Source organism: Eubalaena glacialis, chromosome 6 (genome assembly GCF_028564815.1).
Source record: "Eubalaena glacialis isolate mEubGla1 chromosome 6, mEubGla1.1.hap2.+ XY, whole genome shotgun sequence".
Lineage (NCBI taxonomy): Eukaryota > Metazoa > Chordata > Mammalia > Artiodactyla > Balaenidae > Eubalaena > Eubalaena glacialis.
Window position 1 is genome coordinate 129,658,670 of NC_083721.1, and position 235,234 is coordinate 129,893,903.

The 235,234-nt window shown below is 37.9% G+C and overlaps 1 protein-coding gene and 1 pseudogene across 5 annotated transcripts; both read left to right on the plus strand.

Annotated features, from left to right (window-relative positions):
- Positions 1-5,271: 5,271 nt before the first annotated feature.
- On the plus strand, positions 5,272-7,653 carry LOC133093057 (trafficking protein particle complex subunit 1-like; annotated as a pseudogene).
- Positions 7,654-27,739: 20,086 nt separating this feature from the next.
- PIK3CB (phosphatidylinositol-4,5-bisphosphate 3-kinase catalytic subunit beta) lies at positions 27,740-220,740 on the plus strand. Of its 5 annotated transcripts, none has more exons than XM_061193631.1 (24): positions 27,740-27,962; positions 74,791-74,895; positions 116,168-116,354; positions 119,129-119,354; positions 127,847-128,070; positions 131,222-131,401; positions 133,606-133,776; positions 134,739-134,816; positions 157,048-157,299; positions 158,693-158,789; positions 162,632-162,762; positions 165,063-165,113; positions 178,290-178,478; positions 182,566-182,687; positions 186,267-186,410; positions 187,655-187,754; positions 197,019-197,197; positions 198,021-198,130; positions 199,834-199,912; positions 212,680-212,847; positions 214,235-214,358; positions 218,042-218,187; positions 219,306-219,438; positions 219,808-220,740. In XM_061193631.1, the coding sequence occupies exons 3-24, from the start codon at positions 116,184-116,186 to the stop codon at positions 219,943-219,945; spliced, it is 3,213 nt and encodes a 1,070-aa protein (XP_061049614.1). In that variant the 5' UTR covers positions 27,740-27,962; positions 74,791-74,895; positions 116,168-116,183; the 3' UTR covers positions 219,946-220,740. The 5 variants fall into 5 exon arrangements, with proteins under 5 accessions (XP_061049614.1, XP_061049617.1, XP_061049619.1 ...); XM_061193632.1 differs by lacking the exon at positions 27,740-27,962 and adding an exon at positions 28,069-28,159; XM_061193634.1 differs by lacking the exon at positions 74,791-74,895.
- Positions 220,741-235,234: the final 14,494 nt, after the last annotated feature.

Sequence of the window (235,234 nt, forward strand, 5' to 3'; positions counted from 1 at the left end):
CTCTGTTCTTTCTGGTTATAATTGCATCATTGTCTCCACAAGTTCAGGAAAGATGTGGCTGAAACAGGAGGTTAATCAGCTCAGCTGTATCCCTCATCTACATTAACAGCATCATTATTTTCATTTATGGGTCTATTCTGTTGATTAGCTTTTATGCCTATTAGCTTTGATGGACTGTGACATATGGAAATCTGAGCGTGCTGATCATCTCTGATAAGCATCCTAGACTTTTCTGTAGATTTTCTTTCTATATTGACTCAACTTCTATTTCTGTATGTGGCCCATTAACAAGAATAATTCCAAAGACTTAAATATAACATTTCAGAATTGATCAAGCATGTTATATCCCAGTAGGTAGATTCAAACCGATGTTTGCTTGCAAAAGAATTCATTATACTGTATAGCAAAGGGAACTATACCCAATTTCCTGGGATAAACCATTATGGAAAAGAATATTAAAAAAAATGTATGGATGTGTATAACTGAGTCACGTTGCTGTATAGCAGAAATGAAGCACAACATTGTAAATCAACTATACTTCAATTAAAAATATAGATTAGAGGGCTTCCCTGGTGGCGCAGTGGTTGAGAATCTGCCTGCCAATGCAGGGGACACGGGTTCGAGCCCTGGTCTGGGAAGATCTCACATGCCGCGGAGCAACTAGGCCCGTGAGCCACAACTACTGAGCCTGCGCGTCTGGAGCCTGTGCTCCGCAACAAGAGAGGCCGCAACAGTGAGAGGCCTGCGCACCACGATGAAGAGTGGCCCCCGCTTGCCGCAACTAGAGAAAGCCCTCGCACAGAAACGAAGAATCAACACAGACAAAAATAAATAAATAATAAATAAATAAATTTAAAATATATATATATAGATTAGAGCCCTATATTTGTATTTTCCTCCTCATTTAGCGTAGGAAAAAAAGGGGGGAGCAACTTGGGGTGGGAGTGTGGGCTGGATTGACTCCCTGCCTTATCACACACCCTGTGACCTTGGGTAGGTCCTTTAGTCATTTAAATTTCCTTTTCATTCTCTCTGAAATGGTTAACATCACCAACTTAGGGATATTGGGAGGAGTAGAGGTAACAGATGCTTAGCACAGGGTATGGGAGGCTTAATAAATGGTGCTTATTGATTTTAACCAAAGCCATTCTCCTACAATGCCCTGAGAGGTCTTTATCCCAGGTTGGGAGGACTCAGCAGTGCTCTACTATACACTCATTCACCTGTCCAAGGTACATAGAAAGCGATCAATCATCAGTTTACTGGGATATTCCCTCTCTGAGTCCAAATTGCCCTGCACGGCTCATGGTCCATTTGATCTTCCTATTGCACTGCTGTATGACATAGCTTGCATTGTTAACTCAGACCGTTAACTCTTACATTGTACAGTGTTTCACCAACAGTTGCCAAACTGACCTCATTTCCTGCCAAGTTAACCTCATTTCCGTTTTTGATAGGGTTGCTAAACTGAACGGATTCCGAGAATACTGCAGACACAGTATTATCTGGGTTCTGCCAGGGGGACGATAAGGTCCTGTGGTGTCTCTGTGGCCAGGATGGCCAAAACAGTGTAGATAGCAGGAGTCATAACTGGCTGGACAGTTCCTCCAGAAGCCCTTTGATCAGACCAAGAAGTTTGGTTGTGGGAAGTAGGTGGGTACAGAGAGGTCAAGCTGGGAATAAGAACTGAAGTGGTCATGAAAAATATCCTCCAAAATCTAGAGTAGGAAGCCCTTTCACTCATTCACAGAGCAAACTGAGTGCATGGGCAGGGCACCGTGTAAGGCTCTGGGGATAGAAGAGAACAAAACAGACATGACTTCTGCCTTTTTGGAGCTTACATTCTAGTGGTGGGGAGAGAGACAACAAACACACAAATCATCTGGAAATTTCTAAAACTGATGTGATACCAAGAAAGTAGCATGACTTGGGGCAGGAGAGGGGTGCTCCTTTAGGTATGATTGCCCAGTGAGCTAGAGAATGAGTAGCCAGCTGTGTGAACTTCTGGGGCCATAGCCAGCTAGGCGGAGGGAAGAGCAAAGGCAAAGGTCCCGAAAAGAGAACGTGCAGGGCTTCCCTGGTGGCGCAGTGGTTAAGAATCCGCCTGCCAATGCAGGGTACAAGGGTCCGAGCCCTGGTCCAGGAAGATCCCACATGCCGTGGAGCAACTAAGCCCGTGCGCCACAACTACTGAGCCTGAGCTCTAGAGCCTGTGAGCCACAACTACTGAGCCCGTGAACCACAACTACTGAAGCCCGCACGCTTAGAGCCCGTGCTCCACAACAAGAGAAGCCACTGCAGCGAGAAGCCCGCACACTGCAACGAAGAGTAGCCCCCGCTCGCCACAACTAGAGAAAGCCCATGCGCAGCAATGAAGACCCAACGCAGCCAAAAATAAATAAATAAATTTTTTTAAAAAAGAGAGAGAGAATGTGCTTGGTATATTAAGGTCTAGAAAGAAAAGCAGGTCTGGGGAGCAGAAATGAGGTGGAGAGGGGCAAGGAGTGGACCTTCTAGTGAAGCGCCTCCCAGATGATGTGCCCTAGGGGGTTTCACAGGGTCCCAGCTGTAGCTCCCTCAGCAAGTCAGCAGAAATAGGGCCTGGAGCAGCCTGATTCCCTCCTTACCAACACCATCACCTTGGACTGCAAAAAGTTCATCTACTTACCCCAGTGTTCAGTGCACATTTACAATTTCCTTTGTGTTCCATGATGTAGAAGGTTGGGAAGCACTGATGTAGCCTTTTGTAGATCATGTTTAACACTTTAAATGTTAACTCCTGTATAGTCTCAAACGACAAAATTAGAACTATTGCCTAGAAAATATAGAGAAAGAGATATACCTCAAAACAAGGGGAACTTTAAAAACTATCAGAATCATCCAATGATAGAATGTGTTGCCTCAAAAAATAGTCTGATAGGAAGAGGAAAATACATATATTGGGTAGGAAGACTCAATATTATAAAGATGTCAATTCACAATAAATTAGTCTACACATTTAACATAACCAGGATTAAAACATCAAGTTTTTTTTTAACTACACAATTTTTAAATTTATATTCTAAGAATATCTGGGAAAATTCTGGGAAAAAAAAGATGACCATCTCTTCTAGGTATTAAACATATTAAACACAGAATAATAAAAACAGTATGATAAGGGACATGAGGAAAGTTAAAAAGAAAACCACAGTCCCAAAATGGCATCACTCATGTTAAAAGCCCATGACACCAAACCTAGATTTAATACCTGATCTAATTGCAGTTTCAACCTCTCCCAGAAATGTAATCTTAACCAACCAGTCTGGAATTTTCCAATCAAGCACCAGTAAGGTAATCTGTCACATGGGCCCTCTCCCTTTCCACCCTGCCTTGCCCAACCAAGAAGAGCCAATCTGCATGACAAAACCTTTGCTGTTCCCTTCCTCTAAAAAAAGATGCCCTAGCCTAAAAATAATCTTTTCTTTTCTTTTGCCAATAGCTCCCTTTCCCCACCCTTCTTCCTATAAAAACCTTCCATATTGTACAACTCCTTGGAGGCTCTTCTAGTTGCTAGATGAGATTCCACCCAAATCATGAATCGCCTAATAAAGCCAATCAGATCTTCAAATTTACTTGTTTGAATTTTGTTTTTTAAACACTAGGCAGGGGACTTCCCTGGTGGTGCAGTGGTTAAGAATCCGCCTGCCAATGCAGGGTACACGGGTTCCAGCCCTGCTCCGGGAAGATCCCACATGCCGCGGAGCAACTAAGCCCATGCGCCACAACTACTGAAGCCCGCGCACCGCAACGAAGAGTAGCCCCCGGTCAGCGCAACTAGAGAAAGCCTGTGCCCAGCAACGATGACCCAATGCAGCCAAAACAAAAAACAAACAAACAAACAAAAAACACTAGGCAGATAGATCAATGAAACAAAATTAAAAGCCCAGAAACATATATATGTGTAAAATTTTATATATAATTTATATATATAAATTTAGTTTATTATAAAGATAGTATTCTAAAAATAGATTATTCAGGGTATTCCCTGGCTGTTCAGTGGTTAGGACTTGGTGCTTTCGCCGCCTTGGCCCGGGTTCAATCCCTGGTCAGGGAATTAAGATCCTGCAAGCCACGCAGTGTGGCCAAAAAAATAAATTAAATAAAAATGGATTTTTTTTTTTTGGCTGTGCCGGGTGGTTTGTGGGATCTTTGTTCCGCAACCAGGGATTGAACACGTGCCCCCTGTGGTGGAAGCACAGAGCCCTAACCACTGGACTGCCAGGGAATTCCCAAAAATGGGTTATTCAATAGAAGGTGTTAGGAAACTGAAGAGCAATCTGGAAAAGAAATACAATTGGATCACTACTTTATAGTTTAAAGGAAAATAAATTCCAGTTGGAGGAAAGGTTGGAATGTGAAAAGTGAAAGAACAAATGTACTAGAAGAGAACGTGGTAGAATTTTTGAATCTTGCTATAGACAAGCTTTGCTCAGTATGGTAAAACAAACACTAAAATAAATAGATAAAACAAGATGCTGTAAAAGAAAATACTAATAAGTTTCAGCTTTTTTCCCCCCAGTTTTACTGAAATACAATTGGAAAGTGAAACTGTATATATCTAAGGTATACAACATGATGTTTAGATATACATTGTGAAATGATTACCAAAATCAAGCTAATTAACAAATCCATCACCTCACCAAGTTACCTTTTTTTTTTTGGTGATGGTGGTAAGAACCCTTGAGATCTACAATGTTAGTTGATTTCAAGTATACAATACATTATTATTAACTCTAGTCACCATGCTATACATTAGGTCTCCAAAAGTTATTCATCTTATAACTGAAAAGTTGTACCCTTTGACCAACATCTCTCCAATTCCCCCACCCCCAGCTTCTAGTAATGAGCATCCTACTCTGTTACTATGAGGTCCATTCTTTTAGATTCCACATATAAGTGAGATCATGCAATATTGGTCTTTCTTTGTCTGGCTTATTTCATTTACATTCACTGAATTGAACAATTAAAAAATTAAAAAAAAATTTTTTTTAATTCCTGCATGGAAAAAGAAAGTCATAAGAGAAATAACAAACTGGAAAAAATTTTCAATTTAAATTGTTCTTATTTAAAAAAACATATGTATATATAAAGCCTAATATTTACAAGAAAAGCAACAAGGAGAAAAAAATAGAAAAACAGGTAAAGGATATGAACAGATGGCACACAGAAAATAAACACAATGACTCTCACATATATGAAAGATGCTCAACTTCATTCATAAGAGAAGTGCAAATGAAAACAGCTAAAGGTAACTATTTTTAACCTACCAAGTTGGCATAAGTTAAAAAAAAAGTAATTAATATCCTAGTAATAGCATGGGCATTACATAATGCCAACTCTCATAGTTGATGAATGGAATACAAATTGATACAACATCTACTGAGAGCAACTGGCAATATCTATCAAAATAACAAATGTTATTCGTTATTTTGATTCAACAATTTGATCCAACAATTCTACTTTTAGATATTTATCCCACAACCTTGCGTGCACGTGAAAAAAGATGTAGTATAGTCAAAGTTATTCATTGCAGCCTTGTCTGTAATAGCAAAAGGGCAGGAACCCCAAAATAGTCATAAATAGATTGATTTATTAAATTATGACATATCCATACAATGAAATGCTATGCACCTGTTAAAAGGAATAAAGCAGCTTGCTCTAAGTATGGAATAATTTCTAAGATATGTAATTAAGGGGGAAATATTGTATTTAATCTGCTAACACTTGTGTTAAAAAAAAAAAAGAGGGACTTCCCTGGTGGTCCAGTGGTTACAACTCTATGCTTCCACTGCAGGGGGCGTGGGTTTGATCCCTGGTCAGGGAACTAAGAACCCATATGCCACGCAGTGTGGTCAAAAAATAATAATAATAATAATAATAATAACATACATGCTTGTAAAATGCACAGACTATCCCTGGAAGGATACATATAAAAGTAGTAACAATGGCTGCCTCTGGGGAGAAGAACTGAGGTGCTAGAGGGAGAGGGATAGAAGAGACTTTCTTTTCATTGTATATTCTTTCATACCCTTTGATTTTTATATTGTATATGTTATCTAATTTTAAAAATAGATTACAATTGAAAGTATGGGGTGAAAATGTCCATATATGTGTTTGTACAAGTATAGAAAATAGCCATTCTTAGCATCCTGTAACAAGCGGTAGGGAGGTGGGGGATTTGAGGTGAGGCTTGACTTTTTACTTTGATACTCTGCCATATTTTTTCAATGTGTTACATTAAGCACATACAGCTTTTCTAATTAAAAAAATTAATAGTAGTTTTCTCACCAGAGGAGTGTTGGTACAAAGCTGAAAAGACTATTTGCAGAGTACTTTGTATGGGGAGTTCCACCTTGGTAGGGAATTTCAGACCAGATGGGTCTTTAAGCAGATTTCAACGTAAAACATTCCTTAGTTCTATGATCTATAATTCTAGGTGGACGGGCCTTATTTCTCCAACTGGATTATAAGCTCTTTAAGGATGGGGAGTGTCAATTTTGCTTAAAAAGAAAAAAATGTCCCTCATCTCTTAGCACAAAGGTACATAACTTGCCAAATAAAGTCTGTGACTTGAACGAAGGGACATCTGTTTTTTTCACAGGTGACATAATGCAGATTCAGTGCCCAGAGTTGTTAAGGTCACATATTGTTGTTCTAACCTTTCCTATCACAAAGAGAAATGTAATACAGTTTTACTGGTAAAGAAGGCTTAATCAGCACATTTTGCTTTGGGTTTAGTAAAACAAGAATTTATTTGGTCAAAGTTAGTGGACCAAGAACGGCTGGCCAGCGCACCGCCGTGATCTCCATTTACATAATGCCAACAACAGGACTGTAGGTCTGGAGCCTGGGACTTTCCCTGGGCACCCACTTGGGTCTCTAATTATCATCAATCCTTCTGGCATCAAAGTAAAGAGTCATAACTCTTTTTTTTAAAGTCACAACTCTTATAGTCAATGTGTACTGAATAAACGACTGTGCTAACGTACGAATACATGCCCAAATGAATAGATGGATCAATTATTGGGTAAATAAGTGCATAAATACATGCATTAATTAATGAATGAAACACTTTCTCATGGGGCAGACAGACATACTATGTATGGGTCATGGACACTGACAGACCTAGAAAGTAGAGATAGGAACTATGGAGTGACAGGCACTCGGAGCAGTCCCCACGGCTGTCCACAACCTGTACCTGTTTGACCGGAACGGAGTGTGTCTGCATTACCGCGAGTGGCACCGCAAGAAGCAAGCGGAGATCCCCAAGTAGGAGGAGTACAAGCTGATGTATGGGATGCTCTTCTCTATCCTTTCCTTTGTCAGCAAGATGTCCCCACTAGACATGAAGGACGGCTTCCTGGCCTTCCAAACTAGACGTTACAAACTCCATTAGTATGAGATGCCCGCTGGGATCAGCGCTGTCATGAATACTGACTTGGGCGTGGGACCCATCCGAGATGTGCTGCACCACGTCCACGGTGAGCTGTACGTGGAGCTGGTGGTGAAGAATCCCCTGTGCTCGCTGGGCCGAACTGTGCAGAATAGCTCTTCCGCTCCCGACTGGACTCCTGGGGCCACTCTCTGCCCTTCTTCTCCGCCCGGGCTGGCTGAAGGAAGCACCCTACCTCACCCCTCAGAAGAATCCCTGTCTGTCTGGGGCCCTTCCTAACCTGTTTCACCCGAGGGCCCCCTACGGCAAATGCCACCGCCCCAGCACCCCCAGCCCAGTCAAGCCCCTCAGTAGCCCTCCCAGGGGAACAGCCTAAAGCCGTCCCTGGTGCCCTCCTCGGCACAGGAAGAAAGCCTACCAGAGTCCCTACACCTCCAAACCAGGCCCTCTCCAGTTTTATCCCCTACCTGATGCTTCGAGAAGTACAGAATAAACTTCTTATCACTGAAAAAAAAAAAAGAAGAAGAAGAAGAAGAAAGAAGGTAGAGATAGATACAATGAGCCCAAGACTGGGGCCCGTCCTGTGAGGACCGAAAGCGGCCCCATCTCCTGGTCAGTGCCCAAGAGTGTGCCCAGCCAAGCAGAGTACATAGCACAGGGCCAGAGCCATACATGCCCGGATGGGCGCCCACCAAGGAACCTTTTATCCCTCCTAAGGGCCAAGATTAGGCTGCCACTTCAAGAAATACCTACCCGGGCTTCCCTGGCGGCGCAGTGGTTAAGAATCCGCCTGCCAATGACACGGGTTCAAGCCCTGGTCCGGGAAGATCCCACATGCCGCGGAGCAACTAAGCCCGTGTGCCACAGCTACTGAGCCTGCGCTCTAGAGCCCGCGAGCCACAACTACTGAGCCCGCATGCCGCAACTACTGAAGCCCGCGCGCCTAGAGCCCGTGCTCCGCAGCAAGAGAAGCCACCGCAATGAGAAGCCCGCACACCACAATGAAGAGTAGCCCCCGCTCGCCACGACTAGAGAAAGCCCGCACGCAGCAACTAAGACCCAACGCAGCCAAAAATAAATAAATAAATAAATTTTAAAAAATTAAAAAAAAAAAGAAGAAATACCTACCTAAGCCCTCTGATTAAAAATATTTGGTTTCCTCTGTATTTGGCTCTTTATGATTCCAGATATTGTATCCCCAGTGTTTTTCACAACAGGAAAAATGTATATGTCAAAGTGTGGTCATATCAAAAAAAATTTTTTTTGCCACTTAACCTCTCTCTCCCTCTTTCTCTCTCTCTCTCTCTCTCTCTCTCTCTCTCTCACACACACACACACACACACACAAACACCAGAGCAACAGAAAATGGCAATTACAGCTCAAAAGTTTACAAAGTCCAAAAGGTGGTCAAGATAAATGACGATATAACATTCTACCTTGATGAAAGGTATCCAGACTCACCTATTAAATTGGCAAAGGTTTTTTTTTTAATAAGAATGCTCAGTGTTACTATGGTCAAAGCAGCTTATTTGGCAAACTCCTGCTGGTGGTGATATAAACTGGGAAAACTCTTGGGAGAGCATTGGGCCATCCATCTTGAAAGCTTTAACAATATTCCTACCCTATGTCCTAGTGATCTCACTTCTCACAACAGGGATGTGATGCAAAAGAAATAATTCTTTATTCTTAGAACATAATCCCAAAGCATTTTTTAAAAGACTTAAAATAGCAAACCCCAGCCCTCCACCCCCATCTGCCAGGCTCTAATCTCCTTTCCCTGCTTCTCTTCATAGTACATATTATATATTCATGTGTTTGTCTGTGTTTCTTCCCCACCCCTCCCAAAGAATCAAAGCAAACTGTGTCCCTAGCGCCCTTGAATAACTCCTTACACATAGTAGGTACTCATAAATATCTGTTTAACTAATGAATTATTTATAATAGTGAAAATTAAAACAAATGTAAAAATAGAGTAATAATGATTAAGTAATAATGATTAAGTACATTTTGGCAATCCTTTGATTGGCTATTGTGTAGTCATTACAAATGTAATTATAAGAACTATATCAACTTGGAAAATAAATATACTGTTAAGGGAGAAATCAAAATGCAAAACAGGGGACTTCCCTGGTGGTACAGTGGTTAAGACTCCGTGATCCCAATGCAAGGGGCCCGGGTTTGATTCCTGGTCAGGGAACTAGATCCCACATGCCGCAACTAAAAGATCCCGTGTGCTGCAACTAAGACCTGGCACAGCCAAATAAATAAATAAATTTTTAAAAAATGCAAAATAGTATGTAGGTGTGGTTGATTGTTACAGTAATGACCCCAATGAACCATGCCTACCTGTATCTGTATTTTCTTTAAGTCCCCTCTCACACTGACTCTGGGCTTCGCCATGTGACTTGTTGTGGATGATGGGACGTGAGCAGAGATGATTCTGGCAGCAGCTTGAAAAATGTTTGCACAGTGGGTCTTGACCTCTCTCCCTTGCTGCTTTTGGAACCCAGCTGCCCAGGTAGCATGCTGGAAATATACCACCCAGCCCGTAGCCAGCGCCAGACATTGAATGTCTCATTCATAGAATGAGGCCATATTACACAGCATCCAGCTCTAGTTGAGCCAACAGAAGACTGCAGTGGCATGAATGACCCTAGTTGATAATAGCAGAAGAAACGCCCAGCTGAGCTCTGCTCAAATTGATGACTCACAGAATTGTGAGCAAGTGAAAGGGTTGTAGTAATAAGCAGCAAGTTTTGGGGTGGTTTGATATAATATCTGCTTTGTTGAAATAGGTGTGCATATGGAGGAAAAAAAGTACAGTGCTATTTACACAGAAAGAACTCACAGCAATCCTGTGATGAAAGAAACTCAGGTGAGGAGACCTCTTGACTAGGCATGACTTACCAGGCATGACTCTGTCAGCACAGAGACCAATATATTCTAGAGGAAAAACAACCACAAAAACAAGCACACAAATGAGTAGAGAGGCTCTGTTTAGAGTGATGAAAAAGTTTTGGAGATAGATAGTGGTGACGGTTGTACAGCATTGTTAATGTAATTAATGTCATTGAATTGTATAATTTAAAAATGGTTAGTTAAGGGATTTCCCTGGTGGTCCGTGGTAAAGAATCCGCCTTCCAATGCAGGGGACTCCGGTTCGATCCCTCATCAGGGAACTAAGATCCCACATGCCTTAGGGCAACTAAGCCGGTGTGCGCCACAACTACTGAACTCACACGCCTCAACCAGAGAGCCCGCATGCCGCAAACTACGGAGCCCACCACCCTGGGGCCCGTGTGCCACAACTAGAGAGAAGCCAGAGTGCAGCAACTAGAGAGAAGCCCGGGTGCTGCAATGAAGAGACTGCGCACCACAACAAAAGATCCTGCATGCCTCAACGAAGATCCTGGGTGCTGCAGCTAAGACCCGATGCAGCCAAAAAAAATAAGGAAAATAAATAAACAAAATAAATAAATATTTTTAAAAAATGTTTAGTTAAAATGGCACATTTAATGGAATTCCCTGGCTGTCGAGTGGTTAGGATTCTGAGCTCCCACTGCAGGGGGCATGGGTTCGATCCCTGGTGGGAGAACTAAGATCCCACAAACCGCAAGGCATGGACAAAAAAAAACCCCACAAAGAAACAAAACAACCGCCTGCTCCAAAACCATATAAGCAAAGTCACCTATCACAAACTTCCTCCAAAGATGGCAATCTTTCCCTAACATGCAATACAATTGGTTCCTCAGCCACTGTGAACAGCTCTTACAGTGGGCCAATATCTGCCCAGGATTACTTTCTATCTTTCCCTGCAGACCTCGGCTGAGTGATGCAACCTGGTCCTGCCATCCTTTCAACAGCTCTGAATGTCAGGATTGGGTGGTGGAACTTACCTTCCTCAAAGGAACCAGATGCCAGTTGGCCGATCCCCACACCCACCGTTCCTCACTCTCTCCCGTGAGGCACACACTGCACTTACAGCCATGCCCATGACCAAGAATGTTCTTTAGTTTCAGAGCATGCTTCCTTGCCTCCTGCAGCAAGATGTGACAGTCACCACATCATCTGTTACTCACCACTTTGCCCTCTGCGCTATGCCAACCCTGGCTTTAGACAGCTCTGTGAAACCGACGGGCCGCATTCCTGGCTGAAACCTCCTGCAGAGGAAGCGAAGGGGGATTAACAGGGCACCTCACTCTCACTCTCCCTGAGAAGGAGCTCTTCCGCAGGGTCCAGGGCCCCCCTAGTTTCCTGCATCTGACTGGGGTTCCTCACTGGATAGCCAGCGAGCCCTCTCACAGGAAAGGTGTTTGCCCAGTGCCTTCCCAGTGGCTTTTGCCCTAAACTTGAATCTGGTGGCACTGACTCATCCTTCCCTTGCGGCACCGATACTCAATACTAGGCCATGGCAGCCGCCGTGAAATACCGGCCTGGCTTGTAGCTTTCTCTCTTCCTCTCCAGATCCTGCCTGGGCTCAGACCTGGCTGCCTACCTCAGCTTTCCCCAGTGCCTGTGCAATTCACCGCTGAGGTTTTTTACTTTTTTGCTTCCCTGCACAAGTGAATATTTGTTACTAATTTCCCCACTCTTCATCTTTGTGGGCTGCCTTTAGCCCTTCTTTCTGGGAGCTACTTTACCTCTGCTCCAGGGTCCTGGTAATTACCCTTCTAACTCAATTAGATGACCTTATTCTTTCCCACTTCCTCTTTCCTTCCATTGTTATGCAGAGGGAGGGAGGTGGCTGAACGTGCACGGAGAATTGGATTAGGTAACAGGGTAACTCAGCAGCTTTCTTCGGGGTTCTGCCTCTGCCCCTGCTTCCAATGAGCCCCACACCCGCTCCACGCTGTCTTCCCACCTGCAAAACCAGGAACAAAGGAGCCAGGAGTGTGGGAGAAATGAATGAGGGGGCCTTGGCTGAGGCAGTGGAGAGGAGGAAAAAGTTTCCCTCTTAGGGCTCCTGGCTGGGTATGAAAATTAAACTGACAAAGACAGATTAACAAGAGAACAGCATACAACTTTTATTAAATTTTTATTAAATTCTTCACAAGAGAATGAAGACCTGAAGAAGTGACCAGAGCAGGAAGCTTTTATATCTCTTAGACAAATAATAAATGTGTGAAGAATTAACAACACAAAGGAGTTTGGGCTAGGAGTAGTAAATGGTGAAGAAGTAACTAGGAAGATAAGGGTTAGTTTAACGCAGTTTGTTTATACAGCCTCGGTTCCAAATTCCCTGTCCCTGGTGACAAGAAAGTCCTCCTTCCTCCTAGTACAGGGAGGGTACTTTTCACATGGGAGTTTTATGACCTGTTTCAGGGAAGAAGGGCAGGGAGGTCACAGAGTGACCCTCTTGCTCCTGCCACTTTTTAAAATTCCTTCAGCTTAAAATATTTAATATGCCAAGGTGCCATATTTTGGGGTTGTGTATCCTGAACCCTGTCAGCATCTTATTACGATTTCCTCAGATGAACGGGAGATTGTGACATTACAAAATAAATGCCAAGAGACTATATACAGGAAGAAAACAGTAGTGTTGGGAAGAAAAAGTAATTTGGTTCAGGGAAATCAATGCAGAGAAAATTTATATACAATCTCCGTCTTGGACTACATTCTCAAGTGATTATTCTTATCCTTCTGGGGGGACACACACCCCTTTGAGATGAACGATAGAGGATCATATCCCCAGGAAAATACATGTAAACACAGAAACCAAACATTAGGGGCTCACTACCTCCTTGAATCCTGGCGGCACAGGGTAAGTGGGTAATTTCCTTCTTTGTAACCCCATCTAGAAGCTCAGTGTGGTTTGGAGAAAGCATTCATTTGTTCATTCATTCAACAAGTAACTCTTTGAGAAACTTCCAAGTGTCAGGCCCCACGCTGGGCCACATTGTGAGGCAGAAAGAGGTGAATCGGACACAGTGCCTGCTCCCGGGACGCTCACGGTCTGGTGGGGAGACCTACAGAGAGCGCACAATGAGGGTAACAGTGATGGAAAAGGCAGCCGAGCGAACGGCGGGAGCCTGGAAGGAGGGGGCAGAACTGCTTCCCACCCTTCCCCCTTCCCCCAGCAGTCAGTCCTGCACCTCTGACTACAAAGCAAAGTGGTTTGAGAAAGCCCAAGTATGCCCTGAGGGGCTAGCTGAGCGGTCGGGGTCTGAACTCTCACGCCCCACCCACGCCCCAGCCAGCGTTCACACCTCCACTGGGATGGACCCGTTTTCCTCTCTCCCCAACAGGCTCCCTGGGTGCTGTCCATTCACAGCCAGCCCACCCCCCGCTACCCCATCTGGGGCTGTTCTCAGCTCCCCAGGCCAGCTTTTAAATAAGTAGCCAACCCCCCATTGCACTTCCTCCTTTCGTTGCTGAAACCCTATTCATTTTACTAGTTAAGCTGCAGGGAAATAAGGAATAACAAAAATAACTAACTTTAAGGAAGTTACAGATTTGCAAGAAACCTGGGGAGTCCTGGTATGAGCTGGTCTTTATTCACTTGATGGAAGGCTGGGGTAGGCTGGACCTGGCCCTGCTTCCTCTCACCTCTTCCCTGAATTCTCCCTTCTTAGAGTCCCAGGGAAAAGCCACTTGCTACAAGTTTGCGTGTCAACCATCCTGCCTGTCTGGGTTGGATGCTAAGCTACTCCACTTATTCCAGCTGCTTCCCTATCACACCTTTGGCTACTGGAGCCCCAGAGCACCCATTGGAAGACTCTGGTTGCCCCTCTTCCCTTCCTGGTTTCAGCTCTTGACTCCTGAGGGAGAAAGTCCCTTTCCTCTTTGGTTTTGTTTTGGTTTTTTAAAATATATTTATTTATTTATTTTTGGCTGTGTTGGGTCTTCGTTGCTGCGCACGGCGGCTTCTCTTCGTTGTGGTGCACGGGCTTCTCACTGCAGTGGCTTCTCGTTGCGGAGCACGGGCTCTACAGCGCAGGCTCAGTAGCTGTGGCGCATGGGCTTAGTTGCTACGCGGCATGTGGGCATGTGGGATCTTCCCGGACCAGGGCTCAAACCCGTGTCCCCTGCATTGGCAGGTGGATTCTTAACCACTGCGCCACCAGGGAAGCCCCCTCATTTTGCTGTTGTTGTTGTTGTTGTTCGTTTTTCGTTTCTTTTCTGAATGTTAAGGGCCCCTCTGCTGTAAAATCCTTGAAGGCAGGGACTGTTTTCATCTCTGCTCTCCTAGCTTCTACCACAGGGTCTAAGACATTCCAGCTGCTCTGTGACTGTTTAACTCAGCATGTGTTAATTTATCCATTTTATTCATTTGTCTTGACAGTTCAGTCCCTTATATCTAATCCATGACCAAGTACTAGCAGCTCTACCAAAACTGTTCTTAAATTTGCTTCTCTTGATCTCTATTACTGGCACCACACCTTCGTCTAAGCCACTCTAGCTAGATATTTTTGTAGCTGGGAATATATCATAGCTACCCAGCTTTCTCTAAAAACTCCTGTAAACTTTCTTCACTCAGCTGATACAGTAATGATAGAGAGAGATGGAGTTTGAGAGAGAGAGAGAGAGAGAGAAGGAAGGAAGGAAGGAAGGAAGGTAGGAAGGAAGAGAGGGAGGGAGGGAGGGAGGGAGGGGAGAAAATGACCAACCTCATAAATCTGGAACTCTTGAAACCTGGCATATTCCAGGCAGATTTCCCATTCGTGGAAGTATTGTGTCTGTGACCCCACAAACATTTCTGTTCTTCTTTTAAAAAAGAAATTAATTGGCTTTCTACCCTTCCTTTCACACTTGCAGTCAGTTGCAAATAGCAGAGAACCAACTAAAACCAGCAATAGGAAAGAATGGAGTTAATAGCTCAAACAATTTTGAAGTGTTGCTGGTCTGCTGGCTTGAGGCCAGTCTGGACCCAGAGTTTCACTTGATGTTCTTTCTCCCTCTATTGCTCCTGCTTTTAGCACTCTCTTCTTCTGTATGTCGGTTTCATTTTTTTTAACCTACTCTCTTCACACAATGACATAGAGCTCTGGCTTTACTTGATCTTACAGAGAAAAAGAGACCCTTTCCACATGCCAATTATAAAGGTGACCTCGATTGGTCCAGTTAGAGTCACCTGCTCAGACTTCCCAGGTGGCGCAGTGGTTAAGAATCTACCTGCCAATGCAGGGGACACGGGTTCGAGCCCTGGTCCGGGAAGATCCCACATGCCGCAGAGCAACTAAGCCCGTGCGTCACAACTACTGAGCCTGTGCTCTAGAGCCCGCAAGCCACAACTACTGAGACCATGCGCTGCAACTACTGAAGGCCACGTGCCTAGACCCCATGCTCTGCAACAAGAGAAGCCACTGCAATAAGCCCACGCACCGCAACAAAGAGTAGCTCCTGTTCATTCATTGCAACTAGAGAAAGCCCACGTGCAGCAACGAAGACCCAACGCAGCCATAAATAAATACATATATTAAAAAATTAAAAATAAAAAAATAAAATAAAGTCATCTGCTCCTCCCTGAACTAATCACATTCATCACTGTTGTCAGGAAGGTGCAGAGCTCTGATTGGCTGGGCCCCAACTCATGCGTGTGGGATAAGCGCAAAGCTCCCACAAAGCAGTCCCACCAGGCCCATGTAGAATAATCGGTCAGGGCTTCCAAAGGAAAAGCTGGGACACAAACAACACAGGTCCAGGCCCCTTTTTGCAGAGTGGGTATGAGGAGGGATTTTACATGTGCCCAACTCTTTCTTGCCTCTGTTCATTGACATGAGTGCTCTTTCCTCTGCCTGGAATGCTCTTCCCACTCACATCCTATGTACCTAACTTCTACATGGACTTTAGGTCTCAGCTTAAATGTCACTCCAAAAGATGCTACCCCTGACCCCATACATTGTTACCTATATCTGACTGACATTCTCATAGCAATTTTTAAAAAAATTATTACTAAAGGTCCTTTTTATCTGTAAGACTCTGACTCTGAGTATTGAACACCCACATCATGGAAGGCACTATACCCGATGTTGGCTTTTTTTAAATTTATTTATTATTTATTTATTTTATTAATTTTTGGCTGCGTTGGGTCTTAGTTGCAGCACGTGGGATCTTAGTTGAGGCACGTGGGATCTTTTTTTGTTGCAGCACACAGGCTCTTCTCTGCGGCACACAGGCTTCTCTCTAGTTATGGAGTGCGGGTTTTCTCTTCTCTAGTTGTGGTGCGCAGGCTCCAGGGCACATGGGCTCTGTAAGTGTGGTGCATGGGCTTAGTTGCCCCACGGCATGTAGGATCTTAGTTCCCTGGCCAAGCATCGAACCCGCATCGCCTACATTGGAAGGCAGATTCTTTACCACTGGACCACCTGAAAAGCCCCTAAAGGATTATTTTTAATTTAATTTCATTTTGGTTGAAAGTCTGTCTCCCTCAGTAAGCTCCACCAGGGCAAGAATTCCCTCAGCTTTGGCTCTTAGTTTCATTTATTCAGAAATAAATAAATAAATAAAAGGGGGTGTGTGATAAGTGCTAAAGATTCAGGTAAATAAGATATATGTATCCCTGACTCAAGGAGTAGCAACTTCTATATTTGCATTAGACCAGTGTTTTTCTTTTTTTTTGTTTGTTTGTTTTTTAAATTTAATTTTATTTATTTTTTTATATGGCAGGTTCTTATTAATTATCTATTTTATACATATTAGTGTATATATGTCCATCCCAATCTCCCAGTTCATCCCACCCCACCCCCCGCCACTTTCCCCCCTTGGTGTCCATACATTTGTTCTCTACATCTGTCTCTCTATTTCTGCCCTGCAAACCGGTTCATCTGTACTATTTTTCTAGGTTCCACATATATGTGTTAATATACGATATTTGTTTTTCTTTTTCTGACTTACTTCACTCTGTATGGCAGTCTCTAATCCATCCACGTCTCTACAAATGACCCAATTTCATTCCTTTTTATGGCTGAGTAATATTCCATTGTATATATGTACCACATCTTCTTTATGCATTCGTCTGTCGATGGGCATTTAGGTTGCTTCCATGACCTGGCTATTGTCAATAGTGCTGCAATGAACATTGGAGTGCATGTGTCTTTTTGAATTACTGTTTTTCTCTGGATATGTGCCCAGTAGTGGGATTGCTGGATCATATGGTAATTCTATTTTTAGTTTTTTAAGGAACCTCCATACTGTTCTCCATAGTGGCTGTATCAGTTTACATTCCCACCAACAGTGCAAGAGGGTCCCCTTTCTCCACACCCTCTCCAGCATTTGTTGTTTGTAGATTTTCTGATGATGCCCATTCTAACTTAGACCAGTGTTTTTCAAATTGCAAGACTAAATGGATGGTGAAATTAACTTGGTGGATTGCAACTACAATTTTTAAAACATGAAACAGTATAACATAGAAAATAGAAATGACCTAGAAAACATCAGAGTGCATCACACATGATAAGGGTGTTATTCCATCACAGTTTTATTTCAGCATATAATATAAATACACACACACATACACACACCTCCTTATGTATTACTTACTGGGTTGCAGTAAAATGCTTCTTTTACTAGAGGGTGGGTCAAAAAGTTTTGGGAGACTTGCATGAAGCTGCTTGGACTGAAGTGTGATAAGATAGTATCTTTCCTGTTCAGATCAACCCAGAGCTCCAGATGTTGTCATATCATCACTGGAAAATAACACATGGGAAGCTCATCCTCATTCAAAAACCTAGAGTGGAAGTAGAGACACAATTTCAGGATGCTCTTGTAGGGTGAACTCTGGGTTTCTGTGCTTTGGTTGGCTTGTGTTACATCCTCAAGGCCATTTAATCATATGTACAGTTAAGTGTGTTTTCTCTATTCTTTCTTTTTCAAATAACAGATGACTTAATGGTTTTCAAAGTTGAATACAAAATTAAAAAAAACTTTTTCTTGCTGCCACATATGGTTGGGCCATAAACTGCATATTCCTAGAAATCACTGAATTAATTAAGATCCTGGAGGAACAGAACTCAGGGAGACTGGGGTGGTGTGAGTGTGGTGTGGAAGGAACTGGGGCTATTGTCCTGAACAGATTGGGCTTGAATCCCTATTTCAGGACTTGCTATGTAGATTTGGGTGAAGGGATCTAATATGCATTTGCTAAAGACTCATTCAGAGCAAGGCCCTGTGTCAACTGTGAGAAGTATAGAAATAAACACTATACCATCCACTGTCTCCAAGGAATATACAATCTGGTAGGAGATACAAGTACAACTGAGCCTCAGTTTTCTCATCTGGAAAATGCATATCATAATAGACCTTCATTCGGTCTATTAGGAACGTGAAATGAACAAATTCAGATACTTAGCTTGGAGTTAATAGACAGTAGAGAGGCACGTGATAAATGTTTTCTATTCAGCTTTATAAAATGAAAAAAACAGTCTTCAATGTTTATAACATCATATAGAAAATCAGATACTGCAAATCAGGTGCAGTTTTGAAAAGCCAGATATGGAAATTCATAGCTGAATAAAGGTCTGTGAAAGCAGATGAGATGTAGATATAGTTGTAGATGAAAGAAAGTATGTAAATTCTGAATTATTTTAACGGTTTTCCTTTGGGTTATGTGTTTCCTCTGTAGAGTTTCTCAAATTTGGGTCTATATCAGTAAGATATAGGTTTGCTGCAATTACAAACAACTCCTAAATCTCGGTGGTTGAATATGGCGAAGGTTTATTTCTAGTTCACGCTCAGTTGGCTCCTGTCAGCTCTCCAGGGTAGCCATCCTTCATGTGTTGTCTCCAAGATCCACAGCACTGATCCTTTCTTGTGGTACCTTTACATCAGCATGTGGGAAAGAGGATCTGGAGAAAAACACACTCCATTGCTCTCTCTCCTTTTTTTTTTTTTTCCCGACCATGCTGCAGCTTATGGGATTTTAGTTCCCTGACCAGGGATTGAACTCAGGCCTTCAGCAGTGAGAGTGTAGAGTCCTAACCACTGGACTGCCAGGGAATTCCCTCACACTCCATCTCTTAAATGCTTCCATTGAGAGGTAGCAGAGGCCACTTCTGCTCACATTTCATTGGCCAAAGCAAGCCTTATGGCTCTGCTCAACTGTAAGGATTCCATCTAACTTCAAGGGAGCAGGGAAGTACAATCCTCCCAAGTGCGCTGCAGGGGAAGAGAACTGGAAGTATTAGCAAGTGGTGGTAATCTCTCCTGAGGGTCTCATACTGTTACCAAGGCTGTTACCCCAGAATCATACTCCTGCCCCTCCCTCAAATGCAAACCAATTAGTCTTATCTAGGTTTCAGGAGGGAGCTGCAAAGAGAAAAAAACAAGAACTGGTTAGGCCTAAGATGGTGTAAGATTCGACTTCCAGTAGATCTTGAGCCTCATTATATGCTCAATGTGATGCATTAGCATGCTCAATGACACAGCCACCAGGCCATGACAGTTGACAATTACCATGACAACAACCAGAAAAGCCCATACAAGGACTGAAAAGGAGATCTGCATCAGTTCCAGGTCCAAACCACACCCCTGTTCTAGGATAACTCATGAATATTCCTCCTACTCTTTCCAAATCCCTCCCTTTTACTTTGACCCTCCAATATATTTGGTGTCTCCACCAGAATTGGAATGAGAAGTTGATTTGTGAACTAGGTTCCTGCTTCTCCATTTTCTGGCTGTTGAATAAAGTTTGTGCTCTTCTAGTCTCAGTATAGGTTTCGTTATTGGTTGTGGGAATCTGGTTGGAAAAAGAACCTCCCTGTCTGAGACAAGGGGTCTCGGCCTGGGTTAGGGCCCTGGCGCAGGTTCAGTGGACTAATTTGGCAAGAATACCATGCTTCCTGCACTCCAGCTGGTCTTTTTGGTTTTTCAAGTGGCCGTGCACAGGACCCTCGCTTTGGCTGTTTTTTCTGATTGCGATACTCTGGGCCCCCACTCTTTGCCTGGTCTCATCTTCCTTCAGACTGAGGCAAGTTTTCCCTTCCTTAGAGAAACTTGCTTTCTCCTCTCAGTAAATTCCTCCGTTATTACTTACTTTCAAAGTGACAGGCGCCCCCCACCTTATGGCACTTAGCTGTAATTTGCAGTTAATCATGAGATGACTTAATTAATGACTGTTTCTTCCTTTGCAGCAGATGCTGTAGGAATCATGTTGTTTTGGGCACCCCCATATCACCACCATTTACCCAGTGCCTGGGACTGTTGCTGGTGAATGAAGAAGTGAATATTCTCAAGAGTCTGGGACAATTTTTTTTTTTTTTTAACCCTCCAGTCTGTATATTATTGGAATTTAAAAACACTGTCTTCTATGAATTTCTCTCGGTATCTATTAAGGAGACACTTGACAAAAACTTGCTGATTTCATTGTGGAAGTTCTGTCTGGATGGAACATCCCTGAACCCTCTGAATATGTAAATCTTTTTTTAAAAAAATAAATTTATTTATTTATTTTTGGTTGCGTTGGGTCTTCGTTGCTGTGCGCGGGCTTTCTCTAGTTGTGGCGAGCGGTGGGCTACTCTTTGTTGTGGTGAGTGGGCTTCTCATTGCAGTGGCTTCTCTTGTTGCGGAGCACGGGCTTTAGGAGTTAGGGCTTCAGTAGTTGTGGCATGCAGGCTCAGTAGTTGTGGCTCGCTGGCTTAGTTGCTCTGTGGCATGTGGGATCTTTCCGGACAGGGCTCGAACCCATGTCCCCTGCTTTGGCAGGCGGATTCTTAACCACTGTGCCACCAGGGAAGTCCCCAGAATGTGTAAATCTTGAGCCTTGTAAGAGGAACATTTATCCACCCCTTGACCAATCTGGGGGATTGAGGACTAGAGGAGTCATTTCACATTTTGCTCTTGTCCCCAGTCTTTCAAATTGAGCAATCCAGGTTTCTGTTTTCCAGAGCCATCCTGTACCTGCTATTTTCCCCATTCATGTGCATAGGCATTTCAAGACTGCTCTAGACAAGTGAGCTCGGCTTGATTGAAGTATCAAAAATTTGCTACAGGGACTTCCCTGGTGGTCCAGTGGGTAAGACTCTGCGCTCCCAATGTAGGGGGCCCGGGTTCCATTCCTGGTCGGGGAACTAGATCCCCCATGCTGCAACAAAGATCCCACGTGCCGCAGCTAAGACCCAGAGCAGCCAAAATAAGTAAATAAATAATTAAATATTTTTTTAAAAGTTGCTACAAAGAGTCAAACTGTCTCTCCTACTTACATTTTGAAATATAGACTTGATTAAGAAGCAGAAGTCAACTCTTTGGTTTGGTGTTTGCTTAAAGGAAAAAAGGCTCTGATGAAGCTCATTTTTTAGCTAAAGGAATTCCCTTTGAAATTAGGTCTTTATTTTGCAAATATAAGGCTCTGTGAGCTACCAAAGGAGCTGAGTATAGGCTCTCCAATAAAATTTCAGTAGTGGGTGAATCAGGGTGAAACTGCAAATAGGCCACTGGCCAGTTTGAGACATTTCTGCCTCTGCTGCCTTCTTAATGGGCCAGAAACTTCTGGATTCCAGCTCTTCAAGGTAGCAGGTTATTTAAAATGTTAATTTAATTACATTGCATCCTTTTTTTGTAGAAACAGGTTAAACTGCAGTTTCAGGTGGCTTGTCCACAACAACAAACAGGGCAGAGCCTTTGTTGATAAAGAGCTCACATTCCACAAGGCAGAGTCACACCCAAACCCCTTGGGAACCAGGGCTACAATCTTTGATCCAGCTAACCCTGCATACCAGAGCTAATTGGTTTTAAAAGTGCCTGATTTATTATTTTTCAACATTCAACTTATATTTCTTTAGTGAATAACACCATTCTAGACTTGCAAGTTAATGAGGCTGAAGACAAATAGCGCTTAACATACAGTGTGATCAGCATTCTCAGTTTGCAAGGCTCGTCCTTGAGTGGCCTTCCTGTCCTTCTAATGCACCCACTGCCTCACTGGCTCCCTTACTAGGGCTCCACCCCTTCCTTTCTTGTTTTTTGCCTCTCCTTACTCAATGATGGTCAAACTTCTGGCTAAATTACAACTCTTTTATATGCTTTCTCTATACATATATTTATCTATCTATATTTATATAATAGGTAATATGTGAGCATGATACAATTTCAAATAGCATAAAAGACAATAACCATAAAAATTAATTCCCCCTTCCACTCTTGTTTCCCAGCCTCTAGTTCTCCTTTTCCCAGGCAATCACTGATAGTTTCTTCTGTCTTTCTGATAATAATCTATGCATATACAAATCGTAGCTGACTTTACTGTTCTGCATCTTGCCTATTTCATTAAATAATATTTTGGAGATTGTTCCAGATCAGTTCATATAGAAACACCTCATTATTATTATTATTTTTAAAATAAATTTATTTATTTTATTTATTTTTGGCTGCGTTGGGTCTTTGTTGCTGTGCGCGGGCTTTCTCTAGTTGCAGCGAGCGGGGGCTACTCTTTGTTGCGGTGCGCGAGCTTCTCATTGCGGTGGCTTCTCTTGTTGCGGTGCGCAGGCTTCAGCAGTTGTGGCTCACAGGCTCTAGAGCGCAGGCTCAGTAGTTGTGGTGCACGGGCTTAGTTGCTCCGCGGCATGTGGGATCTTCCCGAACCAGGGCTCGAACCCGTGTCCCCTGCGTTGGCAGGCGGATTCTTAACCACTGCGCCACCAGGGAAGCCCCTGCCTCATTATTTTTACAGTTGTATACAGTCATATAATTCACTTATGACCCGTTTGTATGTATGTGTGTGCTCACCTGTGTGTGCAATTGTTTTATTGAATTTCCCTTCAAAGCCTTATATATATCTTACTTTGCTTTCCAGGAGAATGTGTCTGGTTCCCCCTGAGTCCCCTCTGTCCTCCACTGCCTTTCACTTTCTGTCTCCTTTCTCCCAAGGTTCATGGCCTTGATGTGTGTGTGTGCGCGTGTGTGCATGTGTGTGTGTGTGTGTGTGTGTCTGGGCCTTTTTGAAGTGGTCTTTGAAGGCAGTTGGGGAAGAGGAGGGGAGAGAGAGGCAGCATGCCAATAGCTGTGGCAGGACAGGATGTTTGAGGCTTTGTTGGCTCTCTCTGATATGGAGACCAGCATCCAGGTCTCCTTCTTCAGAGTTTGGGGATGGTAAGTAATTTGTTCTAGGACTTTGTGCAACTCTTTTCATCTTTAAGGGCTTAGATTTCTCCCTGTGTAAGATGAGTAGGCTATACAATGTAATTTCTAAGTCTCCAAGCTCCAAGCTCTAAAATTCTAAGAAAATAAGCTCTCAAGTATTCTGCTGGTGGGAGTGTAAAGGATACATTCCAGAGAGAGGGCAATTTGGCAATATCCTTCCAAATTACAAATACCTATACCTATTGACCAAATAATTCTACTTCTAAGGATTTATTCTGTGGTTACACTTGCGTATGCACAAAATGATATAAATTCAAGGTTGTTCATTGCAGCATTGTTTGTATATCAAAAAATTGGAAATAGTCTAAAAATATTCATCAGTAAGGGACGAGATATAGTATTGATATATCCTTGCAATGGAACATTATATAGCCAGAAAATAGAATGCAGATACAATGAAATACTGTATCACAATGAGAATGAGCAAAATACAGTTACATGCAGTAGCGTATGAATATCAAAACAGTGTAGGGGAAATGTAGGGCAAAAGAAGCCAAACTCAAAAAGAGCACACACTGTATGAATCTATTTAATTAAAGTTCAAAAACAGGAAGAAAGAATCTCTAGTGATAGAAGCTGGATTGTGGCTACCCCTGGGGGCAGGGCAGTGACTGAAAGGGATCAGAAGTGGGTTCTGAGATATTTGTCATGTCCTCTGTTGATTTGAGAAGTAATTACACAGGTGTGTTCCGTTTGTGAAAATTTATGATGTGGGCAGTTTTTTCTATTCTGCATAGCAGTAACAATGTCAAAGAATACATAAACTCTATAAGCACTGATATCAAACAACCTGATAGATATTATGTGAAAAAAAAACCAAGCATGAATCAAACACTTCCATATGTGTTAAAAAATGGAGAAATATACCTGTACTTGCTTATATATGTATACAATACTTCTGGAAAGATGCTCAAGAAGCTGACAACGTTGGTTGTCTGTGAAGAGCGAGTAATAGCTGAGAGAGAGACTTTTACTGAACGTTCAGTTGTACATTTTGGATTTCAAATCATGCATATTTATTACGTATAAAATGAAGAGGAAGCACTCAAATTCTAAAAAGGAAAAATAAAAAATGTTTGTGAGCCTAGGAAATACTCAGAAGTAAGGAAGTACTCATAAGTAAGAAGAAGGAAAATAGGGGGAAAACACCCCCTAAAAAACACCAAAAGATTATGTATTGAATATATAACTCAGAACTCAGTAGTGGGGAAGTAGAGAACATCTGAATCTTCTAAAATTGAACAGATAGAACCTTTTCTTTATGTTCACCACTTTAATCATGATTTAAAAACTAGTCACAGGTGTTTTTTTTTCTTTAAAGCTGTATTTATTAAAGGCATAAGATAATACATACAATTTTTTTTTTAAAGTTTTGTTTTTTTTGTTTTTTGTTTTTGTTTTTGTTTTAATTTTTTATTTATTTATGGCTGTGTTGGGTCTTCGTTTCTGTGCGAGGGCTTTCTCTAGTTGCGGCAAGTGGGGGCCACTCTTCATCGCGGTGCGCAGGCCTCTCACTATCGCGGCCTCTCTTGTTGCGGAGCACAGGCTCCAGATGCGCAGGCTCAGCAATTGTGGCTCACGGGCCTAGTTGCTCCGTGGCATGTGGGATCCTCCCAGACCAGGGCTCGAACCCATGTCCCCTGCATTGGCAGGCAGATTCTCAACCACTGCACCACCAGGGAAGCCCCAATTTTTTTTTCACATCTTTATTGGAGTATAATTGCTTTACAATGTTGTGTTACTTTCTGCTGTACAACAAAGTGAATCAGCTATATGTATACATATATCCTGATATCCCCCAAACAATGGTTTTAACAGTAAGATATCAAATATCTATAAAGACATTTCAGCCCTCTGAGCTATCCAATGTGATCAGCCTAGTGTAAATTCTTCAATCCCTTTCTCTATGCCCCCATGGATGTATCTATAAATGGTCAGCAATATACTAACAGGATCATACCACTCTTTATCCCTCTTCAATTTGCTTTTTCCACTTTAGCAATATATCAAGGACATCCCTCTGGGTCAATACAGATAGGTCTAACTAATTTTCATCATTGATCAGTGTATAATATTGCAGAGTATGGAGGGAGTACAATTGGTTCATATATTCCATTACCTATGGACAATCACATTGTTCCTAGTTTGTGTTTGTTTTGCACTTCACGTAACACAATAAGCATCTGTGTTAGTTTCCTGTGGCAACTTTAACAATTACCACAAACTGAGTGGCTTAAAATAACAGAAATTGATTCTTTCCCGGATTTGGAGTTCCAAGTCTGAAATCAATGTGTTAGCAGGCTCTGCAAACCTGTTCTGTGGCCCTCTCCTAGTTTCTGGTAGCTGCCAGCAATCCTCGGCATTCTTTAGCTTGTACATGCATCATTCCCAACTCTGCCTCATTCTTCACATCCCCTTTATCTCTGTGTCTCCATCTCAAATCTTTCTCTGCCTTTCTCTTGAAAGGATGCCTGTCATTGGATTTAGGGCCCACCCCAAATCTAGGATGATCTCATTTCAAGATCCTTAACTTAATTACATCTGTAAAGATCCTTTTCCCAAATAAGGCTATGCTCACAGGTTCCAGGTGGACTTCTTTTGGAGGGCCAACATTCAACCCACCACAGCATCCTTGGGTCCATCCTTACAATTAGTATTTTCTTTAGTTTTTCTATAGGGCAGAGTTAATGCATTTTTGGGTCAATGGATAGGTATATGTATTTTAAATTTAAATAGGTATTCCCAGATTACTCCTAGAAAGTTTGTGGCGATTTACACTCCCATCAGAGCTTGTTTCCTATGTATCATTGATTGCTCTTGCTAATGTTTTCCAGTCTAATGAGTGAAAAATGGATTACTGTTTTAATTTGCTTTCCCATGACTATTAGTGAAATAAGCGTCTTTTTAATGAACCATTTGGATTTTCTCTTCCATTAATCGCCTGCTCGTAGACGTTGCCTGTATTTTAAAAACATTGAACTATTTGGCTTTTTAAAAATCCATTTATAGAGACTCTTTTATGTTAGAGATATAATGTGTTTGCCATATGTTTTGTGCAGTTCTATTCCGTCTATTGTTTTTTGTTTTAACTTGTCTTAGTGTGATGTTATGCAAAACTTTCAAAATATTTAGGTAGAAAATTTTTTTTCTTGGATGATTCTGAGCTTCCTGTCTTGCTTAAAGTTATATTACTATTCTTTAAAAAATTTCCTCTAAGTCTTTGCTTTGTATATTTTTAAGTCTTTAACTCTTCTGGAACATATTTTTGAATATGGTATGGCTCTAGATTTATTATGAAGTCAATTAAATCAGGATCATTGATCAAATAAACTATTCTTTTATCACAGGCTTGTTTACCACCTTTGCTTTATATTAGGTTTACTTGAGATTCCATCCCAGACTAAACTATTTGCCTGAGCTATTACAGTAGCAATAAGTTACAATAACCTTACAATATAGTAGCTTTACAATAAGTTAAATTTTTGGTTTTCAGTAAGTGAAATTGAAGTGTGCCATTAAGAAAGAGGACCATGAGATTTCCCGGTTGAGGTCAAAAGATAACAGGAGATAAGGTATGCGAACAGGGCTGGGTAAACTGTAAGCCTCTTTAGATAAATGTTAGTTATCGCAAAAAAGAACACACAGAAAAAGAATCTTGGGCTTGGAATGCTGGACTTTTGCTTTATGATTAGTGCAGGGATTGAGGGGCCAGCTGTGGGGCAGCCGACCTAGCGGCTCCACCCCCAGAAGAGGAGTGACACAGGGGGAGAGGGAAAAGCAAAGTGCAGGGCCCAGGAACCGAGGTACCAGTTCAGAGCCGCAGAACTGGGGAGAGTGACTGGGAAGAGAAGGCCGGCAAGGAAACTAGGAACAGAGAAATCTCTCGGAGGTGGCTACGAAGGCCGGGGCAGGTGGTGGGTCTCTCCTGAAAGCGGCTTGCCGGGGATTCCCGATTCCGAGTCCTCCGGGAGCCTCAAAGAGGAGCAGAACTGCCGCACAGCAGCGCCGCTGCTGGGCGGGCAGTCGGAGAAAACTAGACAGCGGTTTAGCCTCCCAGCAGGCACCAACCGAAACGACTAGGCGGCGGTTCCCCTCCCAGCGGGGACCAGCTCTGCCCCGCCCAGCCCGCAGACCTGGGATTGGCCGGAGCGGTTCGTGGGGCGGGGCGAGGGCTGCTGGGAGGTGGGCCCGTGAGGCGGGCGCGCGCGCGCGCGCGCGCGCGGGCACGGCGGCGGCGCGCGCGTGCTCTGTGGGTCGGTGCGGCGGCGGCAGAGACTGGCCATGGCCGTGGGCGACGGGCTGGTGTAACGCCGCGCGGGGCAGGCGGGTGGCGACTGAGAGAGACGGGCATGGGAGCGCCGCAGTTGGACGGTCGCGGTGGCCTGGGCTGCTAACTGCGCACCTGGAGCCGAGAGCCGGCGGCAGCGGCGGCGGCGGCGGCGGCGGAGCGCCGGGCAGGTGAGTGCAGTGGAGCGGGACCCGGATGCGGCGCGGCTGAGGGGCGGCGCGGTCGCGGCGGGCCGGCGGCGCGCTCTTGCCCGCCACAGCCTGCGGGGCCGGCGACTGAGTGGCCGCTCTGCGCTTCCTGCCGGCGCCGAGGACGCCGGCCCGCGGGGGTGCCTTGCTCGCCTGAGGCCCTCCCGGGGCTCTGCAAGGTGAGCGGCTCTCCCCGGCCTCCGGGCGGCAAGGACGCGGCCCTTTGGGTCGCGTTCCTGAGGGGCATCTGGGGAGAGGCGGCGTCCTCGCCCCCTGTGTCTGTGCGGACACCCGCGAGCTCCTGATCCTCAGATGCCTTTTTGCGCAGGGTGTATTTTAGGGGCGGGGATCCTGGACAGTTGGGATAGGGTCGTGTTTTCAAATCCCGGCGCCGCCACTGAGCAGCCCTGGGGCCTTGGGCCAGAGTATCCGGATTTGTTAGTGGGAGTAATTATACGTACTTCACAGGGTTGTTGTGAAGCTAGGACAGGATGATGTACATGACCGAAAAGCGACTGCTCGGTCAGTGGTAGGCTGTTAGGAGTAACTCTGATGCAGCATCTTCCCTTGTTAGCTATTGCTGATTCCTGGCTGCGGGTGTACTTTTCGGGGGCACATTTATTTCCGAAGAGCTTTGATGTTGCAGTAACCTCCACTGGAGTTGCTTAATACAGGAGCCTGTTATCTTAACAGTGGCCAAAATACGAATCCTATAGCCTCATCCTAGAATGCTGGAGTCTCTTTTTTTTTGCTAAGGCTGCCTTGGAATACCTGTCTCAGGTACCGAGTGGGAATTGCTGTTTAAATAAAACAGCGGGTTTAGGATTCGCTTCAGATGCAAGGTGGTGGGATACATTAAACTTGAAGTGCTTTGCTGTTTAAATAATCTTAAGTGACACTTAAACTGTCACTTGTTACAGAGTATAAACAGAGAAAAATATGAAAACAGACTCCTTTTTTTGCATTGCTACATACGAAGGGAGTGACAAGTGCTTTTGAAAACATCATCGTGGGCAGTGTTACTGTCTGGTGAAGTCATCATAGTTAAATTAGATGAGTACTTATTTTGAAGCACTGAATGGGTGTTTGGAAATATGATTCCTAATAAAATCATCTCCAACGAGTCAGAATTCTCAGCAGTTCATTAATCATTTGGGGATTTTTAGGTTACACTGTAAGATTTTTATGGTAAAAGCAGAACTGCTTAAGTCATGATAAAGTAGCATAGGAGAGGGTGGTCTGGATAAAGATCTTAACCTAGTTCCAGAAGGCAAGTGTGGAACAAAGTAAAAATCTTAAGCTTTAAAACTGGGATTGTATTCACTAAAGCAAAAATGACTGAAATCAAAAAACTTTTTTGTACAACCCCTGATTCACATCCTAATGAGGGTCTTTTACCTTCAGAGTGGGTTTTTTTTTTTTTTAATTTAATTTATTTATTTTTGGCTGCGTTGGGTCTTCGTTGCTGTGTGCGGGCTTTCTCTAGTTGCGGCGAGCGGGGGTTACTCTTCGTTGCGGTGAGCGGGCTTCTCATTGTTGTGGTGGCTTCTCTTGTTGCGGAGCTCAGGCTCTAGGCGCGTGGGCTTCAGCAGTTGTGGCGGGCGGGCTCAGTAGTTGTGTCTCGCGGGCTCTAGAGCGGAGGCTCAGTGGTTGTGGCCCACGGGCTTAGTTGCTCTGCGGCATGTGGGATCTTCCCGGACCAGGGCTCGAACCCATGTCGCCTGCATTGTCAGGTGGATTCTTAACCACTGCGCCACCGGGGAAGACCCAGAGTGTTTTTTAGAAGTGGAGAAAATCGAGTTGGGTTTTGATTTATTGCCTTTTTTCACCTCTTGTCTGTATTTCTTGCTTTTCTTAGGGACTCATCCATAAAGGCTTTTGATCCAACTTGCTTTGTGAATGTAAACAAAATACATAGAAAAAAGTTAAAAATTAACCTTGTAATCTAAATTATCTTCTTCCTTGTAGTCTAATTGTGTTCTTCCTAAATTATAACCTTCCCTGTTGTCTCACTGGTGAACCCAACAGTAGAAGCACTGCTATCCACTGTGAAAAGGCTAGGGGTCAGAAGTCACATCTTGGCTCTTAGGCCTGGTCCTGGGTCCCAGATAGTGGGACTTTGGGGATGTCACCCAGTCTTCCTGGGCCTCAGTTTTTTTTTTTTTGTTTATAGAATTTGAGAGTGTGTGGCCAGCAGGATGGGAGGGTGGTGGTGGATTAGAGTATCATATTATATAAAGGAACCTTCCAGGATAGTCCACTTTTATGGTTTTCCTTCTCTTCACTCTGTTTCTCTATCTCTTTTGGTGACTTTTCCTTCTCTTCATGAATTTAAAACATCCTAATGCCTCAGGGTGTCCAAGCCCGTCCCTCTACTTTTTTCTACCTGTATTCTCTCTTAGTGATCTCATTAAGTCCTGTGGTTTAAATACTATCACCGTGCTGTTGACGCTCAGATTTTTATCTCCAGTTCTGAACTTCACATTTCTTCTATCTGCCTACATATCTTCACTTCATTTGTCTATCTTAAACTTGACATGTTCAAAGTGGAGCTCTTGATTTCCATTCTTCAACCTGTTCCTTCCCCAGCAGTCTGCATTTCATAAGAGCACCCCTCTACCCCCCTCTTCCACCTACTTAAGTGAAAAATCTGGTGGTCATCCTTAATTCATCACTTTGCCTCACTGCTCCACCACTGCCTCACACAACCAGTCCTTCAGCAAACCCTGTTGATTTTGCCTCCAAAATGTATCGTGAATATATTTACTTCACTTTATTTTTTATTTTTTAAAAATATTTATTTATTTTTTGGCTGTATCGGGTCTTAGTTGCGGCACAGGGGCTCAATAGCTGCAGAGCGTGGGCTTAGCTGCCCCGTGGCATGTGGGATCTTAGTTCCCGTGACCACGGATTGAACCGGCGTCCCCTGCATTGCAAGATGGATTCTTAACCACTGGACCACCAGGGAAGTCCCTACTTCACTTTATTTTTATTGTCACCACCCCAGTTGTTCCTAGGTAGTAGCTTCCTAACTAGCTTCCTTGCCTCTGGCCTTGCTCTCCTACAGTCCATTTTCAGACAGCAGTCAGAGTGATCTTTACTTACTCTCCTGCTCCAGGGGCTTCTTACTGCACTAAAAAGTAAGTCCAAACTCTACCTGCATTATCAGCTAATTATCTTGCTTATTTTCTTGTTTATTTGTTTATGGTCTTTTCCCTCCAGCATATTATAATCTCTCTGATGGAAGGGACTTGGTCTTCCCTGGGGTATTCTCAGTAACCAGAACAGTGTCTGGAAAATTTAACTAATGTTGAATGAATGAATGTGTGAATGAAATACATTATAAAATCTTCCGATTCCAAGTATAACATGTACTGAACACACTTGACCCTTTTTTGGTCCCAGATTTGTGCAAATGAGGAAGTGATCACAGGGCCTAGAGTTATTCTATTAGGTATCCTTACTTTCTCAGCCTTCATTAAGGTACTGTACCTCCTGAAAAGGCTAAGCATTTAGACGTCAAGCCGTTAATAACAAAAACATGCGGATTTTGTTCATTGTATACTGGATCATTAGTATTTTTGCGAATAAGAAACCATACATGTTTTCCAGCCTTGTTTTGTTCTTTAGAAGCGTTGAATTTTGGTCTTGACTGGAGGGGACTGGTTCTATAGAATGTGGTAGTTTAATCCAGTATTGCATACCAAATCCTATAGGGTAGCAGTTGCAATTTTTACAGAGAACAGGTGTTTTTATTTATTTCAATTACACTATTTTTTTAAAATCTGAGCCCCCCCCCCAGCTTGTGTGCATTTATGTAAATATCCTCTGAACCATTTGATTCAGTTATCGTATCTTACCATATCTTGGAGAGATAAGTCCCTGTCATTTGGCTTCTGTTAACTGCTCACTTGCAAGCTTTGTCATGTTGTAGAAAGAGGCAAATAATTTAGGATTTTCCCCCTGCCTGAGACTGAAGCCCCAAAGACTATCTAGTAGGTTTGTGAAGAAAGAAGGGTATGGAAAAATCAAGGTGTAGAATTCCATTGTCAGAGTAGATAATAGGGAAAAGATACGTTGGAGAAGGAAATCCTAGACTAGAAGAATAATACTGGAAATTTAGTAGAAAAGAAGAAGAAAAGGAAGATAAAGGACAATATTATAGATTTTCAGGCTTGTGTGGGGCAACTTTGCTTCTCACTCCTTTTACCTTCTCATCTCCCTCTCCAAATTTTGACACTTTTTTTTTTTTCCCTCTGCCTTCTCTCCACTCCCTGATTTGTATGGGCTATTTTTCTAAGGAGTGCCTATGTGCCTTTGGTAGTCTGATGTCTGCAGGGACATCTTGTGTGAAAGGATACTATCCTTTCTTGAAGAGGCCTTTCTGCTTTCTCATAATCAAAGTCTGACTTCCTGGATTTTCCAGCCACTGGGTCCAGCTTTACCCTTTGGAGTGACTCTAAACTGGTGTACTTCCTTTTTAAGTTGTTTTCTCATATATTCCATGGTAACCTTTATGTTATCATCTCCAGGTTAAATAATCCTGAGTCACAAGCTTCCAGTTGAGAGAGGAAAAATGAATGGTATTAGATGTATGGTTGGGTGTGTATAGTGTGTTACCTACCAGTTGCTCTGATAATGCAAGTTGCGTATCTCTAATTTAGACCTTTCTTTTTCTGAGTTGATAGTTTTGTTTTTTTTTTTAAATAAAAAAGACATTTCTAAAAGTGACATTGAATTTTAAAATTTTACAAAAACTTTTTCATGTACAGTCCTATGAGTTTTAACACATGCCTAGATTCTTGTAACTATCACCACCGCTAACAGTGTACAGAATAATTCCAACACCCCAAAGAATTCCCTCATGTTACCCCTTTTACAGTCAGCCTCCCCTTCATTTTTAACACTTGGAATTATTTTTTTATTTTTTTGGCCACCACGCGGCTTGTAGGGTCTTAGTTCCCTGACCAGGGGTTGAACCCAGGCCCTTGGCAGTGAAAGCGCAGCGTCCTAACCACTGGACCACCAGCGAATTCCCTGGATTTATTTGTTTTTTTAAAGGGAAAGTCTCTCATGCATAGAATATGTTAGAACTTGGAATAAGTGGTTAATTGATCCTAATTGTTGGTTTTATTTTAGAAATATAAATAAAAGAATTTCAGTCTTCAACGTAACAGGTTTACATGCAGTAAAGTAAAACTTTGTAGATGGAGGAATGTTTAACAGGCTTTAAATTAAAAAAAAAATTATTGTATAACTTCTGGAACCTGTCAAGTGAGGCAAGTCCCATAATGTCAAGTTACAATAGGGAGCATCTAACAAAGAAATTTGGAGGCTAAGTCTGTGATAAAATCATAAAGGATGGCATAACATATCTTCTCATGTGTCTTTGATAAACCCAGAATCCCATTTACTGCAATCGCAGGGTAAGCTAGGGTAAACTGGAGATTAATTTTGCCAAGGATTATGTTATGAAGTCTCAGCTTTTCTCTCTTCTCTCTCTCTAGCATTGTCACCTCTGCTAGCCTATCCATTTTATTCCAGCACTTAGTTGTTTCAGGTATTCAACTCTCCTGGGGTTTGAGGGAAAGATGCGCTATCTTTATAGCTATGGTGTATTGTAAAGGTAGCTTTCCATTATTCGTTTAACTTGTTTCCAGCCTAAAGCAGTCAATAATTTAGAAATTCCCTCATTTCCTCAAAAAATTTACACATCCTTCCCCTGAGTCCTGGCTCCATGATCTGTCTTGCCCCCACTTCTTCACCAAGAATGTATATTTCCTTATTTTCTTGATTATTTAATTTAAAGTAGGTCACCTGAGGTTATTATCTGTTGAGCCTTTAATAGGGGAAATTTACCGCCAAAATAAAGAAAGTTAATCTGGCAGTCCCCTGTGTTGTGGTATTGTTAGAGCACAGGTCAGCAGCTCACAATCCCCTACTGCAGACCCCGGAGGGACTGCTGCATCCCTGACCCTGTAGCTTGTCTCCTGCTGCTCTGGCTACTTGGGAGACCACCAGGCAAATGCTCATTTGCCTTCAATGGAAATGCGAACCTGATTATCCATGCCTTCAGGAGGAGGATTATGTGGATTAAAAGAAATCCATGGGTAATCCAGAAGCTTTATTTAAACTGCAGTTTAACCACATTCCTGACCATAGTTTTTCTTTGCATTTCTAATAACTAATTTATAATATTTACCAATTTCATGTTTACCTCTTTGTACCGTTTAGAAGTAATGGTAGTTATGAAGTAGAGAAGATGTGGGAAGGGACAAAGGAGTTAGATAATCTACAGGCATTGCCCCACATAACTTGGTGTTGACTGGATGGTTTAACCAGTAAGGTTTAGTAATGCTTACTAGACCTTGAAGCCCTGAATTCCATGAATTCCTTACCTGCTGAGCCACTGGAAGAAATTTGAGGTGACTGTCAACAAGAGGCCAAACTCCGTTTTGAGACATTTGTACTTTACTAGCTTAAATGATTGAGCTTTTGTGATTTAAATGAGTATTGCAGATTGTCAGAATTATAAATTTACTGCAATTTGAAGTTCTCTTTAATGTTTATTTAATCACTTAACCTGTTAAACATTTTCATAGGAATTAAAATGAAGACCTGCTGTTTGAAATAGAGGTGCTCATTTCTTGTAGCCAGGCCACTATTTACTACCTCTGACACGTTACTTACATGTAGTTACACAGTAACTAATTTCTATTAAATAGTTGAAATATGGTCATTTAAAATTGCTTATTCTTGAACTACTGATTTAGTGTAGATCTTGTATTTAGATATCATACTATTAAAATCAGTGTTTTCCTCTGACTTTATAAATCATTACAAATTGCTGCCCTTATGTTATCTGAACACAAATTTATTTAAAACTTATTTCTGCAGTTGTATATTTTCAAAAGTTAGGTTCCATGTTTATCAGCTACATGGACATCATTCCTCCAATGAGATTCATTGTAGTTAATTATTAGAGGCATGTCCTGGGGAAAACCAACTGGAGTTCTCTTAACACGCTTGTTTTTTGCACTGTGAGCCTAAGGAAACATCCATAGAAGATGGTTGTTGATTTTGGACAATGTTATGATCAATTATAATTATTTTATTTTTGTTCTTTTGATGGCTGTGGAAATTTCACATTTTCATTGGAAATCATTAGTTGTCTTAACTCTTGATGTACTTCACCCACCATTCCATTATTAAATTATTAAAATTTTCCCTAACTGAGAGGCTTCTGGGTTTTAGATTCTCATTCGACCTACAAGGAATGTCTACTCTCTGTGTGTGTGTGTGTGTGTGTGTGTGTGTGTGTGTGTGTGTTATAGAGAACTATATATGCTGTACCAACCAGTAACAATTGTTTTACCTTTAACTTATGAAGAATGTACTATCTTCTCCTTGAGAGCCAGGCAATTATTTTTTAATCAGTGACTTCTTTAATTCTATGCATTCTATTGTTACCTGCTTCCTTTTATCAATATGTTCTTTTGTCATTTAAAGCTGTGACTGTCAATATAGCCTATTAGAAAAACTCCTCTGTGTGATTTACTGTATAGGATTAAACTATAACCAAAGTTAACATTATTGAATGCTCACCCATGTGTCAGGTTATGCTAACCCCTCTTTGTGCATTATTAATTTTATCTTCATAAGAAACTTGTAATGAAGGTACTAATGATATTCTCATTTAAGAGATGAGGAAACTGAAGCTTTGGGAAGTTAACATGCCAGGTGGCACACAGCTTTTAAGTGGGAGAGTCAGGTTTCAAACTCAGGTCTGTATGACTCTAGAATTTATGCTTTTGCTTATTTATTTATTTTTAAATTTATTTTTTATTGAGGAATAGTTGATTTACAATATTATATGTTTCAGGTGTACAACATAGTGATTCACAATTTTTAAAGGTTATACTCCATTTCTAGTTATTATAAAATATTCCCTGTCTTGTACAATATACTCTTGTAGCTTATTTATTTTATACATAGTAGTTTGTACCTCTTAATACCCTACCCCAGGAGTCCCCAACCCCCAGGCCACAGACCGGTAGTGGTCCAAGGCCTGTTAGGAACTGGGCCGCACCGCAGGAGATGAGTGGCAGGTGAGCGAGAGAAGCTTCATCTGCTGCTCCCCATGGCTTGCATTACTGCCTGAACCATCTTTTGCATTATGATCTGAACCCCCCCCTGCACCCCCCCCCCCACCCCATCCCTCCCCTGGCCGTGGAAAAATTGTCTTCCACGAAACTGGTCCCTGGTGCCAAAAAGGTTGGGGACCGCTGCCCTACCCCATCTTGCTCCTCCCCCCTTCCCTCTCCCTACTGGTAACCACTAGTTTGTTCTCTGTATCTGTAAGTCTTTTTTCTTATATTCACTAGTTTGTTTTAATTTTTATATTCCACATGTAAGTGTTATCATACAGTATTTGTCTTTCTCTTTCTGACTTATTTCACTTTGCATAATATCCTCCATATCCATCCATGTTGTTACAAATGGCAAAATTTTGTTCTTTTTATTTATGGCAGAGTAGTAATCCATTGTATATATATATATACACCACTCTTCTATATCCATTCATCTGTTGATGGACACTTAGGTTGCTTCCATATCTTGGCTATTGTAAATAATGTTGCTGTGAACACTGGAGTAGAATTTATGCTTATAACTGATTGCCTCAATAGTTTTTTTATTTGTTAGGTCCTTCAGAGGAAGGTTGAAAGAGACTATATATATATATTTTTTTCTTTTTCTTTTTTTAAGAGGGCTCTTTCCTTTTTTATTTTTTTAATTTATTTTATTTATTTATTTTTGGCTGTGTTGGGTCTTCGTTGCTGTGCGCGGGCGTTCTCTAGTTGTGGTGAGCAGGGGCTACTCTTCATTGCAGTGAGCCGGCTTCTCATTGTGGTGGCTTCTCTTGTTGTGGAGCATGGGCTCTAGGCGTGTGGGCTTCAGTAGTTGTGGCTCGCGGGCTCTAGAGCGCAGGCTCAATAGTTGTGGTGCATGGGCTTAGTTGCTCCACGGCATGTGAGATCTTCCCAGACCAGGGCTCAAACCTGTGTCCCCTGCATTGGCAGGCAGATTCTTAACCACTGTGCCACCAGGGAAGCCTGAGACTATATAAGTTTAAAGTGTTGTTTTTTAGTGTAATAATCACCAGCTTCATTTTACAGTACCTGGGTATTTGAAAACAGGAAGCAATTTTCTAATCATTTAACCATTAACTTTCACTCACTACTCTTAAACAAGTTTTTATGTGTATAGTCCTGTTTTATGGATTAGAGTTAAGAGTTAAACAATGAATTAGTTATGTGATATAGTGTACCTTTTTTATTTTTAAAAAAATATTTATTTATTTATTTTGGTTGCGCCGGATCTTAGTTGCGGCATGCGGGATCTTTAGTTGGGGCATGTGGGCTTCTTAGTTGCGTCATGTGAACTCTTAGTTGTGGCAGGCATGCGGGATCTAGTTCCCCGACCAGGGATCAAATCCCGGACCGCTGCATTGGGATCGCGGAGTCTTACCCACTGGACCACCAGGGAAGTCCCGTACCTTTGTTTTGAATGTAAGATGAGCTTTTCCTTTTCCCTTGGCTTTACAATTGGACTGTGGTTTTGTGGTTTGTCATATATGTGTAAGTAACAAAAATACTTAATGTATGACTTTGTATAGTTAGAGGTCCTAGTCCGCTTGTGTAGATCATCTTTGCAGAGTTTTTAAATAAGAAAACACCAAGTTTTTTTTTTCTCTTCTGCTTAGGTAATTTGTTTGGGTGGTATATTAAAACATGTTGCTAAGCTTGATCCTAAATTATTGGGAATAGAAGAAGTTAGACATAAATTTACTTTTGAATAAATGAACCAATAGACTACAATTGTTAATACCTTAACTTAAAAAAATAGTGAATTGAGAAACATTAATACTATTTGGCCTTTTTTTTCATATTCACATGAGAAAGGAATGTGAGCATTAACATTACATCGACCATTAGTAGTACTCAGACACATAGAAGGAGATGCATAGGACACAATGGAGGTTTTCTTTCTAGCTCTGGAGCCCAGTTAACTTGTTTCAGGCAAGTTTCTGGTTGTGGTGCCATTATAAGCCATTATGACAGCACGTCCAATCTGCAAATGGGGCATTTGTGATTATTTTCTTTACTGCTGAAGAGTTGAGCTCTTACTGAGTATGCCTCTTCCCATAGACAAGCCGTGAGTGGGCTCAAATTGGGGCAGGTGGGTCACTTTTCCCTCTTAGAAGTCTGAACTTTTTTCTGTTGACAGTAATCTCAGTGACTCACAAATGTTATTTTAGTTACCTAGTTCGCCTTTAACATTATTTCCCAAACTGTGTATTATTTTACAAAATAAAAAGCAAGCACTTAGAACAGGAAAATCCTATCTTATAAATTCCATAATAATTATTTTGAGCTAATCACTATTTTGAATTCATTTATAAGCAATGGTTTCTATAGATGAGAACTGTGTAGTTACAAAATTACAGGTATTCTTTCGTCATTCCTGAGTGGGTGTGGAGACCTAAAGCCACCGATGTATTATCCATTTTGAAAATGAACTATTTAATAACTTAAGAGAAGTTTTGGACTGACTACATCTAGTTAGTTGTATGCTAAGGTTGGGATCTGATTTTAGTAAAGGAAAATATTTTTAAGGAATACAATCCTTTTTGAAGTCTTCATATATTATTGACAGTGTCAATAATGTTTGCCTTAAAATGTAATCTTAAAAGGTAGCAATTTTTTTTTTTAGAAAATTGCTGAGGCCATTTTATTTTATTTTTTAAATTAATTTTATTTTTGGCTGCATTGGGTCTTTGTTGCTGCACGCGGGCTTTCTCTAGTTGTGGCAAGCGGGGGCTACTCTTTGTTGTGGTGCGCAGGCTTCTCATTGTGGTGGCTTCTCTTGTGGAGCACAGGCTCTAGGCACGTGGGCTTCAGTAGTTGTGGCACGTGGGCTCAGTAGTTGTGGCCCATGGGCTCTAGAGTGCAGGCTCAGTAGTCGTGGCACATGGGCTTAGTTGCTCCACGACATGTGGGATCTTCCCGGACCAGGGCTTGAACCCATGTCCCCTACATTGGCAGGCAGATTCTTAAACACTGCACCACCAGGGAAGCCCTAAAAAAATTTTTTTTTATTTTTGGCCGTGCCACGCAGGTTGCGGGATCTTAGTTTCAGGACCAGGGATCAAACCTGCACCCTCGGCAGTGAAAAGCGTAGAGTCCTAACCGGACCACCAGGGAATTCCCTGCATTATTATTTAAAATGGAAAAATTCTTTATTTTTTAATGTACAAAGTTTGTTTTTTTCAGGAATTTAAAAATACGTACCAATTTAAACTGAATACACATTAAGTTAGTGTTTTATTTCCTAACTATGCAGTTGATATTATAAGGAGCTGCTCCATTCAGTTAAAACCTAATGAATAGGGCTTCCCTGGTGGCGCAGTGGTTAAGAATCCGCCTGCCAATGCAGGGGACACGGGTTCGAACCCTGGTTTGGGAGGATCCCACATGCTGCGGAGCAGCTGGGCCCGTGCACCACAACTGCTGAGCCTGCGCTCTGGGGCCCGCGAGCCACAGCTGCTGAGCCCGCGTGCCACAGCTGCTGAGGGCCTCGCACCTAGAGCCCGTGCTCTACAACGGGAGAGGCCACCGCAATGAGAAGCCTGCGCGCCGCAACTAGAGAAAAGCCCGCATACAGCAACGAAGACCCAACACAGCCAAAAATAAAATAAATAAATTTATTAAAAAAAACAAAAACAAAAACCTAATGAATAACATCAACTTTTTCTGGCTTACATTTCTGAAGATAATTGGTACATAAACATATAATTTTATCCTTTTTATTATTTATTTATTTATTTATTTATATTTTGGCTATGCCGTGTGGCTTGCAGGATCTCGGTTCCCCAACCAGGGATTGAACCCAGGCCACGGTAGTGAAAGCCCATAATCCTAACTGCTAAGCCACAAGGGAACTCCCTAGATGCAGCCTTTCTGAAAGGATACCCAAAAACTGCTATACGTTGGTTGCCTCTGGGGAGTGTAACCTCGGATGCTGAGAGACATTTGTGGTAAGGAGGCTTTATTTTGTATATCCTTTTGTGCTTTTGAATTATGTGCCTTTGAATTTCTTTTTGTGATTTTGAATTTTGAATTTATGTAATCAATGCATGTAACTACAAAGTAGAGAAATTCAGCTATTTTGATGATTAAAAAGGTAATTTTGTAAGGTATTACAAAATTAAACACAGTGGACACTATAATGTTTAGTTTAAGTATCATTAAAGCTTAAGAAAATTGTATTTATTCTGTCTTCTACATTGACTTGTATTATACCTGTACAATTAATGCATAGGTGGGTAAGATGGAGGCCTAACCCTGTGTTAGGCATATTAATAATGATAGCCAAAGTTTATGGAATGCTTACAATATAGCAGGCACTTTGCTAAATCCTTTATGGTGGCATTGCTTGTTTGCTGCTTTCCCTCTGAGGGAAAGGCTATTATCAAGAATATTAATTTTTCATTTCAGTTGTTACCTCTTTCCTATATTGAGTTGTCAAAAGCAATTTTAGGGCTTCCCTGGTTGGGTAGTGGTTAAGAATCTGCCTGCCAATGCAGGGGACACGGGTTTGAGCCCTCCGGGAAGATCCCACATGCCGTGGAGCAACTAAGCCTGTGTGCCACACTACTGAGCCTGCACTCTAGAGCTTGCGAGCCACAACTGCTGAGCCCACATCCCACAACTACTGAAGCCCACGCGCCTAGAGCCTGTGCTCCGCACCAAGAGAAGCTACCACAATGAGAAGCCTGCGCACCACAACGAAGAGTAGCCCCCGCTCGCCACAACTAGAGAAAGCCCGCATGCAGCAACGAAGACCCAACGCAGCCAGAAATAAATAAATTAATTAATTTTTTAAAAAGTAATTTTAATATCAAATCCTCACTGGTGGCAGTTCTCAGGTGTATTCACATTTTTCTACACACCAGGATCCAAAGCTATTACTGTCTCTTTGAAGGAGATATCAGATTGATCCAGGATGAGCAGGATAATTATTTTAGTCAATAGTTTCTACTCCAAACGCTTCAATCTTTTTATCAGACTGCTTTAGCAGCTATTAAAATTTGTCTGAAATTTAAAAAATAGATTAATTTGGTTGCCTCTAATCATCATATTCTTTGGAGAATTGCTCAACTGTCCCTTGATTGCCTTTGTACAAGTAGCCCAAGATCCTTGGAGTAGAATTATAAAATATACTTCTGTGATCTGAGGGCAGACTTGGAAGGATTCCTTTCAGAGGTAGGGAGACAGGGAGGGGAGGTATTACAATATGCAGTCCAGAAGAGCAGTGAGGGATGCTTAACTATGACAGTGGGTTTGAGAAGGGGAAATTTGCATTAGAGAGATATTGAACATTTTTTTTTTTAAGATTTATTTATTATATATTTATTTAATGTATTTTTGGCTGCATCGGGTCTTAGCCGCGGCATGAGGGATCTTCGTTGTGTTGCGTGGGCTTCTCTTTAGTTGTGGCATGCAGGTTTTCACTTCTCTAGTTGTGGCTCACAGGCTCCAGGGCGCGGGCTCTGTAGTTGTGGCGTGTGGGTTCCAGAGCATGTGGGCTCTGTAGTTTGCAACACGTGGGCTCTAGCTGAGGTGCGTGAACTCAGTAGTTGTGGCATGCGGGATTAGTTGCTCGGCGACACGTGGGATCTTAGTTCCCTGACTAGGGATTGAACCCGCGTCCTCTGCATTCATTGTAAGGCAGATTCTCCACCACTGGACCACCAGGGAAGTCCCAATATTGAACATTTTGCAAGTTACTGGGTTTCTAGAAGGAATAGAAACATCAGGAGGAACAGGAAAGTTTCCTTAATTTTGTTTAACAGGACTGTGTTTAGGTACATATATGTGTGTGGTGTGTAAGAGATTCACGTTTTGGGTAATTTGTTCTGTTAGGAAAAGTAATGCTTTTAGAAAAAGATAACACTCCTGCTACTTTCAGGTTTTATTAAAAAAATAAAGTTAATGGGAATTCGCTTTTAGGTACATTTCACCTTTCCTGAGATGTCCCTAGTTATTCAGTAACCATATGCTAGTTGTAAAAAATTCAAATAAAGAAGGAAAATACAAGAGAAAGTGAAAGTCCCCTTTCAGACCTTTCTACTCCAACCTCCTCTGTTCTCCCCATTCCCATTGCCCTCCTCAGAGATAATTATTGTTGTTGTTTTTTTTAACATCTTTATCGGAGTATAATTGCTTTACAATGGTGTGTTACTTTCTGCTTTATAACAAAGTGAATCAGTTATACATATACATATGTCCCCATATCTCTTCCCTCTTGCATCTCCCTCCCTCCCACCCTCCCTATCCCACCCCTCTAGGTGGTCATAAAGCACCGAGCTGATCTCCCTGTGCTATGTGGCTGCTTCCCACTAGCTATCTATTTTACGTTTGGTAGTGTATATATGTCCATGCCACTCTCTTACTTTGTCCCAGCTTACCCTTCCCCCTCCCCGTATCCTCAAGTCCATTCTCTAGTAGGTCTGCATCTTTATTCCCGTCTTGCCCCTAGGTTCTTCTGACCTTTTTTTTTCTTTTTCTTTTTTTTTTTTTTAGATTCCATATATATGTGTTAGCATACGGTATTTGTTTTTCTCTTTCTGACCTACTTCACTGTATGACAGTCTCTAGGTCCATCCACCTCACTGCAAATAACTCAGTTTCGTTCCTTTTTATGGCTGAGTAATATTCCATTGTATATATGTGCCACATCTTCTTTATCCATTCATCTGTTGATGGACACTTAGGTTGCTTCCATGTCCTGGCTATTGTAAATAGAGCTGCAATGAACATTTTGGTACATGGCTCTTTTTAAATTATGGTTTTCTCAAGGTATATGCCCAGTAGTGGGATTGCTGGGTCGTATGGTAGTTCTATTTTTTAGTTTTTTAAGGAACCTCCATACTGTTCTTCATAGTGGCTGTATCAATTTACATTCCCACCAGCAGTGCAAGAGGGTTCCCTTTTCTCCACACCCTCTCCAGCATTTATTGTTTGTAGATTTTTTGATGATGGCCATTCTGACTGGTGTGAGATGATAAGAGATAATTATTGTTATACTCAGGCATATAGCCTACATTCCTTTCTCTGTACATTTTCATATATATTATCTATCTATCTATCTGTTTTCCTGGGTTATCTTTCCTTTATTTCTTTGGCACAAAGTAGTAGATACATGTATATTTTCTTAATTCCTTTTCTTTCTTATACAAAGAGTAACATATTACAGATATATACTTTATTTTAGATAGGATCATTTTACATTTTCTATAAGTATCTCTTTTATATTTGATTGAAGTTTAACAAGGCAATTATCATTTTTGACTTTAACACGTATTTTTCCAGTTTATTATTTTTTAAAATTATTTTTTGGCTGCATTGGGTCTTTGTTGCTGCATGCAGGCTTTCTCTAGTTGCGGCGAGAGGGGCCTACTCTTCGTTGTGATGTGCGGGCTTCTCATGGCGGTGGCTTCTCCTGTTGCAGAGCATGGGCTCTAGGCACGCGGGCTTCAGTAGTTGTGGCTCGTGGGCTCAGTAGTTGTGGCTCGTGAGCTCTAGAGTGCAGGCTCAGTAGTCGTGGCACATGGGCTTAGTTGCTCCGCGATATGTGGGATCTTCCCGGACTAGGGATCGAACCCATGTCCCTCTGCATTGGCAGGCGGATCCTTAACCACTGTGCCACCAGGGAAGTCCCCACATATTTTTCTAACACCTATTTATGTTTTCAGATTTGTGCTACACAGACTTTTTCCTTAAAGAGATTCTTTGAAATCTGTTCAAATTGGGGAGGGGATATGTGAACAGGGGAAACCTAGAGACACAAATGTGGTTGGCTCTTGGATTGGAAGAATCAACATTGTGAAAATGACTATACTATCCAAAGCAATCTACAGATTCAGTGCAATCCCTATCAAACTACCAATGGCATTTTTCACAGAACTAGAACAAAAAAAGGTCACAATTTGTATGGAAACATAAAAGACCCCGAATAGCCAAAGCAGTCTTGAGAAAGAAAAATGGAGCTGGAGGAATCAGGCTCCCTGACTTCAGACTATACTACAAATCTACAGTAATGAAGACAGTATGGTACTGGCACAAAAACAGAAATATATATCAAAGGAAGAGGATAGAAAGCCCAGAGATAAACCCACACACATATGGTCACCTTATCTTTGATAAAGGAGGCAAGAATATACAGCGGAGAAAAGACAGCCTCTTCAGTAAGTGGTGCTGGGAAAACTGGACAGCTACATGTAAAATAATGAAATTAGAACACTCCCTCACACCATACACAAATGTGGTTGGCGAAATATCATTTAATCTCATAGGTTCTCAGAATTTAAGAGAAGACTTAGGAATCACTTAGTTGCTAGACTAGGAAACTGGGTCTCTTGAGTTTACTGTTCAGGAGGACTATCTCCAGTGTTCTGTGTTTCCACTTACATAGAGTTTCACTCTCTGGAACTCTGGTGAGAAGATGGAGATAGAAGAATGGATGATAGTACCATTGCATGGTTTTAGGCATGTTTTTTAACCAAGCAGCTATAGAGTAGTTGCTTAATGGATCTGTGTCAAGCTGGAGGGCTATCAGACTCACTGAAAGATATTTTTTATTCAAATTATTAACTTTTTTGGTTACATGATAGATACTACTTTCAAAATTTGAAAGTACCAAAAACACCCTTCCTCTCTTCCCTACAGGCAACCAAAGCCATCAGTTTCCCATATGCCCTTCAGGGAGATTTTGCTTTTTCCAGTATATACAGGTGTATGTATTCTACTCTTCCATACACTGTTTATGTAAATATCATATTCCCTTCTTTTAAATTACATAAATAATTAGTAGAGGTTGGAATTACGGAGGGAAAGGGAAACTGATGTATATTGTACCATGAATGATAGCTAGCCTTGACCTACAGAGATAATATGCATAGCTCTTTAGTTGATCTGTATAAGGTATTCTAAGACCAGTTATTACTTCCTTCATCCATTTCTGTACTCAGTAGACTTGATTCAGTTTTGCTTCTGCATTTCCGTCACTAGGTATATGTGAAAAAATTCTGTACTTTTTTCTTTTTTCTATATAAGCATTTAATCCTTTCACTTCATTTCTTTTTTTTTTTTTTTATTTTACTTTTTGGCTGCACCGTGCAGCATGCGGGATCTTAGTTCCCTGACCAGGGGTGGAACCTGTGCCCCCTGCAGTGGAATCTCAAGAGTCTGTTAAGTGCTGGACTGCCAGGGAAATCCCCTCACTTCATTTCTTTATTTTTTGTTATATATTTAGTAAGCAGTTACTGTCTACTATCTGTGGAGTCTACTGCTGTTTCCTTTTCCCCCCCATATTTTTGGCAGCAGCTTTATTGATATATAATTTGCATATAATACAGTTTATCCATTTCAATTGTACATTTCAATTTTTTTGTATATTCAGAGTTGTGCAAACCTACCAAAATCAATTTTAGAAAAATTTTATCACCTCAAAAAGGAACCTTTTAGCTGTCATTTTCCAATCCCATCCTTGCTCCTAGCCCTATGCAATGAATAATTTATGTCTGTATAGATTTGCCTATTCTGGATATGTCATATAAATGGAATCATATAATATGATGTCATTGTGAATGGCTTCTTTATCATGTTTTCAAGGTTCATCCATACTGTGGTATCAGTACTTCCTTTTAATTGCTGAATAATTCTGTTTCCTTTTTCAATTTCACTAATAAATGTGTTTTGCTAAGTATTAGGGCTGTTAATCAGGAGTATCCATGCCCTAGGTTTTCCTTCTGTGTATCACCTAGTTGTTAACATTTTGCTGTGTATTGATAAATCTCCAATAGTATTGGCAAAGAGAGGGAAAAGAGTGGGCTGCTTGTTAATATCATTGGCAAGCGTTTTATTTTAAAAGGAGTGTGAAACTTGGGAATTACTCTTAGATTTAATTTTTCATGTTTTTTCCCACAACCCCTAGTATTTGTTTATTTTTCTCAGGAGAAGGATTTATTACTTGCACAAATAAGGAGAACACTGGGGGTCTTTTCCAAAGCAGTGTCTCTTCTATTATTTATTATTTAATAAATTTATTTATTATTTATTTGAGCTAGTAAATACTGTCTATAATATCTCCACTTGAACTTAAATTAAGGTGGAAGATAGTCACATGTAGAATTAGAGTGTTGGAAAAGAGACAGTTTCATATCTGGAGCACTCCTATTGTGAAACCCAGTCCAGACTAGTCTCCCGTAAAGAGTTTCACAGAACACCTTGAGTTGCCTTAACTTAATCTCAGGTATTTTGTGGTGTCCCCCACCCCCCCCGCATGGCTTGCGGGATCTTAGTTTCCCGACCAGGGATTGAACCTGCGCCATCAGCAGTGAAAGCTGGAAGTCCTAACCATTGGACTGCCAGGGAATTCCCAATATTTTAAATAATGATTTCTGAGTTAATCTATCAGGCATCAAAGAACATTTAACATATGTTGTTTTTTGTAAAGAGATTGGTTCCTGAAGTGTTTTGTTTTTGTTTTTGTTTTTTGGCTCTGATGGGCTTTTTCATGAATAGGCAGGAGGTTTTTTTTCCCCCCACATTAAATATTTTAAGATCTTTTTCAAGAACATGAGAAGTATCTCTTTAGCCAGATGATATCTCTGTTGAATTTTCAGGAGATGGAACTGGTGTGGTAAAAACCCATGAGTAGGCTTAGTTGTCTTGATGCATCACTGCTCAAAAGTGTGATCCCAGTGCCCATTGCCATGCCCACTGTTATAGCCTTCAGAAATCAAAAGTTAATAATAAGAAAATGTGGGTTTGTATTTTGTCTTCATTTTTCTATTAGTTCTTTTTATTGTATTTTAGGAAAGTATTGGATTGCTTCAATTGCAGGGGAACCCCACTAGTTCATTACCACTGACAGTTTGAAAAGCACAAGGAACTGTCAAATGTCTAGGCTCCAGCTTTCAGGGAGCCCCTGGTTACGTGGATTTAGGTTTTCAGGATTTTATTTTATTTTATTTTTTTTCAGGATTTTATTTTTAATTGAAATTTTAATTGAGATAATTGTAGATTCATATGCAGTTGTAAGAAATAATAGAGGTCTTTGTATACTTGACCAGGTTTCCCCCAGTGGTGACATTTGTAGAACTATAGTATAGTATCATAACCAGAATATTGACATTTATACAATCTACTAACATTATTCAGATTTCTCCAGTTTTACTCGTACGTGTGTGTAATAAGTTCTACACAATTTTATCATCTGTGTAGGTTTTTGTGTGCACCATCACAGTGAAGGAACCTAACAGTTCCAACGCCATAAGGATCCCTTGTGTTGCATGTTTATAACCACATCTACCTCTAGCACCCACCCTGCCCACCTCCACTCCCCACTGTGGTTCTTTATGTAAATGGAATCATTCAGTATGTAACCTTTTGAGATTGGCTTTTTTCACCTGGCATAATTCCCTGAAGATTCATCCAAGTGTTGCATGTATTAGTAGTTTGTTCCTTTTTATTGCTGAGTAGAAGTCCATGATATGGATGAACCACAGTTTGTTTCACCATTCACCTGTTGAAAGATTTGGATTGTTTCCAGTTTTTGGCTGTTAGAAATAAAGCGAGTATGAACATTTGTTTTTTGTGCAAACATAAGTTTTCATTTCTCTGGGATAAATGCCCAAGAGTGCAGTTGCTGAATTGTATCGTAAATGCATGTTTAGCTTTTTATAAGAAACCGCCACAGTCCCTTTTATCATACAAGAACTAACAGAGAAGCCTTCTCTAAACAGATGCTAGCTGCAATATATAAACAAATCCTAGCTGAGCTGCTGTTCTGGTTGAAGTAAGCTTAGAGTTCCACCTGCTTGATCACCACCCAGGGACTGTGCCAGCCTTGTCTGCTCTCTTCGCCCAGGCTGGAACTCAGAGCTGGACAGGTGAAGTGACTTTAAAGAATTAAAAAAAAATTTCAGAAGTGATTTTAGGCTTGTTACTGGCAAAACTGGTATTGGAACTCAGGTTTCTTTCTTTTTTTTTTTAAAGTTTTATTTTTATTATTATTATTTTTAAAATACGTATTTATTTATTTATTTTGGCTGCACCGCGTCTTAGTTGCTGCATGCGGTATCTTTAGTTGCAGCATGTGGGCTTCTTAGTTGCAGCATGCGTGTGGGATCTAGTTCCCTGATGAGGGATTGAACTCGGGCCCCCTGCATTGGGAGAGTGGAGGCTTACCTACTAGGTCACCAGGGAAGTCCCTGGAACTCAGGATTCTTGATACCTAGTTTTTGTTGTCTTTATAAATCAGTTATACTTTCATATGTATGGTTTGAAGGATCAAATAGTCCTCCAAGGTTTGTTATCAAAAACAATAGCATTTTTTGAGGGTCTATACAGTATCCAAACAGTGTTTGAAAGTAATGATACAGTCCTGTCCAGTTGGTTTAAAACTTGTATCTAAATTGTCATCAATGGCACATTGCAAGCAACAACATTAATAAAAGTATAACTTCACAAAAGACAAACAAAAACAAACAAAAAATAGCATTCTGCTGCCTCACTCCCATCTAAAGTAATTGTACCAGAACATTTACCATTAACATATATATATTATTTGGTACTGAATTATGTTCCTTTTATTTCTACTTTATAATACTTAGGACTCTTCCTAACCTATACATATTTAAAATTATGTTTAATTTGTATTATCTGTAAATTATGTTTCAGAATGATAAAGGGATATTATGAAATAATTGTTATTTTAAAAAAAGGGAGCACTGGGTCTGACATGACTGAGAACCTGAGGATAGGTGGGATGTGGTGGTGTGTAGCACAGGGGAAAAGTTTGGTGGCAGGGAGCCTGGCATCTTGGAGAAACGGAAAAGGAGGCCATATATAGCTTGAGAGGAGAGGGAAAGGGAGAGATGTGTAGAGTAAGGGATGTATAGGATGAGTTCAAGAGGGAGGTAGAGTCTGTGTTGGACCTTGTAGGAAGAAGCTTGGAGATTTGTTTGACTAGAACAAAAGCTGGGGTGTTGTGAGGTATAGAGTTGTTTGACCAAGTGAAATTATATCTGAAATGGACTTTAAAGATCATGTAATTTAACCGTCCCATTTTACAAATAAGAAAATGAAAGTGAAGGGAACCTTCCCAAGGTAAAACAATTAACAGATGAGCGGGAGCTTGAACTTGATGGTGTTAGTTCATTAGTTTGGGAGCATTTCAGGTTTTGAGCAAGAGAATTCCAAGGTGGAGGAGATGGCTGGATGGCTGTGTGCAGCCTGGAGGTAGTGGGGAATGGGCATCCGCGAAGTCAGGCCCGTGATTTTATCCTTTGGTTAAATAGAATCACTAAGTATGAGTTCGATCTTGACTTATGCTCAGTTATTTAATAGTTTTGTGTGTTAGTGTGCTTGTCTCCCCTTCTAGATAGTATGCCCTCTGCTTTTACTTCCCATACATGCTGGCTCAATAATTTATTTTTAAGTAATGAGTTTTACACTTATGTTCCCCCAGCATCAGGATATAAATTGGGCCACCAGCTTACTAGAATCTTCATTTCATCTTCCTGCATTGACTTTTTACCTGGTTATATATTTTGGTTCAATAGAATAATGGTTACCTGCAAAGATTAGTTCATGTTCTCTATAGCAAAGCTCTTCTCTAGCAACCGTACTTTAAAATAATACTGAAAATCAGGAAATAGGAACTCTGTGGTTGAGATCTTGTTCAGAAGATTATTATTTTTTTTAAAAATTTATTTATTTGGCTGCACCGCGTGGCTTGTGGGATCATAGTTCCCTGACCAGGGATTGAACCCGGGCCCTTGGCAGTGAAAGCGTGGAGTCCTAACCCCTGGACGGCCAGGGAATTCCCCAGAAGATTATTTTTAAAAAAGAGTTTATGTGTACTTAATTCTCTTTAGTATTAGCCATGTTTTGGTCCTTCACTGGTGGCATTATGTGCTCACCCAGGTTGGGTGAATAAGCTCTCAAGAATCCCTGGTATTATTTCGTGACTCAGAGTGAGTGCAGGCCCATTGTTACTAAGCAAGTAAGTAATAGTCTCCAAGGAGACAACCACCTTCCGGCCTTTAACTTTTATTTATATTTTAATTAACATTTTATTTATTTATTTTTATTTTCATCTGCGTTAGGTCTTTGTTGCTGTGCGCGGACTTTCTCTAGTTGCGGTGAGCAGGGGCTACTCTTCGTTGCAGTGTGTGGGCTTCTCATTGCGGTGGCTTCTCTTGTTGCAGAGCACGGGTTCTAGGCACGCGGCCTTCAGTAGTTGTGGCAGGCGGGCTCAGTAGTTGTGGCGTGCAGGCTCTGTAGTGGTGGTGCACGGACTTAGTTGCCCCGTGGCACGTGGGATCTTCCCAGATCAGGGATCGAACCCATGTCCCCTGCATTGGCAGGCCGATTCTTAATCACTGTGCCACCAGGGAAGTCCCTATTTTTTTAATTTTTAAAAAAATTTGTTGAAGTATAGTCAATATACAATATTATATAAGTTATAGGTGTACAATATAGTGAGGCATAATTTTTAAAGATTATATTCCATTTATAGTTATTATAAAATTTTGGCTGTATTTCCTGTGTTGTACAATGTATCCTTGTAGCTTATTTTATACATGGTAGTTTGTACCTTTTAATCCCCTACCCCTATCTTGCCCCTCCCTACTTCCATCTCCCCACTGGAAACTGCTAGTTTGTTCTCTATATCTGAGTCTGTTTCTTTTTCATTACATTCATTAGTTTGTTGTATTTTTTAGATTCCACTTATAGATGATATCATACAATATTTGTCTTTCTCTGTCTGACTTATTTCACTTAACATAATGCCCTTCAAGTCCATCCATGTTGTTGCAAATATCAAGATTTCATTCTTTTTCATGGCTGAATAGTATTCCATTGTGTGTGTTAGGTTGCTTCCATATCTTGGCAATTGTAAATAATGCTGCTATGAACATTGGGTGTGTGTATCTTTTCAAATCAATGTTTTTTTTTTTCCTGATGTATACCCAGGATTGGAATTTCTGGATCGTGTGGTAGTTCTATTTCTATTTAACTATTTTATTTAGGTACATATTTATTTTTAATAGTTGATACATGCATATCATATAAAATTTAAAACAAATACAGTGAAATGTAAGTCTTCTGCCTCTCCTCATATTCAGGAGGAAATCACTCTTTTAAGTTTTTGTGTGTTGTTCCTTAGATAACCTATGCCTTTATGAATATACACACGCGTAAACCCCCACCCTCACAAATGGTAGAGTGGCATACTCATTGTTCTTTGTGTCTTTTCTTATTACTTAAAAAGATATTTGATATTATGGATCTGTAATTTCAGAACTGCTTTATTCTTTTTCATGGTTTCTTAGTATTCTGTTGTATCAATATAACATAAATTTTCTCTATTTGTATATGAATTGACATTGAAATTGTTTCTAATCTTTTGCTATAGTTTTGACCAGTTTTGAAGTGGCCAGATTTGAAATCAAGGTTTGCAAGGTATGTGTGGGCACAGAGAGAGAGAAGGGCCATTATAATGATTGAGACAAGGGAGGAGGATGAGTAGGAGAAAATCTAGAGAGCTAGGAGAATGAAGGAAGAGAAAAAGTGAAGCAGAGAGGAATAAAGGATAGGAGTGAAATAGCCCAGGTCTTTCCAAGGCAGATACTAAAACCAGACTCAACCTTTCTATTACTGTCTTGGAACCAGACGGTTTCAAGTTATTAGCCATGTGATCTTGGGCAAGTTATCTGTTCTCTCTGTGCCTCCATTTCCTCATTTGCAAAATGGGATAATAACACCTCATCGTATGTTAATAACACATACAGCTCTTGTTACAGCATCCATCCACATTGAGAAAGCTTTCTGCTCCCTCCACCCCCAGCTTTGCTCTTATTCAGCCTTTTATAGCGCAAGTGTACTCCTCTCCAAAACCATCTAGGTTGCACCAAGAGCCCCACTTCTGTATCCTGTACCTTTGTCTTAGATTTCACCTCATTCCTTTGAAATTCCCATATCTAATTATTTACCCCTGTCTGAGGGTGGGGAACCATCTTTTGTAGTGTCTTGTATAATTTAGTTTCACCCTGCAACTACCACTAAAATACTTAGCACAGTGCCTGGCATATAGGAGGCATTTGATAATGTTTGACCTAAACTGAAGAAAGCCTTGGGCCTTAGGAACATTGAACCTAGAGAAATGCTAATCTTTCCACCCTTTCCCCAGCCGCCCAGTTTTCATTCCCTGAGGCAACCGTTTTTCCTTGGTTTATATAAATAAATATATATGTATATACCCACACACATATTTATATATCTCCCCTTTTTAAAAGTAAAACAATAACATACACTAAACATTGTTATGCACATTGTAGTCATCCCAGAAAGGAATGAAGTTCAATTCTGTGGGGACTTCACCCAAATGAAATTGTAAGCATTGGTAGGTTTTTGTGTAAGACTCTTGCTGGAGCGTGGATAGGTGTGATTGGTGAGTCTACCATCTACCAATTACAGTGAGATTGTAACAGCATTTTTTTCTACACAACAAAGAAGCTTTGTAAATAAAATTTTAACATTTTGAAAAAAAATGGTAGGCACCATTTAATTTTTTTTAAATTTTGAGATAATTGTAGATTCACATGTTGTTGTAAGAAATAATATGGAAGAATCTTGGTTACCTTTTACTCATATTTCCCCAGTGGTAACATCTTGCATAACTATAGAAAAAAATCAAAGCCAGGAAATTGACTTTGATACAGTCCATCCACCTTATTCACAGCTCACCAGTTTTACATGTACTTATTTATGTGTGTATTTAGTTCTGTGCATTTTCATCACATGTATAGATTTGTGTGATCACCACCACAGTCAAGATACAACAGTTACATCACAAGACTCTTCCATGCTACCTCCATCCCTCCCACCCTTTTTAACCTCTGGCAACCAATAATCTGTTCTCCATCTCTATGATTTTGTCATTTTTAAGAATGCTACGTAAGGAATTCCCTTGTGGTGCAGTGGTTAGGACCCAGCACTTTCACCGCTGGGGGCCCAGGTTCGATCTCCCTGTTTGTGGAACTAAGATCCCATAAGCCGAGTGGTGTGGCCAAAAAAAAAAAAAAAAAAGAATGCTATATAAATTCTCTCAAAGGTATGTGACCTTTGAGATCGGCTTTTTTTCATTCAGCATAATGCCCTGAAGATCCATCCAAGTTATTGCGCATTATCAGTAGACATTCTCTTATATAGCCATAGTATAGTTATCAAATTTAGGAAATATAACATTGATAAAATATTATTATCTATAATCCATATTCCAGTTATACCAGTTGTATTAATTATACTCTTTATACTATTGCCACCATTGCCCAGTCCACTATCACATTATGAGTATGATTGTCAGGTCTCTGTAATTTTCTTTAACATGGAACAATTCCTTTTTTTTTTGTCTCTAATAACTTTGATATATTTGGAAAATACAGGTCAGTTTATGTTGTAGAATGTCCCTTTTTTGGGTTTGTTGTTCTTCATGGTTAGATCCAGATTATTCATTTTTGTCAGGAGAAACATGGAAATGATATTGTATATCCCTCAGCATATGCATGATGGCAGTTCATTCCATTGTTGGTCATTTTAACTTTGATTACTTGATTAAAGTGATGTCAGCCTGATTTCTCCATTTAAAGTTATTAATTTTTGCTTTCGTCATTGATAAGCATTTTCATGGGAGGATACTTTGAGTCCAAGTAAAGACCCTGTTTCTCATCAAACTTTCACCAGTGTTAGCATCCCTTGAGGTTTTTTTTTTTGTACCTGAATTATTATTATCATGGTTGCAAAACGGTGATAAACATTTAAAGGCCAGCAAAAAGGCAAAGCTGACTTCCACTTCAGCATCCAGTTAACAAAGAAGAAAAAACAATTCTTTCTTATATATATGTTAATAATATAAAAGCAAGCCTAAAAAGAAAAGGGGTAAATCGTATAGAAAAGGATAATAAATTTAGACCCTCCCCAAGAGTATAATTTTTAAGAGAAAAATGTTACAGTAAGGGGTAATTCTTTTATTTTTTAATTTTTAAGTTTTATTTATTTATTTTTGGCTGCGTTGGATCTTTGTTGCTGCATGCAGGCTTTCTCTAGTTGCAGCAAGTGGGGGCTGCTCTTCGTTGCAGTGCGTGGGCTTCCCATTGCAGTGGCTTTTCTTGTTGCGGAGCATGGGCTCTAGGTGCGTGGGCTTCAGTAGTTGTAGCACGCGGGCTTCAGTAGTTGTGGCTTGCGGGCTCTAGAGCGCAGGCTCAGTAGTTGTGGCACACAGGCTTAGTTGCTCCACGGCATGTGGGATCTTCCCGGACCAGGGCTCGAACCCGTGTCCCCTGCATTGCCAGGCGGATTCTTAACCACTGCGCCACCAGGGAAGCCCAAGGGGTAATTCTTGAGAAGTTAAGATTGGATCGTGGGCTTCCCTGGTGGCGCAGTGGTTGAGAATCTGCCTGCCAGTGCAGGGGACACGGGTTCGAGCCCTGGTCTGGGAAGATCCCACATGCCGCGGAGCAACTAAGCCCGTGAGCCACGACTACTGAGCCTGCGCGTCTGGAGCCTGTGCTCCGCAACAAGAGAGGCCGCGATAGTGAGAGGCCCGCGCACCGCGATGAAGAGTGGCCCCCACTTGCCACAACTAGAGAAAGCCCTCGCACAGAAACGAAGACCCAACACAGCCATAAATAAATAAATAAATAAATAAATAAATTTTGGAAAAAAAAAAAAAAGATTGGATCGTGAATTACAGAATGATAAAAGCATGTTTGAGAATCTGAAGGCAGAGGTAGTTTAAAAAAGTTTTTTTAGGACAATGTTAGGTTTAGAGAAAAATTACAGAGATTGTCCAGAGTTCCCATAATACTCTGCATCCAGTTTTTCCTGTTATCAACATTACCGTGGTACATTTGTTACATTTAGCAAACCAGTGTTGATAAATTGTTATTAACTGAAGTCCATATTTTATTCAGATTTCTTTGGTTTTTACCTAATGTCTTTTTTCTGTTTTCACATTTTGTCCAGGATACCACATTGCATTGAGTTGCTGTATTTCCTTAAAGGTCCTCTTAGCTGACAGTTTCTCAGACGTTCTTTATTTTTGAAGACCTTGACAGTTCTGAGGAATACTGTTCAGGTGTTTTTGCGCAGTATCCTTCAGTTGGATCTCTCTGATGATTTTTTAAAAATGATTAGACTGTAGTTGTGACTTTGGGAGGAAGACTACAGAGATAAAGTGCATTTTCATCACATACTATCAACATGACTTACATTGTTGATGTTGAGGGTGATCACCTGGCTGATATGGTGTTTGTCAGGTTTCTCCATTGTAAAAGTTATTGTTTTCTTCCCCTTTTCATCTTATGCTCTTTGAATGAAAGGCACTATGTGCAGCCCACACTTAAGGAGAGGGGCGTTGTGCTCCATCTCTTTGAGGGGGGTGAGTATTTACATAAATTACTTGAAATTCTTCTGCATGGGATATACATCTCCTTCCCAACTCCCATTTATTTGTTTGTTTAGTTATTTATATTAGTGTGGACTTGTGGATTTTTATGCTTATTTTTATACTTTAGGTTACAGTTCAGTACTACTTAATTTTGTTGTTCAAAATGTTACAGCTTGGCCACTGGGAACTTTTTCAGTTGGCTTCTGTGTCCTTTTGAGATTGTTGTTGTTGTTGTTTTAGCACTTTCTTACTTTCTTGTACCACAAAATGTTCAGGGCTTATCTTGTTTATTTCCTTCTTCACTCCTAGGATCAGTCATTTCTCCAAGGGGCCCTGGTTCCTTTCATTGGAGGATGGTATTTAGAAACTAAGATATGATGTGTGCTTATTACTACTAGGGTATCGTTGCTCCTAGGCCTTCTTGGCTGACAGAGCAAGGAAATATGTGAATATCTGAACCTGTGAATATATAATTTCTATAGATATTTCTTTTATTTTGTTTATTTTTAATTTTTTAATTTTTAATTTTCTGGCCATGCTGCGTGGCATGCGGGGTCTTAGTTCCCCGATCAGGGATCAAACCCATGCCCCCTGCAGTGGAAGCGTGGAATCTTAACCACTTGACCACCAGGGAAGTCCTTGTTTTAAAAATTTTTAGTTATTTAAAATTAAAAAAAAATTTTAATAAATATTTTTATTTTTAACCATCTCATTCCATGTTAAACTAAACATGAGTTTCTACTAATGTTTCCAACTCTAAACCATCCCAGCTTCTTGTTGCTTAACTGTCCCACTGCAATGGTAAGTAACCTGGCTTTTGGTTTTCTTAACAGTGTCTTTCACAGAACAGAAGTTTTTAATTTTAATTAGTCCAACTTACCATTTCCCCCCCAATGGATCGTACTATTTTTTTCTTTTTTTCCTTTTTAAAAATTTTTTGGCCATGCCATGCAGCACGTGGGATCCTAGTTCCCCAACCCGGGATCGAACCCGTGCCCCCTGCATTGGAAGCACGGAGTTCTAACCACTGTACCGCCAAGGAAGTCCCTGGATCCTGCTTTTGATGTTGGCTGGAAAACTCATAGTGAAACCCAAGGTCACGTAGATTTTCTCCTGGAAGTTTCATAGTTTTGCATTTTACATCAGAAATAGCTTTTTGAACTTTTTTTTTTTTTTAAAGTATTTTTATTTACTTATTTATTTGGTTGCACCGGGTCTTAGTGGTGGCAGGCGGGCTCCTTAGTTGTAGCACGTGAACTCTTAGTTGCGGCAGGCATCTGGGATCTAGTTCCCTGACCAGGGATTGAACCTGGGCCTTCTGCATTGGGAGCACAGAGTCTTACCCACTGCGCCACCAGGGAAGTCCCTGAGCTTCTTTTAAGTGAGAGATTTTTACTAGTTGAATAAGTAATATATTTTGGCTTTTTCTTTCTCCCTTTAATTTTTTGGATGGGATATAGATGTCAGTCTTAAGTTTCATGGTTAGAAATGGTGAAATGAAATTTTAGAACTTTAGAGGTGAATAAAAAGTTCCAATAATTTCAGAATTGAAATACCATATGTCATATGGAGAAAATAAATCTATCTTTTCCCAGCCGTTACTCTGATTGAGGGTACAAGACATATACAGTAAAAATCAACATTAAGAGACAACATATAGGGCCTTCCCTGGTGGCGCAGTGGTTAGGAATCCTCCTGCCAATGCAGGGGACACGGGTTCGATCCCTGGTCCAGGAAGATCCCACATGCCGCGGAGCAACTAAGCCCGTGGCCACAACTACTGAGCCTGCGCTCTGGAGCCCGTGAGCCACAACTACTGAGCCCACGCACCGCAACTACTGAAGCCTGCGTGCCTAGAGCCCGTGCTCCACAAGAGAAGCCACTGCAATGAGAAGCCCACGCACTGCAACGAAGAGTAGCCCCTGCTTGCCGCAAGTAGAGAAAGCCCGCGCGCAGCAGTGAAGACCCAACGCAGCCAAAAATAAATAAATAAATTTATAAAAAAAAAAAAAAAAAGAGAGACAACATATAGGGTAATGTTTAATTGTGTTTTAAAAAACCCTAAAGTTCTGAGGAGACCAAGGTCAATGTGAGCTAGACTAGTAAGGAAAGGCATCCTGGAAGCCAGACTTGAATTTGGTCTTGAAGGACTTGGCAATAAAACTTTCTTAATTGAGGGGTGGGACAAAATGTAGATTGTAGGCAGTAAGGGAGCTAGTGGGGCAAGACAGATGGAGATAATCTTGGCTGATGAGGAAAGGAGGAAAAGGATGGAAGGAAAGAAAGACATGTGAGGTGTGTGTTTTTGCATTCAGAGGTGAAAGATCCGATTGGTAGAGGGAACTGAAAATGCCCTTTCCTGTACTTGGCAGGAATCAGATGCCTCAAGTATAGGAATTAGATGCCTCAAGATGCTGGATTTTGTGGTTTTTAAAAAAAATTTATTGTTTTTGAACAAGTAGTACACGCCTATGATTCAAAATTCAAAAGGAAACAAAGAGCATACAGTGAAGTCTCCTTTCTGCCTGTCTCCCAGCTACTCAATTCGCATTCCTTAAAGCAACCAGTGATTACAAATGCATTTTTCCTAAGTGCTGTATAAGCAAATATATTTGTATTTATATATTCCCCTTCCTTTTTTTAAAGAAACAAAAACATAGCGTTCTCTAAACATTGTTCTGCACATTGCTTCCCGCCCCACACTTAATGTACCTCTACTTAATGTAATGTGTCAACTCATTCATTCCTGGGGTGCCTCTTTCTGCTGAGCATGTATAGTTATCATGTGGCTGAATGAATGAAACAGTGATAGTCCTCTGAATGTTTCTTTTCAAGTCTGAAAATCACTGAAGATTTTATAAACAAACCACTGATGTGCTTGTAATTGTGTGTTAACATATCTATCTCTTAGTCTATGTAGAAACTGTTGCCCTGCTGATCGAATTAAGGAAATCCTGATTCTTTTGGTAAGGGGAAGAATCCTTTTGAAATGGGAAGTAGACTTCCTAATGCTGATTTTAATACTTACTGAGTTTTCTTTTTTTTTTTTTTAAAGAACTGGCTCTGCGGGCTTCCGTGGTGGCACAGTGGTTGAGAGTCCGCCTGCTGGTGCAGGGGACACGGGTTCGAGCCCTGGTCGGGGAAGATCCCACATGCCACAGAGTGGCTGGGCCCGTGCGCCACAACTACTGAGCCTGCTCTCTAGAGCCCGTGAGCCACGACTACTGAAGCCTGCGCGCCTAGAACCTGTGCTCCGCAACAAGAGAAGCCACCGCAATAAGCCCACGCACTACAACGAAGAGTAGCCCCCGCTCGCCACAACTAGAGAAAGCCCGCACACAGCCACAAAGACCCAAGGCAGCCAAAAATAAATAAATAAATAAATTTATTAAAAAAAAAAAAAAAAAAAAAGAACTGGCTCTGGAGTCAAACCGCCAAGCTTTTTTAAAAAAGATTTATTAAATTAATTTTTTTGGCTGCGTCGGATCTTAGTTGCGGCACTCAGGATCTTTCGTTGTGGTGGGCAGGCTTCTCTCTAGTTGTGGCGCACGACCTCCAGAGAGCGTGGGCTCTGTAGTTTGCGGCACACAGGCTCTCTAGTTGAGGTGCGTGAGCTCAGTAGTGTGGCGTGAGGGCTTAGTTGCCCCAAGGCATGTGGGATCTTAGTTCCGTGACCAGGGATTGAACCCGCATCACTTGCATTGTAAGACGTATTCTTTACCACTGGACTACCAGGGAAGTCCCCTTACTGAGTTTTCTAAAGGCTGGTGCTCAAAGTATGCTAGGAAAGAAATTGCAGAAATTAAGAATTCTTAAGGAATTGTGTGTCATGCATTTAATGACCAGATTTTAGCTAATTTTATAGAGATGTTCTTAACAGTTGGTGAGAATATCAAATGAGAATAATAATCATTGTTATATCCACTTAATTTAAAGGCCATATGAGGCTTTTCTTTTTGCGGGGGGAGGGCGCGTCAGGTGGCAAGCGGGATCTTAGTTCCCCGACCAGGGATTGAACCCATGCCCCCTGCATTGGGAGCTCGGAGTCTTAACCACTGAACCGCCAGGGAAGTCCCTGAGGCTTTTGAATAGGTCACATAAAAAATAAATAAAAATGAGAATATAGTGAAATTGTAGTGAACATAATGGATAATAGTTTCTCTCCCCTTCACAAAAAAAGCCTGTTTTTTTTTCTTTCTTTTTTTTTTTTTTTTTTGGCCATGCCACGTGGCTTGCGGGATCTTAGTTCCCCAGCCAGCGATTGAACCCAGGCCATGGCAGTGAAAGCGCTGAGTCCTAACCACTGGATCACCAGGGAACTCCCGGAAAAGTCTGTTTTCTAAACTATGCCATTATTATTGTTCTGTGAACCTTGTTCTAAGAGTATGCCAAAGTGAATGTCTTTGTGTGGTACCATATTTACAGGTTGTGGTGCCAGTGAAAAATATGTCGTGATTTTAACTACTAAAAGTTTAAGTGATCTGCTTTTATAAAACAAAATAGGAACTGGGAAATTATTTTAATGACTATTTTCTAAAATATTCACATGGCTTTTTCTCTTTAAGAGGTCAAGTAATTTGTCTAGAAAATGTAACAGTATTAACCTGTGTTGTAAGTGATTTAACAGTAATTGAATGCTTTGTTAATATGATGTGGAATACTAGTGAGCTGACTCTGGTCAAAATTCAGACCTTTGGAATGTCAGATTTGTTCTTCCAAGAGGTTGGGGCTTTCCTAGGCACGCAAGGTAGAGACTTCCTGAAAATTATGGCAGAGAGCCTCTGCGTTTTAGAGCTTTATTTTACAGTTGAGAATGGAGACCTAGAGAGGGAGGCCACCACCTCTAAGGTGTGCAGGCTGCAGTGGCTTCCCTAGGGCCACAGGCTCCTTTAGCTCTGCATCGAATTTACCCTTCATGCTTGAGAATTGTTCCAAGAGCTTTTCTCATCGACTTGGTTAGTGTGACATCCCACCCTAACCCCATCCCAGGCCTTACTGTAAAAGGATTTCTTTTTCCCTGGCACAAATACTTCTTCAGATACCCAGTTAATGAACAAACCTAGAGATATTGGTTGAGCATTGAGGTATTGGGCTAGGTATAAGTGAGAGAGGCAAATATGTGTCCTATCTTCAGTGATGTTATGATGTTGTTTAATTGGATCGGGAGGGTGATGTTCATTCATAGAAATGTAAGGAGGCATTGATTTGAAATCAAACAATGCAAATAAAGACAGGAAATATGTTTTTCATATTCTAATTGGGTTGACAAAATTTTAAGAAATTCATAAGCTGAGAATACCTGTTTGATCCTTAGTCATCCATCACTGGCACTCTCCCTACCTTGACACAACCCCCCCTCCCCCATTTTTTTTTGAAACAGTGGTTTAATTGTCTTGTTGCAGAGGTGATACTTTTATTTAGTCAGAATGCTGGAGCAGTGGGTGTTTGTTTATAGTCTAAGATGCATTTTAGGGTGTTCTTTTCTTTTTTCCCTCAGGGCTGAACTTTGTAAAGTTCTAATCTGGTATGATTATGCTAGGTCTGAATGTATCCTTTATTCTACTTCTAGCATTGCTGTCAATTTATCATAAGATTTTTCTTTTATACATTTCTGTTAGCTGAAGAGTTGGCCATGGAAAATCTGCTTCATTCACATATACCTTTATCTATTAGAGTGTGAATATTTTCCTATATTTACCATTTATTCATGGAATGTTTATTGAGAAGATATATGCTCTATGCTGTATGAGGCATTGGGGATGCAAAGTTGAAGAAAGCTCATGGCTTGAAGGAACTTTAAGAGAGGCAGACAAATGAACAGATAATTCTAATACTGTGTGTTACGTGCAAATGATAGAGCCTCTTCAGGGTATTGTGGGAGGCATAGAATGGAGCAGTGGTTCTCAAAGTACAGTCTGGGGACCTCTGGAGGTCCCCGAGCTCTTTCTCAGAGATCTGCAAGGTCAAAACTATTTTCATAACTTAAGACATTATTTGCTTTTCTTTTGCCCTTATTTGTTTACGAATATACGATGGAGTTTGCCAGAGGCAATATAAATTGTGATATCTCAATAGATTGGGTGCAAAGCAGAGATGAGAATCTAGCTGTCTTCTATTAAGGCAGACGTTAAGGAGATTTGCAGAAGTGTAAAATTGTGTCACTCTTCTCACTAAAGGTTTTCTTTGAAAAATATGGTTTTTAAAACTAAAATATGTTTAAAAATAAAATGTTTTTAAGTAAACATTTAATAGGTTTACTTTTTTTTTTTTTTAAATTATTTATTTATTTATTTTTGGCTGCATCAGGTCTTAGTTTCGGCATGTGGGGTCTTCCCGGACCAGGGCTCAAACCCGTGTCCCCTGCATTGGCAGGCGGATTCTCAACCACTGCGCCACCAGGGAAGCCCAGGTTTACTATTTTTTACATGAATAAAAATTTTAAATCCTTGGTTTTAATTTCAAATTCAGTAAGTATTGATAGATATAACCTACATAGACAAGAGCTTTTGAGTCCTCAGTAATTTTTAAGAGTGTGAAGGGAAGCTGAAACCAAAAAGTTTAAGAACCACTGGAATAGAAATTTCTAAACTGGTCCTCAAGAGAGAGGTGGGCAAGGAAATATTCCTGTGGGAGGTGATACCAGGGCTTAGTCACAGGTGTTTAAAAAACTGCCAGCTGTAATGTAAAGAGGGAGGGAGTTTCAGAAGATAGGTAGGAAGAGGTGGACCACAGAAGGCCTTGTATGACAGACTGAGAAGTTTGTTTCTTCTCCCATAATCAGAAATAATAGTTTCTAAAATATGTTAATTTCTAACCTTACATATGAAGTGCTATTGGAAGCTATTTTACTATGTATGTATTTTTAAATATAAGGAGGTTAGAAGATTGTGTTTTTGATTTTATTTGCTAAATTGGCTGTCAGCATTTTGTATATCAAGGCTGTTCTTTGCTTACAATACTATTCAACATTGACAACAGATGAATAATCTGTGACTTCAAGTCCTTAAAGAAATTATTGTATTTCCTATAAAATGTGGGTTTCAGGTAACCATTTGTCAGTGATACCAAATTCTTGTAAACTGTTTTTAATATGTCAGTTATGGTTGTAAGTTAATACTGACACTTTTTTCTGAACCTAGAGATTAAGTTAATAAGAAAATTCAGAGCCTGATGTTCAAATAGAGGACCAATGAGAAAATATTAGAAAAGCATATATCTGATAAGGAATATATATAATAATATAAAGAACATTTACAACTCAATAATAAAAATTTAAATAATCTAACTTAAAAATGGGCAAATAAACTGGTTTGAATAAATGTTTTTCCAAGGAAGATATAAAAATGGCTAATAAGCACATGAACAATTGCTCAACATTATCAGTCATTAGGGAAATGTTAATTGAAACCATAATGAGATGCGCTTCACATTACAAGTATGGCTATAATCAAAAGGTAGACAATAACAAATGTTGCATGTGGATTTGGAATCCTCATACGTTGCTGGTTGGATTGTAAAGTAGTGCATCTGTTTTGGGAAAGCACTTTGTCAGTTCCTTAAAAAGTTAAACAGAATTACCATATGACACGGCAATTCCACTGCTAGGTTTATAGCCAAGAGAATTGAAACACATGTTCATACAAAAACTTGTACATGAGTGTTCAGAGCAGTCTTATTCATAATAGCCAAAAAGTGGAAACAACCCAAATGTCCACAGCTAATGAATGGATAAGCAAAATGCATTTTATCCATACAATGGAATAGTATTCAGTCTTAAAAAGGAATGCAATTCTTATACATGCTGCAGTATGGATGTTCCTTGAAAACATTATGCTAAGTCAAAGAAGCCAGTCACAGAAGACTGTGTATTGTATGATTCCATTTATATAAAATGTCCAGAACAGGCAATTCCATGGAGAAATATTTGAAACAATTTCAGACTTAATGGAAAAGTTTAAAAAATGATAGAGAGTTAAAGTTATATGGATTACAAGCTATCCTCAAGACTTTTCGTATTTTCCTGTGGAAGAAAAAAACATGTAAATAATAAATGAGAATTGCAAGTACTATTAAGTATTATGAAGGTAGTAAAGTGGTAGGGAATGAACCAGGTTACAATCTTAATTGTGGTGGTACACAGGAAACTTCTTAGAAGAGGTAACTTTTGAATTGAGACATGGGTGTTAGAAGGTGGCAGATGACCTGGGGCAGAACATTCTAAACTGAAAGAATAGCAAGTACAAAAGCACTAAGTTAGGAACAAAGTAAGTGTGAGAGGAACAAAAAGCAAATCATTATGACTAGGAAGAAGTCAATGAGGAAGAATGGAAGATGAGGTCAGAGGTAGACAAGTACCAGATCATAAAAGGTCTTTGTAGTGCATAGTTGCAACTCAGGTAGGGTTACAATGGGAAGTTTTGGAAGGTTTTAAGCAAACAATTGGAGTAATCTGATTTCTGCTCTGTGAGGTACATTGTAGTTACTCTGACACAGACAAACTGTAGAGCAGCTAGAGTGGAGGCAGAGAGACTGATTAGGAGGTTGTTGAAGCAGAACAGCCCAGAAATGCTGATAGTGGCTTAGACCAACGGTCCCCAACCTTTTTGGCACCAGGGACCGGTTACGTGGAAGACAGTTTTTCCACGGAGGGTTGGGGAAGGGGGTGGTTTCAGGATGATTCAAGCACATTACATCTATTGTGCACTTTATTTCTATTATTTTTACATTGTAATATATAATGAAATAATTATACAGCTCACCATAATGCAGAATCAATGGGGCCTTGAGCTTGTTTTCACTTGCCACTCACTGATAGGGTTTTGTTATGAATCTGCAAGCAATTGATTTATTATGGTCTCTGTGCAGTCAAACCTCTCTCTAATGATAATCTGTATTTGCAGCCGCTCCCCAGCACTAGCATCACTGCCTCAGCTCCACCTCAGATCATCAGGCATTAGATTCTCATAAGGAGCACGCAACCTAGATCCCTTGCATGCACAGTTCACAGTAGGGTTCGCTCTCCTATGAGAATCTAATGCTGCTGCTAATCTGACAGGAGGTGGAGCTCATGCGGTTATGTGAGCGATGGGGAGCGGCTCTAAATACAGATGAAGCTTTGCTTGCTTGCCCACCTGCCACTGTGTAGCCCGGTTCCTAACAGAGTATGGACTGGTACCGGTCCATGGCCTGGGGGTTGGGGACCCCTGGCTTAGACTGAGGCTATGTCAGGGACAGTGGGAGTGTTGGTTGAGTTTGATATGTTTTGGCTGGTAGAGCCAGTTTTTTTTGTTTTTTTGTCTGAGATGTTGTTTGAGGGGGAGCAGAACAGGAGGATATCAATAGTTTACACTGTTAAAATATTGGAAACAATCTAAATACCCATAAACAGTGGTATATCTACACAAAGAAGTACAGTCCAGATGTAAAAAAAGAATCAGGAAGATCTCTATGAACTGATACAAAGTAATTTCCAGGATTGTTAAAGAAAAAAAGCAGAGTACAAAAGAATAACTATCTTTTATGTTGACTAGATTAACTAGGATGTATTTAAAAGGCATGCTTAAAGTTTGCTTTTCTCCTTGTTTCCCAGCTTTTGCCAGTATTTGATAAAATTTGAAAACCCGTTTTGAATTGTAAACACCTGTCTGTCGCACAATTCTTAGGTGTATTTGAATACTTGATTATTCTGTTCTCTGCTTCCTTTTCCTCAAGCCACATGGGACAGCCCATATTGGAATGTCTGTATCAGTTAGTGTTTGAGACTCTGGGAGAAATGCTTGGTCCCTATAACGCTGTCTACCTTCTTAGAAAATGTTATATATACTTATTTCTTGTTATCATTATATCTCATAATTTCTTTAAAACAAAAAATGAACAAAAGTTCATAAAAATTTAGCACTCCAACATCAGCTGTTTTTCTACTTTATTACCATTTTTTTTTGGGGGGGGTCATGCCACGTGGCATGTAGGATCCTAGTTCCCCGACCAGGGATCAAACCTGTGCTCCCTGCCATGGAAGCATGGATTCTTAACCATTGGACTGCCGGGGAAGTCCCTTTATTAACTTTTAGTAGACATACTTAACTTTTTACGTAGTTTTATGTAACACTTCTAAAGTGATTGAGATGTTTTCTTAATATTTTCAGTGATTTTATATGTATGAAAGCTTTACATCTAAGATACTGATATATTTCAGTAAGGAAAAGTGTTATTGGAGTTGCTGTTTTCTTCAAAACAGGGACTGAATGAAGTAAAATGCCTTTGGGGTTAAGCAGAACGTTAAGTGGGATTTTAGCTACACGTGTAGTTTCTTTAATTCATTCAGTGAACATTTTTGATTACCTGCCCTAATCAAAGGCATTTTGCAGGTACTTGGATTGTAAATATGAATATGACTCTCTACTTGCTCTGAGGGATCCACAGTCCTGTAGGGGAGATAAGCAAACTAATATTGTAATGCACTGTAATAAATGAGTTACGTACAAGTCACAGCAGGATCCCATGGGAGTAAGCCTTGGGGGATCAGAAAGGGCTCTAGAGAAAATGCCACCTGAACTGGTGTAGGTGCATAGGAGCTGGCCTGATGGACAGACAGCAGCATCTGTACAGAGGCTTGCACCCCAAACTCTCTCATACTTAATCTTGTTGTTACCAGAATTTAGTCAAATAGTGTCTTGCATTTTAGGTAAATGAGAGATGGATGATATAATTCAGTATGGAGGACAATTCAGGATAGGGATTATCTCATTGTTTTAGTTTAAGGAGGAGATACTATTGGTGGCAAACACTAGATGCCTCCCTTTTGTACATTCCCTTATTTATTAGACCATGATTTAGTTGTTAGGATGAATTACTGGTGAGTACAAAAGACTAACCCCTGGACTTACAAGTGAGAGTGCGAGAATCCTTAGGTGAGGCTTTTGTTCAGAAGAGACATGAGGCTTTATATAACTAGGGGAGAGGAGGTTGACCCTGACTCTGAGAGAAGCAAAATGGAATTTTGGAGGAAACATACTTTCTCAAGGAAACTAGTATTAGAGATCTTGGGCTGATGACTTAGGCCAGATAGATGTGTTCACACTACAGACTTCAGTGAGATGGATAATGTTGTTGCCTCAGTTACAGAGACAGTAAAAGAATAGTTTTTGTCATCGTGTGTGTATGTTGATAGTATTTGGACCCTATTTTCGTTTATTAATTTACTAATCTATGTATAATAGTAATAGATTCCCATGGGATTAAAAACCTTTTCAATATGAGAAAGTTGAACAGTAGAAACTCTCCCACCTCTAGCCCTCAGCCACCCTGTTCCTATTTACTGCATTCCTCCAACACTCCACTCTGTCCCGGAAACTATTTATTAGCCTCTTATGTATTCTTCTAGAGTTTCTTTACATAAATAAAGGCAATAAAAGTACAGGCACTTTTTTCTATCCAAAAAACTCACCAACTCCGAAGGTAGCGTATTATACCTGTTGTTCTGCAGATTGGTCTTCTTACCCTCCCCTTTGTACATTGTGTTTTTTACTTAACAGTGGAGATCGTTACCAAAGATCTTTCCATAGAGTATATCGTTTTGTTTTGTTTTTTAACTTGTATGATTTCCCTTTGGATAATTTATTTAACCAATTCCCTGTTGGTAGACGTTTGGCTTGTTTCTGATTTTTTATTATTGTAACAGTATTGCAGTGAACTACCTTGTACATACAGCATTTTGCCCATATGCAAGTATATAATTATGGAATAAATTCAGATGTGGTATTACTAATAAAAGGCCATATATCTTTGTAATTTTGATAGATATTGCTAAATTGCCCTTATGTTTGGACCCTGACTCTCCACACCAATGAAAAGGGATAATGTGTGTTTCTCTCCCCCCTTCCCCAGCTTTATTGAGATTTAATTGACATATAACGTCGTGTAAATTTAAGGTGTACAATGTAATGATTTGATACAGGTATATATTGCAAAATATTTACCACAATAAGGTTACATAATTCACATACTTACCATCATGTTGTTGTTATGCCGGATGATGTGTATTTCTTCACAGCCTTGCCAACAATGTACCATGGCAAACAGGTTGAAAATTGTGTAGTTTTATTTGCATTTTTCTAATGAGTGAGGTCGGGAGTCTGTCCATATTTTTAAGACTTCCCCCCCACCATGTTCTGTGAACTTAACTATTTCATGGGGTTTTTGAAGCAGAAATTGTTATCCTTATTTATACTTTTTTTTTCTAATTCAAGTGTAACATATGTACAGCAGAGTGTATTAAATCTTAAGGGTGTAGTGAGGTGGATTTTTATAAGCCTCTGACACTCATTCTGGATGTTTTTTGGTGATTTTTACCAAAAGATGTCAACAAAGATTTCAGACTACAGCCAGGATATATATTCTTTTTTCAAATGGTCCTTACATGGTTTGTGTACTAAAATATTAAAGGTTGTAGTTGTCTTATTAGGACATCAGGAAAAAGAATCAAGTTCACATGAGGCATTCCTGCTACCTGATGGTGACTGTAAGATGCATTTCTATATCAAAGGTGTTAAAATGTGGAAAACACTTCATCTTAAAAATAATGAAATATGTTAGATAATGCCAGATTGATTTCCTTAGAGGTCATACTAATTTACACTGTCACCAGGAAGGTAAAATGTTTTGGTTATTCCACATAATCTCAAACAGTTGATACTGTCAGATCTTTTTGTCAGTCTAACAGATGCGATATAGTGGTTCACTGTGTTTTTCTTCTTTTAACTTTTTTCAGTGAAGTATAACACATACAGTAAATGGCAAAAAATCATCAATATATAGTATCATGATTTATCACAAAGTTAACAGATCCATGTAACCATCACCAAGAAGTAGAACACTGCCAGGAGACCAGAAAATCTCCTTATGTGTACCACCTCCCACCCCACTCACTTCTGCTTGCTTCTTTCCCAAGGGTAGTCACTATTCTGACAGCTAACACCCTAGAATTAGTTATGCCCATTTTTTGAATGTTATATACATGGAATCAAGCAGGTATCTCTCTCTGTTCTCCACCATGTGAGGATACAATGAAAAGATGGTGGTCTGTAAACCAGAGAGAAGTCCCTCACAAAGAACCTGACCATGCTGGCACCCTGATCTCAGACTTCCAAGCTCCAGAACTGATGTTTGTGGTTTAAGTCAACCCTCCCCACCCACCCCGCAAAAAAACCAAAAAACCCCAATGTGTTCATGAGATTTATCCATGTTATGTGTAGTTGTGAGTTGCTGCGTGTAGCTTAGTAAGATGAACAAAGGTATATTCTCATTCTTACAGTGTGTAAAAGAGTGGTTCCCATTATTTGTGTATGTTTGAGGCACACTTCTGGTTTTTATTTTTTTGAGGCGTTTGCAAATTATTTTTATTGCTGAAATATCTTTTTTAATTCAGATGCTCATATCTAAATAGATTTTAAAAAGTGGTTTTTGAATCCTTTTTCTGGATTATTTATATTTGTAATATGTAATAGATTACTGTGGTTCAAAGATTAAAAAGTATAAAAAAGGTAAACAGTTTCCCACCCTTTTCCCAGCTACCCAGTTCATGTCTACCCCAATTCCCTAACATTTCACTCTGCCCAGGAAACTAATATTACTAGTATCTGTGTAATCTTCCAGTGCCTCTTATACTTAGAAACAAATATGAATATAGATTTTTATTTCTTTACATCTTTATCCCTTTGCCAAAGACACATCATAGCAACTATCCTGTGCTTCTTTTTTTTTTTTTTTTTGCTTAACATCTTGCATATTTTTATGTATCAGACTGTGTTTATAAAGCTCTAAGGTACTAAATTCATTTTCATTGCAATATAGTATTATATTGTGCTAATGTAATATAATTTATCCATTCTGTTTTGGGTTTATACTTTTTGGCTAGTCTGAGTAATGCTGCTATGAACATTCTAGTAAATATCTTTTGGTGAAACGTGTACACATTTCTTTTGGATTTATATCTAGGGTGGAATTCCTATGTCATAAGGAATGTAAATTTCCGTTGCTCTCCATTTTCAACAAGCCTGGGTATTATTAGTTTCTTTAATTTTTACCTATCCTGGTGGGTACACAGTGGTATCTTATTGTGCTTTTAATTTTTATTTTCCGGAGTACCAGTGAGATTGCTTTTATTCCCCCCTATGTTTACTGGCTATATTGGTCTTTTGAGAAACTGTATTTTTAAAAAAGCCAGAATATATAATCTCCATTTGTTAAACAAAAAGAAAGAAAAACAGACTAACAGACTCATACACTAGCAGTCTTTTTTTTTTTTTAATAAATTTATTTATTTTATTATTATTTATTTTTGGCTACGTTGGGTCTTTGTTGCTGTGCGCAGGCTTTCCCTAGTTGCGGCGAGTGGGGGCTACTCTTCGTTGCAGCGTGTGGGCTTCTCATTGCGGTGGCTGCTCTTGTTGCGGAGCATGGGCTCTACGTGTGCGGGCTTCAGTAGTTGTGGCTCACAGGCTCTAGAGTGCAGGCTCAGTAGTTGTGGCTCACGGGCTTAGTTGTTCCGCGGCATGTGGGATCTTCCCGGACCAGGGCTTGAGCCCGTGTCCCCTGCATTGGCAGGCGGATTCTTAACCACTGCGCCACCAGGGAAGCCCCACTAGTAGTTTTAATCTGGTTATTTCTTGGGTAATGGAGAAATATTTGATTTCATGGGTATCAAATATTTTTTTCTTTTTTTTTTTTTGGCTGTGCCGTGTGTGGGATCTTAATTCCCCAACCAGGGATTGAACCGGCGCCCCCTGCAGTGGAATTGCAGTCTTAACCACTTGACGGCCAAGGAAGTCGTCAAAGAATTTTTCTAAAAAATTATTTATTTATTTATTTTGGCCACGCCATGCATGGCCTGTGGGATCTTAGTTCCTCTGCCAGGGATCAAACCTGCGCCGCCTGCATTGGAAGTGTGGAGTCGTAACCACTGGACAACCAGGGAATTCCCTCAAAGAATATTTTTGAGTGTTCTAATTGCATTTTATAAACATAAATGTTGGAATAGAAATTGCATTTCTTTGATGTAGGGCTAGGACTTTGTGGTAGTATGTGAAGAGTACTGTGGGTTCAGTAGGAAAAGGAGAGAGATGAGCACCTCTACTACGAAGTGATTTTTGGAATTTATTTTTTAATAATATTATTATTTTTAAAATAGCAACATTGTTACTGGTTTGTTTATTTTATTTTATTGAGATATAGTTGATTTAGAATATTTATAGTAGTTTCAGGTGTAGGTACAACATAGTGATTCAAAATTTTTATGAATTATACTCCATTTATAGTTATTGTAAAATATTGGCTATATTCCCTGTGCTATACAATATATATTTGTAGCTTATTTACTTCATACATAGTAGTTTGTACCTCTTAATCCCCTACTTCAGTCACACCCCTCATCCCCCCACTGGTAGCCACTAGTTTGTTCTCTATATCTATGAGTAGGTTTCTTTTTTAAAATTTTAAAAAAAATTTTTATTTTTGGCTGTGTTGGGTCTTCATTGCTGTGTGCGGGCTTTCTCTAGTTGCGGCGAGCAGGGGCTACTCTTCCTTGAGGTGCGTGGGCTTCTCATTGCGGTGGCTTCTCTTGTTGCGGAGCATGGGCTCTAGGCGCATGGGCTTCAGTAGTTGTGGTGCGTGGGCTCAGTAGTTGTGGCTCATGGGCTCTAGAGCGCAGGCTCAGTAGTTGTGGCACACGGGCTTAGTTGCTCTGTGGCATGTGGGATCTTCCCAGACCAGGGCTCGAACCTGTGTCCCCTGCATTGGCAGGTGGATTCTTAACCACTGTGCCACCAGGGAAGCCCCCCCCTTTTTTAAACAACTATTTATTTATTTATTTATTTAATTTTTGGCTTTGTTGGGTCTTCATTGCTGCACACAGGTTTTCTCTAGTTGCGGCAAGCGGGGGCTACTCTTTGTTGCGGTGCGTGGGCTTCTCATTGCGGTGGCTTCTCTTGTTGTGGAGCACAGGCTCTAGGCACGCGGGTTTCAGTAGTTGTAGCACATGGGCTCAGTAGTTGTGGCTCACGGGCTCTAGAGCACAGGCTCAGTAGTTGTGGTGCACGGGCTTAGCTGCTCCGCGGCATGTGGGATCTTCCTGGACCAGGGCTCGAACCTGTGTCCCCTGCATTGGCAGGTGGATTCTTAACCACTGCACCACTAGGGAAGCCCTAGAAGAGTACTTTTGCTTGAACAGGGACCAGAGATAGAACCTGTGTAGGGGTTTTGGTTTCATCATGTGCTGTTCTCAGTGCTTGGATGAGCTTTTGAAATTCTCCCCCCACCCCTTTAAAGTTTAATGCATATTTGTCCAGAACTTTTTTCTCCTAATAAATGCTGCTTGATTTCTTTTCACAGTGAAGTTGTGAGTGGATCTTCATGGTAAGGTTGTTAATAACATTGTTTTTACCTAAAGGATTATTAGGAACTTTAAGAATAAAGTTTATTGAATTCTGTGTTTGAAGAAATCAGAGTAATTTTGTTGACTGTCCAAGAAGACTAAGCAGTATACTTACATTCATTATTAACCTATATTGTGTCAAATTGGTTATTATTTTTTGCTTTCCTTTTCTCTTTTCCCTTTTAAATAGACATTATTTTTTTAGAGCAGTTTTAGTTTTACAGTAAAATGGAACAGGAAGCACGTAGAGTTCCCATTTATCCCAGCCCCCCCCCCCACAGCCTCCTCAGCTGTCAACATCCTGCACCAGAAAATTGGTTATTTTTGAGTTGACTAATTCCCTTACTTTTGGGAAAGTAAACAGTTTGATACATTTTGACATCATTCTAAAATTTGTTTTATAACTTTCCTTTCACTTTAAAAAGCATATTATTGACCTTATTTCAAAAGAAGCCAAGACTAGAATAAAATTATTTGCTTCCTAGCCAAATTTTATTTTGAAGGTTCCAAATGAAAAAGATTTTCAACTTTAATAACAACAATCATGCTCTCCTTTGATTCCTGCTAATTTAATGAAACTTGAAGATTTTTCAGCCTTTTCTCCCTTTTTTTTAAACATAAAATGTTCTAACCAGATGGTTGAAATTTTTTATTAAAATTTCTGACTTGGAGTATTACTGACAAATATAGACAATTCCAGACTTGGCATGTGGCACAAGTTCCAGTCCAATTTGGTTTTTAAAAATTAATTAATTAATTAATTTGTTTGGCTGCGTTGTTCTTAGTTGTGGCCCGTGGGATGTTCCTTGCGGTGTGTGGGCTCTTTGTTGTGGTGAACGGGCACCAGAGCATGCGGGCTCAGTAGTTGCAGCGTGTCGGCTTAGTTGCCCTGCGGCATGTGGGATCTTAGTTCCCTGACCAGGGATCGAACCCGCGTCCCCTGCATTGGAAAGACGGATTCTTAACCACTGGACCACCAGGGAAGTCCCTCCAATCCAATCTGAGTGGGCTTGCCCAGAAATGAATTCAATGATAATGATTAGGACGCTACTATCACAAAGGTCATAAAGTCCTGAAATGTTGTTCGTGAAGAATGGGACATAATGGCTGAGAGGAGAGAGCTGTGAGCTCACTGATCCTTGGAAAGCACTCATGAATTAGGGCTCAGATGAAAAGGCAAAGCCATAAAGTTTTATGAGGTCTATAGGATTTTCTCAGTGAGCCAGAAAAGTGACTGAAAAAATGATTGATATTTTTCACTACATTAAAATTAATGTCCCTCTAAAAACACCATAAAGAAGATGAAAAGATAAACCACAAACCTGGGAGGAAAATTGTAATATATGTAATAGAGAATTAGTGTCCTGAACAGGGCCACCTTTATGGATGTACAACCTGTGCAGTCACACAGGGCCCCACACTTATTTTAATGCTAAGCTGTTACTGTCTTGAAATTAATTTTTGAATAAGTGGCCCTGCTTTTTTATTTTGTGCTGGGCACTGCAAATTATGTAGCCAGTCCTGGTCCTGAATATACAAAGCCTATTATTTCATAAGACAAAGACAATCCAATAAAATTGTCTAAAAACTCTGAACAAAGGAATGCAGAAAGGAACATAGATCATTAATAAACTTGTGAAAAGGCCTTCAACCTTATTAGATCTTCAACCTAATCAAGTACAAACAGATTACAGTGTGATACCATTTTATGTATTCTGTATTGCTACAAATTAAGAAATCTGACTCTACCAGGTATTGGAGAAGATGTGTTAGCGATTCATATACTGCTGGAGAATTGGTAAGGTGATTCAGTTAAAGACATGTTGGCATTTTTGGTAAACTTGGGAATTTGGATGTCCTATGTATGACTCACCAATTTTCCGCTTCTAGGTTTAAAGCCTAACCCTAAAGAAATTCTTCTGTAAGTGTACCTGGAGACTTGTATAGTAATGTTGATAAAAGCAAAAAACTAAACCATACAAATGTTTGTCAACAAAGTAGATAAATACACTGTGGCATATTTATATAGTGAAATACCATATAGAGCAATGAAATTGTAACATGGATAAAGCTCAGAAAAATATTGAGTGAAAAAATTCAAGTCGCTGAAGACTACATTCATATTTAGAAAAATATTGAGTGAAAAAGTTCAAGTCCCCGAAGACTTGGTATGCTATTATAACTTAGCATACCAAGTTATCAAGCTGAAAAGGGGAGCAGGGGACACAGAACTAAACAAAATATTGTTTAAGGACATAATACATATGTGACAAAGTATGTTTTAAAAAGTAGTGGAATAATAAATATTTAGGATAAAGGTTGGGAGGAGAGGAGCATGTAGGTAATGTTACTGATGTTCTTATGTGGCGTGGTGATTTACAATTTACAGTGTTCATCTTAATGCTTGCTTACATTCATCTTTCCATATATTTTGTGTGTGTCAAATATTACATTAAAGAAGAAAAGGGGAAAAATGAAATGAGTTACTCATGGTTAGCAGCTTATGATCCAGATGGAGGAATGGATTGGGAAATAGAAAACTAGCATATTATAGAAAAGAGGTTTCAAGAAAGCGGAGGTAATCTACATAAGAGAATTCAGATAGTTGCACAGGACGTCCACTTAACTCCCTTACAGCTGTAACGTTCTGTAATTTAAATATTGTGGTTCATGTGTTTTCTGTATTTTCCCCATATTTAAAAATACAGTTATAAGCAATTATGTCATATAAGTAGTAAAATTACTTTTAATTTAGTCCATTTAGGTGTTAATATCTTTTATGTTCACCCTTTTTGGCAGCGTATCTTCTAATCTGAAAAAGTCTTCCATGAAAACTTCACTTTTAAAAAATAAGTAATGCCATCTGTTTTCCTAAAAGACTGAAATGGGGGCTATCATTTCAAGGTAAGTATCCAATTTCGTATCTTTAATTACTTATATTATTTTTTCAGAAGTTAAGTATAGAAGGAAGATGTGAATCTTGCTTAGATCCTAAATCTTTTAGTTATTCTGGGGTGGGGATGGGAAGGAAGTCCTAGGCCTTGTTTTAAGATAGTCAGGTACTTAGGATTATGTTTACCACAGATTAAACCCAACTTTATGAAGGAGAGAGGAGGGGTCAGTAGTGTTTAAAGCTTTTTAGAGAGGTTAATTGAAAACTGAGAGCCTTTTGGATTTGGCAGTTAGGAGATCATTGCTGACCCCAGCAGAGGCCATTTCAGGACAATGTTTGTGGCTGAAAATAAGTTTGCAGTAGAGTAAAGAGTGAAGAGAAGGTGATAAAGTGAATATTTTAGCTCTTAAGTGATTTATTGAACCAATATATGGTATGTATTTAGGATGAAGCAGTCATTTCCCCAAGCACTGGAGTTCTAGTGTGACAATATATATCTTTGTTTAAGCCTCTTGTAGATAATTTAATGCCCAAATATTTTTTCTCCAACTTTATTTAGATATAATTGACATACAACATCGTGTAATTGCTGAACTATCTTATGCCATTTTTTACTCTTCTGTGTGATAAATTACATGATCTACCCTAGTTATACAGTTAACGAGGGCAGATATTCTCTGCCTGGGGAATGTTAACTTGTGTGTTAGACTGGGCTGATAGTCTAGCAGGCAAGTTAGGTGCTTAGCACTTGTCACTGTGATAAGTGATGCAAAAGTGAAATAATGACTACCTGAATGAGTGGTGGGAGTGGAAGCTGGTGGTCTGTGAGTTCATTTGGCAGGATAGATTTCAAAGGCAGATTTGGCAGGGAATATGGAAGAAAGAAATCATATATATGAATCCAAGATTTTGAGTGGCTACAAGTATGATGGTACCATAACATAAGTAAGGAAACCACAAGGAAAGACTGGTTATTAGGGGGCAAGTGGATGGGACTATAACATATGAATTCTGTGAGACACATTTTGATTTTGGAGGTACAGGTAGAACTTTCAGAATATCTCCTTAAATGTGGAAATATGAGACTAAAATTTAGAAAAAAGATAATTTAGGGCCCGAAGATACAGATTTTGGAGCAATTCACATAGAGTTTAAGCTGTGGAAGTAGATAACATTTCCAGTATCCTAGCAGAGAGAAAAAGGTAAAGTACAGAACTTTAAATGTTGTTAAAAAGAATCAGCAAAGGAAAAATAAGAGGAAAGGTATGAAGGTATTGTGTCTTTCTTTGAAGCATAATGAAGAAATTTCAAGGAGAGGTTCTTGAGAGGGATGAGATGCTTAGAAAGATTAAGGATTTTAATACCCTAGAAGGGCATTAAATTTAATTAAATTCAAGAACCCCTCTAGGGCATTAATATAACCTAATAATTAATAATTATTAGGTTTATTATGTAATAAAATAAGATAATAATTATTAAGAGGTTCTTGATAACTGAGAGAACAGATTGAGTAGACCAGGATGAATTATAAGAGGTTAAGTAAATGGTTTTACAAAATACAAAAAAGCATGAAGTATAAAATAGAATGTTTTTCAAGAAGTTTGTGCAGGAAATGAGGCAGTGATCATTTTGAAGAGTTAGCCACATAGAAGATATTTTAGCATTAGCACTTGGTATATTTTAGGTGAAAGGGAATGATCCATCAGAGTAGTTTAAATATGTAGAATAGTTTAAATATTAGAGTGATTAATTGCCTGAAGGAGGTAAGAAGGTTTGAGATCAAGGACCTGGGCAAAGGGCTTAACTCTTACAAAAGAGTAGCAGCCATTCTGCTTAGAAACCAGAGGAAGGGAAGGGAGGATGAATCAAGGAGTTTGTAGGCAAAGAGGAAGAAAACTGTAGAATTTCTTATCCTGCTTTTCAAAATAAGATGGGGATTGAGGTTATCTACAAGGCAAATAATCAGTGGTGGGGTTGGGATTCTGGAAGGAGAAAACATTTAGGAAAAATGTTGTAGAGTAATTTCCAACTTCAGCAGATATTCATTGAACACCTGCTTTGTGCCAGGTGTGTTTTTATTTATTTATTTTGTTGCGTCGGGTCTTAGTTGCGGCTCGCTGGCTCCTTAGTTGTGGCATGTGAACTCTTAGTTGTGGCATGCATGTGGGATCTAGTTCCCGGACCAGGGATTGAAGCCGGGCCGCCTGCATTGGGAGCGTGGAGTCTTAACCACTGTGCCACCAGGGAAGTCCCTATAAGTTTTCTCATGAAGCCAATCGTTGAAACAAACAATAAAAATACCAAATTGTAATGTGATCTGAGGAGGGCAGTTGATAAAGTGACTTATTGGCTACTTCTGAGGAGGTGACTTTAAGGTAAGGTATGAAAGACAAGGATTCAGTCACCTGAAAATAAAGTTAGCATAAAAATCTCAAGGTAGAAATGAGCTTGATGTATTTGAGGAATGGAAACAAAGCCAGTGTTCTGGAACAGAGTGGATGAGGACCATAGAGTCATGAGATGAAGTTAAAGAAGTAGGCAGGGCCAGGCCATGTTGGTTCCTATGGTCATGGTAAAGAGTTTAGACTCAAGGAAATCTTTTAAGGAAAAGTTTTATGCAGAAAAGTGTCATGATATGATATATGTTTTAAAGATTCCTCTGGCTGCTCTATTAAAGATGGACTATAGGAGTACAGGGGAAGCAAGGAGATCAGTTAAGAGACTGTTGGAATTGACCAGGCCAGAGACCATGGTGGAGGAACTTAATATGATCACCAGGATAGGATAGAAAGGATTGTTGACCAATCATAAAGGCTCAGTTCAACATAAACAACTTGAGATGGCAGGCAGTGTGAATTTAGCTAGCATAACCTTTAAGATGGAAATGAGAAATTTGGCATTGGTGGTTGGAATAACCGTCTATGGAGATATAGGCTTGGTAAAAGGTAATGCACAAGGGACTGGAGGCCATGATTGGTTCAACACGTATTTATTGAATAATATATTCACCTCCTAATATACCAAGAACTGTGCTAGCTGCTGGGGTTATAACAGTCAACAAAAACAGAGGCTCCTTTCTCATGGAATTGATGTTCTAATGAGGGTGGGGAAGATAAACAGTAAGTAAATATATATACTGTGTTGGATGGTAATGAGTACCATTAAAAATATATTAGGGAAATGTATTAGGGAAAGGTAGATATTGACGGGGGAAGGGTAGGCTTACTGTTTTATAAGGTGTGATTAGGGAAGCCCTCTCTAATTAGGTGACATTTGGGCTCACAGCTCTAAGTGAAGTTAAGGGAGCAGACCAGGTAGATATGTGGGTTAAGGGTGGAGGAGCTGAGGGTGGACTGTACTTGATGTGTTCTAGGAGCAGTAAGAGGGCCAGTGTGACTGGAATGGAGTAAGTGAGGCAGGAGGAAGTAGCAGCTGACATTTTGAAGGTAGAAGAGCTAGAGTCAGGTTGTAGACTTTGGGTTTTCTTCTTTTTGATGGTGGAGATGCAGATCCAGGGGTGAGGATACAGGAGGGGTGAAAGGCAAGGCTATGGCTGAGCAGTGTAGCTTGTGGCTAACCGTGAGGCCAGATGTTTGAAGTGTCTGAGGTAATGATAAGAGAAGGGGATGTACACTAAAACAGATTTTTTTAATCCCACAGGGAAGTAGGAAGAGTAGAGAAAGGTGGATTGGATGCATGAAGGCCTTGTAGTTCCTGATGGATAAGTTTATTTTGATTTGGGTTTTAAAAATTAATTAATTTTAAAAAATATCTATCTATCTCTCTATCTCTCTATCTCTCTATCTCTATCTCTCTCTATCGCTCTATCTCTCTATCTCTCTATCTCTCTATCTATGCCGGGTCTTAGTTGCAGCATGCGGGATCTTTTACTTGCAGCATGCGGGATCTAGTTCCCTGATCAGGGATCAAACCCTGGCCCCCTGCATTTGGAGCGTGGAGTCTTAACCACTGGACCATCAGGAAAGTCCCTGGATTTGGGTTTTTTAAAATTGTAAAATGTGCATAACAAAATTGACCAGTTTGACTTTTTTTTTAATAAGTTAACACTTGCTATACATGAATTAGGTAAGCTTCTTCATGCGTACAAAGCATCTGAATGTTCAGTTTCATCTGCACAGTATTGCTCACTTTTCTTTACTCAAAGCAGATATAGGGACTGAGATGGATTGAAAGAATAAGTTGGCTCATTTCACATTGTCAAGGGGGCCTTCTCTTGCTGTTGCTTCTATCTGTAAATTGAGAAATGAAATACCCAAGGGTACTCCCTTTTAAAAAACTTTAATAAAAAGGGGATTTCCAGATCACATCATGATTGATTGAGAGATGGTGTCAGAAGTACAGAAGCAACACTCATGATCAGTTAAAGACCTTTCCCTGGAAATTCCCTGGCAGTCCAGTGGTTAGGACTCCGAGCTTTCACTGCCGAGGGCCCAGGTTCAATCCCTGGTGGGGGAACTAAGATCCCGCAAGCCACGTAGTGCAGCCAGAAAATAAAGACTTTTTCCTCTAAATTGAAGGAAGAGGTCTGGTTACTTTGCTCATTGACATTGAATACTAAGAAAAAAAACCCCACCGCTATAGAACTCCAAATTGTCTCTAAATCCAGTGCTCCTTAGCTGCCTAAAGCTAATGAAGTAAAAATACATTAGCCTCACCCTTGACATTTTCAGATTTAACATATTCAAAGATCCTCTGTGATCTCCAAAACACATGATTCCAAATTGTGTCCCAGTAAAATGGCATTTATTACTAGTGCATCATGACAAGTACTCAGCATGAGTGAGCTTAAATAAATGTTAAGCATCTACAACTCTATGTGACTTTATTGTTCTTATTTTATCATCATATTTCATACTATCAGTAACTTCCTTCTGAAATAAGTAATGAAGGAATTTTATAAATTTCATAAATGAAGGAATCATTAAATTGGGGATATGTACAAATGTGGGCATTTGGAAAGAGCTCAATGTGTTCTCCCTGAACATTGACAATTTTAACTGTTTTTATTTTAATTTTTTTACTTATTTTTAATTTTTATTTTAATTTTTTGGCTGTGTTGGGTCTTTGTTGCTGTGCACGGGCTTTCTCTAGTTGTGGCGAGCGGGGGCTACTCTTTGTTGTGGTATGTGGGCTTCTCATTGCGGTGGCTTCTCGTTGCAGAGCACGGGCTCTAGGCACGCGGGCTTCAGTAGTTGCAGCACGCGGGCTTAGTAGTTGTGGTTCGCGGGCTCTAGAGCACAGGCTCAGTAGTTGTGGCGCACAAGCTTAATTGCTCTGCAGCATGTGGGATCTTCCCGGACCAGGGATCAAACCCGTGTCCCCTGCATTGGCAGGCGGACTCTTTAACCACTGCGCCAGGGAAGTCCCTCACGGTTTTTAAATGTACAATTCCCTGGCATAAATATATTCACAGTGTTGTGCAACCATCACCACTATCCCTCTCTGCAACTTTTTTATCAGCCCAATCCCTGATAACCATTATTCTACTTTCCGTTTCTGTGAATTTGCCTATTCTGGGTAGCTCGTATAAATGGAATCATACAATGTTTGTTCTTTCATGGCTGGTTTATTTCACTTAGCATAATGTCCTCAAGGTTCATCTGTGTTGTAGCGTGTATCACAGTGTCCTTTTTAAGGCTGAATAATATTCCATTGTATGTACATACCATATTTTGTTTATCCGCCCATCTATTGAGGGAAATTTGAGTTGTTTCCACCTTATGGCTATTGTTAATAATACTGCTATGAACATGGGTGTACAAATATCTGTGTGACTTCCTCCCTGCTTTTAATTCTTTTGGATATATACCCAGAAGTAGAATTGCTGGATCACATGGTAATTTTGTTTAAATATTTTAAGAACTGCTATATTTTCTTCCACAGTGGTTGCACCATTTTACATTCCCACCAGTAATATACAAGGGTTACAATTTCTCCACATCTTTGCCTGGATTTGGTTTATAGTTCGTTTTTGGTTTTGAACAGTGGAATGTTTTAAGTATATTTATTTCCTTAAAAGAAGGTTTATCTTAGATCATTTTCTAGTAGGTTTAGAAGTAACACATCCTCATGCTCTGCTATAAGGTCGGAACTGGTAAAGAAAGTTGTCACCTGGTTAAATTTTAGTGAGAGATCCTCACAGGAATTAAAATTATGGACCCTTGAAAAGAATTCATTGCCAAAAACTTATGGTTATTCTGTCTATGTAACCTGGCTGTGGTGTTTAATGTACCAAGTACCTTCACTTGGCTTAGGAGAAAGCTATGTGTTTTGATTACTGGGCAGGAATAACTATGATCTCCCAGGATTGGACAAGATGATTAAATGAGTTAGAATGCTTTTTTCCCCCAAAGGATACACTTGAAAATTGGAAATTTTATAAGGAGGTGGAGAAATTTTCATCATGTTGACTGACACATTTTCTGTGTAACAGTTAGGAAAAGACATTCCTTGTTCAGATGGATAATAGACTGATAAAAGTTATTAAGGGAAAAAAAAAAAGTGCTGATGGGATTACAGCTCCTGCAGAGAGGATTTTGAAGCTTTGTACCTTGTTTGCAATTGTCATTAAGATTTGGAAATTTTGAAATAGATCATATTCATGCTTCAATATTGTTATAGTTACGCTTTTCCTTGGTAAATCACGTTTTAATTTGAAAAAGTTTACTTTAGAAGCTTCTTATCATGTTATATGAATATTATGAATAAACTGAGTGGTTTAAACTTGCCTTCCAGTTTTTACTAGTTCCTCTTCCCCCAGTTCTTTGTCTTTGACTCAGGATTCTTTTTCCTTAATATGCACTGGATGTTTCTGCATTAGAAAAATGTTCATAAAGATTATATTGTTGAGTGCCTACTGTTTCTGGTTCTTTGATAGCATGCTTTTTGCTTTTTCTCAGAAAATAACTGTGGTTAGATTGTCATATAGTCTACCACAGACAGTAAGGATATTGTGAAAGAAATTCTGGCTATCTGTGTAGCATGACCTTTCAAAACTGTTTTCTTTGCTGTAAGCATCTCGCTTAGGCTTTTGACTGCCACATGACAGGGGAAGTAGTATATAAAAGGCAATATAAATGGCTGCCTTGTTGATCTCAGTACAGTTTTCCAATATAAGAGCTTGCTAAACAGTCACATGTTATCAAATATCATCATTTTGTTTATGTAGAGGATGAACTAGTTTTATGCATTATACATAGAGTACATTTTAAATGTAATTTTTAAAATAAAATAATAGTAAATTATAATTGTAAAAATTGAAATGGAAAATCATTTATGTTACTTTGAAGAAGGATCTAAATTTTTTATTCAGAGTTTTAAGAATTATTAATGAATGGAGATTATTATATACGGCTGATGACTACACATCTACTATTTTTGTGGGCAGAGATTTTAAAGCAACTTTGGAATTGTCTTTCTGTTGTTCCTGAGCAGCCAAGAGAGTCTTTAAAACTGTGAAAGGGCTTAGAGAACATGAGGAAGCACCAGCCTGATTTTAAACTTTAATCTTATTTTCGCTAGTAGTTTAGCTCTGTAATGTATTTATTTATTCATCAATCAGCAAATAGTTACTGAGGTCCTGTATCAAGCACTGTGCAGAAAGAACCGCAAAGATGAAAGAGCCTGTACCTGTCATTCAGGAACTCACTATCTAGGTTTCAGCAAGGGTGGCAGGAATGGAGATGAGCAGGATCACAATTCCTTGCTGTAGATGCTAATGTCACTTCCCTCCTAGAATCTAGAGTTAAAGACAAAGGTGATAAGGAGAAGTAGTTAGGGGCATGAGGGTGGTCAGGATTCTTAGGTAGGAATAGAGGAGAAGAAGCAACTGGGGGTGATAGCAAAAATCTAGAACTTAGGTTTATCATTAACACTGAGGTCATAGTCACAGTAAAATGGGGAGTGGGTTCCCATCAAATGGATTCTCCACACCAGATGCTGCCGAGGGGCTTTACATCTGTTATTGCTGTTAATCCATTTTTAAAAAGTGTGAAATTTAGCATCTATACAGAAGATCACATGAGAACTTAAATTTATAGTTTAAAGAATGATGAAAAATGAACAACTCTGCATAACAGCCAGATCAGTAATAAGTGCCTTCTTCGATCATATCTCCCTCCCTCTCCCCAAGCTATACTTTGCTGAAATTTTTGTTATTTTTTTAAGCTTTTCTTTATAACTTTACCATCTCTGTTTGCATCTCTGAACAATATTTGACTTTATGGAATCAAATATTCTTTTTCGATTTTACGTTGTTAGTACGGTTCATTCATGGTGATGTGTATAGCTGTATTAATTTCCTGTATTGTAAAGTATATAATTTATTGATCCATTCTATTAATGCACATTTAGGTTGTGTTTAGTTTTTGGATACTGTGAAAAATTTCACATTGAATACCCATGTACGTGTGACAACCTTGGATAAGAGTTTTCCTAGGATGTATACCTAGTAATGGAATTTTTTTTTTTCTAATTTTATTTATTTTTGGCTGCGTTGTGTCTTTGTTACTGTGTGCGGGCTTTCTCTAGTTGCGGTGAGCAGGGGCTACTCTTCATTGCGGTGCGTAGGCTTCTCATTGCGGTGGCTTCTCTTGTTGTGGAGCACACGCTCTAGGTGTGCAGCTCAGTAGTTATGGCGCCGAGCTTAGTTGCTCCATGACATGTAGGATCTTCCCGGACCAGGGATGGAACCCGTGTCCCCTGCATTGGCAGGAGGATTCTTAACCACTCTGCCACCAGGGAAGTCCACTAATGGAATTTTTGATGCCAGACTTCTTGGAAGAGGTTGAATCAATTCATTCTCCCTCCAGCAGTGATCTATGAAATGGTATCTCATTGTGGTTTTAATTTACATTTCTTTGGTGACTAATGAGGTTGAATATTCCACCCCTGCCCCATATGTTTATGGGACTTTTGGCTCCTGTGAAATTTCTATTTAATTATTTTGCCCATTTTTCTGTTGGGTTTGTGTTCTTTGCCTATTCATTTTCTCACTGTAGTGTATAAAAATTAATTTATTCGATCAATTTTTATTCACTTGTTTAACATTCTTCATTGAGTCTCCTCTTGTTTTTTGGATGAAGAGCAATACCTTAATGTGGCCTACTAGAATGGAGATTTGGCCAACCCCTCCACTACCATTCTGCCTCTGTTTTCCATCTCTCTGTTCCAAAGGGTAATCTTTGAATTCCTCAAATACTTAAGGTTTCTTAGGTCTTTGCATATGTTCTTTTTCCCTTTGCCTAGCCAATTTCCTCTTCAAGTCTGTGTTAAAATATCCCCTTCTCTTGGAAAGCGCTCTTGGCTCTACTTGCCTCAAATTCAGCATACTTTGTGTCTCTACACTTACTTATGAAAAATACAGTAATTTTAGTCAGATGACTAGTCAGGAGGAGAAAGAGAGCTGTCAACATGTTCATTTCTACCAGGGGATTAAAAAATGTATGTGTAAAGTGATAAACAAGGATTAAAGCTGTTGAGTTTAAATAGTGAATGATTTGGGGACATCATAATGTTAGCCTCATCAATGTTGTTGCCCACTCCTCTTCATAATTCCGTTTTCTGTTTGGTTGGAGAAGGGTGATAAGGAAAACACAGTGGTAGAGTACACAGAGCATTGGACTGAATGTAACTGAGGGAGCATATATGAGGTTTTTTTTTTTTTCTTTTTTTTAATTGGAACAGTTGATGTACAATATTATGTTAGTTTCAGGTGTACCACATAGTGATTTGAAATATGCATACATTATGAAATGATCACCAAGATAAGTCTAATAAGCATCTATCCCTATACAAAGTTATTATTGACCCTATTCCTTATGCTGTATATTATATACCCGTGAGTTATTTATTATATAACTGCAGGTTTGTACCTTTTAATCCCCTTCACTTATTTTGCCCATTCCTCACCCCCCTTTCTTCTGGCAAACACCTGTTTGCTCTCTGTATCTATGAGTCTGTTTTCATTTTGTTTTATTTGTTTGGTTTTTAGATTCCACTTGTGACTGAGATCATGCAGCATTTGTTGTTTCGTCTGACTTATTTTACTTAGCATAATGCCCTCTAGATCCAGTCATGTCGAAAATGGCAAGATCCCCTCCCCCCTTTATGGCTGAGTAATATTCCACTATAGATATAGATATTACATCTTCTTTATCGATTTGTCTATTGATGGACACTCAGGTTGCTTCCGTATCTTGACTGTTGTAAATAATACTGCAGTAGACATTGGAGTGCATATATCTTTTTGAATTAGTATTTTGATTATTTTCGGACAGATTACCCAGAAGTGAAATTGCTGGCTCATATGGCAGTTCTATTTTTAATTTTTTGAGGAGTCTCCATACTGTTTTCCAATAATGGCTGAACCAGTTTACAATCCCACCAACAATGCACAGTGTTTCCTTTTCTCCACATCCTCGCCAACACTTGTTACTTGGTTTTTTGTTTGATGATAGCCATTCTGACAGGTGGAGGTGGTATCTCATTGTAGTTTTGGTTTACATTTCCCTGATGATTAGTGATGTTGAGCATCTTTTTAATGTGTCTGTTGGCCATCAGTATGTCTTCTTTGGAAAAACATCTGTTCAGGTTCTCTGCCCATTTTGTAATTGGATTGTTTGTTTTTTGATGTTGAGTTGTATGAGTTTATATTTTGGGTGTTAACCCCTTATTGGATATCTTGTTTCTAGATATCTTCTCCCATTCAGTGGGCTGCCTTTTCATTTTGTTGATAGTTTCCTTTGCTGTGCAAAACCTTTTTAGTTTGACGTAGTCCCACTTGTTTAGTTTTGGTTTTGTTTCCCTTGTCTGAGGAGACATACCCCCCAAAATATTGCCAAGACCTATGTCAAAGAGCGTGCAGCATGTGTTTTCTTGTATGAGTTTTATGGTTTCAGACATTTAAGTCTTTAATCCATTTTGAGTTTATTTTTGTATACTATGTAAGAAAGTAGTTCAGTTTGATTCTTTTTCATGTAGCTGTCCAGTTTGCTGAACAACATTTATTGAAGAGGCTCTCTTTTCTCCATTGTACATCCTTACTTCCTTTGTCGTAGATTAATTGATGTATAAGCGTGGGTTCATTTCTGGATTCTCTATTCTGTTCCTTTGATCTGTGTGTCTGTTTTTGTGCTAGTACCATACTGTTTTTTTGTTTGTTTGTTTTGTTTTGGCCATGCTGCATGGCTAGTGGGATCTTAGTTCCCCATCCAGGGATCAAACTGGGGCCCTTGGCAGTGAAAGTGTGGAGTTCTAACCACTGGACGGCCATGAATTCCCCCATACCGGTTTTTTCTTTCATAAAAATATTTATTTATTTATTTATTTATTTGGCTGTGCTGGATCTTAGCTGTGACATGCTTGATCTTCGTTGCGGCGTGTGGGATCTTCACTGCGGCATGCGGGATCTTTAGTTGCGGCATGCCAACTCTTAGTTGTGGCATGTGGGATCTAGTTCCCTGACCAGGGATTGGACCCGGCCCCCTGCATTGGGAGTGCGGAGCCTTAGCCACTGGACCACGAGGGAGGTCCCCCCCATACTGTTTTGATTACTGTAGCTTTATAGTATATGTAGTTTTTTTTTTTTTTTTTGAACTTTATAAATTTATTTATGTATTTATTTTTGCTGCGTTGGGTCTTCGTTTCTGTGCGAGAGCTTTCTCTAGTTGCGGCGAGCGGGGGCCACTCTTCATCGCGGTGCGCGGGCCTCTCACTGTCGCGGCCTCTGTTGTTGCGGAGCACAGGCTCCAGACGCGCAGGCTCAGTAGTTGTGGCTCACGGGCCCAGTTGCTCCGCGGCATGTGGGATCTTCCCAGACCAGGGCTCGAACACGTGTCCCCTGCATTGGCAGGCAGATTCTCAACCACTGCGCCACCAGGGAAGCCCTTGTATATGTAGTTTTATTTCAGGGGGCATGATACCTCCAGCTTTGTTCTTCCTCAAGATTGTTTTGGCTATTTGCGGTCTTTTGTGTTCATATGTGATTTTTAATCACGGCCTTGCAGCTACCTAAACTATGTGCTTGACTAAATTAGTGAAGTCCAAATTGCTATAACAGACTGAAAATGAATAATATCTCAAACATAATAGATGTTTATTTCTTACTCATGGAACAGTCCAAAGTGGATGGTCCTCTTTGGTAGGTGGCTCTATTCCAGGTGGTTTCTTTCATCTCATGACTCTTTCTTGCTTTGTGACCAGTGGAAGAGGAAAGAGAAGGTATAGGTGGCATATAAACTTTCTTAAACGCCCTAACCTGAAGTGACACAGGTCATTTCCACTCAACATTCCACTGGAGAGAACTTAGTATATGATCATTCTGACTGCACAGGAGGTTGGAATATCTAGTGTGCCAAGTGCACAGCCACAGTCCCATAACTGTGGAAGGAGATAAGCAGTCTCTGCCACAGTGGTCTTCAGAAAGTCATCTTATTTCTGTAGGTCTTAGTTCTTAATGTATAAAATAAAAGATCTGTACTCAGAAGATTTATAACACACACATCCTACTTGCTTAGTGATTCACATTAAAAGGCACAAGGAAAGTGTTTCCATTGTGTCTCCATTCACCTTCCTTATTTATTTGGTTGCACCGGGTCTTAGTTGTGGCAGGCGGGCTCCTTAGTTGCAGCTCCAGGGCCTCTTAGTTGTGGCTCAACAGCTCCTTAGTTGTGGCAGGCAGGCTCCTTAGTTTAAGCGGCTTGCTGGCTCCTTAGTTGTGGCATTCGAACTCCTGGTTGCAGCATGCGTGTGGGATCTAGTTAGTTCCCTGACCAGGGATTGAACCCAGGCCCCGTGCATTGGGAGCGTGGAGTCTTATCCACTGCGCCACCAGGGAAGTCCCTACATTCACCTTCTTATGCAAATTTTAAGGAATATGAGGTGATAAAGCTACTTTTCATCACTGTTGGTTCCTTGTTATCACAGCCAGGCTGCTTATAGTTCTGTAACTTTATCCAGGTCCTGGGTACAAACCTCATCATGGTCCTATAGTGAATGGAAGCTTATTATGGGAGATGAAATAATTCTGAGGTTATGTATTCGTGCCAAGTTGTAGACAAGTATATTATTTGGTTTTGAAATATTAAATTAAGAACTTGTTTAAATATTCTATATTTTCTTTGGAAAACATAAGAATTTTACATACAAACATCTAATTAAGGAAGCTGACTAGAGCTTGTATCAGTTTGTTCATAAATTTGGATTCTACTTTTCAGTAGTTATGATTTCAAGAAAATTGTCTTCATAGTTTTTGTAACTGAAGTTTGATAGATCAAAGTTGAGTAATGGAAATATACCTCCTTTTTTGAGGGAAATGACACTAGATTACTAGACAAGATTATAACTGGTAATTTAATTTTAGCTTTTATTTCTCAGTTCCATTTAAATATCAATAGGATTTTGGTCTGAGTGATTATAATTTCAGAGGTTAACTTATTTGCTAATATAATGAAGCTATTTGTATATAGGTAGAAAAGATTTCTTATGAGAAATGCCGTTGAGAAAAATATGTATTTAAGGAAGTGTGTGTGTGTGTGTGTGTGTGTGTTTCAAGAAACAAATGAGGGCTTCCCTGGTGGCGCAGTGGTTAAGAATCCACCTGCCAGTGCAGGGGACACAGGTTTGAGCCCTGGTCCGGGAAGATCCCACATGCCGTGGAGCAACTAAGCCCGTGCGCCACAACTACTGAGCCTGCACTCTAGAGCCCATGAGGCACAACTACTGAAGCCCGTGCGCCTAGAGCCCGTGCTCTGCAGCAAGAGAAGCCACCGCAATGAGAAGCCCGCGCACCGCAACTAGAGAATGCCTGCAGGCAGCAGCGAAGACCCAACACAGCCAAAAAAAATAAAATAAATTTATTAAAAAAAAAAAAAGAAACAAATGAATCAATTCTTGGCTGTAGTATAATTTATTCTCTTAACCTAGTATATCCAATTATCTATTGCTGTAACAAACTATCACAAAACTTAGTGCTGTAAAACATCCATTTTGTTATTCCTTTGCACTGTGGTCAAGAACTTGAACAAGGCACAGCAGGGTAAGCTTGTCTCTGGTTCATGATGTCTGGGCCTTAGATGGAGAAACTCAAAGTCTGAGGGTCGGAGTTGTAAAGGCCTAGTCACTAATAAGTCTGGCTGTTGGTGCTGGCAGTCATTTGGGGTTGGTCAAAGCACCTATATATGGCTCTTAAAATGAGCATCTCACAAACAAGTGTTGGAATAGATAAGTGGAAGCTGCCAGTTTCTTAAACCTGGGTCTACTAGTGTATTACCTCTGCTTTATTTAATTGGTCAAGCAGTCACCAAATTCAGATTCAAGGGGAGGGAACATAGCCCGCACTTCTTAATAGGAGGAAGGTAAAAGAATTTGGGGGCTTGTTTTAAATTCATTCCAGGTCGTTAGGCAGAACTCCTTATCATGTAATTATAAGTCTTTTTGAGCTAGTTTTCCATGCTCTGTTAGATAATTTGGATTCTTAAAGCTCTCTTTCATTGCGAATGTTTTAACCAATACATTTTAAAATTCCTTGAGAGTATTCCCTCAGTTTCCACATGATTTCAGTTTTGAAGCTGAGAAGTGAAGTCAAATGGACCTCTAATGGTAGCTTTTACTTAAAAATTAGACAGCCTAAAATAAATGGATAAATTTCCAGAAACATACAACCTTCCAAGACTGAATGATGAAGAAATAGAAAATCTAAACAGACTGATTACTAGTAAAGAGATTGATCTGTAACAAAAACCTCTCAACAAACAAAAGTTCAGGAACAGTTAGCTTCACTGGTGAATTCTACCAAACATATAAAGAAGAATTACCAGTCTTTCTCAAATTCTTCCAAAAAATAGAAGAGGAGGAACACTTCCAAACTCATATTATGAGGTCAGCATTACCCTGATACCAAAACCAGACAAGGACACGACAACAAAGGAAAATTACAGGCCGATATCCCTGATGAACATAGATGCAGAAGTCCTCAACGAAATATTAACAAATCAAATTCAGCAGTACGTTAAAAGAATCATGCACCATGATCAAGTGGGATGTATTTCAGGTATGCAAGATGGTCCACATTTGTAAATCAGTCAATGTGATAACACCACACAGACAAAATGAAGGATGGAAATCATGTGATCATCTTAATAGGTGGAGAAATTTGACAAAATTTAACATCCATTTATGATAAAAACTCAACAAACTGTGTATTTAGGGAACGTACCTCAACATAATAACGGCCACATAGGACAAGCCCACAGCTAACATCATACTCACTGGTGAAAAGAAAAAGCTGAAAGCTTTTCCTTCAAGATCAGGGACCAAAGATGCCCACTCTTGCCATTTTTATTCAACATAGTCTGGAAGTCCTAGTCAGAGTAATTAGGCGAGAAAAAAAAAAAGGCATCCAAATTGGAAAAGAAGTAAAACTGTCCCTATTTACAGATGACATGATATTCTATATTGTATATAGAAAACCCTAAAGACTTCACCAAAAATATGTTAGAACTGATAAATGAATCTAGTAAAGTTGGCAGATACAAAAACCAATATACAAAAATCTGTTGCATTTCTATATGCTAACAATGAACTATTAGAAAGAAAAATTAAGAAAACAATCCCATTTACAATTGCAAGAAATAGAGTAAAATATCTAGGAATAAATTTAACCAAGGAGGTCAAAGACTGAAAACTTTAAGACATTGATGAAAGAAAGTGAAGAAGACACAAATAAACGGAAAGATATTCCATGCTCATGATTTGGAAGAATTAATGTTGTTAAAATATCCATTCTGTCCAAAGCAATCTACAGATTCAATGCAATCCTTATCAAAATTCAAATGACATTTTTCACAGAAATAGAACAAAGAACCCTGAAATTTCTGTGGAACCACAAAAGGCCGCAAATAGCCAAAGCATTCTTGAGAAAGAACAAAGCTGGAGACATTATACTTCCTGATTTCAAACTATGTCACAAGGTTATAGATATCATAATAGTATGGTATTGGCATTAAAAACAGACATATAGACCGATGGAAAATAATAGAGAGCCCAGAAATAAATCCATGCATGTATGGTCAATTAATTTATGACAAAGGAGCCAAGAATGTACAATGGAACATGGCAGCCTCTTCAGTAAAAGGTGTTGGGAAAACTGGACAGCCACATGCAAGAGAACGAAACTGGACCACCATCTTACACCATACACAAAATAAACTGAAAATGGATTGAAGACTTAAATGTTTTAGACCTGGAACTATAAACTCCTAGAAGAAAACATAGGCTTTAACCTCATTGTTGTTGGTCTTGGTGATGATTTTTTGTATTTGACATCAAAAGCAAAGGGAACAAAAGCAAAAATAAACAAGTGGGACTACATCAAATTAAAAACCTTCTTCAGGGAGTTCCCTGGTGGTCTAGTGGTTAGGATTTGGCACTTTACTGCCGTGGCCCAGGTTCAGTCCCTGGTTGGGGAACTGAGATCCCACAAGCCACATGGCGTGGCTAATAATAATAATAATAATAAAATAAAAAATAAAAAGCTTCTGCACAACAAAGGAAACCATCAACAAAAAGAAAAGGCAACTTAGCAAATGGGAGAAAATCCTAAATGCAGAACGAGTGTTGTATGTGGAAAAAAGGGAACCCTTTTGCAGTGGTGGGAATGTAAATTGTTGTAGTCGCTATGAAAATAGTTGGAGGTTCCTCAAAAAATTAAAAATAGATCTATCATATGATTCAGCATTTCTTCTTCTGTGTATTTGTCTGAAGGAAACAAAAACACTAAAAGATATATGCGTCCCCATGTTTATTGTAGCATTATTTACAATAGCCAATACATGGACACAACCTAAGTGTCCATTGATGGAGAAATAGATAAAGAAATTGTGGTGTATCTATATCTATCTATAGATAGATAGATATAGATACACACACAAAGGAAAATTATTCAGCCATAAACAAAGGAAATCTTGCCTTTTGTGACAACCTGGACGGCCCTTGAAGGCATTGTGCTATGTGAAATAATTCAGACAGAGAAAGAGAAGTACTGTTTGATCTCACTTATATGTGAAATATAAAATAAGCAAACAAACAATCAAAAAACCCCAAACTCATAGATACGGAGAACAGGTTGGTTGTTGGTTGCCAGAGGCAGGGGAGTGGTGGGGGATGGGCAGAATGGGTGAAGGGGATCAAAAAGTACAAACTTCTCATTATAAAATAAATAAGTTATGGGGATGTAATGTACAGCATGGTGACTATAGTAATAATACTGTCGTACATTTGAAAGTTAAGAGAGTAGATCTTAAAAGTTCTCATCACGAGAAAAAAAATGCCATTTTAGAAATAATGCTGTTTGACGTTTTTGAAACAAAATGTGATTTATTAGATTACCTACAATGTAGTCTTGTAAATTAAATACAGCACAGTATCCAAAAGCCGAGTTTGAAGCATAAATAGATGAAGATTTCAGATTTCTTTGGAACCTAGAAATAGTGACCTATGATGAATTATTATCCTCCAAGCCGCGTAACTCCCAGTAAGGCAATGAAGGGATTTCATGACAGTGATACTGTGGTGCTACCTCACCATTTCAGGTGAGATCTCCTGATCCCCAGCTAATACTACTTTCTGTACCACTTTGTGAAGTTTAAGCAGGTACTCCATACCTCCCCTTTTCAATATTCCATCCTCATCTCTTGTGGTTGAGATTCTGTGTGGATTGAGGTGGAAAACACTGAAAGCAGTCATGTAAGCTTCAGTATCTGTCTTTATTTTACATTCCCCAGCAGTCTGAGAAGGAGCACCTTCTGAATGAAACAGAACACGTACCTCCTCCCACTAGTCTCTCTCAGCAGACCTCAGTGCTCTGGTACACACTGGGTTGCAAACTTCTCCGTTTTATTTTTTTGATCCCCTCCTCCCCCAGTCAAGTGTGTGATATGGCATCTTAAATAGAACGAGTACTTAGTAAATATTTGTTAACTTGCATTCCAATCATTTTTGCTCTCTTCTCTCTTGATTGAGGCCTAGCACTGAGATGACACTATCAGCCTGCCTCTCCTGATGTGTTCTGTAGAGAGAATAGGCAGTGAAAGAAAAGTTGGTACTAGGGACAGATATCTCTTCAATTTTTACTAGGTTTTTTTTTTGTATTCCCTGTTTAGTGTCGGTAGTAAAGGGGCTGTGAAAACTACACACAGAAGCATTTTGTCATTCATGGCTGGATAGTTTACGAGGAAAATTGGTCTCCAAGGAAGAGTTTTAAAACAGACAAACAAGTACCTGCAGAGACCAAACTTACACCAGTGTGCAGAAGAGTAATCCTGAAATGGCTTGGGAGAAATGCTAGCATTTTAGGACTCTCTTTTAATTTTTACGTCGTACAACTTATGTTCAAAATGAGAGCAGACGGAAATAACTAAAAGGTTCAGAGCCTGGGATAGTGCTTTTTCTACAGCTGTAAGCTATTTAACATTCTTCTCATGTTACTGTTTGCCATTCAGATGGCTTTCTGGCACTGGATCAGTCCCTAGATATTGGTTAGTTACTCACCAGCATCACTACACACTTGTGCAGTCTGGCTCATGACTCACTCTCACAGCACTTATATGTGGGTACCCTTTGCTATACAGTCATTGCTGATTATTTGATGTCACTTGTTATAAACAAGTACCAGGATTGATTGAATACCATGTCTTGAATAAAGGTTTGTTGTCATTTAAAAAAAAAAAAAAAAAAACCCCACCCTAGTTAGTCTTTGGTTCCATTGCTACTGAATTGAAAAACAGAAGCAGTTGTCCAGACTATGAAACTTTTGTCTAAAATATGTATCCCATGATAGGTACAAAATTGTATCCAGTAAGCCAGAATTATTTGCTTCACTTTAGTGCTATTACCTAAAATGATTAAAATGCAAAAATGGGCTACACAGAAGTCAGAATTCCTGAGAGATGAGGGAGGGGGTTGGTATCTGGAACAAACATCCAAGGAATCTCTGAGGTGCTGGCAGTGTTCTAATTCTTGACCTGGCTGGTGGTTTGTTTTACAGGAATTCATTTGTTACTTTTCTGTTTATATATTATTTTAAACAAGAAAAATATTTTAAAATAGAAAGTACTTGCCCATCATGTAGGAGAATTCCCTCAGCTGTATCTTCAATGGCTACAGAAGGTCACCATATTTTATAGTAGATATTAGTAGTCAGTCTTTGTCCTATTAATATGATATATTTAGGAAAATAATCAACCTAAAACATGGTAACTGTCTACCAGTGATTGAAGTAGGTTTAACAGTTAGTTCCCATGCCCCAAATACTATTCATTTGGAAGTGGAAGAGAAGGGACAGGGTGAAGGGAGAACATTGTGGGGATGAAATATATCTTTCTTGGTAATATGTATCCAATTAGAATAATTTATTATTTCTTGTTGGTAAGTATGATTGAACATTTAGTTTAGAATACAGGAGAGCAGACTGAAAACTAGGAACGCTGAAAAAAATTAATTAGCATTATTTAATATGAATTAAATATTTGAATCAAAACCACTTAAATAATTTTAAATTGAGTATCTTAAAGAGGTTAGCAGTATACAATCTATTGGAATAGTGGGGTGATGTGACTTTTTTTTTTATAATCTTTGTAGGAAGATTGTTAACATTCTTTAGACCTGGGAATCTGCTGAATTAAATTTTTTCATTAGCCCATTTGGTCTGAAGAAATAATACCAATAACGTCCTGTCTCCACTCCCCATTGGAGTCATTGTTATGGATTATGTATCTAAATTTCTATTTATACTTTTATCTGACAATAATGACTTAAAAAGTTGTTGGGAATGTGGGAGTTATTTAAAATTCTCTATTATCTTTTAAATAATTCTAATTTATATGGCTTGTTTCAAACCTTATTATTTGTTCAGAGATTATGAGTGGAAGGAGCAAGAAAAAGGTAGGGTAAAAAGTATGAATTGTAGAGCACGCTGTGGTTTGATGTTCCACATGCATTTTGAGATTCACTGCATTTCTAAACCTGTCTTAAAGCATAGACTACTGCTCAGACTCTGCTGCTCTGTGTGACCTTCAAGATTGTAAGTTCTCAGACGATAGGCTTCTGGGATTAGCCTTGACTGATTTTGGAGAGGCCTAAATTCTTACCACATAAAAATCCTCAATAGAGAAAGATACCATACCAGTTAGAAATGAAAAACACTGACACTCCAAAATGGGCCATGGGTGACAAAAGTTGGTTTAATTTGATTTAATTTATTTTAAAAACAGAATGTCTTTTATTTGAATACTGAATACATTATGTTAGTACACAGAGTATGCTGAGAATGGAATTTTTTAAGGAAAAAATAACAGCAGCAATACAATTAAAATGGAAAAAACGTAGTTCCTAATAATTTTTTAATATAACATGAATGACAGATATGTCAGCATTCTGTGAAGTCCACTTAGGGCATTACATTACCTGATAAACTGTAGTTTAATTTAAATTTACTGCAGATGAATATTTGGAATTGGAATGTATTTGGAATTTTTTTTCCCTTGGAAAACAGGGTTTTATTGTGGGGTGCTCTATTTTATCACAGTAAGAATTATTCTCAAAGCAAATAATCTCTAAGATACCGAAGTATTCAGTTTATTTGGATAGTAGACTTTAATATATTAAAAGTTTCAAAGCCTAAGGTAAGCAAGCAACAAGTCAATAAAATCACAACTCAGTTCTAACATTTTCATGTGGTATCATTCACTATGAAATGCAAAAAGACAATGTTGAAGTGAAATGACCTCTAACAAATTACATCAGTGTGATCAAACATATACAGAAATACAAATTCTAGTAAATATAAAAAATTTTTGATTTTTTTTTAACATCTCAGGCAAATTTTATTTATAAGCCACATGCCTAAAACCAAAATATGGAGAGATTGAAAATAACCCTCTTCTCTTTTCAGCAGTTGCCCACTGCTTTGAGTGTATGAGGACTTGGGAGAAGAAAAGGAAGGCACGATGTTGTGGGCGGTCCCAAGTAATGCTTCTCTTGGGTCTCCTTTTTTCTCCAGAAGAGCTGTGGGGCAGCCCTCATGTTATCTGTCCACTCACCCCTACAGTACTGGGCTCAGTCTGCTGTGTTATTATTATTATTTTTAAAAATTTTTGGCTGCGTTGGGTCTTCCTTGCTATGTGAGGGCTTTCTCTAGTTGTGGCGAGCAGGGCTACTCTTCGTTGTGGTGAGCAGGGGCTACTCTTTGTTGCAGTGTGCAGGCTTCTCATCGTGGTGGCTTCTCTTGTTGCGGAACATAGGCTCTAGGCACTCAGGCATCAGTAGTTGCAGCACGCGGGCTCAGTAGTTGTGGCTCACGGGCTCTAGAGTGCAGGCTCAGTAGTTGTGGTGCATGGGCTTTGTTGCTCCGCAGCATGTGGGATCTTCCCGGACCAGGGATGGAACCTGTGTCCCCTGCATTGGCAGGCAGATTCTTTAACCACTGCGCCACCAGGGAAGCCCTGCTGTGTTACTGTATACTGGAATACATCAACAGCAGCAAGGCAAAGAGCAAGGCCTCAACTCAAAAATCTTTTTTGTAAGACAGTTCTTTGGGAATGGTGTCTTACCCTCCTACACTCTGCCTGTTCTCTCCCTCCCCGTGGAGTTCTTGTAGTCTTTAAAAAAATTTTGATTTTACAAGTAATCAGAAATGCAGATTAACTCAGATAACTTTAAATAATTGGCTAAGATTAAAAAGCTTTATTACAGTTCTGTTAATGGATACTGTGTACATCCATTAATGTAGTGGGGATACAAATTGGTAAAACCTTTCTTGAAAGTACCTTTCTAGGAAGTTTTGCTATATGTATAAAGAATCTTAAAGAAGTTTATAATAAAGATTCTAAACCCTGTTAGACCCAACCCCCTTTTTGTAGTATGTTTTATAATACTTGTTTTACTATACTGAAAAGAAATTTATAGGTAATATAATCTACTTACATACATAAGAAAAATATGCTTTAACTATAATATAAAGGAAGTTCATTTGTGATAAAAAATAGTGTGCTATTTACATGCTAAAAAATATGTGAACCCTCAGGTACAACTGTAGTAGACCATAGTCAGGTTCTTGTATCTGTAGTTAGATCACTTGTGAATGCATTGAGTACAAGTAAAGACTGACACAGGGATGTTGTGTTGGTAACTTAAATTCCATGAGAAGTACATGCAGCTGCTATTTTTGATTCTACATCATGGCTCACAAAATAACAAACCAAATGAAAAATCCTTACTCTGGTTGCATGGCTTTTCATTCACAAACAGAACAAAAAGTCACTGAACACTTCTCTCTTAGGAGCCGTGATAGATACTCCAGGGGTTTTGGCCTTCATAAAACAAAATGTCTACTAATGTACACACGAGGTAGGAATTGCTCTGTCATGTTCTATGCCATTGATATTATGCAGCGCCCAGTGTGTAGTTTGATGAAGGAATTTTTTCTTTTTTTTTTGTTTTGAATTTTATTATTTTATACAGCAGGTTCTTATTAGTTATCCATTTTATACATATTAGTGTATATATGTCAATCCCAATCTCCCAGTTCATCCCACTACCCCCGCCCCCGCCACTTTCCCCCCTTGGTGTCCATACGTTTGTTCTCTACTTCTGTGTCTCTATTTCTGCCCTGCAAACCAGTTCATCTGTACCATTTTTCTAGGTTCCACATATATGCTTTAATATACAATATTTGTTTTTCTCTTTCTGACTTACTTCACTCTGTATGACAGTCTCTAGATCCATCCACGTCTCTACAAATGACCCAATTTCATTCCTTTTTATGGCTGAGTAATATTCCATTGCATATATGTACCACATCTTCTTTTACCATTCGTCTGTCGATGGGCATTTAGGTCGCTTCCATGACCTGCCTATTGTAAATAGTGCCGCATTGAACGTTGGGGTGCGTGTGTCTTTTTGAATTATGGTTTTTCTCTGGGTATGTGCCCAGTAGTGGGATTGCTGGGTCATATGGTAATTCTATTTTTAGTTTTTTAAGGAACCTCCATACTGTTCTCCACAGTGGCTGTAGCCATTTACATTCCCACCAACAGCGCAAGAGGGTTCCGTTTTCTCCACACCCTCTCCAGCATTTGTTGTTTGTAGATTTTCTGATGATGCCCATTCTAACTGGGGTGAGGTGATACCTCATTGTAGTTTTTTTTTTTTTTTTTAAATGACATCGGAGGAGGTCAGAAATGGAGTGACATCCTGCCGAAGTTTTTTTTTTTTTCTTTTTATTTATGGCTGTGTTGGGTCTTCATTTCTGTGCAAGGGCTTTCTCTAGTTGTGGCAAGTGGGGGCCACTCTTCATCGTGGTGTGCGGGCCTCTCACTATCACGGCCTCTCTTGTTGCGGAGCACAGGCTCCAGACGCGCAGGCTCAGTAATTGTGGCTCACGGGCCCAGCTGCTCCGCGGCACATGGGATCTTCCCAGACCAGGGCTCGAACCCGTGTCCCCTGCATTGGCAGGCAGATTCTCAACCACTGTGCCACCAGGGAAGCCCTCATTGTAGTTTTGATTTGCATTTCCTAATAGTGATGTTGAGCAGCTTTTCATGTGCTTCTTGGCCATCTGTATGTCTTCTTTGGAGAAATGTCTGTTTATGTCTTCTGCCCATTTTTTGATTGGGTTGTTTGTTTGTTTTTAATATTGAGCTGTATGAGCTGTTTATATATTTTGGAGATTAATCATTTGTCTGTTGATTCGTCTGCAAATATTTTCTCCCATTCTGCGGGTTGTCTTTTCATCTTGTTTGTACTTTCCTTTGCTTTGCAAAAGCTTTTAAGTTTCATTAGGTCTCATTTGTTTATTTTTGTTTTTATTTCCATTACTCTAGTAGGTGGATCAAAAAAGGTCTTGCTGTGATTTATGTCAAAGAGTGTTCTTCCTATGTTTTCCTCTAAGAGTTTTATAGTGTCTGGTCTTACATTTAGGTCTCGAATCCATTTTGAGTTTATTTTTGTGTGTGGTGTTAGGGAGTGTTCTAATTTCATTCTTTTCCATGTAGCTGTCCAGTTTTCCCAGCACCACTTATTGAAGAGATTGTCTTTTCTCCATTGTATATCCTTGCCTCCTTTGTCATAGATTAGTTGACCGTAGGTGTGTGGGTTTATCTCTGGGCTTTCTATCCTGTTGCATTGATCTATATTTCTGTTTTTGTGCCTGTACCATATTGTCTTGATTACTGTAGCTTTGTAGTATAGTCTGAAGTCAGGGAGTCTGAGTCCTCCAACTCTGTTTTTTTCCCTCAAGACTGCTTTGGCTATTCGGGGTCTTTTGTGTCTCCATACAAATTTTAAGATTTTTTGTTCTAGTTCTGTAAAAAATGCCATTGGTAATTTGATAGGGATTGCATTGAATCTGAAGATTGCTTTGGTAGTGTAGTCATTTTCACAGTATTAATTCTTCTAATCCAAGAACATGGTATATCTCTCCATCTGTTGGTATCATTTTTAATTTCTTTCATCAGTGTCTTATAGTTTTCTATAAGTCTTATAGTCTCCCTAGGTAGGTTTATTCCTAGGTATTTTATTCTTTTTGTTGCAGTGGTAAATGGGAATGTTTCCTTAATTTCTCTTTCAGATTTTTTCATCATTAGTATATAGGAATGCAAGAGGTTTCTGTGCATTAATTTTGTATCCTGCAACTTTACCAAATTCATTGATTAGCTCTAGTAGTTTTCTGGTGGCATCTTTAGGATTCTCTGTGTATAGTATCATGTTATCTGCAGACAGTGCAGTTTTACTTCTTCTTTTCTGATTTGCATTCCTTTTAATTCTTTTTCTTCTTTGATTGCCGTGGCTAGGACTTCCAAAACTATGTTGAATAATAGTGGCGAGAGTGGACATCCTTGTCTTGTTCCTGATCTTAGAGGAAATGCTTTCAGTTTTTCACCATTGAGAATGAAGTTTGCTGTGGGTTTGTCGTATATGGCTTTTATTATGTTGAGGTAGGTTCCTTCTGTGCCCACTCTCTGGAGAGTTTTTATCATAAATGGGTGTTGAATTTTGTCGAAAGCTTTTTCTGCATCTATTGAGATGATCATATGGTTTTTATTCTTCAATTTGTTAATATGGTGTATCACATTGATTGATTTGTGTATATTGAAGAATCCTTGCATCCCTGGGATAAATCCCAGTTGATCATGGTGTATGATCCTTTTAATGTGTTGTTGGATTCTGTTTGCTGGTATTTTGTTGAGGATTTTTGCATCTATATTCATCAGTGATATTGGTCTGTGATTTTCTTTTTTTGTAGTATCTTTGTGTGGTTTGGGTATCAGGGTGATGGTGGCCTCATAGAATGAGTTTGGGAGTGTTCCTTCCTCTGCAGTTTTTTGGAAGAGTTTGAGAAGGATGGGTGTTAGCTCTTCTTTAAATGTTTGATAGAATTCACTTGTGAAGCCATCTGGTCCTAGACTTTTGTTTGTTGGAAGATTTTTAATCACAGTTTCAATTTCATTACTTGTGATTGGTCTGTTCATATTTTCTATTTCTTCCTGGTTCAGTCTTGGAAGGTTATACCTTTCTAAGAATTGGTCCATTTCTTCCAGGTTGTCCATTTTATTGGTATGGAGTTGCTTATAGTAGTCTCTTAGGATGCTTTATATTTCTGCAGTGTCTGTTGTAATTTCTCCTTTTTCATGTCTCATTTTATTGATTTAAGTCCTCTCCCTCTTTTTCTTAATGAGTCTGGCTAAATGTTTGTCAATTTTGTTTATCTTCTCCAAGAACCAGCTTTTAGTTTTATTGATCTTTGCTATTGTTTTCTTTCTTTCTATTTCATTTATTTCTGCTCTGATCTTTATGATTTCTTTCCTTCTGCTAACTTTGGGTTTTGTTTGTTCTTCTTTCTCTAGTTCCTTTAGGTGTAAGGTTAGATTGTTTATTTGAGATTTTTCTTATTTCTTGAGGTAGGCTTGTATTGTTATAAACTTCCCTCTTAGAACTGCTTTTGCTGCATCCCATAGGTTTTGGATTGTGTTTTCGTTGTCATTTGTCCCTAGATATTTTTTGATTTCCTCTTTGATTTCTTCAGTGATCTCTTGGTTATTTAGTAACATATTGTTTAGCCTCCATGTGTTTGTGTTTTTTACATTTTTTTCCCTGTAATTCATTTCTAATCTCATAGCATTGTGGTCAGAAAAGATGCTTGATATGATTTCAGTTTTCTTAAATTTACTGAGGCTTGATTTGTGACCCAAGATGTGATCTATCCTGGAGAATGTTCTGTGTGCACTTGAGGAGAAAGTGTAATCTGCTGTTTTTGGATGGAATATCCTATAAATATCAATTAAATCTATCTGATCTGTTGTGTCATTTAAAGCTTGTGTTTCCGTATTAATTTTCTGTTTGGATGATCTGTCCATTGGTGTAAGTGAGCTGTTAAAGTTCCCCACTATTATTGTGTCACTGTCGATTTCCTCTTTTATAGCTGTTAGCAGTTGCCTTATGTATTGAGGTGCTCCTATGTTGGGTGCATATATATTTATAATTGTTATATCTTCTTGGATGGATCCCTTGGTCATTATGTTGTGTCCTTTTTTGTCTCTTGTAACATTCTTTATATTAAAGTCTATTTTATCTGATACGAGTATTGCTATTCCAGCTTTCTTTTGAAGATATTTTCTTGGGTCCTTTCTCTCTCTCTTCTCCTTCTGGGACCCCTATAATGTGAATGTTGGTGCGTTTAATGTTGTCCCAGAGTTCTCTTAGGCTGTCTTCATTTCTTTTCATTCTTTTTTCTTTATTCTGTTCCGTGGTAGTGAATTCCACCATTCTGTCTTCCAGGTCACTTATCCGTTCTTCTGTCTCAGTTATTCTGCTATTGATTCCTTCTATTGTATTTTTCATTTCAGTTATTGTATTGTTCATCTCTGTTTTTCTTTAATTCTTCTAGGTCTTTGTTAAACATTTCTTGCATCTTCTTGATCTTTGCCTCCATTCTTTTCCGAGGTCCTGGATCATCTTCACTATCATTATTCTGAATTCTTTTTCTGGATGGTTTCCTATCTCCACTTCATTTAGATGTTTTTCAGGGGTTTTATCTTGTTCCTTCATCTGGTACATAGCCCTCTGCCTTTTCATCTTGTCTATCTTTCTGTGAGTGTGGTTTTTGTTCCACAGGCTGTAGGACTGTAGTTCTTCTTGCTTCTGCTCTCTCCCCTCTTGGTGAAGGAATTTTGCAGTAGCTCGTTCTGCTTTCTCTCTGAGTATTGTCATTAATGTTGTCATTGGAACCTTTTTTTTTTTTGCAGTTGTGAAATTGTGTTTGTTTTGTTACAAGGAATGTAACTTTAATTTTTGCCCCTCTGATTTTGGTCTCTTTGAAGTAGTTTTGAGCCACTGATCCTAAGGTGAATGATACAACATAATACTAACAATAAATACTTAACAAAAGTAAATGCTGTAGCAGAAGTGAAGTAAAAATATATTTGCTAAGATTTGGAAGCATCCCATTAACTGTTACCCAAGGGAAATTGAACAACACAGCTCTGCTAGCATAGAGTTGTGTTGTGGGATTTTTGTAGAAAATGTAATTAATTTGGGGAAATGCATGTGAGCAAACCACCTGTAGGTCACTAGAGACCACCTTTTAAGAAATACTGTTTTAATTTCTTTCACATCAAGCAAACAAGACTGATGATTTATGCTGTGAATAGGAGGCATGGCTGTTCCTTTTGTTGGAAAGAAACTGGTCTCACTGTAAATTAATATGTCATCAATTACTGAGATTTTGTATTTTGTTGTTGTTGTTTGTTTTTGTTTTTGTTTTTTGCCACACGGCATGCGGGATCCTAGTTCCCCAACCAGGGATCAAACCCATGTCCCCTGCAGTGGAAGTGCAACGTCTTAACCACTGGACTGCCAGGGAAGTCCCTTGAGTGCTTTTTTTTTTTTTTTTTAATATTTATTTATTTATTTTTGGCTGTGTTGGGTCTTCGTTTCTGTGCAAGGGCTTTCTCTAGTTGCGGCAAGTGGGGGCCACTCTTCATCGCGTTGCGTGGGCCTCTCACTATCGTGGCCTCTCTTGTTGGGAGCACAGGCTCCATATGTGCAGGCTCAGTAGTTGTGGCTCACAGGCCTAGTTGCTCTGCGGCATGTGGGATCTTCCCAGACCAGGGCTCAAACCCGTGTCCCCTGCATTGGCAGGCAGATTCTCAACCACTGTGCCACCAGGGAAGCCCCCCTTGAGTGCTTTTTTATGTGAAGTGCTATGCAAAGTTCTTTTCTGTATGTGCTGTTTTATTTAATCCTTTAACTTTGCAGGGTGGAAAGTTCTTATTCATAAATTAGTTATCCAAGGTTATGAAATCCAAGCTATACAAAAAATATGTTGGTGAAACAGTATTACAAAAAGGACTACTTAGTGTTTCAATAATAAATCTTTGTGGATCTGGATATTAATGAACTTCATACTAGATAAAGAGGATGACAGGATGACTGGTTCAGTGACTTAAGATTAGACTTTATTTTAAATATTCAAAATAGAAAAAGTAACATTTACATACGAGATAATTTTATGAAATGATTCCTTTATTGAATTTGAAATTTATACTTTGGAGCTATGTCTTTTAAGATCTTAGGATAGTAATCTGGTTTTTGGAGGGGAATTTAGTAATATATATTTTATTTAAATTTGTACGATTTTAAAATTAAAAAAATTTTTTTTATTTTTGCCATGCCATGCGGCTTGTGGGACCTTAGTTCCCCAGCCAGTGATCGAACCCGGGCCCCCTGCAGTGGAAGTGTGGTGTCCTAACCACTGGACTGACAGGGAATTCCCTGTACTATTTCAGGTTTAGATATATACTTTCCTCTTCAGGGTATTTCCTGTGATTATCAGCTGTTTGTGCATTATAGGTTGCTTGTTGGGAAAAGTTTTAAAAGAGAGGAATTGCTTAAGCAAGACAGGAGTTAGTCTTGTCAGTGTCTAGGTTAGACAGAGAAGCCGTCTTGGTATATTAAGTGTTGTGGTTTGAAAAAATTGCTCTGCATTCATAGACATTTAAATAAATCTGGCTTATAAGAAATATACTTGTTTTACAGAGACATAATAAGTATTTATAAGTGTATTCTGTTTATATTAACATTAACTACTAAGAATGAAAATCTGACGTTTGGAAGTACTGATGAACACCAACATATTAAGAATAGCTAGCCTAGCTCTAACCTGAGTTCTTCCTTTGGACTATTCTAAGTGTCTTGAATAATAGAACTTTTTTAAAAAGTATATAATATGTATGCTGTCATTAATAAAACATTGAAAAAAGCAAATATTTATTTATAGTTACTTTTGAACTATATTAGTATATTTCCTTCCATCTTTAATTTCTTTCTTTTGTTCTCTCAGTTTTGTTGAGATATAATTGACATCCAGCACTGTATAAGTTTAAGTCATACAACATGATGATTTGACTTACATACATCATGGAATGATTACCACAGTAGATTTAATGAAAATCTGTTATCTCGTATTGACACAATATTAAAGAAATAGAAAAAATATACATTTTTTCCTTATGAGAACTCTTAGGATTTACTCTCTTAACAACTTTCATGTATAATGTATAGTAGTGTTAGTTATTTTCATCATGTTGTACATTACATCTCTAGTACTTATTCATCTTATAACTGGGAGGTTATACTTTTGACTAACTTCATCTAATTCCCCCTTCCTCCCTTTCCCCCTCCCAGCCTCTGGTTTTCCAGCCTAAATTTCCATGCATTAGATTGTACTTATGATTTTTTCCTTTTTATAGTTAACAGAATTCTAATTATACTTTTTGTACTGCTTTACATTTTACTCTATCCATATCATCTATAAACATGTCCATAGTATTGTACACATATGACAAACTTCAGTATAAATAGCTGCTTAATATGCCATCAAATGGGTATATCATTGTTTGTCTAACTATTTCTTGTTATTTGGACTGTTAGGTTATTTGCAAGTTTGGCACGTTTGTATGTTTTTGCTTTGTGTATGAAAATTTTCCTGAATTCAAGTTTTTAAATAGGTAAATTACTGGGTTAGTAGGTTTAAAAAGTTTTCAAGGCTCAGTGCATATTTGCAAATATTTTCTAAAGGCTATTTAGAGTGCCACCTTCTTCTTCTTCTTCTTCTTCTTTTTTTTTTTTTTTTTGCTGCACCACGCGGCATGCAGGATCTTAGTTCCCCGACCGGGGATCAAAACCATGCCCTCTGCAGTGGAAGCGGGGATTCGTAACTACTGGATCACCAGGGAAGCCCCCACCTTCTATTTCAAGAGGATAAATTTGAATGTTATTTCAATATAAATGATAAGGTATACAGTACTGTTTTAGCAGTTATTCTTTAATAATTTGTAGAATTACTTTAGAGAGATCTTTTACATGGAATTACAATGATTCAGATAAAATAACCATCTTTAACAAATGGAGTTCTATACTGTTCAGTTTTTCAGTGTTCAGTATAATGCATACTTCATTGTAAACAAATCAGCAAACAAGGCTGATTTGTTGTCTTTGAACAGTAGAAGTGGGGGGAGGGGAAGGACAGAAACCCAGATAAATCAAAATCCCATCACTTAAATTGTCTGTGATTGAAACCTGAAGGTTGAGATAATAAATGTGGTGTTCATGATAAGTGCACTGCCGCTTCCAGTTCTTTTATGAACATTAACCTGTCTTCTAGCTATATCTTATAATAGTAAAGAAATAAATAACTAGGTAAATACTATTGCATTTAATATTTTTAAAAAATTCACTTTCAATCTCTCTTAAGTTTTTTTTTCCATGATTTTCCAAAGAAGTTTTATTGTGAACTACTTGTTCATCTGTCTAGCAAGTTTATGTTGGTTTCTACTTATCACTTGATTGAAAGAAGTAAAATCCTGTAGTTCTGCTGGCACATTGCTAGGGAAGCTGAGACTGTCTAAACCCTTTCCTCTCTTTCTGCTAGTGAACAATTGACAGGATATGGGTTTGTAATTACAGTCTAAGTGTTTAGTTGAGCTAATTGTCACTACTGAGGTTCCTGTGCCCTCTGATAGCTTCCTTGAAAAGTTGTTTTCATAAGTAGTTTCATGCTTGTCCTCAGCCTTTGATCATTTGCTTAATGCTCAAACAAAAGAGTGATACCAGACTGAGGTACGGTCTTGTGCTTGCTGTACTAGGTTAACCCTGTGCTAGAGTCACCCTGTGAAGGATTGTTGTGCTAAGGCAACCCTGTGAAGAACATTTCCTTTAAAGAAGGAAAAAAAAAAAAAAAGGTAAAGAAAAAATAATTGTAAAGTATGTTAATTGCTTGGAAAAAAATCTTACTTACGTCCTGGCTCTGTTTTTGTGTCACCTGGGTAATTTACTTGATTTATCTGGGCCCTAGTTTCCTCATCTTTAAAATAGGAAGGGTCTGTCACTCCTAAGGTACCTTCCAACCTGAAATTCTGAGTTACTTCTCAGGCTGGACTCTTGTGTGTGATGCTCCCTATAAACTAAGGGTGACTAAGGGAAATAGGAACCAGAATATATTTATTTTCAATTATGTAGCAGTAATTTCATTTTCTTCAGAATATCTTTATAAAAAATTTATCTGTTACCACTTGGTTTGTTACCTTATTTGTTTAGCAACAGTGTCAGTTTTAGATCAGATAAAGGACATACTATTTTTAATTACAGCACAGCACATTTTGTGAGTATGCCCCCTCTCTCAATACTTACCTTAAAAGTTATGTGTATAGGGGTGGGATAGGGAGGATGGGAGCGAGGCTCAGGAGGGAGGCTCAAGGGGGAGGGGATATGGGAACATATGTATACATATGGCTGATTCACTTTGGTGTACAACAGAAACTACCAGTATTGTGAAGCAATTATACTCCAGTAAAGATCTATTAAAAAAAAAAGAAAATATTGTACAGTACAGAGAAATACAGCCATTATTTTGTAATAACTTCAAATGGAGTGTAATTGAGTATAATATATAAAAACATTGAATCACTATGTTGCACACCTGAAACATTATATTGTAAATAAACTGCAATTTAAAAAAATAAAATTAAAGGTTAAAAAAAAGAAAAAAAAATGTATATGTATACGTATAGCTGATTCACTTTGCTGTACAGTAGAAACTAACACAACATTGTAAAGCAACTACACTCCAATAAAAATTTTTAAAAAAGTGTTATGCAAGAAGCTCTTAAGTGCTACAAGTTATCCTGTAGTTTTTTGTTTTGTTTTGTTTTTTAAAGGAATTTTAAAATTAATTAATTAATTAATTTTTGCCTGCGTTGGGTCTTCGTTGCTGCGCACGGGCTTTCTCTAGTTGCGGCGAGCAGGGGCTACTCTTCGTTGCGGTGAGCGGGCTTCTCATTGCAGTGGCTTCTCTTGTTGCAGAGCATGGGCTCTACGCACGCAGACTTCAGTAGTTGTGGCGCACGGGCTTAGTTGCTCCACGGCATGTGGGATCTTCCCAGAGCAGGGCTCGAACCCAGGTCCCCTGCATTGGCAGGCGGATTCTTAACCACTGTGCCACTAGGGAAGCCCTGTTTTGTTTTTTGTTTTTTTAAAAACTATGGACTTCATTTAATAATAGTACATTGGTTCATCAGTTGTAACAGATGTGTTGCACTAATGTGAGGTAATAATAGGGGAAGCTGTGGGGGAGAACTATCTTACTTTCTGCTCTGTTTTTCCATAAACCTAAAACTGCTCTAAAAACAGTTCTATCAGTTATTTTTTTAAAACTGTAAATCATCAAGACATAGAGGAATGAGGTGTCTCTTAACTTGGGGGGCCATTTTTTCTTTCTAAAATGTTAGAACTGGTGCACCTCTCTTTCTCTACTGATTAGAAAGGAACTAGGAGATATTGAGAAGAGAACCATTATTCTCCTGTATCAGACAGAAGTAAAAGTGAATTGTAGCCATCAGTTCCTTTCTGCACACTCCAAGCTGGGAGATACAGGAGAAAAAAGATCCTTCTTTGACTTTTCTGCCAGGTAATAGATGGCTTATGTTCTTTTTTTTTTTTTTAATTAATTTTTATTGGAGTATGGTTGCTTTACACTGTTGTGTTAGCCTCCACTTCATAACAAAATGAATCAGCCATACACTCCTCTGTAGTTTTAGTTAGACTACCCCATCAGTATGTTTAGTAAGGGTCTTGAAAACTAAGAGCCAATTATACTGGCCTTACATTCCTCTGATTGGTTAGGGGGCTAAAGTTTTCTTGACTTAGAGCTTCTTTTACCCTTCAAGAATTAGCCAAAGACAACATAGCCAAATACAAGAAACACTATTGATTGTCAAGTAGAAATGTATGGGAAATTGTGTTCATTATTGTTTTAAATACAGACTACAGTTAGGTCTAGATGAATTGTGGAGATCCCATTAATCCTTTGAGAAATAGTAGGAATTGTCCTAGAGCAGGGGTTCTGAAACTGGACAGTGTGAAATCCCCCCCTGTAAGATGCTTTTGAAATTTGTAGGGGGTGATATTGTTGTACCTGTTGCTGATACAGTGATTGGGGGAGGTGCTACTATTATGTAATGGTTAAAATTCTTATTATTATCTGAGTCTAGATCTGAACTTTATTTATTTACATAAAAATATAATACACAGCATTTTTTACATGATTTTAATACATTAATTTTGGAAGATATAAACTTGGAAGGTAAAGATTTGTAAAATCAATGGCACCAGTGGCTTTTATGGCATTTGATCAGTCTGCATTTGTAGTTGTCACATCCATGGTGATTCTATGTATAGATTCAAACCTCTGACTACTTCATTGTGTAGGGGTATGGTTATGTCCAAGTATTCACATACTGAAATATACAGTCTTATTTTCCCTTTATATTATAATTAGGACATTATATGAGTATATTTTGAAATTGACTATATATGTATGTAAATTATATGAATAATTTCATTTCAGATTTTTAAAGTATTTGTAAAATACTTATTTAGAAAGAATATTGAATATGAAGATTGAAAACCAGTCTCTTAGGTAGTATTTAACTTAAAGTACTTTGAAAACCTTGAGAAGTGGTCTAATAAAAGTGCTTTTATTAAAGTGACACACAAGTACAGCCTATATGTTAGGCTGTAATTACATGGTATATGTCTATCTGTAGTGTTTATAAAGTCTGACAACCATTCTAACTCAGTTATTAGTAACTTATTAATATGATAATATCAAGGTAGAAATTTATGTACCTGGACGTAACCTTTCATTACAGTTCACTTTCAGTATCTACAGAGGTTTGGTTCCAGGAGCCCTCACAGATACCAAAATCTGCCGATGCTCAAGTCCCTCATATAAAATGGTTTAGTATAATGAATACAGTCATTATACTGTATCTGTGAAATTTTTATACGTGGTTGGTTGAATCTGCGGATGTGAAAGCCATGGATACAGAGGGCCTACTATATTCCCTTTGATAATTCACTCCTTTTTGAGAAAAACATTTCTAGTTCTCATTTAAACACAGTATTGCTTTTCAAGCATCATCAATATTTTGATGAATCATTAGAATCTTTCTGATGATTTTATGTCAAAAAGTTGATATTTTCAATATGAGAATTTTGTCCTTGAAATAGAAGATAGAGGGATAAACAACAAGGTCCTACTATATAGCACAGGGAACTATATTCAATATCCTATGATAAACCATAAAGGAAAAGAGTATGAAAAAGAATGTACATATATGTATAACTGAATCACTTTGCTGTACAGTAGAAATTTACACAACATTGTAAATCAACTATACTTCAATAAAATAACTTTTAAAAAAAAATTAAAAGTAGGGGAATTGATTTTGGAGATTGGTGTGATATTGCTTCAGTAAGCAAAGAGCATGGTTAACTGTAAAGCTAAAGGATTAAACTTTACGATGCATTTTGAGATGGCAGGAGAGAAATACTTGACGCTTGCAATTTACTTTGCCAGTTCCTAATGCTATTTATTTATTTATTTTTAGCTGCATCGGGTCTTTGTTGCAGCCTGCGGGTGTCTCTCTAGTTGTGGCACGTGGGCTCTGTAGTTGTGGCACGTGGGCTCCAGAGCATATGGTGGGCTCTGTAGTTGTGGCACGTGGGATCTTAGTTCCCCGACCAGGGATCGAACCCGCATCCCCTGCATTGGAAGGCGGATTCTTAACCACTGGACCACTTGGAAAGTCCCTAAATCACATTTTTAAGGGGGACTTCCCTGGCGGTCCAGTGGTTAACGCTCTGTGCTTCCACTGCAGGGGGCATGGGTTCGATCCCTGGTCGGGAACTAAGATCCCGCATGCCGCGCAGCGCGGCCAAAAGAACAAAAAAAAAAAACCACTTTTTTAATGATCTAATATAATTGTTCTAGTGATTTCCGTAGAATTCGAATTCATTCAGCCAGAAGTAAATATTTATTGAGCCAGAAATAGTAGGAGGTTGGGAAGTTCTCACTAAGCAACAAGCTTCAATATAGTGTGCTCCTGCTTTATTATTTATTTTTTTTTTTAATTAATTAATTAATTTATTTTTGGATGTGTTGGGTCTTAGTTTCTGTGCATGGGCTTTCTCCAGTTGCGGCGAGCGGGGGCCACTCTTCATCGCGGTGCGCGGGCCTCTAACTGTTGCGGCCTCTCCCGCTGCGGAGCACAGGCTCCAGACGCGCAGGCTCAGTAGTTGTGGCTCACGGGCCTAGCCACTCCGCGGCATGTGGGATCTTCCCGGACCGGGGCACGAACCCGTGTCCCCTGCATTGGCAGGCGGATTCCCAACCACTGCGCCACCAGGGAAGCCCCTGCTCCTGCTTTGACACAGATATGCCGTGGTGCTTGGGTGCACAGAGGAGTATTAGGGGTGGATTCCAAGAGTCTAGAAGACTAAGAGTTGGTCAGGACATATGTAGCTGAGGACAACCTAGGGAGAGGGATGATAGGTTTAAGGTAGGAGGCAGGAGAGAGTATGGGAAATGCTGGCAAGTATCAGCAGTTCAGCAAGGCCAGATTAAGGATAGTATGTGTGGGAATGTTGAATGACAGATCTAGAAAGTAAGGAAGGTAGGGGCCCATGAATTCATTCTTGTAATTCATTTTAGGTATGACTACTTCATCAAGAAATTCTTAAATCTGCCATAGTGGTTTTGCCTCTAATACCCGAGAAGTTTAGAATTTGAATCTGGGGAGTTGATGCTGTTGGGTAGTGAGGTGCAATATGTCTCCTTGAAAAGGTTGCTGCTCTGGGCTCCAGAGGCTCAGGAAGTCTCATCATTTCCAGTTGTCTGATAAGGATGAGGTCTCAGAGTTTTTGTTTTTATAGTTTCGTGCTCCTGTATTACTATGGATATTCATCAGGTGATTTGGCTTCAGTTGTGAGAATCTTGCCAAAAATCTATGCTGAAGAAACCAGGGGAGTATACAGGTTTATCTTGATTGTAATTCTGTGACAGTTGGCTGATGTTTCATAAACTCATCTCAGTTTTAAATGCTAACTTTAGTTTGTCCTGTCAGCTTTTGTTGACAACTCCTAACTCATATGTAATACTTGGTGTTCAGGAGATGGCTTTCCCCTGTTTGTCTTTGCATGGTGGTATTTGAAGGTAAGCAAAGCATGGTCTTTAAAATTTGATGTAGCATGTTTTCATTCCTCAAATATTTCTTGAATGCCTAATACATGGAAAGTTGAGAAGCTCCTCCACTGAAGACAGTCTCTAAAGGCTGTTCTGCAGTGATTTGCCTAAAGCCTTTCTAGGATCAGCGACAGTTAATGACATCTGTAGTAACTTTGTGTAGTTTTGTTCTTGTCTGTGAAAGTTTATCAGTTTAGAATTTCTACGTATAATGATTTCTCTGTACACTTTGGTGAGAGACAGTATTTTAAGAAGCATGGCACAAGACCTCAAGGAGCTTACAGTCAACGTAATGTGGTTTATTATGGTTAAATGTCTCAGACTCTTTTTATGGTGCTTTAGTAGTTATTATGTAGAGTGTGGTGTTGGGCTCACCCTGTAGAGTTAGACCCAACTTCAAATCCGAGGACTGCTGTTTTTTATCCATGAGATCTCAGATTTTCTAAGTCTCAGGTGCTTCTTGAGGAGTAGTAGTATTACCACAGGGTAGTAGTAAGGATAAAATATAGTAATGCATGTAAGACTTTAGTAGAATGCTGACACATAGTAAGTACTTACCTTTAGGTGTTATAAATTCAATTATCCTGTGAGCTTTTTTTTTTTTTCCTTTTTTTTTAGTTGTTGGAGTAGGGATAATAGTGTTTGGTCTTAAGTTCATTAAACAATTACAGATGGCTACTATCTGCTAATCACTTTTGGGGAAACAAAGGTAGTTGAATATATGTGGCTCACAGCTCAAAAGAACTAACAGTTTTTGAATTAAAAAAATTAATAAGTAGCAACAAACATTGGGCTTATTATATTCCAGGCATTCTTTACTCAGTGTTAATAAGTATGCTATGAGGTAGTTACTGTTGTTTTCACCATTTCACAGATAAAGGAATTTAAGTAGGAAGAAGACATGTGATTTGCCCAAGATCTCTCTGCTAGCGAGTGATGGAGCCAGGTTTTACAACTAAGCTGTTAGACTCTGAGAACACAATCTTTAATCGTTGTTCTGTTCTGCCTACAGAAACAAGGCTTGTTTATGACAGTGTCAGTGTGGTGGATCTAGGCTATGGGGTGTAAGAGTTAAGAGGGAGGAATCAGTAACGGCCAGGATGTTCAGTAAAGGGAGAAAGCTGTCATTTAGCAGAACTTGCAATGTGTCAGGCTCTCACATATTAGCTCCTTCATTTGTCACGGTGTTCCCAGGAGGAGCATTTTATTATGAATCCCTTTTTTAGTTAATGGAGGCTCAGGAAGTTTAAGTGACTTACCAAAATTCACATAGCTGGTAAATGGTATAGATGGGATTTTTTTTTTAATCTTTTTTTTTTTCAAATTTATTTATTTTAGTTATTTATTTTTGGCTGCGTTGGATCTTCGTTGCAGTGCGCGGGCTTCTCATTGCAGTGGCTTCTCTTGTTGCGGAGCATGGGCTCTAGGCGCGTGGGCTTCCGTAGTTGTGGCACATGGGCTTCAGTAGTTGTGGCTCACGGGCTCTAGAGTGCAGGCTCAGTAGTTGTGGCGCGTGGGCTTACTTGCTCTGTGGCATGTGGGATCTTCCCGGACCAGGGCTCAAACCTGTGTCCCCTGCATTGGCAGGCATATTCTTAACCGCTGCGCCACCAGGAATGTCCTTAGATGGGATTTAACAAAACCTTTTTTACGAAAATAACAAACATATACAAAAGCAGAGGAGTAATACAGTGTACTCCTCATCACCCAGCTTCAGTAAATACCAACATTTTGCCTCTCATTTCATCTATTTCTGTCACTTTTAAAAACAGTTTTATTGAGGGATAATTGACTTAAAGTAAACTGCACATATTTAAAGTGTATAATTTGATATATTTTGACATATGTACACACCCCTGAAACCATCATCACCATAATCAAGGTAAATAAACATATCCACCACTCCCAAGAGTTTCCTTGTGTCCCTTTGTAATCCCTCCTTCTTACCTCTTCCTGCTTCCCTGCCCTCTCCCACACAAGGCAACCACTGATCTGTCACTATACACGAGTTTACGTTTTCTAGACTTTTATATAAATGGAGTCATACAGTATGTACTCTTTTTGTCAGGCTTCTTTCACTCAGCATAATTATTTTGAGATTCATCCACATTGTTGAATGTGTCTGTAGTGGATTTTTGTTTGTTTGTTTTTGCTTTTTTGAGTGTATTCCATTGTATGAGTGTACCACTTTTTAAAAAATTCATTCACTTGTTGATGGACATTTGAATTTTTCCCAATTTTTGGCTACTATAAATAAAGCTGCTATGAACAATTATGTACAAGTTTTTACATGGATATATGCCTTCATTTCATTTGGGTATATATTTAGAAGTGGGATGACTTGATCATGTGGTAGGTGTATGTTAAGAAACTGCCAAACTGTTTTCCAAAGTAGCTCTATTGTTTAACATTCCCACCAGCAGTGTATGAGAGTTCCATTTCCTCTTCTTCCTTGTCTACACTTGGTATGGTTGGTCTTTTTAATTTTAGCCATGTAAGAGGTGTGTAGTGGTGTCTTACTGTTGTTTTAATTTATATGACTAATGATATTGAGCCCTTTTGTCATCCATCTGTCTCCTTTGATAGCCTCTGTTCAAATCTTTTGCCAATTTAAAAAAACTGAGCTGTTTTTCTTTTTTTTTAAAACAAATTTAGGAATTCAGGATTTTTTTTTTTTAATTTTTATTTATTTATTTATTTATTTATTTTCGGCTGCATCTTCATTGCTGCGCGTGGGCTTTTCTCTAGTTGCAGCGAGCGGGGGCTACTCTTTGTTGCGGTGCGCGGGCTTCTCATTGCGGTGGCTTCTCGTTGCGGAGCACGGGCTCTAGGCACGTGGGCATTAGTAGTTGCGGCACGCAGGCTCAGTAGTTGTGGCGCACGGGCTTAGTTGCTCCATGGCATGTGGGATCTTCCCGGACCAGGGCTTGAACCCGTGTCCCCTGCATTGGCAGGCCGACTCTTGGCCACTGCGCCACCAGGGAAGCCCTGAGCTGTTTTCTTATTATTGTATGTTGAGAGTTCTTTATGTATTCTGGATACAAGTTCTTTATATGATTTGTAAGCATTTTCTCCTGTCTGTGGCTTGTCTTTTTATATTATGGGCAGTGTCTTCCTTAAGAGCAGAAGTTTTTAGTTTTGGTGATGTTCATTTTATCAATTTTTTATTTTATGAATTGTGCTTATGGTGTTGTATCTAAGAATTCTTTGCCTAATCCAAGATCACAAGATTTTCTCCTATGTTTTCTTCTAGAGGATTTACAGTTTTAGTGTTTACATTTAGGCCTACAATCCATTTTGGGTTTATAATTTTTGATGTGAGATATGGATTGAGCTTCATTTTCTTAGCATATGGATGTCTACTAATTCCAACACCATTTGTTGAAAAGACTTTCTTTTTTCTCATAGAATTACCTTTACATCTTTGTTGAAATCAGCTGCCCATTCACATTTTAAAAAATGGAATAATTTAAAGCAAATGCCAAGCATAGTGTCATTTTATCCCTATATATACTTCATTATGTGTCTCTGACTGATAAAGACTGGTTTTTAGAAACATAACATTCCATTATTATGCCTCACAAAATGAACAGTTTCCTTAAAATTATCTGATATTTAATCCATATTTAAATTTCCCAGGTTGTTTCAAATCAGTCTCCGAAGTTGACCAATAAAGGGTTTTTCTCTATCATTATTGTCTCATATTTGTATATATTTGATGTGTTTCAATCCATGGATGTCATTATTGTTTTTGATGCCCCAAAATGCTTCAAGTTGGCGCCTGTCTCTTTTGACACGATACTTGAATGTTTTGAATAAATGGGATTTGAACCTTATTTTGTTTTTTTGTTTTTTTTAACTTCAGTGCCCATGTTCTTCCCAGGATTATCGTTGTGCTTTCTTGACTGAAGCCCTTAAGGAATAGATGAGACTTAAATGGCCCAGTTGAAGGGTGCATTTGTTGGAATAGTGGTTTGGTACGGGCAGTGTCAACATATCTGTGAACATAGGTCTAGCAGCAGGAGGCAAAAGGCACTTGTGGCACAAGAGCCTAGATTGTGGAGTAGTCGGAGAAGCAAAGAGAAACAGGCCAGAGTCATAGCGTAAAGGGCCTTGCCAGCTGGTTTGGGGGATTTGGTCTTTTTAATACTTTGGTGGTGGGTCATGGGACTAAGTTCATGACATTTTGTTTCTCTCGTGAGCTTGATAGAAAATTATTTTTGAAGGAAGGCCCTCTTGATTGCCATTTTTCATGGAGTTTGCCAAGAAAAATTTGGTTGAAGAAGCGGATATCAATTCTCTAAGTAAAGTCTGGAGAGAATCCCCTGTTGAGTGGTTGTTAACTGGATTTCTCAGGAGCCTGTACTCCTTAAACCTTTCCTCTTTCACATGTCATATACTTATTATGTTGAATTTGAATCAGTATGGTATATATACGTAATTTATGTAGTGATAACCAAAAATATTTTTAAGTTACGGTGGCTTACTCTTGCTTAACTTAATTGGCCTCCTGTTACATTGTTGGCTATATTGAAATCCAAGGACTAATTATGGATTGGTGAGCTTTATCATGTTTTAGTATAAAATTTGGCTAATTAATTCACTAAGTTTTACTTACTGATTTCTAGAGCCCCATGGTTATGAATGTGCTTCCGCTTCATAATGCCTCCTGCTATGGCAGACATCCTTGACATCTGGGCAGTGGATTCACAGATAGCATCTGATGGCTCCATACCCGTGGATTTCCTTTTGCCCACTGGGATTTATATCCAGTTGGAGGTACCTCGGGAAGCTACCATTTCCTATATTAAACAGGTATGTTATCAGGCTGAATTTCTATAAACATAGCTTACTTACTATATCACTTAGGGGAAAATGTTCCTCCATTTTAGAATGTTATTAATGTAAATCATATGGTAAATTTGAGAGAAGTTTATAAGTCATTACATTTTAAAGATTTTGATCCATACTCTGTCTTGGATCTTGTTTATTGGCTATATAAAACATTCTCATTTCACTCCCACTCACTTTTAATTTTTTTAAAAATCCACGTGTGATACCTGAATGAAGACAAACTAGCTTATGTTAGCTAGTTTGAAAGGTTTGTTCAGGTTATCAAAAGGAATTTGACATTGTTCTAGAAAGTTTTATTTTGAGGTAAGATCTTTGTACTAATTGTCTTTGAGCTTATCACTTTTGTTTTTCCTCAAGTGATTTTTCATTGGTTGTCTCTTCTCTCCTTTTCCTTCCCATTCTAATCCCCATTTTCTGTCCCCATCCCCACTATTTTTCATGGTCACTCTGGGGGAAAAAAAGGTTTTCTGCTGTTCAGTAGATTTTTTTCCCCCAGTAATGAATGCTGTGTCCTCATTTGAAAGCAAATTCTTTCACATAACAAGGCTTGCATGTTTTGTTGGATGATTTTTTTCAAGCGAATTGGTGAGTACTATTGATTTGTGAAGATTATGACTTATAAGTAAAATTATTTTCCTAAACTTTCTCTTTAATGTTTTTCAAATAGCTGAACCCAATATGGAAATTGGGGTTTATGATATATTTAAGAAAAAGTATTTATGACAAACCTTTTTAAAGCGCTTGACTTTGGACAGCCTTTTAACTCTTTTCCAAGCTTCTTCATCAGGGAGACATAAGAATTCTAGAACTGCATAATCCCTTAAGTGGAAAGGGATCACTTTTTAATTGTTTTGGGCACCCTCCAGGGGCAGATAGTACACTTATTTTTATAGTCACAAGTGACAGGTATGGATGCCTGTGGCTATAGCTGAAGCTGAATTAACCATTGAAACCTTGCTCCTTTAAAAAAAACTTATTGTTGTAAAATATGTATAACATAAAATTTACCGTAAGAGTCATTTTTAGGCACACAGTTTCTTGGTATTAAGTATATTCACAGTGTTGCCCAATCCATCACCACTATCCATTTCCAGCACTTTTCATCATCCTAAACACAGACTCTGTACTTAGTAAATAATAAACTTCCCCTCTCCTAGTCCCTGGTAATCTCTATTCTAGTTTCTGTCTATATGAATTTGTTTATTCGAGCTACCTCATGTAAGTGGAATCACACCGTAGTCGACCTTTTGTGTCTGGTTTTCTCAATTAGCATAATATTTTAAAAGTTCATTCATGTTGTTACAGGTATCTAAATTTCATTCCTTTTTAAGACTGAATAGTATTCCATTGTATGAATATACCACATTTTGTTTATTCATTCATCTTTTGATAGACATTTTGGTTATAATCATCTTTTGTCTTTTGTGAATAATGCTGCTCTGAACATTGATGCACAAGTATCTGTATGAATCCCTGCTCTCCATATGTTGGATCATATGGTAATTCTGTTTTAACTTTTTAAGAAACTGCTAAACTTTTTTTTTTACAATGACTGTACCATTTTACTTTCCCACCAGCAATGCAAAAGGGTTCCAGTTTCTCAAAATGCTAGCCAACACTTGTTTTCCTTTTTTTTTTTTTAAGTAATAACCATTCTTATGACTGTGAAGTGGTACCTCATTTTAGTTTTTATTTGCATTTCCCTAATTGCTAATGATTTCAAGCATCTTTTCATGTTCTTATGGACCATTTGTAGACTTGTCTGTTCAAGACCATTGCCTATTTTTTAATTCAATTGTTTTTTGTTGTTGAGTCATGGGAGTTCTTTAATGTATTCTGGATGGTAATCTCTTATCAAACATATAATTTGAAAATAATTTCTCCTATTCTGTGAGTTGCCTTTTCACTCTCATAATAGTGTCCTTTGATACAGAAAAGTTTCTAATTTTGATGAAGTCCAGTTTACCTAGTTTTTGTTATTTTTTTTTGCCTAGCATCAATTTCTCTTGTTTGTTTTATATAACTGAATCTGAGGATTGGCCACGATTTTTATCCCTCAGCTGTTGGCTTTTGTCCTGGTTGCAGTTAAAATATGTAATCCACCTTGTGTTTGTGTGATGACCTTTTATATGATCTCATCCAGGAGACTTCAGGGGAGATCATGAGAAATTGATTCTGCTCATCCTGACAGGACAGTGCTAGTTAATGGAGATAACTCTGGTGAATAGAAAAGAATTCAGGACAAAAATAATGTAAATTTTGTATGGAGGTGATAGATGATACATACTTTAAATGTTCTTTTTTTTAATTAGAAATTATTTATGTTCACAAGAATGCTAAATATGGAAGTCTTCAGTGATTCTTATTCTTCATAGATTTTCACGTTTAATACTTTTGTTTATATAAATGCATTTTTTTGCATTATACCATTATATTACTTTACAAAAATGGGTTAAATACCTTTCATATTCTCTTACAATTTGCTATTTTTAAAAGAAACCAACCTTAATATATCTCGTATAGCTTTCCATGTTACCGTGTTTTTCTGTTTAATTTTCACAGTTCTGTAATATTCCGTAATTCACTTAACTGATCCCTTATTGCTAAGCATTTTGCTTGTCCTCAGTTTTTGAGTTTTCCAAAGAGTGCTGCAGTGAGCATCCTTGTAGATATATCTTTGTACACTTGAGCAAGTATTTCCATTTCAGAAGATGTCTTATTACTTTTTCCTGCAGATGTTATGGAAACAAGTTCATAATTACCCAATGTTTAACCTCCTTATGGAAATTGACTCCTATATGTTTGCATGTGTGAATCAAACTGCTGTATATGAGGAGCTTGAAGATGAAACAAGAAGACTCTGTGATGTCAGACCTTTTCTTCCAGTTCTCAAATTAGTGACAAGAAGTTGTGACCCAGGGGAAAAATTAGACTCAAAAATTGGAGTCCTTATAGGAAGAGGTAATTTAAAAAATTCTTATTATGAATTTTTAACATGTTTGTTGCTATCTGTATAAACATGTAGTCAGTATGATCTAAGACGTTGCTTTGCAAGGTGTGGTCCATGGACCAATGCTGGTCTGTACATTGTTCCCAGTCTGAGATAAAGTAAGTATAGAAATCAAGAATAAACTTCTCTAACGATGTGATATTGCCACAACATCCAAGGGTGTGTGTATTTTTTATCTTTTTCTTTTCCAGTGACTTATTTTTTTAAAATTTATTTTATTGAAGTATAGTTGATTTACAATGTTGTGTTAATTTCTGCTGTATAAAGAAGTGATTCAATTATGCATAAATATACATTCTTTTCCATATTCTTTTCCATTATGGTTTATCACAGGATATTGTATATAGTTCCCTGCACTATACAGTAGGACTTGTTGTTTATCCATTCTATATATAATAGTTTGCATCTGCTAATCCCAAACTCCCAATCCATCCATCCCCCTCCCCTCCCCCTTGAAAACCACAAGTCTGTTCTGTATGTCTGTGAGTCTGTTTCTGTTTTGTAGATAAGTTTATTTGTGTCATATTTTAGATTCCACATATAAGTGATATCATATGGTGTTTGTCTTTCTCTTTGTGACTTACTTCACTTAGTATGATAATCTCTTGGTCCATCCATGTTGCTGCAAATGGCATTATTACATTTTTTTTTATGGCTGAGTAGTATTCCATTGTGTATATATACCACATTTTCTTTATCCATTCATCTGTCGACGGACATTTAGGCTGTTTCCATGTCTTGGCTAATGTGAATAGTGCAGCTATGAACATAGGGGTGCATGTATCTTTTTGAATTATAGTTTTGTTTGGATGTATGCCCAGGAGTGGGATTGCTGTATCATGTGGCAACTCTATATTTAGTGTTCTGAGGAACCTCCATATATTGTTTTTCACGGTGGCTGAACCAAGTTACATTCCCACCAACAGTGTAGGAGGGTTCCCTTTTCTCCACACCCTCCAGCATTTATTTGTAGACTTTTTAATGATGGCCATTCTGACCAGTGTGAGGTGATATTTCATTGTAGTTTTGATTGGCATTTCTCTAATAGCGATGTTGAGCATCTTTTCATGTGCTTGTTGGCAATCTATATGTCTAGTGAATAATTTTTATTTTATAAAAGTATTGGTTTTTTGCAAATTTGAAATTAAAAAGTTGTTCCTTTGCCTCAGGTACTTTGAGAAGCCCTTTTTTAGAGATGCATCCTCAGTTTCTTGTGAACTACCCCTGTAGTATGAACGTAATTTATGCACAACTCTCTATGCTAACCGAGACTTTAAGCTGATTGATGTTTCCATAAATTTTACTCCATAAGTAAAATTATCTTTTTTTAAAAATTATTAATTAATTAATTAATTAATTTTTGGCTGTGTTGGGTCTTCCTTGCTGCGCGTGGGCTTTCTCTAGTTGCGGCGAGCGGGGTCTACTCTTCGTTGAGGTGCGTGGGCTTCTCATTGCAGTGGCTTCTCTTGTTGGGAGCATGGGCTCTAGAGCGCAGGCTCAGTAGCTGTGGCGCACGGGCTTAGTTGCTCCGCGGCATGTGGGATCTTCCCGGACCAGGGCTCGAACCCGTGTCCCCTGCATCGGCAGGCGGATTCTTAACCACTGTGCCACCAGGGAAGCCCTAAAATTATCTTTTAAGTAGAAGTTACTTTTATAGCAAGTCAAGATATATCATGCCCACATTATTCTTTGCATATTAATTTCAGGGAAAATTGTAACACAGTAAACACGGAGCAGTCTCTCTTGCTATAGTAATCTTAGATGTCTAAAGGGCCAATGGTATCCTGCCTTAAGACAAGGTATTAACTTGAATTGCATACTGCAGGGGATTACTGAGGAGGAGACTTTGAAGTTTAAGTACAAAACCAAAAAAATCTGTAGAGTGTTGGATCTGGATTGGCTACCTGCATTGATCACATTCACTCTTATAGGATAATATAGTACCATCACCTTTAAGATAGTGAGTACCTTTAAGATACTATTCTTTGATCTTGACCTATAGTTAATTCAGGCTAGCTAATGATTACACAGTGGGACTAAACTCTTCCCTTTGAGTACTTAGAACAGCAGCTTGTTTATTTACTGAATGACACCCTGGTATTTAAAAATGTTTGATTATTTCAGATGATAGCTAGTTTGCTTTGGCAATGACTTTTTCCCCCATTAAATAGGCTTGTAATTGTATACCATACAGATTTTTCAAAAATATATTAATAGCTTCAATAGAAAGCATTCCTTTCTATTTTTTAGAGCTCCGAAGATTTTTTCTAAACTTTTAATTATTCTCCATTAGTAAAAATTTTTCCTTTGAATTAAATAGTGTGTGTAAAAGTAGAAAGAATAAAAAAATCACTTATAGTCTTATCCAAGACAAGAATATCCACTGATAATATTTTGATATAGTTCTTTTTAAGCAGTTTTGTGTGCGTGTTTGTGAAAATATTGTTTTTCTGTATTTTTCTGCTGATATTTAGGGAAGCTGAAATATTTGACAATTCAAAAGGTCAGCATCACAGAGAGAGTTAACTTTTATGAGAATATAGGTGTCTTTTTGAGATTTACCATCTTTTCAAAACTTAGATCACTGTGCTCTCTTTGGGTCTTGATCTCCAAAGCATATGGAATCATTAGCCACCATTATCTGTACCTAAGCTTGTCAGATTTACCAAATAAAAATACAGTAGATCCATGGGATACTCTTAATGCCAAAAAGTCATTCACTATTTATCTAAAATTCAAATAGAATGGACATACGGTGTTTTTTTTTTGTTTTTTTTTTTTTTTAAATTTGACAACTCTAACTTTACCCTACTAACAGCACAGAGATCTAATATATATTAAAATTGAATTTCTCTTTCTATAAACAATGTACCATATTTCATATTTCTTTTAGTGTATAAAGCTTATTGTACAAAAATTTTTTTATGCAACGTGCCCTGCAATTTGAATGACTAAGAAAATGCCACGAGTGTTTTTATTGCATTGAATTAAACAGTTTATAAGCTCTTAAAATTTATAAATTGTACTTTAGATCCTCAGCAGTTTAGGAAAGCTGGCCTTATGATCATATACACAAATTCAATTGTTAACATTCATTTAGGAAGTTGAGTAAGTCTGTTTTGATGTTTTAGAATGAAATTTTACTTTAAATACCTAACAAGTCATTTTTTGTAGTTGCTGATTTGTATGTGATGACTACAACCGGGACTTTGTGAGGTCATGCCTCCTGGGAAAACAATGAACAATTATTTCAATTTAACTTCAGGAGCAAGTTTGCTGCCTCTTCCTCCCCAGCGAAAACAATAGAACCTTTACAGACATAACTGCCCTGACGGGTCTAAAAATACCTTTTCCTGAAAGACGATATGCCTAATTATTTCATTTTCTGTTTATCCTCAATAATTATTTATAGAGCTACTGTTGAGGTTCTGATTATTCTCTGTAGTGAAGGTACTTGTTACTCCTGCATTAATTTCTCCAAATACCCAGTAGTAAATCTTGATCAGAGGATTTTGTCAGCATCCTGAAAAAAGTATTTGAACACTTTTTCTCCTCACCTATCTAAAGCTGTGGCATACCTTAAAGTGAAGGAAATACATAGTCTGTAGGATTTTAACAGTATCTTTAATCTGAAGAAATTATTCATTCAGTACTTCTTTAATATCAAAAATTTATATTTGACTGTAAACTATACAGTACTCTTATCTTAAAATTTAAGCTTTGCTATCAAATTTTCATACCACAAGACATATAGGCAATTAACTAGGCTTAAAATTAAATTTCTTAGCCTAACTTTTTATTTTTGGCAAAGTTTCTATTTTTAAGAGATCTTTATAGTAGTTCCCCAATTCAGGCTTCATCTGTTTCTTCCTTTTTCTTTCTTTCTTTCTTTTTTCTTTCTTCCTTCCTTCCTTCCTTCCTTTCTTTCTTTCTTTGTTTTAATTTTTATTGGAGTATAGTTGATTTACAATGTTATAGTAGTTTCAGGTGTACAGCAAAGTGAATCAGTTATGCATACACATATATCCACTCTTTTTTTTTTTAAGATTCTTTTCCCATATAGGCCATTTCTGAGTATTGAGTAGAGTTTCCTGTGCTATACAGCAGGTTCTTATTAGTTATCTATTTTATATATAGTAGTGTGTATATGTCAATCCTAATCTCCCAATTTATCCCTCCCCCCGCCATATCCCCTGATAACCATAAGTTTGTTTTCTACATCTGTGACTCTACTTCTGTTTTGTAAATAAGGTCATTTGTACCCTTTTTTTTTTTTTTAAGATTCCACATATTAACAGTATCATATGATATTTGTCTTTCTGTGTCTGACTTACTTCAGTCAGTATGACAATCTCTAGGTCCATCCATGTTGCTGCAAATGGCATTATTTCGTTCTTTTTTATGGCTGAGTAATATTTCAATGTACATATGTTCCACATCTTCTTTATCAGTCCCTCTGTCGATGGATATTTAGGTTGCTTCCATGTCTTGGCTATTGTAAATAGTGCTACAATGAACATTGGGGTGCATGTATCTTTTCAAATTATGGTTTTCTCTGGATATATGCCCAGGAGTGGGATTGCTGGGTCATATGGTAGTTCTATTTTTAGTTTTTTAAGGAACCTCCATACTGTTCTTTATAGTGGCTGTACCAGTTTACATGCCCACCAACAGTGTGGGACGGTTCCCTTTTCTCCACACCCTCTCCAGCATTTATTGTTTGTAGATTTTTTGATGGTGGCCATTCTGACCGGTGTGAGGTGATAATGTCATTGTAGTTTTGATTGCATTTCTCTAATAATTAGTGATGTTGAGCATCTTTTCATGTACTTTTTGGCCATCTGTATGTCTTCTTTCAAGAAATGTCTGTTTAGGTCTTCTTCTCATTTTTTGATTGGGTTGTTTGTTTTTTTGTTATTGAGCTGCATGAGCCGTTTGTATATTTTGGACATTAATCCCTTGTTGGTTGCTTTGTTTGCAAATATTTTGTCCCATTCTGAGGGTTATCTTTTTCTTTTGTTTATGGTTTCCTTTGCTGTGCAAAAGCTTTTAAGTTTAATTAGATCCCATTTGTTTATTTTTGTTTTTATTTTCATTACTTTAGGAGGTGGATCGGAAAAGATCTTGCTTCGATTTATGTCAGAGAGTGTTCTGCCTCTGTTTTCCTCTAAGAGTTTTATAGTATCTGCCCTTACATTTAGGTCTTTAATCCATTTTGAGTTTATTTTTGTGTATGGTGTTAGGGAGTGTTCTAATTTCATTCTTTTACATGTAACTGTCCAGTTTTCCCAGCACCACTTATTGAAGAGACTGTCTTGTCTACATTGTATATTCTTGCCTCCTTTGTTTTGTTGTTGTTGTTTAAAATATTTATTTATTTTGGCTGTGCTGTGTCTTAGTTGTGGCACACGGGATATTTGTTGTGGCATGCGGGATCTTTAGTTGCGGCATGCAGACTTCTTAGTTGTGGCATGCGGGCTTCTTAGTTGCAGCATGCAGACTGTTAGTTGTGGCATGCATGCAGGAACTAGTTCCCCGACCAGGAATCACATCCTGGGCTCCTTGCATTGGGAGCGCAGAGTCTTAGCCACTGGACCACTAGGGAAGTCCACTTGCCTCCTTTGTTATAGATTAGATAACCATTCATCAGTTTCTTAAAAAGCAGATTGTCAGAGATTGGGATTTAGTGAGTCTGGGATGTATGAAAGAAATCTGTACTTTTCAGTTGACTCTCATAGTTATGTGAAAAGAGTCCCTTATTTATATTATATTGAAAAAAATTACCAAAACAATAGCAATTGCAATTCAACAGTTTATATTGAGTATTTATACTTGAGAACCACAGCACTGAACTTGGGTGATGTGGTCTTTGTCTGCTTGGAGCTCACAATCCAGTGGGAAATAATGATCAGTAAACAGACAGTTACAATACAATGTATAAGCTGCTATAAGTCAAGGAGGGTCACTTAAATCAACTGGGTGAGTCAGGGACTTCCTCTTTGCAGACAAACAGCTAAACTGTGACTTAAGCACTCATTAGGAGTTGAGTAGGTGAAAGGAGATGGAAGAAGGAAAAGCAAATGGGAATGGCATATAGGAAGGATGGCCTATTCAAGGAATAAAAGAAATTGACTATGATTTGCTTAAGGGGACAGCTAGGATAAGCAGGAAGTCCAGAGAGGCAACTGGCTTCAGAGCATGCAGAGCCATCGAGGCCATGTAAAAAGTAGAGATTTAATTCATAAGAGCAATTGGGAAGCTGTTGAAGGGATTTAAGTAGGGGAGTAACATCATCAGATTTTCATTTTAGAAAAATTATTTAGGTTGGGGAATGGAAATGGATTGGAGGGATTAAGATTGTGAGTAGAGAAATTAATGAAAAACTGATGTAGTAATTAATCCATGGGAGAGATGGTGGTAGCTAGGATTAAGGTAATGGCTATAGGACCTAAGAGAACTGGACAGAGTTGAGAGACATTTAGAAAGTGGATTAGACATGACTTTTAGTAGATAAAGGGAGATAAAGAGTTTGATTTTTGTTAGATGTATCTATTATTAGGTATTCAGTTCCATTTCCTTATCTGTAGTACCGATGATCTGTGAATAGAAATAGTTGGAACAGTGCAAAGGAAGAAGCTCTAAGATACTTAAGGTAGTTTGCTTAAATTACAGTTCATTCATATAGCTGATTTAGAGTAATATATTTTATTCCAGATCTAAAACTATCCAAGAAATCATATTTTACCCTCAAGATTTTACCTTTGTTGTATTATGGAACTTAAACATTTTAATTTTTCTATATTTAATACCTCAAATCGATGCTAATATTTGTTTTAGAAATAATGACTGTTTTAATAGATGTAAATAGACAATGCAGGTAAGTCCACTATCAAGATAACACTCATTGACGTGCATATATTCAAATGATATAGTATTGATTTGGCCCTACAGAATGAAAAGTAACAGCTTGCCCCACTGTGCTTCCCTCTCCAACACTATGAAATGCTGTTAATATTATCTCAATTTTCAAGGCAAAAATTTATACGCATTCTATATTCTTTGTTTTGAATTTGCATAAAAGGAATCTTGAGAGACCCATTGTGTCCCTGCTTTATATATTTAATATATCTGGGACTTTTATCCTAACAACACAGATCTATTTCATTCATTTTAGCACTTGTACCACTCTATCATGGTATATGGATGTATCTTAATTTTTTTAACCAGGTCTTAATGATTATCTTTAGGTTATTTCCAGTTTTTTATTTATTATAAACAAAGCTACAGTGAACATGCTTGTACTGATATCATGTTATCTGTACAATTATTTCCATAGATTTGTGGAAATAAACAATCATGCAAATGAGAACAGACTTTTTACTCAGAGCTTGCTATAATAAAGGAATTTTGTGTTTGGCAGTGACTCAAAGTCAGGCAGGGGAGTGATAAAGTTTTATGGTAGAGAAAGTGGATGGCTTTCATGTATGCCTGATGGAAGTTGCTGGCAGGAGGAAGCTCAAGGTGGGCTCACGAGAAGCTGGGCATCTTACGTGGTTGGTTTGGGGAACATATTTGACTTTCACTGGTTGGTCCTGAGTCTCTCAGGTTGCAGTTCCTGTTGGTGGAATACCAAGGTCAAAACGTGTGTGTGTGTGTGAGTGTGAGTTCTAATAAATATTAAATATGCCTATTTCTCTTCTATCCCTTCCAGCTTAAGGTTTTGTCCAACTTTAAAATGTTTGCCAATCTGATAGGTAAAAACTAATGCACATATAAAAATTTATACATGTTCTTTTATTATTTTAGATATCTAGAATTATTTATTAGAATAATTATAAGCTTATGAACAGGCTGTTATATATAGTTATCTTCATGGCAGAAGTGGTTCATAATTCAGTACAACAAAAAATAGTTTTATGTTTATGAGATTTTTGACTAATTGATATACTATAACCATTGTTGAAAAATCACAGTAAACTGAAAGTTTATAAAATTTAAGTTTATTGAGTTTTAAGTTAAGTAATAACTTGAGTTTTAGGCTTATTTGTAAAGTTTTCAGATTCTTAGCCTTTCTTAAATATTTTAAATGTGATTTACTTGATTTGTAAAGAAAAACTGTGGCTCTTTCATATGTGGTTTTAAAATAGTACTGTGAATTTCAGTGATTATCTTTTTAAAATTGGTAACCAACTATATTTTTTTAAGAGGTTTCAAGTTTGTATTCTTTAGAAATCTAATTGTATGTTCATCTTCTATACATGAAGTTCGTTATTTTATCTTGAATATTCTTTTTATCTTTCATAATATTCTCTTTATCTTTCATAATATTTTCCTGCTCAGTTTTGTTGGCTTCATAAAAACCAAGCATCCAAATTATCTTTTTTTGGGTATATTTTGTATTCTCGTTGCTACTCAAAATGACACGTTTAAAATTTTTGTTTAGGTCTGCATGAATTTGATGCCTTGAAGGATCCTGAGGTGAATGAATTCCGAATAAAAATGCGCAGATTCAGTGAGGAAAAGATTCAGTCGCTTGTGGGATTGTCTTGGATGGATTGGCTAAAGCACACCTATCCACCAGAGCATGAACCATCCATTCCTGAAAATTTAGAAGATAAACTTTACGGAGGAAAGCTCATTGTGGCTGTTCATTTTGAAAATTGTCAGGTAGTATTATATTATTTTAAGAAATACTTTATAATAAATTTGTGAATTTTACCAGAATGCAGCACCAATGTTAGAGGAGGCTGTTGCTCACCTAGTAAACACTGACAAAGAGCATTTTTAGATTTAAGATGGAAATATATTTAGGATTATATCTGACAACCTAAAGTGACACATCCTTTGCACATATATGGTTTTTTGATGCATTTTTGTCTAGATCGGGGTCCGCAAACTGCAGTGGTTTTGAATGGTTTTTATATTTTTAAAGGGATGTAAAAAACTCAAAGAATTTTGAAGGATGTTAAAAAGAAAAGAAAGAAGAATATGTGACAGATACTCATATGTTGTTAGCAAAGCCTAGTTCTTTAGAGAAAAAGTTTGCCAACCCCTGGTATAGATAATGTTTTTTTTTTTTTTTAAAGGTTTTTTTTTTTTTAAACTTTTAAAAAAAAATTTATTTATTTTTATTTATTTTTGGGTGTGTTGGGTCTTCGTTTCTGTGCGAGGGCTTTCTCTAGTTGCGGCGAGCAGGGGCCACTCTTCATCGCAGTGCGCGGGCCTCTCACTATCGTGGCCTCTCTCGTGGCGGAGCACAGGTTCCAGACGCGCAGGCTCAGTCGTTGTGGCTCACGGGCCTAGTTGCTCCGTGGCATGTGGGATCTTCCCATACCAGGGCTCGAACCCGTGTCCCCTGCATTGGCAGGCACATTCTCAACCACTGCGCCACCAGGGAAGCCCCGATAATGTTGTTTAATGTAGATATAATTTTATTTTCTCATGTGATTTTTCTCTTGTCTATAAAATGAAAGGTTTGATCAAAGAGCTCTTTTTTTCCATTTTCTTACATTTGCATTCTGTGAATATGTGAACTAAGTGCCGATACAGAATTGGGCATTATAATAGAGTGTATATATAGTTAATCTGTATCTGAATGTTCATAACAATTTTACAAACTAGATTATGCTACTGCCTTTATATGAAGTGTGCTCATTTTATCATCTAGTCTCTGGCCTTAGAATTAGGGTAGGAGTACAAGGATATTTTGTTTTGTTCTTCAATTTCTGTGATAACAATAACAAAACCTTTATCAGTAGCCATTCTATATTGAGCACTTTACTATGCCAGGAATTATGAAAGGTATTTTTGAAATATATTATCTACTTCTCACAACAACCCAATAAAGTGTTGTTATTTTATCCCCATTTTATAGTGAAGAAACTGAAAGGGAGAGAAGTTTGAGTTCTTTTGTGCCCTGCGTCATAGCTGGTCAGTGGTAGAGCCAGGATTTTTACCAGGTGTTTCTCATTTTATCAAGTCGGCCTCCTTTCCAAAAACACGTTATTAAGTATTTGTTAGGTCAGATGTAAAAAAAGGATCCTACATTCAGGCATTTTGCAAAGGAAGTTTGTCTAGAGAAAAAAAAAAGAAAACAATTTGCCACTCTATACTGAGATATGTTGAGACTCAAGTTCAATTTAAGCCAAGAATTGGATATCATAAAGTGTAAAGATCAAATTTAAAATACTGTTTAGGGAATTCTGCATTGTTGAAAGAGCTGAAATAGGGAATTTTACTGTTAAAAGGTGATTAGAATTCAACTTGAAAATACCTGCTCCGGGCAATTTGTCCATCTAGGTCAGTTTGAATTTCATCACATATGGGTCAAACCTCTACTGGATATACAAATTTTAATGTGATCATCATTGTAACAAAGTATATGTGAAAAGAAGTGTTTTGAAGTTAGAAGAGAAATATAGATGTAAAATCTTATTGGATTCAAGCAGTCATAGAACTTAACGGTGAAAGGAGTTTAGACATCATCTAGGCAGACTCTTTATATAACATAATAATTCTTTTCACCATCCTTTATATCCTGTGTCTCTAACCAAATACAACCAGTTGCTATGGGAACGCTCTGCCTACTGAAGTAGAATGTTTTCACTGTGAGCAAGCACACATTTAAATTTTGAATTTAAAAAATTAAATTAAAACTGTCTTTCTGTGACTTCTGCTTGTCTGGTTATACTTTCCTATTTAATAAGTATCCATTCAATCTCTCTTTATTCTACATGCCAGATATTCAGATAATTCGAATATAGCTATCATATGTCTCCTTAGTCTCCTTTTCTTCTGGCTAAATACTTCCCAGGGATTAAACCAAAAATTCGTAGAGTTTTTGATCATACAGAATAGTAAATTTTTAAGTTATGAAATAATTTTAGGAAGTCACATAGAGTTTATAGATTTTTTTTTTTTAATAAATTTATTTATTTTATTTATTTATTTTTGGCTGTGTTGGGTCTTCGTTGCTGGGCGTGGGCTTTCTCTAGTTGCGGTGAGCGGGGGCTACTCTCCGTTGCGGTGCACGGGCTTCTCATTGCGGTGGCTTCTCTTGTTGCGGATCACGGGCTCTAGGCACGCGGGCTTCAGTAGTTGTGGCACGTGGGCTCAGTAGTTGTGGCTCACGGGCTCTAGAGCTCAGGCTCAGTAGTTGTGGCTCGCGGGCTCTAGAGCTCAGGCTCAGTAGTTGTGGCGCACGGGCTTAGTTGCTCCGCGGCATGTGGGATCTTTCCGGACCAGGGCTCGAACCCATGTCCCCTGCATTGGCAGGCGGATTCTTAACCACTGCTCCACCAAGGAAGCCCGAGTTTATAGATTTTTATTTAGGCTATTATTGCTTTAAAAAAAAACCAAACCCCATACCGTAATTTATTGCCAACACTATTTCATAAGTGAATAAACATTTTACCATCAAAAAATAGGAATGACAGAATCTCAGAATAAAGGATGTTTGGCAACCTACTCCATCATACATGCATCTCCCCGCCCACCCCCCCTCAAATTCTATAAAATTCTCATTTGGCCATTTCACCATCACTGCTGATAACCAGCATTGGGAAGCAGCATGTGGGAACACTAAACTAAAAATGAGATGAACTGTAACAAGGTATTCATTTAGGTTAAAAAATGATTTTCCAGGATTGGTAGGGGGAAAGAAAATTTACTGGAAATTAAATGTAAAGGATGTACATGTGTAAACATTATGTATAGTTGTATACAGTGTAGTACTTAATAATAAGTACAAATGTAAAGAGTGATTTTTTTTTTTCCAGTGTAAATACAAAATTGCTTCTTTTTTTACCCCCCTTTTTAGGATGTGTTTAGCTTTCAAGTATCTCCTAATATGAATCCTATCAAAATAAATGAATTGGCAATCCAAAAACGTTTGACTATTCATGGGAAAGAAGATGAAGTTAGCCCCTATGACTATGTGTTGCAAGTCAGTGGGAGAGTAGAATATGTGTTTGGTGATCACCCACTAATTCAGTTCCAGGTATGTGTTTTAACTATCAATTTACCATTTATTTACATTTAGTCATGAATTCTTTGAGTAGATGTTTTATGCAGGGAATTGATGTGCCTCAGGTTATTTTTGGAATATAGTGGAGTTTAAATAAGATATGTGCATTGCGACACCCCTTCCCCCAGCATAAGGTATGCTATTTAAAGAAGCTTTGCCTTCAAGGAACTTGAGGATATTTTTGTTGAAATTACATTTGGAGACTAAAAAATGGTCGTTACATAAAGAATGCTGGGTTAAGTGCCAAGTTAGAGGTAAATAGTAACAGAATTTTAGGAAAATATGTGATTACTCTTTCTTTAAAAATTTATTTTATTTATTTATTTATTTTTGGCTGCATTGGGTCTTCGTTGCTGCGCTCAGGCTTTCTCTAGTTGCGGCGAGCGGGGGCTACTCTTCGTTGTGGTGTGCAAGCTTCTCATTGCCGTGGCTTCTCTTGTTGTGGAGCACAGACTCTAGGCGCACGGGCTTCAGTAGTTGTGGCACGCTGGCTCAGTAGTTGTGGCTTGTGGGCTCTAGGCTCACGGACTTCAGTAGTTGTGGCGCGCGGGCTTAGTTGCTCTGCGGCATGTGGGATCTTCCCTGACCAGGGCTTGAACCTGTGTCCCCTGCATTGGCAGACGGATTCTTAACCACTGTGCCACCATGGAAACCTGTGGTTACTCTTATTTGTGATTTTTGTTGTTTGTTTTAAGCAGGAGGGATACAGGCATGCCAGTTATTAAGTGATGTCTGTTTCAGAAGGAACTCTGATTTATTACCAGGTAACAGGGGATTTTGTATCCTCCCCTTCTTTTTTTTTTTTTCAGATTTTTAGTGTAGCCCTTAATCCTTGGTTTAGTAGGTAGAAGGTCTAGCAGCAGTTATAACCTCTGTGCACAGCTTTGGGATCTGTGGCATTCTGACAGTAAGTGCTTGAACTCTAGCCTGTGAGAGGAAGAAGGAAGATGAAAAGTGCTTGGTGGTAACATCTAAGTACTGACTTCTTCCCTTCATGTTCTGCCATCTTTTAAGTAGCCTCCTGCTTCTTTAACACTTTTTTTTAAACCTTAATAAGGGGAAAGTATATTGTTTTGCTCAAACTGGAATTTGTTATTACAAAGAAAACTAAAGACGTGTGTGTTTTTTGTACAAGGTCATGTGAGAAAGAAAATATACAATGAAGGTGAAGGAACCTGAAGGAAATGAAATGATACATCTTTCATAGTGAAAAGTTTTTGAATGAATATATTTATCATACTATCATGTTAACTCCCACTTATAGGCCAGTCTGGAAATTTTTTTTTTTTTTTTCCAAAAGTGTATTTTCAGTGGTTCTGAATTGAATACAATATACTGAGTCACACTTTATATCTGTATAGGAAATTTATTATAGTGAGGAGTACGTTGGATTTCTATTCATTATGTTAGGAATCTTTGGTAATGTGAATAACCACCCCTCTTCTTATATGCCTCTGGAGAATCATCCTGGTTTCATGGAAATGAAACAGAGCATCAAGCTCAGATGGCCAGTAAGTTTTTGATGGAAAGGCAGTAATGGATGCCTGGAGCCCTGTGCTGAAAAGGTACCAGGTCTGCCTCAGAGATCCATGGAAATGTGGCCACCTCAGGACTTATAAAAAATGGCCACATGTGTACTACATATTCACCTTTCCTGACTTACTGGTCAGAGCTTGCAGTGTGGCATCACAGTCTATGACGATCAAGTCCTGCCCCTGGAAAGGTGTGCCAGTTGGTCATACTGTCATGTATTAAGTGCAGAGAAGAGAAAACAAAACATCTGTACTGTGGTACATATTTCTCCAAGGTTTAGCAAACAGAAAAGAAGTCAGACAGGTGGATTTAAATCCAGGTGTTAAAGATACTAGCTGTGTAACTTAGCCTTCTGATTTTCAGTTCTTTAATCTATTAAAAGGGGAAAATCTGTCTTTTAGAGTTATGAAGATTAGCTCTAACATACAAGAAGTATCTAGTTCAGTTCTCAGGTACGTAGATGTTCAATTAATTGTAGCAGTTTTATGTTGTGATTTTTATTTCTCATATTCTTGACATTGAGTTGTTGTTTAAGATACACTTTCACAGTGCATTTGTTCTAGTGTTGTTCAGCTTAATTTTATTCTTCTGTTGATTTAAGTTTTGCTTGAAAATCCTTACCTTATTCTTTCTTGCCACTGTAGTATATCCGGAACTGTGTAATGAATAGGACCTTGCCCCATTTTATACTTGTGGAATGTTGCAAGATCAAGAAGCTGTATGAACAGGAAATGATTGCCATAGAGGCTGCCATAAATCGAAATTCATCTAACCTTCCTCTTCCTTTACCACCAAAGAAAACTCGAATTATTTCTGTAAGTTTCATGTGTGAACCTTTGGTAACCCCAAAAGGCACGCGATTTTTTTGGTTAGGTTGTATGCTTAAGCCTCACACGTATATTCTTTGCTCAGTTTTCCTTCTGTGGAAAATGTATCTTTTCCACAGAATATTAATATTAATATGAATTAATATGAATATTCCACAGAATATTAATGCATATTTGCCAAAGATCCATCACCATTTATTAGTAATTATCTTTTTAGCTACCCTTCTTTTTCCTTACTCAGGCTGCATATGATTGTAAACAGGCCATTTATGTTTTCGATTATCTTTTGGTGCTAAAGAAAAATGCCCTCAAATTTGAGATATTTTGAGATTAGAGCTAAATGTGGGACTTCAAAGAGCAAGTTGAGCATTCTAGTAGAAAAGTTAGATGTGCTGAGATAGTTGATTTTCTGGTATATCTCATTTCTGTCAGTTTATCTATAATAGTGTTTTGGTATAATTTGTCCGTTTTCTTCTTTCTTATTGAATACTTTTAGACTTTAAATGTAACAAAGGCATCATTTTTTTCTAGAATGTAATATATTTGTATAAAGCAAATCTTAAGTTTGTATTCATTAGAACACAACAGTTTTAAAATAGTTCTTCAGTCTTAAGAAATTGCATGTTTAACCATTCCTTGATGATTAAGTTATTATCTTTATATTAATTTATTGGTCAATTCTTAATTTATGCAAAACTTTTAATACTATTTTTTAATGGTGTTTAGTGAATTTCTTAGCAATACTGGAATGCTGCCTGTTTTGCCTTGAGAACTAAGTGCTAGTGGTTGTGATGGTTAATTTAATATATGTGATTTTCAGTTGTTAGTTCAGAGGTGTATTTTCATTATTTTACCAATGGAAATGAGAACTGATAAGGCAATTTCATTGCTAGCATAGAATATTCATTTCGTTCATTAAAATACTCTGTGTTTATTTCATTTCTTTACAGCATGTTTGGGAAAATAACAACCCTTTCCAAATTGTCTTGGTTAAGGGAAATAAACTTAACACAGAAGAAACTGTAAAAGTGAGTACTTGTTAAAATTTGAATTTATCTTCTGCTCCATTATTTGAATAAGTCACTGATATGCTCAGTGAAAGTCACATTGGAGATGAATTTTACCCATATTGGTTAACTACAGGAGATAGAGTATGGTATATAGGACAATTAAGAATTTTTGTTTTAAAATATTCTTTGAATAGTTTGAGATGTACTGGATAGATTGACATTTTCCCAGTGTATATTATGGAAAAGAAATTGGTTTAGATCAAGAATTCAGCAAGTGAAATTTAAGCCAAACCTATAGGTCACATGTTTCTGTGCAGGCTTACTCTCCTTTCTCAGCTTTGCTTAGAGCTGCACAATAGCCTCTCTTACCCCCTCCCCCTTTTTTTTCCATTTAAACTTGCAGAAAATGTAATATTATTTCCTGAAATAAAATAGATGACTCTATTGTAGACCACAACTTGTTAACACATGAGGATTTATTGCAGTACCCCTACAGTTAAGACTTAACAAGGCATTTTGTCTGAAAGTGTAAAGCATACATTTTCCTCTATTTTGCTTGGCAGGAAATTAAGTGAATAGTTTTGTGATCCAAGAAAGAGATTCAGTTAGTTTGAGATGTTTGCTGGCATGAGGATATATTCAGGAGCACCTTGCCAAAGATTACCAGTGGCTTGCTTTTAGAAATGGACACTGAAGATTCTTTGGGTAGCTGTCATTAAAATAAGGGATTTTTTTCACTTATATTCTTAGCTAGATTTTAATTTTTTTTAAAGAATTTTATTTATTTATTTATTTATTGGTTGCGTTGGGTCTTTATTGCTGCACGCGGACTTTCCCTAGTTGCGGTGAGCGGGGGCTACTCTTCGTTGTGGTGTGGAGCACGGGCTCTAGGCGCACGGGCTTCAGTAGTTGTGGCATGTGGGCTCTGTAGTTGTGGCTCGTGGGCTCTAGAGCACAGGCTCAATAGTTGTGGCGCACGGACGTAGTTGCTCCACGGCATGTGGGATCTTCCTGGACCAGGGATCAAACCTGTGTCCCCTGCATTGGCAGGCGGATTCTTAACCACTTCGCCACCAGGGAAGTCCTAGATTTTAATTTTTAATGAGTATGCTTATGGCCAATTAGCCTTTGTTTTCTATTTTAGTGGTAATTTAATTTTTCCCTTTAATTTAAATTTTCTTTATTAATTTTTTCCAATGGCAAAAGTATAACATGATTGTTGCAACAGGCAAGAAAAGTCCAAACATGATTTAAGAAAAAAGTTGCTGATCTCTCCTCCCCATCTCTTTACCATCATATGGGATTCAAGGTCAACAGGCCTTGAGTGACCTCCATGTTTATACAAATATATATACACATATGGTTTATACAAATATATATAAACATATGGTTGTGTTTATTTTGTTGATTGGTCGGTTTCTTAAAGAAAAGGGATGATGTTATATATATTATTCTATAATTTGATTTCTTCACTTTATATCTTGGCTGGTCCTCTGGATTATTAAATATTTAGTAGAGTTCATCGGGAATTATATTTCTTTTTTTTTTTTTTTTTGACTTTTTATTTTATTTTTTTCACGCACACACACTGTATTTTATTTTTACAAGAGATAAACTGACACCAAACATTGTAAATGGATGACCACAACAAAAGCAACAATGATTGCAATTACCAAACACGAAACACACTCATACTATGTCATAACATTGACATTCAGTCCAGTAATCCTCCACTGTAATAGCTCCTTTACTTTGCAGTGAAAATTGATTTGTATATTTTTTGCCTCTGAGTCCTTGTGGGATTTTTTTTTTTTTAATTCAAACAGAAAGTCACAAAAATTATAATCATCCTCATCAGTTCACTCAGTCCCATGGAATTAATTTTTTTTTTCATCTTGATCTTTTGTTAGCACTTTTATGAATTCATCAGTTTTCCATTAGAGTTCTGAAAATGCTTATTCATCCAGTTCAGCAGTATAGTCAGTTACCAGAAACCTGTACTTGTCAGAGTCTTTTCCATGAATTCCTTGAAGATGAAACCCTTTTATAGGAACATTTTTGCGAAAGCATCAGCGTACACCCAGAACTGTCTGTAAATGACAAAAGACTTAAAAATGACCACGGTTAAAGATTTGATGAAAGTTCATAATAAGGCAATTGACAAAGAAATTTAGTTATTTCTGAGATATACATTTTAAAGTAATAACTAGAATTATGACTTATAACATTATACCAGAACATATAAGATTTTTAGAAATTTCATGTAATGTCTGAAACATTTATATTAACGTATTTCCATACAAATAAACCAAAGAAAGTTTAATATTAGTTGTTTATTTGTTTGTTTTTTTATACTGCAGGTTCTTATTAGTCATCAGTTTTATACACATCAGTGTATACATGTCAATCCCAATCGTCCAATTCAGCACACTGCCATCCCCACCCCACCGCGGTTTTCCCCCCTTGGTGTCCATACGTTTGTTCTCTACATCTGTGTCTCAACTTCTGCCCTGCAAACCAGTTCATCTGTACCATTTTTCTAGGTTCCAAATATCTGCGTTAATATACGATATTTGTTTTTCTCTTTCTGACTTACTTCACTCTGTATGACAGTCTCTAGATCCATCCACGTCTCAACAAATGACTCAATTTCGTTCCTTTTTATGGCTGAGTAATATTCCATTGTATATATGTACCACAACTTCTTTATCCATTCGTCTGTCGATGGGCATTTAGGTTGCTTGCATGACCTGGCTATTGTAAGTAGTGCTGCAATGAACATTGGGGTGCATGTGTCTTTTTGAATTAAGGTTTTCTCTGGGTATATGCCCAGTAGTGGGATTGCTGGATCATATGGTAATTCTAGTTTTAGTTTTTTAAGGAACCTCCATACTGTTCTCCATAGTGGCTGTATCAATTTACATTCCCACCAACAGCGCAAGAGGGCTCCCTTTTCTCCACACCCTTGCCAGCATTTGTTGTTTGTATATTTTCTGATGATGCCCATTCTAACTGGTGTGAGGTGATACCTCATTGTAGTTTTGATTTGCTTTCTCTAATCATTAGTGATGTTGAGCAGCTTTTCATGTGCTTCTTGGCCATCCGTATGTCTTCTTTGGAGAAATGTCTGTTTAGGTCTTCTGCCCATTTTTGGATTGGGTTGTTTGTTTCTTTAATATTGAGCTGCATGAGCTGTTTATATATTTTGGAGATTAATCCTTTGTCCGTTGATTCATTTGCAAATATTTTCTCCCATTCTGAGGGTTGTCTTTTCGTCTGTTTATGGTTTCCTTTGCTGTGCAAAAGCTTTGAAGTTTCATTAGGACCCATTTGTTTATTTTTGTTTTTATTTCCATTACTCTAGGAGGTGGATCAAAAAAGATCTTGCTGTGATTTATGTCAAAGAGTGTTCTTCCTACGTTTTCCTCTAAGAGTTTTATAGTGTCCGGTCTTACATTTAGGTCTTTAATCCATTTTGAGTTTATTTTTGTGTATGGTGTTAGGGAGTGTTCTAATTTCATTCTTTTCCATGTAGCTGTCCAGTTTTCCCAGCACCACTTATTGAAGAGACTGTCTTTTCTCCATTGTATATCTTTGCCTCCTTTGTCATAGATTAGTTGACCATAGGTGCGTGGGTTTATCTCTGGGCTTTCTATCTTGTTCCATTGATCTATGTTTTTGTTTTTGTGCCAGTACCATATTGTCTTGATTACTGTAGCTTTGTAGTATAGTCTGAAGTCAGGGAGTCTGATTCCTCCAGCTCCATTTTTTTCCCTCAAGACTGCTTTGGCTATTCGGGGTCTTTTGTGTCTCCATACAGATTTTAAGTTGATTTGTTCTAGTTCCATAAAAAATGCCATTGGTAATTTGATAGGGATTGCATTGAATCTGTAGATTGCTTTGGGTAGTATAGTCATTTTCACAATATTGATTCTTCCAATCCAAGAACATGGTATATCTCTCCATCTGTTGGTATCATCTTTAATTTCTTTCATCAGTGTCTTATAGTTTTCTGCATACAGGTCCTTTGGTTCCCTAGGTAGGTTTATTCCTAGGTATTTTATTCTTTTTGTTGCAGTGGTAAATGGGAGTGTTTCCATAATTTCTCTTTCAGATTTTTCATCATTAGTATATAGGAATGCAAGAGATTTCTGTGCATTAATTTTGTATTCTGCAACTTTATCAAATTCATTGGTTAGCTCTAGGAGTTTTCTGGTAGCGTCTTTAGGATTCTCTATGTATAGTATCATGTCATCTGCAAACAGTGACAGTTTTACTTCTTCTTTTCCAATTTGTATTCCTTTTATTTCTTTTTCTTCTCTGATTGCCGTGGCTAGGACTTCCAAAACTATGTTGAATAATAGTGGTGGGAGTGGACATCCTTGTCTCGTTCCTGATCTTACGAGGAAATGCTTTCAGTTTTTCACCATTGAGAATGATGTTTGCTGTGGGTTTGTCGTATATGGCCTTTATTATGTTGAGGCAGGTTCCCTTTATGCCCACTTTCTGGAGAGTTTTTATCATAAATGGGTGTTGAATTTTGTCAAAAGCTTTTTCTGCATCTATTGAGATGATCATATGGTTTGTATTCATCAATTTGTTAATATGATGTATCATATTGATTGATTTGCATATATTGAAGAATCCTTGCATCCCTGGGATAAATCCCACTTGATCATGGTGTATGATCCTTTTAATGTGTTGCTGGATTCTGTTTGCTAGTATTTTGTTGAGGATTTTTGCATCTACATTCATCAGTGATATTGGTCTGTAATTTTCTTTTTTGTAGTGTCTTTGTGTGGTTTGGGTACCAGGGTGATGATGGCCTCATAGAATGAGTTTGGGAGTGTTCCTTCCTCTGCAATTTTTTGGAAGAGTTTGAGAAGGACGGGTGTTAGCTCTTCTCTAAATGTTTGATAGAATTCACCTGTGAAGCCATCTGGTCCTGGACTTCTCTTTGTTGGAAGATTTTTAATCACAGTTTCAATTTCATTACTTGTGATTGGTCTGTTCATATTTTCTGTTTCTTCCTGGTTCAGTCTTGGAAGGTTATACCTTTCTAAGAATTTGTCCATTTCTTCCAGGTTGTCCATTTTATTGGCATAGAGTTGCTTGTAGTAGTCTCTTAGGATGCTTTGTATTTCTGCGGTGTCTGTTGTAACTTCTCCTTTTTCATTTCTAATTTTATTGATTTGAGTCCTCTCCCTCTTCTTCTCGATGAGTCTGGCTAATGGTTTATCAATTTCATTTATCTTCTCAAAGAACCAGTTTTTAGTTTTATTGATCTTTGCTATTGCTTTCTTTCTTTCTATTTCATTTATTTCCGCTCTGATCTTTATGATTTCTTTCCTTCTGCTAACTTTGGGTTTTGTTTGTTCTTCTTTCTCTAGTTCCTTTAGGTGTAAGGTTAGATAGTTTATTTGAGATTTTTCTTGTTTCTTGAGGTAGGCTTGTACTGCTATAAGCTTATCTCTTAGAACTGCTTTTGCTGCATCCCATAGGTTTTGGATTGTCGTGTTTTCATTGTCATTTGTCTCTAGGTATTTTTTGATTTCCTCTTTGATTTCTTCAGTGATCTCTTGGTTATTTAGTAACGTATTGTTTAGCCTCCATGTGTTTGTGTTTTTTACGTTTTTTTCCCTGTAATTCATTTCTAATCTCATAGCATTGTGGTCAGAAAAGATGCTTGATATGATTTCAATTTTCTTAAATTTACCGAGGCTTGATTTGTGATCCAAGATGTAATCTATCCTGGAGAATGTTCCGTGCGCACTTGAGAGGAAAGTGTAATCTGCTGTTTTTGGATGGAATGTCCTATAAATATCAATTAAATCTCTCTGGTCTATTGTGTCATTTAAAGCTTCTGTTTCCTTATTTATTTTCATTTTGGATGATCTGTCCATTGGTGTAAGTGAGCTGTTAAAGTCCCCCACTATTATTGTGTCACTGTCGATTTCCTCTTTTATAGCTGTTAGCAGTTTCCTTATGTATTGAGGTGCTCCTATGTTGGGTGCATATATATTTATAATTGTTAGATCTTCTTCTTGGATTGATCCCTTGATAATTATGTAGTGTCCTTCCTTGTCTCTTATAACATTCTTTATATTAAAGTCTATTTTATCTGATATGAGTATAGCTTCTCCAGCTTTCTTTTGATTTCCATTTGCATGGAATATCTTTTTCCATCCCCTCACTTTCAGTCTGTCTGTGTCCCTAGGTCTGAAGTGGGTCTCTTGTAGACAGCATATATACGGGTCTTGTTTTTGTATCCATTCAGCCAGTCTGTATCTTTTGGTGGGAGCATTTAATCCATTCACGTTTAAGGTAATTATCGATATGTATGTTCCTATGACCATTTTCTTAATCGTTTTGGGTTTGTTTTTGTAGATCCTTTTCTTCTTTTGTGTTTCCCACTTAGAGAAGTTCCTTTAGCATTTGTTGTAGAGCTGGTTTGGTGGTGCTGAATTCTCTTAGCTTTTGCTTGTCTGTAAAGCTTTTGATTTCTCCATCGAATCTGAATGAGATCCTTGCCGGGTAGAGTAATATTGGTTGTAGGTTCTTCCCTTTCATCACTTTAAGTATATCATACCACTCACTTCTGGCTTGTAGAGTTTCTGCTGAGAAATCAGCTGTTAACCACATGGGAGTTCCCTTGTATGTTATTTTTTGTTTTTCCCTTGCTGCTTTCAATAATTTTTCTTTGTCTTTAATTTTTGCCAATTTGATTACTATGTGTCTCGGCGTATTTCTCCTTGGGTTTATCCTGTATGGGACTCGCTACGCTTCCTGGACTTGGGTGGCTATTTCCTATCCCATGTTAGGGAATTTCTCGACTATAATCTCTTCAAATATTTTCTCTGGTCCTTTCTCTCTCTCCCTTCTCCTTCTGGGACCCCTGTAATGAGAATGTTGTTGCGTTTAATGTTGTCCCAGAGGTCTCCTAGGCTCTCTTCATTTCTTTTCATTCTTTTTTCTTTAGTCTGTTCCGCAGCAGTGAATTCCACCATTCTGTCTTCCAGGTCACTTATCCGTTCTTCTGCCTCAGTAATTCTGCTATTGATTCCTTCTAGTCTAGTTTTCATTTCAGTTATTGTATTGTTCATCTCTGTTTGTTTGTTCTTTAATTCTTCTAGGTCTTTGTTAAACATTTCTTGCATCTTCTCGATCTTTGCCTCCATTCTTTTTCCGAGGTCCTGGATCATCTTCACTATCATTATTCTGAATTATTTTTCTGGAAGGTTGCTTATCTCCACTTCATTTAGTTGTTTTTCTGAGGTTTTATCTTGTTCCTTCATCTGGTACAGAGCCCTCTGTCTTTTCATCTTGTCTATCTTTCTGTGAATGTGGTTTTTGTTCCACAGGCTGCAGGATTGTAGTTCTTCTTGCTTCTGGTCTCTGCCCTCTGGTGGATGAGGCTATCTAAGAGGCTTGATGGGAGGGACTGGTGGTGGGTAGAGCTGACTGTTGCTCTGGTGGGAAGAGCTCAGTAAAACTTTAATCCACTTGACTGTTGATGGGTGGGGCTGGGTTCCCTCCCTGTTGGTTGTTTGGCCTGAGGCAACCCAACACTGGAGTCTATCTGGGCTCTTTGGAGGGGCTAATGACAGACTCTGGGAGGGCTCACGCCAAGGAGTACTTCCCAGAACTCCTGCTGTCAGTGTCGTTGTTCCCACGGTGAGCCACAGCCCCACCCCACCGCCTCTGCAGGAGACCCTCCAACACTAGCAGGTAGGTCTGTTTCAGTCTCCCCTGGGGTCACTGCTCCTTCCCCTGGGTCCCGATGCGCACACTACTTTGTGTCTGCCCTCCAAGAGTGGAGTCTCTGTTTTCCCCAGTCCTGTCGAAGTCCTGCAATCAATTCCCATTAGGCTTCAAAGTCTGATTCTCTAGGAATTCCTCCTCCCGTTGCCAGACCCCCAGGTTGGGAAGCCTGATGTAGGGCTCAGAACCCTCACTCCAGTGGGTGGACTTCTGTGGTATAAGTGTTCTCCAGTCTGTGAGTCTCCCACCCAGCAGTTATGGGATTTGATTTTACTCTGATTGTGCCCCTCCTACCGTCTCACTGTGGCTTCTCCTTTGTCTTTGGATGTGGGGTATCTTTTTTGGTGTGTTTCAGTGTCTTCCTGTCAATGATTGTCCAGCAGACAGTTGTGATTCTGGTGTTCTCACAAGAGGGAGTGAGAGCACGTCCTTCTATTCCGCCATCTTGGTTCCTCCCTCGGGTATTATATTTCTAAAGGCAGAAATCACGTATGGGCAAATATACCCTCAAGTCATATGGAGTGTTTTTTTAAAACATATATGTATGATTTTGCTTAGTAGTTTGTATGTATACATGTATAATTTGCATTCTAAAAATGGGAATTCCTACTTGTTCTTCCCATTTTTTAGGTTATTGTATTTATTACTTATTTAATGCTTTTGTAGTTATTATTTCTCTACAGCCTTTTGTTGTTACTTAGTTTCTTCCTGAAGAAGACCAAAGAAGCATTCACTACATGCTTTATTTTTCTTGAGCATTATGCTTTATTTTTGTCATTGACAGATTATTTGTTGGTGACATTTTATTTCCATAGGTTTTAACAACTTTCATCAGCTATTTCAAGCTGGATTGATTCTATTGTTTGTGGTCGTATATTCATAGGAATAATGGGCTTAATTAAAAGTACCCTCCCCACCACTCCATCTAATTCTCTAGTTCCCCCTCCTCCACCTTTTTCTCTTTCCAGTGGGGTTACATAGTTGAATTTAAGTAAATTAATGCAATTATGGCATGACTTTCTTGTAGGTACACCTCATTCTTTTTAATTGCTACACAGGTTACGAGTTCCATTACAATGTTGAAGAGAAATCTGGGGGAAAAAAAAGGCGAGGGGTAGATGCGGAGCAGGGAACTTTCTTTCTTTCCAAACTTTATCCTTTTCTTAATATACTGGCTAGGACTTTCAGTATGATGTTGAATAGAACTGCTGAGAGTAGATGTATTAGTCAGGATTCTCCGAAGGGGGGAAAAAAATAATAGGATGTGTGTGTGCGTGCATGTTTGTGTTCACACACACACACACACACACACACACAGATTTATTTAAGGAATTGGCTCACATAATTAGTTGGCAAACTAGAAATCCAGAGGAGCTGATAGTTTAGTTCTAGTCTGAGTCTGAAGGCCTGAGAACCAGGAGGCACCTATCATGAAGTTCCTGTTGAAGTTCTGTATGCTCAAGACCCAGGAAGAGCTAATGTTAGATAGTCAGGCAAAAATTCTTTCTTACTCTAAGTAGGACCAGTGTTTTTGTTCTATTCATTTCTTTCACTGATTGGATTACCACCACCTACTCTAAAGAGGGTAATCTGCTTTAGTCAGTCTACCATTGAAATGTTAATCTTATCGGGGGGGAAAAAAAAAACCACTCTCACAGAAACACCCAGAATATCTGGATGCCCCAAGGCCCAGTCAAACGAAATTAACCATCACAGTAGACATTTTAGTTTTGTTCTTAAAGAAAAGCATTTAGTCTTTCAACTTTAAGTATAATATTACCTGTAGGTTTTTTGTACATGCCTTTTATTCAAGAAATTCTCTTCTGTTTCTACTTAGCCAAGAGATTTTATCCTGAAAGGGATAGAAAAAGTTGCACTTTGTCCACTGCTTTTTCTGTATTTATTGAGGTGATTGTGTAGTTTTTATATTTTGGTCAGTTAATTTGATTGATTTTCAAAAGTTAAGACCAACCTTGCATTTCTGAAATATGCACCACACATTGAAGATGTAGTAGCCCTTTTATATATTGCTGGATTTGATTTATTAATATTTTGTTATGAATTTTTATGTCTGTGTTCACGGGGAATATTGGCCTGCACTTTTCTTTTTGTGTAATGTCTTCCTCTGGTTTTGGAATCAGGAAAATGTTGACCTTGTAAATTGAGTTGAGAAACCTTCCCCTCCTCAATTTTCTGAACAAGTTTATGTAGGATTGGTATTATTTCTTCCTTAAATATTTGGTAGGATTTACTCCAAGCCACCTGAGCCTGGAGTTTTTTTTATGGGAAGGTTTTTAATTAGAAATTTAATTTCTTTAATAGATACATAGATAGTCATATTTTCTGTTTCTTTTGTGTCAGCTTTGATAATTTTTGTCTTTGGAAGAATTTGTTTTAAGTTGATAAATTTATTGGCATTAAGTTCATAATAACCCCTCAAATTAGTTTTATGTTGCTGTGTAACAAATTACCACAAACCTAGCAGCTTAAAACAACACCTATCTATTAGCTCATATTTCTGTTGTTCAGAAGTCTGGGCATGGTGTGGCTGGGTTTTCTGCTTATGGTCTTACAGGGTTGAAATCCAGGTGTTAGTTGGGCTACATTCCTTCCTGAAGCTCTAGGGAAGAATCTGCTTCCAGGATGATTCAAGTTATTGGCCACATTCAGTTCCTTGCAGTTGTAGGCCTGAGGTTCTCCTTTGCTTGATGGCTTTTGGCTAGGGATTGCTCTCAGTTACTAGAAGCACCTTTCAGGTCCTAGCTCTGTGGCTCTCTCTATTTTCAACTCTAGAAACAGAGAATTTCTTAAGCATTAAATCCTTTTTTTGCTTTGATCTCTTGTCAGAAGATCCTGGTCCCTTTTAATGGCTCACCAGTGGGTCAGGCCCAGGAAGGATAATCTCCCTTTCTTTGTTTTGTTTTGGCCATGCCGCTCAGCATGTGGGAACTTAGTTCCCAGACCAGGGATCAAACTGGCGCTCCCTGCAGTGGAAGCACAGAGTCTTAACCACTGGACCGCCAGGGAAATCCCTCCCTTCCTTAAAGGACCCTATGTCATGTAGTAAAACGTAATCACGGTAGTGAAATCCATTGTAATGGCAGTCCCAGAGATCTTACTGGGCACATGATTCTCTGGAGTCTGTAATGAAATACTAGGTATTCAGTGAAGATTCACTACTGTGCCTGGCTGGCATTTGAATGTCTTTCACTGTTAAAATGCTTAGAATTCTGTAGTATACAGCTTCCTGGTTGATCTTTTCCCCGCGTGGCATTTCCCTTTTCAGGTCTGCATCTTAATATTCAGGAGAAGCCTTAAATAAGTGCTGCTCAAAATCTAGAAGATGGTATTAGTGCAGATAGAGAGAACTCAGAAAGCCCTCTAATTATAGCACTAGTTGGAATGGGTTCTTCTAACTCAGAGAGAGTGGGGATCTCCCCATTTTTTCCCTCTCTTTTTTGTTTTCTGTTCTCTTCTCTGTTCTTATTTGCCCTAGTCTCCCAAGAAGTCCTGTGGCGGCAGTAACAGAGCAGCAGTGGCAGAAGCAACAGCATTGGGGACAGGCCTAAAATGCAGAGTTGAACCTTCCTCTTTGACTAGAGGAGTTGTAGCCCTAAGAGAATGGGACATATCCTGATTGGCCTCCCCCCTTTCCCTTTCTGTCCTTCTCTTTTTGGAGTAGTTGTAGGAAATGTGGGTGAATAAAGCCTCAGTTTTCTGGCTAGGTGACAAGAAGAGGGGAGCCCCAGACAACCAAAAAATACTTGGATGGGGCTTCCCTGGTGGCGCAGTGGTTGAGAATCTGCCTGCCGATGCAGGGGACACGGGTTCGAGCCCTGGTCCGGGAAGATCCCACATGCCGCGGAGCAACTGGGCCCGTGAGCCACAACTACTGAGCCTGCGCGTCTGGAGCCTGTGCTCCGCAACGAGAGGCCGCGACAGTGAGAGGCCCGTGCACCGCGATGAAGAGTGGCCCCCGCTCGCCGCAACTGGAGAAAGCCCTTGCACAGAAACGAAGACCCAACGCAGCCAAAAATAAAATTAATTAATTAATTAATTAAAAAAAAATACTTGGATGATTTCAGAGTGGGACGAGCTCAGGAAACTTCTAGGTTTATTCCTGAGCTGTACATATATGGATCAGCGTCATAACTGCCTATATACTTTGAGAACTGAACTGTGGCCTAAACCACCACCCAAGTCTCAGACTAGTCACTGTATGGTGCACATGCAGGACAGATCCAGATAGCCCTGCAAAGGATTTGAAAACTGAACTGGTATTGGAACCACAACTCACAGAAGGTTTGTTGGAACTTGCAGCCTGAACCTAACCATTGTCTCCTAAAACAAACATCAACATTCTCTGTAGAATATAAACAAAACCGAGAGTCTTATAATAGTCAAAATGTGTAGGATATATTTCAAAGTTAATTGGCATATAAAGAACCAGGAAAATCTCAAGTTGTATGGACCATGAGAATCAACAGGCATCAGTGCTGAGATGACATAGATGTTGGAATTATTCACAAAGCTGTTAAAGTAGTTATTATAAAAATGCTCTAACAACTAAGGGCAAAACACAAACAATGAAAAGGAATGGAAAAATAGAAAGTCTCAGCCAAGATATACAGTTGTCCATCAGTATCTGCAGGGGTTTGGTTCCAGGACCCCCAGAGGACACCAAAAGCCCCAGAAGTTCAAGTAAGTTCCTTATATAAAATGACATAGTATTCTTATACAACCTATGCACATCCTGTACTTTATTATTGTTATTTTTAAAATTAATTAACTTTTTTTATTGTTGGCTGCATTGGGTCTTCATTGCTGCACGTGGGCTTTCTCTAGTTGTGGCGAGCGGGGGCTACTCTTCGTTGTGGTGCGTGTGCTTCTCATTGAGGTGGCTTCTCTTGTTGCGGAACACGGGCTCTAGGTGTGCGGGCTTCAGTAGTTGTGGCACATGGGCTCTAGAGCACAGGCTCAATAGTTGTGGCGCACAGGCTCAGTTGCTCCGCGGCATGTGGGATCCTCCCAGGCCAGGGCTTGAACCCATGTCCCCTGCATTGGCAGGCGGATTCCCAATCACTGAGCCACCAGGGAAGCCCCACATCCTGTACTTTAAATCATCTGTAGATTACTTGTAATACCCAATACAATGTAAATGCTACGTAAATAGTTACTGGAGTGCAGCAAATTCAAGTTTTTCTTTTTATCACTTTCTGGAAGTTTTTTTCCGAAATATTTTTGATCAGTGGTTGGTTTAATCTGTGGTTGCAGAACCTGTGGATAAGGAGGGCCAGCTAATTAAAAAACTCTGGGGAAAAAAAAACCCTCAATGGACTCAATAATGGAAGTAGTGTGAAAGGAAAGAGTAGTGAACTTGAAGATTAATCAATAAAATTTTCTAGTTTGAACGGAGAGAAAAATGGTTGGAGGAGAAAAAACTTCACAGGGTCTCAGATACCTGTATGACAATATCAGAAGGTCTAACACGTGTGTAATCTGCATCTCAAAAGGAAAAGGGAAGGAATGAAGCTGAGAAAAACTAAACTAAAGAAATCATCACTGGGAGCTTTCCAAAGTTGGCAAAAGACATAAATATAACATGTTTAAGAAGCCCAATGAACCCTAAGCATGATAAACCCAGAGAATTCCAAGCTCAGATATATTCCATATCAAAAATCATAACTTGGCTCTTCCTAGTTAAAAATCATAACGCCTCATAAGCCTAGTTACATGGCTCTCACCACTCCTAACCTGTTAAAATAGATATAACCTCAGGAAAGAAAAAACTATCTTAATCTTTTTGTCTTCTTATTTCAGTACCTAGAACACTCAATAAATATTTGTGCAATGAATGAATACATTTTAATGTAACTGTCTCTAACATCTTTATATCCTTAGTTAAAGGTAGCACAGGACTCCTCCCACTAAGCCAGAACAGACCTGCCTTTTTATTGTGATATACTTCATGAAACCCTGGGAATTTCAGCCTATTCGTGTTACTGATCTTTTTTTGGGTGTCTAATATCAGAAGAGTAAATGTAGTGGATTTTGGCCATATCGTCGAACAAGAAGGAAATTAGGTGTTGATGTTGGGAAAAAGTTTCATATCTTGGCCAACACAACATTTTTAATTGGTGAGTTCAGGAATGTGGTCTCTGCAGGCTTGGCACACCCTTGCTGTAGCACTGTGGAACGTCCTTTACATAACAAAGCCTGCCTTCTCTCCATCTCCAAGTATTCTGGGACTTGTGAAAAAGAGTCTCTTTGGAAGCTTACTGAAGTTGGACAATGAAACATGTGACTGTAATTAAACGTGATGGTCCTTTAAAATTCTCAACTTTTCAGAGCCTGAAGGTGATTCAGACAAAGCATCAGGAAATGTGACAATTTTGACAAAATTTCACATGATATAAATTTAGAGAATGGTTTTTCTTACTGCTTTTTCTGAAAACAAAAACCTTTTTTAATGTCTTCCACTACGGGAAATTCTAAGCTCAGAAAACACAAATTTTTTCACTTTATTTTAAATGTAGATAATTTTTTCTTCTCTTGTTTGTTTTTAACCATGTATGAACTTCAATCATTTTAGTGAATTACCAGGAGATTTCTCAATCAGACATAGTCCTAATGACTTGGTCTTAAGTATATCACACTTTGACTATTAGAGAATGATTGATATTTCAACAGTTTTCTTCAGAATGTGCAGGGTCATTTTTGTTTATTGTTACCACACCCAAGTTAGATTCATTCTTTATTGTTATTCTTTTCCACACCACACCCTTGGCTGTTGCTGTTTACAGCTAGTATAGGACTTTGCTAGGTCATTATACTTGAGTGCTTTTTTGAGCTTTGTATCCAACTGATCCATAATTTTACTGTGTTCCATATATCTGAATGTTGCCAGAAGTTGGTTGATAGAACTATATAACCAGCATTTTTTGTTTTGGTTTTTTAAAGTATTAACATTTATTGAGTACTTATAATGTAGTGGGCTCATTTGTTTTTATTTCTCAAAAACTGTCAAAAACCAAGAGACGCAAACGTTTTTAAGCTCAGCAATTTATTTTAAGTAGCTTGTTTTTATCACAAAAACATGGAAAAATATTTATTTTTAAACTTGTGATTTTTCTGAATAAACTATATATTCTGTATACAAAAGGTGATAAATTCATAAGTCTTTAATGTCACTGAGAGTAAGAATTGAATATCATTTTTATTCTGAAATGGCTATCTTCCATCCTATCATACGAAAGTTTTATGTATGTTTTGTTTTATTTATGATTTATCTACTCTCATTTCACAAATGGTTTGAGGTAAGCTCGCTTGCGTGTCCCCCCCGCCCCCCCACGCACACCCAGTCTCTCATATATACACAAAAAAACCACAAAGTGTGACTTTTTAAAAAATAATCAAGGATATTTAATAGTTGAAAAAGCCAAGAGCAAGATTTGCAGTAGGTAGTTATATAATAGGATCCTGTATAACTGCTTGATGTGGACTACCGATTTCACTCTCTGCTGGCAATATAGGTAGTAGCCAAAGCAAAGGAAACATGATCAGTTATAATATTTAGAATCTCTTGAGATAAAAATAATCTAGTTATTCATATGGTTGTAGTTCATCCTTATGTTGGAAATGGAGAGATATTTAGCAGTTCCTTATGAAGGAGACACAGTGGGTGATAAAGTGCGCACCAAAATCCCTGCCAACCTCATTATAGCGGGTAAAATAATGTTTCACATATCTGTCTCTTATAATATCTTTCACTGGGTAGACTTAAAATATAATATTGACAGTGCAATTCAGAAAAAATCATTCTGTGTGATACCAAAGTCATTCTGTGTAATTCAGTCTAAGTACTGTACTCAACCATGTGAGTATTTAGTTGAATGGTAATATTTGGACTTTCCAAAGAAATAAATATATTGCATGACTTTCTGGAAGTTCCGTATATGTATTTTTACTCAAAAATGGGTTTTGGATAAAGATTAGGCAGTAGAGACTTTGTTGTGGCCATTTAAGCTCAGATATATATATATATAAATATATATATCTGATATTGATTATTGATATATATATATAAGAGCAAAGCCTAGAGTGGAATTAAAGTAATCTTATAGACATGAAGTTCCTACGTGGGGTTTACATATGAATAGATGACAACCCCATCCCATCAGCCATACACCTTTACATGGAGATCTGTGGAGTGTCAGGTGTCTATGAATTAACCTGCATTTTTCAGGAAGAAAATACACTTTAAGCCTTCTACTTCATGTAACATACACCCTATCCTCAATCTGCCCCACCCACATGACTTCAGAATTTAGTAACAATGATCTATCTGTAGTTGGTAAGTATTGGATTCTGATTTTTATAGTCGGTACATAATTTGGTCTTCCTCATTACTTGTTTTCCTTATAAATAATAGTTGTTTAGTATTTTATTGCCCTAATGTTTCATAACTTCTAAATAGAGTAGATTGACAGATAGGACATATCCTTCAGAACATGTCATCTTCAAGTAATAGACAACCTGACAAAACAAGTAGCTTAAATAGGGCTTTCAGAGGAGAGTAACTCTGTGGAAGTTCTCAGCAGTGAAGGAAAGGTAAGAAATAGTTCTTGTAGTGATGAAAGAATAATTTTACATTTGGCTTTGGTCAGTCATGGTGCTGGTCTGCCCAATATTTGGCATGGAGGAGAGGCAGGTAATCAGGTTTATCCAGGACATGGGCCTCAGATGGCAAAGGAGAGAGGCACTGGCAGAGGGTTTTGGTGAGGGTGAAGGCAAACAAAGCTAATGGAGAAATGGGGAGGTGTTGATTATTGAAATGGAGGCCTTAGTGAGGGCAGGGAAGTGTTCCTTTGGGAGTGTTGGAGTGAGTTGGAAGGTGAGATAGTTGGAGAGTAAGATGTAGGAATTATTGATTTGGAGGTGCTAGCGTGTGGTAAAGTCAAATTCAGGGTGTGATCGTGGATTGTGTGGCTGAAGGGAGTGAGAGAAAGTACTGTGGAGATTTTGATGGCAAGGTCCTCAGAGGTCAGATGGATTGTTTGCTTCAGGCATGTGGACCCTGCCTCAATACCTCTTAGTGGTTTACCTCTTGCTGATATTCTTCAGATCTTGGAAAACAATAACTAATATCTTCTTTGTAAGAAAATTGAAAAAACTGTACTACCTTTGCTTATGGTTCTCAAGCCTTTGCTTCCAGCCCAGATATCTATTCAGTTCCATTCTCTGTTTTCACATGGTACATACACATTTTTAAAGCCAACTTATGTTTAACTTCCCCATCTCATTCTCTTCCCCCCGAGGCTGCCGTTCCTCTTATATTTGGTAAGGCAGCTAGAGTTGCCCTTCCCCCTTACCTACCATCGATAATCAATTGATCACATAGTGTTGATCCTACTTCGTTAATATTCTTTACTATGTATTTCTTCCTCTTTGCCTTCCAGACCTTTTCGTAGTCCAGGCCTTTACTGTCTCTCCCTGAATTACAATAACAGCCTCCTCACTGCTCTCCTTGCCTCTATTTTCACACCTTTCCTTATGCCCAAGCATCTCTACCCCCTGAAGACAAAGTAGTCCTTTAACTGTTTAAGTTGTATTCTGCTTGGTGGTCTTAAGTGGCACGGACTTTGCTGCTAGCCTCTCCAGCTCAGGCACCTGCCACGGTCCTCATGTGCATCTAGCTGTACTAGGCTGTTTTTTGGTTCTTCAGGCATGCCAGGGGAGTTTGTCTTTGCACAGACAGTAGGTTTCTCCTTTTTTTTTCTCTGCCTGTTGAACTCCTTTTGATATAATGTTTGGTACAACAGTGGTGGAACCTTTCTTAACCTCCTGATAAATTAAGACCTCCCATCCATTGCCTGTCTTCCTGAGGTATATTAGAAAGGAAAAGAAAACTTAGAAATCCAGGTTTGGTGCTCTCTCTCTTCCTACCTTTCATATAATTTTACTAACACTAAATGCCATTTATTGAGCATTTCATGATGGGACCATTTCTTAATTGCTTAGGAGAAAGTATTGTTTTATAGTTCTTACAGGCAACTAAAATTTTCTTTACAGAATAAAGTAATTATGAAAATGAGAAATTGTGTTTCAGTATGCTTTTGCTTATTCCTATTCTGTCTTGGCTGTTAAAAATAGTAGTCTTGTCAGGTTCTCATAGTTTAGATACTTTGAGGATAGCATAAAGATAGACACAAAGGTTTCCTAAAAGTACTGTTACGTAAATCCTTCTTTGTAATTATCCTTATTTTGTTTTTCACAAACTAAAAATGAAAGCCCCCAGACTTCTTTGCCTAATTTCAGGATACACAGGGAAATATCATTTAAGGTAGTATAGAGCCATGGACTTAAACGAAGGTTGGTTAAGGCTATGGCTACTAAATCTTGAAACTAGTGGTTTAAAAACAAGGAGAGAAATCTGAATGGTTGTTTTAAAAAAGTAATACCAAAAAAAATCATTTGCATTTTCATTCATACCTTCATTAAATTTAATGAGTTTTGGATTGATCGTGTGCATTTGGTGTTACGTTGGTGTTTAGGATCTTAAATTTAGAGCATCCGTCTATTTTATGTGATACTTTCTAGAATATTAATCTTAAAATATTTTAAAGATAAAATTATAGATTCCATATATAAGTGATATCATATTTGTCTTCCTCTTTCTGGCGTACTTCACTTAGTATGATAATCTCTAGGTCCATCCCTGTTGCAAATGACATTATTTGATTCTTCTTTATGGCTGAGTAATATTCCATTGTGTATGTATGTACCACATCTTCTTTATCCATTCATTTGTCCATGGACATTTAGGTTGTCCAAGATACAAATAAACTTATTTACAAAACAGAAAGAGTCTTACAGGCATAGGAAACAAACTTATGGTTACTAGGGGAAAGGGGGGTGTAAATTAGGAGGCTGGGATTAACACATGCACACTACTGTATATAAAGTAGATAAACAACAAGGACTGTATAGCACAGGGAACTGTACTCAATATTTTGTAATAACCTATAAGGGAAAAGAATCTGAAAAAGAATTATATATATTATAATATATATAATATATATATTCAGTTATATATAACTGAATCACTGTGTTGTACACCTGAAACTAACACGACATTGTAAATCAACTGTATTTCAATTAAAAAAAAGATACTGTATACATGTCGATGCTACTCTCACTTGGCCCCAGCTTCCCCCTCCCCACCTGTGTCCTCAAGTCCATTCTCTACATCAACGTCTTTATTCCTGCCTTGCCACTAATTTCATCAGTACGATTTTTTTTTTTTTAGATTCCATATATATGTGTTAGCATATGGTATTTGTTTTTCTTTCTGGCTTACTTCACTCTGTATGACAGACTCTAGGTCCATCCACCTCACTACAAATAACTCAATTTCGTTTCTTTTTATGGCTGAGTAATATTCCATTGTATATATGTGCCACATCTTCTTTATCCGTTCATCTGTCAGTGGACATTTAGGTTGGTTCCATGTCCTGGCTATTGTAAATAGTGCTGCAATACACTACCGAATGTAAAATAGATAGCTAGTGGGAAGCAGCAGCATAGCACAGGGAGATCAGCTCGGTGCTTTGCGATGACCTGGAGAGGGTGGGAGGGAGGCTCAAGAGGGAGGGGATATGGGGATATATGTATGCATATGGCTGATTCACTTTGTTGTACAACAGAAACTAACACAATATTGTGGCGCAATTATACTCCAGTAAAGATCTATTAAAAAAAAAATCCTGTGCCATACATTCAGTCACCAAGAAAAAAGAAAGATAAAATTATGAAATATAATCCAAGATCACTTAAGAGAATGACAAAACACCAATATCCTTGGTATCCTACTATAAACTACTTTTATTTGTATTCTTCTCTGCACACTGTCAAAATGTGAATATGCTTTTAATGAGTATATATAGTATTATTTTATTTTTCATTTAAGATTATATCATAAATCATTTCCTCCTTGTATACAGTGTAGGCTTCATGATGGATTGAATGTAGGAGACATAGAGTGTCTAAGCTGTTGATGCTATTCTCATTAAGATTAGTTAGCTTCTAGGGAAGTTTTTTGTTTTTGTTTTTTTTGTTTCTTTGTTTTTTTGAGTTTGATATGGGAGAGACTTACACAAGTTCATTGCCTCCTGGGGAGGAAGATTATTTTTCAATGTAGAGGAGCAAAGGAGAAAGGTCTAAGTACTTGGGAAGTTGGAGCAAGATGGAACCAGGGACCTTGAGCAGAAGGAATACCCCTTTTCCTGTGAAGTTGAGGGGAATCAGCTGTGTATTCAGATAAAAATTCCTGGTGGCCTGAGAGTTTACTGGAAGTGTTTTTAGTAATCCTTTGTAACTCCTATACTTTAATCTTTAAATCTATCTGTATTTGGAGTAAATAATCAATTTTCTTCTTCTTCTTTTTGTTTTACTATTTATTTATTTATTTGGCTGCACCAGGTCTTAGTTGCAGCACATGGGAATCTTCCTTGCGGCACGTGAGATCTTTTTAGTTTCTGCACCCAGGATCTTTTAGTTGCGGCTTGCAGGCTCTTAGTTGCGGCATGCAGGATTTAATTCCCTGACCAGGGATCGAACCCGGGCCCCCTGCATTGGGAGCTCGGAGTCTTAACCCCTGGACCACTAGGGAAGTCGTTCAATTTTCTTCCTTTAGTTTAAAAATGTTTTTAAAGGAAAATTCAAACATACACAAAAATAGAATAGTGTAATCGACTTCCATGAACTAATCACCCAGCTTCAAAGATTATTCTGATAGCTTTTTAAAGCTTTTTCTTTTTAATTTGCTTTTCTGTGATTTTAAAATATTTAACCATTAATCCATCTCTTTATTTTGCAGGAGTTAGATAAATGAGTACTATTTATTAAAGTAAGCTGTCCTTTCCTTGTCACATTATGAAGAGTGTAGTCTACTAACCTATAGTTTTATTTATGCCAGTACAGCATCATTTTAATTATTTTATAGGTTAAAACTCATACTTGTAATATATTATAAATATTTGTAATAATTTTAAAAATTAAAGGTATTATCAACATTTAAAATTTTATGTTACTATAGAATATGTTTTAATATCTAGACATTTTTTGTTATCTACCTTTTCAAAATTATGACAGTAACTCTTTTAACAAGTCAAAATTCTTATTGATAAGCTTTTTTTAAAAAATAAATTTATTTATTTTATTTTATTTATTTTTGGCCACGTTGGGTCTTTGTTGCTGCATGTGGGCTTTCTCTAGTTGCGGCAAGTGGGGGCTACTCTTCGTTGCGGTGCGCAGGCTTCTCATTGCAGTGGCTTCTCTTGTTGCATAGCATGGGCTCTAGGCTTGTGGGCTTCAGTAGTTGTGGGACGAGGGCTCAGTAGTTGTGGCTCGCGGGCTCTAGAGCGCAGGCTCAGTAGTTGTGGCTCATGGGCTTAGTTGCTCCGCAGCATGTGGGATCTTCCCGGACCAGGGCTTGAACCTGTGTCCCCTGCATTGGCAGGCGGATTCTTAACCACTGTGCCACCAGGGAAGTCTGATAAGCTTTTTTAAACTAAAGAAAGACAAACCTAAATAATTCCACATATGCATTTATTTCATCCGTAAATATTTATTGAGTACTACTGTGTGCTGATGTCACATCTGAATTAATTGATTTAAAAAAGTTTGATCTTAAAGTATTTCATTTTGTTTTTTGTTTTTTTTTCTTTTGGCCGTGCCTTACAGCTTGCGGGATCTTCTTTCCCTGACCAGGGATCGAACCCATGCTCCCTGCAGTGGAAGCATGGAGTCCTAACCACTGGACCATCAGGGAATTCCCAGTCTCTGTGTTTTAGTACTGTTTTTAGTTCTACTTTTACCACTCAGTTTTAAATCAGAGATAATCATGTCGTGTTGTTTTAAAAAAACTATATAAATGACTGAACAAAATTTTCTGGGACATTTTACCTGTGTCCTGCATCACTCTGGACCTGAGTCTTTAGGAGAAAAATGAAAGACAGTAGTGTGTAGGATAATCATAAATATGGTTAGATAACTTTAAGTTGACTTTTATACTGACCAATTCATAAATTATTTGGAAGTAGAAGGAGACCTTGGAGACATTTTATCCACCCCTTCCTTCCCAACTATACAGATAACTAAGACAAGGCCCCAAGTAAATGAAGTGAGTGGAAGTAAGCATATGATAGTAGTTTTTATATTTATGGTCTTGGTTTCTTTAGACCCATTTATACCATTGAGACCTTTGGCATTTTTTAGCTGGTCTGCTTAGTAAGTGAAAAATAGGTTATACTAACAGTGTGGTGAATTATATGCTGATGAATTATAGTCTAATGGTTCTGTGGACGAATAGGCTTTCCTAGAGTTTGTCTGCTTCTGCCATTATGTGTTTCTTCATTCTCCCAAATAAAGGTGTTTTAGTGGTGCAGTATTCATGATTCTGTATTTGTTTTTGTCTCCATCATTACAGGTTCATGTCAGGGCTGGCCTTTTTCATGGTACCGAACTCCTGTGTAAAACCGTCGTAAGCTCAGAGATATCAGGGAAAAATGATCATATTTGGAATGAACCACTGGAATTTGATATCAATACTTGTGACCTGCCACGAATGGCTCGATTATGTTTCGCTGTTTATGCAGTTTTGGATAAAGTGAAAACGAAGAAATCAACTAAAGCTATTAATCCCTCTAAATATCAGACCATCAGGAAATCTGGAAAAGTGGTAATTATATACTAACTTCTGAAAATTTTTTATAATGGACTAATAATAACATAATGGAATAATTTAAAAACTTTGAAATAATAGAGTAATATAAATGAAATTATGTCATATAACTTTTGTCCCTAAGAACTGATTTCTAAAAAAGACAGTAAGTCTCCATTTTATGTCCTTTTCATTTTTCTTTTGGCAACTTTTAGTATATGTCATACTGTAAGTGTTCTATTATAAATGTAATCCTTTTTAGAAAGTAGTTTAAAAAGAATGAAGAGATTTAAAATATTACAGGTCCACAGTCCTTTAACTGAAGTTTCAGGTGCCAGATATGTTTGAGAATTCAAAATTTTATGCATTTTAGAAAGATCATAGATCACTCAACACACCTTGTAGGGTCTGGGACACAACTCTGTAATCAAACACATCAGTTTCTAGCAGTGAAATATATGAATATTCACACTAAATGAGACAAATGAAGGCTGTCATTTAGCTTCATGTTATTTCTGGTCATGTTTTACTGTTATATGAGTTATGAACAAACCTTTAGTTGTCAGAGTTTCTTGGACTTTGAAATTGTGGATAAAGGATGGTGAACGTGTTCTTATGTTCTCATCTTCCATTTCATATTTTTATTCAAGTCTTTTTAATTTTCTTCTTACTTTATGGAAAGTTTTTTTTTGGAGGATGGAGACATGAATTTTATACATTTTAAAAAGTCTGGTGACTCTATTTATCTACATGAATTTGTATCCTTTTATTCTTAACATGAGAATATAAGCCTTTCCTCTGGTTATTATCATATAGTTTTTTAAAAAATGAATTTCATTGTCTAAAAAGTCACGTAAGAGTTATTTCCTTAGTTTTTTTTCCTCCACCGATAGAGAATTTTACTCAGAGTGTTCAAGTATTTATAGTTTTTTCATAGACTGTGACCAGATTAATTAGTCTGAGTGTCTACATAAAAGTCCTATTAGCTTGGTGCTTCCTTTTTAGAAATATAAATAAATTCTACAATACCTAGAGACATTGCCTTCTGCTAAATTAAGATTTATATAGACTGAAAGATCTTATAACATACAATCTAACATATCACACATATTTTGTTGAATCATTAAAAATTCCTCATCATTTCCAATGGCTGCACAATAAATATTCTACTTTTTGGATACTGTATTTTATTCTGAGACATTAATTGGCTTTTAGGATTTTCTTTAACCATTATAAAGATGTTGAACATCTTTCCATGTACATCTTGTTTTTATATTGGATGGTTTTGGGGGAAATCATCTAGAAAGCTAGAAACTTCTAGAACTAACATTATTGAAGCAAAGGGTATGTGCGTGTTCACACCTTAAAGTTTATTCTTAGCATATTTATGCAATGGTATCTTTTTCAACAGGATTATCCTGTAGCCTGGGTAAATACGATGGTTTTTGACTTTAAAGGACAGTTGAGATCTGGAGATATAATATTGCACAGCTGGTCTTCATTTCCTGGTAAGATTTACATCCTAATCCTTAGTGTTAAAGAATAATTTTTGGCATGTGGAGTAGTTAACATTTTTTTATGACTCACTCTTTTTTCAGTCCAGTAAAGAAACCATCTTTTCATATTTTTATTGTTTATTCTAAAACAGATTTCCCAAGATTATTTTAATATACTTAAAAGTGATTTGTATCTGAATATATTTATTTTGATGATGATTTTCTCACTTTAAATGTTTTATTGTTTCAGGTTTTTGAGACATTCTCCTAAGGAACAATGTCTTCTTTATAACAATCTCTATGGTTCCTAGTTGTACTAAATTTCTGCTTCTGCACTAGAAGGAACATTAACTAACATGGGAAGGATAGTAAAGACCCTTCCTTCCTCTTTAGTTGGCGTTATCTTTGAAATTTGAGCTAAGAGGAACACCTTCCACAAGCCTGTATTTCTCAAATACTACTCAGAGTATCCCTGTGAGGTAGATGGCTTTGTCCCATTTTATAGATGAGAAAAGTGAAGTTCAGCCATAAGCCAGTCTTACATAATTGGTTCTTCAAACCTAGGATTTGTCCAAAAGATTGCTTGACTCTTTCCATTGTTCCTACTGCTTTCCCAAATGTGGGAAATTTTCAGTGTTATCTTTGCATTATAATAGTGAGGGGTTTTTTTTGGTCTTCATAGTTGGTTAATATATATAGTAAAATTGTGCACTTATTTGCATTTAAAAATTATTTTGTGGGTGACACATTTAAAAATGTTCTATTTTAGTAGTTGCTACCTGAGAAATTGTTTTTGGATAATCAGTTATCCATGAACATATTTATAAACTGCTCACATCCTAGCATTTTATTTGTGTATATTCTTTTATTCCTACCCTTTCCTGCGTATACCTCCAATAATTTTCACTAATCACATTATTCCCCCAATATAGGAGAGCAGTGTACTCTTCTTAAGAGGAACTGTAGTTTCACAGTTAGAGTAAAAATTATTCATTTCAGCAGTAAACTTTTTTGAAAATCTTAATTTAGACTCACACATGTTCTCCAAAATCAGTAAGCAACTTAACTGATATTTTTAGAAAAATTGACAATTTTTTGCAATTAACTTGGCATATCATGGACCTGAATTTATCTCTAACAAAATGTTAGAGATGTTTGTTCTGCATGTTTGGTTCTAGAATTCACATTTATCCTAGTAGGAGCAAGCCAGAAACACAGGAACTACAAATACTCTAATTTCTAGAGTACCTAGGTCATCACTAGAAGGTTTATAATCACATTTATTGGTTGCTTTTGTATTTCCAGAATTCTTCATGTATATAGCAGAAAATACAAATATAAATTTCTACTTTTCTCCCTATTCTTAAATAAAATAGCATATTCTGTGCAGTGTTCTGTTCTCCATATGTTTGGGGCAGATAATACTAAATTGCTACACTTGACTTTAGATAGGTTGCATTTGATAGGACTAATAAATATAACGCTACTAGATAGCACAAATATAGGATATTAATTTGCTGAGAAATCAGCTTCAGAAGTGTATAAATTATGAGAATTCCTTCAGTCCAGGTCAAAATGGAATCTGTGAGATGTGAGAGTATTAAACAAGATAAGCAAGGGGTTGATTAAGGAGCTGAAACTTGTAAATATTGGATGGGTCAAAAAAGTGCCTTCGGTTTTTTAAGTAAAAATAAAAGACACATTTTTCATTTTCACCAAGAACTTTATTGAACAACATATTCACCTTTTTGTTCCACCACTTTCTGCCATTTTTCAGGCAACTTGATAATTCCATCTTCCCAAAACTTTTTATCTTTTTGAGAAAAGAACTGTTCCAGGTGCACAGTCTTCCAGGGAATTGAAATTTTTTCCACTAAGAGAATTTTGTAAAGACCAAAATCAGCGGAAATCCGAAGGTGCAATGTCTGGCGAATACAGCTGGATGAATCAGAACTTTCCAGCCAAGCTGTAACAGTTTTTGCCTGGTCATCAAAGAAACATGCAGTCTTGTATTATCCTAATGGAAGATTATGCGTTTTAGATTAGTCTGTTGACTAATTCCAGACAGTTTTTGTCGAGTGCCGCTTTCACTTGGTCTAATTGGGAGCAGTACTTGTTGGAATTAATTGTTTTGTTTTCCGGAAGGAGCTCATAATGGATGACTCCCTTCCAATCCCACCATATGCACAACATCACCTTCTTTGGATGAAGACCGGCCTTTGGTGTGGTTGGTGGTGGTTCATTTCGCTTGCCCCGCGATTTCTCCCATTCCACATTGTTGTACAGCATCCACTTTTCATCTCCCGTCACAATTTGTTTTAAAAACGGAATCCTTTCATTACGTTTCAGTAGAGAATTGCATGCGGAAATATGGTTAAGAAGGTTTTTTTTTGCTTAACTTATGTGGAACCCAAACATCAAAGCAATTCACATAACTAAGCTGGTGCAAATGATTTTCAGCACTTGATTTGGATATTTTGAGTATGTCGTCTGTCTCTCGTGTGGTATAACGTTGATTATTCTCAATTGATGTCTCGATTTGATAGCTATCAACTTCAACTGTTCCACCCGACCGCAGAGCATCGTCCAGCGAGAAATCTCCGACACAAAACTTGGCAAACCACTTTTGACACGTTCGAACAGTCATAGCACCTTCTCCATACACTGCACAAATCTTTTTGTGTTTCAGTTGCGTTTTTACCTTTCTTGAAACAATAAAGCATAATATGCTGAAAATGTTGCTTTTTTTTTCCATCTTCAATATTAAAATGTCTACACAGAAATTCACCAATTTTGATAAGTCTTTTTTTAAATGCACGCTGATATGACAGCTGTCACATACAATCTAACAAAATTGTTTCGAATGAAGTTAAAGACAGCTAAGTGCTATTAGAGCCATCTTACAGAAAAAACTGAACGAACCTTTTGGACCACCCAATACTTTGTAAAGATTTTCTAGCTTTGGGAGATAATTCTCAGTGTGCATACTACCTGGACATTAAGCCTGGACAGAATGTACTTTTATCTTTTATTTCCTTAGGAAGTACAAAAGAACAACTGTGCAAAAAATCAGTTATAAGAAAAGAGAAATTAGTTTGCAGAGAGGAGACTTCAGTTTGTACTGCTAACTCTTGTTTTCTCAGGGTTTAATGTCTCTTCAACAGTTTACTTCTCTGTGAAATGAGAAAGTTATATGAGCTCTAGGGTTTAAGATAACATTGAAATTCTGATTCCCATGCCCAATCTGTGAATGGAACATATTTAGGGTGGTAGAGAAGAGGAAGGAGTGCCTTGAAGAATGTCACAGTTGGTGAGGTTAAAGAAATACTACTTGGATGGAATGTTTGAGAAACTACCAGAGAAGGTGTTTAACTACATCAGCAGTTATGAGATCATAGAGCAACATTACCAACATTAGGTTTGTCAAAAGGAATGTTATTAATGACTCTCAAAATATCAGTTTGGGTACTGTGATGACCATGGAAATCAGAACATATGTGACTAAGAAATTGATATATAGTGATGAAATAATAAAAATTCCTATGGACCACCTAATTTTGATGGGACGAGAGCAGTTCCAATTTTTTTTTTTTTGTAGATTGAGAATACTTGAACACATTTGAAGAAAGAAGTGAGGTAGCTATTAATTTCTGTTAAGTTTTTCATTTTAAAGATGTATATAAACTCATATTCAAATTTTGTGCCAAGCATTAAGAAAATTAGAGGCTTACTGATACTGTCTGCCAAACTTCCTTAGGTGACACACTTTTAAAGTAATGGATTGAAATCCATTAAAGTTTTGTTTTAGTTTCAAAAACATTTTCCTAAGAATCAAAATTATTTGCATGTTTTAGATGAGCTTGAAGAAATGTTGAATCCAATGGGAACTGTTCAAACAAATCCATATACTGAAAATGCAACAGCTTTGCACATCAGATTCCCAGAGAATAAAAAACAACCTTATTACTATCCTCCCTTTGATAAGGTAAGCTAATTATTTAAAGGGCCACTGTGTGTGAAATAATTGGATTATTAGTTCTCGGCTCTATATGTTTATCATTTAAGCGATATATGTCTTTCTCTTTCAAGACGTCATATACATTTACATCTTGGTTCAGTGGAAAGACCACTGAGCAGGAAGCCAACTGTATTTAGTACTGGCTTTATCACTGACCGAGTGAGACATGGCCCCTCTGGAGTTCAGATTCCTCATTTATAAAATGAGGAAATCATAATTGTTCTCTGAGGTCCTTTTCAATTACAAGGGCTATAAATGCATTCATATGTAAATCTAATAAACATGTGAAACGTGCAGTGAAACGTGCCCAGCATGTTGGTTCAGATTAAAGACAATCACTACTGTGTTAGAGTTGGTATTCAAAGAACAGATTATTTATGTTTAATATTAATATAGTAGGACTTCCTAAGGTGCTGTTATTTTTGTAGAATCTATAGCAAGGGCTTCTATTTCTCAACACATTTCCTTAGTCTACAAGCTGCATGTTTTGGGGATATGGAGAGTGTCTGGTGGGGGTTGAAAACTGGGCTATGATCATTTACATGCTAAGAGAGCTGAGCTGTCATATGTTGTACCTTCAGGTTTGGCCTCTTTGTTTCAGGTATGATTGATGCTGATTTTCGTGAGGAAATCTTTGAACAAATTCTCACATAATAAACAGGAATTTTATTTGATTTACTTAATGCATGTGAGACCAAGCTGCCTTTAAAAATTGGTATTATACTAAAATTTCAACTAATCTACCTATACACTTAATTGTATTTAACATTCAGCACTATCAGACCTATACAGAGTAGATTTTAAATATAGTGTGTAAATTAAATTAATGTAACTCAAATGTTTCTTTATTTTCAATTTAGTTGAATTTTATCCACGTTAGAAGTAATTTTTCATTTCATTTTTTTTTAAATGTTCTTCCGATCAGTAATATACAACAAAATTAAAATTTGTGATTATTACAACAGTAGAAATCTCACATGTCAAGAACCATATACCTTAGTGTTACACTGAGTAGAAGAAGGTCATTTTGATGCATCCATTACATTTCTGCTATGGCTTTATTCCTTAGAATAGGAATTTATCCATAAACTATAGCTACTTGTGATACAGTTAAAAGTCCAAGCTCTGACTTTTTTTGTGTTCAATTATGGTATGTGTTCAACAGTCATTTATAGTTTCTTTTGGATCAAATGAGTTGCTTTTTGAAGTGTTTTTACAAATATAACATCTTGGGCAAATTTAAGTATTTTTAATCTAATATTTCAAGATAAGTCCAGTTTCTTTAAAATGTTCTGTTTCAGCATTGTTGTCAACAGAGTCGTCTACAACTGGCCACTAAACTTTCCTTTTGCCTTTCTGATCCCTTGGAGAGTCTGTCTTTGAAGATCTACTTGGGATGAAGATTTTAGTCTTTAAATATGTATAATATATTTATTGGTTTTCTTTTAATTGTACAATTTTATATATGATCATTAAAAAATATAATGCAGATATAAAAAGTGAAAGTTCCTTGTATTTTTATTTAATGTTTTTTGCTGTACTTGTATACATTTTGCTTTTCAAATCAACTTTTATGGTTATTGCTTAATTTTATTAAATATAATCTCATTTTATCACATAACAACCTTATGAAATAGGATGGAAATTACCAGTGCATTTTACACATAAGGATTCAATTAAATTATTTGTGGAGAATTAGTCAACTCAGTAACTGGACATGGATCTTCAGATTTTTTTACCTGCTGAGCCTTCCCAATAGACTAGTGGGTTCCCCATCTTTTCAAGAATCAGAGCCTCTTTTGAACTTAATGAATTTAAAAAATATTTTTAGGTTCTCCCTTGACATTACTTCTACTTTTGATATCTGTTAATTCAGAAGAAAACATGACAAATGACAGAAACTTATTTTTTGTTTCGTAACTCTTACATAACTTTGCATTTTCTTAACCAGAAAATATTTACCTATATTAAAATTTTGTTCACATATTACAAGCCACTGCTTATTTTATCTATAGACAATCCTAGTGTACCCTGGGAGTTAACAGTCCTTTATAGTAATACCATTGCTTCCTGGTTGTCAAGAGTTTGAAGACTGGGAATCACTGCATAATACCATTTTGCATTTAAAATTCATGCTTACGTTATAAACCATAGAAATGCCAGATCATATGTAGCTCCTTACAGTCTATGTACAAGTGTAGTAATTTACACTTAAAATTTTACAAATACAAGAGCCAAATTTTAATTTTCTTAATTTTTTTAAACAGATTATTGAAAAGGCAGCTGAGATTGCAAGCAGTGATAGTGCTAATGTATCAGTAAGTATCAAGGTTTTAAAATAGCCCTTATTACAAAGTTGTGTTCATTATTAGTTACCTTCATGTCATACAGGAGACCATACTCATATGCAAGAACAGTCTGAGTGTGCGTGAGTATGTACATGCTAATATTTTGTTAAATGGCAGCTGTTTGTGGTTGGTCTGTGTTCAGCTGGTAAGCCCTTTTCTGATACAAGCACAGGTTCAGCAGGTAGTCTGTAAGGGATGCTATGACACTTCATAGATGAACAATACCATCTTTTTAAATATTATTCAGTTGAATGAGGAGGCTGTAATTTTCTTTATTTCTTTGATATAACAGAGCAGATATATTCAAGGCAGGTTTCGCAATGCTGGGGACCCAGGTTTCTTGCATCTTGGTGCTCTTTCATGTTAATATGTAGTTTTTGTCTCATGTAATATTGGTGCTTCAGCTTCCTACATTACTACTTTCCAGCCCACAGGAACAGGAAAAGCAAGACTAGAGGCTGCACCCATTCTTTTTGAGGATATCATTAATATGCTTCATTTCTGCTCATGTCTCATTAGCCATAACTTAGTCATATGGCCATACCTAACTATAAGTGAGGCTTGTAAATGTAGTTGTTAGCTGGGCAGTCGTGTGCTTGGCTAAGAGTAAGAGATTGTAGTTAATAAAGTAAGAAGGGGAGAATGCATATTGAGAGACAAATAGCAGTCTCTGCTACATACACCATTCCCATAGTTTCTGCCCAAAGACTACAAAATAGATTACTTTGTTTATTTAGTTTACAATATATATAATATTTCTACCATCTGTATTTTTTAATTTAATTTTTTGACTTTCACTTTAAGACTTTGCTGAGTTTTAATCTGTTTTTTTCTTTTCATGTCACCAGTTTATAACTTTCAAGTGACTTTAGTAATGCCATTCTATATAGAATGATAATTAGATAGAAGCCAGGAGGCAAATGGAGGTAATGTATATGCTTTTGTTATTTGCACAGAATGAAAGCGCTATTTAATGTTGGTTAGTTGGAGAAACATCTGGCCCAGGCTGTCTTCTATTTTTGTTTGTTTCCCTTTTTTTTCTTTTCTTTTTTTCTTTTTTAATTGAAATATAGTTGATTTATAGTGTTTCAGGTGTACAGCAAACTGATTCGGTTTCATATATATTTATATATATTTTTTCACATTCTTTTCCATTATAGATTATTACAAGATATTGAATATAGTTTCCTGTGCTATACACAGGAAACTATATTCAGTAGTTTGAATATAGTTGATTATCTATTTGATATATAGTAGTGTGTATCTGTAATCCCAAACTCCTAGTTTATCCCTTCCACCTTACCCCTTTGGTAACTGTATGTTTGTTTTCTATGTCTCTTCTATTTCTATTTTGTAGATAAGTTCATTTGTATGTTCACTTAGTATGATAATCTCTAGGTTCATCCATGTTGCTGCAAATGGCATTATTTCATTTTTTAAAAAATTAATTTTATTGAAGTATAGTTGATTTACAATGTTGTGTTAATATCTACTGTACAGCAAACTGATTCATTTATACATATATATACACATATTCTTTTCCATTATGGTTTATCACAGGATATTGAATGTAGTTCCCTGTGCTATGCAATAGGAATTATTTCATTCTTTTATGACTAATATTCCATTGTGGCATGTGTGTGTGTGTGTGTGTGTGTGTGTGTGTACATGCAAATACCACATCTTCTTTATCCGTTCGTCTATCATTGGACATTTAGTTTGCTTCCATGTTTCGGCTATTGTAAATAGTGCTGCTGTGAACATCGGTATGCATGGATATTTTCAAATTAGAGTTTTCATCTTTTCCGGGTATATGCTCAGGAGTGGAATGGTTGGATCATATGGCCACTCTATTTTTAGTTTTTTAAGGAAACTCCATACTGTTTTCCATTGTGGCTGCACCAGTTTACATTCCCACCAACAGTGTAGTAAGGTTCCCTTTTCTCTACACCCTTTCCAGCATTTATTAATTGTAGACTTTTTGTTGATGGCCATTCTGACTGGTGTGAGGTAGTACCTCATTGTTGTTTTGATTTGCATTTCTCTAATAATTAGAGATGTCGATCATCTTTTCTTGTGCCTGTTTGCATCTGTACGTCTTCTTTGGAGAAATGTCTATTTAGGTATTCTGCCCATCTTTCTATTGGGTTGTTTGTTTTTGATATTGAGCTATATAAGCTGTTTGTATATTTTGGAAATTAATCCCTTGTTGCTTGCATCGTTTGAAAATGTTTTCTCCCATTCTGTAGGTTGTCTTTTCATTTTGTTTATGATTTCCTTTGTGCAAAAGCTTTTAAGTTTAACTGTGTCCCATTTGTTTATTTTTGCTTTTGTTTCAGTTACTCTAGGAGACAGATCCAAAAAAATATTGCTCTGATTCATGTCAGACTGTTTTGCCTATGTTTTCCACTAGGAATCTTACAGTACCATTTTGAGTTTATTTTTGTATGTGGTGTTAGAGAATGTTCTGATTTCATTCTTTTACATGTAGCTGTCCAGTTTTCCCAGTGCAACTTATTGAAGAGACTGTCTTTTCTCCATTGTATATTCTTGCCTTCTTTGTTGTAGATTAATTGACCATAAGTGTGCGGATTTATTCCTGAGCTTTCTGTTCGGTTCCATTGATCTATGTGTCTGTTTTTGTGCCAGTACCATACTGTTTTGATTACTGTAGCTTTATAGCATAGTCTGAAGTCAGGGAGCGTGATTGCTCCAGTTCCATTCTTCTTTCTCAAGATTGTTTTGGCTATTCCACAGGCTGTCTTCTGCTTTACCATTAGAGTTCTCAAAAATTTCAGTAGCCTTTCAGTGCAAGTTATCTGCTACTACAAATACTTTAAGAGTACAGTTGACCCTTGAACAACACAGGTTTGAACTGTGTGGGTCCTCTTACACACAGATTTTTTTTCATTAGATAGGTACTACAGTACCACATGATCTGCAGTTTGATTGAATTCATGGATGCAGAACCTTGGGTACAGAGTATCAACTGTAAAATTATACATGGATTTTCGACTGTGCAGGTGGTCTGCATCCCTAATCCCCATATTGTTCAAGGGTCAAGTGTAGCTCTCTTTAATGAAATAAGTTTATTATAAGTATACACTTACCAGCTTGTCTGGCAATTACTGAAACATATAATTACAGTTTAAGAAATAACAGTTATATAGGCCTATCTTCATTCTCATGCCTATTTTTAGTTACCTTTTATTAGTCTTAATATTGCTCCTTGAACATCAGAAGCGTAAATTAATTTTTATTATTTCTGCTGTGATCTACTGCTACCTTACCTAAATCAGAGAGTCCCCTCCTTACTGACGATGCAATATTCTTGCCCGGATTTTTTTTTTTTTTTTTTTTTTTTTTTAAATAATCCCACATGCAAGATCTTCTTTGTGGTATGCGGGATCTTTTTTAGCTGCAGCATGCGGGATCTTTAGTTGCGACATGCGGAGATCTTGTAGTTGCTGCATGTGGGATCTTTAGTTGTGGCATGCAAACTCTTAGTTCCGGCATGTGGGATCTGGTTCCCTGAGCAGGGATCAAACCCGGTCCCCCTGCATTGGGAGTGTGGAGTCTTAGCCACTGGACCACTGGGGAAGTCCCTCTTGCCCAGGTTTGATGTACTTTTTTTTTTTTTTTTTGGTGGGTACATTAATAAATTGTGTGAAACCAAAAATGAAAGTTTTTAAAATAACTGCCACTTACCTTTCTCGCTCAGAGATAACTATATAAACAGTTTAGCTTTGTGTGTAAATATCTATATATTTTAAAAATATATGAGATCTTTATATATATAGTTTCTTCCTTTTTCATGTAACGCATTTTATGGATCTTGTCATGTCTGTATGAAGAGCTCCCCTGCTCTCTTTATAAAGCCTTGTTTACATTTCATGGCATTAATTATTGGTAGCCATTAGTTATTAAATATTCATACCTCTACTGATGGATGTTTTGCTTATTTCTAATTATTTTCCACTGAAGCTGTGTTGCAATGAATACTTTGTACATCTTTATATACATGTTTGTATTTTGTACGATGGATTCCTAGAAATGAAATTATAGATTGAAAGGTATGTCCCTTTTTAATAAGAATTCTGCCAAATTGCATACCCTAAAAGAGTTAAAATTTACAACACACCCACACTGTGAACATAAAAATGGTGTCATTATTTTAACTTGCATTCTTTTATTATTAGTCAGGTTGGAGTTTCTTTTTTCTTTTTAAAATTTTATTTATCTTTTAAAAGATTTCTGTTAATTCCTTTTTCATGGCTATAATGTCACCTTAGTTCTCTCTGAGGAATTAAATAATCTTGTTTTTGAAGTGGTCTTGCTTCTGCTTTTGACATCTGTCTATCTTCATATGGGTTTTTCTCAATATTTGGTGATTCTTAGTTTAGCTCTTTTGTACTTGTGACTCTCTGGTTGTTTGCTTATTCACTGTAATCTGTGTTCAATATCTGTAAGACTTAGGGTAGACTGTGCTGACAATGGGTCTCCTGTATGAAGATTTCCATACCTTCTGAGATCAGGTGGCTCCTTATGACTCAGTACCCATGCTCCTCACCTCAGTCTAGGGCTGATCCCATTGCTGTTTCAGCTCAGCATAAACAGAGCAAGGGGCATGCCTGACCAAAGCAGCTGCTCCATGTGCAGATCCTGTGATAACTCCCCTGACGATTCCCCCTGGCCTCCTCTCATCCCTTGTATCCTCTGATTCTGAGCTGGAATGCCTCCTGGAACTGTGTGTTTCACTACCGCTTGAATCTCAGCAGATCTGATCCCTGATCCTATCTACTTTCTCTCATTAAAGGATTCCTATGTTACGCATTTTCCCTTGTATCCTAGAACTGTTACTGATCTATATTTTTATTTTTATTTATTTATTTGTCTGCGTTAGGTCTTAGTTGCAGCCCGCGAATCTTTGTTGCAGCATGCGAGATCTTTTGTTGTGGTGTGGGTCTCTCTTTAGTTGTGGTGTGCGGGCTCAGTAGTTGCAGCATGCAGGCTTAGTTGCCCCGCGACATGTGGGATCTTAGTTCCCCGACCAGAGATCGAACCTGCGTCCCCTGCATTGGAAGGTGGATTCTTAACCACTGGACCACCAGGGAAGTCCCACTGATTAGTATTTTTAAATACTTAAGGCACTTCATGGTCTTTTGAATGAAAGGAATGAAGAGAACTAAGTTCTCATTCCACTGTTTAATCCACTCTTCATGTATATGCCAAGAGCATGTTACATTCCTTAATAAGATCATGGTAAGTTGACTTGTTGAATTGTGTGTGTGTGTGTCTGTACATTTATAGGTATATAGATATATATTAAACATGTATACGTTTAATATGTACACACATACAATTTATTTTTGAATTTACCAACACCTTACAAAGGAACTTAAACCTGCTCTTGGAATTAAAAAAAAATTTTTTTAATTGTAGTAAAGTACACATAAAATTTACCGTCTTAATCATTTTCAAGTGTACAGTTCACAAGTGTTAAGTATATTCACGATATACTTAAAACATTGTTATGCAATTGATATCCAGAACTTTTTAATCTTGCAAAATTGAAACTCTGTATCCATTAAACAACTCCCCATTTTCCCTTCCCCTCAGACTGTGACATTCACTGTTCTACTTTCTGTCTCTATGAATTTGACCATTCTAGAAACCTCATATAAGTGGAATCATACAGTATTTTATCTTCCTGTGACTGGCTTATTTCACTTAGTCTAATGTCTTTAAGGTTCATCCATGTTATAGCATGTCAAAATTTCCTTCCTTTTTAAGGCTGAATAATATTCCATTGCGTGTATGTACCAGATTTTGTTTATCCATTCATTCGTCAATGGACCCTTGGTTCGCGTCCACATTTTAGCTATTGTGAATAACGCTGCTATGAACATGAGTGTACAATATATTTTTGAGATGTTGCTTTCAATTCTTTTGGGTATATACCCAGAAGTAGAATTGCTGGATCATATGGTAATTCTATTTTTCATTTTTTGAGGAACTGCCAGTGTTTTCCACAGTGGCTGTACCATTTTACATTCCCACCAACTGCAAAAGGATTCCAGTTTTTCCATATCCTTCCCAACGCTTCTGTTCTTTTGATGGTGTTAAGCCTAATAGGTGTTGGCAATTTTTTTTTTGTTTTTTTTGGCTGCATCCGGTCTTAGTTGCGGCACACGGGATCTTTGTTGCTGTGCGCGGGCTTCTTTCTAGTTGTGACACGGAGGCTCCAGGGCATGTGGGCTCTGTAGTTGTGGCGTGAGGGTTCCAGAGCACATGGGCTCTGTAGTTTGCGGCATGCAGGCTCTCTAGTTGAGGCTCATGGGCTTAGTTGCCCCGTGGCATGTTGGATCTTAGTTCCCTGACCAGGGATCGAACCTGCATCCCCTGCATTGTAAGGTGGATTCTTTACCACTGGACCAGCAGGGAAGTCCCAGTGTTGGCATTTTTTAAAACAGGTGGTTGTCAAAGATCATGGGTCTGTAGAATAGAAAAAAATGTGGTCTTTGTGAATTATGATTATTGAATTGGCAGCTTTTGATCTTCCTATCCAGTGGTTCTCAACCTGAGGCTATTTTGCCTTCAGTGGGGCATTTGGCATTGTCTCAAAATTTTCTTAGTTATCTCAAGTCATGGGAGGTTGTTTCTGGCACGTAGTGAGTAGAGTTCAGGGGCTGCTAAACTGTCTACCATGTACAGGACCATCCTCCTACAACAAGATAGCATGGGGGTTGAGAAACCCTGCTCTAATTTAAAATGTGTGTTATCAAGTTTGTCTTATTTTCTTATTGCAGAAACCCAGACACAAAATCTTAATGGCTGGCTTTTGTGAATGAAGATGATGACTCAGCCTTTAGTTCAGAGGTTCTGGAGATCTACCTAGAATGTTTTCTTAGTAGAATGATTTGGGGTCTTTACAGCCTTCAGTTTTAGGGAAGGAAAGAGCAAACATGTTTTTAAAAATTTCAAACTCACTGAAAACTTGGGAGAAGAGTACAAAGAATTCCCATACAACTTTCATCCAGCTTCCCCAATGGTTAACATTTTACCACATTTGTTTTATCGTTTTGAGTGTGTGTATTCAATTCTTTCTGAATCATTTGAGATGAGGTGGCATACATCATGACATTTTATCCTTTAATTCTTCAGTGTATATTTCCTAAAAACAAGGATATTCTCATAACTAACCAGAATCAATTCATAAAAATCAGGAAAATAATATTGATACAGTTCTGTTGTCTAATTCACACATTCCATTCATATTTAGCCAATTGTCTCAATAATGTCCTTTATAGGTCCAGAATCCAACCCAGGATTACTTGTTGCATTTCTTTAACATGTGTCTTTAGTTTTCTTCATTCTAGAATAGTTCCTCAGTCTTTCCTTATCTTTAACGACTCTGATGTTTTTTAAGAATACAAGCCGGTTACTTTGTAGAATGTCACTCAATTTGGATTTGCCTAATGTTTTGTCATGATCAGATTCCAGCTACGCATTTTTAGCATAAATAGATTGAAGTGGTAGTTTGTTCTTACTGCATTTTACTCAAAGGCAAACAATGTCAACCTGTCCCATTACTGTTGACGTTAATTATTATCACTTGGTTAGTATAGTGTCTACTAGGTTTTTCTACTGTAAAGTTATAAGTAAGTAGTTTGTGGGCATATTTTGAGACTAAGTAAACATACTGTTTCACATCTAACTTTCACCCACTTGTTTTAATATTTATTAATATATCTTGCCTGAACCAGTATTATTACAATGGTTTGCCATATGCTGATTTTCAAATTTATTTTCCTTTTGGATTTGTTAGTTGACTTATACCATAGGGTCGATGTTTTTCTTCTCCCCCATTTATTTACTTACTTTAAAAAAAATTATTGGATTTGTGATTTCTGTTTTATTTAATGACTTATAATTAGTAACTGTCATTAATTTTGATGTTCAGATTTTACCTAGATTTGGCCAGTGGCAACCCATTCAAGTTCCGTCTTGAGTCTTTTTGACATGTCTTTATAGACGATTCTTTGAGCGTTTCCTTCTTTCTGGTACAACAAAGTGTTCCAGGGCTCATCTGGTATTTTCTCTGCCCTAGCTTTGGATTCAGTCATTTCTCCCAGGAGACCTGATTCCTTTTACTTGTTAAAAGTATTTAGAATCCAAGTTCTGGGCACTGGGTATGCTCATTACCCTTGGCATGCAACTGCATCTAGGCCTTTTCATGAAACAGAACTAGGTAGTATGTGTTTGACTGCATAATATTTGAGCATATATAAGCACAGAGATATATTTCTTTATCTGTCTGTTAAAAACTATAAGTTCTTATCAATGTCTCCAATTTAGATTCACCACCACAGGATTTTTTTCTAGCCTTTGCCTTAACATATTTTAAATTACCTTTTCTGACAGTGAGAAATCTGGATTCCTATGAACCTTAACATATTTACTTATTTGCTCAATCCTCTGTAATCAATCTCCCAATCATATAAACATCTTCTCAGTCTCTTTCCCACCAGCCCTGACTACATGGGCTGTCTCATCCCCAGTTGTGTGTTGGTCAGTCTGGCCAACACATAGTTAATTCCATCCTTGACAAGCACACGGCTAACACGCTGTTTTGAGTTTCTAGCCCCTCTGAATATGACAGATGAGTTTTCCAGCCCCACCACCCCAGTAAGGAATGGGAAAGAGCCACAGTCTTTTTTTCATTTGATTATGGCAAGATATGTATGTTGTGTTTTATTTTGGTCAGTAATCACTATTATAATGTGTATATAATTATGAAAAATCTAAACATAAAAACAAAGAGAATATAGGTGTTAACTTTCATTGCTTTCTACCATTATTTTAATGCAAGCATTTTAACATGTGTGTAAGTTCATCAATTGCACTACAGTGTAATTTTTCATTGCTGATTGTTTTGAGTTTTGCAAAAGGATGTAAGATTCTGTGGTTTTTTTTTGGCTTACTGCCACATTTCTGGTAGTTGTTTGTTTTTACCTTGGCTTTATCCAGTGCTGTGCTTTTCATAGCTCAGTAAACAATCACACTACAATTATACAGCTAACCCCCTGCTCTTCCCTCTTCATTTATTCCTAGGTCTTCAGGATATTTACTTACAGTAGGTCTGTAGCGTCTGATTTTGATCCATGAAATTACAGTAGTCTGCTAGGTTTTGCGCTATTTAACTTAACTGCAGTCTGCCTTTCTCAGGCATGAGCAATTTATACTTTTTGTTGTTTGCAGTAACAGGTTTCACTTTTATATGTAAGTGTAGGAGTTACATTTTCAAATTCTGATAACTTCTTATGATCATTTTGCAAAGAAAAAAGAAACTCAGTCAAGTTTGTAAAATAAAGCATACCCTTTTAAGATTGAGGCTCTGAATATAAAACTGTAATCATACATAGAGAGAGAGAGAGAGTGTGTGTGTGTGTGTAAGACTTAATTTTTGCTAAGAGCATTTTAGACTCACAACAAAATTGGGAGGACCGTACAAAGATTTGCCATATATCCGTGCCCCTGCACGTGTATAGCCTCCCTCATTATCAACATCACTCACCAGAATGGTACATTTATTACTAAGGATGAATCTACATTAATACATCATAATCACTCAAATGTCCATAGTTTACCTTAGGTTTCATTCTTGCTGTTATGCATTCTGTGGGTTTGGGCACATGTATAATGACATATATCCATCATTATAATATCATACCAAGTAATTTCTCTGTCTTGCAAATCTGTGCTCTGCCTATTCATTCCCTCACCCTACCTTCTATCCCTGGCAACCACTGATCTTTTTATTGTCTCCATAGTTTTGCCTTTTTCCAGAATGTTGTAGTCAGCATCATTTTACATGTAGCCTTTTCAGATTGGCTTCTTTCACTTAGTCATATGCATTTAAGGTTCCTCCATGTCTTTTTGTGGGATGATAGCTCATTTCTTTTAGTGCTAAATAATATTCCATTGTCTGTAGGTATTACAGTTTATCCATTCACCTACTGAAGGACATCTTGGTTGCTTCCAAGTTTTGGCAATTTTGAATAAAGCCAAATAAACATCCGTTTACAATTTTTTGTGTGGGCATAAGTTTTCACCTCCTTTTGGTAAATAGCCAAGGGGCATGATTACTGGATCGTATGGTAAGAGTATGTTTAGTTTTGTAAGAAGTCGCCAAATTGTCTTCCTAAGGGATTGTAGTATTTTGCATTTCCACCAGCAATGAATAAGAGTTGCTCCACATCCTTCGCAGCATTTGATGTTGTCAGTGTTCTGGATTTGGGCCATTCTAATAGGTATGCAGTCATATTTCATTTTTGTTTTAATTTGCATTTCCCTGCTGACATGATATTAAGCATCTTTTTATATATATATTTTTGCCAACTGTATATCTTATTTGATGAGGTGTCTGTTCAGGTCTTTGATCCATATTTTTTTGTCTGGTGGTTTTCTTGTTGTTGAGTTGTAAGAGTTCTTTGTATATTTTGGATAACAGTCCTTTATCAGATATGTCTTTTTGCAAATATTTTCTCCCAGTCTGTGCCTTATCTTTTCATTCTCTTGACAGTGTCTTTTGCAGAGCAGATAATTTTAAATTTAATGAAGTCCAAGATATCAATTCTTTCAATGACGGATCATGCATTTGGTGTTACATGTTAAAAGTTATTGCTAAACCCAAGGTCATCTAGATTTTCTCCTGTGTTCTTCTAGGAGTTTTATAGTTTTGCTTTTCACGTTTATTTTTATCTAAGTCAGGTAGTATCGGTCCTTCCACCTTGTTTTTTTTGTTTTTTTTTTTTAAATAAATTTTATTTATTTATTCTTGGCTGTGTTGGGTCTTCGTTGCTGCGTGCGGGCTTTCTCCAGTTGCGGCGAGTGGGGGCTACTCATCCTTGCAGTGCACAGGCTTCTCATTGCGGTGGCTTCTCTTGTTGCAGAGCATGGGCTCTAGGCGTGCGGGCATCAGTTGTGGCACATGGGCTCAGTAGTTGTGGCACATGGGCTCAGTAGTTGTGGCTCACGGGCTCCAGGGTGCAGGCTCAGTAGTTGTGGCGCACAGGCTTAGTTGCTCCGTGGCATGTGAGATCTTCCCAGACCAGGGCTCGAACCCATGTCCCCTGCATTGACAGGCGAATTCTTAACCACTGAACCACCAGGGAAGTCCCTGTAGTAAGTTTTAAAATAAGGAAATGTGAAACCGCCACCAGGGAAGTCCCTCAACCTTGGTCTTTCTTCTTCCATACTGTGTTGACTATTCTGGGTCTTTTGCCTTTCCATATAATTTTAGAATCAGTTTGTTGATATCCACATAATAACTTACTGGGATTTAAATTGGGTTTGAATTGAATCTGTTGATATTAAGTTGGGAAGAACTGACAATATTGTGATTGTCAGTTCATGGATAAGAATATTGACAATATTCTTATCCATGAACATGGAATATGTCTCCATTTGTTTAATTCCTTGATTACTTTCATAAGAGTTCTGTGGTTTTCTCATATAGATCTTGTACGTATGTTGTTAATTTCATACCTGTTTCCTTATTTTGGGGTGCTAATGTAAATGTTATTGCGTTTTAAATTTCAAATTCCGCTTATTTATTGCTAATACATAAGAAAAGGATTTACTTTTATATATTGACCTTGTATCCCACAATTGCTGTAATTGCTTATTAGTTCCAATGGTGTTTTTGTTGATTCTTTCAGATTTTCTACATAGACAATCATGTCATCCTAATTATTTTTACATATGCATATACTATTTTGAATCTCACTACTTTAGAAAATTAGTGATATGACTTTTATTTATTTTAATGTTTATATGAAATCCCAGTTAAAATAATTTCAAGTACAAAATAATATGCTAATGGAATATAAATCCTTACAGAATCTTGTCAGATAATTCTGGAGATTTTTTGGGGGGGTGGGGGATAAGGAAGGGATATGCTTTCACCTAAATGGTTTAGTTTTTCTTTAAATATGGGGAAATGTACCTTTTTCTTTTTATTTTCTTTATTTAATAAATTTATTTTATTTAATTATTTTTGGCTGCGTTGGGTCTTCATTGCTGCGCGCGGGCTTTCTCTAGTTGCAGCAAGCAGGGGCTTCTCTTCATTGCGGTGCACAGGCTTCTCATTGCAGTGGCTTCTCTTGTTGTGGAGCACAGGCTCTAGGCACGCAGGCTTCAGTAGTTGTGCACACAGGCTCAGTAGTTGTGGCTCGCGGGCTCTAGAGTGCAGGCTCAGTAGTTGTGGCACACGGGCTTAGTTGCTCCACGGCATGTGGGATCTTCCCAGACCAGGGTTCGAACCTGCATTGGTAGGCGGATTCTTAACCACTGCACCACCAGGGAAGCCCCCCTTTTTCTTTTAATGTTAGTATAATTCAGAGTCTGGATCCAAAAAATAGTATGGTCCATTTTCTTTATTTTAATATATTCTTACAAGGATTGGGAAAGAAAATGGGATAACTGTATTTTTTTTATGTTTACTTTTAGCCAAGTTTCAGTCCTTACTCTAAATGTTTTAATGCCTCAGAGCCAAGAAGGCACCTATTAATTTTTTTTAAAACTTTATAAATTTGGTTCATCTTTGATTTTGTTTGTTTTTTTCTTTATAGAAATTAAAAATTAAAAATTAAAAAAGATGAGAAATTCAGTTCAAATAATGACTTCTTTTTAATCCAAATTACAATTCTGCCACCTAGTGTTTGCATACGGATTTTTTATCAGTATTCTTTTTTCTTCCTTTTAAAAAACTGTTTGAGAATAATATTTTCCTTCATCCTTAGCTTACAAATTTAATATTCAGCTTAAGAAAAACTTTTAAAGGTATCCAACTTTTTACGGAATTAGATTGTTAATATCTCAAATTTTAAAGCTCATAAATTGTTGAAAAATTCATTGCGTAGTTAACCCTTGAACAACACAGGTTTGAACTGTGCAGATCCACTTACAAGTGGATTTTTTTCAATAAACACGTACTGCAGTACTACGTGAACCGTGGTTGGTTGAATCTACGAATTTAGGGATTTTCTACTGCTTGGGGGTTGGTGCCTCTAACCCCTGTTCAAGGTTTGCCCGTGATGTTTACACAGTTTAGTTCTGTAATGAGTAATTTTACTTTCTTAGAGTCGAGGTGGAAAGAAGTTTCTTGCTGTACTGAAAGAAATCTTGGACAGGGATCCGCTGTCTCAACTGTGTGAGAATGAAATGGATCTTATTTGGACTTTGCGACAAGACTGCAGAGAGAATTTCCCACAGTCATTGCCAAAATTACTGCTGTCAATCAAGTGGAATAAACTTGAGGATGTTGCTCAGGTAACAAAAGATCATTTCTGTAACTCCATTCAGCAGTATATGTTACTTTGTTGATTTCATGTAAATTGTCCTTTCCTACATAGGTATGTTTCCATAGGTTGGATAATTTTCTGCAGGAGAAATTTTGAGGTTTTAAACTCTTACATATTCTGGTCTAAATGGTAAACCAGAAAGTTTTAAGATTTCAAAATCCCAGATTCTGGGTAGGTTTTCTGTATCTTTTACTAAAGATAATTAAGACTTAGGTCTTGGTGTAATCATCTGTAATTACTACCAGCATGTGGTAGGTTCTGGGCTACTTCTAACAGTTTCATCAATGAACTCCAAGGTTTTAATCTTAAGACCCTTTGCAGTGAGTGTCCTAAAATGAATATGTATTGTTTGAAAATTACCTCTTTTGTAAAAGTTAACATTTTAGATCATAAGCCATTCAGATCAATTTTACTGTTTATTTAAAGTTGGTCAGTGTTGATGAATATTTGCCTTTAAGCAGAAAAGAAAAAGGGGAAAAAATGTTTGATCCAAAAAAAGCCACCAAATTTTAGCTACTTGAAAAGCACTGGCATTATTAAATTCACTTGGTCATCAGTGCTCTACAGAAAGATTCTTGAAATTATTTTTTAATCAGAATGAATACATTTGGCATATTAAAATAATGATATTCACCTTACTTGAATTCAACTGATCTTTTAAAAATTTTTCTTGTCTTATTAAATCTATAATGACTTTAAAAATTTAGTCAAGAAATGTATATTTCTTTTAATCAGGTATATTTTTTTAAATCTTTCATTTTATTGTTTTACTTTGTAAATTAAGTTTAGAAAGGATTTCTTTTGAGTTTATTCCTAGGGTCTAACAATTTTTTTGGAATCATGTTACAGAATTATATGATGTGCCTTGTTTAAACTGGTTACACAGACCACATGAAAATTACTTACTCTGAAAAGGAAGTATTTTTGTCATCTAGATAGATTTTAATTGTTCTGACACAGTTGTCTTCTAACCATTTATTTATTTAAATTCAAGGTTAGTTTTCTATGAACCCCCCTAATGGTTGAATATAAGCATTTTTTAACTGGCACATTTGCCTACTTCTCAATGAATAACATTCAGTTCTAAGTGCCTATCCAAGAAATGCATCATGTTATTATTTTGCATATAATTAGAATAGAAAAAAGTTTCTTGCTGTACTCTTAAGATATCTGAGAGGGAGGTTTTGTATGTCAACTGTCAGAAAATGGAATGAGACAATTCAGGCTTAATATTTCTTTATTCGAACCCCAGGGGCAGAAATTTTTACACTGAGGAGTTTAGTTTAGTATATTTGTCTCATTTCCATGAGTAAATCTAAAGCATTGTTTTCAGATATAACTTAACTTCCTCCATTGTGGTAGAAGAAAGTCTGTAGTGTAACTTAATATTCTTATAGAAAAACCTAAATGTGTGTAAGGAAGTATAGGAAGGCATGAATTTCACAATCCTAATCCCCCCTTCTAGTAGTCTAGAGAAGAAAATCAACGGAATAAAAAGTAATGTGTTTTGGCTTCTCCCCCAACCCTATCCCATTGCCAGTTACACTGAACTGGTACAAGAGAATATAAACTGTATTTTCAATGAATTGACTACCTAAGAGAAGTGGAGAGTCAGAGCCTGGTGCACACATTCTGCAGGCATATGCCACGGGTGAAAATTCTATAGAAGGGTAGCCTCCCATTAATCCACAGGAAAACATTCTGTTGGCATACTGCAGAAGGGGTTTCAATAGTCTCTGCAGCAGACAGGTAATTAATTAGTCAGCACTGCTTTCACTATTTATATGGCTGAGTCAGATTTCCCTTCCCTATTTGCTTCCACAGCTTTCCCCAAACTGAAGTGATGAGTTTTGGTAATTTATTTAATTTTATGTTTATATTATTGATTTAATAATTATAAATAATCTAGCAAAAGTTATAACTTTTCAATAGTAGGGCTGTTTTTAACCTATACCATAGTTGAACCTCTGGTATTACATAACATTATCTATCCTTTACAGTATTGTTTTTGTGGAGCAGTGTATTCCACGTGTTAACTGGGGATGCTAGGAGGTTTTTTTTAACTATCATTTCAGACCCTCAAGAAACAGTCCCCTTTATCCATAAGGAGGACTGCTAGTCCATTAGGGCCCTGGGGAAAGTGGGCAGGGAGCCCCATCAGTGATAAAAAGTGGGGTGATGTAGGTGTTTCATATCTTTAAAGCAGTATTGCTCAAACTTTTGTTCATTATTACACTCCTTAGGACCCTTTTTACATATTTTCCCCTAATAGCCCCATCCCCATGGGATTTTGATACCACAGGTAAGTGTATGTCTGCCTATGTAGTGTATGCATATATGTACTTTATATGTTAAAAGAGCAAGTATAAGACAATCTTTTTATTCAGTACAAGTTTAAGAATAATTGAACCAAAATTTAAGGTAAAAGTTAAAATGTAAAAACTAACATTTCAGTGTATTTGTTGAATAACTGATGTAATTCATTATGTAAATTGTAATGTATCACATTTCATATCCATGTTAGTAATTTATGTAAATGTATATTAAAAAGGCAATGCAGTCAACTTTTAAAAATTATTCAAAAGGGTTATTTTTTTCTGCTAATGTAAAATAATTGAAAATTAATTTTTTAAAAATTATCATTAGAGAACTTAACTTTTAAATTTGCTTCATATGAGAAGATGCCTTTTAACTTAGCTGCTAGATACTCATTTAGATATTGACTTTTTTTGAGCACTTGACAAGTTAATGAGAGGTTGAATAATTTGGAGAATTAAAATAATAAAATAAATTATTTTTATGTAATTTTCAAAGCCCAAGTCTCTCACAGATGCTCAAGTGACAAACGACAAGGCAGGCAGCAGGTACTGCAGGCCATCTCTTGCAACATGACTTTGAGCAGGCAATTGAGAGAAAAGCCTCCAACCATTGCCATCTATTTGCCATATTCTTGTAGCTCTCATCTTGCATACATTTTGTGTTTCTTCCTTGGACTTGATGTCAGTGCTACATAAGTGATACCCAAGAAAACCCAACAATATAAATCAGATATTAAGGAATAAGATTTTGTCCGATAGGGTTGAGCTTTGGAGGGCCACAAATCATAATTATCAAAAAATGTTTCACTTTCCTCCATAACCACTTTTCTTCCCACTTACCATCCCTGATAAGAATGTAAGCTATAAACATATCAAAACCATGAGGAGGAAGGGACTCTTTCCAAAATCGACCCTTAAAAAAAAAAATCAACCCTGATGAGTCTCACTGTGTTCTGATGGGAGGCAGGTGAGAATACTTTCTAGAGATTTGGGTTTTCTGGAACTAGGGTTTCCAAAGATGTGGCCATGTCCACCTGAACCCACCCTTCACCAGTACTCCCAGCTCATCCCCCCATGGGATTCTTTTTTATCCTATATCTAGGTCATTTCTAAGTGGCATCTGTAAATGGGAAACTGGCTGTATTTATCCTGTGTATATAAAATAACTAGGTACTGTGATTTAACGGATTTAAACATGTTATAGTCAATAAAGTTTTGTAAAGTGATAACTCTTAAAAATATTAAGAACTAAAAGTAAACTTCCTCAAGATAATTTTCTGTTGTTATTAATGTACTTTTTATATGTAAATTGCCTTTCATTAGTTTGAACCTTGCAGCTTATATTTGTACTTTGAATTTGACCTTTAAGTATTTCTTGATTATTTCCCTCTGCTGTTTCCCCTCTCCCCTTCCTCTCACCTTCCCCCCCACCTTCTGCCCCCATCTTTTTTTCCTTTAAAAAATTATTTAATGGCTAATGATTGTAGAATTCATATATTCAGTGTATCATTCTACTTCCAGGTAAGTACATAATAGCTTTTTTACTTGCTTACCGATAGAATCTTTCAACAGAGACAATCTTTATTAATCTGTATTAACAACAATGGATTTTTGAGGCCTTAGTAACTGCAAGTATGCTTCTCCTTTCTTTTGACCCATCTCTGCTCCTGTGTACCAAGGAAAAATAGATTACTTTTCTTTCCTATAATTTCTGAACCAGTTTCAATTTTTAAACAGCTTCAGGCACTACTTCAGATTTGGCCTAAACTGCCCCCCCGGGAGGCCCTGGAGCTTCTAGATTTCAACTATCCAGATCAGTACGTGCGAGAATATGCTGTGGGCTGTCTGCAACAGATGAGGTATCTCCTGCAGGAGGCTTTTTTGGGTCAAGGAATAACTTGTGGGTGGGAAGAGAAGTTGATGTCTGCTTGAATGTCTTGTAAGAAGGGAAAAGGATAGGAATGATTGAGTTCAAAGCATTTGTTCCCTCCTCCCTCCCACTCTCTTCCACTCTCAGCCTCTCCTATTTTCTCACCCGCCACCCCCCGCCCCATCTCCTCCGATCCTCCCCCCCTCTCGCTCTCTCTCTATTTTTTTTTTTTTTTTTTTTTTTTTTTGGCCTGGCTGCCTGGCATGCAGGATCTTAGTTCCTGACCAGGGATCGAACCTGCGCCCTCTGCAGTGGAAGCGTGGAGTCTTAACCACTGGGCCACGAGGGAAGTCCCCACTCTATATGATAAAACAAAACAAACAAAAACTGCATCGGATGGTCCCCAAGAACACCCTCAGGTTCCATGACTCACTAGGAGGACTCATAGGACTCAGCATATAGTCACTCTTGGCTAAGATTTATTACAGAAAAAGTATACAGAGCAGAACTGGCAAAGGAAAAAAATTCATGGGGCAAAGTCTGGAGGAAACCAGGGAGATGCTTCTAAGAGTTCTTTCCCAGTGGAGTCACACTGAATACACTTAATTCCCCCAGCAACAAGTTGTGACAGCACACCTGAATACTGTCTACCAGGGAAGCTTGTTAGAGACTTGGTGGCCAGGGTTTTTTTGCAGAGAGGGCAGTGCTAGTCACATAAGCACCCTCTGCCTAGCATATTCCCAAATTCTAGATTCCCGGAACAAAAATGCGTGTTGAGCATAAAACATACTGTTTGCAAAAACAGTTTAGGCACAGTAAGCCACTCTTATCTGTTAGGGTGGTGGGAAGCCTTGCGAAATCTACATTCCGAAATGCCAGTCAAGGGCTAACCTTGTAAGCATGCTTTATCAAAGGATAGCAGTCAGGCTTGCTCCTCTGTTAACTCTTTTCTGTCCACTACCCACAATTAAGAAATGTTAATATTTTTTCTTTTTTTAAATGTTAATATTTTTGACTTTTTTTAAGTTTGTATTTTATTTATTTTTTTAAACTTTAAAAGAAAGTTTTTTTTTTTTATTCTTTGGCTGCGTTGGGTCTTCGTTGCTGCATGCAGGCTTTCTCTAGTTGCGGTGCGTGGGCTTCTCATTACAGTGGCTTCTCTTGTTGCAGAGCACGGGCTCTAGGCACGCAGGCTTCAGTAGTTGTGGCATGCAGGCTCAGTAGCTGTGGCTCGCGGGCTCTAGAGCACAGGCTCAGTAGTTGTTGCCCACGGGCTTAGTTGCTCCGCGGCACGTGCCATCTTCCCGGACCAGGGCTCAAACCTGTGTCCCCCACATTGGCAGACGGATTCTTAACCACTGCGCCACCAGGGAAGCCCTAAGTTTGTATTTTAAAGCAATTAACGTTACAGTTAAAGTCCTCATAGTTTCCTTACTCAATCCTGATTACTTTCACTTCCCAGAGGCAACTGTTATCACGAATTTGGTGTATATCCTTCTATACCATAATTTTCTGTTTTTACCACATTTATATATCTATAAAATACAGATATGGGATAATACTGTACATTTAAAAATCACACAACTGTGTCTTGCCATATATATTGTTTTTTGTTTGTTTTTTGTTTTAGAAAGTACTCGAACTGTGTTTTTTGTTGTTTTTTTTTTAAATTTATTTTTATTTATTTATTTTTGGCTGTGTTGGGTCTTCGTTTCTGCGCGAGGGCTTTCTCTAGTTGCGGCAAGCGGGGCCCACTCTCCATCGCGGTGCGCGGGCCTCTCACTATCGCGGCCTCTCTTGTTGCGGAGCACAGGCTCCAGACGCGCAGGCTCAGTAGTTGTGGCTCACGGGCCTAGTTGCTCCGCGGCATGTGGGATCTTCCCAGACCAGGGCCCGAACCCGTGTCCCCTGCATTAGCAGGCAGACTCTCAACCACTGCGCCACCAGGGAAGCCCCATATATATTGTTTTACATAGTTTTTTTCCTTTATTCAACATTAGGTTTTTGAGGTCAGTCTCTCCTGTTACATATAAGTGTAGTTTATTCCTTTCATTACTGTGTAATATTCTTTCATAGAGATGTGTCGTATTTACTCCATTTCTCTATTGAGGAACATTTTAAATTTTCTCAAAATTTCCCTCTTAACAAACAATGCTACAGTGAACATGCTTGTACAGTCTCTTTAGGGTAGTACATGTGTGAGAATCTATGGGATTTATTGGATGAAATGTTATTATTGAGACAGTCTTAGACAATGGGCATTTTCAGGTTTATCCATTTTCTTACTAGCCTCAAAATGAGGGGTTATACCATATGGTTATTTGAAAAACAAAAGTTCTCAGAAAATTATGGATACTGTGATACTTTTTATTTCCTTTTCTTCTTTTTAAAATAAATCATTTATGTTTTAAATTGTGTGATCTCCAAAACAAATTATACAAACTCTTCAACAGTGGTTATTTTGGGGGAGTGAAATAAGAAGTGTAAGGAAAGAGGAAGCCTCTTCTTTTCTGTACTTCTATCTTTTACACTATTTATAGATTTTATAGTGGGCATGGATTTTACAATAAACTTAAGATGGTTTTATAGATAGTTTTAAAAAATGAGGCTCCCAGTTGTTCCTCAGTCTCTCTGTTTGCATTGGAGACCTGAAGGGGAGGGGCTACCTGGCCCCCCTTGGACTGAGCTAAGTGTTTTTCTTAAATATATTGACCCCTAGGAGGAGATTGCTGTGATCCCCATGTTCCATATAGGTAATTCTAATGTGTCTTCCTATGTTAAATTTTCTGGTATGAGGTTTTTTTCTAGTGTATAGTATCCTAGGTTTCAGTCCCAGGTCAGTATCCTAGGTTTCATTCCCAGGTCTGCTTTACACTACTGCTTAACCATTTATTGTCCAAGACTATAGTCACCAAGTAGAGGACTTGGGATACATATCTTACCTGACTACTGGAATTGCCTTTGATGGGAGTGTGTTTACATGTGAATAGTTTGGAGATGGATACAAAATAGCCCGAACATTAATTCAGCTCATTTAATTACAATATTACGTCAATTCAGTGAATCCATTCGCACTTACAAATACACTCTTTATCCTTCAAACTATTTGAAGATTTTAATTGTTCATTCATTTTCTGGGAGCAAAAATTACTTAATCCCAATGATATGAAAGGAAAATAAGTTGAAGTACTGATGGAATTTGTATTTTAAAAAGCTGGTTGGTTGACTGAGTACGTAACTTTTTCAGCATGATCAGAAAACTATTACCTAATTTTATTATAACTCTCGGCTGATTGTAAATACAATCATCAGTTGTATAAACCTAGTTAACTTAATAAAAATGCCCCATATATCTGCTCTTTGCTCCTTTTCACTCTTCTGCCCATCAGAAATTCTCAGCTTTTCTTATGTTATTGTAACAGTGAAACAGTGAATGTAAGTGTGCCCCAAGCTTGACCCAAAAGAACCATTGTGTTTCAGTAAGTTAGTATTTGATACGTTTGATAGGAAGGGGTCTTTTTCCAGCACCGATTGTTGAGTGACTTACTCTGTCTTTTGTTTCTTTCAGTGATGAAGAACTCTCTCAATATCTTTTACAGTTGGTGCAAGTTTTAAAATATGAGCCTTTTCTTGATTGTGCCCTCTCTAGATTCCTACTAGAAAGAGCACTTGCTAATCGGAGGATAGGGCAGTTTTTATTTTGGCACCTTAGGTAAGTCTTTTATATTTCAAATCAAGTCCACCACGTGCTTTTGTAACTATTAACCAGCATAATACAGGGCATGTAGTAAAACAGTCTAGCTGCTTTAATTGTTTATGAGCCATCCATAACATTTATGCTTTCTTGGTATCTACTCCTATTTCTTGATACCCAGACTCTCAATTTTCATGATTTGGCAAAGTAAGTGAGATAAGTGTCCCTTTATGCCTCCTTGATTTATAACTGAAATTAATAATTTTTTATTATGATAATTATAATTAATAATAATTATTATAATGTATTGCTATTTTCCAGTAAAGTATACTTATTGTGTTAATATTTTTGGACTAAAAACGTACTTATTGGGTAATGGTATCATCATTGCTACTATTGCATAAATAAAGATTTTAAAGTTTTCCTATAACAACAGCAACTTTATTTTTAGCTTCTTTATTAACTAGGTCATTTTCAGAAATACATGAATCTTATTAAACCAAGTTTATATAGGAGTAAAATCGGGAAAGAGAACTAAAGTTCTTTTGTTTCCTAGGAAGATTGTCAGTTCCTCATTTCTGACTCTATACTTGGACATTTGTGATTTTTTTCCATCTGGACTTCAGAGTACTGAAGCTAATCATTAACAGAAAAAAATAACTTTTCTCCTTTTTGGCTAAGCTTCTTAAGGAAAATAAGCTGTATAGTATTTTGATGTTAATTTTAGGAGTTATATTTCTTGATTTCTTTATTTTTCATAGTTTTTCCTTTCTTGTTTTTAACTTGTCTTCTTTTCTCATCCATTTCAATCTTCTTATTTTTAAATCCCTCAAGGAATAACAAAATAAGGTATTCCTTCCTTTTTCAAATGTGTACACCATTCTTTAAGTGAAAAAAAAAATCACATAGAAGCTAATTGAGGGATTAGTCAATTGTGTGATCTGAGTCAGATCTGTGTTTCATCTGAGTTGTCTGTAAATTAGTAATATTACCATTTCACTCCAAAAAACAAATAAGACATGATAACTTTGGATTTCTTAGAGTAAACAATTAACTAATGATAAAATCACATATCTTTTTGAACTATAGTGTTTAAAGAATTAAAAGTTGAGCATCCCATCTGTGATTGTGTACAAGATGATGTGTTCTCCCTTTCTTTGATTAGCATCATAAGTTAATTTCATAATAGAATAAAGAAGTCAGTATTTTTATTTGGTGACCTGAAATGTTTGATAAATCTTCATAATATTAACTTTCTGCAGGTCAGAAGTGCACATTCCTGCTGTTTCAGTACAATTTGGTGTCATCCTTGAAGCTTACTGCCGGGGAAGCGTAGGTCACATGAAAGCGCTTTCCAAGCAGGTATCAGCTTATTTTAATCTTCATGTTCACTTTGTCACATGGTATTTGATAAATTGTGTCATATGCTAGTTCTCCTATCACAGTATTTCATAGAAGTTTCAATAACTGAACTCAGTTAATACATTTTTTAATCAAAATGTAAGCCAAGAAATGAAGTTTCAACAAATTCAGCAGAATATTATTAATTGAATGCTATCTGAAAAATTAGGATTCCTTATAGTATTAACACCATGCCTTAAATTTTAGTAGGAAATACCTATTTAGACATGCTTAACAATGGATTTGATGGTAACAAAGATTATGAAATCTTTAGATGCTGTTTTCCATACCCCTGAGTTATTCTTTCCAGTTAGTATAGTATTTATGATTCATATGCTCTGCCATTTGTTTTAAACTGAGATATTTTGACACCTAAGTTTGTAGGTGTTACAGCTTCTAGAATTCAGAATCCTCAAGCTGCTTTTTCAAACTATATATACATGCCTGAAATTGTGATGCTCTCCCACATTCCCTCATTTTCTTCCTAGGCCTTCATTTTCTAATCATTTCAGGTAATGAGTTATTAGTGATACTAATAGGTCAGATATTAAATGCTTACTGTATGCCAGGAAGTATACTAAGTGTTTAAAGTATGCTATTTTACTCTCCTAATAATGTGCCACAGTATTTACTGTTACTGTCTGGATTTGACAAGGTGAAAAAACAATCTCTCCAAGAGGTTAAGTAACTTGCCTAAAAACCCACAACTATTAAGTAAAAGAGTAAGTTTCAGACTTAGCTCTGTCCGACTATAAAACTAAATCTCTTTTTATTATACCAGGAGTTTTCAACCCTTTTTAGCAAAACCTCTCTTTTTAAAATCAAAACTGAAAGATAGATCCATTTTACAAAATAGACAACAATGTCATTTTATCAGTATAAATGTATCTTTGAAGCTAAAATAAAACATAAGCCATTAAACAGAATCATGATGCTGTTTTATTGAACACAGAATTTCATCAGGCGTTATTGTTGACAGTTGTCTTAGTATCCAGTTATTTGTGTATTTTATTTTGGAGATAATCCTGACTTATACCACTAAGTAATTACAAATAGTAATGGTTTTTAAAGAGCTTTCTTGCAAATGAGAAACATAACCTTGGCCCAAGCTTGATTTGTTGGTGGCTTCTTGGTCCCCTGAAGGATGAGATGAGAGCATTTCTGCCATCAGGTAAAGCAGCCCTGTATTAGCTTCTTCATGCTGGAATCCTTCATTGACAGATAGCAACGATATGCTCTTGTTCTCTAGCAATAGTTTTTCCTAAATTGAGTATTATCTAACATAACACAAGAAGATTTTTAAAAATGGTTTAATATATATTTACTCAGAACCTGCTATATGCTAGGGTTTGTGTTGCTATTGGTGATGTGAAGTCATATTAGCTATGTTGCTGTCATCAAGGATTTTATATTCCACAGAGTAGGTATACAAATTAGTGATATTATGATGGCAGTGTTATTAATGGGAGTATTATGTATGGTAGCACAAAAAAGAGGCACATATTCTAGCTTAGGGCATTAGGCAAGAGGTCACAGTGCAGGTGACACTTGTGGGTTTTGATGATCTAGTTAGCTAGTTGGAGAGTGTGGTAGTCAGCGCTCTAAAGAGAGACAATTGTGTTTGTGTCTATATAGAGAAAGAGTGAAGGGGGCAGGTGGGTGAGATTGAGATTTATTATAAAGAATTGGCTCATGTGATTATGGAGGCCAAGAAGTCCCAAGATCTGCAGTCAAGCAAGCTGGAAATCCAGGAGAGCTGGTGGTGTAGTTCCAGCCTGAGTCTGAAGGCCTGAGAACCTGGAGAGCCAATAGTATATGAGTACCAGTCTGAAAGCAGACAGACTTGACACCGAAGAAGAGCCATTGTTTCAGTTCAAGTCTGAAGGCAGGAAAAGAACAATGTCCCAGCTCAAGGCAGTCAGGCAGGTGGAATTCCTTCTTTCTTGCAGGAGGGTCTGCCTTTTGTTCTATTCAAATATTTGGATGAGGCCCACCCACATAAGGGAGGGCAATCAGCTATATTCAGTCTACCTATTCAAATGTTAATCTCATCCAGAAACACCTAGAATAATGTTGGCCCAAATATCGGAACACTCCGTGGCCCAGTCAAGTTGATACGTAAAATTAGCCATCACAGGTCAACTTGGCATCCATATGTAGCTCCTTAAACCCTTACTTAATCTCTAAATAAAGCCAATAACAAGGTCAAAATTCCACCTAACATGATACAGCAACCCTGAGTACCACCAATTACTCATTAACTTCTTTTTCAGAGGAGGAGATAATATCCTTGAGTGGCATTTGTTCTTCTCCTTAATTCCCTGTAAATTAAATAGTATGTTGTAAAATTAATAATACTTAAATATTAAGATTTAAGTAATGATATAAAGTTAATGTATCTTATGTTACATGTTAAGGGAATAAGAGTGAGAAGGAAACAAAGACATTTGTTATATATGTGTGTATATATGTGTGCATACACCCATATTCATAACAAAATAAGATATTCATGACAGTTCTCATTTCTGTAACTGATCACGTGGTTATATCTGGTATTTATCACTACCATCTTCTAACCCATCCTGTATTCCCTTTGTCTTCGGCAAGCACCTCAGTTGGTTGTGTTTTTACATGCTGGGATGACCTAAACCTTCATTCTTGAAGAGTCTAGGCCATGAGTAGTCCTACCTGGATTGACTTGTAATTTCCCATTGATCTTAATCACAGGACATGGTAATACTAAGAGATCACCTATATTCTAGACATACTCTTCCCTAATTTCTGCTTTGTAGTCAGGATCAATCATTCTAGCCAGCACCATAATGTACTTCTTTGCCTGTTGATCCAGAAGCATGAGGAACCCAAAATGGCTGGGCAGGAGTCTTACCATCCAGTTCAATGGAATTGTTGTGACTCCCAGTAGAATCATTCTTCTCTCTGTAACTAAGACCTCTGTGCCAACAGAGCATAAGATCTCAGGAACAGGAAGCAAAAATTTTGTTAGTGGGTCATTAGGGGTAATAGTGAGTGGGTACTACTTACATTTTCACACCTTCATGGACCTGTGAATCCTGGCTATTGGAGAAACAGCATCATTTATTGGATTCTGGTTCAGAGCACATACAGCCTTCTACAGAACCTTGCCCCAGCCCTGCAAGGTATTCACATCTAGCCAGCACTGTAATTGTCTTCAAAAGGCCATTCTACTGTTTTATCAAGGCAGCTACTTCAAAATGGTAGGGAACATGATAAGACTACTGAATTTTATGAGCATGAGCCCATTGCTGTACTTTATTTGCTGTGGAATGAGTTCCTTGATCAGAAGCAATGCTATGTGGAATGCCATGATGGTGGCTAAGGTGTTTTATAAGTCCATGGATGGTAGTTTTGGCAGAAACATTGTTTGTAGGCAAATTCATATCCAGAGTGTTTGTTCCAGTAAGAATAAGATACTGCCCTTTCCAAAAGGGAAGCAGTCCCATGTAATCAACCTGTCATTCCATAGCTGGCTGATCATCCCCAGGAAATGATGCCATATCGGGCGCTCGGTGTTGGTCTCTGGTGCTGGCACATCAGGCACTCAGCAGTGGCCGTAGCAGGTGGGCTTTGGTGAGTGGAGGTTCATGTTGCTGAGCACATACATAACCTCCATCCCTGCCACTGTTCTCCATTGGATGATGACTGGGTTGGCTGAGGAAAGGCTGGCTGGTATACATGGAATGGGTCATCCTAGCCACTTAATTATAAAAATCTTCCAAGGTTAAACTTTGGTGAGCATACAGTGGGACAAAAATATCTTTTATTTTTTTGTCCATTCAGAGAGGTCTATCACATACCTCTTCCTTAAATTTCCTTGTCACTAGTTTTCCAATCATGTTCCTTCTAAGTCTCTGACCATCAGCTAAGTGTTGGTCACAGCTCGTGAATTGGTATATAATTGCACATATGGCCATTTCTCCTTCCAAGCAAAGTGAAGAACCAGGTGCACTTTCCGAAGTTCTTCACACTGGGAGTATTTCCGTTCACCACTGTCCTTCAGGAATGTTCCAGAAGGGGGCTCTAGTACCACAGTTGTCCACTTTTGTATGGTGCCTACATATTGTAATCCAGTCATCTGTAAACCATGGTTAAGTCTTCTCTTCCTTTGTCAACTGATCATAAGGAACTCCCCATGAGGCCATGCTGCAGGCTAGGAAAGAGAAGGTAGTATAACAGGAGTGAGAAACCACAGACATTTGGGCCACTTCTTCATGTCACTTGTGCCTTCAGGACCCGATTGGGCCCAGTCTCGTATATAACCACTTTCACTTGATGATGGAGTGCCGCTGTGCTTGCCCATCTTTATGTGTGGTGGGTCAGATAACACCTGGTTCATGACAGGCAGCTTGGGTTGCATGGTTACTTCGTGGCCAGTGGTTAAGCGTTCAGTCTCTACTAAAACCCAGAAGCAAGCTAAGAGCTGTTTCTCAAAAGGAGAGTAGTTATCAGCAGGGCATGGTAGATTTTGTTTGTTTTTCCCCAAAATCCTAAGGACCTGTGCTGTGATTCACCTATAGGAGCCTGCCAAAGGCTCCAAATAGCATCCCTATATGTCACTGACAGATCAAGCACCATTAGGTCTGCTGGATCATGTGGCCACAATGTGCATGGCAGTTTGGGCCTGCTGCAGAGCATTCTCTTGTTCTGGGCCTCACGCAAAACCGGCACCTTTTGAGGTGCTGGGTCACTCAGTAAATAGGCCAAAGTGCATGAGGAATATGTTGCCTCCAAAATCCAAAGAGGCCCACTAGGTGTTGTGCCTTATTTTTGGTTGTAAGCAAATAAATTATTCTTCACCTTAGAAGGGATATCTTGACATGCTCCACACCACTTGAACCCTAGAAGTTTCACTGAGATTGAAGGCCTCAAATTTTTGTCGGATTTATTTCCCACCTTCTAACATACAAATTTCTTTAAGTCTAGAGTAGTTGCTACATGTTACTCACTAGGTTCAATCAGCATAATGTTATCACTGTAATGGATCAGCATGATATCTTATTGAAGGGAAAGTCGATCAAGATTCCGGCAAACTAAACTATTACATAGAGCTGGAGAATTGATGTACCCCTGAGTTAGGACAATGAAAGTGTATTGTTGGCCTTGCTAACTTAAGCAAATTGCTTATGGGGGTCCATACTGACACATACGGAGAAAAAAAGCACTTGTCAGATCAGTAGTTGCATACCACGTATCAGGGGGTGTGTTTATGCAATGAAACTACATCTGGTATACCACCTGGTTAATGCTGTAACAATCCGCTGTAATTCTCTAAGAGTCATCTATCTTTTGCACAGACCAAATAGGCAAGATGAATGAGGATGTGATGGGAATCACCACCTTGCATCTTTCAAGTCCTCGATGATAACACTAATCTGTACAGTTACTCCAGGAATGTTTTTACCGTTTTCTTGGGAAGGGACAGTTGTAATAACTTCCACCTGGCCTTTCCCATCATAATAGCTCTCACTCCACGGGTCAGGGAAACAACATAGGGATTCTGCCAGCTCCTGAGTATATCTATTTCAGTTATGCATTCCAGAACTAGAGAAATAACCACAAGATGGGTTTGGGACCCACTGGGCCCACCATGAGACAGATTTGTGCTAAAACTCCATTGTTAACTTGGCCTCCATAAGCCCCTACTTTGGTGGACCTCAGTGATGTTTTGGGTCTCTTCGAATTAGTGTCAATTTAGAACCAGTGTCCAGAAGTCCCTGAAAGTTCTGATTATTTCCTTTCCCCCAGTGTGCAGTTGCTATGGTGAAAGGCCATGGGTCCCTTTGGGGAAGCCAGGGGAAAGTCAGTTTCAGTATGGTTGATATAGGAGAGTTCACAGGCGTCATTCAGCGTTGATGAAAGTATTGGGGGATTTATTAATTTTTTAGTGTGTCTAAGCCTATGAGTACATGTTAGAGAAATGAGGTGTTTATTATTGTCATGGTGTAAACATAGACCATAAGCTGTATGTGACTGTAAGTATTACAGTATGTAAGCTGTAAGTATTAGCAGGGTAGTTTCATCTAGCTGATATAAACTGAAATCAGTATATTCAATCCACCTAACTGAAATTTTCTGTAGTATTAAATCTTCTCTCCCAGACTTTACTTTTTGGTACTACATTGTTTTTTCATTGTGGCAAAGACTCCCCTACCTTTTTACCTTTTCTAACTTCTCTATCTCATTTGAAGGCTATTTGTTTCCCCACTCCTAACCTTCTGTTCATTCCTATACCTCTGTGGTATCACACCCTATTTTTATATCAGCTCTCTGTAGTATTATAATTTCCAGTTCCACTACACTTTTTTAACTCATTTGCATTGCCAGAGGAACTACCGTAGGTTTTCATAGATGATTTTAATATTTACGGTTTTTTATTCATGTTAAAATAACTGTATCTGACCCCTCCTTTTTGGAAAGCCCTTTAATGATGGTAATAATAGCTAACATTTATTCACCACTTATTATGGGCCATTTATTCTTCACAAGAATATGAGATAGATACTATTAGTCCCCTTAATTTTATAGTCCTTTTAAAGATATCTCATACCTATCAATTTCTCTTGTGTTCATGGCTACCATCCTTGTCCAACCCACGATCCTTTCTCACCTGGATGTCTTCATTAACCTCCTAAATTGTGCCTCTTGTTTCCATTCTTCTGCACGCACGCACGTGTGCACACACACACACAGACACACATACACACGTACCTTCATTCTCTACCCAGCAGATAAAATGATCTTTTTAAAATGTAGATGTATTCCCTTTTTAAAATCCCTGCAGTAATTTTCATTGCATAGAGAATAAAATCCAAATTTTAACAAAGTCTATTAAGACCCCACTTGATGAGGTCCCTACTCCTTTGGCCTCATTCATATGAGCAGACAACACTGGACGTTTTTTTGGTTCTCTGGGAACCTCAGTTTGACTTCTATACCAGCAAACATATGACATATGTCTGATCATATTATTCTTACTCTTTTCTTGACGGATGAACAGCCAGGGGAAGATTGTACCCTTTACATGGCAGTTCTTGTTATCACTGTAAACCTATAGTGTAACAAGGTGTTGAAACAAAGTATTTGACTTATGGCCATGTGGGTATTCAGAACGCTGTTCCAGGAAATGGATATCAACATAATTAGGGTTAGGCCCTGAAAATTCACAACTGTACAAACATGGAAGAAATTCAAATTTGAAATACTTCAAAAAGTTCCTGTTTGCATAGCCCATTTTTCAGCGAGTTCCCTTTTCACCAGTGTTTGTACAGCTCCTGAAATTGTTGAGAAATGGGGTGTCTGTGGTTTTGACAGATGGCTAACTTGGCAAGCTTCAGCAATCTCAATTTTATCATCAAGCTACATAGAACCTTCCCAGTTTCCTATGAGCAAGCCCTCAGCCTGTCTGTAGAAGCTGCATGCCGAATTCACCTCCCTACAGAGTCTTAGTGGTTTCCTTGCATAGAAGCAAAGTTCAAAAATGAAAACATGGTGTAAAATAAATCTCCTGTTCATCAAAATGCAAGCCATGGTGTTCATAATGTTTGTTGCCTACATATTTTACATGCTTGTTATACACAATTCACATGTTGATATATGTATTCTGTTTTTATCATTTGTTGTTTCCAGTTTTAATGACATAATGATAAAATAAAATATTCCTTTTTATGTTTTATAGCTGGCTGAGGCTGGGTCTTACAGAATTTGACATAATATTACATGGAAAGACCTTGAGTTACTAAACAATAAAGTTGACTTTTCTTTCCTTCTTTTTTTTTAATAAATTTATTTATTTTATTTATTATTTTTGGCTGTGTCGGGTCTTCGTTGCTGTGTGCGGGCTTTCTCTAGTTGCGGCGAGCGGGGGCTACTCTTTGTTGCGGTGCGCGGGCTTCTCATTGCAGTGGCTTCTCGTTGCAGAGCACGGGCTCTAGGCGTGCGGGCTTCAGTAGTTGTGGCACATGGGCTCAGTAGTTGTGGCTCACAGGCTCTAGAGCTCAGGCTCAGTAGTTGTGGCGCACGAGCTTTAGTTGCTCCGCGGCATGTGGGATCTTCCCGGACCAGGGCTCGAACCCGTGTCCCTTGCATTGGCAGGTGGATTCTTAACCACTGCACCACTAGGGAAGCCCAGTAAAGTTGACTTTTAAACACATGGTTTTATTTATTTATTTATTTATGGCTACACTAGGTCTTCGTTGCTGCATATGGGCTTTCTCTAGTTGCGGCAAGCGGGGGCTACTCTTCGTTGTGGTGCGCGGGCTTCTCATTGCGGTGGCTTCTCTTGTTGTGCAGCACGGGGCTCTGGGCGCGCGGGCTTCAGTAGTTGTGGCACGCAGGCTCAGTAGTTGTGGCTCGCGGACTCTAGAGCGCAGGCTCAGTAGTTGTGGCGCACGGATTTAGTTGCTCCGCGGCATGTGGGATCCTCCCGGACCAGGGCTCGAACTCGTGTCCCCTGCGTTGGCAGGCGGATTCTTAACCACTGCGCCAGCAGGGAAGTCCCAAACACATGGTTTTGATTCAGTTGGCCATTGTGGATTCCCCTTGTACTACTTGCATGATTTTTTTTTTTTTTTTGCATAAGTTTTGATAGCCAGAGTTACCTCATTATAAAAACCACTTAATTTAGACTTGAACAATAGCTACTGTTGTCTATATTCATATCTATTTTATTGCACAAAAATTTACTTTATACTCTTAGTGGAAAGAGAATATACTGAGAAGATGTTATACAAGAGTGATGACAAAGATAGTAAGGTTGAATGTCAATCCCAGGGTTACTTGTACATAGATTTTCCTTTTGTACTATGGAGTTGCCCAATTAGAGTGGTTCAGATTAATTGTGTTTCAAATTCTATTACTCAGTTAGTTGCAGAGTTCTGAGTAAAGTTTCATGCTTATTTTCTTACCTATAATCTATGTCTCTTTTCTCTAATTTATAAGATTTTATTTAAGAAAAGGGTTCAAGAACATTTGAAAAATGGTGCTTTAAGTAACAAGTGGTAACAATTAATTTATTTCGTTGTATCTAATATTTTTGTCATAAACCAAGCACTGTTTTTACTTTAGCTGGTTGTCCTGCGTGTGTATTGTGGGGAGGAGGGTGGTGAGGGAATGGTATTGATTAATATTATCACATGATATTATTTTTAACATAAATGAATTTTGGTGGTGGGGAAACTTATTTTTCAGGTTGAAGCACTCAATAAATTAAAAACTTTAAATAGTTTAATCAAACTGAATGCAATGAAGCTAAATAGAGCCAAAGGGAAAGAAGCAATGCACACTTGTTTAAAACAGAATGCTTATCGGGAAGCCCTCTCTGACCTGCAATCACCTCTGAACCCATGTGTTATCCTCTCAGAACTCTAGTAAGTGACCTTCTGTACTGTGCTTAGTGAATCTCCCATTAAATAGCAATGCAGAAGGGATTTCTGAGTGACTGCCTTAGGGGAGCAGTAGGGACAGCTGTTAGCCTCAGTAACTGGAATATAATTAAAAAAGGACAATGTTAAAGTTCTCAAAAGTTATTCTTGTGTTAATAGGATGTATGCCTTCTAGCTAAATTTGCCTGTGGGATTAGTGAAAGTTAATGCAAGTTCATTTCCTTTCAATTGTATGTAATTAAATTTGTTTTCTATATTACTGGTTTCTAAGAGTTGAAAATCCTATGTAAGCAAAATGTTGGCAGCCATCATAGATTATTTACTAATTAAACTTGCCTATTTCAAAATGAGATTTTTGAATGAATTTAGAAAATTATTTCTCATTTTTACTTTTCCTACAAAAGTAATAATGGGAAAGTGATAATTATGTTCAGTATATCAGTATGCAAAATTGATCCCTCTTTAAGAAATCAAGAATGGACTTACAATCCAGTGTTACATTCTGATTTTTATTGTCTATGTATAATAACATAAAGTTAAGGAAGAATAAGGGAAGAGAAGGAGGAATTTTAAATGTAGCAATAAGAAGGGCAAATCTGGGTTTTCAGTCCAGCTCACCTGGCGGTTGCTTTTCTGCCAAGGCTAGCATTGCGGTTGCTTTTCTGCCAAGAGGAAATGTTCTCTTTCTGACTTCTGTATACCTGGAACAGGTGAGGGGTTTTCCCAAGCCTAGTATATCATGGCAACGTTACAGTCTTGCTGTATCTTTAAATTGAAGTGGGTTAATTTTCCCCTTTCTTCCTTTCAGTATTGAGAAGTGTAAATACATGGATTCCAAAATGAAGCCTTTGTGGCTGGTGTACAACAACAAGGTGTTTGGTGAGGATTCAGTTGGAGTGATTTTTAAAAATGGTGATGGTATGTACGGAGGTTTTTACAGTGCCAAATTCCTTAGTATTTTTCATTTGCTGTCCATTTGCTTTATCTGAAAGGTGATGTGTAAATGTATAACAAACAGATGGCAGCCAAGAGGTAGCTATCAGTGGTCATAAATTTGAATTTGGCATGTCATAAATCCCCTTTTTTTTTTTTGCTTTGGAGAATGATTTCTACAGCTTACTTACATACATCGTTCTAATAAACCTTCCTTTTTTCCTACAAAATACAAAGCTGTCTACTCCTTTGGTAAAAAGCTTCTGAAATGCAAGAGAATATTTTCAATAATATATTCATACATCCTGTTTCAATGATAGCAATTTTGATATTGCTGCCATAGTTTTGTGTTTTAATTAAAATATCTTACCCATACTTCATAAAGGGAATGCCTGTGAAGTAATCACACCAACCAGAAGGCAGTCATGACTGCTACCACTTGTTAGTTTTGTGATTGCAGGCAAATCACATAAAATTCATTGAGCTTCAGGATCTTCTTGTCCATGAGGATTATAGCATCTCTGTGTTGGGTTTATTAAATGGAATTAAGTGAGATAACATAAGTATATGTGCTTAGCTTAGTATGTGCTTACAACTTTTTTTTTGTTTTTTGTGTTTTGGAATATAGTTGCTTTGTAGTGCTGTGTTAGTTTCTGGTATACAGCAAAGTGAATCAGTTATACGTATACACATATCCATTCTTTTTTAGATTCTTTCCCAGTTAGGTCACCACACATCACTGAGTAGAGTTCCCTGTGGTATACAGTAGGTTCTCATTAGTTATCTGTTTTATACATAGTAGTGTATATATGTCAATCCCAGTCTCCCAATTCATCCCACCCCACCTTCCCCCCTTGGTAACCGTAAGTTTGTTCTCTACATCTGTGACTCTATTTCTGCTTTGCAGATAAGTTCATGTGTACCATTTTTTAGATTCCACATATAAGCGATATTATACGATGTTTGTTTTTCTCTTTCTGACTTCATTCTGTACAACAATCTCTAGGTCCATCCACATCTCTGCAAATGGCACTATTTCATCCCTTTTTATGGCTGAGTAATATTCCATGGTATATATTACCACATCTTCTTTATCCATTCCTCTTGCTTGCAACTGTTTTTAAAAGAAGTTTTAGTATTTCCTAGACATTTAACCCCACTTGATAGTATAAATGTCATTATGTGGAAGTCTGTACTTTCACCACCTCTTACCTAAAAATTACCCTTGGACATGATAATAAATAAAATCAATGATTACAGTTTTGTGAACCCATCATACAGTTAACTTATGTGATTCTTAAGAATTTCTTCTGCATCCCTAAAGACAAACAAGAGGAAAAAAAATTAGCAATGTGAATTGTATGGATGCTGTAACACAGCATTACTGTATTATAGCAGTATTACAGCACCCGTACAATTAGTATAATAGCTTGCACATGGTAAACAACTAAAAATATTTTTAAACTTAATTTCTGAAATAGTTACAGGAGCATGCTAACCAACAAACCTAGTATTTAACATAATGAATATGGTCAGCATTAAAATTCTGGAGAAAAATTAACAGAGCCATTATTTGTCAGTGTTTTTCCCCAGCCAGTTAATTCTGGTTGAATTAGCTAATCTTAAATAAATGTTATTAAGCATAAAGTGGAAAGCACTTATAACATAACAGGGTTCTTTCCCCTTAGATTTACGGCAGGATATGTTAACACTCCAAATGCTACGCTTGATGGATTTACTCTGGAAAGAAGCTGGTCTGGATCTTAGGTGAGATTTCTAGTGAATTTATTTTTATCTCATGTTGTAGTCCTTCTACAGTAGAATTTTAAAATTATAAAACCTTCTTGATTTCTTCCTGCTATTATTATTGGTCGTTCATAATTATATTTATATAACGCTTTATAGTTTACAATGTGCTCTCAAATACATTATCTTATTGAAACCTCATCAAGTGTAAAACTATACATGTGACAGCAAGAGTCATATCCCAATCTGTGGTTTTGAAGGTGGTCTCAGGAAGGATGACTGGTGGTCATGGGAGTGATAAGCCAGAGAAGGGCCTGCCCCTCTTCTTACTTAGCTTAGTAACATTGATTCTTCTAATCTTCCCGAAAGGGAAGTGTTTAGGTGGGCTTTCAGGGTTTTTTGCTGGCCACCATTGTTAGGGGTAGACAATGAGCAGAACAGGTTTATGGCGACAAAGAAAGAGGAAACATAATGGATTTTAAAGTTTAATTATTATAAAATCTTTTAAGATAAAGAGCAGATGAAGGTAATTGCAAACAAGACCACATAAAAATATAAGATTTGAATGTCAACAAACAATTAAAGTCAAGCCTCTGGGCATTATATTCATAATGAACAGGACAGGGGGATAATAATTCTAAATATTTAAAGAGTTCATAGAAATAAATATATGGGGAGAAGATATGAAAAGGCCATTCAAGTTATAAAATAAATAAACTAATAATTATGCAAAGACTGTCAGTTCTAATGTAGAAGTATGAATTAAAAGAACAATTAGATAGCTTTGATTTCCTTGCAAAAATTCTGTTAAGTGAAATGTAGTCTGGAACACTGTTGAAGTAACAAAACACAAATATTGTCATATACCATTTTAGATGAATATAAACCTCTCTGAATCAAGTTTATTTATTCCCTATATCCAGTATTTCCAGAATTTAATTTAAAATTAGAAATGTGAACAGAGACTTATGCACAGAGATATTCATCCTTGACTTATTTACAGTAAAAGAAACATTGGGCCACCCTTTTGAACATTTGCTCAATAGGATAACAGTTTAAAAGATGATTAGCTTTCACATATGACCAAACATCTCAGGTATTTAAAAGTATTGTTTATGGAGAATTGCTAACAATTTGGAGAAAGTACTATCTTCAAATGTCAAATGAGATAAGTGAGATGCAAAAAAATATTTTTATAGAATGATTTCAACCATGTTAAAAATTCCTGAAAAATGACACACTAAAATGTTGACAGAAACTAAAATGTATAGTAGCCATTACTTCTGGGTGGTAGGATTAAAGGTGATACAATCTCTCCTCCCTGTCCCCCCTTTTGGTATACCTGTTTATCTAGTTTTCTATGGTGTACTCCTTTTTTAATCAAGGGGGAAAAACATTAAACATATTTCATGATACAGTACAGGGCCATACAATTAAAAAATTTTTTTCTATGCTAGTTATTAATGAATAACTTCATCTTTTACCTAATTCTTTTTTTAATTGTGGAATATTTCAAACATGAAATATAGATGATAATTGACAACATTTTTTGTGTTCTTAAACCCAGACTTGAGTATACATTTAGCTATTAAATGACAGACGTTAACATGTTTCCATATTTACTTCTTTAAAAAAGGAATTAAATATGCAGATAAAATTAATGCATTCTTATCCTCTTCTACTTTCTCACAACTCAGGATTTACATTATTCTAAACTGTAATATATATGTTTTTGTGCTTTAACTATATATTATGTATCCATTGAATGTTTTGAACTTCCAGTAAATACTGTCCTAGCACATGTAACTTTTTGAAGTTTACTTTTTTTATTACATTTTTTGAGATATATCAAGATTAATATGTGAAGTTCTAATTTGTTGTTTTCACTTCTCTATTAATGTTTTGAGTAAATACAAAAATTTATCCATTCCTCTATTAGAAGCTATTTGTGTTCATTTGTTTTTGTTTTTTATTTATTTTTTAAACCTAAAGTTTATACACTTTTCTTACGTTTGGAAGCGTTCTTTAGTTTATATAGCCAGAAGTGGAATTGCTGGGTCATAAGGCGTGCATATTTTCAACCTTACCACCATTGCCCAACTGGCTTCCAGAATGGTTGTACCAGTGTTATGTTTCTACCCAGAAATATCTCCTTGCCAATCAGACTTGTTAATTTTTTGCAAATCTAATGGATATAACACAGTATCTCATAGAATTTTAATTTGCATTTGTTTGGTTGAGTAATTTTTCAGTGTTTATAAGTATTGTGTTTTCTCTCTGCTATAAGTTACCTAGGTTACTTCAAGGTTTATGCTTTTTGTTACATTATTTTAAAAAAATCCTTCCCTGTACAGTTATCTTAAAGATGCTGTCTTATATTTTATTTTCCAAATTTTAAACTTGATATGCTTTCTTCTCTTCTGTCTCTGCAAAAGTTTGGTCCTGGTGTTGATTTTTTGGGATCTAGGTTTTTTTGACTACTGATTTTCCTTAATGGTTATTGGACTCTTGGGGTCACTTTGAGGCTAAGAATTGTCCAGTTCATCATTGTTTTTGAATTTATTACCATACTTTTTTTTATAACATCCTCTTGTAATTTAAAAACCTCTGCTATGTTTAACTTTTTTCTCCTTTTGCATTTGTAAAATTATTTTGTATGCAATATTTTTTCCTTATTAGCCTTATTAGAGGTTTCCATCTTAGTATTTTAAAAGAGTGGCCTTCTAGTTTTATGTTTTCATTTTGTTTTTTTTTTTTAAATTTATTTATTTATTTTTGGCTGCGTTGGGTCTTCGTTGCTGTGCGCGGGCTTTCTCTAGTTGCAGCAAGCAGGGGCTACTCTTCGTTGCCGTGCGCGGGCTTCTCATTGCGGTGGCTTCTCTTGTTGCAGAGCACGGGCTCTAGGCACGTGGGCTTCAGTAGTTGTGGCACACGGGCTCAGTAGTTGTGGCTCGTGGGCTCTAGAGCGCAGGCTCAGTAGTTGTGGCGCACAGGCTTAGTTACTCCGTGGCATGTGGGATCTTCCTGGACCAGGGCTCAAACCCATGTCCCCTGCATTGGCTGGTGGATTGTTAACCACTGCGCCACCAGGGAAGTCCCCATTTTCTGTTTTATCATTGATTACATCTTTATAGTTTCCTTTCTTTTACTTGTGTTAATTCTGTTGTTCTGATTTTTTGAGATGAACACATAGAACATTAATTTCCATTTTTTTCATATATACAAATTAAAATCATGTTTCCTCTAACTACTGCCTTAGCTGCATCCCGTAAGTTTTAAAATGTACTTATTTGTGCATTTTCATAATACATCACACTATATGGAATTCAGTTCTAAATGTTTTATTTCCATTTGTATTTCTTCATCTCCTGAACTAGTTTAAATTATTTTGACTCCCAAATTGCATTGGACTTTTTTTGTTGTTGTTGTCCCTATGATGTCTAATTTTATTGTACCTGACTATTGTCAGATTATGTGGTCTGTATAAGATCAGGGTCATATTTCTTAAGATTATTTATGCCTTACCATATGTCTAGTTTTTCTATCACACTTGTGATTGAAAAGGTTCCAAATGCTGTAATTATTAACCGTAAGATTGTAAATTGGTCCATTAGACCAAATTTGTTTATTATGCCCAAATCTTTATTCTCATCAAACTTTTACCTGTTTGTCACTTCAGAGATATGTTAAAACCACCCATTATAAGTGGCATTTGTCAATTTCTGCTTGCAATTTTGTTAATTTTCTAATTGTGGTTTTAATTTGCATTTTCTTAATGACTAATAATGTTGGCCAGCTTTTCAAGTGCTTGTCATTTGTATATCTTCTTTGGAGAAATATCTATTCAAGTTCTTTGCTCATTTTTGAATTGGATTATTTGTCTTTTGAGTTGTGAGTTCTTTATATATTTTGGATACTAGACTTCAAGTAAATAAATTACTGGCAAATATTTTCTCCCATTCTGTGGGTTGTCTGTTCACTTTCTTTTTTTTTTTTTTTTAAATAGTAATCTTTTATTTATTTATTTATTATATTTATTTTTGGCTGTGTTGGGTCTTCGTTTCTGTGCGAGGGCTTCCTCTAGTTGCGGCAAGCGGGGGCCACTCTTCATCGTGGTGCGTGGGCCTCTTCACTATCGCGGCCTCTCTTGTTGCGGAGCACAGGCTCCAGACGCGCAGGCTCAGTAGTTGTGGCTCACGGGCCTAGTTGCTCCGTGGCATGTGGGATCTTCCCAGACCAGGGCTCAAACCCGTGTCCCCTGCATTTGCAGGCAGATTCTCAACCACTGCGCCACCAGGGAAGCCCCTGTTCACTTTCTTGATAGTGTCCTTTGATACACAAAATTTTTTACTTTGATGAAGTCCAATTTATCTGTTTTTTTCTTTAGCTGCATGTGTTTTTGGTGTCAGGTCTAAGAAACCATTGTCTAATCCAGTGTCATGAAGATTTATGCCTGTCCTTTCTTCTGAAAATTTTAGTTTAGCCCTTATCTAGGAGGTCATTAATCCATTTTTAGTTAATTTTTATATGGTATGTGGTAGGAGTCCAATTTCATTTTTTTGTATTGGTATCCAGTTGTCTCAGCACCATTGTTTAAAAGACTGTTCTTTCTTCATTGAATTATCTTGGCACTTGTGTCAAACATGGATTGACTGTAAATGTGAGGGTTTTTTTCCTGGAGTCTAAATTCTGTTTCATTGACCTACATGTCTATCTCTGTGCACAGTCTTGATTACTTTGTAGTAAGTTTTGAAATTGAGAATTGTCTGCCTACATTCTCTTATAGGAGTTCTATGGTTTCAGGTCTTACATTTAGGTCTTTAATCCATTTTAAGTTTGTTTTTATATATGGTGTGAGAAAATGTTCTGTTTTCATTCTTTTATATGTAGCCGTCCAGTTTTCCCCGCACCGCTTATTGAAGAGACCGTCTTTTCTCCATTATATTTTCTTGCTTCCTTTGTCGTAGGCTCATTGACCATACATGCATGGGTTTACTTCTGGGCTCTCTATTCTGCACCATTGATCTATGTGTCTGTTTTTGTGCCAGTACCATGTTGTTTTGATTACTGTAGCATTGTAGTATAGTCTGAAGTCTAGGAGTGTGATACCTCCAGCTTTGTTCTTTTTTTCCTCAAGATTGCTTTTGCTATTTGGGGTCTTTCGTGGTTCCATATAAATTTTAGGATTATTTGTTCTAGTTCTATGAAAAATGTCATGGTATTTGGTTCATTTAAATTATATCTATTTATAGTCTCTGGTAATTCATCATTCTTGTACTTCTCTTTTGTTCTTTAGATATGGTTCCTTTTACTTCTTTGAACATACTTAAAATAGGGGTTTTAAATTTCACAACCCTGCAAATCAGATTCTCTCCCTTGTTCAGGATTTTTTGTTGTTGCTGTTTGTTGTTTGTTTTGTGACTTCTCAGCTAATTATGTAAGGTTTTTGTTCTTTGTCATGTGTGGTCACTGATTTCTCTGCCTGGTTAGTTTATTGGTCAGCTGATTGACCACAGATTTCCTTAAATGCCTGGAATTCTTAAGTCTTTCAGTCTTTACTGAGGGGTTCTGTGTGCATGTTGGGGCATTCCGTCAGGAGTCAGCCAGGTAGTTCAGAGCTGTGCCTTAGCCTTAACTTGTGTAAGCCTCAGAGTTAGTAAGAGGTGAGAGCTAGGGCCTTCTAGCTTCTTTCCTGTCCATTTGCACAGCCCCAGGAACGCATACAACCATTGCCATGCACATGGCTTCTAGATTCCTATGGGCATGTTGTAGTCTTTCACTGTCTCCTGTGAACATCTCATTCCACAGTTTATTCTTTAAGTTTTTTAGTTAGCTTATTGTTTGCCCCAACTACTTTTACCCCTAAGACAGCTGCAGTGTTAAACAATTGATTCAGATTATTTTTGAGAAACACCACCAGCTAAAAGGCAGTTCACAGTAGGCAAGGTCTGAGTCAGGTCAAAGAAACAGTGTGAGTGGGATCTTCCTGGAAACTACTAGAGAGTTCAAAGAATGACAGTTACATAGAAATGAGGCTTTGAAGGAGCTCCAACCCCATTTTTGCCCCCTCTAGTGGCTACCAGATTGCTGTAGTCACAATGATTATGCGCCATTTGTTGCCAAGTCTACTGCAGAACTGGGAAGTAGGTAAGATTAGAATAAGTAATGGTAAAACTCAACTGAGATTCAGCCATTTTCTTCAAGAAACACTCCCCAGATTGTTGCAACCCATTTTTGTATTTCCATATTACTGAAATAGTTGATTCTTGACAATTTTTTGCCAGTGTTCTTGTTTTTATGGAAGAGTGGATTTCCAAATGTCCTTTAACTCCCTGTTTTTGCTGACATTACCTGGTTATACAGCTGCTTTCCATAGAAACCTTGAAGATGTTATTCCATGGTATTCTGACCTCTGTTATTATTTTTAAAAGTCTGCTGTCAGTTTAAACTGACATTGCAGAAAAAAATTTCTCTTTGCCTTTCATTTCTGCAGTTTTATTGTAATTTGTCTGTGTATGGATTTCTTTTTATTTATTTTTACTTCCCCATTCTCATTGTATCTTTTCACTCAAAGAAAGTCACCTCTTTTAGTTTCTACAGAATGTATCCATATTCTTCAACATTGCAGTTCTCTCACTCTCACAGTCTTCTCCTGCAACTTTAATAGATGTATATTGGTTTTTCTTGTTCTGTCTTGCATTTCTCTTAACCTCTTTCCTATTTCTCTCCTTCTTTATGCAACATTTTTTTGTAGTTTCTTTTATTCTGTCTTCCATTTCACTAATTATCTCTTCAGTATTGTCTAATCTCTTGTGTATCAGTGTAGTATGTTTATTTCAATGACTTTTTATTTAGGAGTTGTATTGATTTTGTTTTGTATACCTGTTCTTTTTTTAATACTATACTCTCCTTATGCTTTCTATTCCTCTTCATGTCTTTCATCATTTTAGCATCTCTTTCATATTGTTGTTCTGTTTTATCTCTTAGGGTGTCACCTTTTCATTTATCTGCTTAATCTTATTCATTTCCTTGTGTAGTTAATAATATTTGGTTTTGAATTCATTATTGGTGAGTTTTGTGTTTTCTGTAAGGGTCCTTTCCTCCCTAGGGTGTGAAAATTTGCCCCCCAAAATGAATTTTGGTCTAGTTTGTGCTTTTGCCCAAGCTCTTTATGCATGATCAATCAGTTTTTATGTTAATTCTTTGCCTTCAGGCTCTCATACTTCATAAGTATTTATATTATATTTGAATCTCATAAGAATATGGGAAGGCTTGGGTTTTTTTTGCACTTTCATGAACACCCCCCCCCCCCATTTTTATTGCCCACCCCAGGGCCCAGGTTAGATGGCAGACTTTCATGGTATATCGTCTCATCAATGAGCAGACATTTTCTAGTTCCCTTCATACATTTGACAGCCCTTTTAGAGCCCCAGCTCCTGCCAAGTCCAGATCCTGCCTCTCTTGGACTCAAGACCATGTCTCTTTTCTCATGGGCATTAAAATGTTAACCAAGTCAGTAACTTCCTGAGCCACTACTATGAATAATCTATATTTCTGAGATACAGAAGTCTCCTTTTTTTCTTTATTAATCATAACTTTTAAAAAACTTTTTTACTTTATCTGTTATTTTTTAATGTGTTTTAGTATCTACAGCAACTTTGTCTACAAGGTTGCTAGAAACAGTTACACTTGTGATTGACTTTATCCTTGCAAGATTATAAGTATTTCTTGATTTCATTTTAAGTTTAATTTATTAAAAACTTAAAACAGTTGATATTTATTGACTGAACCAGGTTTTGTATTAGGTTCTTCACATGTGTAATGACATGTAATTTACAACTTTATGAAGTTGTGTTATTCCTTTTTACTAGATGAGAAATTTAAACTTAAGGGACTTTAAACAGTTTGTCAAAGGTTACAAAAATAATAAGTGGTGGAGCTAGATTCAAATTGGGGTCTGTCAGACACTAAACTTGATTTCAGTTGTTTTGTTATTTTGGTAGTGTAAGTGAGAAAAATTGTGGTAAGACCTATCTAGTAACTATTTGTTTATCAAAGTATTCTGGTGCCCCAAATATGTAATTGTCCATTGATTTTTTTTTTAAGAGGTTTTTAGTCTTTAGATTTTTTTCCAGCATAAACTTTTCTAGTGCTATTGAGGTAGAAAGAACAATTTGCTGTGGGTTTTGTTCCTTGAATGGGACTTGTAGGAATGCCGAATACAGAAGTATTGGAATACAGAAGTGAGATTATAGTTCATATATAAAGGACCTTTGAGTACCATAAATGACAGAGTTTTGCTTTTAAGTTAGCAGTAATTTCTAATACAGCTGTGTAAAAATAGAATAGGTAGTTTTGAATAGGTAGCAAAATTTTTGGTCAGTCACTTACTCATAAGAAACACTATGTAGATAAGAGGAGAATGGGTGATTGTAAGAAACTCTCCCTGGGGAACACAAACCCAGAGGGGTCTGGCTTACCTTTTTTCTTTTTTCTTTTGGTTTTAGTGGCACACAGCCACAACCCGTTTGTTTACATATTGTCTATGGCTGCTTTTATGCTATAACTGCAAAATTGAGTTAGTTACCTTATAGTCTACAGCACCTAAAATATTTACTATCTGGTTCAGTCCAGTAAAAGTTTATTGACCCTTCTTATAAAGTAAACCCCAATGAAAAATGATTTTACTCGATTTGTCCATAAAAAATGGGGAAAACTTTTCAAGCATAGGCTTGTAACTTGTTGGTTCTTTCCAAGGTCAGCACATAAGCTACATAGTGGTCTCCTTTGCTAAGAGCAGATTCTGGCCATATGATGAGTCTTGTTAATTACGAAAGGCTGAGCTAAAGACTGTCCTCAGTTCACTCAGACTAATTGAAAGCCTCAACTAAGTTCTTTTCTCTTCGTTTTTTGTTTTACCCATTCTATTTAACTGTAAAGCACATTTAGCATCAAATAAAGTTCATTGTGACCTCAGGCAAAGGGAGGCAGCCACATGTGGGAGTGCTAGAAATAAACCTGGTATCTGTCTGAGGGGAAGCAATGTGTGTCTAACAAGAAAAAGGAACTTGTCTGTTCAGTGAGATCTTTGCTGACTTTTTGTACTCTGACCCCATGTTTAAAAAAATGTGCAGGACTTCAATTCTTTTGAGTTCATTTTCAAACCAATAGCTTTTTTTTTCCCACCAAACATTTTTTACTGTTTCTATAAATATACATGCCCCAGTGTTCCTGTTGTACGTGTTTTTCTTTTGGCCAGCTGTTCAGGTTAAACCTGTTCATGTAGCACACACTCTTTTAAGTTCAATGTCAAATCTTCAAATACCTTCTACACATAACTATTTTGATCAGAATATTTTAGCACCTGCAAAAGTGCCATGTTAGCATGAATGAAAGTGCATATTTCTCATTTTCATTTTTCTCTGATGTCTCAAAATATTCTTTTGGTATCTTCCATGCCAAATTAGAACATTTGTAAGCCATCAGTATGTTAGAACACCCTGACCTTTGGTCAACAAATAGGTAATTAGACTTTTCTGTCAACTCTGATAGGTTGCATATAAATCCACCTGGCTTTTTGGTAGATTTGACAGTCACGTCTCATGCCCCGCCCCCCCCCCCCCCCCCAATACAGATGACATTGAATTTTGGAGAGTTGTCTTCACTGTGACTTTATATTTGAGTTGCACTAATGGGGTTTACTTCCCTTTTAAGAGAGCTACACAGCAGTTCTAATGACACTGGTTTCAGTAGTTAGAAGGATGAAGGAAGAAGATGGAAGCAATGCAAGCCTTAGGTAAAAGAATTATACTTGCCTCCTTTTGAAGCAATGGGCTAAGGTACCACTGAGACTTGGAGTCAAGGCCAGAGAAAACTTTCTACATACTCATTCAGAGTAGGGTGATGGGGCTGCCATCCCCACTGCTGTAGAATTTATCTCATTTTACAATTCTTGCTTTAATGGAAAGATAACAAATTGCTCCTTGGGTCAGAGAGTCTGAGAAAGGAAGATAAACATTACTAAGCGTTGTCATGGCCTTTATAAGAAGTTGAGTGCAAAGGGTGCCCCCGTAAGGTGGTCAGGGCTCCAAGAGTTTGTCCCCAGCTTGACTTCTGTCAAACTGTCTCTATGATAAGGATGTTTTTTCCTTCCCATTGTGAGCATTCCATCCTCAAGACACTAAATGCTTTCATCATTGTCTGCTTTTGAAGAGGAAATTGTTGGACTTTTGCCCAGTTTGGCTGCAAGTGGGGTAGGAGGAGATGTAGGAAAGTGAGCCAAAGTGCACTTTAACCAGACAGTGTTTAACTTCACATGTGTTGTGTCATGATAAGAATAGGGGTATTGGTAAAAACGTTCATGCTCCATAGCTACCTTTTCTAGTGAAGCGTAAACTTTAAAAAAGAGAAATAAATTAATAATGCAGATGTAAAGCAGGCTATTGGTATATCAGGCTGTCAGCATGAAGTTTCACAATTTTGCTTCCAACCGTATTTTGCTAGAACTAGGGAAGTGCTTAAAGAGACATAAAATTGAATCGTTGGTTGGAAGGAAATTTAGGAACTATTAAATGAAACTCTCCTCTTTTATCTGATTATTACACACACTACCACACTCATTCATTCCCCCAACACACACGCACACACACACATTTTTTCTCTTTGGTAAAGTCCTTATGTGGCAGATAGAGGTCCTCATGGTCTTTCCAACACTGACTCTTTCTTCTCCTCACCTGGCTTTTGTGCTCCCCCTGTACTTTCCTCTGTCCCTCATGTCCTTCCTCCTCACAGAGATCTTTCTTGACTATTGACACGTTCTACTGGCACTTCTCATTTATCCATTGATCACATGCACATTGTGCATTTGTGGTTTGTCTGATCTGTGAGAGCAGGGACTGCATTTTTGGCTCATTTCTGTGTCACCAGCAGCTAACACAATGCTTGGCACATAGCTGCACTCATATATGTATAGAACCCGTGAATTCCATCCATTGCATTTTCTGTAGTCACCTGACTTTTATTTGAACTTTGCAAGGTATCTTATTCCATTTTGTATTTGCTCTAGTGATAATACCATTTTTAGAAAACTGAAGAAAATGTTGACAACCAAAATGAGAAAAGGATAATATTAATATATGAAGAACTCATATAAATCTCTAAGGAAAATGTTTAAAACTCTAATAAATAGACCAAGTATGTGATTAGCTAATTCACAAAAGAAATTCTACATAAAATGGCTAAAAGAGACCTGAGAAAATGCTTATTTTCACTAGGGATCATATAAATGCAAAGCAAAGCAAAATCCTACCTAGAGATTTAGCAAAAATTATTTGGCACAAGAAGCAGCCTGAGAGACCTCTTACACAGTGACTCTGTAGACTGTGTTAGGTTAAAAAGATAGTTTTAGAGCCACTCAGACCTAGTTTTAAGTCTTAGATCTTCCACTTGGTTAAATTTATGACTTTTTTGCAAATTAATTTTATGTCTCGTTTGTAAAATTGGGAATTTACCTATTTATAGGGATTTTGTTATTATTTGTTTAATTCATTCAGAAATACTTATTGAGTGCCTGCTTTGTGCCCAAACACATTCTCAGGTACTGAGGATACACAATGAACAAAGTATTCCTGGCTGATGGAATTTACATCCTAATGGTAGAGACAGACAATAAACAAACACATAAATAAAATGTACAGGATGTTGGATAGTGTTGAGGGCTATAGAGGAAAATAAAGCAGGGAAGAGATGGCAGGTAGTATGTCACTGTGTTGCTATTTTAAATAGGATGATTCAGGAATCCCTTACTGAGACGGTGACATTTCAGCAAAGATTTCAAAGTGGTAAGGGAGTAAACCATGTAGATGTCTTGGGGAAGAATATTCCAAGCAGAGAAAATAACACAGATAAAGGAATGAGGGAATATTGTACCTGATATGTTTGGGGAATAGCAATGGAGCCAGTATAGTAAGAACAAGTGAGCAAGGGGAAAATACTAAGAGAGGTGAAGGGGGACGAGATTGAAGGCCTTGTGAGCTACAACAAGCGGGTTGGCTTTCACTTAGGTGGGAAGTCATGGCTGAAATTTCAATCAGGGGAATGACATAATATGAGTATATTTTAAATGGATTATGTTGCTGTTGCATTTAGAACAGACTATGCTGTGGAAGCAGGTAGACTAATTAGGAAACTTGAATTTTGAATAGGGGTTGATGGTGACCTGGACTAGGGTGGTAGCTTAATGAAAGGTGGAGACAGAGAACTACTTAGACTCTGTGCATTTTCAAGGTACGTAAATATTAGGCATGAGAGGAAAAGTGAAAGATTACGTTAAGGTCTTGGGCTTGAACAACTGGAAGGATGGAGTTGTTGTTAACCAAGGTAATGTGTAGAGTGCTTAGCCTGCTGTGTGGCACCTACTAGATGCTCCATAAAGGGTGGTTCCCTTCCCCAAAATTTAGGGTAAAAATGAAAGACTTTTCCTTTATCTGATGTGCTTGTGTCCACCTACACAAACAAATAGAATATTTCACCAGAATAATTAGATAACAAATTATACATTTAGCTGGCACACTGGAGTTTAGTAAATTACTCCATCTCTTCACCAAGATATTTACACTCTAATAGAAAGTGGAACTAATATTTTTCTATATGACTGAAACAGTAATGGCAAGGGTATCAATAGTAATAAAACTTTTTAAAAAATCAAAGAAAAAACATACTCTGTCAGTGTTTCATTTTATGGATAACATACACATGTGACTCTTTATGCCCCTTTTTTTTCTTTTCAGGATGCTGCCTTATGGCTGTTTAGCAACAGGAGACCACTCTGGCCTCATTGAAGTTGTGAGCACCTCTGAAACAATTGCTGACATTCAGCTGAACAGTAGCAATGTGGCTGCAGCAGCAGCCTTCAACAAAGATGCCCTTCTGAACTGGCTTAAAGAATACAATTCTGGGTTAGTGTATTTTGTTTGATTATCATTCTTCTGAACAAACCGCCAAACAAATAACTGTTCTCGCAGTTAGAATCATCAGTGTCCTAGAGGAAATATTAGTGTTATTTATTGCTTCATTTCAGGTTAGATCAAAATGACAAATAGGCCTTCCTAAAATCTTACAGAAGATTAGCATTGAATTCTGCTTCATCTAGATCAAATTTCAGAGCTGGGCAGTAGTTTAAAAATCTAAGAATTTAAGTGTTTAACAAATAACATATAACTTTTTAAGTGCATGGACTTCTGTAATTATGTGAATGTATGAACCTAAGTAAATTTTCAATAGGTTTTTAAAATAGAAGTAAATGAGTTTGTAGACTGATCTCTCCAAACTAAAAAATACAGTGCTAGTAATTGTGTTATTTACAATTATTGTGTTGGAAAAGCCCTAATACATAGGAAATTGAGGAATTTCACAGTGAGGGGAAAACACTGCAAGTATTTTTGCCTGAAGATTTTGAAGTCAGACTTAAATGTTATCATTGGCAAAATCCAAGAACTTGGACTTCCCTGGTGGCGCAGTGGTTAAGAATCCGCCTGCCAATTCAGGGGACTTGGGTTCGAGCCCTGGTCTAGGAAGATCCCACATGCTGTGGAGCAACTAAGCCCGTGTGCCACAACTACTGAGCTCACGTGCTGCAACTACTGAAGCCCACGCTCCTAGAGCCCGTGCTCCACAATTAGAGAAGCCACCGCAATGAGAAGCCCGTGCACCGCAACGAAGAGTAGCCCCCGCTCGCCGCAACTAGAGAGAGCCTGCATGCAGCAGTGAAGACCCAATGCAGCCAAAAATAAATAAATAAATGAATAAATAATAATAAAAAAAAATCCAAGAACTTGTATGTGAGAATTAGTTTTCAAATTTTGATTTTAGGGCCTTGTCCCTAAAGGGTCTATATTAGTTACTTCTGATTTAAGTCAGTGACTTTAATGGTTGGAACTGCAATACTTAACTCTTAAAATATGGAATTCTAGTCTTCAGTCAAAACTACAAAAATGTTCCAAAGCCCAGCATCATTCAGCCAAGCTGATGGTCTCCTCTCATTACTGTGCATATGAACCTACCCCCGTCCCCCACGGAAATGTGAGCCCCAGGACACAGCAGTTTGAATAGTTGATGTCCAGTTATCTGATGTCTTTGAGCAAGCCTGCTGACTCCTCCCTGCCCTGCTCCTCTGATCATCATCCTCACTCTTGGCTGATCCAGCATCTTCTCCTTATATGGTTTTGGCAGCTCTGTGTTGCAGTTGTTCTCACATTAAAAAGGAAACAGAAGTGTGGATTGGCTCCGTCCCACACATTTGGAGGCTGAAAACCTTCCTTGCTCCTATTTTTTTCTCTTATTCAGGGATGACCTGGACCGAGCCATTGAGGAGTTTACCCTGTCGTGTGCCGGCTACTGTGTAGCTTCTTATGTCCTTGGGATTGGTGACAGACATAGTGATAACATCATGGTCAAAAAAACTGGCCAGGTAAGCAACTTCCCAGAGTGCCAAGGGCCTCAGTGATGCTGTTACTTACGTGCAGCACAATCTCTTGTGAAACTCAGATTCTTTATGAGTCTCAGTCATGCCTTTGTCTTTCCTTTTATTTCCCACCCCTTGTTTCATATGCCATCTGCTTCATATATTGGTTTGTTTGCTTGAAGTTAGGTGATAAGCATTTATTTAAATGTTTAAAAAATTATTTAGGTTATTTACAAGTGACCTATTCCTTCAATATAAGAAATTGTATTTGGGATACATATGTACCTAAGAGTAGAAGGAGCAGATAATGTGCAGGACGTATTAACTTTAAAGAAGATAAGTGTTAAAAAAAGAAAAAGTTGAGACAAACCCCACTTGAGGCATTTTTTCTTTTAGAATATCAAATATAATCATCTGTGGGAGTAAGGCGATACGGAGTATGACTAATATCATTTTGGGGTAGCTAGGGAACTAGACCAGGTTATTTAATATAAAGAAGCTCTTAGTTTTGAAGTGAAAATTTTCTCATTCTTCAGAGTGACTTTTGTTTGTAAATTCTTTAATATTAAGCAAAGACAGATGAAATAATTTGAGACTTTTTCAGTTTAGCCACCCTTAGAATTCCCTGACACTAGAGGCATTCCAGAGTAAAGACTCTGAGTCACTCTGTGAACTCTGGCTCTAGGTGGGACCCAGAGTTTTACACCTCCTTGGAGATCTGGGTAGTTCTGGCTTGAGCTTTTGAGAGTTGAACCTTGTGTTCACACTTAAAAGGATTCCCTCCGACTTCTGGTTAATCAGGTTGAAACACAGGTTTTTCTCCATTCTTTCTTGATGCCCTTCTAATATATTGAGGAATAAGAAATACGTAAATCCAAGAAGTCAAAGGTAATAGGAAAAGAGGCCAACAGTGGGTGAAAGACATCAACAGATTTGGGGATGAGCAAAAGCAAAATGGAAAAATAGCAGTGACTCGGCGTAGCTGAGAAAATGGCTACTTGTGGAAGGGTGTGTCAGTCTGAGGAAAGCTCTGGAATCAGGGGCACTAGGTGCTGCTGAAGGTGGGGAAAGGGGGAGAGGCTGAAAACAGGATTGATTGGCAGTTTATATATGGAGCAATTAGGTGCTTATATCTCCTTCCCAACTCCAAGAAGGGCTAGAGGATTTATTCTCTGAAGAAACCAATTCTTCTGACTCACGGACAAGCAGGTTCTATGGAAGCTAAGGGTAAGGTGCCATATTAAAAATAGGGATGGAGTGAAAGTTGGCATGATAAATGGTATGATTCCCAGCCATTTCTGCTTGCTTTGCTCCAAGAACAGTAGCAACCAGGTGTATATTCCCACTCTCGCAATAGACTAGATAGTTCTTCTCAAGAGAAACTGATCAGTTCCAGTGAAAAGGCTTACAGATGCTGACTTTTGAGGTCTCTCCCCAGATACTCTGCAAGGAAGCCCACTGATCAACAATCCTACAATGTCCATAGATTTTTCATTCATCTTTTTAGTGACTCATTGTTAAATATGAATGGTCAGCCAAAGATTATCAGACATTTGTGGAAAGCCTCCACCATGAAAGAGACCAAATCAAGCAAAATGGGGGGAGGGGGAAAGAAGAACTCTGGGAAAACAGTACCTGCAGTAAACAGAGGATGATTTAAGAAGTAAAAACAGAAAAGATATTGCATCTATGAAATAGTAAGATTCTATTTTTAAAAATTAGAAAATAGAATTCTTAGAAATTAAAAAGAGGAACAAATAAAATTAAAATAGAAGAAGTATAAACTAAAGATCAACTAACATTTCTTGAACTCTTTAACTTGTGGAAAGCACTGTTCTTTAAGTTCTTTATATACGTTAACTCCTTCAATCCTTATGATAACCGTACAGAGTAAGTGGTAGTGTTATCCCCATTTAAAGGTGAGAAGATTGACACAACAGAGAGTGGACATACCAGGATTTAAATCCTGGCAGTTTGGCCCAGATTCTGTTTTTTAGGCACCAGGCTATATATTGCCCTTTAATATCTCCAAAAGGACCAAGATATCTGATAAGTAGCAGAAAGAAGATCCAGAAATGATAGAGGATCAGTCCAGGGAGGTTCACCATCTAGCCTAATAAAAGTTACAGAAAGAAGTAGCGCACGAGAGGAAGGGAAGGAACTTACCCAAAAATAATACAAAAACATTTCCCAAAGCTGATGTTTGTGACTATCCAGTCAAAAGGGCACGAAAGTTCCCTTACAGTAGATGAAAAAACCCTTACTAAGGCCATTCACCGTGACATTTCAGTGCATCAGGCATAAAGTGATGGTCTTAAAACCTTCCAAGAGATACAGCAAGCCACTTACCAGGGTTCAGGAGTCAGAAAGACTTGACTTCTAAATAGCAGCGTTGGAAACTATTAAGACAGTGGGAATTAGCCTTTATGATTTTGAGTGAAAATGATTTCTAACCTAGAATTCTATACCAAACTTTCAGTATGAATGTAGAACAAAGACATTTTCAAACATAAGGTTTCAAAAGCTGTATCTCTTCTGCATCTTTTTTCAGGAGGATGCCAGAATAAGGGCATCCATGAAAAATAAGGGTCTCAACTGGGGTGCTTTTGCCCTTGGGGGACATTTGTCAATGCCTGAAGACAGTTCTGGTTGTCAGGATGGGGGAAGGGGTATTCTACAGGCATCTGTGGGTAGAGGCTAGGGGTGCTGCCAAACATCTTATAGTGTATGTAAGATAGAACCTCACGACAAAGTATTATAGGGCCTAAATGTCAGTAATGCCAAAAGTGAGAAAGCCTGGTCTACACCAAAAGAGAAAATGATGTGGAACCCAGGAAATAGGGACTGCAAATGGGAGGAGAGTGAAGGTTGAGCACGGGGTGGTGGTTCTTTGGCAGGTTTAGAGAACAGCCAGCCCAGACAAGAGCTAACAGATTACCTGACCATGTGGAAAACCGTTGTGAAATGAGTTTTAGATTTTTAAGATTTTGTGAAGAATTAATGACCAGATCATAGAACACTAAGACAAAAAATAGCTTTGTCAAGAAAAAAGATGAGCAAAAAAAGGAAGTGTAATCATAGTATACTATTACCACATGGCTTATGTAGTTTGAACAATATAAACACTAGATATTGATTTAACCAGAAATTATGATATAATGTGTTGCATTATGAGGCATGACATCAGCACAGGAGTACTAAATCTTTACGTTCCATAATAATCCAAAATTAGGAAGTAAAAAATAATTATAAACATACTATTTAGAAAAATGGAAACATATATCAGGAAAAACACGTGGAAGGGTGGGGAGAAGTTACCTCTAAGTAGTAGTGCTTAAGGTGGTGAGGGAACTGGTGGGGCAAGGATGTACTCTCTTTTTGTTTTGTTTGTGTGTAAAGCTATTTGATTTTTTAAAATCAAACATGTTTATTATTTGGATGTATTTTTCTTTTTAAAGATTCATCTTTCCCACTGGGTATATGCAGTTTAATATCAGGGTTATTATTGAATATAAAAGACCTTCGAATGTCAGAGCACTCTTTTCCCAAATGATCCAGGAGGCTGTGTAGTGTCTCTACTACTACTCCATTTGATGTAGTGCGTGGGGGTCTAGGACTGCTGAGGCCTTGCGTTTTTATTTGGAACCCACCAGAAAAAAAGGGGAAATTAAATCCCATTTCTTTTCCAGCTATTCCACATTGACTTTGGACATATTCTTGGAAATTTCAAGTCTAAATTTGGCATTAAAAGGGAGAGAGTGCCTTTTATTCTTACCTATGATTTCATTCATGTAATTCAACAAGGAAAAACAGGAAACACGGAAAAGTTTGGCCGGTGAGTATTGTCCTCGTGTCAGCGTAAATGCATCTAATGTTTTCTCAACTGACCAGCTAGACTAGCATTTAGCTGAGAGGTATATATTAAATTGGGGAGATAGTCAATCTGCTAACAGGAGGCTTTGGGGGAACTTGCCTGTAAGATCCTGTTCTGGTTCAAAGAAGAGAAAAAAAATGCTAGAAATTTGAAATAAATTATTGTTTTATTCCAATAGTATACCACCTTTTACCTGTATTAGAAAATTCTCTGAAACTGTTAAGACATTTGATAGTGAGACGCTGAGAGGGACTGGCATTTTGCTGTCATTCTATATGAAGTGCAGTAAGAGAGTCAGGGTTCAGGGAAAGACTTTGTAATCTCTGATCTATTCCTTGCTATTTGTAGGTTTCCAAGCACACTACTTGTCATGTCGTCTTTACTTCTTCATTTTAAATGGGGACAAAAATAATTATATTTCAGGGATATTTTGATAATGAGAGATATGTTACATGATGTGATCAGCTCATCCATATGCTTACCAAATGATTGCTATTATCATTTCCAGTTCCACATGGGTTTCTGCAGAATATAACTCTGGATCCATTTTCCTCTTTGGCAAAATTAGGGAGATAGGATTGGGTGGTCATCTTGAATGACCAGCTTGAAGAGGAGAGAGAGGGAAGGCAAGATGACAGGAAGGTACAATGCAAATTCATTGACACTGATTTGGGGGACATTAAAGAAATTAAGTCTCTGGAGTCAGACCACAAATCTAGAATCTAGAAGTATGGTTAGAAATCCTTATGGATTATAATCACCACATTTTTATAATTAATTTTTGTGACACATAGAATTAAAAAGCCTAGATTAAGTGTTAAATTGCCTTTTATCATATAATTTCTATTTAATTTTGTTTTTGAAAAAGATATGTGTGGTTTTAGAGAGCTTGATTTATTTTATGTAAATTTTAGTCCTGGGACAATTTTCAAAAGAGTAAAGCTCAGGAATGAACTTTTAGTTCAGTAGAAATTTTCCAGCTCTTATGGAAAGTCTAGCTATATCTGTCATTTTCCTTTATGAAATTTGCTATTTCCGTTCTAACATCATACTCTTGTGATTTGCTGCATCAACTAAAGGTTCCGCCAGTGTTGTGAGGATGCATATCTGATTTTACGACGGCATGGGAATCTCTTCATCACTCTCTTTGCACTGATGTTGACTGCAGGGCTTCCTGAGCTCACATCAGTCAAGGATATACAGTATCTTAAGGTATAAACCTCTTTTCTTTGTAAATTGGACTTTGTGAGCATAGAGCTCAGCCGTACCTACCTATTTCATTCAGATGTTCAAAGGGAATGGAACAAAGTCATTTCCTGTGAGACAGTTTTACCCAGGAGTGGTAGTGACAAGCAGCTAAGTAGTTGTCTTGCAGTAATCATAAATTCATTTCATCTTCAAAAACCCTCTGGCAGAGGTCATATTATCACCATACCTTGGTGTTCATGCTCTCTCCCATAAATGGTATTTGAATAAGGACATGGGGTATGCTGTGTGGCCAAGTCAGCCTCCTGCAGACTTTGAGATTTGCACCTCACTACAGAGAATATATAAAATCAGACTTTTTTCCTTCATTTTCAGGACTCTCTTGCCTTAGGGAAGAGTGAAGAAGAAGCACTCAAGCAATTTAAGCAAAAATTTGATGAGGCACTCAGGGAAAGCTGGACTACTAAAGTGAACTGGATGGCCCACACAGTTCGGAAAGACTACAGATCTTAACAATCAGCCTTTGCTCCTAATGTATTTGTTGGTTTCGTTTAGTTTTCATTTTGCACTTGCACTAAATTGAACGTGACCCTGCCAGAGATGTTATAAAGGGAATGAAATCCTGGAACCCAGAGTTAAATTAAAAACAATGGCATCCCACAGAAACCTAATCTGAACAATCCCTGATGACCACCCTCTGCTTTTGAATGCTTCCAAGATTCATCATGCAAACTGTCAACATTATGGATAATCATTTCCTGCTGACTTTGCACGCCAAGGAATGCTACTAGAGATTGTTTTTTGTCTTTCTGTTTTTTGTTTTTGTTTTTTTTTAAGTATTTGGTACTTTTCTGGAAAGGTGTAAATACTTCTTTTTCATATTGTGACCAAGTGTTATCACTCAGCCAACTTATCCACACCTGGGGACTAGTAGCTGTTCTTACTTTCCAAATGAGGCTTAAAAGAAAGCTTTCTTTCTTCCCTTTTTAAATTGTGTAAACTACAAATTATAATATAATTTGAAATTATGATTATTTTTCAAAAGAAATCTTTTAAACCTGTGGAAACATTAATTCTATTGTTGATACTTATCTACTGTGATAGCATCATCCCAGCCAGACTTGATGAAAATCTACTTGGTGAGGCAAATATAATTTATGCTGCATATATATTTATAAAATTTCTAGTGGGAGTTCTATATAAAAATTATGTTATTTTGATTTTCTTCAGCCTGTGTTTTAAAGTTTTACAAAAGCAGAGCTTTTTCCTAAGTTACTTTTTAGTTAACTATGTGATCCAGTTCTTCCAGCTGCTTCTATAATGAGGCACATATTAATACAGTTTTTACATGGTATCTGTGAAAGAGTTCACTTCATAGAGCATAATACTTGAGCAAATGTATCCAAGACAGAAAGCAAATGAAAAGGAAACTATTTATGGAATAAACTCCAGGCCTAAAATTCAGTATTTTAGTAAAATGCCAGCTGTTCTTACTGTATTTATTAAAACTTGTAATAATGTGATTTTTCAAGGATATTAGTTCAAATTGAAATGTTTCATGCCACATGGAATTCTTTAATTTATTTGTTGAGGTACCATATATTTAGGGTGCTAGATGGCAGAAAATGTTAATATGTGCAATAGGAACTACTGGTTTGAATGTGTAAATGGAGGCTCTTTCTGAGCACTGGCAACATCCAGCAAAACTACTGCTTATTCTCCAAAGACTATTGGGAGCTCTCAATCCTCAATGACATGGGAAAGAGAACTGAGTATTTGCCCTGCGACTGAGTTTTCTATAGGAATTTTATTAAAGATTGTTTAATTTTGTTGTCTTCCTTAATGTTCTCAGTCAAATAAATGGGTGAGCTGGTTTTGGCTGCTCTTGGGATGTGTGGGCCTCTTCTTTATGGGCAGCACAGGACCTTGGCACTGGGACTCTTTAAGAAGTGGTCAAGTCAATAGACAAACCAACCTCAGGGGTAAGCCAAGGCTCATGGTCTCTTCCGTGACTTCTCTCCTTGTTTCCCAACCCCATCAAGCAGTATGGGAGGCCTTTTGGACTTTGGTTGGGAGCCTGAGGCAAGAGGGTGTCTTCACTGAGTTTCCATGCCTTTGGGAGGTATCCTGAGGTCTGGAAGAATGTCCCTTCAGTTACTCGGTACCCAAGGCCAGACTAGCCACTTTGTAGCTCTCTTCCATTGGGCAGGTGCTCAGAGCACAGTTTCTTGGAAATAACTCAGCTGATGGTGGGGATTGACCTCTGAACTGACCACTCCCAGGGCTGCTCTAGACTTGGTGAGAGTTGCAGAAATAGGACTGTAGGAGGACAGGTTTGTTCAGGGATCTTTGTCTGATAACAGTCCACCATTACATGTACCAGGTTACGGGTCAGGGGTTTGGAGAGTGGTGAGCATTGCCAGGCAGAAGTGGGCACCATTGTTTCCAGAGGGGTCTCCTCAGCCCATAGGTTCCTTGGTAAATATATGCTAAATCGGTGAATGTGAATGTCTTTAAGAGTAAGAAAGGGAAACGAACCTGCCCAGACAGTGCTGGACCTGAGGCCAGCATGGCTCTTAACCACCTCTGCTGTAGACCCCCCATAGGTAGCATGATAGCCCTCAGTAGCTGCTGAGCACTCCTACCAGGTGCTCCCTACACACTTGCTGACTTGCATGTCCCTGATTCTCAGGGGCTCCACCTGAGCCAGAGAGATGGAGGTGGAAGGCAGAGGATAGCTAACCAACAGAGCAGGTTAGGGGTCTGGGCTGCAGGAATAGTTCCTTGCCTGGGGGCTGGTTACCCAATGCCTTGGCTCCCTGTCTTTTGGTTATTTCCCAAAACAAGATTTTGGGAGCTCTATACATTTCCATACTTGAGGACAGCATCTGTCTCTACCCTGGACTGGGAAGACAAAAGATGACTTTGTTGAACAAGTAATTCCTGAGTATTCTCCTCATGTCTATATTCAAGACCCTGGGCTGCAGAAGCTAGTATTTGCAATCCAGCTCTGCCTCTCTGACCTTGGAGTAAGGTATTTATTTTCTTTCTCAGGGTCTGAGCTTCCTATTTGTAAAGTGGGATTGGTAATAACTGCCCTACTCACTTCTGTGGGGGAGGCTAGTTTAAGACTGTGATTGGAACGTGTGCTGAGTCCCAACTCAGAGGCAATCTCATTTCTTTCCCTGCTTCCCCCTCCTGAAGGGAGGAATCTCAGGGAAGGGAAACCCCTTCCAGAGCTCTATGCTTGTCTCCTGTCTTCCAGTGCATTCTCAGTTCTGCCTTGTGCAGCCCATATCCCTGACTGTCAGCACCAGATCTTAGCCAGGCAGCCTGTAATGCAGGATTCACCTGTCTGCAGAAGGTGAAAGATTGGTCCATGACGTGGAAAGCAGAGAGGTACCATGCCATGGGACCCTGACTATAGGGGACAAGCAGCTCTTAGGAGGGAGGAAGCAGGGGCTGTGGTTTCCTGGAGAAGTGGGCCTCTGAGCTGAGTCTTCAAGGACAGATAGGAGCTAGGTGAAGAGGTAATGGGAAGAGCATATTAGGCAGGAAGGTACAGCATATATAAAGCATGATTCATGGGCATTAACAGGATCAGCAGTTGCTTATTTCCACCTGCCTCTTCCCCTTCCTCCACAGCAGAATGCTGCATCTCTTCCCAGGTAGGATCTAAACACCGGTCATGTCATCCTGGAGCTTCTTCCTCTTTCAGTAGCAGTAGCAGTTTTGTCCCCTTTTCCAGTGATGGAAAAACTGTCTGACAACACTTTCTGGGTTATTCCTACATGAAACTGTATAGCTAATAGATTTTTGGAACTCCTGATACCTTTCTACTTTTAGCAAAGCCCAGGTTTAACACTTAGAGGTCTGGCCTTTCAGATCTTCTCCACCTTCTTCTCTTCTACCTTTTTTTATTGTGGAAAAAGGCACATACAGAAAAGTACATAAAACAATAACATATAAATAATATTAGCATATTATAGAGCAAACATTCAGGTAACCACCACACAGGTCAAGAAAGAACATTGACAGCACCTCAGAACCCTACAAATTCCCCTTCCTGGTGAAGACTCCCTCTTTGCCAAGGTAATCACCACCTCTTCTTTTATGGCAATCATCAGGATTCTTCCCCTCAACATCATGTTTTTAAGATTCAGCCATTTAGTTGCATGTATCTCCAGTTCATTCTTTATCATCACTGTATAGTATTCCATGTTATGGATACCCTATAATTTACCTATCCTTTCTACTGTTGGGACACATACAGGTTGATTCTAGAGAATCATACAGATGCTGCTGCTGTGATAATTATAATTTATCTCCTGTTTCACATATGTACATATTTCTTTGGATGTATATGCTTAAGATTAGAATTGATGGGTCATAGAATTATGTAATCTTTTTTTTTGCCAAGTAATGCTAAAATGAGTAGTTGTACCAATTTATTTTTTCCTGGTACTTAATTCTTGTTGCTCCACACTCTCACCAATACCCGGTTAACCAACATTTAAAAATTTTTAGCTATTCTGGTGTTTATAGTGAGCTAATTTGCATTTCCCTGATTAGTAATGACATTGAATTGCTTTTTCATATTTGTTTTCGCCATTTGGATTTTCTGCTTTGTGAAATGCCTTCTTAAGTCCTTTATCCATTTATTAATTTGGTTACCTGTCATTTTGGTTTTTTGTTTTAAGGAAGGATTTTTTAATTTTGCTTTTTGGTTTTTGTTATGTGAAATTCTGTATATATTTTGTCTACAAGCCTTATCTTTCTTCTAATAACACAAGATCTTAATTTTAATGTCAAATTTATTATTATTTTCCTTTGTGGTTAATATCCCTTATGTGGTATTTAAGAAATCTTTCCCTATCCCAAGGTCATGAAGATATTCTCCTGGATTACCTTCTGAAAGCTTCATTTTTTTCCTAATCCATTTAGATCTGTAGTCTACCTGGAATTGCTTTTTATGTATAGTGTGAAGTGTTTTTTCCTAGTATCTTTTATTTGGAAAGATAATCCTTCTTTCCCCACTGTTCTATATCCCCCTTGGTCATAAACCATCTGTCCATATATGCATGAGTCTGCTTCTGGACTCTAGAAGATATCCAGTAGATTTCATCTCCCTATTTTATTTTACTTAATTATTAAACTCATGCATAGTACATATTGTGTGCTAGGCATGCATCTAAACTATATTTATTTAATCCTTTTAACAGTGCTGTGAGATAGGTACAGTTGTTCTTTCCCACTTTGCAAATGAGAAAATGGAGGCACTTTGTCCACAAAGTAGGAGCCAGTATGCAAACTCAGGGAGTCTGTCTTAAGTGTCCATGCTCTTTATTCACAGTTATCAATGATGCCTCAGTATACATTTCAGAATCTGCTTGTCGAGATGCCCAAAATATGGAAATTTTAAATGGAATTGCACTAACTTGTAGATGAGGTTGAGTCAAATTGACATCTTCAGAATATTGACTCTTAAAATCCATGACAATGGAGTATCTTTTATTTAGATCCTCTTCAGTTTATATCCACTGTGATTTATAGTTTTCTATGGAGAGCCTTGTCTATATTTTGTTAGATTCCTGGGTAAGTGATTTTTTTTTTTAACATCTTTATTGGAGTATAATTGCTTTACAATGGTGTGTTAGTTTCTGCTGTATAACGAAGTGAATCAGCTATACGTAAACATATATCCCCATATCTCCTCCCTCTTGCGTCTCCCTCCCACCCTCCCTATCCCACCCCTCTAGGTGGTCACAAAGCACCAAGCTGATCTCCCTGTGCTATGTGGCTGCTTCCCACTAGCTATCTATTTTACATTTGGTAGTGTATATATGTCCATGCCACTCTCTCACTTCTTCCCAGTTTACCCTTCCCCCTCCCTGTGTCCTCAAGTACATTCTCTACATCTGCGTCTTTGTTCCTGTCCTGCCTGGGTAAGTGATTTTAAGTTTCCTTGTTGTTGATCTGTTATATAGCAATTGTTCTCAAAGTGTGGTCCCCTGACTTAGGAGTATTAGCATCACCTGGGAACTGATTAAAATGCAAATTCTTGACCCCCACCCCAGACCTACTAAATCAGAAACTTGGGAGATGGAATAGAGCAACCTGTATTTTAATAGTTTTAACTAAAGTTTCAGAGCAATCAATAGATATACAAATAATATTTCTACTTCTCAGACATACCAAACATCTAATTAATCCTAACAATTTATTTATAGAAATTATTTTGATTTTGCATGTATCATCTACAAATGATTAGTAGCTTTATTTCTTTCTTTCCATTCCCTTCAACGTTTTATTTCTTTTTCTTGACCTTCTGCACTGGTTAGGAATTCCAAGGAAAGGTTGAATAGAAGCAGTATTCTACCTTTTGCTGATCTCAAAGGGAAAGTCTTCCATATTAGGTATGGTGTTTGCTCTGGAATCTGGATCTTTTACTAGGTTAAGGAAGCATGTTTCAATTCCCACTGGATTTGTTTCAAAAATCATGAAGTGATGCTGAATTTTATCAAGTTATTTTCTGCATTTTACGAAGATGATCATATGGTTTTACTCATTTGGTGAGTTATATTGATTGATGTTCAAATATTTACCCAAATATTTACATTCCTGAATGAGCCCAACTTGATTGTGATGTACTATCTTTTTAAAAATATATTGCCGGATTTGATTCGCCAATAATTCATTGGGGATTTTTGTGTCTATTTTCATCAGTGGGATTGGTCCATAAATTTCTTTTAAGGTCTGTTTCAGGTTTTGTTATCAAGGTTTTGGTGACCTTATAACACAGGTAAGATTGGCATTATTTCTTACTTAAAAGTTTGATAGAATTTTGCTAGTGACTTTATGTCTGATGTTTCTTTGAGGTATGGATTTAATTTCTTTAATAGAGGAATATTCAGATTTTTATATCTTACTGTGTTTGTTTTGAAGAGTTGTGATTTTCTAGGTATGTGTCCATTTCATATACCTTTTCAAATTTATTTTTATAAAGTAATCCGTGTGTTAAGAGTTCATTAATGTTGCAGGATTGATAGTGATGTCCTCTTTTCATTCTTGGTTTTGGTTAGTGCCTTCTCTGTTTTTAGTCTCACTAGAGGTTTTTCAATTGTATTGGTCTTTACAAAAATAAGCTTTTGGCCTTTTTGATCCTCTGTTGTATGTTCGTTTTCTACTCTGCTTTTACCCTTATTATTTCCTTCCTTCTACTTTATTTGTGTTTATTTTGCTGTTATTCCTCTCCTACAACTTTATAAAATGGTTGCTTAGCTGATCAAGTTTAGCTTTTATAATAACAATCTTTATCTGCATCCCATAAGTTTTTTTTTTTTAAATATTAATGGACTAATTCTCAAATTAAACAACAATGTTGAAGTGCATTTTTTTTTTTTTTAACTTTTTGGGTTTATTTTATTTATTTATTTTATTTATTTATGGCTGTGTTGGGTCTTCGTTTCTGTGCGAGGGCTTTCTCTAGTTGTGGCAAGTGGGGGCCACTCTTCATCGCGGTGCGCGGGCCTCTCATTATCGCGGCCTCTCTTGTTGTGGAGCACAGGCTCCAGACGCGCAGGCTCAGTAATTGTGGCTCACGGGCCTAGTTGCTCCGCGGCATGTGGGATCTTCCCAGACCAGGGCTCGAACCCGTGTCCCCTGCATTGGCAGGCAGATTCTCAACCACTGCGCCACCAGGGAAGCCCCCATAAGTTTTGATATGAAGTCTTTTCATCACCATTCAATAGAAAATATTTTCTGATTATCATTTTGGTTTCTTTGTGACATGCTGGTTACTTCAAAATATTTATTAATTTCCAAATACAGATGGATTTTCTCATTTTTTAAATTGATTTCTAGATTGGATGGCATTCACAGAACTTATCTATGAGTTAAATTCTTTCAAATTTGTGGGACTTATTTTTTTTATGACTCACAGTATCGTCAAGTTTTATAAATGTTCAGTGTGCACATGAAAAAAATCCATATTTTGCAGCTTTTGATCAGCTGTTTTACATATGTTCATTAGATCAATTCTGCTATGTTGTTTAAATTTATATATTTTTCCTTAATTTTTGCCTAGCATTTATGAAAGCGATAAGTTAAAATACCCCACTATGATTTTGGATTTGCTTATTCTAGTTATGTCAATTTTTATCTTATAGAGTTTGAAGCAATATAATTAGGTGCATCCAAATTTAGAGATGATTTATATCCCTGGTGAATTGAACCATTTTAAAAAATTATTTTAAAGTGTTAAACCGTTTCTGATAATGTGTTTTGCCTTAATGTCTGCTTAACTGATATCAATAGAGTTATATTAGCTTTCATTTGGTTAGTGTTTGCATGGTGTGTTCTTTTCTTGCAACCTTTTGGAATCCTTATATTATAAATGTCTCTCTTGTAAATAGGATGTAGTTTTGTTTTGTTTTATTTTAATCCACTCTGACAATCTTTACCTGTGAATTGAAACATTTAGTCTATTTACATTTAATGTAATTGCCTGTGTATTTGGGGGTTAAGTGAACCATCTTACTCTGTAGTTTTATTTTTCCTAGATTTTCTTTCTTTGTGTTCTTTTTTGAGTTATTTTCTTTCCCATTTTAATGGAATGCTGAAATAACTTTTCCCATTAATTTGGAAATCATACACTCTTTTACCATTCTTTTATTGATTACACTAGATGATAACCTGCGTATTAGACTTATCTGAGTCTAATGTTTATTGGTACTTTTATCATCTTCCCAGACAATGCAAGAACTTAGAACTCTTTAAATCTGTTTATTTCTCACCCAACCTATAAGCTATCGTTGTTGGGTTTTAATGATATATCAGTGTTAAATCCCACAAGAAAGTATTGTTTTATACAGCCACTGTCCTTAAATATACAGTTTACCCTTGAACAACATGGGGGTTGAGGGGACCAACCTCCTGCACAGTCAGAAATCTGAATATAACTTTACAGTCACCCCTCCGTATATGTGGTTCCATATCCACGGATTCAGTCAACTGTGAATTGTTTAGTACGTATTTATTGGGAAAAAAGTTTATTATAAGTGGACCTGTGCAGTTCCAACCCATGTTGTTCAAGGGTCAACTGTATATACATTTTTACTCTTATCATTGCTTTTTATCTTTTTTCCTGCATTTTCAAGCTTTCATTTGGGATCATTTGTTTCTTAGACCAAGGAATACCCTTTCATATTTCTTTAAGTTGTTCTACTCTTGGTTAATTCCTTCAACTTTTGTTTGCCTGGGCACAGAAATTTAGGTTGGAAGTTGCTTATTTCAGCACGTTGAAGGGATTTTTCCATTGTCCTCTTGTTTATATCATTTCTTTTAAAAAGTTAACAGTATTTTAATGTGTATTTTTTTTCTACTAGCCACTTTTAAAGATTTTGTTTGTCTTTTGTTTTTAGCAGTTTTCCTATGATATACTGAGGGCTGGTTTTCTTTCTATTCTTCCTGCTTGGTGTCTGCAGATCTTGAATCTATAGCTTGCTACCTTTCATCATTTGGAAAATTCTCTTCAAATCTGCTTTTGCATAATTCTCTGTCCTTTTGGAACTCCATTTACACGTATTTGACCTTTAATTATGTAGTCTATATTTTAATTACTCCCTTCTCTATAATCTCTTTGTATTTTTCTCCTAGATATTTTCTTTTCACCTATTTCCCAGTTTATTATTTCTCTGATTTTGAGTTATTAATTTCATTATTGTGTTTTTCAGTTCTACAGTTTCTATTTGGTTCTTTTTAAATTCTGCTGTGTCTTTTTATATTTTTCTGTTCTCTGTGAAATTCTCAGAGTTGTCTTATTACCCTGAACATTTTAAACATAATTATGTTAAGCTTTACATCTAATGAATTCTTAATCTGCAGACCCTGTGGGCCTCTTTCTATTGTTGGTTATTTCTGTTGATGCCCATTCATGTTGTCCTGCCTTGTTTGCTCATTTATTTATTTATGCTGTATACTCACATCCAAGGTAACTATTATTTCAAGAACAGATCAACTGTTTATTCTTTTTTTAAAATATTTATTTATTTATTTATTTTTGGCTGCATCAGATCTTAGTTGCAGCACACGGGATCTTCATTGGGATCTTTGTTGCAGCATGTAGGATCCTCCGCTGCGGCATGCAGGCTCTCTAGTTGTGGCCCGTGTGCTCAGTAGTTGCAGCGCATGGGCTTAGTTGCCCCACGGCATGTGGGATCTCAGTTCCCCGACCAGGGATCAAACCTGTGTCCCCCACACTGGAAGGTGGATTCTTAACCACAGGACCCCCAGTGAAGTTCCTCTTATTTCTTAAGTTATGGTCTTTGGGGTCCCAGCCCAGAATGTGGGAGTTTTGCTAGAGCCTCCCAACATTGGCATTCCTGGACCCCACGTTCATCTCCCTAGCCCTGCAAGGCTGTCCAAAGTGCTGTTTAGATGCCTGACCTCCTGTTGCGGAATCAGTAAACAGTCCCAGGATTGCTAGTAATCCAAATGCCTGGATTACTACTCTGGTTTCTGTTTCCTCCTGCACACCTTGGCATAGAAATTCATCACTGCCTTTTTTGCTTTCTGGTGCCTTCAAGAAGATATGTTTTATATTTTGACCAATTTTTCAGTTGTTGGTAAGAGATTTGTCAGCATTTACCTTGTCCACCTTTACTCCTTTCTCTACTAACTCTTCAACCACTTTCATATGGCTTCTTCCTCGTTTCATTGAGACCTATTTTATTAATTTTTTCACCAGCATCCTTGATGTTGCCAAATCAAATGGACACTTTCAGTTCTCATGCTTCTCATCTTCTCAGCAGCAATTTGACATAGTTAACTATTCCTGTTTTGTAATACTTTGTACACCTTAGGATTTTCCACTGTCTCAAAACACTCCTCAGTCTGTTTTTCTAACACTTTCTCTTCTATACAATCTGTTTTTCCTTTGTACATTTCTTACAAAAATTTTTTAACAAATGCATAAATGTGATCATAAATGCTTTCTTTTTTAAAGTTGAAATCTTATTTTTTTTCTTGGATTTTGTTTAGTTATCCCCACCCCGCTGTCAGCCTCATTCTCTATTCCCATTAGGTAGCTCATGTCACCTGTTTCTAACCTTTCATATTTCTCTCCATGCTTGTATAATCATATACAGAAAAAGATATATACACACACACATTATACAAGGTGTCTATTTTTCTTTTTCTTTTTTTTTTTTTTTACACAATTGGACTATATTATGCCCACTTTTCTGCAACTTGCTTTTTTTTTTTTTTTTTTTACTTTAAGTATTTTTATTGAAAAATACTTTATGGGAATCTCTCCAGTTCATTCTTCTAAATGGGTGAATTGTAGTTAATGGTGTATAATAATTTATTCAATCATTTCTCTGTAGATAAGCATTCACAATTTCCAGTTTTTTCCCCCCACTATGCACAATGCTGCAGTAAACATCCTTGTAAAAATATCCTTATGCTGACACCGAAGGCTTTGTTTTTATGGGATAGATTCCCAAAGAGAAGGGTGTGTGAGAGGTGTGTGTGTGTGTGTGTGTGTGTGTGTGTTGTGTTTTTAAAAACTTTATAAGTACGCTTTAAAATCTTTACTGAAATTTAAGCGTTCATACAGAACATAACATACAGACAGAAAGGTAAAAATCATATTGGTATATAGCTTCATTAATTTTCACAAAGTGAATACATCTTTGTAAACGGCATTCACATCAAAAATAGAAAATTACCTTCATCCCAGAAATTTCTCTCGTGCTCCTAGTTACTAACTACCCCCTAAAGTGAGCATTATGTGGACTTCTAAGACTATATATTAGTTTCTGCCTGTTTTTGAGCTTTATATAAATGGAATTTTTAATTTAGTAAATGTCAGATTGCTTTCCTAAGAACTTACTTATTTTCATCACCAAAGTGTGAAGGGGTACCCTTTCTTCCATATCTCAGTCAGTAATATGTCATTGCTCTTTTAAATATTTTTTGATGTTTTCATTGTTAAAATAATACCCCTAGCTATAAATTAATTTGAGCATTTAAAAGATATATTTGTTGGCTATTTGGATTTCCTTTTCTGTAAATAGGCTATTAACATCCTTTATCCATTTTACAATTAGCCTGACTTTTCTTATCAATTTTTAAAAGCTCTTTATATATATGTTGGACCTTGTCATCTACATTGTAAGTGTCTTCCCCATATCTATTGTTTGTTTGTTGACTTTGCTTATGGTATCTTTTACCATACAACTTTTAAACTTCTAGATAATCAAATAGGTTGTTGTTTGATAGCTTCAGGATTTCCTTACTTAATGAAGATCTCCCTTGCCTAAACGCTGTAGCCCTTCAGGGTTTAACCGTCCCTTCCTTTTTTTTTCTCTCTACAACCTTCCTAGTTGATGTTATTCATTTCCATTGCATGAAATCTCCTGTATATGTTAATGATGCTCACAGGTATATCTCCATCCCAGACCTCTCCTCTGAGCTGCAGTAATACAAATCTCACTGCCCGCCATCTGTGAGGGGCGTGTTAGGTCCTGGGGGATACAGCAGTATGCTGTCCCTGCCCTCAGAGCTTTTTAGAGGATATATTGTGTGAAATGGAAGGGATGACTGGGAGACTTGCTGATCTACTGCACATTTTGTACTGCTTCGAGGGAAAGACTACAGTCAAAGGACTACATATCTATTAGAAAATGAAGACAACTCAACAGAAAAATAGGCAAAAGAAATGAAAAGGTAATTCTTGGAAAAGGAAGCCTGAATGGCCAATAAACATGTAAGACACTCAACTAGTAATCAGAGAAAATTCAAAAGATATACCATTTTATTTATTTATTTATTTATTTAGGCTGCACCCCACTATACCATTTTATTTATTTATTTATTCAGGCCGCACCCCAGAGCTTTCGGGATCTTAGTTCCCTGACCAGGGATTGAACCCGCACCCTCGGCAGTGAAAGCGTGGAGTCCTAACCACTGGACCACCAGGGAATTCCCATGACATACCATTTTAAAAAGAACGATTGGATTGGCAAAACTCTGAAATCCTGACTGTATCAAGCTTTGAAGATTTGAGGTAAAGAATTCTGCTGGTCAAAGTTTATAATGGTACAACCACCTTTGAGAGCAATTTGGCAAATCTTTAATATGATTTGCACTATTTCATTCAGCAATTCTACTTCTTAGCATACCTAAAGCAGTGCTTCTCAGTCCTTGATGTACATACAACTCACCATGGGATCTTATTAAAACCCAGATTCTGATTCGGTAGGCTGGAAAGATCTGAGATTCTTAATTTCTAACAAACTCCTAGGTGATGTCATTGCTGCTGGTCCAGGGACACACTTTAAATAGCAAAGGCCAAGAGAAACTGGAGCATATTTTCAAGGGACACACACAGAGACAGAAAGATGTTCATTAGAGCTTTGATGGTATAATGATCATCTGAAAACTACTGAGGCGAGTGGATGGCTAAATTCATATGGTTGAATGCAAGAGTTAAAAGGAACTGGAGTTACATGTACCAACCTAGATCAATCTCAAAATCAATACTGAATGGAAAAAAAGCAAGTTGCAGGAAGGATCCATAGAATATAACATTTAAAATTTTAAGTAATACTGTATTTTTTTAGGGATATATACCTACACAGTTAAAGAACACAGACTTGCATGGGAATGGTAAACATCAAGTTCACGATAGTGATTACTTTGGCAAGGGAGGGGTATGGGAATAGCAAGGGTATATGGCTCTTCAGTTGTATTTTAATGCTTTACTTATTAAACTGGATGATAGGTAAACCCAGTTAAATAATACAAGTGTTTGTTATATTATTTTCTATTTTTTATACATTTAAAATATCTCATTAAGCAAAACAACAAAACAAATAGCCTTATTTTTTAGGTTGGAGAAACGGAGGCTCAAGAACCTAACCTTTGGTGCCGAACTTCAAACCCAGGCTGTACACCTTCCTCGTGACCCTGCCGGGTTTTTTTGTTTGTTTGGCTGCACCGCAATGCTTGTGGTATCTTAATTCCCCGACCAGGGATTGAACCTGGGCCCTCCGCAGTGAAAGCGCTGAGTCTTAACCACTGGACTGCCAGGGAATTCCCCAAAGCTGCTTTAAATTACCAAAACAAAAAACATGGGTTCACCAAGTCAAAGGCAAACTACATTCTCAAGGCTTGGTCTCCAAAAGACTGAATCAAACTGTATCCCCACGTGTTTGCTGAGGTACTTAATAACACACTGCAAAGTACAGTTCTGACTGCTAATAGCTAGAGTTCAAAACAAAGTGCCTAAAAATAATTGCTTTGCTTTTGGACATGGCACAAAACATTTTTTGTACCAGATAAAATATGGCCATTAAAAGTCGCCCTTTAGGGGCTTCCCTGGTGGTGCAGCGGTTAAGAATCCGCCTGCCAATGCAGGAGACATGGGTTCGAGCCCTGGTCCGGGAAGATCCCACATGCCGCGGAGCAACTAAGCCCGTGCGCCACAACTACTGAGCCTGTGCTCTAGAGCCTGCGAGCCACAACTCCTGAGCCCGTGTGCCTCAACTACTGAAGACCGCGTGCCTAGAGCCTGTGCTCCGCAACAAGAGAAGCCACCACAATGAGAAGCCCGCGCACCGCAACGAAGAGTAGCCCCTGCTCACCGCAACTAGAGAAAGCCCACGCACAGCAGCGAAGACCCAACACAGCCATTAAATAAATAAATAAATAACGCCCTTTATTCAAGGGAAATGAAAACGACCACACCCAAACACTTGAAAGCAAACCCAAAAATGAGTTTAATAAGCCTCAGAAGAGTCCCTCTTAGTTCATTCATCTCCTAATCTTCCAGTGGCAGTGAAGGAAGGCTGGGGGGTGGCATGGGGAGAGCAGAGGGATGATTCCTATACATGTGGTATGCTAACCTTCCAGTCGTAAGACTTCAAATAAAACAAATGTCAGAGTAGGTAAGTCACAGGCTAATTTTAATATGCTCTGCCACCACGCATGTTGCCTGCCGGGGCCCCGCCTGAGCCACGTTCCCTCGCTGCTGTCCTGCCCCTCAGTTCCTCGTGCCTGATGTTAGAGCGTGGTTGTGCCTCTGTTCTGCCCCAAATCTCTTAGAAATACGTGAGCGGCAGGGAGATGGTAGTACAGCGCATGGGTTTTAGCGTCAGAAAAACCTGGGTCTAAATCCTGCCTGTTCCAGTACGGAACAGCTCACTAAGCTTGAGACAATGTCTCTAGGCCAGTGCCGTCCAATCAGACTTGGTATGATGATGGAAATGTTCTGTATCTGCACTGTCCACTGTGGCGGCTGCTAGCCCCATGTGACTGCTGAGGACCTGAAGTGTGGCTAGTGTGATAGAGGAATTTTTAATTGTTTCATTTTAGTTAATTTAACTTAAATAGCTACATGACTAATGGCTACCGTAGTGGACCGAGCAAGTCTAGAAAATGGAGCATTCTCCCTCTTATGGAGGATCCCCATGTGATAATGGACACGAAATACCCCGCTAAAAGGTTCTACTATTAAACCATGTCCTGCCCTGAAAGACCTTCAGAAACGAGTACTGACACAATCTGGACCACTTTCCGTACTGAGGCGGCATCTCTGTGAATCTGCCTGGGTGGGTCTGCTTCAGTCACAAAGCGCTAACACCTCCACACAGGTGTGCAACTCTGACTTTCTAAACACTGCCTGACAATGCAACTGATGCTGTCTGGTGTAAAGAAGTTTGCTTCTTCCTTTTTTTTTTTTTTTTTTGTCCTGATCATTCTGATTAAACAATTGCATTTTCAGAAACCTATTTTT

Excerpts from the sequence above, each read along its gene's own strand:
- PIK3CB (XM_061193631.1), top strand. The coding sequence starts at position 116,184 with ATGTGCTTCCGCTTCATAATGCCTCCTGCTATGGCAGACATCCTTGAC. Across the intron at positions 198,131-199,833 it reads GATTTTTAAAAATGGTGATG|ATTTACGGCAGGATATGTTA; the intron begins GTATGTACGGAG and ends CTTTCCCCTTAG. Across the intron at positions 214,359-218,041 it reads TGGTCAAAAAAACTGGCCAG|CTATTCCACATTGACTTTGG; the intron begins GTAAGCAACTTC and ends TTTCTTTTCCAG.